Consider the following 251,806-nt stretch of genomic DNA (forward strand, 5'->3'; position numbering starts at 1 on the left):
TACAGCTATATATCCTAAGAAACAATTACATAATTATATCATGCTGAACATAATACTCACACTTTAGCTTGCTTTATTACTTCAAGCAAAAAAACGGTCCTTGAAACTAAGTCAAATAAGTGACCCTCATTGAATTGTGGTAAAATATTTTATACTGTTATGCAAATCAGTCCCTATAGCACTTTTCACCAGCCTGGAATGGTATCCAAGATTGTAAAATATGCATATAATGCTATTTTCCTTTTATTGCATGCTTTTGCACAAAAGAATGGCTTATTCCCTCATTATTTATTTAAATGTATGCACTGTTAGAAACTACATCCTGTTTAATAAATGTCACCCCCCTGTGCAATGTCAGCAACTGCCGAAGTCCTTATAAGAGAATATCCTCATGGGAAAAAAAGAGAATAACTTATAAGAGCAGTCTTTCCAAGCCAATAAAACAGATGCTGATGCTGAAATTGTTTAACAGAATGAATGGAAATGATAGTACTGATCAGTCATCAAAACAACTGAAGTTTAGTAAAAAACACATATGTCAAAAAGGCCTAATTTTTATTATAAGATTGGGGATGACATTGTAATCTTTGGCAATATATATTCTAGGATTAAAACTCTAACAACTGGGGTCCGATAAGATGGGTTTGACAGGGATGGCTGATTCTGATGCCTTTAGACACACAAGAAAAGTAAATAGCTGGGCTGTCTCTCCAGGTTGTATATGAGTTTCCTGTTGAAGAATCACTGCAATAAGCCAAAATCAAAGTCATTATGGTGGCTGAGAGTGAAGAAAACAACCCAACCCGTAGTTTCTTGTCATTATTATATAACTATTATTATTATTATTATTTCAAGTCAGTGCTGCTTTATTTACAACATTATTTAACACAGGCTGTAAATTATGCTGTTAACGTGACTATGATGCAAAAAGAGTTTGTATTCAGAGTGATCTGATGAATGCACGATGCCATTTAGTAATTTTCAAGAGTTTAAATGTAAATCCTGGTGCCATTTCTATTTTGATGAAATTAGACTGTGTTTTGTAGAGGAACGTTGAAATTAACCTAGTGAAAGACATAATTTTTGTGTCATCATTACTCATTGCCATACTTCTCCAATCACTTTGTCTGTTAAAACCCCACCCCTTTTTTACAATAACTTTAAGCTCTCTCTTAATTCTGCCTCTATCCAATTAACAAATGAAGGATATAACCAAGTCCTGATACATTTTAAATTTTTCAGTAATCCGTTTTCACTTGGATATACATTTGCATTATGGAAGAAAAGATCTGCTTCTGTTACCATTGTGACTATATAGACTTTAAGATGCATTTAACTCACTTGTCCAGCAGTATCGTACAATCCCAGTAAGTGCTGCCTCCCAGATACTGTTACATTCACTGTAAAAAAGAAAACAACAACAAAAGATTCATTATGCATATCAAAGAGCAAAGCAGTTCAAAATATGCCTGTAAAATGTGTGTTTGTCCAGCAGTGTTTCTGCTCCTGCTGTATCACATCTCTCTGATGTACTTCCAGAACTCTGGACCTGCTGTTTGATTGTGGGTGGGAACGGAGGTTGATTTGGAACAGGACAGCTGTCAACAGCTAGGGGTGACCAGTTTTGGAAAACAGGCAGGGAAGAGCGGTGTGTGTGCTTGCATACATATTTCATTCTGTGTTCCAGATGATGAGAGGGAGAGAACGGCTGTGTTGACACAACTAAAAGGAAAAAACCCTGACAAAGTCAATCTTTTGTCATCAAACAACACCACAATAGAAGACCACTGCTGAGATCAGGAGAACAGCTGGACTCAACATTTCACTGAGGTTTCAAACAAACCGCAGATACTAGTCCGCTGTGTGTCCACACTCTTCTCAAAACTCAGTGCTCTGATAGTGGTTTGATAAGGCAGATTAAAGGAATGTGTGCATGAGAGAAGAAAGAGGGTGTGACGTGAATGGTGGCCCTCATCAGATTCTTTAGGCACAAAGCGCCTACTGAGGACACCCTGAACTAAATTCAACCTTCTCAACTCCATGATAAACTGGAATACTGATGCCTGGGACCACAAAAAATATTTTACTAAATATTTCATAACTCATCAATTGTACTGGGCCAAATACCCATTGATGCTTCCAAAATGACCAATAACCTTCCTGTCAGAACCAAAGCACTTCCTGCGAACTGTAGATCTGACACCCTTAATGAGTCAAGAAGCTTCTGGAAAGCCATGAAGTCTGAAGTCATATTGAAGCATATTTATTTCCAGTTCATGAACAAATTAAATTAATCTGATTCAATTTACAAAACCATTCTGGTTTTTTGCAAATCCCCTTTCAAGGAAAGTCAGTTCACTCTGTGGCCATATTTGCAAAGCCACTGGCAGATATACTGGCATCTAAGACCAACTCTTATCTACTTGAATGGAGAAATTCTAAAAACTGCTTGCTAAACTCACATTTAAAAATCCAACTTGAACTATCCCATTAATATAGATTATTATACTCAAACATTGTTTAAAAATATATATATTTCAAGGTTGGTTCAGCCGATGTGCATGCATGCCTGCATCTCAGCACACTGACTGTTTCCATGGAAACCAGAGATTATAACAGCTGAAGTGACAAGATGACTTAACCAACTGGCAAGTATTCCACCATATTGCCATGTATAGTTACTAGTTATACAAGTGAAAAATCGGTCTGAATTTTATTGTCCAGTTCTTGAGTCGATGATCCTGTTCGTTTGAATCTCACCATCATATAGTTTCATAACACTAAGAATATACCACAAGTCATATGGACCACTTTTATAATTTGATGGTGCTCTTTTGAATTTTTTTTTCTTCCTTCATAAAGATTTTGTTGTTGTTGTTGATTGTCCTCTAAACAAGGAACATAAAAAAAAAAAAAAAAACATTGATAATTTCAATAGTTCTAGTCAGTCAAATGTAAATAGCTAAAAGACACTAAAAACCCCTAAAGCAGTTCTCATGCTATAGCTTAACTGTTTCACAAGGCATAATGTTTGTTTGGGTCTAAGTGGCCCTTTTCAGTCATATCTTACACAGCTTTAAGTGATTACTTATCTCAAATGTTAATTTTAACAATCATGTGCTCGACACTGGGGACAAAGAGACAAATACAAAGCAGCACTATAGCTCTAGTGCCCCTAGCTTAGCCTCGTGGAGATACATGGGGTCACTGAGGAGCCGCCAGGGTGGTGTCTTTCTGAAAGAGAGGAGTGAGGAATTGCAGCTGTAAGAAACCAGCCAAGCGGTGTTTTGATTATATGTGCTTAGATGTTCTTTCCCTGTCCTGTAGACTGTAAAGATGGACCAGAAACAGTGGGCTTGAGTCTGTCACTGTGTATCAGCTGTTCCTGACAGGTCCTTTTACCAGCACGATTCTTGTCCCCTCTTGGGGCTGGGCAAAATAAGGACTCTAATCTTTTCCTCGTTTACTGATTCTCTGACTCTTACTTTGCCTATAAATACAAAACCACTAATACAAAGCAAGGCTGGGGTGATGTGAGGTGAAAGTTTGAGAGAAGTAGAGAAATGAATGTCTGTAGGGATGGATAAGGTTTGGTGGCTGTGAATCAGGCACTCAGCTGTTCTCTCCGGTCAGCTGCTTTTACCCATGAGGCCCGAGCTTTCTGCAAAACCCAGCCCCCATTCTGTGGCCTGGAGAGAAATCAATGTTGTGTTACAATCCCACTCAAGCTTGACTCTTGTCAAACGTGATTTGGCGTGTTAGAAGCCCAAACACCCCTCCAAGTCTCAACTTTCTTCAGTCCTCTCTTCTCTTTCGCAGACTGGCCTGTGGACATTGAGTCAGCCACTATATCTGTATTCGGTGAGCTTTAGCCTATAAGAACAGTCCAGCGAATTGTATAGATACTCACATGGTAATAGCAAAGAGACTGCACTTTCCATTAGGTCTCAAGTGATGACCATTTACTGTAGATGCTTTCACTGCTCACCCACAATTGACACCCATTCTTCCATGTTGGACTGTTGGCCACCACCCATTCCCAGAAAACTGTATAAATAAATGTATTGGCATCTTTGATCTGGTACTGGTATCTGGTAATCAGTGCATTGTGTACCATTCAGAGTGCAACTGCAAACTGTTTTATGTCAGTAAACGGGCTCTTGCAGTGTTGTGATTTATAATAGGTTTATATGTTTTTCAAGTGGTTGGCATTCTTGAAGTGTGATTTTTTTTTTAAGAGAAAGCTTGTACCACTAGTGTTTCTTTGAAGACATCAGTGCGTCAAACTGCAAAATAAACCACTGGGTTTTATCCTCTTTTCAATTCATGTTGCTGCATCACTGTGCTTATCAGAGAGTGTACATAATCTACATAAACATTTTGCATAGCATAACTAAAAAATCCATTAATGTGATTAATATTGTATTCCGAAGGCAAAAGAATCTGCAAAGCCCTTACATGGCATGCGCTATAAGATTGAGCTTTTGCTTTAAATAAGCATGACCACTCGCTCCACTATGAATTTTCATTTATTTACTTATGAACTCTTCCTCAAAAATATTTATAATATTATTTAAAGGGACCCAAAAATGTAAATTCTGTCATATTTTACTTTCATGTCATCACCGTTACGTTTTGGGCCTAGATAGTCTAGAACAAATTCTAGTGAGCTATAGACATTACCATTCAAAGATTTAATGCTTATTTCCAAGTAGAAATGATAAGTTCAAAAGAATGTTTACTTCTTTCAACCACTCCATTAGACAACATTTATTCCTTCCAGCAACCAAGCACTAACCAAATATGGCATATTGATACCATTAACCATCAAACCACATTCGCAAGTTAATGGGATAACAAGGCGATAATTGTGATTGTGTCCCCCTTGGTTGCTCTCACAGGGGATCAGGTTAAGGAGGCAGCAAAACTTGCCTGATGGTTTTGTTTTAGCAGCATACCTGTGTTTACTGCAGAAGTTTGAGGCGGCTGAGCCGGCGAATAACACACGTCATAACCAAATGTCACGCGATTGGGTTACGGGTACACCAATGATTTTAAACTTCAGACAAGCGCCCCCTCACGAGAAAGTATACGCTTGTCAATTAATTCCAGACTCTGTCTACAAAGCAAAGTGAAGTAGCTGAGTTTGGTATTACCAGGATATGATAACATAGGCAGCAAAGAATAAAATATCTTCAAAACTCAACAGAAATTATCTGGGTGTTTCTGGTTTCCAGTTTTCATTTAACTATATAACTTTTATTTATGTCAGTGTTAATAAACACAATCTAACTGCTGTTGTTTTATTTTGTTTAGTTCAGAATATTCTTGCTCATGGAAAGGTAAAGGTGAAACCCCCATAGTTTACAGATCTGCCAATCCAAGAAGAGATCAAATCAAATGGAAAATGTAGTGGAACGATAATGAAAAAAATAAATAAGTAGGTGGTAAATTAGCGATCTGGGCCGATACAACACCAGCTGTGGTGAATGGAGTGTTGCAGCACAAAGAGTTAACATTAGTAATGCACAGATAAGTGTTTCATATTTAAAAGTGCTACTTCCCAAGCCTGTCCCTGATGAAAAATAACTATAGATTTCCAACTGAAGGTATTTTAATATTGACCACGTGGCAATATCCACAATCCAATATTACTGGTGGATTAGTTGATTGTGTTAGGAGTCTAGTGAGAGCCGCACTAGACAATGACTCATCTCAAACGCTTTAACAGGCACTGTGTCATGAGTCGGGAATGTCATCGGTTTGTTTTGGATAAGGGAATTCTGCACCCATGAGATTTATAGATGGAAACCACAGTCCCACTTACAGTTGGGTTGAGCTCTAGCTCTAGTATATTTATAGAAAAAAATTAGATTTCTCTAATAACCCTCTGTAAAACTAGTCCCGTCCGAATAGGGCTCTTGGAACAGCCTTCTTTCAAGAAATAAATGAAATCCTTTGAACGGTAGTGAATATTAAAATAAAAACATATTCAGAATACTAATATATTCTATTACAAAATAAAGCTATATCTCAAAATAGAAGCTGCTAACATTGCTCAGTTCACCATTTAACTATACATATAAATAAGCTGTTTATTTATTAATTATATTTTCACTAATAATTTTGTTATTATATGCCCAGTGCTTCCTATATTGTAAACTGTTCTATTACTGCTTGAGGCATGAAGGAATAAGTTCATAGTTTTTTATTTAAGACCAATTCTAGCATAGCAACACAGTAAAGCTTTCAGTGGCCTACAATGGGAGCTCTGTCCTACACATTAAGCCACTATGTGATAATTCACTACTTTATTATGATGCTTTGTCAAGGCCTCTCTCCAGGGGCCTAAAATGAAAGTAAGTAATTGATTGGCCCTGGAAGAATATAGTCTCTTTTCTCTCTCAATCTTTAATTATTTACTACTCTGTGTATACTATAAATATGTACTGTAAATTATGACAGTCCACCTCTAAATGATGCTTAGCCACTATTAATTTTTAGAAACTGCGGTTTAAATTTGAATTCTCTGTCTGTTTGCCAGCACACTAAGGAGTCAAAAAAAATGACCACTGTTTCAGTTCCTTAAAGGTGAACAGTGAAATGTATGCACCACTGATGTCACCAAAATTAATTGTAAAAATTGGATCAGGATTCCCAAATACTCTCAGTCTTCCAGTGGTTGAACTGGTTTGCATTCTCAAAAGTCTTGCGGCAAGCTTTAAAGAAAGCTTTCTTGTGCCTTGTCATGAAAATGTATTTAAACATTAAAAATAAAGAAGACAATCAGCAGTTTATTGTAGAAATGAAATCATTTCAGAAAATGATGGTATATTAAGTTAAAGAAGTTTACATTTAGTGTAAAGAAAGGGTGTTGTAAATTTATTTTATCTAAAATAAATATTTTCTAAAATATATATATAATTTAAATTGCTATAAAGTAGAGCCCTATATCTAAAGTTCTGTTCCAAATTTGAAGTTGATATACAAAAATTTAGGTTCCTATGAAATTTTGTTATACCAAAAATAGCTACCAGGTGACATCCAAAATCCTTTGAATTGTTTTGGTGCATTTTTCTGTCACAAATGTACAATCTTTTTTTCTTAATAGTCCTTCAACCTAAAGAATAAGCACCAAATATAGAATTTTGAAACTCAGACCTTTCCAACGATATGTATTTTGTAAAGATTATGGAAAGTTGTGATTGTAAAATACCGTAATACATTTTGTGACACTTCACACCGCCCACTAACGGGCAGAGACCAAAAAAAAAAGTTTAAAGTGCCATTTCCATAGTAATGCAATGCCCAATTTCAAAATGGTTTTCACAGTATGAATTTTGAAGTTTGTAAGCTTTCAAATGATATATATATAATTTATGATGATTACTAAAATATGTGATAGGAAAAAAAGACAATGAAAAAAGAGTGCCAAGCGTCCCTCCAGCAGGGTTAAAAAAAAAACATAAGGTAAAATCTGCTCAGTCAGGGCTTTTATTGCTTTTTTTTTTTTTTTTATTAGCAAAAAGTGCCTGCATTGAATTTTTTGTTCTGGGACATCCATGTAGTGTCCTCTGGATGACCTCACTCGTCAGCTTAATTCAGCTGCAAGAGTAGACAGAGAATCACACTCCCTGAAGATCTTTCCATCTCATTCAGCTCCCAAGAGTTTAAAAGTTTTACTCACTCCTTGAATGAGTTCAGTCTGTGCTCTTCTGAGCTTGTACTGGCCAGCTGGAGGAAATTACAACACAGGATACTATTAAAATCTCATAAAAAATGAAAAAGGGTTCCTTATCTGTTAAAATTGGTAAAAATGCCGTATCTGATCATATGGCACATTAGAAAATGTGGAAGAGAACCCTTTGGCAATAACTACCTACTTTACGGTTCTTAGCCAAATAAAAAAAGCTATCACAAATGACAGCCATAAAGATTGGGGCTAAATTTAGTTTTTTTGTCAAAATAACGTTTGATATTCTTTGCTAATTCACAAGCTCTTTCTATACAGCCTCTGAAATATGTGAATCACTCAGTCTTTGTGCTATCATTAATCATCTAAAGACGCTGAATAAGAGATTAAGTATAGAAGTACAAACAGTGTAAATATGAAACAATGTGAACTCTCTTCTCCCATTTCTCTTTGCTTTTTAAAAATGATTACTTTTCCACTTCTAATAATGTCAATTGTAAAGACCTATGCATTGCATTAGGAAGACTGCTGACATCTACTTTTGTAGCACAAATTACAATAGTGTTATTTTGAATTTGTCATGACTTGGGAAAACTGATAATTAGAGATATTAGCTGCATCTGAAATTGCATACTGTCTAGTATGTAATATATTTGGTTTGAAATTAAAGGGTTAGTTCACCCAAAAATCTAAATTATGTCATTAATAAACCTGTGAGACCTCCGTTCATCTTGGGAACACAGTTTAAGATATTTTAGATTTAGTCCGAGAGCTCTCAGTCCCTCCATTGAAACTGTGTGTATCGTATACTGTCCATGTCCAGAAAGGTAAGAAAAACATCATCAAAGTAGTCCATGTGACATCAGAGGGTCAACTGGAATTTTTTGAAGCAGAGAAAATACATTTTGATCCAAAAATAGCAAAAACTAAAACTTTATTCAGCATTGTCTTCTCTTCCATGTCTGTTGTGAATGAGTTCAAAACAAAGCAGTTTAGTGATATCCGGTTCGCGAACGAATCATTCGATGCAACCGGATCATTTTGAACCAGTTCACCAAATCAAACTGAATCGTTTTAAACAGTTCGCGTCTCCAATAAGCATTAATCCACAAATGACTTAAGCTGTTAACTTTTTTAATGTGGCTGAGACTCCCTCCAAGTTAAAATAAACCAATTTCCTGAAGTAATTATTTTACTCAAACAGTACACTGACTGAACTGCTGTGAAGAGAGAACTGGACCAAAATGTATTTTCGATGCTTCAAAAAATTCTAACTGACCCTCTGATGTCACATGGACTACTTTTATAAAAAGAAAATCTTGTCTTTCTGGACATGAACAGTAGACCATGCACACAGTTTCAATGAAGGGACTGAGAGGTCTCAGACTAAATCTAAAATATCTTAAACTGTTCTGAAGATGAACGGAGGTCTCACAGGTTTGAAACGACATGAGGGTGAGTTATTAATGACATAATTTAGATTTTTGGGTGAACTAACCCTTTAACTTTTCAAGTGTTGATGAAATGTTTTTATGTAGTATGAAAATGGGTAGTATGAATTAAATTTAGATGTAGCCTACTACGTGTTACTGTCACGTGACCTACCAGTGTCTGTTGTGTCCCTTCACCACCATTCAAAAATCCTCTCCTGTGGCCTCATGGGATAGTAAAGTGAATGTGCACTTCAGAATCTCGGCAGATGTTGAAAGTCATACTTTTTGCCAACTGTTCTTTTCCCAATACTATGATTCGATACTATGAACTTTTCTCATGTAATGTTTTTCACCTACTATATTGTAAGGAAGGCACAGGACTTATTTGTAATTCTTCCTACAAGTTCTTTCAAGAAGGTTCTTTCTTTATATTTGCGATGGAATTATCCCGCTGTTCTCAGAGGATGGTGAAGCTGTGTAATTAGGACTTGATCCTCATGGGATTCCATTCTGGGAGCACACATGTGTCATGGGGGATTTTCTCCAGAGAAACCAAAGCCTTTATGCTTTCCTGCAAATACGTTTAAGTCAGAGAGAACAAGAAATAAACATTGGACAGCAACACATTTGTGACCCTAAACCACTGTGGATCTACAAAGATAAAATGCATTAAGTACAAAGTGTTTAGATTCTGCCTGTTCCTGCGATCAACAGGTTGCGGCACCTGCGGCGAAGCTTGCTATTTACATTATTTACCTCTAGTGCAACATACATCATCTTTTGACGTCGCTAGCACAGTAAGGTAATCGTCAATAACCTTAAAGTTTGAAATACTTATTAAATTACTATATTTTTTGTTGCAATTACTGCTGAATAATGAAAGATTCATGTCTGACACTGATTCTGAAGCAAAACTTTCTGCAACGTACTGTAGCTATGGTTAGCCTACATGTTTAGTCCATCCCAACTTCTGTTTGCAAAGCGATTTAAATTGAAAACATTGTTGAAATGTATAAGCCTATGTGTCTGTGTATATGTAGGTATGTACGAGTATATAAATAGCCTATATTTAAATGCAGGTAACACACCCTCTTAAAATGTATTAATTACAATATAGGACTATTATTATTAACCTAAATTAAGGAGCTATGAGCCCCCAAACTATATTCGTACCCTGTTTCTACTCTTCAGTCTGTCAGGCCTCAGTCCCCGCTCTGGCAGTTGATATCTCCTCTTTCAGGTGGCTATTCTTGGGACAGTCCCCTACCCGACTGTAGTGGGGGGTGATTAGGTAGAGATACTGTAAACTGCACTTCATAAACAGGGATTTCAACTGAATATTCCCAGTTGAAATCCACCTTTATTTATATAAGTTTGCGCTTTATACAAAACATCTTACCTGCGTAGTGATCGAATACAGTCGGTACATATTCCTCGGGAAAAGCATCATTTGCGTAACTCATCAGCAAACAGGTTTTGCCCACAGCTCCATCGCCGACCACAACACATTTCAACATCTTTTTGGCCGCAATATCGAGAGGATCTCTGTTACTGCCTCCTTCCTCGACCGCTTCCACTGCATTCTGCCTACTTTTCGAGCTGAGCGTAGGCATGATAGTTGGACAAGTCCAGAAACTATACTCTCCACAGGTAGCCAAGTCCTCGGTCGACAAGAAATCTCAGTCTTTGAGCCGGTAGTCTTCGTGTGACCAGTGTTTAAACACTCGAGTTTGAGTGTCGTACGGTGCGCAGGCAAATCCGTCAAGTAGGTGACCCACGCTCTAGCTCGCGCTTCCAAAACAATCCCTCGCCATCGAGCGCAGTTTCATGAAAACTCACGATAACTCCTACAACTCGCATTACGATATTTTACATTCTCCTGGTCCGACGACGGATCAGTGTTTGTGTCTCCTCTTTATTTCCCTTGTAACTCCACATTCGCCCCTACGCGGCTACGCATCGCCAGTGTCAGGAAATCATTGGTTTCATTCCGAATTCCATATTAGGCAGGAGTGGGCTGGGAACAATAGGGGCTCTGTCCACTGCCTCCTCAGACAGGGGACTCCAGCGGCACAGGAGGGGCTAATCTAACTGCATTTCCTAAAATATGGCGCCACTGACCGCCACAGACATTCATTCATTCATTCACACTCACTCACTCACTCACTCACTCACTCACTCACTCATTCACTCACTCTTCTTTCTTTCTTTCCCCATCAAAATATCAACAAATTCGTTTTTCAAGCATTAAATTCCCGATTGATTTTGAAATATCAATAATTTATCTAACCTTTTTTTTAGAAGGAGATATTCTCATGAGGAAATAGGTAAGGTAATCCATGTGAAATGTTGTTGAATAAACATAAAAAGTTTTATAAAATATTCCAAAGGAATATTGACGTGGTATCATCATATTAGTCTACATCCTGATGTAATCAAGATTGCGCGTAAACCCTCCTTAAAATTCATGAGTTGTATAGTAACTCACTTTAACTGTTAAATTTACCTTTTTCTCAATTAAGATGACAATGACATAATTTCCAGTAACTCTTGTAATTCGCGCGAAAGAGGTACCATCTGTTGCATGTGTTGCTTCTCCATGGTACCGGGCGTCGCTCTCCAGATTTCTGTGCCAGTCACTTTTCAGTGTTACAGTTCGCGAGTGCGCAGGCGCCAACCAGGGGAGCGCGGAGCCTGCAGAACTGCAAGCGCAACGTGGTACAAAGAACCCATACCAGTCAGCCACGGCGCAGCGTTACCATGATCTTCTCCATCCCATCGATACATTCCCATCCCGCCTGCATCACTTTAACGACCAGCTTCCAGCAAGTCCGCAAGCCTGACCGACGCTGCCCGATCGCAGAATGCACGGGGGAAAAAGAGGACTGGTGGCACCACAGAACACTTTTTTGGAAAATATTGTCCGTCGCTCAAGTGGTAAGATGATCGCTTTCTTCAGATTGCAGTACCTGATAAAGCAAAGGGGGAAAGTCTCATGGTGTCTTAAGAAATGTTTAAATTCTCTTACGCTTTATTTTTTCTAACTTTAATTGTGCTCAGAATTACGCGTAAAAGTGAATCTCTTGAGTTTGTTCTCATAAAAATGGAAAACCTATTTTTTTCTCTGATTAAAGTAATATTAAATATTTACATATGACGCACCTAAAGTAACTTCTACATACTCTTCTTTATTGTGTGCTTAGTAAAACATAAAAAACACAGAGCTGCAAAACAGCCGTGAGCTGAACTTAATCACTCTTTGACCATAATAACAGTAATTAAACACAGTTTACAATGCATTGCTCAATTGCTTCTCAAAACGTTACCTTACTATTGCTATCGATTATCAACATTATTTTATTTATGCGTCAGTGAGACTTGATATTTTTTTAAAGACATCAACAACCTACAGTCAAATATATTCTATACTCTTTGCTTCAGTCTGGATAAATCTCACGCGTGTAAACGTTTTTTTGATGCGTCAATTGACGCATGTAAAAATGCGTGGATGTTTTTTTTTTTTTTTTTTTGGTGGAGTCACACAAACAACTATTTCGTCACACAAACAACCATTCTGGCTTACTTTTGTTAAACTTTAAACCAAACATGTAAACTTTAAGTTTATTGTGGTTAAATGGATATGTGACTATTATACCTAGGATATTTTGAATATATATATATATATATATATATATATATATATATATATATATATATATATATATATATATATATATATATATGCTGTGTAATCAGTTTTTAACAATATTTTTTTATATTCTATATTTTTATATCATTATTATAATTACTATTATAAGCACAATCGAAGCATTTGCATGTTCAGTTCTCAGTTGTTTGTAATCAACAAATTTGTTTTTTTAAACTTAATCTAAAGGTGATGCAGTTTTTCTTGGCTGTTGTGCTGTAGATCTTCTTATGTGAATTGCAGTCATTTTGTGTCACATATATTTTCCATGTGAATCTGCCACAGGTTCTGTAGGAGTTTGTATAAAAGGACCTCACCAGCAGAGGTCACACTCATGATTACTGCATCAAAAGCTATTAATAACTCTTAACTCTGTTTCAAATAAATACACAAACTTAAAAGTTGAAGACACAGATTTTGGGTGTTTTTGTATACACTGAGACCAGACAGCTCTTTCTAACGAACTGTGTGGGTTTTAATGTGGTGCTCTCTCAGCTCATAATACCATGCCCTGACATTTGCCGTGGGCAGCTCTCTGACCTCAGAGGGTCTCCGGATCTTCCACACACTCTTTGCTAAATCTGACGCAGAGCTTGCATCTTTTGAGAAAAAAAGATCCACTTTTTTTTTATATATATAAATCCTAATCACAGTCTTTGTAGTAACAAGATGCTGATATTTATATTCTGTAAGCTCCACTGTCACTATGATCATGGTTTAATGTTGAAGTGATGCAGCGAGTGGAAGAATTTCGAATTCTAGTGCAGCTGAAATTGTTCAGCAGATCTCATGTTGTTTCTGGACATCCTCCCTTCATCCCATTACTAATTCAAATATGCTGACAGAATCTTGAATGGGCTGGATAATTGATTCTTGCATTTAAATTTACATTTGTTTTCTTGTCATAGGCTTTTTAAATAACTGATTTACAAGGAAGTGCATGCATTTACATCTGGATGAATGAACACATTTACAGCCATCAGTACAAGGCACAAGTCAAAAAATGAGAAGTTGCATGTAATTAAAAGGCAAGGTTAGTGTCTTCCTTCCAACGATTTCACTTAGGTACATTTAAAAATGTATCTAAAGCCTGTGCTGATGTGCTGCCAATGTGCTGTCAGCTCCAACTGAGGCTCCATGCTGACAGTAGTACAGATTTAAATTTAGGAGTGAAGGATAGATAATACAGTATATGGATGATGAACATACCAAAATTCTCCTTGTGAAACGTTTTGTAATTGTGGAGCTGGTAATAATTTACAATCTGATTAAGCAGCTAAAAATAGCCAACAATGTGCAGGTAGTAAATAATGGATGTGTAGTTGAGGTCTTTTATGTTGTCTTTATGAAGTTAGTAAGGTATATATATATATATTATATAATGGAGAAAAAAAAACAACAACAAAAGAAACACCATCATCGTTTTCGTTGAAACCCTTAACACCCACAGGCTTTAAATTGCACTTGGCAGGAAAGTTAAATGGGGTATAATGAGCCACGCTATCAATACTCAGAATTATTGTCAATTATGTAATAGCCAAAAATGATCAAGTCTAAAAAGATTTTAAATTGCTCAAGGAATTTGTTTTTCATATACCTCTTATATAACCATACACAGCATGTCCACCTCAAAATAATGAACCCTTTCTCGAATGCTGTTGTTGAAATTATGTAGGTGTTTCTGAGGCTTTGTGTCTCTGTCCTTCATTTACAACCCAATTCCTCCCTGAAGGTCTTCTCCTTTGTTTGCGGACAGCAGAGTTTGTTTGAGTCTTGCAAGCCCACTTAGGGGAATCGAGACTCACAGGTGGGGGGTAAACAAAGTCAAATTTCATAAAGCTTTTTACCTGTACATATCATTATTAGAACAGGAAAAGCAGTGCATATTTCCCCCAACTGTGCTGAGTTTTAGTTTGTTGGAGAAGCTTGTTGTAGTCAGCTTGATTTTTGAATAACCAGTGATACCATAGTTCTTACTGACTTGAGAAATTAAATGATTTCAACAACACTCTTTGATAGAGGACAGCTATACTGTTCTAGCATTGAAGGCTGGCGGTTCTGAGAATAAATTGCATGTATATAAAGTGAATATATACAGTATGTGATGGTTCCAGCCAGTGTTTATTATTATTATTTTACATTTATATTTAGTTTATTATATACTATTTTTTTATATGTTGTTATTATTTTTTATCGTTGTTGTTGTTTTCAGTATGTAGTACCATACATTTTCTTCCATTCTTATACATTTATTCTCACTCTTTTATGTCCTTAGGACTGTTACTTTGCATTTGGGGTTTATGCAATGTACCATGGCTCATCTGAGCTGCCACTGGCTACCCTCAGCTTGTTCTTTTGTACTGCTCGTCACACTGTAAGGTGTACAGGCACGCTACACATGCTCTCAAAGAGAGAAATATACACGCACTGTCGTGTGGAAAGAGGACCAGAGAGAGCAATTCGCGGAGCAAGTATTGTCTTTAATGATCAAACACAGGAGCTTCAGAATAATGGGGAATGCAAACAGAAAAAAGCCCAAAGGGAAAAACTGGAACCAAAACTCGTCCTTGTTCAAAAAGAGAAAGCAAAAGCCACCGGCCGCCCCGGCGGATTGAGTACGGTGGACAGCTCCGCAACCTCACAGTAGAGAGGGAGAGATCAGCAGGTCAGGAGACGAGCAGCGGCTAAACTCCCAGGCTCACACTCACAGCACCCCGAACAAACAGGACTAAGACTGGGACAAAAACGACAGGGAATAAGACATACCAGTTTAGCGTATTTAGGGGAATAATCTGGCAAGGCAGGTAGGGAGGAAAGGGAAAGAAGTAGGGGTGCTAATCAGAGGGGAAGAGGAAACAGGTGCGGGAAGCCAAGCGCAAAGAGTAGCGCAATGATGAGCAGCTGAAGGAGATTAATGAGAGAAGAAAGATTAGTGCAAGGAAAGAGAAGAGAAGAAAAGGTATCAGAGAGGGGAGGGGAAAAGGGTAAAGGGAACCAGGATCATGACAGTGCCCCCGCCTCAATGAGCGCCTCCTGGCGTTCCCAAGGGGGAAGCCTGGCAGGAGCGGAGGAAATCATCAATAAGCGAATGGTCCAGAACGTCCCGGGAGGGGATCCAACTTCTCTCCTCGGGACCATAACCCTCCCAGTCCACTAGGTACTGTCGACCCCGACGGCGGACGTCTAATAATCTACGAACCCTGTAGACAGGGGATCCCTCAACCTGAACGGGGGGGGTGGAAGACCGGGGTGGGGCGCGGATAACCGGTCAATTTGCGTGAGATCGACTGGAGGGGCAGGTTAAGAGTAGACAGCCAAACCCTTTGACCGCAAGTATATCTAGGGCTCTTGACTCGGCGGCAATTAGCGGTACGTAGGGTCCGGTCTCTAAAACGGCAAAGAGCGGATCTGACCCTCCTCCAGGTACGCTTACAGCGCTGAACGAACGCCTGAGCCGACGGGACGTTGGACTCCGAGTCCTTGCACGAGAACAGGGGTGGCTGATAACCGAGACTAGCTTGAAAAGGGGATAGCCCAGTGGCCGAGGACGGGAGCGAATTATGGGCATATTCTGCCCAAGGGAGCTGTTCAGACCATGATGCTGGGTTGCGAAACGCAAGACTACGTAATATGCGGCCGATGGTCTGATTGGCTCGTTCGGCCTGACCATTAGTCTGAGGATGGAAACCGGACGAAAGGCTAGCGGATGCACCGATTAAACGGCAGAATTCCTTCCAGAACTGCGAAGCGAATTGAGGACCTCTATCTGAGACAACATCAGAAGGTAGACCATGTAACTTAAAAACATTCTCAACGACAGTCTGGGCGGTCTCCTTGGCGGAGGGGAGTTTGGGTAGAGGAATAAAATGCGCTGATTTAGAGAAGCGGTCGATGACAGTGAGGATAACGGTATTTCCAGCCGACGGGGGAAGACCCGAAATGAAATCAAGGGCGATATGGGACCACGGGCGCGAGGGAATGGGGAGTGGTCTAAGAAGGCCGGCCGGAGGGGAGTTCCCAGATTTAGTCTGTGCGCACACCGCGCAGGCGGCTACAAAACTACGCGTGTCCCGTTCGCGGGAGGGCCACCAGAACCGTTGGCCTATGGAAGCCAGGGTGCCCCTAACGCCGGGATGGGCAGCTAATTTGGACGTATGAGCCCACTGGAGGACAGCCGGACGGACGGATGCAGGGACGAAAAGAAGATTAGAGGGGCATCGACGGGGAGTGGCGGAGTGAGAGAGAGCTCGTTTGACTAGTCTCTCGATTCCCCAGATGGCCGCACCAATAACACGCCCCTCGGGGATGACGGGAACGCGTGACTCGGAGCACTCTGAGGAATCGAAGAGGCGGGACAGAGCATCAGGCTTGACGTTCTTCGAGCCGGGTCGGTAGGAAATAGAAAAGTCGAAACGGGTGAAAAATAATGCCCAACGAGTCTGACGGGCACTCATCCTCCTCGCAGAACGAATATATTCGAGATTCCTGTGATCGGTCCATACCAAGAAAGGAACGCAGGAACCTTCTAGCCACTGACGCCATTCACTTAGCGCGAGGCGGATAGCGAGTAGTTCACGATTACCCACGTCGTAATTACGCTCGGAGGGAGTTAGTCGGTGCGAGAAAAAAGCGCAGGGGTGGATCTGACCATCGGAGGCAGACCGCTGGGAGAGTATAGCTCCAACGCCTGCTTCGGACGCGTCAACCTCGACTATGAACTGTTTGGAAGGGTCAGGGGTCATTAGGATGGGAGCGGACGTGAAAAGGGTCTTCAGGCGGTCAAAAGCGCGCTGGGCGGACTCGGTCCATACAAAACTGGACTTGACAGAGGTAAGGGCGGTTAGGGGCGCTGCGACCTGACTGTAGTTGCAAATGAAGCGGCGGTAAAAATTGGCGAACCCCAAGAAACGCTGCAAGGCGACGCGAGAATCAGGAACTGGCCAGTCAATAACCGCCTTAACCTTAGCGGGGTCCATGCTAATACCCTCCCCTGAAATGACCGATCCCAAAAAGGTGACCGAGCGCGCGTGAAAGCAGCATTTCTCCGCCTTGACGAACAGCCTATTCTCGAGAAGCCTCTGAAGAACGCGGCGAACCTGCTGGACGTGCACCTGGAGGGAGGGCGAGAAGATAAGAATGTCATCTAGATAGACGAAAACAAATATATTTAGCATGTCTCTAAGAACATCATTTACCAACGCCTGAAAGACCGCGGGGGCGTTTACAAGGCCGAACGGGAGAACGCGATACTCAAAGTGCCCAAGGGGCGTGTTAAACGCGGTCTTCCATTCATCCCCCTCCTTTACGCGAATTAAGTGATAGGCGTTGCGAAGGTCCAACTTCGTGAAGAATTTGGCGCCCTGCAAGACCTCAAAGGCCGATGACATGAGGGGTAATGGATAACGGTTCTTAATAGTTATCTCGTTAAGGCCCCGATAGTCTATACAGGGGCGCAAGGAACCATCCTTCTTCTTAACGAAGAAGAACCCGGCGCCCGCGGGAGAGGATGAGGGAACTATGGTACCTGCGTCCAGGGACTCCGATAGATACTTTTCAAGAGCTTCGCGTTCTAGCCTCGACAGGGAATACAGTCTACCACGAGGTGGCGTAGTGCCCGGGAGAAGGTCGATGCTACAGTCATAGGGACGGTGAGGGGGGAGAGAAGCGGCCCGCGAACGACTGAAAACCATCCGCAGATCGTGATACTCCTCCGGCACCCCAGACAAATCCCCTGGATCTTCCTGAAACACAGAGACAGAGGACACAGGAGGAATAGCAGAGGTTAAACAGTTGACATGACAAGACAAATTCCAAGAGAGGACGGTACCCCTTATCCAGTTAATCTGGGGATTATGAAGTACTAGCCAGGGATGCCCTAAAACTACTGGGAAATAAGGGGAATGAAAAGTTAAAAAGGATATGGTCTCACGGTGGTTACCGGAGATAGTGAGTGTTAAGGGTGGAGTCTCATGGTTAACCCTCGGGAGAGAGCTTCCATCTAGAGCAAAAAGGGGAGAGGGTGCATCTAACTCCTTCAGGGGAATACCTTGCGCACGAGCCCATGACTCATCCACGAAATTGCCCTCGGCCCCGGAGTCAATCAGAGCCCTGCAGGAGGCAGAGGAGCCAGGCCAGCGAAGATGGATCGAGAAGGTGGTACAGGAGTTAGGAGGAGAGACTAGAGTGGTTGCGCTCGCCAGAAGCCCTCCCCTCACTGACGAGCTCTGTCTTTTAACGGGCACACGGCGACAAAATGCGCAGGTGAAGCGCAATACATGCAAAGTCGATTGACCACTCTTCGTTCTCGCTCTGCCGCGGAAATGCGGATGCCGCCCAGTTGCATGGCCTCAGGTTCAGAGGAGGGGAGTGCCAGGGGATCGGCGGGCGGAGGAGCCAGTAGGGCGGACTCCAGACCCCGAGCGCGGCGGCGCTGGTCGAAACGCTTCTCGATGCGTAAGGCCAAGTCGATCAGTGCATCCAGGCGAGTAGGGACCTCCCTGGACAATATCTCATCCCTTATACCCCCGTGGAGCCCCTCCAGAAAACGAGCGAGCAGCGCCGGTTCATTCCAGCCACAGGAGGTTGCCAGAGTGCGGAACTCGATAGAAAAGTCTGTAACTGAGCGCTTACCCTGGCGCAGAGAAGACAAGAGGCGGGAGGCCTCCTCCCCGTAGACAGACCGGTCGAAGACACGGATCATCTCCTCCTTGAAGAGGGAAAAACGCTCGACACACACAGCCCTTGACTCCCAGACTGCCGTTCCCCACTGGCGAGCCCGTCCGGAGAGGAGAGAGATAACGTAGGCGATCCTGGCCCTGTCCCCAGAGTAGGTCGACGGCTGGAGGGAAAACACAACCTCGCATTGGATTAAAAATGAACGGCACTGGGTGGACTCACCGGAATAGCACGGCGGGTTGTTAATGCGAGGCTCCGTGGAGTGAACGGATCCGGACAAGGCTGGCGGATTGAGACTAAACTGGTGGAGTTGTCTAGCCAGATCCGTCACCTGAGCCGCCAGCGTCTCCACGGCCTGTCTGGCGGCCGATAATTCCTCCTCGTGTTTACCCAGCATAACTCCCTGGATCTCGACGGCCGTCTGTATCGGATGCTCTCTTGCTGGGTCCATAGTTGGCCAGATTATTCTGTCGTGTGGAAAGAGGACCAGAGAGAGCAATTCGCGGAGCAAGTATTGTCTTTAATGATCAAACACAGGAGCTTCAGAATAATGGGGAATGCAAACAGAAAAAAGCCCAAAGGGAAAAACTGGAACCAAAACTCGTCCTTGTTCAAAAAGAGAAAGCAAAAGCCACCGGCCGCCCCGGCGGATTGAGTACGGTGGACAGCTCCGCAACCTCACAGTAGAGAGGGAGAGATCAGCAGGTCAGGAGACGAGCAGCGGCTAAACTCCCAGGCTCACACTCACAGCACCCCGAACAAACAGGACTAAGACTGGGACAAAAACGACAGGGAATAAGACATACCAGTTTAGCGTATTTAGGGGAATAATCTGGCAAGGCAGGTAGGGAGGAAAGGGAAAGAAGTAGGGGTGCTAATCAGAGGGGAAGAGGAAACAGGTGCGGGCAAAGAGTAGCGCAATGATGAGCAGCTGAAGGAGATTAATGAGAGAAGAAAGATTAGTGCAAGGAAAGAGAAGAGAAGAAAAGGTATCAGAGAGGGGAGGGGAAAAGGGTAAAGGGAACCAGGATCATGACACGCACAGCAAAGGGATTTTAAAATACAGTAAAAAGAGAAATAAAATAAATGAGACTGAGTACAAACTAATAATTTAGCAATAAACTATTAAAAGGAAGCTAGAAGAAATGATAAAGTAGAGTTTCTGTGGTAAAATGAAATGTTTGAGAAAACCAAACATCACAACGGTACAAAAACACCAGTAAGGAGATCATAAGACTAGTGCCAGAGAAAAAAGATAATTAAAAAAAGCATGTGAGGAGATATGAATGCAGATTAGAAAGTCACAGATGTAATGAAAGTGATATCTTACATTAACCACAGCTTACGAGAACAGAGAGCAGGTTGTGTTTGGTGTTCACTATAGGGAACCACTATCTGATGTGTATCTGTACGGGAAATAGTCGGTTTTTCTTACATGCTTAGGATCTGTAATGGCCAACAGAAAATCGTTTTCACCAAGATCACAGGCACTAGGGAACTTACTAAGGTGTAATCCATGTAAATATAGGTTTATCTTAATAGGATCTGTTTCTTCTTCCACTTTCCCTGTAGTCATTCTTTCACAGAGAAGCAGGTGCGTCAACATACTTCCACGCAGACAGTGAAAGGAACACATACCATGCAATAGCATCAAATACATTGATGATGCATTATATTAATGGATCCAAAAATAGAAGAATGTTTGTGCTTGTTCAATTACATAACTTCTCGTTGCAGTGACCACCAGGAGTAACATGCAGATGAGCGCATGACAGACACTTTGTACCTCCTATTTGCACCAGATCTGCTGAAGGGAGTGTTTACTTGTGGATTCATTTATTACAGACTCTAGTTGCTCCACCATCTTTTTTCTAGCCCAGAAGATTGGTAGAATCTCTCTGACAGCCCCCTCAGAAAGTACAGGCTTCTCTGGTCTTTCTGCTTGCATTGCTGTGTTGTCAATGCAGTCCAGTCTGCTGTTTGATTGATTTCCATGTATTTGTGGGTCTGTACCGTCTCTGTTTTTCCATCCTGGATGGTAGCTGTATGAAAATCCACTACCAGCTCTCTTAAGTTTAACTGTTTTGTTTTGCTTTCTCTCATCTTTATTACTGACAGAGACTATGATGAATTAGCGAACAACTAAAACGGAATAAAGTTTAAAGCAGCAGTAAAAATAAACAAACATAATGCCGTTCCAAACTTTCTTCCAGGGGGGCACAAAATTATATTTGTGGAAACCCTTTAGAATATACCAAGTACAAATAGATGGGGACTAGATCTGTTGAGATCCATAAAGGCCAAAAAGCATCATAAAACTACTATAAAATACTCCATGTGACTCAAACTCATTTGCAGTCATGTCCTATTCAAATATATAGCATTAATCTTTTAAAAGTCAAGGAAAAAGAACAGTGCCTCTGACTATCTACACTACCATTCCAAATTGTCTTTTTTTATCACCAAGATTGCAATTATTTGGTCAAATATAAAGTAAAATATAATAATAATGTAATATTTTAAATATAATTGCAATTTTAAAATAACTGTTTTCTATGTGAATATATTTCAAAATTATATTTAATATGTCATATGATCCTTCAGAAATCATTCTAATATGCTGATTTGTTGCTCAAGAAATGTTTACTATTATTATCAATATTATATTTCTGTGGAAACTAAAAAGTTTTTTTCTTTCAGTAACCTAAATAGAATTTTCTATTCATATAAATGCCAAGTTCTGTCATGATACTCTAGATGGCACAAGCTGATGGATTATTGACACAAATTAATGATATTCACAGCGTTAAACTACTTGGCATAAGCTGATTGGTTCATGTTGGAAAGGCAGCCAATGAGCTCACTGCTATTCATTTAAATGTCTGGTTAGCGTTCACGAGAGCATGGTCCTCAGTTCGTTTTCACAGAGGGCCAAATTCGGCCAACAAAACCAAGCCAAGGGCCACTGACTACATTATGCCCAAAATGTTTCCGCTTATTATTGTCGTTGTTTTTGTTTTTATTGTTGTTTTTCGTTAATAGACACAAAATAAATATTCTACCCCCCACAAGTAATCTGTTTTATTCAAATAATTATGATTTTTTTTGTATTCAGATACAGAAAACTAAAGATCTTTGCCTGTTGAATATTAAAAACAAACAAACAAAATATTATATTTTTGAAACAGTTTCTATTTTCTGCGACATCGCGGCTGGAACAACATGTAAACTATGACAGCGATAGTCTCAGGTAATGATTATGTGCTTTTGATTAGTATTTTGCGTGACCTTTATAGCTATACAGAAAGTACTTTTTTTTTTTTTTACCTTGGATCTTGAAAAATAAATTAAAATAAATTGTAGTACGTTAAAATTGTGAACTCAGTGTGAATCAAAAAAGCATATTTCATAACAAAGATGGGATCACTCAAAATGATTCAGTCCATTCACATTTGAATAATCTATTTTCCATGTCATCTTTTCTTCACACATGCCATGTTTTCACTGTCAAACACTGTCTGATGCTGCGTTTGAATTTACACACCAGTTATGTGCTTACGCTGAAGTTACCATGGCAACATTATTTGAAATGAGTGCGGGTAAAAAAAATTCTCTCATGGGCCGGATGTGTTCCGCGGGCCGCCTATTGAGGAACCTGTACTAGAGCATTTACCAGCATGCTTTCAGAGTTCCTCTGAAACACTCCACCTGTATAGATCTGCTATGGGTTATTATACTGTATATGCTACTTGTGTATGTATTAAATACACACAGCACCGTATCAGCATATGTACTGTATTGACAGTACCAAGTTCCTGTTTTTGCTTTGCAGTGGCAGCAGCAATAATCTACAAGAACAGCAATAACCTACAGCACCAGCAGCGTAGCAGATCTATTCCGCCAAGACTAAATACATTAACAGTCATGTTCATTACCATGCTAAAATTTTCTAAAATTGTCATGATATAAATTTCTCTACTGTCAGTTTTGATACATTATATGCATCTTTGCTGAATAAATGTATAAATTAAAAAAAAATAATCTTAGGCAAACCTAGGCAGTTTGTACAAAAGTGTTTTATTAAAGGTGGCATGTTAGGCCTCAGGAAATCTCAAGTTCGCCCGACCCTGTCTGAGCCTTGACTGTGCGCTTGGGATTGAATCAACAGCTATCCTCAAAGCTGTTTAAAGCAGAACCTTCGGCTGGAGATTGGCAGTGGTTGTTTCCCAATGCATATGCCGTGGACATCTCTCCTCTTGCTGGAAGTAATGGAGTCAAATGCTGACACACACAAAGTGTCACACTGCAATTGAATAGAGAATTATAGAGAGATAAAGAAAGACAGCGAGAGGCGATGGAGCCAGAGAAAAGGTCACAAATTGTCTGACAACAGAGACTCTTCTGCATAGACATCAGAGCAATATGTAAATCTACTTCCCTCTTTTGTCAAACCTTAAAAAAATTCATAGCCTGTTTCTCTTGTTGGAACTCTGCAGTGCTAAGAAATATAAACAATAATATTTCCCCTGGAATGTTGTCGCTACTAGTCTTGAGAGAGTCTTCAGAACAAACTGATTTATATTAAACAATGTTTGCTGACTTGCTTGCTCCCGTCATGCAGTGCGGCATGAATAATTGTGTGAATAGTGTATTGTTTCGGGTTTTGCTGACCTTATGCTATTGCTGTTTCATTGTGTGATGATAATCTTTTCACACACTGAGGTTTATTGATTGTCAACATTATTTTAGTCTTGCCTGGTCAGATGTTTGATGTCTGGCATAAGATCAGGACTTGGTACTTGTTGCAGCTTTTTGTGATCGAGAGCATAAAACTTTAACAGAATAAAACTGCTTGAAGCAACCAACCACAGTTTGCTTTTATGTGGTATTTAGGAGCATGTTTAATGAAATACAGTATATATCAGAAAACGGAAGTTAGCAGCCAATCAGATTAAATCTTGCTACCATAACTGATATTTGTGTGTTAAGTTTTTTCACATGATTTTAATAAATATTTGCCTTGCCAAATGTTCCCTCTCTCACAATAATTTACATCAGTTGTGTGAAGGAAATGATTGTGGTGGATTTGACAATTTTTTTTAGTAACACTTAACAATAAGGTTTCATTGGTTAACATAGTTATACATTAGTTAACGTGAACTAACAGTGAAAGTACTTCTTCAGGCAGCATTTATTAATCTATGAAAATATAAACACTTAGTAATACATTCACAATCAAAATCAAATGTTAATATTATGTAATGGAACAAATCTAATTTGAACAAACAATAAACAGTTGTAAATTTTAATAATAAATATTTGTGAATATTAACAAAGTTTAATAAATACAACAAATACAAATTCATTGTTCTTTGTTATACAATGTTAGTTAATGCACTAGCTAAGATGTAACCCTGGACCACAAAACCAGTGTTTAGGTTTCAATTTCTCGAAATTAAGATTTATACATCATCTGATAGCTGAATAAATAAGATTTCTATTGGTGTATGGTTATTGGGATCGGACAATATTTGGCCAAGATACAGCTATTTGAAAATCTGGAATTTGAGGGTGCAAAAAACTCGATATACTGAGAAAATCGCCTTTAGATATGTCCAAATTAATTCTTAGCAATGCATATTACCAATAAAAAATTAAGTTTGGATATATTTACGGTAGGAAATTTACAAAATATGATCATGATACATGATCTTTACTAATATCCTAATGATTTTTGGCATAAAAGAAAAATCAATAATTTTGGAATATCTCAATGCATCACATTGGCTTAATTAAAAAAAAAAAAACTTTTGATAGTGCATTTTATTATGCTGCATTGACATGTGTTTTACTCTATGTATATATATATATATATTTATACTGTATACAGTATATATATATATATATATATATATATATATATATATATATATATATATATATATATGAATGATATTTCATGGGTTTGTGTAAGTGGGCATGTAAAGGTGGGAGAAAATGATGTGTATATATGTAAAGGAGGCCATGTGATTGCTAATGTGAGATGTTTTTTAATTTTTCAGTAAACACACTGCTGTGGAATTGTGGAGAGCACCATAGCAGCTGTCTATTGGCCTCCCATGTGGGGTTGGCACGCACATCACTAAGTCTTTCATCGCTGTCAATATGCCTCGTATTCACCATTTATATGATAAGCTTTCGGCTGCATCCCATAAAACACATAAAGTGCTGACGGACTGCTTTAGGCTTCACATGGCTCTGGAAGTGTGATCAATGTATGTGTTATAACCACTTGGGCTGTTTAAAGTCTGTATCAGCTGACATAAGCTGCTCTTTAAAACAACAAGACTAATTCAAGAGAGACACAGGTAAGCCTTTTTGTTAATTTGCCTCAAGTGAGATTATAAAGATTAAAGTCTTTCTAGTCTCAATATTCCATTGATTTTACATGCAGCCAGACAAAACAGCTGTGTCCTCTTATGTGAAATGGGTACTCTTTTTGCCTTGAGGTGGATCTGTGCTCTTTGTGTATTGCATAACTTTACTTTGGCTTAGATATATATATAAGGTATAGTTCACAAAAGAGATTTTGAATATTTTGAAGTGCTGTAATCAGGTCCCTGGTGCATCGACCAACTAAGGAAGCGTGGAAAAAGATTAACCCAGTAACTTTGTTTTGGTAAGCCTTTTTCTGAAAGCTTCTGAGAAAACAAGCCGCTCAGATTTCGCTCCCTTGGTGACGTGGTAAAGGGATCTCATTATAATATTACCGCCCCTTAATCTGTGAGCTTCCGCCCATTACACCATTTTTTTTATTTTGCAAGCGACAATGGTTTACCAGTTCTGATGCCATGGTGTAAGTTTGAGCAAAACATACTAACTGTTCTACCTTTGGCTGCACAGCCGAGCACAGAACGCTGTTCACCACACACTGAGTTCCAGGCTCAGAGGAGATTTATAGAGCAGTGGATTTATTGATTTATTTACTTTATTTTGTTGCTGCCACACAGATTATTTCCCAGCAGGTTACCTTAACAGACATAACCAACTGTTTTTGTTACTCATGTGTGTTTTTTAACGTAAACTTGTGTGTGGATGAGAACTTAGTTTAGTACTCACATGCTGTGACCACCGCTTTCTGTATGTGTACACTTAGAAAACCATATATCAGTTTAAACTAACATTGCTTTAAAATGCATGATTTCAGTGTGATAAACATGATAATGAGAACCCAAACTGATGTTTTTAGCAGGTATGAGCTGTAATGCAACAGCTCTATTCTGGAAAAGGAGGCGGGGAGCAGCATCTCATTTGCATTTAAAGAGACAGCCCTGAAAACAGAACGTTTCTGCTTTCACACAAAATAGGCATTTTCAAAATGATATAATAATGATTGGTGGAGTATTTTGAGCTGAAACTTCACAGACACATTCCGGGGACACCAGAGACTTATATTACATGTTGTAAAAAAAAAAGGGGCATAATATGACTCCTCTAATAATTTGTATTTTTCACTTCATTATTGCAATCAGCGTTCTTATAGTTAATTGAAACAAAAAAATGACTGCGAAAAACAGAAATTATATTCAATTCATAATATTCATGGAAAACTGTAAACAAAATAAAATAAAAATGGCCACAAATGAATGTTTGGTTTTTGATATAAAGTAAATGTAATGGTTTTTCTGAACCAGTATTATTTTAGTGTCATTGAGAAACTTCTTTATTTTTATATGTTGTATTTTTTCTATTTTATTTCAGTTATTTCAAGTAAAAAAATTTTGTTGGTTTCATTAACTATAATTTTTTGCACAAAAGCATGGAAATATAATTTTTGTTCTTTTCCTTCATCTGCATGTCCCCTTATTGGCTTCGTCAAAACATGTGAATGAAAACTAAAGTAAATAAATAAATAAATAAAAGAAATAGAACTAAATAAAATAAAATCAATAGAAAAAGTAATTAAAAACATATAAACTTCAATGACTTTCATTGCAACACCATCATTCCTCACATCGACTTTCCTGCATTGGTTATGCTGTGGATGTGACGGTACATGGTCCTGCTCCACTCGCCTGCTCGAGCTCCTTTTCCGTATTAGTTATTAATGCTTGACTTCTTGGCAGAGACTTTATTAGTCTGAACGTGCTGTCTTGGCTGAGAATGCGATATATCATCAGTGACAGAGCATTACATGATTATCACATCACCGAGCCCCGTTCTGCAAACAGGATCTCATTCTTTTGCATCCTCAGGGAGCACTTCCTCACAATTGTCCCCTGGTCTGAGGGCAGGAGCCATGGCATGGAGATCACTGTAATGAGTCTCAGCTCTCCTTCCTGAAGGGGACAGCACTTCACTTTATCCTTTACGGTTCTCTTTTCAACTGGTCCTGCAGAGGCAAACTGCAAGGGGAGGAGGAGAGATAATGGAGACTATTCAATGAAGGAGAGAAGTGGCCACCTTTTTTTAATGGCTGTATCAAATGCCACGTTCTCTCTCTCTCTCTATCTTTCTCTTTTCCTCAGGGGAGGACTGCATGGGTCCAGAGAGGACTGTAGCTCAGCCGCATTATAAAAGCCTTGTGTGTGTGTGAGCAAAGATGATTCTGTTTGTGGTGGTTGGCTTTATGTGTGTAAGGATTTGTATTGTCGCAGACATTTCTGTAACAAGCTTTGATTTGTTTTCCGGTGATGTAATGTTCTCTTTGCCTGTCTATTTTTATACCTGCATTGGGAGGGTGAAGACAGTTGTCTTTTTGCCTCACTAATGAAGACTAGAGAGGATGACTTAGTCTTTTTAATGGCACAGTCTCACAGGAACAATGTTCAGGGCTTTAACCCACCTGCTATGGCTAGACCACCGTGTATCAGTTACACTGATGCCAAGACTGCATTGCAATTCATTGTGACAAATAAAAGAATGAACTGAAGCAGTTTCCACAAATGGAGTACAAATTAGGGCTTGAAACGCAAGCCTTTTTTCTTCTCAACAAATTGCCATTCAAAGGGAAGTGTTTACCCTTCGGAAAAAAGGTGTCTGATCATCTCAGATGAATAGAATAAGGCTACGTTTACATCACAGTTATCAAATCATTTAGATCGGATCATCTAAATGATTCAATCAGGACATGGCGTGTTTACACTTGGCAACATCAAGTGACTTCTCTATCTGGATAAACAATCAGATCTTTCTCTTGGACCGATTGGAAGTCTTTTGACAGTTTGGAAGAAAGGGGGCAGGGTTTTGCGTGACATCAGCCTGCGAATGCAGACATGATAGCTGGATTGTCTTTATCTTACACTGAGATCTGAACACAGTGCATCCTCTACTACTATTTACACTGCCTAGTGTAAATGCAGTTTTATTTTGTATTATTATTTATTTTATTATTTTAGTGTGCAGTCAGATTACTACTCAGATTGACTTTGTTTTCTTAACATCCTTAGTTCCATTCTAGTCCCTGTCCGTCTACTTTTACATTTTATGTTTTTTTTGTTTCTCTACATGTTTCCTGTGAGATTTCTATTCAGATTAATTCCTTTATGTTTCCTTTGTTATGCAATTCCTTACTACAGCCAAACACGTGACAGATACAAGTTTGACTAAACTGATGTACCTGACGATAATACGAACACTAAATATACTGTAATAATTAGTTATTTATGCACATTAATAAACATGTTCCCGTCCTGCCTCTTATATTTGATTGCAGAGACAAGTTTCTTGTTGGGGAATGCGCAAATCGTTGAATGGCCTATAGTTTACAGTAATGACGGATTCTGCAAGCTGTCTGGTTACCACAGGGCAGAGGTCATGCAGAAGAGCAGCACCTGCAGGTAAGTGGCTCTCCCACCTGTCTATTTATAGCCTGTCCGGATTCAGTAGTCAAGGGCAGACAGTGATGTCATTCAAATTTATATTCGCAACTTTTCAGGCTAAGGCATGCAGGATCCAAAAATGCATTAGTGTGCATCATAACTAAATTATGTGTTTTTACAGAATTACATTATTTTGGATACGAAAACGAAGCCTCAGAAACTTTTCCAGAGGGGTTATTGCCGGATAGCAGGAGCTGAATCTATTAAACTGATGCAATGCAGAATATGAAGTAGAGAAGGGACAGAATTTGATCATTTATTATTATTATTATTAGTAGTAGTAGTATTATTTGTCTTTTTCAAGTGTGAACTGACCGCTATTCCTGCTAGTTTCACTCATCAGACAATTGTGGATGTTTCGCTAATGATTTTGGTGAAGTGTTAGGCGCATAGGTGTCATTTTCTTATTCTGCTTGAGTTAATGGTGCTAAAACACACTTCTCACATCACTTCAACACACTTCTCACATCAGTTCAGCTGTGTTGAGCCATCTGCGTGTGCTATTCAGCCACTCCGAGAGCACATTTCTCCTGAGCCATCACCGAACACCTTGTTAGTGCTAAATATGCTCAGTAAGATGCCAATCATCAGAGTAGAAATAGAAATACCAACTGCAGCGATTTGGCTCTGCCTCCATGCAGTTATATGGATCTGCCTACAGACTGTGATATGACTCCAGATTGACTCAGGATTCAAGGGGAATTTTAGAGGTAGAACTGGCACAAGCCTTTGTCAGCTAAAGCAATATGGTTGAGGATTTGATACTAAAAGTCTCTGAGTAGCTTAGGGTCACAAAACTCAAATGCACCATAATTACCTATATATTTGTGTTTTTTTTTGGAAGCTGAGGTTTCAATGTCACCCAGTCTTGATTGTAGTAATTTGCTATAAACGCTACATTACAGGACTGTAGAGCATTGTCCTCCTGTGTCCACTTAAGAAAGAAATGGACAACAGATGAGAAAGTTAGAGATAGAGAAAGTTTGAAAACTCAAACACATAAACTTCATTTTGATTATAACATGATTGGAAAGGATGGAGATGAAGTAAAAAGCTGAAGTAAAAAAAAAAATAGAATACAATTGACCACATTCACATTTTAATATTGTCATGAAATTCACAAAGTAAAATTCATGAAAATGGACTTCATGAAATGATCCACCACGCATTTTCATTCCACGTCTTAAGTCTTCTTTGTCAATTCTACAGCTTTGTCATGGTTTATTGAACATTTTTGTCTTAAATTTTTTAAATATTTTTTAAAATGTTAATTTAAAGAATCTTCTGACTTGTTTGTTATCATTATTAAATTGTATTATCCAAAAGTCTGATACCACTAGTAATACTATAATTTTTTTTTTTTTTGTATGCACATTTTATTCTAAATTTTATATAATCAGCCAAACAAGTGAAAAACTGAATTAGAAAATGAACATGAATTTCAGATTTTTCTGTATTTCTTCCAGCATGAATTTAGGAGATGTTGAAATGATCATTGTCACAGATTTACTTAATTAAAAAAATAGGCCAGAATTATAAATGTTGTACTAGTTCCCCCATCACCCCCCCCCCCCCTAAAAAACTTTTTGTATTTTTCCAGGCTGTAATTTGACTGCCAGATTTTCTATGTGGTCTTAGACTTTTGAACCCCAGTGGTGCCACATTATTTGCAAACATTTAAGAGAACTTCAGGCACTAAACACACAAGAATACCTTGTCTTTTGCTGCTTTCCTGAACTGTTTCAAATTGAATGTTTCCTTCCTTTTACATAACCTTAAGGGTAGAACATGTCGGAAGTGAGGCTCGGCATCTACTGTTTGTCCAGCCTCCACATGTTCAATAGAGCGGCTGCAGTATCTGACAGCCCGTGTCATCAGCCACCAGCCCTTGTGCACACTCAGTGAATTAACTGACAGTGAAAGACAAGGTAGAGTTCGCTGGATGTGTGTGGCACACAGGTGTGCACACTCCCCTAACTCTCTTTTTCTGCTCTCTTTGTCTTGCTCATTTTCATCACCTGTTTTCTCCCTTTCCCACCCACTTCTCTCACTCTCAAAACCTTTTTTCAACTTTCCATCCTTTGTCTCTCTGTCCCCCTGGCAGTTTCATGTACGGCGAGCTGACAGACAAGAAGACAATAGACAAAGTCAGACAGACCTTTGATAACTATGAGTCCAATTGCTTTGAAGTGCTGCTCTATAAGAAGAACAGTGAGTATTCCCAGCTACAATTCTTTCACTTTGCCTGCTGTTTCTAGTGGAAAAGGGAAAATACAGAGATGCAATTGTGTCGATGTAGGAAGCCGAGTTCCTGAAAAGAATGAAAATTCCTTCATATATATATATATATATATATATATATATATATATATATATATATATATATATATATGTGGCGGGCGGATAGACTTAAAGTATTTACAATGGCACACACTGTATAAAGGTCCTAGACCATGCAATTCTGAACTTACATTTTTTTATTTTTTCCCAGACATTTAATCAGTGAACAATCAATATGTTATTAAACAACAGTTTGATTCTTCAGTCATCAAACCCTCTTTTTCATTCCTGTCAAAAGTTGATATATGAAATATGGCACTGCCCGGACTAGGGTCACAACACAAGATTTCACAACTGGTCAGATTAAAATGATGACACATATGTTTATTCTGACACATTCTGTTCCACCAATGCTCACAAATATGTGTTTTTATAACAGTAAAAACTCTGTTTGTGTGATTATAATGTTATATTGTGTTAAGTTAATCAACATAAAAGTGATAAAAACATATAGACCCCACTTTATTGTTTATTTTGGACTTTCTTCTTTTACATACAGGCACTGTATCAAACAGCACATATGTTCAGTGAAAAGTGTGTCTGGATGTTACATCTATTCTACTTCATTTGCAAACACAGCATGAATGTCAAAACAGCCAGCAGAAAGTGTCTGATTTTATGGCACAGTTTTCAACTCAATGAGCTAAAGGGAGGCAAAAGAGGCACTACGTTCCTCTAAAAACTTTCTCCTCACTTCTGTAAAAAAAAGAGTCCTACTTGAAATTTGGGCATTTAAATTGTTTAGACTACTCAAGTACTCTCAATTGTGTAGATACTTAATATCTGATGTAATGTTTCTGTTTGTCATGAGTAAGTTTGGTTGTTGGATCGCGTTATATTTTAGCGCTGCTGGCCTGTGGTTCATTTTCTATTTTCACCACAGGTTGCTTGACATAAAGCTGGGGGCACACTCTACGATTCTTGACACAATTAGACACATTTTACACATGCTTAAATATTATATTATTATGTCCATTTTTAATGAGTCTGACATTAATTACAGCTAAGATGCAACATTGTGACAATTCGCTGTTACAAGTTAAATCAGTTATTTTAAGGAGTCTGAAGAACCCGTGTTCTGTTCCATTTAGTCACGCTTGGTTTAGCTGTCGAGTTGTGTCTGTGTATGTGTGTGCTCTCATCTCCTTACCCAGATTCTGTTAACAGTCACGAAATTTATGATCATGAACAATCATTGGATACTCATGCCCATCCCTAAACACTTCACATCTTTGCTTTGAGTTATTTGATCATTTACACCTCAAGGCATCTTGCATTTTGGGCACAATTGCATCCTCTCCATTCTTGAATGTTTCTAATGCAGCTACTATAAAGATAAATCTCCCCATGTTGCCTCTTTAAGATAAAGCTGACCTGTTAAGCTCAAATGTAATGACCCATTAGGCACATGGGTTACATGGTATATTCCTCATACAGGTGAATCGAGAACCTTGGTCTCAGTGATCTTCCTGTTTCCCTCCTTTTTCTCAATTCCTGTCTTTCTCCTGCGATCTTCATTCACCACAATAATCACATCATCATTTATTCTTCTCCTACTCTTCCATTGGACCTCTCTGTCACTTTCACTTTCCCTCACCATTCTCATCATTTTCATCCATGTCTTTTAACTTCCTGGTCATGACTTCTTTTAAACCCTCAATTCACTTCTCTTCACATACTTTTCACACTTTCCTTTCATCTTACCCTCTCTCCTCTCTCACTGTGTTCATCCGGTGCTGTCAGGAACCCCTGTGTGGCTCTACATGCAGGTAGCCCCCATAAGGAATGAGAACGATAAGGTGGTCCTGTTCCTCTGCACTTTTAAGGACATCACTGTCTTCAAGCAGCCCATTGAAGATGAGACCACCAGAGGTAAGAACTCTAAATCTTATTTTGAGGGTTGCTTTTTTCAGCCTGGTGGTAGAGATTGCATTAACACACACACACTTTATTAAAAAATGCATTTGTTTCATGTAAATTTGACTTTCTATTGGAAAAGCAAACAAATGATGTAACACATTTGTCAAATGGTTGCATGGGAAATGCAATCTGGATGAAAAGGAGATTTGTTAGACCTTGCAATATTTATAATAAAATAATTTTTATCTGTTTTTCTTTTATTGTGCAGTAAAAAAATATTTACCTGGGAATATATATATTAGGGCTGTCAATCGAGTACACATTTTTATCTAATTAATTACATACTCTGTGATTAATAAATCTAAATTAATCGCATACATAATTTTTCCTGTAAAAGTATCAAATATTTCAATTCAAATGAATCAATGATGAATAATAGTGACATTAAAGTTAAACAATTATTTTATTATTATTTTCATTGTCCAAATAATGGCCATAACAATCAACAATATGACCCAATATGCTAAGAAAATACATTTAAAAGAGCTTCAGGAAGAAGATTTTCTTCACTGTACAAACAAGGCATCTTGAAGATGACGTTGACTGCTAAAGTTATCATTGGACGTGCTAGGTGGTACCTCCGTATTAACGTTAACTCCTGGATGCTTTGCATTGATATGGTACTTTAGAGTGGATGAACTCCGGTGATATGCAAATTCCTTGCTGCAGAAGACTTTATTTTTTTTAGTAAACAGCCGAAACTTGTACCAACCCGGAAGTAAGATTCTCGGCACAGAAATTCTGAGTCATTCTTCTAAATTATTTTTTTTTAACTTTGGCTATATTTAGCATGAGAATCCATCTCTTTAACACTGTGAACAACTCTGAATACACCAAACACCATTGAACCCCCTTTAAGGATGTTCAGTTATTTTCACTGGAGAACCACACAAAAATATTGAATTAGGGTCAATTGGGTATGTTTTAACTGGGGATATTTGTGTGTTGCATGCTGCTTGGCACAATAGTACATGGTAGTATAATGAGAGAGACAAGCTGTCCCTTTATGTTGGAGAGTGCTGCTTATGGCTAGCACTGCAGTCAGTCATAGAGGTTCCTTGAATAGGCTAGATGTGTATCTGTGATGGATGGGCATTGTCAAACCCAACTTTTCCCACCATTTACTTACTCTTTCTGCTTTTCTCTCTCTCGATCTCATATAAACCAGTGGCTATTTTCCTTTTCAGCTTTTGCCACTGCTAAACTGAAGCACTTGTCCTTTGACAGTGATCCTAGCCCACACAGGAGCTCTTTAAACACACACGCGTGCACACACACATATAAATATTTCCCTTCAGATTCTTGATGGCAGCTGTTGTCACTTTGTGGCAGGGCACCTGTGCCCAACTGAGACTCTTGTCAGTGGGTGTGTACAGAGCGACAGGAAGTGAGTTCAGCGAGTATCACTCTGAAACAGATAAATGGAAAGACCACCCATGAACAGGCAGTGCTGAAATTGAACCATTCTGCATTTAGTGACAGTTATGGTAGCAAACGCTGAACAGTTCTTAAAAGAACTAAAAGTTTTGATAAATATTTCAAGTACCTTCTCCCACTATAAAAAACATTTTGTGCAATGGAAATTATACTGGCTATACATATCCATATAGCTTTTTAAAAATGTTTCAGAATATAGAAAATTATGCATCACGGGTGACTGCGCTCATATTTACTTTGGCATAGATGAGCCTTAGTATTGCCCATGTTGAGAATAAAAGCTGTTTATCATCACACCAACCCACAAATTTTATTAAGCATCTATCAGGCATTCAAATCACCCACAATGATTACTTTGTAAATGAAGGACTATTTGCCCTTATTAAAATGTTAATCAATGCCGCTTTTGACCCTCGATGCACTAATAAATATTAACAGCACAATCAGATTATTCATAGCTTTGCACAGCGCTTCAGTTTGTTGTTAGGTTAATATGAGATCTGTTGTTCTAAAGGGGCATTTGTTAAACGTCACTTGCCAGGTGTGTATTCAGTATTGCTTCATGAATAGCTCATGCACATTTACCGATGAGAGAGTGCAGCATCAGGTATGGAAAGCCTGCATCAAGGGCTTTGAACAGCAACATCAGCTGTATTGGCAATAAATATAAACATGTTCTTTATATGGTTCCTCTAGCAGTGGGAGTGGAATGTATGTATGTAAATGATATGATTGATGACCTTTCTGGAATGAGAGTGATGGGCTATACAGTATCTGCTACTTCATTAAAGAGGTTGTAAGTGAGCTGTTTCCTTTATGGTTGAAGAGTCAGTATCACGTAAGGTTCTGGCTTTTTTAACCAGGGGTTTGTGAAAAATATAATATAATAAAAAAATCTGTATTCTAAATGTGATATTCAATCACATTTTCCACACACATTTAGCAGCATAACTGTTTTTAACATTGATTGTAATAAGAAATGTTTCTTGAACAACAAATTGGAATATTAAAATAATTTCTGAAGGATCATGTAATACTGAAGAAATGAATGAATTACATTTAAAAATTTATTAATATAGACAAATTTATTTTAAATTGTAATAATATTTCATATTACTGTTTTTTTATCTAACAGTTTTGATTTGAACTGTTCTTTTTAATTCAGGCTTTGGTTTATTGTTTTTTTAATTACATGCATTGTGCATAGTGAAGCTTTTAGTTTTATTTGCGTTACAGGTATTTTGTAATTAGTTGTATAATCGAGATCTTCCCTAGAGTTTCATTCCATGTGACTGCTGCCCCTGGGGAGAGGATAGAGCTAAAACAAGAGTACAGTATGTGTGTGTGAGTGTGTGTGTGTGAGTGTGTGTGTGGGTGCATGTTTTTGTGACATATCAGGACACATCAGAACTTTGTATAATGACATGGGTATGACACAGGTATTACAAGGAGAGGGTGACTTATGAGAACATAACCCATGTCCCCATTTTTCAAAACGCTTATAAATCATACAGAATGAGTTTTTTTGAGAAAGTAAAAATGCTAAAAGTTTCCTGTGAGGGTTAGGTTTTGGTGTAGGGTTGGTGTATGGTGATAGAATATACAGTTTAACAAACGTGTGTGTATGTGTGTGTGTGTGTGTGTGTATTCATGTATGTTTCCATGTATGCTGTCTCAAAATCACATGGAATAGTGCTCCTGTTGGTAATGCTCTGCTCTGCACTGGTGGTTTAATGAAATATGCAAAGCATCTGCATAGAAATAATAAAGCGCCGTTAGGCATCAGTGCACGCAATGCACGCAGGGTTTCTTTGTATAGACTGCATTCGTCCCCAAGAATTTGAAGGATCTGTGCATACATTTAAACCATGATCACATTGGTGGTGGCTCACCCACAGGGGCACAAATGTTATATAATAGCAAATAGGGAAGAAAAACGAGCACTGATTATGGGCTCCATGGCAACAGTGAAAACCCTCTGAGATCCTTCCAGATCTTTCTGTATCTGATAGTTACCTGGAGAGGATTATCAGCTCATCAAATGGGACCTCTTGAGGACCCTATCATTGACACCTGGGTAAATTGAGAGGTAGCCAGTAAACGTTCAAGGGAATGTAGTTAGCAGCCCTCAGAAAGGAAGAATATGTGTTTATGGGTAATCATCTACTAGGTTCAGAGCTGCAGAGGGAAATATAAAAGGGAGATGAACCATTAATGCCAGCAGAAAACAGGTATTAAGCAGAATAGCTGTAAAAGTATAATTTCAATAGCATAATTAAAATAATTTCCTCATACTTTTTTGGCCATATAAATATCAGCACTTGAAACAAATTGCAGTTCCTGAAAAGATTTTGTCTAAAGTTTCAATAAACTACTTAGATTGTTCTGACTCTTTATTCATATGTCAGGCTTGAATCATGGTTGGATCACAGTAGTGGAGCAATACTGCACAATCCCAGAAGAAAGTGTGCCATAACATAGCAGTCATGGTCAGCAATCCAACGAAAATTTTCCCCAAACAAGGTTTCATTCAGAATTTGTCTGTTCATCTGTATCATTACCTTATTTGCTTAATTCCTTTAGTGAATTGAGCGGCAAAACAATGCAAATAGCATGTGCAAATAAACACTGTTCTCAGTGGATGTGATTCTTAATGAAATCTCGCCTTAATCTGTGTTTCCTTCACTGCTGCAGTCTGTATAACCGTTGCAGTCTTGCAGACCTTGCTTGCAAATATTCTGCCAGATGTGGTGCATTTGGGCAAACATATGCTCCATTGTAGCTTAAGTCTTATAGGGTTCTATGAGGCTGCAATGACCAAACTGAGATTTCTGTGAGGCTTTGCCTTATGGCTGCTCAACACGTCTACCTAGCATTGTTTTCCCCTGTAGAAGAACTATATCTGGAAGATGCCTTAGGGGGCCTGTGCAGCATTGTGACTTTGCCCTAAGACAGCCAGATGGCCTGAACCATGCATTGTTTTTTTCTCCTTTTCTTCCTTCTGTCTGTGACACAGTTCATTTTTTTCAGTATTTCTTTTTCACTGTCATATTTTGCATTTCTGTGTTTTCAGTGTTTGTCTAAATCCATATTAATAACAGTACCATGTATGTCTGCTAAACACCTTACAAGAATATTCAATTCTATATTACAATTCAATATTATTCAATATTACAATTTTTGTGACAACGTAACACTATAATATCTAAAATGACATAAACCATATGTTAAGCTAATTTTAAATGTTTAAACATAAATAAATATTTGAATTTACAGTTTATCCAATTTTACAACTTTTGTTAACATTGCATCATAATGCTATAAACCCTAAAAGGCCTTTAGATTGCAATTTAAACAGTTTTACATTATGCCATAAATGCCTTACTTATATTAATTGAGTTTAACTTTGTAGTAATCCCAGAAAGTTCCTTTAACTTAAATGTAGCCAGTCGGCCTTCCTGACTTAAAGCTGTCCCTCGCTGAATGGGTTTGAACAGACTAGTGTGCTATTTTCATACATCCTACCAATAAGTGCACACGGCTGATTTCCCCTCCTTATCCCTTCACTGAGTTCATTGTTCATGTGGCCATGCAGAAAGACTTCCCCACTATGTCCCTATTGTAATAAGAGAGTGGCTCCAAGACACCCAATGCATTCAGACTTACTCTGGTACTGTATTGTTGTGTTTAAACATTCATGAGATGTGACTTAAATGGGAGAGACACACTGTTATTAATGTTTTACTCTTTTCCCACCCTGTAAACTTTTAAAAACAGTCAATCTTGAAGGTAAAAAAAAAATTGGATGAGATGAGATTAATGGGAAAAAAAAGGTATTCACATTGGCACACATACACTTTTTACAGTCATTTGGGGAAGATCCTCCTTTGTAGGACTCAACTGACCCAAATGATTTTAGGGTTATTGAGATCAAAAGAAAAACTTCCCATCAGTCTTTATTAATGAGAAAGCAATGACTTCAAAGCGAGGCTCCCTGTTGGACGCAACATCTTCCTTCAAGTCTCCACCATGTCATAATGCTTTCATTTTAAAGTCATAAAGAAATAATATGCCTTTGTGAAGTGCCCCCAAGGGTTCATAACAGTTTCTGTTTTAAAAAAAGAAAAGGCAAGAAAAGAGTAGGTTGCGACATGTTGATGGCACAAACTTTAGAAATGGGACATGGTTACACAAAAATATGTGAGTTGTTGGAAGGAAGGGATGGGGAAGAACAGTTTTCACTGGCGTCAGCATTTGAAGGAGCCTCAGTGGAAATCAGCGTGGGCTTTTTGGCTGAGGAGCATGATACCAGCAGCGCTACTAGTTGTGTGGAAAATTGTGTTTGTGAGTAAAGTAAAGAAATGTAGAGGAGACAAAGAATTGTTTCCTGTTGCGGATACACCATTTTGTTGATCTTTGTTACAGGATGGACCAAGTTTGCCAGGCTGACCAGGGCATTAACCAATAACCGGAGTACACTTCAGCAGCTCACACCTGTGAACAAGACTGAGGTCAGCCACAAGCATTCACGACTGGCAGAGGTGAGTGTCACACACACATTTGTTTTTCTAGGGTTTGGACTTTCCATTGACTTCTATTGTTTTTATACTAACGATATCTAATGGCATTTTCTTTCTCATACTCTTGACCTTTATATAAGTCTTTTTGCATTTTTAGATTTTCATTAAACTTTATCCAGCTTTTTTCCTTGCAAGAACCTTTCTCTGGTCAGGTTTTGTAGCTGATCTTCATTAACTGCTTATTTGGAATCATTTGGACCTCACAGTCTAGGCAAAACCTGACCCACACACACATACATATATATATGCAGATACAAAAAGGTCAACTGCCTTTGTCTTCAGTCCCAATGATAGTTTGTCTTCCAGACAGATGATAGCTGACTCAGCTGTCCAATGACTGATGACTTGAGCTTTATGTCTCTAAAACTTTTCACTGTATTCTATATTATGGTGCCCTTTCATGAGGTAATTCATGAGGTATATGTTCCTTCCAGTGCATAAATTTGACAGGGCAAAAAAACAGCTTAGACCAGCATGACTTTCCATGGTGGTCTTGCTGCACTGCAAAAAATAAAATAAAATTCATAATAAGAGTTTTGTCTTAAATCAATTAAAACGAATTGTTAGACAATTTTTTATGTATCTTTTTTTAACCTTGCTGTCTTTTTAATTCAACTTTAGTTAACTTCAGTTTCTGTCTTTCCAAGGCTCTTCAGCTGGGCTCTGACATCCTCCCTCAATACAAGCAAGAGGCTCCTAAAACTCCACCTCACATTATATTGCACTACTGCACCTTTAAGACCACTTGGGACTGGGTCATCCTCATCCTCACCTTCTACACGGCCATCATGGTGCCCTACAATGTGTCCTTTAAGACCAAACAGAACAACCTGGTGTGGTTGGTAATGGACAGCGTGGTGGATGTCATCTTCTTAGTGGATATTGTGTTGAACTTTCATACAACTTTTGTAGGACCTGGAGGAGAGGTCATATCTGACCCAAAGCTCATACGCATGAACTACTTGAAGACATGGTTTGTCATAGACCTGCTGTCTTGCCTGCCCTATGACATCATCAACGCCTTTGAGAACGTGGCTGAGGTAAGCACAACATTAAAGAGAGACATTTATTTGAGCAATACACACACACACACACACAGATATATATATATTACTGTTAAAAAATTTGGGACAGTAAAGACATTTATATTATTGTTATAACTTATAATAACAGGTGTATATCTCAAATAAATGCTGTTCTTTTGAACTTACTATTCATCAAAAAATCATGAAAAATCATTGTTTACAGAAAAATATTAAGCAGCACAACTGTTTTCAACATTGCTAATAATAAATATTAAATTTTTGTTGACCGCAAACCAGCATATTAGAAACACTTCTGAAGGATCATGTGACACTTCACCAACACAGTAATAAATCAAATTTGAACATATATTAAAGTAGAACAGTTATTTTTATTTCTAATAATATCTCACCATATTACTCTTTTTACTGTATGTTTAATCTTATAAATAAAGCCTTGGTGAGCATAAGAAACTTCTTTCAAGAACATTAAAAGTTCTTACTGACTAAATCAGTTAGCAGCTTTTCTTAATATGACTCACTTAAGTTCTGTTAGTGGCATTTTATAAAAATAAATAAATAAGGGAATTAATTAAATATGTGACCAGAATTTTTGGTTTTATTATTTTATATTTATTACTGAATTGATCATAGCATTGCAGAATAGCATATTTTTTTCCCCCAAATATTCCTTCCTCAAATTCAGAATCGTTAATTGAACCATTAAGGAATCAGAATCTTTAAGAGGAATCCGAATCGTTACCAGAATGGGTAAATTCCTTAAGATCTCCGTTCCTAACCATAGTTCATATCTTCTTATTCACCGACTTGGATGTGTGATGAATGATGTGATCATCTCAACTCATCATATAAATTAGTTTTTATTTCTTGATCTGCAGTATGCTGCCATAATGACTTACTGTAACTAAAGACTTTTGTAGCTCTAATGATGATTTAACTGCAGAAGACCTCGAAACCATTTGCTCTATGCATTGATTTTATCCAAATTACTGCAAAACAAAAATCTTTTAGTTTACATTTTATTTGATCAGACATAACATATCTGACTGTTCTCAAATGACCAACTATAGACCAAAGCACAAATCGATAACCTTCATCTTCTTTGCTTTTATTACTTTTGGTGTTATGTTTATGGAGTACTCCAATCAAATGTTCTGTGCTCAGCTCTTGCATTATAATTGATCCTCCTCTATGTTACTAAAGTTGGTGATTATTCATCTATGCATCTTGTTTGTGGTTATTACTGTTTGCACAGGAATTCTCTGGCATAAATTTCCATTTCTTAGTGAGATATGCAAGTGGTACTGCATGCATGTTTTTTTTGTGTCCGGAATGCTTTATTTTTCTTGCAAGAAAGTAGTAGTGGGATTGAATGGACCTCTTTCCATTCAACATTTCCATAGGCTTAAACTCTGATGTGAAAACTACTGTATATCATTATTGCCATCGCTTTCCATACCAGTGGTTGCTCCCGGAAATGGGCATTAGACTAAATGGTCTCACTCTCAACCCAGCCAGACAGTTCAGTGATAAGTGGGCTGCTTGATTTCTGGAGTCTGTGTAGATGTGTGTTTAAGGAGAGACTAGGGTGGACTGAGATGGACATGTTATAGAAGTTATGCTTGAGTCTTTCCAATGACCAGAAATGCTTAAAGCTGATGTGGTATATTTTCACCACAGGTGGCAGTGTTTGCCAAATTAGCAGTTTTCTGTGGCTTAAAGGTTAATATAAACATAGAAGAAAATTGGATAAGTAACCAAAATGGGTTGGTTGGTTACCAACATTCTTCAAAATATCTTCTCGTGTTCCACAGAATAAACTTATCCATATAGGTTTAGAAAGACATGAGAGATTGATTAATGATTTTTCATAAGTTGTTTTATTTTGTGGTGAGCTGTCCGAGAATTCTTGAAATCAATTTCAGTATGCTGGCTTTTTTAGATAAACTCTTACACCTGTGTTTTGAATTAAAAGCACTTCTGTGTACAGTGGGAGATTTTACTTGCCATATATATATATATATTTTTATCTGTTTATCTGGAGGAATCAGTCTCCAACTAATAAAGAGTGCTGAGGAAGGAAGTGATCATCCAAAAAACTTTAAATGGGCAAAGGCGTCCTAATGGCTGTAGGATAAATTGGGTGACTGGACATTCAGAATAAAATATGATACTGCTTTAAGCTTCTTTACATTATTAATCTTCACATGCATGATATGATATATTTATCCAATAAAATAACTCTTCGGATTCCTACTGGTGTTGTGAGTTCACGGTTGCCCAGGCAACGAGCATAATTTCCCAATGTGGCGATGTTGTTGGAATGCATTAGTTTCTGTATCACTGGAACACAATGAAGTCTCAAAACTGCAGTGTGCCCCGATCTTAATAAAGTGTTCCTGTGGCATCTGGGACCATGCAGCACAGTTGTATCACTCCTGATGTGGTTGAAATCTGCATGTTGAGGCTGAGGTCAGCTGAGGTTACCTCTCTCAGATATTTGGTCTGGAGTTGAAAAAGAAGACAAAAAGTTGGTAATTGGTATGGTATTATACATATACATACTGTTTAAAATTTTGGGGTCAGTAATTTATTTTTTTACTATATGTGCATTTGTGTGTGTGTGTGTGTGTGTGTATAATATATAACTGCAACTGTGTATATGTAATATATAACTGCAAACCAACATGTTAGAATGCAGTGACACTACAGACTGGAGTAATGACTGCTGAGAATTCAGTTTTACCAGCTGAGGTGACCTATAATATAGTATCAAGAACTTTTTTATATGTATAAAAATATTGCAACGTAGCAATATAGCAGCTTATAAACCCAATACAGTGAAAAATGGGTTTTGTTAATAAGAGATTTCTTTGAACCTATATGCTATAGAGGTACATTTAAGAACGTCTCGGTTTTGTATGTAACCCAAGTTTCCTGAAGGAGGGAACAGAGACGTCTTTTGATGTTTCTTTGGCACAAGAAAGGCACTCACAAAGTGATCAAAATGTAAAGTTGATCTACATCTTTGTTTAAGACAGCCGTAGATACTAATAAATCTGAAGTACTAATAAAGAAGGAATGAGATAGTGTTATAGTATTTAAATTGCTTTTACACTCAAAAGTATTTAGAGATTTTATGGAAGGAATAATATAAATTAAGTAAAACATCTGTTTTTTCCATGCGTTTATGCATGTGTTTTTCTGAATCTGTATACATGCTAATGTGAATGTTTACATTGTGCATACTGTATATATTTATCAGAGATTGTTTTTATGAAAGCTGATGGCTTCTGACACAGCTGTTGTTGAAATGTTATACTTAACTGGCCCCCAGTGAGCTCTGTTTGTCTCTAAAACTTGACACAAACCACAACCTCAACCTCAACAGGACACTTGTTGAGTTGGCAGGTGTTAATTCTAGTGTGCAATGTGGTAGACCCAAATTTTTGCCAAACGTTGTTGCTTGGGACCTTGGAATTTCTATCTGGATACTTTAGATCGGTCGTGGGTTCTATGCTTTCATCTGGTTCCCCTTTGACGGCAAAAAAAAAAGTTACCACGTGTATCATCACCTTTTAAGGGTTTATCAAATAATAATACTTTGAATAAAGTTAGTTTTTTTTTACCCCATCAGTAAATTGTTTTTTAGATATAAACCTCATAAAACATAATAAATGGGGTGAAAAAAACCTAGCTATATTATCTATCTATCTATCTATCTATCTATCTATCTATCTATCTATCTATCTATCTATCTATCTATCTATCTATCTATCTATCTATCTATCTATCTATCTACAGTGGGGCTCGAAAGTTTGGGCACCCCTTGCAGAATCTGTGAAAATATGAGTAATTTTCAAAAAATAAGAGAGGTTATACTAAATGCATGTTATTTTTTATTTAGTACTGTCCTGAGTAAGATATTGTACATAAAATATATTAACGTTTAGTCCACAAGACAAAACAAATTGCTTGATTTCTGGAGTCTGTGTAGATGTGTGTTTAAGGAGAGACTAGGGTGGACTGAGATGGACATGTTAAACAAGCCCCACTGTATATATATATATATATATAGTGTGTGTGTGGTTAAAATATAGATTAAATATAAAAATAAATAAAAAAGCTAAATTACATAATTTTTCAATACATATTTTTCAGAAAATATAAAAAAAAATGTCCAAAATCTTATTAGATATATTCTTAAAACATATAAAATGGGTTTAAAAAATAATCTTTCTAAAATCTTATTCAAGATATGTCATCTGTAAGACAATAGTTTGGTTGTGTTTGTTCCTCACTAAAAACTATTGCATGATCTTTTTTTATTCTTTTTGGAAGCTTGACGGCCACTATATACTTGGACACTATACAGTTTTTGTATGGAAGAGCAATATAAATATTATAGTGTATATATCTTTTGTTTTCCACAAAATAAAGAAATTCATAGCAGTTTGATACAACATAAAGGGTGAGTGAGTGACTACATTTCACACAAAACATTTTCTGGAAGTGCATATTAGGACAGGTCTGTTGTTGTTACGGGCCACTTTTTTTTTGTTTTTTTTTTTAGCAGCATCTTGATATGACGTTCTTTGTGCATACATCTGCTGTACCGTTCATACTAATTACTTTGACATGTTCAGTGTGCTGCTGTTCAGTATCTGTAAATGAATCTTGAAGTCCATCTCTGTGCTTATTATATGCATGTGTGAGCGTAGTTTGGCATGAACTGAAACGTCTGCATCTGTCTTTCTGACTTAGGATCCCATTGCAGATTCTTCTGCAGTGGGCCACTTGCCAGCTGCGGCCCACTCTTCACGCAACGCCACACGTGCGGAGGACTCGATGTTGCCTGTAAGTTCACTCTCCTTTCTTGGGTTGTTAATGGCCCTTCTGTCCCATTTTTTCATTTGTGCAGCAGTTCAGTAACCTCTCTCCTATTCAATGTTGAGCAGAAAAGCACTAATGGCTCTCTAATTTATGCTAATGTTGCTCTGAATGCTACACCCCTTAGTGTGCCTGTTTATCTAAAATGATTTTAGATGCAAGACAATTCAAATTAGACGGCACAAGCTTCATTCCTCATGCCCTGACACACACATCCACACGCAGCATGTTTCACCAATAGGCATTAATGTTTCTCTCTTCCATTATCCCATGATACAACTCTGGGGTCGTCACGTCTAACTGAAAATTTATGAGCACTCATAACCTTCTAATGTTCACTCCCAATATCTACTCATCTGTTCGGCCTAAAAAAAAAAAAAAATTGGTTTACTAAATGCTACATAAGCACAGTTGCAAATAAGGCCCTTAAAATGATAAATTACTTGGAAAAGTATCCATTAGGAGCTACCCCGCCTGGGGAGTTGACTGTGCAAAATTAGCATCCGTTTTTTGCTAGCGTAATAAAAGTCTTAGGTTTTCATGCAATATTGCAGAATGAACACGTTTATTTTTACCCTCCTTCTTCTGTGTCAGTGTCTAGGGAAAATTGCTACTTTCAGGAGCATGAAGCATGTTTGAGAAATTAGCCTTTTGATTGTATGACAGCTGAAAAAAAAAAGGAGAAATCCTCGGTGGAGGAGATGCTAATTAAACCCGAGGTACACATCACGGCCACTATTTAAACATTTCTGGGCTGACAGTGCAAAGCTTCTGAGGATGCAACAGTTAGGTATACTTACTTCTCACCCCATAAATTTTGCTCTGCCAGCTTAAAAAGTGAATTCCTTCAAATGTCTGCAGAGAACGTGTTGTTCCACTTTGTCCTGCAGATAACCTTCCAGCTGTCCTCTAGAAGATGTGAAACGTTTAGTTATGAAACATACAAGTTGAATCAAAGAACTTGAATTAGACAAGTTTTTTGTCATATGGGACAAATCATGGAAATCTGACTTTTTCAGCATTTAAGTGCTATAATCAGGGCCCCGGTGCATCTACGAACTCAGTAACTTTCTCTGCAAACATGTGAAAAAAGGAGCTGCTCAGATTTCGCTCCGTTAGTGACTCAGGAAGGAGATCTTATTATAATATCACCACCCCTTAACCCTGGACCCAGTTATTTGTTTTCAGTGGGAGAGATAGCAGTCACTGTTGATGCTAAATAAATAAGCAGCTATGTGCTGTGGCTACAGCCAGTGGGAGTGCACACAGTTGGGTCATACGATCTGATTCCTGATCCATTTGGGTATCGCATTTGTGTAGAAGCACCTTTTTAGCAAGCAAACTCCAGTGATCAAACCTCTGTTACTATGAACTTAAGTGAACCATAGATGATAGTTTGATGCCATATAAAATCCATTTTACAGATCTCCTCTCACAATGCTTGCAGAAAATGTCAACATATTCTGTGTAGGCCTGCCAATGAGTTAATACTGTATGTGTGTACATTAAGAATACTTGTACAAATATATGTTAATAAGAGTGGCCTTTTTTCTTTGAAGATCTATAATCTGCATTGGCCTGAAGTTGACAAGCAATGCTTAAGCTTTTGTTCAAAGGGATAGAGTGGGTGTTGCTGAGTGAAAGCATCCTCTTTATTTTGCTTTCAGAGCCAACAAGACTATATTTATTCCACCCTTTAATGATACAGACTCAATAACATACTTTCAAACTATTAGCTGTTATTCAGAAAAAATTGCCTGATCGATAAAGCAACTTTGTTCACTCATGAGATCAAAGATTCTCTTTGGATGTGTGGAAGGATCAGTTGATATACATCCTCTCCTCCTCCTCTGACATGAAAGGTGTTAGATCAAAGTGGCTATAGGCTGAAATATGACACCCATCAACCTGGAATTATTCATGTTCATGTGAACATGGAAGATCTCACCTTGAAATGACTGACTAAACCTTTAAAATGCACCTTATCAATATAAGCCAATATGAATATGTGGTTTCTGAGCTCTTTCTCAGTGAACGAACTCCATCGCACACCTGTAATTAATAGGTATAATATATTATAGTAAGTAATAGGTAATATATGTTGAGCTCTTTCTTAACCATGAATGTTTTTCTTTCTGGCTTGGTTTGTTTACTTTGCACACAGAGAAGCATGTAACCAACCAACACTATGCAATAATATGCTGCATTTTTTGTCTGGATTTCTTTAAAAATTCATAAACGTATTTTGATACATGCAATGACTTGAACACAACTCTTATATAAAGAATATCAGGTCAGCTAGTGTGCTGTTCTCATCTTTAATGATACATTCTCTTTTTCTCCGCCAGGGTCTCAGCAGCCTGTTCAGCTCATTGAAAGTGGTGCGTTTGCTCCGTCTGGGTCGTGTGGCACGAAAACTGGACCATTACCTGGAATACGGTGCTGCGGTGTTAGTTTTATTGGTGTGTGTCTTTGGTCTGGTGGCACATTGGCTGGCCTGCATCTGGTACAGCATTGGTGATTACGAGGTCATAGACGAAGCCACCAACAGCATCAAGACAGACAGCTGGCTTTATCAGTTAGCTATCAGCATCGGCACACCATACCGCTACAATAACAGCGGTTCTGGCCAGTGGGAAGGTGGTCCCAGTAAGCACACGCTCTACATATCATCTCTCTATTTCACCATGACAAGTCTCACCACCATTGGCTTTGGGAACATTGCACCTACTACGGACGGGGAGAAGATCTTCTCAGTGGCCATGATGATGGTGGGCTGTAAGTATCACTTAATAGTTTCCTTGCTTCGTGGATGCTTTACTAGACAGATTAAGCCTCAAATGGTTGATTAGCGTATGGAGATTAGGAATGCATGATATATTGGTGCCATACCTGTTATTGGTTGATATTAATGTTAATTTTTGTTAAAACTCAACATTGTTCGCATAGTTTTTAACAAAATTTATTAAAAAAATATACTCACACTAAGGTCATGCAAAATGTGTATGAGTTTCTTTTTTTTTTGTCTGGATTTCTTTAAAAATTCATAATTTTACTTAAATGTAAAAATACACAACTCTTATATAAAGAATATCTAGTCAGCTAGTGTGATTTAAGATTTGGAAAATTAGATTTGAAGAAATTAAGCATTACATAATTTGCTCATTAATTGATCTTCTGCAGTGAATTGCTGCCTCAGAATGAAAGTCCAAACATTAGAACATGTTTAACTTCAAATAATTTGCTTCCAGCTTTTTTTATGTTAATACCATTACAAACTTTATGGTTTAAGCTGATATTCCCAGTAGGGAATACACTTAAAATAGCATCTGTTTATTACATTCTCACCAACTAGGGCAGTCAGCAAACTTTTAGTGCTATTTAAAAGCATTGCAGACACATTAATAGTATCATATAACATCACATAATTGTATATAAAACAATTTTCTGCCTTTGCAGAATTATTGTGTAGAAAAACATTTGCATCATGTCCTAATAAGACCTGCAATGTATCTTTGACATCATTTCCTGAATCTTCTCTCTCTCTAAGCTGCTATACATTCAATCAAAAATGAATAAGCTTCTGCTTTGAAACCATAATGCCCCTCTTTGCTCTTCATCACCCAGTCACTTGTTATTTTCAGAGTACTTTCTCCAAAGTTAAGTTCTGTAGTAGTCCAGCAGTAGTGCAGGTCAGTTTCTGAGTTACTGAGCAGTTTCATCAGTAATCCTCTACAGATCCACAGGGCTAGCTGATAGAATGTGCTACAGTAAACCAGGCTGTGACTATAGCTCTTGGATGAAATATAAAATGAGCCACCCAGGAGGCTGAAAAACAGCATCAGTGAGTAAACAGGAAACAGTGGCACAGCTGAATGCACAGTTTAGGAAGAGGCATATAGGGCAGTACAACAAAAATTAAATGGTAGTTAGATTACAGTACAATGTTGAGTGTAATTCTTTTGATACTAAAATACTGCTTTATATTCTAGTATAATATGCAGAGAAAACTATGAGTCAGCCATTTGTAGGTCAACTTCGTGAGGACTGTAAACAGTGTGCTTTCCAAACATCACTGCAAAAAAATATGTTCTTAAGTGAATATTTTTGTCCTGCTTTTCAGTAAAATATATAAATATAATTGCAAGATAATGAAAACTATCTGTCTGTCTGTCCACTTGTTCTGCGTGGGGTTGCTGGGATGCTGGGGCCTTTATTTTTTTATTTGCAAAATGTATTTTTCATTTTTACAGAAATTACACAATTTAACTTTAAAGTTTTAATTGGAAAGCTGACCAAAGGTGGTTTAATTTGGCAGACTCTAGCTTATAAAGCAAAGCTGGCTTCAGATCAGTTTTAGCAGTAGTGAGGCGCAGCGCTGATCGTTTTCCTGAAGTGTAGTAGCTTGCTGTTGATTTATTGCAAGGGTTATTCTGCATTATTCTGGGTTAGTCTGAATTTCTGTCATATTTCTCTCGGTGCGCACAAATGACAGCAGATGGGGAGAAGTCTTGTGTTGTTTGTGGATTTATCTCACAGTGCCACAGTATGGTGCATTGTGTGGTATTCTGTTGTACTGCATTAACCAAAATCCCGCTAATACTAAATTATGATGAAGCAGACATTTAGCATTAATGAACCATATGAACTCATAAAGACTAGCGGATTTACACAAACTGAGTTTAATTGCCTGTTCTTAGTCATATTTGTGCTAATCACAGCTCTGTGGATGTACTTTTTGTGTAGTGTCAGTGAATCAATGTTTAATGTTTTGTATGAATGGGACTGGATTTATTTTAGATCTGTGGAATTAGCATTAGACTAATCACCATGTTAAAGCCAACTGTGCTCATCAGAGCCTTTTTGTTTTAGTGAAACAGAGCTGCAGTTTAGACTCTTGTTCTTCTCGCTGGTGCATAAATTTGCTTTGTACTTCTTTTTTTTTATGCATAAATCCTGGTGTGTGGGCTTGTTAAGGTTTAGTGTATCTTTGTGGGACTGAGAGAGGAGAGAGAGCAAGAACTACTGCTTCTGGGGCATTTAAAGGTTGATCCAAAAAATGAAAACTCACTGTCATGTTGTTCCAAACTCATATAACTTAATTTCTTCTGTGGAACACGAAATGTACTTTCAAGAATCTTCACATATGTATGTCTTTTCTTAATTTATATTATGTAGTAATCAGTTCTTACAAAATTGCTGAATGTTCACCTGAACTGTGAATGAATCGGTCAGAACTTCTCATTGTGATTGTTTTATGTTTGATATACGGTTATAGTATTTATTAATATTTTGAATTAGCTTATGCATTTTTTTTGGGGGGTTTCAGTTTTAGTATTTATTTAATGATTATGTTAAGTTTTTATGTATTTTCATTTCAAGTTGTCATTTTAGTACTGCAGCCTAAACTGATTTAATTTAAATTTAAGTTTTTTAGATATTAAATGAAAAGTTAACATAACAACACTGCTGAATGAATCAGATTTTTGAATGAGATCAGTTAGTTCTTTGAAAAGAAGTAGCTCAAAAGAAAGAGTCATTCACTGATCCAGTTCTCCAGGCATTTTTCTCCCTATAGACTATAAAGTGCTTTGAATTTCCAACATTTTCCCTTCATGTTCCTTAGATAAAACATCTAATGGGTTCGGAACCTCATGGGGAAAAGAAAATTACAGGATTCTCAGTTTTGATAGAACTATTCCTTTAAGGCATGTCTGAATTGTTTAATAAAACATTCATACAAATTGTCCTCATCTCCCTCTCTTTGGCTCAGTCACACTCATTCATTTGAGTAAGACACATGCATGGCTGCAGTTCAGAAGACTCTGAGCACCACAACATTTTAATACTGTCTAGGTTAAGACTTATGGTGTGTGCTGACTAAGGAAACTGATGCTCCGTGCATCGGGTTCTGCTTGGGGCCAAGCTATCATGTGACCACTGTCTCATAGGGCTTGAATCTACCAATAAACCTCGTCCATTTTTTGGCAGAGACCAGAGCGCTGCTGCAGTACGGTTCAGTCAGCAGTAATGGTCTCACTCAGGGGCTTTCCAAAGGTTTATATATTCCTGGTACACCGATATGATAGTTTCTCCATCTCATAGAGCTCGGCAGTACCTGTAATGACACTCCATGGCTCGTTTCGAGCTATCTTTAAGCATCAACTGTTGTAGGGAACTGTTATAGTCAGCACAGGGGAGACATATGCCTTCAGTGAAGCAGACATTATCAGAAGAAACAGATCTACGTCTAATGGAATCACATCTTGTAAAGTGGCATTATAGTCCACAAGTGTCTGTGCATTCTCAGCAGGTCAAAAAAACAACAGGAGCATCTGTTAACAACCCCACAGCAAATATATGAGCAAGCATATGAGAAGATGGCTAGTTACATTTCCTGTTGTATTCCAAAGCATCTATGCAGTTCCTTGTGATTTCATAATTATTTTTCATAAAGAGATAAGAATCCTTATGAAAAAGGGCACTTAATTGTGACTTAATTGTAATATATGTATTGAAGTCGTGGCCTAATGGTTAGAGAGTCAGACTATCAATCGAAGGGTTGTGAGTTCGAGTCTCGGGCTGGCAGTAATTGTGTGTGGGGGGAGTGCATGTACAGTTCTCTCTCCACCCTCAATACCACGACTTAGGTGACCTTGAGCAAGGCATCGAACCCCCAACTGCTCCCCGGGCGCCGCAGCATAAATGGCTAAATGGCTGCCCACTGCTCCAGGTGTGTGCTCACAGTGTGTGTGTTCACTGCTCTGTGTGTATATATTTTGTACATTTTCATTATTTTAACACACTTAAATACACTTTTATTAAGCTTTTTTGTAACTAATGTCAAATTAAAAGTTTAAATTAAAAGTACATTTTCAGTAATCTTTTAAATAATTTTTGCCATGCTTTAAAAAAAGTACCCTTATTTTGATGTTTTGGCTAACATACCTGAAGCACATTTAAAGTACTCGATTATAATTTTAACTGTTTTGTGTTTTTTAGTATTACATTAATATATTGTTAGTTAATATATTTTAAAAGTGCTAAATGGCAACTGAGTAATTACAAATATGTTTTAATACATGACATACACATTTCAATAGAAATTAGATTAAATATACATTTTAACATATATTTATAATATATTTAGGATATTTTAACCAAATTTTAAACAATAGAAATAATTGTGAAATTGCATATAAAAATGTACTTAAGTATACTAAAGTGTATTAGAACGTTCAGCTAATTGCATTTAATATACATTTTAATAATAATATGTTTTAATTAAATCATATGATGCATTTTCAATTTTCCTATCTCTTTGGAGTGATACAAACTCTTGGTGCCTGAAGAAGATCTATAAAGTTGCAAAGACTAAAGTTTCATATCCAAAGAGATATTCTTTATCAAAGTTAAGACTCTGCCATGCCCCCCCTAAATGGCTCATTCAAACACGCCCCCTACATGTCTACATCAATATGTGGAAATATTTGCGAAAATCCACCCAAATGTTCATGCAAAGAAACAAGGTGTGGTTTCAGTGACCGCAGTTAGTGTTGAAGCAGTCATGTCAGGGAGATGCTTTGTGTATTTAGACGAAAGAAAAAGCACTTTATTTGGCCTTCCAAAAGTACTAACTAGATTACTGATTACTTACAACAGAACAGCAGTGCATTTTGTGGATGACCATTTCGTGAACCTAGGAGAGGAAGTAATTCTGACTTTGCTATGACTATCTGGCTCTTCTGAATCAGCTGCTGTGTAAGTATGTTTTGTTATTAGTTTAAGTATTTGCTATTGACTGTTCAAATGTGGAGTTTTGACCGTTTTGTGTGTGTGTGAGAGAGAGAGAGAGAGAGAAAGAGAAAGAGACAGGGTCACACAGTGGAGTCAGTGGCTTGTGCACTGCAAACATATACGAGCTTCATCACATTCTGTTACGTCACTCTGTTCCTTGGTAATTATGCTTGAACTGATGGTAAAACTAAGGACATTATTAACTGTCTTTATAAACGAAGCTAGCAAATATGGAAAGGGGCATTACATTTCCAATGAGTGCTTGCGGTGTTCGACCAATCACAATGCACTGGGTCAGTTGGCCAATCAGAGCTCACATTTAGATTGATAGATTCACCATTATTTTAACAGCTATAATTTCAAGAAGACTTAAATCGGTTTATGACAGATATGTTGTTAGACATTTTGAATGTGTTGCATATGACAAGAGTTTGAAACACTCCACTAGGAAAGTCATTTCCACTCACCAGTTGCAGTGTTTTGTTGGATGTCTTTCCTTAATGCTTCATACATCTATTAGCATCAGTATTCACAAATAAAGGTGATGTGCTAGCTTGTTTATTCAGTGCAATACAATAATGCATTCCTGCATGTGTGAAGATATTGATCTGCCTTCTATAATTACTGACTGTGGCTGAGCTGTAAACAGCTGCATTTGTTGTCAAATTGTGTAATTTAAGAACAGCATAATCCATGCATAATTTAATTACTTTTAAATAAATTATCTAATACAATTTATTTTTATTTTTTTTGTGGGGGGTACTTTTGGTGATTTGTCGGTCGCCTTTATTGGTCCACAGTATACCAGCATATTATCAAGCCTGACTCAAATTTGACAGGAGACTCATCATTCCCTGGGTTAGGTCAGATAATATTGTGAGCTGTTAAGGGTGTAGGTGTCAAGAGATTGCCTTGTTTTTACTGCCTAAAGGACTTGGAAAATGTTTGCACCAAAACTGAGGTAGAAAATGAGTACAAACCAGCAGGCACTACTGGCAGACAGAAGTGGAAAATTTGAGTAATAGACACTGTTGTGGTACATCTTCAGCTTTGGGGGACTGAGTCCCTCTCTGAGGTGCCATATTGATTGTAGTGATGCAGAGAAAGGAGGAGGTTACTTAATGCAGTAGGAGAAGGAGGGTTGTTTCAGGAAGACAGATTTCATGTTGTAAATCCCTTTTGTTGTAAGCTCAGAGAGATCGTTGACCTCACTATTCAAAGAAGGAGAGAATAGAGCTCTCCGATAAATGCATAAATGCCCATTGACAGAAATTGACTTCATGATTCTGTGTGACATTTTTTTTCGGACTATATATAATATATTAAAAAAAATATATAGATATTTTTTCTTAAAACTGTCACACCCCTGGACTTATTATGTGTGTTTCTGCCCCGTGACCCAGTTTCTGTCTCCTGTGGTTTGTTAATTTAATTTCAGGTGTGTCTAGTTTCTTTCCCATGTGTTCCATCTCCCCATTAATTTAGTAATTCCATGCACCTGTCTGCCCTTCGTTATCCTGTCTTTATAAGCCTTGTCCTTTCAGTTCAGTTTTGTCGGGTCTACAAGTCAGTACGTGTGTCTTCCTCTTTTGTTCCATGTTGGAGTTACCCCTGTTTTGGATCAATAAAGACTCTCTCGATTTATTCTCAACTCTGTATTCCTTCCGGCACAGTCTTGTGACAAAAACGGTAACTGACTAAAAGTTGTATTAGGTCAAGAATGAACACACACACAAACACGGTTGGACCCCCTTTTGCCTTAAGAACCACCTTAATTGTGCATGGCATAGATTAAACAAGGTGTTGGAAATATTCCTCAGAGATTTTGGTCCATGTTGACATAGCATCATGCAGTTGCTGAAGAATCTCCCGTTCCACCACATCCCAAAGCTGCTCTATTGGATTGAGATCTGGTGACTGTGAAGGCCATTTGATTAAAGTGAACTCATTGTCATGTTCAAGAAACCTGTCTGAGATGTTTTGAGCTTTGTGACATGGTGCATTCTCCTGCTGGAAGTAGCCATCAGAAGATGGGTACACTGTAGTCATAAAGGGATGGAGATGGTTAGCAGCAATACTCAGATTGTGGCTGTGGTGTTTAAACAATGCTCAATTGGTATTGAGGGGCCCAAAGTGCATAAAATATCCCCCACGCCATTACACCACCACCACCATCCTGAACCGTTGAGACAAGGCAGGATGGATCCATGCTTTCATGTTCTTTACGCCAAATTCTGACCCTACCATCTCAATGTTGCACCAGAAATCGAGACTCATCAGACCAGGTAACATGTTTCCAGTCTTATATTTGGTAAGCCTATGCAAATTGTAGCCTTTGTTTCCTGTTCTTAGCTGACAGGAGTGGCACCCGGTGTGGTCTTCTGCTGCTGTAGACCGTCTGCTTCAGGGTTCGATGTGTTGTGTATTCAGAGATGGTATTCTGCATACCTTGGTTGTAACCAGTGGTTATTTGAGTTACTCTTGCCTTTCTATCATCTCTAACCAGTCTGCCCATTCTCCTCAGACCTCTGACATCAACAAGGCATTTTCATCCACACAGTTGCCGCTCACTGATATTTTCTCTTTTTCAGACCATTCTTTGTAAACCCTAGAGATGTTTGTGCATGAAAATCCCAGCAGATCAGGAGTTTTTGAAATTCTCAGACCAGCCTGTCTGTCACCAACAACCATTCCACATTTAAAGTCACTTAAATCCCCTTTCTTCCCCATTCTGATTCTCAGTTTGAACTTCAAGTTGTCTTCATCACATCTAGATGCCTAAATGCACTGAGCTGTTGTCATGTGATTGGCTGATTAGCAATTTGTATTACCAAGAAATTGACCAGGTGTACCTAATAAAGTAATAAAACAATCATAAAGTTACCAGTTGGAAAAATATTTTAAATTACAAATAATAGATTATTGTCCAGCAATGTATTTGATTTCTTATAGCAAATTCAAAGTAAAAGATCATAAAAATATTCCTTGTAAATTTGTTTAAATAATTAAAAATAAAACATACATACATAAAAGTATTGCATTTGATATTTCTGTCACTTCTGAAATTATGGCTACGTCCCTGGTGTGACAAAATGTTAACCTATGCATAATACTTTTAAAACTTGAATCGAATAGTTCTAAACTGGCAAAAATCGTTCTTGATTTGAAAACCTATGAAATGTGAATCTAATCGCTGTCTACCTAAAGATTCACAGCCCTACCTCAAAGTGTTTTTTTTACAAAATATTTTTATCACATGTACATTCATGTCCCACATTTTCTTGTTTAAATAAACATTACTTACACTGTCAGGAAAAGAAAAAAGGGTATTTTATATTTTTACATGAAACGTACTCAAGTATGAATCTCATCAAGTTAGTGTGGTATATGTTGTTTGACATTTGGGTCGCTTTGGGGTGTAACATTACTTTAGTAACACTTCTTCAGGAGTCCTGGTTCATTTTTGACCATGCTGTGGACATTATAAATCTCCAGCTTAAGTGACACCTTACAGATTGACTGTGAATGTGGCGCTTGCTCATGAGCAAACCCTGTACATCTCCAGCAGCACACAAAAGTCACAGGCTGCATGCTATATGACAGCTGTGAAGCAATGTACTGTCAAACACACTCTGCTTTTTTGACTCTAATGTCATTGTCAGGTGCCAAGAACTTGGTGTTGTGAAGATTCAGGTCAATGACCACAATATGAATTTATCATAATGCAGTTGACATTGTTTGAATTATTACATCTATTAGTAATACTATTTGAGAACAAAATATGTTTGTCCCACTTTGTAGCAGTATTCAAAGAGCAGATGGGAGGTATTAAATTAAATGGGAGAGAAGTACAACATGGGAAGAGAAAAACAGAGTGATGGACAGAAATGATATCTGCCTCCAGGCTCTGTAGTAATTGCTGAACCTGACCGTGTGTGTTAAGGCATCTATCCCTGTTGGGCTGATGCTGGAACTGAGCCCGCTTTATGCCTCCAAGCACAAGAGCATTACATTAACTTACATCTACGGACTCATCTGTGTCGTCACCTCATAAGGGCTGAGAAATGCTTGCTGATATATATATACAGTATATATAGTAATTTAATATTGGTCAAACCAATGAAAGATTTCAGCACTTTAGGTTTTATTATTGTATTGTTTTTGCTGGTAATTAAGCTAGCATACACAGATATACTTTCTGCAATATTTTGAATTTATCTTGATAATTAATGACTCAATTATGCTTTTAAGTGGATGCAATGGATTATCAGAGAGAGCACACCATGTCTGTCTCATTGTTTTACATGCAGAACTAACTAACAGGAAGTGAATAAACAGGAAATGATTTCATCACATGAAAAAAAAAAATTTTTTTGCAAATGAGTTAGCACAAGAAAAATTATGAACTTCACATTTTCACTTGAGAATATTTAACAAAAATAATTAAAGCTGATATTTGAAACTTAAATTTCTTAAAGGGCAACACAACCAGCCCAGCACTTGTTAGAATAATAAACTAAAGGAACAATATATTGTTGAGTAGTGGAGCACCATCTTCCAATCCTTGATTGTGGTTGATTTATAAATGAACCTGTTATTCAGTATTTCTCTTTTCGTTACCTGATTTCGTTACCTTTCTTCTTTACCAAAATTCCTTTACTGAGCCAATGTATTCTGCTCCTAAAGTAAATAAAATTTAATTTATAGATTTTTGCATAAATATTGATCTGAAAGTTCAATAAAAAGGACAGCACTTTTAGAGTTCATGCCACTATTTGGTGTGAGTATAAGTATTGGAACAGTTGAATTTAAGGCAGATGTAAAAGATTAAAGTGAAAGTGACATGACATACAGCCAAATATGGTGACCCGTACTCAGAATTCGTGCACTGCATTTAATCCATCCAAAGTGCACACACACAGCAGTGAACACACACACACACCGTGAACAGTGTCATTAATGCTGCGGCGCCCGGGGAAAAAGCTAATATTTAGTTGCAATATTTGTAGCCAAGATGATTTTTTTTACCCTTCCAAATGCATTCTGCTACAGCCATGATACATTTAGTCAATTTCAATTTCAATTTATTTATAAAGCACAATTAAACACCACTACCATTGACCAATGTGCTGTACAAAGTAAAACAACAAAATCACAAATAAATAACACAAAATCAAACCAGGACAACATCATCACCCTTCATGTAGTATAAGACAGATCGAATAAAAAAGTTTTTAACTTAGATTTAAAAATGGACAGATTAGGGGCAGTTCTAATATCAATGGGCAAACTGTTCCAGAGTCTTGGTGCCGCTATGGAAAAGGCTCGATCTCCCCTAGTCTTGAGCCTCGATCTAGGAGCCACTAAGAGCCTCAATTTGGCAGACCTAAGAGCTCTTGTAGGTTGATGCATCAACAATAAATCAGAAAGGTAGGATGGTGCTAACCCATTTAACGACTTAAAAACTAATAACCTCATTAAAATGAAGAGGTCCTTTACTAGAGACAGCCATGCACTCCCATGTCATGACACCACCTCCACCAAGCTTTACAGATGAGGTTGTATGCTTAGGATCATTTGCAGTCTTTGTCTCATTGGTCCATCAACACAGTTCCAAAACTCTACTGGCTCACATTTGTGAAGAATCTTGCCTTTCTATTGTTGGTGCTGATCAGAGGTTTGCATCTTGCTGTGCAGCTTCTTTAATTCTGTGTAAAAACATTCTCCTGCTGACTGTAGATTGACAGAGCATCACTCCAGCTTTCTGTTTTTGGTTGTTGGTGATTTTACAGACATGTATTTTATGGTTTATTTTCACAGCTTTTATGATTTGTCTGTCATCAAGTACTGTTTTTTTTTCTCTCAGCCGATCAGGTTGTCATTGGTTGCTGAAGTCACCAGTAGTTTCCAAACTCTTGTTTTCTCCATGCCCTTTGTTTTTTCTATAGTCCTAATTGACTTCCTCTTTCCTTTTAGCATCCAAATTGCTTGCTTTTTTCAGAGTCAGCTAGTTTCCTTGTCTTCATCCTGGTTTGTGTGTGTCATCATCGAATTCAAAACTTAGAATGCAGAAGCAATAGATATAACTGATAAGACACATTCCCTGCTTTTAATATCTGAAGAATTAATGCAACAGGACACAGCTGAACACTTAGGAAGACATGTGAGGAAACTGTTCCAATATTTATGCTCACATCAGACAGGGAGAAGAAACTATAAAAGTGCTGATCTTCTTAGCTGGTCAAACATCTATGTGTTGAATCACCCAACAATAAAATGTGACATTCTGTAGTTTTGTCTCGTATTCATCTTTTAATCATATTTACAGATTTCTAGACTCCACAGCAAACAGAACAATATTGTCTTTACTGTTCCAGTACTTATTGGTCAAATCTCTGTTAACCTCTGCCTTCTAGATGGACCTTATGTTCCCCTTATACTGATCATTACTGCAGAGGTGTAAGGAATGACTCCTATCTCCTCTTGAATAAATCATGTTCAGGGAGATCTCTGGATGATGACTCATCAATCTGAAAGAATGCTAATATAATCCTCATTAGCAATGAGTCACGTTATTTCAACATCTTTAGCCATCACCAGATCTCTGCAGTCTAACGTCCTGTACCTGTAGGGAGAAGACTGCAGCACTTTTCAATCAGTCAGTCAGGGTTTTGCTACCATGCTCACATAATGTCAAACAGTTTCCCAGTGATGCTTTATGAACAGAACTGGAAGAGAGAGAAATTATGAAAAAATACCTCATCACATGCATCTTTTCTTTAAAGAGAGCATGTTTTAATATCATTTTTGAAGAATGTGTTTGAACATCTTCATTAAGTGGGAGAGTTTGATCTGAGAGTGCTCTTATGTTCTCCACTCTGTATTTCAGCTTTTAATTTCTATCTATATCTGGTGGGGTTTTGAAGATAATTTTAGTTACAGAGTAGTTTGATCGGTATGTATTGAGGGAGTAACAACTGTTTGTATTTGTTTTTGCTGACGGCACAGACAGTGATCAAAGAAGCTCACTCAGCTGCACTGGTAATGTCAGAGAGGCTTTTTTCATCATTCTTCCTTTCATTTGGCCTTATTTCTAAAGTGTGTATCGTGCTAGGCACAGCTATACATGTAATGTTTGACTTTCCGTACTTTTAAGATTTCAAAACATCACTATTGAATAATATTAAAATCAATCAATTCTTTTTTTTCTTTTTCTGTGATATGCATAGATTTATAGAGATGTTTCAGTAAGCAAAATGGTCTGCAGTTACAGAAGAGATAGATATTATAGATAAATTAACGGATAGGTAGGTAGGTAAGTAGATAGATAGACACAGTTATGTTTAGTTGGATTCGATTTTCTGTTTGCACTTTTTCCCAGCCTGAGTTTGTTGCCATAGTGACCTAGTTAAGTTAATCATTCCATTCAGCTGTGAACCTCATTATCTCTTATATTTAGTTCTCTCTGTTTCAGTTTGAGTTTGTCCGGCCATGTCTATGGGTTTGTGTGTGTAAGCTAATTCTGTGTTCCTGATTAAAGTCTTTTGATCCTTCCTCTTCGTCTTCATGCATGTATAAGACAACGAGTTGTGACAGAAGGCCAGACTAGAAAAGATTAGCGGCATGTTATGAAGTTTATGTTTGTCTTTCTTATTTTTCCCACAATGAATCTATCGCGCTATATAGATGCCTTGAGCAGAAGGACAGCTCCCTTGAGAATCAAGTTGAGGAATTCCTCAGACTCGCTAATGAAGTATCATTCCCAGATGACTGACTCTGCAGCTTCTTGCTTGCTGGCCTTAACGCTGCCAACAGAGCACGGCTGTCCAGGGATGCACCTCGAGGAAGCTTCATGGATCATATGGAAGGGGTGCTTGTGTCTTTCAAATCGCTGCTTACTGTTGGACCTATACATGATGACACGAGCCCCACTAACTACCCAGTGCCCAGCCAACAACACCCACACTGCAGGGATTGTTAATTTTGTGTTGGATTTTGTACTGCCCTCCAAGCTCTTCTCCAGTCCCCAGATACTAATGCCACCTATTCGTCACAACCTCCCATCAGTGCATTATATAGGCTATTTGTGTGTATGGATTTTTATGATTTTTTTTATCTACTTTTTTGAAATATAATACATAATGTATCGGCTGTGTAATTTGCAAACATAATTTAAATTCTATATTGAATAATTAAGTATATTATTGCATTTTATGTATTTATATTTTTTATATTTATAAACTGACATATTACACTCGTACACACTGTATGTTTTATAAATGACAGCAAATAAAATATGTAATTTTTTTTTAGATATTTAAAATAAATATATATTTAAATATTTCCTCTGCTGTTTTATATATATTTTGTTCTGAGAATATAAGATTTTGTGTGTATGTGTGTGTATATATATATATACATATATACAATAAAAACATATTTAAAAAGATATTTGTGTGGAAATGTATTGCATAACATTTCACGTGCAAAATAGACACTAAAAGTCACATTATTGCTGGTAAATAGAGTTTGACATCTTCATTTTATTTTTAGTACTAAATAAAACATTGCGATATATATCCTAATAGGATGGCCTCATTACCAACATTACATTACAGTCTCTCAATACATCACAAACACTGCACAGACAATGTTTTCCTGTGTGTGAAAGTTTTGGCCGGAGGAGGAATTGAATAGCAAGCTTGATTACACAGTACATTTGAGCTTCTCCGCAGACATCTCAGAGCTCACAGGCCCTCTTCTCCTACGTAACAAAATCAAGCAACCGTGGAGCTCTGGGACTCAGCCCTGCATCATTTGTACTTACATGTTTAAGTCTTCGCCTTCCTAATCTTGTTAATATGGTCCTACATTGCTGCGCTTATTATTTTGGGATGTTCAACACAATTACGTGTGCTGGACTTGTGTGGACTCTATGGGGTTGCATCTCACGACTTTGTGCCACCGGGCAGCACAGCTCACTGGAGCAGCACATGAGTCAGCCCTGTAAATATTTAATAAGAGCTTGGATATTGAACAGTGGAGCAATTACAAGGCATTTGCTTTGTAGTGCTGTCATCACTCTCAATATTACTGTCATCACTATCCTAGTGATTGTCACCTCTTCAATGTAGCAATGAATCATTCATTTGATGCTATGAGTAAAGGTGCTCTAAAGGATTGTTCTGAGACTGGGGTTTTTGCAAAGCTGGGTGTATGAAAGATACGGGTGTGAATTAATCACAACCGTTGCTATTAACACCTGCCTGAACAGATTGCTACTCTGACACAGATGCCTTTGGGAATCGCTGTGCCTAGTGTAGATCCTTTAATGTGCTTGTTACTTAAAAGACATTGATTGTGATTCAACACTGAACAAAAATGTTCTAATGTTCTTACTCCAGTATTTTTGACTTGCTAAGCATCTAAAGATCCATAAAAGAAAATACCCAAAAATAAAAAAATATTGAAAATATACTTACCCTCAGGACATCCAAGATGTAGATGAGTTTGAGATGTGAAATGTAGTATTGCATCAGCTGATAAAAACATCACAGTAATCCACTAGTAATCCAGACCAATCCAGTCCATCAGTTATTGTCTTGTGATGTGAAAAGCTGCGTTTACAAGAAACAAATTAACTGGGGTGAGATCTTGAATGGCTTGAGGTAAATTTTCATTTCTGGGTGAATTGTTCCTTTAAAATAAGATATATGGGCTTGAGAATTATCCTAGTGTATAATATTAAATTAGGTTAAGATGCTGAATGAGGTTTATATGTTTATATAATAAGAACAATTATCTTTCAAAGGTATTAATTATTGTATGTCATTTTGCTTCTTTACTTGATGTTCCACCAGAAATCTGAGATGTTTGAATAAAGTATTTTGGATTGGTTATTAGAGGCATTGAAATGACCACTAAACTTGATATTTAAATTTTAGGTACTTTATTTAACAAAGTAATTCTTTTTTTATATTCAATTCAATTCAGGTTTATTTGTACAACACTTTTCACGATGCAAATCAGTGCAAAGCAGCGTTACAGAGAACTTTCTACATTATGTTTAGTAATTGCTTAACCTAACCTAATTCGCAAGTTGATGTCCATATGGCATAAATTTACAGTAAAAATCTAGCAGTTATGTAATCAAACAGACGGTGAACACTATTAACGGCAATAAATGTTGCGATCAAACTTATAGGAAGCCATTCCCATGGCAGAAACAAAGAAGGAAATAGAGAAAATAAAGATTTTTATATGAATGTTTGGCATTGTTTGTATAAAAACAAAACTCACCAAACTCTGCAGTTCTGTCATGAACCTCTAGGGTCTGTTTGCCTTTGTTTGGGAAGCCCTTTCTTACATTTGGTTGATTCTAATAAACTGCATTGTCTTATCTGGGCTGCTTCAGGCCTGGGACAACATTTTTATAGGGGGACCTTCTACACTCAGTAGTTCAAAGCCCATCTTCCTGCATACAGTAAAACGGCACAAGGCAAGCTTCCTCCACAGCGCATGAATCATTTTACTGTAGTTGAAAAGGGCAAGGGCAACTATTTCCTTCTCCTGTATGCAGCGCATGAGAGATCCAGTCCAATCGAAAATCCTCTCCATTATGGTTCCACTCTTTCATATTTCATTAGCCATCATCAAAAGTGCATCTGCAAGGCCTTTTTTATACCCATTACCTCCCCATAAAAAGGCATCAAATTGGCTATTACCCTGACCTAATGAGAAAATGCCTGCTTCAGTGGAGGAGAGAAGGTATTTATGAAAACAATGGTGCCAGAAATGACGATAAAAAATTATATCTGGGTAACATGCAACCATTCTTTTGCTTCCATCAATCAACATTCATCCAACACCCATAGGGATATAATATTCCCTTCTCATGAGGGGACCACCCACTATCATGTCTCCGGTAGATTTGATTAGGCCATGAATGTGAAGTAATGCAGAACTGATTGGGCTTGATGCTCATGGAGATCAAGTAAGACTACAGAGGCAGCGCTAGAAGCTGAAGAGATGAAGTCATATCATAATTTCACATGCATGCTCTCAACTCCAAATCACACCATCTTTGCCTATGGAGTATGGACACTTTTCCACAGCTGTCTGTGGTCCTCTTCAATTTTTGCTGCATGAAAAAAAAAATCTGTTTGGATGTTCTCTGAAATATCATTGGGGAAAAAAACAAGTTATTATAGTTTTGCATTTTTTGTTATTTATTTCCATTTATTTTCTATTTTCTATGGAATTATATTCCATTTTATTTGTCTTTTCAATTTATTTGTCTAGTTTGTTTTAGTTTTTATTTTAGCTTAAGTGTTGTAGTTCTATAAAACAGTCTAGTGTAATCTACTTTGAAAAAAGTGTAATTTTCATATTTATTGTCTGCAGGTCAAAAGTTTTCATAGTAATTAGGATTAAAAAAAAAAAAAGTCTCTTATGCTCACCATAGCTGCATGTAAGTCATCAAAAATACAAAAATAAATACAGTAAAAACAACTGTATTATCTTGAAAAAATTATACAATTTAAAATAGCTGTTTTCTATGATAATTTAATTTTTTAGAATCAAATTTATTCCTGGCATGAAAGGCAAGATTTTCAGCAGTAATTACTCAGTGTTAAATTATCCTTTAGGAATCATTCTAATATGCTGATTAGGTGCTTCAAAACATTTCATATAATTCCTGAATACTTTTTCAGGATTTGCAGGACACAGCACGGCTGTGAACACTTCACCCAACAGTACTGTGTATCACTGAGCAGCACCCTTAGCAACATGAGCAATCAAAAATATATCATCAAAACTATGATGCTAGATTATGTTTCATATATGTTTCATTTAGAATGTATTTCGTCAGAATTAACTATTTGTTATTTATTAAATAAAATATGAGTGAGCCCTTTTCATCCCGCCCTTCCCCCGCCTAAAAAAGCGGAGATGTGTGTACGCTTCTGTCCGAAAGCCCTACAGTTTCCAGAGTGAAGAGGGAATATTACTGTATTTATTAGTTTTTTGTTTCAGGTATAATTCAGTATGTCCATCAGTTTACACTGTAATGACGCTTGCAAACTCACGCTGTGCTGCGAATCAGTCAGTTTTAAAACTATAAGAGGAAAAACAGATGTTTTCTCATGCTGAGAGTAAGCCGGTGTATGTGTGTGTGAGAAAATATCATATACAGTATGGTGTTTTATTTAAACTCTATTAGATGAGGCAGGTTCGGGACACTCTCTTGCATTTACTGTTGCTGTCAGGAACTATTTATAGAGGAAAGACAGCATTTAACTGGCTTAAAAAAAGTAACATTTCAATGCATACATTTTTTTAATTTTACAATATTATATACTCTGCTTTGCGTCATAACTAACAGCCGTGATTTATTCAAGATACAGCATGGTCTGCTGTACCTTATTGCTTATATATCTAATAATAATAATATTTTCTTTAAAAACATACTTATCCCAAAGTATTGCATGAGGATAAGGGGGGGGGGGGGTTCCCAATATGTTTTTTTCTTTTGCTTCCCCTATTTTCTACAGTATTTCTGCATTGTTTGTGTAATGCAGTGAACTTCTCTATTATGTTAGCTCAGCTTCTTCCAGTTCTTGCGTGACCTTTATACTGGTGGTGAACTCAAGTCACTGAAAAACTAACCTCATCATTTGCCTGTAAGCTCTGACTAATCCCTGCTTAATTACTCACTAAACACGTCTCATGTACATTATGTAAAATTGTACATGTAATCGTGCTTCAATTACCTCTTTGAAACTGCTTTGTGTAAATGACAGACACTGTCTTTGGCCTGTTGATAATCATTCAGGTGTGTAATCATGTGGGTTGGCACGTATTTGTCTTATGCGCATACATTTCTAGACTACTAGACAAGTTAAAAATATGTCTCTGTTGATGACTCTTTATTGCACTCGTTCATATTGATTACATTAGTAAAAACAGGCAGACAGCTGACACGTGGATCAATCCTTGGCCCAAAATTCATCTGCGTCACTGGTATCTTGGCTAGAAATGAATTGCTGCATCAGAGTGCAGATGCTATTATCATCACTCAGACTGCATTCACTCTCATGGGCAGTTAATTAATGCTTTGGTTTGCATAGAACCATTAATGTTGATCAAGCTCCTGCTGGTCTTTGGCATGCATGTCAAAAGAGGGTGAATGTGAGGATGATTGGTGCACAGATCCTGCACTGTTCTGAATGACTGGGCTCTTGTCAATCATGGATGTGATTTAAAGTGCATTACCCTCGCCTCTTGGTTTTCACTGGAATCTTACCTCTCTGCCGATGCTGTACATCCTTTCTGTCTAAGCCATTTTCCTGCCCGCCCTCTCAGAACATACTGGTAACAAAGTAACAATAGATTCCAGAAACTATTTTGGTCTGTGTTACCATGGAAACGCTTGGGTGCAAGTTAGGATAGGATTAGGGGAATTTTATATATATATTAGCAGACTAAAAAACTGTCTGTTGCATAGAATAGAATTTCTGGGAATACTTGAAACATTCTTTGACATTTGGCAGATATTATTAGTTTGATTAAACTGTGTTTCTGTATTAGAACTAGAAACACTTTATTTTTAATGAAATATTGCTAATCTTAAAAGTATATATGTATATAAAAAAGGATCTCACAAAATATTTACCTGTTATAATTATTATTTTTTAAATAAATAAATGAGTCTTTCTCAGTAACAAAAAATGTGTTCAATGAATATAATTAATATTACTACTACAACTAATACTATTATTACTAATGTTGTTGTTATTAATAGTAGTAGTCGTACTAGTTATAACAACAACAACAATTGTGAATATAATAATGTTTTTTATATTTAATATTTATATTTAATTTTTTTTTATCAATGTCAATAATAATATTAACAACAATAAAATTATTATTATTATTAATACTATTTATATTTTATGATTTTTTTTTTTTTTTGTTTGTTATTTTATTACATTGCATGTGTGGTTTAATATGGTTTAAAATTGTATCCAAAATTTTGAAAAAAAAGGTGAAAATTGTGAAAAGTGAAGATTTATTGATAATACATGATTTGTGTGTCAAACAATTTACACAGGTTTTATCCTAAAACATATGCATACATACAGTTAGTGAATGAGATGAGAGTTTTCAGTCAGAATTATGGTTCTAACAATGCTTCAGATTTCACTCTTCTTATAGAAAAAGTGAAAGAAGGTACAGTATATTAGTGGGATTTAATGCACAAGAAAGTCCAAATTACTGTTCTCTGTGTCACACACTGAAGCTCATATGAAGCTCTCCTCAGCCAGCGAATCACAACCCCCTTTCTCTTCAGATACTTCTGTTCCCTCTCACTTCAGTATAGCCTTTTATTTTTTTATATATTTAGCAGCTTTCTAAAGTGACCCTCTCTGTTTTGCAGCTCTTCTGTATGCCACCATCTTTGGAAACGTGACCACCATCTTTCAGCAGATGTACACAAACACGAACCGCTACCATGAGATGCTAAACAATGTGAGAGACTTTCTGAAGCTCTATCAGGTGCCTAAAGGACTGAGCGAGAGAGTTATGGATTACATTGTGTCCACATGGGCCATGACCAAAGGCATAGACACAGAGAAGGTGGGTAAATCTATTCCTCTTTCTGATGTATTCAGCACTTACCTTGTGCAAAGATCTGAATGTAGGGTACAGGGTGTAGAAAAGCCCTCATGAGGGAAATGTATTCCTTTCTCTCTCTCTCTCTTCTCTGCAGGACATTTTGCCACATTGTACCCTTTTAATATTTACTTTATACTATTTTAGAAAACCATAATCTCACTATTTAAAAAAAAAAAAAAAAATTATTTGTGACAAGTTGCAGTTTAATTGCATGCACAGTTTTTGAAATATTTATGCATGGCTATTCTCTTGAGACATGGACAGTCATGCCTTCTTTCACCAGTGTTTGTTGTTTGTGAAAGACACATTCTGAAAATACAAATGCTTTTTATTTTTATAGTAAGGTAAGGCTAAAGATGTGGTTTTGATCATAGAAGGCATTGTTTAATTAATTTGTTTAATCTTTATAGTAGTAACAGGAGTAAGTAATCACAGCTCATAAGCAGTTGCCTCTTCTGTCTTTCTGATTTTAATTATGAACTCCAAATAAAGACATTTGGATGCAAGCAGTGCAATCCCAAATGCTAAAACTGTCACACTATGCTGCTGGAAGGGATGCAGAGTCGAGGATGTTAGAAATAGTCTTTATTAATCCCACACAGGAGTAAATCCAGCAGGGAGAAAAGGAGGAAGACACACGTACGGAACTGGTAGACCCAGCAAAACTGAACTGAGAGGACATTGCTTATAAAGAAAGGCTAACAAGGGAGCTAACAATCAAGGAGAGACAGAAACTTGGTCACAGGGGAAAAGTTCTGACATTTCACCCCCCTCCCGAAAAGTACGTCCTCACAACGTAGGCAACAACAGGAGGAGGCATAGGTGGGAGCTTGAGAGGAGGCTCTTGTGGAGGACGGACCCCTGGGAGGGGGCCAGCAGAGAGAGACGATGGAGGGAGGAGCCAGGGAGGAGACAGGAGGAGCTTGGAGCAGGAGGATTCCAGCTGGACCCAGGTCACAGCCACAATGACTGCCCAAGGTGGAGCCGACGCTGGAAGGAGCCATGGAAGAAGGAATGGCTGCTGACTCCAGGGGGCTGATCAATGGTGGCGGGGCAGGTGGAGTAGAAGCCTGAGGTGGAGTGCCAACAAGCCAGCAGGATGCGATGGAGGCAGAGATCCATAGATCCATGGCGGAGCCAGATCGACTGAAGACCAAGGTGGAGCTGGTGGGAGGAAGGAACCCAACGGAGCTGGTGGGACAGAGCAACTAGGCGCCACCAGGGGAGAGAAGTCCAGAGGTGATGCTGAGTCGACGCCTGACCAAGGCGGAGCCGGAGGGACCAGGGAGCTGATGGATCAATGGTTGACGGTGGAGGCGAGGGAGCTAGGAGCCGAGGTGGAGCCACCGGGACTACAGGCAGAGGCAGAGTCCGGGCCTCAAAGGGAGACTCACGACCACGGCGGATGCTGGAGGATGACAGTCCAACAGGGCTTGCACCGCAAAGATGGTGGGCTGAGGGCAAGCAGAGGGGCTGCCAGACGACAGCAGTGGAGGAGGCTGGAGCGGGTGGGAGTGCGGGCATTTTGGAGGAGCTCCCCTTGGAGGGCACATTCTAGGAGCTGGAACTTGAGGACGCATTCTAGGAGCTGGAACTGGAGGATTGGAAGCCCCCTCAGGGCTGGACAAAGGAAACCAAGAACAAAAGAGGGCTGGATGGAACCAGCTGAGGCGACAGAGAGAGGAGAGGGGGCAGTTCAACCTACAGTTCCGATTTCTAATCAATAAGATCCTCCTCTTCATTTTGGCCCGTTTGGCGCATCATACTAGGCTCACCCTCAGTCGCGATGCAGGGGGCAGAGCTCCACTCAGGTGGGCTTGGGCTTATTCTCTGTACTGTGGGGAGATGGTGGGCTGAGCTTTGGGTCGGGAGTGGCACTGGCGATCAGTCCCTGGGAACAGGTGGGGAACGGAGATCCATTTTTCGTCTCTGTCCACTCCACGAAGGCAGTGAAATTAGCTCAGGGACCATCATCGGGCCATGGCTTTCTGTACACGGTGTTCAAATTGGCATCATAGAAAGCACAGAGCACGTCATCCAGGTAGTTTGTGAGGCGGGCCATGATCCAGAACAGTCTGGTGTGTGCCACAAATGAATTCTCCCCCTTCTTCAGCAGGAGGAGGAGGTATTCTGGGCGAAGGAGGGGATCCATTCAACACAACGGAAAGAAAAAGGAGTGATGAAAAATCATGGAAAACAAATGAGGGTAGACAAGCAATTTAAACTGTTGTTGTTGGGTCTTCTGTCACACTACGCTGCTGGAAGGAACACATAGCCAAGGATAATTGAAATAGTCTTTATTAATCCAACACAGGAGTAAATCCAACAGGGAGAAAAGGAGGAAAACACATATATGGAACTTGTAGAACAGGCAAAACTGAACTGACATTGCTTATAAAGACAGTCTAACATGGGAGTTAAGGAGACACACCTGGGAACTAATCAACAATCAAGTAGAAACAGAAACTGGGTCACAGGAAAAAACACACACATACAAGTCCATAATTCTGACAGAAACTAAAGAAAAATCATTTGGTTTATCTTTTTTCTGACGGATACTATTATTCTGCCGGAAATGCTTAACTTAAAATAAGAGAGATGGAGAATAAGGGTCATCTTTTTGTGTCTCTACGTCAAGACCTCCTTTTGTATTTCATTCTAAAAGAAGAATGTGAAATTGCATTATATCCCAGGAGACATCAACCCTCAGGGAATGGAGAAGACCTATTCAACTTCTGGCTCAAATTTAGACATATAAAGGATTCTCATAACTGGTTTTCATGCAGCATGTGGTGAGAAATCTTCTCCATTTATTGAAGCTTGTCACTGGGAATAACTGGCAAATTTAAACCTTTTCAAAAACATGTGAGCACAGCACAGATGGATACGTGCACAGCAAAAAATATGCCTGTATACGTGACTTTTCATTTAGAAGTTGAGCAGAACATGTTCAAGAAGTCTAGATATTTATTATACTTATGTATAACATTGTTCTTCTGCATTATTTATCATGATCTGACCAATAGATTAAATTGAATATGGAAGAATAGGCCTGACCAGAAAGATCATGTACAGGTAATGGAGGCAAAAAAGAATAATGGGTTGTAATTGCATTCTGGTAAAGTGAAGCAAAGTGTATTAGATCTTATCCATGCACTTAACACCCTGCGTGCATAAAATGCAGGTAAATGGCATCCAGTACATGCCATTTTTTTTATGGGCACTTGATGATGTAATATTAATGCCAAAACCCCATACACGCTGATACCCACATACTATTCATATTCATGCCTACATACATAGATTTTTGGCCAAGGCTACATTCAAATAATATTTTTCGGAAATTATAGTACACAGCTGCAGCATTCCTCAAACATATATATTTATAGATAGAGAAGATGGCAAAAAATAAATAAATAAAAAGATTTGTAAGTAATCCACAGACTGAATCAGTTGTAATTATCTTTTGTTTTTATACATACACGTTAATTAAGCAGTTGTGTCAAAGCATGCTAATCTTAGAATGTTAATAGCATTTCAGTACAAAAATGATTTATAATTTTTTTGTAATAACCTCAGTGTTAATTTAACTATTACTGCTTAGACAGCACACAGGATAAATATTCAGAAACTGACATTCCCAAATATACCCAGCAAATGATGTTTCATTAACAAGATTCGGGAGGAGCACATCAGATACTTAGCCTAATTACAACAGGTGGAGCACACTTAAGATAATCAACACTATCCTGTCTCCATTGACGGTTTATCAGCATTTGGTTCGCTCTGTCTGTTGTCTTATCACAGACCCATTTTTTCCTTCCAAACGAAGAGATCTATACCAAAGAATTAGACCAATAAACCGTGCAAAGCCCCGAGCTTGCCTCACTCGACACCACGATCATCCCGCTCAAGACCCGGCTCTCCTCGAGCGCTGGATCGCAGCAGCAGCAGGCATTCAACCAGCCCGAGCCGAGCCTTAGATCTCACCGCAGCGAACCTCTCTCGCTTCCCACTTTTCCGGCCGCAGTGCAGTTTGAGGCTGCATACACTAGCGGCGCAGACCACATGTTGTAAATCAATACATTTTCAGGTCAAGACGCTAAATGCAGATTGAGCTCCCATCAGATGTCGACGAGAGTGCTCCCAGTTGGGTTTTCTTTACTTGCTGCCCACAAACAGGTCTTATCCTTCTGATACCGTGAGTATTGATCTCCCGTCAGATGTCACAAGAGTCCTCTTTGTCGGCGGCCCAAAGCCTGTTTATCTGCGGGCCTCTCGGACCTACACTCCGTTGTCCTGAGTCTTGATCTCCGGTCGGAGGCTTCAAATGCCCTCTCGGTCAGTTATCTGCCCTGGTTGCCCACTGATTAGCATGGGCTCATCAGCCAGTAGGGCCCGTACGCCAACACCGTGACCTATTACAGTCGAGGCAACTCGGGCCCTCCTGGTCGGGCTATCCAATCACGCTGGTCCTGCTTTTATCGGCCGGTAGGGCTCATCCATTCCAATGCAGTGAGGTGCTCTGGTTGAGCAACGGCTCGAGCCCTCCAGACAAGCAGCCGGTAAGGCGTACCTCTCCAAATATGTAAAGTTGCTCCCACTGGAGTACATAGGCTCTTCCGACCTGCCAACCAGCTGACTTTCCAAATATCAGCCCACGCCAGATCTCAGTGCTATTGTGGTGGGGGGTTGTGTTGCTGTCCTTTCCGCTTTTGCTTTTTTGGGGGGTACTCTAGGTTCGTGCCATTCCTGGGCTTGGAGCCCTTCCCCGGACAGCATGTCAAATATGCATTATAATATTTCAGCTAATTATATGTAAGTGTGAACTCGTGAATTTAACATCTTTCTGTTTGACTTTTTTTCTCACTCGCCTAATAAAGTGCAGCAAGGCAAAATAAACTTTGCACTACGAATGCTATTCTGTGCTCTAGCCCATCATTTTAATAACTGACATACCCCACGATATTACATGATTCTCTGCTATACTTGATTCTGATTGGATAATCGAGATGTTCTGAAGGAAAATATCACTAATCACTCATATTAGGATACTCATTTACTATAAAAAAAACAATAACTATGTACATGCTGTTAAAAGAATGTGTCATTAAGACCTGAATGCCCTTGCTTCTTGCTAGGTTCTGTCAATCTGTCCTAAGGACATGCGTGCAGACATCTGTGTGCACCTCAACCACCAGGTGTTCAACGAGCACCCTGCCTTCCGATTGGCCAGTGACGGCTGTCTGCGCTCTTTGGCAGTGGAGTTCCAGACCACACACTGCGCTCCAGGAGATCTCATCTTCCACGCAGGAGAAAGTGTGGACACTCTTTGCTTCGTGGTTTCTGGATCGCTGGAGGTCATTCAGGATGATGAAGTCATTGCCATTTTAGGTGAGCTAAATCATTCTTTCCACACTAGAAAAACAAAAGTTAATCAAGACCTCAGGGGCTAGTTGTCACATAGAGAATTCATCACAAGGAATATATCAAGTTAATATATTTAATGATATAAAACCAAATACCCTAACGTTTGTTGGTTTGAAACACCTAGTTTAAATAGTAAACTAAACGGTAAACTAAAATTGGGTAAACAAGTGAACACAGTAAAACCACACTTGCATAAACTGAATTAATTAGACTCTACTAGATCTATAGAAAGTAGATTTTAACTTTAATTTTATTATTTATTATTATTATTATTATTATTTATTATTATTTATTTTTCTTTATTTTTTTCACGAGAATGAAAGGACTCTCTGGAAAATTCTTTTTTTCTCTAAAAATTCCTGTTGATCAAAACAATAATTTGATATTATTTTACCTTTTACTTTTTGTTGTGTTCTCTTGTTTCTTTCACTTTTTCACTCAATAAGCACTGTTATTTCAGTATTATCAATTCACCAATATAACTTTTGATAATTTGAATTGAATTAATTTTAGTTTAAGAGTTTAGTAAATTTAGTAATGTGCATTTATATTTATATATATATATTTATTTATTTGAGTTTCAGTAACTCGCTTTAATGCATTTATTTAGCTTTTAATACATTTATTAGAATATTAGTAATTTCAGTACTAATACTAATTCATTTAGTTGTTTAGAAAACATTTGTTGTTGTTTTCTAAGCTTCTAAGGTTAATGTATCAACATAGAGTAAAAAATTTATGTGATAGCTTCATTCTTATGTGTACTATAATAAAATATATTATCAGGCATTCATACATAAATACATACTGTACATATGCACTAAACATCCGTGTTCCTAAACAGTTTAGTGATGGAATTTTCGTTAGGCGTGTCAGAGGTTTTGGGTTCTATTCTGCCTTCGTATAATCAAAAATGTTCATCAGTAATCATATATCAAGAACAGGGACACATTAGTGTTTATTTTGATTTGTGATTAAACCGGAATGAATAGATAGTTTCAGCAACATTTAAACAATAGAGTCAAGCGCTCTTGTGTGAAGATGAGCCACCCACAGGAGAACATTCCTTCACTAATAACATTGCAACAAACATTCAGCTTGATTTAAAAAACAACAGATTCTAGGCCCTGATCATAACTTATTTAACAGAAATGAATGTTAGCTGGATATGTTTCATCTGCATTAGGTACGTCCATGCCGCAAGATGGGGACAATATCGACCAAAGTGGTGGGGACATGTCCCAGCTGTCCCACCTTTAAATTATGCCTATGAACTTAACCCATATATTGTGACAACATGCTCTGTGATCACAAAAATATGTGCCTGTACAGAAATTAACTTTCAATAATAAACTTGCCCCGAGAAATATTCTCTGCCGTGAAATATCTGACAGTATATCCAAAATATCAAGCTTTTAAGCAGGTTGAATATGTTTGAATAAAAACAGAATCCTGCTTTATTTAAATATATACTTTGCTACTGCAGTTAATATTTTCTGCACAGCATTATTGCACAGTATTCTCATTAAACTCAAGAAAGCCCAATGCTGCACAATTAACCAGTTTGTACTACAGTAATACTTCAGATTTCTGCCGGTTTTTCCTGAGGGCAAATACCGCAGCTCCAAAACACATCAAGCTTCAGATAAGTGCAGAAAAATAACAAACTTATAAAGGGCACAACACTAATGCCTTGGATCCTAAAAGATGGTTTTCACACAGGATCTTACACCGTGAACTTGCTAACGTTCATTCTCTCAAGTAAAATAAAAGCCCACAGTGTGCTCCTTGCGTTATATGTGGCATTTGTTACTCTGTCCACGCCATCTCCTTATACTGCTGTAATTGAACTGTGGGGACCGATTCTCTGTCCATTGATTGCTAAGTCTCTTGTTTCGCAGGGATGTGCACTGGTAGTTCACAGTCTCCAGTGCAGCCATAACAATCACCAGATTTGTTGGCAGAGAAACAGGCATATTTTTAAGCACAAATTCAAACTGAAGTCCTGGCTCGTAAAGCTCTTATTAACAATTAAGAAAACAATAACTATCCAGGCCTTGTTCATCAGTCTAATTTGTGTACAGAACACCCCCCCCCCCCCTCAATAAAAATAGGATGGATATTTTGTTTTGATGAACATGTACACAAACATGCATGTGTTAAGACTTTTCTCTCGAGTCTTGCCGTTGTACCACTGCCACAAGAATGTGACGTTTTATTGACGTAACTGCAAACGACACAACATTAGAATTTATGAGACACTGTAGAGAGGAAGTTAATGTCTCTTCTGTTTAATGGCAATTCGGATCAGATTCTCTTTTGCTTTAATGATTCTAAAATGAAATAATATGCGAACACTGTGACTCCTAATGATGCCCCTCATCAAAAGCGTTGAACACTGGGTACTTACACTTTGTACAGATTCTCTCATGAGTCTGGTGTGATAACTTAGAATATACTGTATCTATGCTATACTGTAGTAAGATCTATGGAAGCTTGTTTTGGCCACTGGATACAAAAAAAAAAAAAAAAAAAAAATTAATTGCAGCTTTTATCCCCCAACTCTAAGCTACTTTATAGTAATTCTGAGAAAAAAAAATTATCACTATTTTGAGATATTTGATCTCACAATTCTTTTTTATAAATACAATTGCAGTTATTGAGAGTATATTTCAAAGTGAAGATACAAAGCTGCAAAACCTTTATTATTTTTATTTTATCCCGTGGCTGAAAACAATGCTTTCTTAAAGATCAAATCTGTCTGATTCAAGAAAAAAAAAAAGAAACTTAAAAAAAAATATATATATATATATTCATTAAAGGGGGGGTGAAATGCTCGTTTTCACTCAATATCCTGTTAATCTTGAGTACCTATAGTTTAGTACTGCATCCTTCATAACTCCAAAAAGTCTTTAGTTTTATTATATTCATAAGAGAAAGATAGTCTGTACCGATTTTTCCCGGAAAAAAACACGACCGGCTGGAGGCGTGACATGTGGGTGGAGCTAAAGAATCCCGAGCGCCAGTAGGCTTTTGCGTTGAGAGCATGTGGAAGCTGTGACATTACCGTGAGGAAAAAAAAATACCATCCAAACAAACCATGGCTAACAGTCAGATTCAGCCGTTTATTTATGATCCAGAATCAGATCCAGAGGCTGAAACTGAACGAAAGCAGCAGCAGCAACGACTCGCTCCGAGCGGGGCTCGAACCCGGGTCTCCGGCAGGGGAGGGGACGCACTAACAAGGAGGCAGAGATATTTGAAGCAGTTTTACTCACCGCCTGCGGTTCCAACACACGATCGTGACCCTTTTTCGTTGGTATTGCATCATCCTTAAGAAATAAACGATACGCAAATCCGCCGTCAAACTGGGCCTTGTTTGTAAAACAAGCATCTTCGAAATGCAGGGAACAAACAAAAACACTTGCACAACTCCGTTGATGCTCTGTAAAAATAAACTCCATCCACTGGTCCCTTAATGCTGTTTTTTTTTTTTTTTTTGGTAATCTGTGCAGGGTTGTCTTGCCCTGGCAACCAAAAACACACTCCTTTTGTGACATTTCGCTCTGATCAGTGAATGTCTGTTGTGCTCTCAGTGCTCTGCTATACGGGAGCGCGTGCTCTTCCGGCAGAAGTGAATTAATACCCATATAAGGAAATTCCGCTCCATCTAACGTCACACAGAGCCATACTCGAAAAAAACTTTCCGAAACTTGTGACAAACCGGAAGGAGTATTTTAAGGAACAAAAATACTCCTTCAAACGTACAACTTAATTTTTGAATCTTTGTCCATGTTTAGCATGGGAATCCAACTCTTTAACAGTGTAAAAAACTCAGTATGCATGAAATAGCATTTCACCCCCCCTTTAAGTAAACATCCGCTATGCAGGGTGGGAAAAGCATGTGAATAAAAGTATTAATTAAAGTATGAAAATGTTACTGAGTGTAAATCACAACAAAAGACAAATAGAGTCACCTAAAATAATGCTGTTATATTTTTTTTTCATGTCCTTACTAAACATTAACTATTGGTAAGGAAAAGTATGTAAATCCTTGGATTCAGTAAGTGCCAGCAATAACCTCCTCCAAAAGTTTCCTGTCTGAAACTCAGAATGTATGAGAGTTTGTTATATGGCTGGGCAGCTCTGACCAATCGTTTTACTGATTAGCGAAGACCTGACACCTGCAGCATAACTGTTTCAACATTATTAATAATCTTTCTTGAGCAGCATATCAGAACATTAGAATGATTTCTGAAGGCTCATGTGACACTGAAGACTCGAGTAATGGCCGCTGAAAATTCAGCTCAGCTTTGACTAATTGTACACACACAGCATACTTTCTTCCTGTAACTTTATATCTGTCTTCTGTCCCAGGAAAGGGTGATGTGTTTGGTGACGTGTTCTGGAAGGAATCCACACTGGCTCATGCCTGTGCTAACGTGAGGGCTCTGACGTACTGCGACCTGCATGTCATCAGGAGGGATGCCTTACTCAAAGTGCTGGAGTTCTACACGGCCTTCGCCAACTCCTTCTCCCGAAACCTCATCCTCACCTGCAACCTCCGCAAGCGGGTAAGTGCTACATACTCAAGCTTGTCTCCAAATATCACATTCTAATGGCAACAGACTTTCTAGGAGAAGTGATTGCCCATTTTTTCTCAAGTCTTGGTGTTTTTTTCTGCACTGACATTTAAAGTTTTGACATTAAAAAACCCTGAATAAAACCAACCAGCTCTGAAGGGAACTACATGATGATAAACTTTAATTTGAAGCAAAAAGTACAGTTAAAAAAAAGACAGTTTATTTCTGTATGAGTGAAATAAACATGGAGCATTACCAATGACACATTTGTATAAAAAGTGGCTATGAATTTGTGCCATATGGAAAACATATCAGTGTTCAGCCGAGATTATTGGTAGTTTTTGTTTATTTTTATTTTTTATTTATAAGCATCGGTCAATATTGGATATACTCCTTTCCTCTATTTTTACATATATATTACCTTTCTATTCTGACACTCGCAGTTAATCTTTGAAGACTCTTAATAATTTAATAACCGCTAAATGTTATCTTAAATCACAAATCTCAAAATAAATATTAATTTTTCCTCCTGTGCATCATCATTTTTTTGAGGCCTAAATTCACTTCTAGCATTTAAAATGATTTTTATGTTTATATATTATTGTGAAATATTGCAAAATTGAAAAACTGTGTGCATTAATTTTTTTGTTATTATTATTATTATTATTATTATTATTATTATTATTATTATTATTTATTTTTTTATTCACATCGTGGTGGACGTTGACCTAAATGTGTGTTGTGCAGTCCTGCGGTGTGCTGTGTTGGCATGATTTCAGAGCTCTGTTGCGGCTTTCAGACCTGATCTCACATTCCTTAAATACATAAATGATTCATTCTGACAGACCGCCCATGGAGAACTTTGGGTCTTTTGACAAAAGAAAGACACCGTGCACTCACAACACAATTAGGAGACCTCAGCTGTGCACTTTACTGCCATTGAGTTACATAATTAGTGAGCATAACATAAAGCTATATTTAGATGCAAAGACTTCCTCTGTTGCTGTATCTAATCTATATTATTGAGGAAATTATGCACTAAAATTAGGTGTGTTACTGTGATTTTTTAAATAATGAGGGATGGGAGATCCTTCTTGCATCCTCTCAAGTAAAAAAAAATGTATTACTAAATTCTTTCATAGAGCTGCTGGACTTCTTGGACACCAATCACCAAGCCACAATATTAATTAAGTACCTCTGGCCACAGTACAGGAGGACCTGTCTAATGAGAGGATACTTTGCTAAGGGCACAAATGAATTGATTGGAATGGTTATGGTTCTTCAAGGTCTCTGAGTAACTTTGAGTTCATGAATTTTGCATGCAGCTGATTTGTGGAGCTCAGGGTATATCTTTCATTAGCAGACAACATGTTTTCACTCTTATTGAACAATTCTTGTTGCAATATTATAATTTTTTATGTTTGTGTCTTTAATGTACATCCTTTGATTTTTCTGATGGGATTTACTGTTGATTATTATTTAAATGTGCTAACTTCTACAGCAATTTCAGAAACATTGTTTATACTGACTAGGCTGAGGTGAAAATAGTGTGAAGAGTTTTAAGGGAAGAGTGTTGGTTTCTTTGTTGGAGTGACGGAGGCCGCCCCATCGCCCCAGTGTGCTCAGTCGACTGGGTAACGCTGCTGATAAGCCAGCTTTGCTGAGGATCTGAATAAAGCATGAGTCACATCAGCGGGAATAAACACACACACACACACACACACACACACACACACACACACACACACACACACACACACACACACACACACACACACACACTCATCATGTATGATAACAAGAAGTGTGGCCTCCTTCTAATATTATTAAGTTATTGTCATCTCATCCTCACCCTACACACAGCATGACAAATGTTGGTCACGTTGTGTTGTTGTTGTTGTTCAAAATTTTTAACTGGTAACTATAGCATGTAAAACATAAATATACAATCAGTATGTAATTACACTGGACTCTTTAAGGATATTTTAATAACATTAATATATTATACTAATAATAATTAATTAGATGTTCCTTATGCCTACCAAAGTTGCAATTATATAATCAAAACTACATAAAAAATGAATAGTACCATTGTGAAATATTATTACTGGAATTTTACACCGTTTATTTTAATATATTTTAAAATGTAATTTATTACTGTGATGGCAAAGCTGAATTTTCAGCAGCTGTTACTCCAGTCTTCAGTGTCACATGATCCTCTATAAATCATGAAACATTTATTATTATTATAAATGTTGGAAACCGTTGTGCTGCTTAATGTTTTTGTGAAGTGAAGTGACATTCAGCCAAGTATGGTGACCCATACTCAGAATTTGTGCTCTGCATTTAACCCATCCGAAATGCACACACACAGAGCAGTGAACACACACACACACACTGTGAGTACACACCCGGAGCAGTGGGCAGCCATTTATGCTGCGGCGCCCGGGGAGCAGTTGGGGGTTCGATGCCTTGCTCAAGGGCACCTAAGTCGTGGTATTGAAGGTGGAGAGAGAACTGTACATGCACTCCCCCCACCCACAATTCCGTCCAGCCCGAGACTAGAACTCACAACCCTTCGATTGGGAGTCCAACCCTCTAACCATTAGGCCACGACTTCCCCAGTTTTTTTATGTGACACAACCCTTCGATTGGGAGTCCAACCCTCTAACCATTAGGCCACGACTTCCCCAGTTTTTTTAGGTATGACAGTTTTTTTGTGAAAACTGTCATACCTTTTTGTCTTGGATGAGTAGAAAGTTAAAATGAACATTTAATAGAAATGTTTTGTAAAATGTCTTTACTGTTACTTTGGATGAATTTAATGCATTCGTGCTAAATAAAGTAATTAATTACTTTAAAAAAATCGTACTCACCCCAAACTTTTGAGCAGCAGTCTATATTTATTTGTCGTACACTATACTGGAAATATTTTTTCACTGAGCTCATCACAATGCATTCTGGGATTTGGAGAAAGATATCTGCGACGATGCCTTGGAATTTGGTTAAAAAGAAGGCGGCATGATTATAAAAATAAAAGATTTACAGCCCAAGTTCTCACACTTCTTCAGCTGTCCTTCATTCTCCCTCATTATCGCTTATCTCTACTGGTCAATGTCTGAACGGCTCACTGAGGTTCTGATTGTAAGGAAAAAAGCTCAGTGAAAGCCCTGTAAATATCTCTGTAAGCAAAGGTCACCCTAAAAGAGCCGCAGAGCCCCAGGCCTTAGGGTGGCCACTAGTGAGTGGTTTTAGTGAGTGAATTTTTCCACGGCTTTACATCCAGTCATGGATTAGCTGTGCAGTGCATTTGGCTTGAAAGAACTGTCACTTGTGAACTTTTTTGTTGTTTTGTTAAAGTAACTCATGTGGTTCAGGATGGTCAGAATAGATCACATTAAGCTTTGCTGGACTGACAACCTTTGATGGTTTGATATTGGACAGATGGCTTTGTTTGGTATACAGTTGTGAAAGTAAAGGTCTGAGTGTGTCTATCCTGTTTCGAGGCCACATGTTCAGTAGACAATCCCTTTGCTAGATCAGCAGACAATCCAAACCAATCTCAAATGAATACTCCACTTTTACCCACTGGGCTCACAACTGTTTGTCTTTGGCTGCTGATTAGTGTCAGATCGCAGTCTTTTTTTTTAGCCTGAGCTGATTCATCTCGGCAGCAAACCCAAAGAGGAAGCAGAATCCTCCACGCCTGCCATGCTTTCCTCCTAACAAGATTTACAAGGCCTTTGTAAAGCTACAAACCCCTGCCAATAAGGTGGGCGAAGCAACTTTATCATCCCCCCCCATTACTAACAGGAGAGGCAGAGAGATGCTCTCTCAGCAACAAGAGAAAGATTCATGGAGAATTCATCAGAACACAGTGTGTCCACACACATAATAGGCCATACTTAATAGAACAGTTCATTTTTGGTGCATTGACCAGTGGGGCTATTTGTATCTGCCCCCCCAGTAAATCCATTTCAGAAACTGTGATGTTTGAATGCTACATTCATTGGTCTTTTACTTCCATTATTAATGACTTGCAAAGCCATATGTTTGGTTTTCTGTAATATACTGTACAGTACTCTACATTGTAGCAAATTCTCAGGATTTGTCACCAAGCTAATGTTATAGCTGGCTGAAATGGAAACATATTTTTTCTTTTTTTTAAGTTTGCTAAAATGATGTGATAGTCTTGGATCAGTAGGAATGTGTTTGTGTGTGTGTGTACTGTATGCTACTGTTCAACTGTTCATAAACTTTGAATCAGTAAGATAGTTTAAATGTGACAGGAAATACTTTTACATTGTTACTAAAGAGTTCCATCTTTGATCCTTCTATTCATCAAAGAATCAGCATTGATAAAACTGTAAATATTTCTTGAGCACCAAATCCGCATATTTCTGAAACTTGATATGGCGAACTTAGGGCTGTGCAAAAAAATCGAATGCCATTGTCATGTGCATCTCGTCAGTAAAGACGCTCCTGTGATTAGAAGCACATCTCCAGCACGTGTGTTCAGATTAGGGTTGCTAGGTTTTCAAAACAAATCCTGCCCAGTTGCTTCTCAAAACTTGTTCACAACTAGCCCAATCGCGTTTCCAGGAGGTTCCCCAATAAAAAAATAGCTTTCCGGGGTTAAAATACAAGTTTTTTTGGCAGGGTTGCCTTGATAAAATTCACATTTTAGGGGCTAAACATCACGTTATTGGTATTGGGGTTGCTTCAACCCGCGGATATGAAAAACAACCGCAGACTTGGCAACAGTGGTTCAGGTGGAGCGGCATTTACTACACAGAGCCATAGTCCACCGACAAGCTACACAAAATCGCTTTCAAAATCAACAAAGAATCGCCTGCAATTTTGAAATTGATTTTGTGTGGATATTCTGTGAATTACGGCTCTGTGTAGTAAAGGCCAACCAGTGTTGCCAAGTGAAGCGACCCAATACAAATAACGTGATATTTAGCCCCTTAAATGCAAATTTTACCAAGGGAACCCAGCCAAAAAACGTTATTTTATCACCCGGAACGAAACGCGATTGGGCTAGTTTTGAGAAGTAATTGGGCAGGCTTTGTTTTGAAAACCTGGCAATCCTGATCTGAACGCACGTGCTTGAGATATACCACTAATCACAGGAGTGCCTTTACTGACAAGATGCGCATGTAAATCACATTTGATTTTTTTGTACAGCCCTAGGAAACATGAAAAGTTCCTTTCACTTTAGAAAGGAACCGTAAAAGTGAACTTTCCACCCAAAACTTTTTTCACATTTCACAATCAAACACACCTCAAATGAGTAATATAATACCTCATATTAGACAACTCTTGGCTGATTTTCTTCTTTGGTGGTGTCTTTTATTCCACTTGATGATCCTTTAGATGAAGCTGGCTGGCAGCTTTATGCACAGAGACATGAAGTGATTAAAAATGAAGCTTTTTGGCCTAAGAACAAAGGCCAAAATAGGTATTGATCCTCAAACAGAATCTCTAATTGTATGGCTTGCAAAATGGCATCAGCTCTCTGTAGCCAATGTATTCTTGATGGGAAACATTATAGGTGAGTGAAAAGAGGCACTTGAATGTCTGAATGCAGAAAAATGGACGTGATTACCCAAAAGGGACTATCATAGTCCTCACTCTGAAGTAGTGGGCAGTAATTTGTTGATTGGCCGGCCGTGATTGGAAAGTGCTGAGCTGGGTGTTCCCCGGCTGGTGATGCCTCAGCATTGGAATAGGGGCACGGACCCTGTCTCTGGCAGATCTCCAGATTCTCGATATACTTTAAGTAGCAATGCGGAGGAGTGTTGAATGGGAGGGGGGCTGCAAAAGAGGGCCTGCCAGATCCCATTAATCTACACTGTTGGATTTTGCTGTGTTGGAAGACTCTGTGCACTTTTGTTTCAAGTCCCTTTGCTTTTCGCCTTTTACACCCATTTGCTCTGCAGAAATCATCGGAATTTTACAAAACTCAGGGACACATTTAAAATCTCACAGTGATTATCGCTGAATTGTTTTACACCAAAAAATAACTCCTATAGCAATAACAACCATAAAACAAGTACCTTTTGTGGGTCTCGGACTTCAGTTTATTTGCCCCTTTATTTCTATGCAACCTATGGCTTGTTTTCATCTGATATACAATATACTTTTTTGTGTTTGTTGTGTTTAAAGCAGAAGTTCTTCATTGAAATTTTGTTTCCAGTCCTGCTATAACATCAACCCAGGTGTGTTAGAAATACTTGCAGTTTCCAGGTGAAATGAACACTAACACTAATGAAACACCAACACATTTTGTTTGTTTACACACAAATTATGATTAAGATACCAATACAGGAGTCAAAAAGAGCTCAGAGCCTTGTAAAAGAGAGCTAAAATGGCAATGGTTACTTCAGCAAATGAGTTTTTATCTCGGTTTCAATTTTTAAATGTGATAGAGGTCATTTCATTTCGGAACTGCTGTGATACGTTCAACAAATAACATTAATTCTGCCACAGTTACACTTTGGAGAAAATTAAACATGCTATTAAGTGCTTGACACTGGGTGGTTCACTTTTAAACTGCTGTTAAACATGTTACAAGCTATGCAATATCATTTTGCAACCATTTTGGTTCCAAGGCACTTTTTCTTCATGACTCTGTGCTGTTTAATAAACCCACATCTGCAATGGTGAAAAAGATATAGCGCCTCTTGTGGATGTGTCATCTGAAAAGTGCAGTGAAATATACCCTGAGCAACAGAAATGCAGGCAGAGTCACGTATTTCCAATGAGACTGGGTTGTCTAACACATATCCTTTTCATTTTCGAGTGAGTCTGAAGATATAATTTGTGTTTGATTGAGCTGGAGGGATACCTCTGCATTAGTGAGTTACATACAAACAAAAATAAGCTCAAATCCCAAATGCATCACTTGGTTATTAGATTTCTCTATCATCTATTTCCATGATCAAGACCAGTGGAGTATTCAAGTATCGCTCATTGTAAATTACCTTTTTTGTGTTTTGTATATTGACATTTCATTGGCACTGTTCAGAAAATGTAACTAAATGAAAACCAGAATAATCAAGTTACCATGTTTTTACATTTTTCTCATGGGATTTCAGAAGAAATTAGGGGCTTTCTACCACTTTACTAAGGTGGCATCCCAGTCCGCAGATACTTAATTTATCTTCAGCTGGAAATGGACGTAGTTTTAACAGTTTCTAACAAACCTAATGCTTTAGCAGTTGTATGAAAGACCACAGAGACCTTCAACAGCTGCTGTTACTACACATCAGCGGGGCTAATGTGAGTAATTTGAATAATTTCAGACCAGGCAGAGTTGATTATCATGTAATATAAAAAAAATAAAAAGATCTCTGCACCTGTGTATAATATGACTTGTAACCTTTTCAAACCAAGTCACGATGCAAACCAGAACAAAGGCAAATGTTTTTATGCTTCTCAAGAGAAACTAAGGTTCAGCAGTCATGCTGTGCATTTGACTTTGACAAATTTTCCAAAGCTGGTCGTGCTTATTGCTCAATATATAATGATAAACACCAAGCCAGTACTGGATAATTTTTCTACATATGAAAAATGAATTTCCCTTACAGTACATGTACAGTACACACACACACACACACACACACACACACACACACACACGCACGTCATACAGTTTATCACTTTTTTCCTTTCTTCTATTGGATCAGAATTCCCAGGAGGACACGGCTTAATTATAAAAAGAAGTGTGTAAAAGTGTGCAAAGAATTTAATAACTACAGAGCTCTCCATCTATTGCAAATCCTGTGCCTGGCTTTTGAAGTGGTTTTATGAACTTATATTATAAAGTCACATTTTTGGCCATTTTACTCTCTATAAAAAATAAATAAATAAAAACCTGAATGAGAAGAAAGAAATGGATTTGTGCATGTTTAGGCCTTTTTCTCATAATCCACCTCATCCCCAGGGACATGGCGGGGTGGTGTAACTGTCACCATTCCCACTGCCTGTCACTCAGTCACTGTAACGACCACGTTATGTTCCATGTGGCTCTCGTCATGAGTGATGAAAGTGTTGTCTCATTCCTTTCATGTATTTATCAAAGTCAGTCAATGTCTAAGGGGAACACACAAGATTATGAGAATATTTCCTTTGACAAATGGGTCTTTTTATCTTGTTGAACTGAATATATATTTTTTTGTTTCTCAAAAATTAAAAATTCCAAATAATATATATGAGTTTATCTTATAATTTTACTTATTCTTGACATAATACTTGATTCATTATGAAAAATAATATCTTTGTATATTTAGCAGAATATAATTAGCATACGTATCAAAAATTGAAGGTGGGATAAAGAGGAAAGATGATGAAGAGAAAACACTTGTATCTGACGGTAATTGTTTCTCATGTGCACATCAGTAAAAATGAATTTGCAATGCACCTCAGTGATAAAACTCATGTATTTGGATGGTGATTTATTCACGACGGCAGAGCGAGTTTTGTGGATAGGTGCGTACTGCTCAAGGGGTCGGTTGCATGATTGTCTAGTGTGAATAAAATGGCACATGCTTGGAGTAATGATGATAAATTCATGTTTAATGTAATAATTATATTTCTGTAAGAAATGTATAGGATATCCTTAAAATACATGCAAATTACAGCAAATCTATCATATGGTGAATATGTACCATAATATGTACCATAGGATTGTACACTGCAGTGTACAAAAAGGATTTAAACAGTGAATTTGTATCGATTTCTTTGTGTTGTGGATTCAGATGGTAATTGTATTACCACACGACCTTGGTGTTAGTCAAAAAATGTAGGCCGATGATTTATATGCGGGTGTTAGGATAAAAACAGCAACATTCTAGATTCGGACAGCATTAAAATTACATACTACCTCTCGTAAATGGTGAAAATACCTTACACCCACTGAGAAACAATTACGGTCCAAATAGGGCTTTAGTCTCAAAGCTGGACTCTGTTGTTTGTTTGATAAATTCTGTTATGAGTTTCTTACCGTATTTCCCAGTGCTCACATTTTAGGTAGGTTGGATACTGTAAATGAGAAGTTGTACCATTTAAGTTGGACATCTCTTGAGAACAATTACTATAAATAGTCCAGCTAAATAATAGCTTTTTTCAAAAGTATTGCACATCAGGTTAACCAAACACTGTTTAATAATAGTCTAGCTACCCTTTATTTAGGTCACAGTGCTTCTGAAGCAAAGCAACCAAAACTAATATACTTGTAAAAGGTCCCAGTTCCTCCCAACTGTCACAACTACATGGACTTTGTTTTCCTTTTGCACGTGTTTCTTTGTTGAGTTGACTGTGTCATTTTGCTCAGGTGTGTCTAGTCAATCATCCTTGTTTGTCTTGCATTTATTATTTTATTATTTTTAGTAATCTTGGCCTTAACAGTTTGATTATGTGCTGGGCCTCTTCATTCAAATTCAGGGGAAGTGATATGAATTAAGCATATTTTTCTAGGTCCAATAAATCATTCATGTTGTCATTTTTTTTTTTTTTTCTCCGTTACCACGTGGCTTGGTTTCTGAGCTCATGCTTCTGCTCTATTTCAGTCTCAATCAACCACACGTGGTGTTAAATGTAGGTGTTTATGTGTTACACTGACAATTTATTTTTCTTGATAATGTTGTTCAAAGGGTTAGTCCACCCAAAAATGAAAGTAATGTGATTATACACTCACTCTAATGTTGTCCCAAACCTGAATGACTTACTTTCATCTCTAAAACACAAAATTATATTTTGAAGATTTTTAGAATTATATTTATGTTTCTTTGTCTATAAATTAAAAGTTAATGGGGTAAGTCATTTGCACTCCTTAACTTTCATTGTTTTGACAAATAACACTTTCAAACAGGTTCCCTGAAACAGCCAAACAGAAAGTCCAGCACCCAATCTCAGGCCATTGGCTGAGCTGCTGTTACTGTGTGGGGCTGATGTTATCTCAAGAAATGTTGAAGAAATGCTGTGTAGATTTGTCCATAATACAGTTCAGACAGTTCTGTTAAATTGCAGGCTGGAAAGTTTTTGGTGTTAAGACATGTAGCAATATTAGTCTAATACAACAGCTCATTAGTTTGAGTTTCTGTCCAGGAGTGAACTTACGGCTGTGTTAAATAAAACAAGACTGACCTGGCATGCCTATGCAATTATTCCAATTATACAATTCATCTTTGTTGGAAGAGGGAAAAAGTCTCTTCACACAGGTTAGAACAATAATGCTTGTTCAAAGTGCAAATGAAATATTGGATTCTTCATTAAAATTCCCCATAGATGTGAAGAGATCATTATAAGTCCCTAATCAGTTTTCCTCTGCAGCAGAGATGCAGGCTGTTGACATGTTTTTTCTTTCTTTCTGTCTCTGCTTTTATTCAGAAAATAGCTTTAGCGTTGTGAGAATTGTCATTATCCAATAAGAGACTGCACAAAGGGAATAATTTAACAGCGTGCATAGCTGAGGCTAAAGAGTAAATTCTTTATATTCTGGCATAATGGCACTGCACTTAATTCACAGCTATTTTTTAATCCAAGGGCACATAACATTGCATCCATATATTATACACATCAATTACACTGCATTTTCACATTCATATACAGTATGTAATGGTGTTTTATGTTAGACAGAGAAGATTATATTCAGCTATAATAAGCAGCTATATCTTTTACCCTTTAAAGGATGTTAGTTGTTTTAAGTATTTGCTCAGATACACGTATGGCTGTTTAAACTAGGGATGCATTATATATTGGTACCATATTGGTTAACAGCATTATTATTATTATTATTATTATTATTATTATTGTTTTTATTATTATTATTATTCATTGGTATCAGTTGATTTTGGATATTTAACTGTTCATTCTCATGTTCTTGTTTTTAGATTTTTATTACCTTCTTTTTCATCTATCACTTATTTATTTAAAATTGTATCATGCAGTATAATCTTAAAAATCCCTAATAATTTAATAACATTGTTAAATGTAATCTTTAGCAAATCTCAAAATGAATATATTCTCCTCAATGTATATTATAATGTTGTGATGCTTACATTCAGTTGTTGTTAGATTATTATTGTTTAACTATTTCTTAAAAATAATTAACAGCTTATCAGTATTGGCCATACTTTATCAGTGAAACCCTAATTTGAACTGTTCTAAATAGTGACTAAATACATATTTGTTAAGTTTAGAATTTAAATTAAATGCTACAACTGTTATAGCAGTTATGTGATGACTATTATTTCCAGCAAATATGTTTTTGGACCATTTCTTGTCATTCCTGGCATCCATCACAGCACACAGCTTTATTTCCTTTGTTGCATTTTCACTCTGCACCCTAGTGCTTATTTTGTGTTTGGCTTAACACTGATCCTAGCCCACTCTCACTTTTTCTTTGTAGTCACTCCCATCTCATTCTGCACATATTAAGCATCATTTAAATAATACAAAGAGGCAGAAGGGGGCTGGATTCATTATTTACCAGAGTCCTCCTGGGAGATGAGAAGTGACATGCGATGCAGAACTTCAGGGTGCCTAAAGACTGCACAGTGATAACTAAAGGGCACGTGACATGCTCTGTTCTATTTTTAACACTACAGACCAGTGTTTACCTGGAGGATTTTTTTTTTTAAGTCAGCATGGTTGCTGTTACATTATCTCACACAACATTGATAGTGATGAAAAAGCATGCAGTAATTTTCAACAAGTTCACAATTGTTATTTATTTATTTACTTTTTTTTTTTTTTTTACTGTAATGTGTAAGTGATACAAAGATTAGACAATCACTGCAAGTGAGAGTTTTACACATCAGGTTGGTCTTTGAATTTGTGATGAAATTCCTTTAAAAACAACTAGCCATGTGGTCATATGTCCTTCCCATCAGGTTGGGCCATACAGAACTCCCTAGGGTGCTCAGCTAGGGGGCTTGTGTGGCTAATTAACACTTTAATTAAAAAATTAAAGCTACTGCCTGCATATACCCACAGCTGAAAGATATCTGATGAGCGGGGAAGGAAAAGGGACAGGCTGTTTCTGCATGGTTGCTGTGTTGCTGTTGGGTGAAAGGTCTGAATCACTGTACATATCTGTGATAACTTCTAAGTACTGGTAGTGTAAATGCTACAAGTTCCTGAAAGTGTCTGTTGACCCACTTGGCACAGCTCCAGTGTTGTTCATTTGGGTACTGTGCTGTCCTGCTCAATTCTGCCATGCCTCAGGAATCACGCCAGTAGCACTTCACTGCATAGCTGGCCGCAAGCATGAGAGCAAATACTTCATCTTTTATATGTAAATCAGTAAGAGCTCTTGCTGAAATAGAAACCTGACTGTACAACAGAAAGGTTCCTATTCCCATTCTTTCTATTTTTAAATACTGTTGTGCTTTGCTGAGTGACTGTATTTCCCAGTGTGACTATTCTGTCATGATAACTCTCTGGATAGTTTGGTATGTTAATGAATATGGCAGTGTTAATGTACTTGGTCTTGGTAGACTAGATCTGCTGCACACACTACTTCTTGCTTCTGTTGCTACTGCTGTAGAGTCATTGTTGCCAAGTCTGCATTTTTTTTGCAAAATTGGGCTACTTTAATACTGTTGCCACAGGTTATTTTTCATGTTTGTGGGTTGAAGCGACTCCAATAACATGATATATCTATCCCCTGGAATGCAAATTTTAGCAGGGGAAACCCTGCCAAAAAAAATAAATTGGGCTAGTTTTGAGTAGCCATTGGGATTGTAGATACAGAGACTTGCTACTGCCAATAAATACATAACACACTGCTGTGAGCATGTAGCCATGTCACAGTTGCACAAATAGCATACATGAAATTATGGATGCACGAAATTATAGAACTGATATCGGAATCAGACGATAATGGCTTTAATTGTAAATACAGGCATCAGTGCGATATGAAAAATCATGCCGATATGTCTTGTCGATAAGAGGAATGTGTTAACTCACATGTGTTCAGGGTGTGCTAGCGATTAGATCACGTCAGCCGTGTGGCTCATGCTTAAAGCAAAGTTTTGTCTGAATTATGATTAGTACAGAGGTTTGATGTATGATAGAGTAAACAGTAATAGCACGTGCAGCGGCAGCAGTGGCAGCCTCCCCCAGGTCCTAACACCCACTCAGTAAGGAGTTTTAATCTGTAGGGGACACTGTTGGTCTACTTCTAATAAAAATTAAAAGGACAGTAGCCCACACCAGTGGTTCTCTTTCAAGCATACATTTCGGTGTCTCACTATGGGATACGCCCCTTCTGCGTATTCCTCAGAAGCCCAATTCCATTTAGCCGGCCCCAATTGGCCCCAATTCAAAAAGCTCTTCTCGCTTCACGCCAGAAGCCTACCCAACTCTGTTAGCTATCAACTAGTCTCCAGGCTGGTTGCTGGCTAATAATTCTAGTACTGTGCGTATAGACGATCTGTTGGCCACCACGCCGCTTTCGCCTACCCCTCAATCAGGATTCCAGCTTATTGTCAGGGTCATTCAGTACCGCGACTATGACTGCAGCAATGGAGACTACCGTAGCTAGCGAGGGAGATCCGCAGCTTTGCTCATGTGGGAACAAGATCTCATGCAAAGACACACACCAGGTATGCTCTGCATGTCTTGAGCTGAAACATGCTCAAATGGCGGTCGATAGTCCCGGTTGCTGTGAGCACTGCACGCGTTTCACAATGAAGTGCCTCCGTCGCAGGTTAGCACACCAAGCTAGCTTGTCTGGCAATGATCCCCTCATGTCAGCTAGTCTTGCTCCGGTTCCCGCCCCTAAGGTGCCTATTCCTGTGGAGCTGCCCACCACGGCAACTTTATCGTGGGGTGAGCAACTGGATGTATGCGCATATGAATTTGAGGAAGAGGGGCAATCGGATTTCCTTCTTTCTGAAAAGGAGGAGGATTTCGAGGATTCCCCTTTTCTCCCCCCTGCGCAACCGGCACAACCCCTCGTTACGGCGGGATCCACAAAGGGGGCGGGCGGGGCACCATCCTCTCCGCTTTTTAGTGTGGATCTGCAGGACGTGTGCAAACATGCTGCGGAGAAACTCAACATTCCGTGGCCGACTGTAGTAGCCGAGACTGCAAAGTCACGCTATGAGGGGAAAAGGCTGCCGAGAACTAAACGGGCAGCGAGACAACTCCTTCCAATATTTCCAGAGCTTCTGGAAGAGGTTTCTGTCACCTGGAAGGACAACCCGTTTACTAGTAAAAGGCCCGTGCAAGGGGGGTCTGTGCTCGACGTGGAGGGTATGGAGAAGGAAGGCCTTCTTTGCATGCCCCCCATGGAGCCTTTAGTCGCAGTGCACCTGCATCCAAAGCATACGGCGGCTGCGAATCCAACACTAACATCAAAAGCGGACCACTTCCAGTCAAGCATGATGGAGCACGCTTACAAAGCATTCGCTCTCTCAGTCCGGGCCATGAACGCCATCTCTCTGCTCACAGCATACCAGGCGGAGCTACAAGACGCAGTGGGAAGAAAACTGTGTTGTCACAGATCTCTCGCTCTGTCTTCAGAGATGTGCCGTTCAGGCAGTGGGCAAGGCCATGGCTACAATGGTCATGGGAATAGACGCACTGGCGCACGAGTGGCCACGCGTTCTCCTATACGCGTTCCCACCGATTGCGTTGATATCTCCAGCCCTTCACAGAGTGAGGGAGGAGGGCCTGAGAATGATACTGGTAGCTCCGCGGTGGAGGAATTTGAGGAAAAAATATATATTTTTATTAACCCTTTGGAGTCTAAGGGTATTTTTGGGGCCTGGAGAAGTTTTGTCATGCCCTGACATTTGTGCTTTTTTCAGTTTCTTATAAATATCTAAATGGGTAAAGTCTAATCTCACTGTAATCAGCACAAACTGGGCTATAATAATATGTGAAATGCATGTATGTACATGATTGTATTTTTGAGAAAAAAAAGTTTATGTTTAGTGAAACATTTAAAATGTTAAAACACTTGAATAAGGCAATAAAACGCATAAAGAACATTGGTTCCTGGGACTTTTGTGAACTGGAGCTTGTAGCCTAGAATTTTTCTTTCTAAATTATGTGGAAATCATCTTGTTTACTCACTCACAGAAAACAATATATTGATAAAAATTTTCTAAGACACTTTTTGTTGGTAAAAGTCATATGCGAGTAGGCGTCAACTATCATTAATATCATTGTGATTTACACCTGAGAAGACATAGGGCATCATAATAAGCTGCATAATGAGCTGCATAATGAGACTTTCAGTCAGCTGTCACTGAGAGGGAAGGGTTACAAGAAAGAATGTAACCCTTACATTCTTCTTCTTCTTCTTCTTCTTCTTCTTCTTCTTATTATTATTATTATTATTATTATTAATGTTGAAAAGAGCAGAGAATATTTTTCAGTTTTTTTAGGGGGGATAAATTAAAAGAACACCATTTTTTGTTACATTTGTTACAGTTACATTTATTTGTTACATTTATATTATTTACATCAAGCTTTTGAATGATATAGTATTGTATATTGTTATTGAAACTTCATAATATTTCACTTAATTATACATTTTAGTCAGGAATTATAGTTTGGAAAATCTAACTAGTAAAATGTTTACACCTTATGTGAAAACTAGTACAAGTTTATAAATAAATATAAAGAGACTTACTCATGTTTATGATCTCTGCTGAATAGAGGACTTCATTCTTTTTTTTTTCTGAGGAAATCCATTTCTCAAATCCTCAACCACATCACATCTTTTTGGGGTGAATTATGTCTTATTCCTCTCATCGCGAAGCAAACAGTAAAATAAAAAGAACTTGAAGAACAGTCTTGCTGCTTTTTCTTCTGTGTGGGCGTATTCAAGCCGCGCGCTTCAGTTTGAATCTGAGTAGCGCGTTCAGCGCGGGGGCGTGATCACATTAGATATAATGAATTGAGACGTGAAAAAAAGGACATCGCCTTGTTTTCATATGGATTACTTTATCACAGAATATTTGTTTTCGGCAGCACTTGTTTAGTTTAAAAGTAAACATGTCAAGCTTTCTATAGATATCTCTCATGTCTCTTCGTTGAGTATTCACGGAGTTACACTTCATTTTAATGTCAAAGAAGATCAGCGCAGACAAAGGCTGCAGATATCACACCTTGTTTGTTATCTTTATTTTTTAAGTGCACAAAGTTTTGTTGTTATTATGTCTGTATCCCAAAAAAATAATCCCTTTACAGATTCGATTGATGTATTGCTCTTATCTGTACGATTAAAACTGAAAGTGTAATTTCAGTTCTTTTCGGGGTTATCAGGAGAAAATGACTCATAACGCGTATCCACATTAATCGACTCCTTCAAACGTAATTCATAATGTTAACTTCAAATAATACTTATAGTAATAAAAAAATGTGGTAGCATTGCATAACTCTAGGAGGGGTGTGTCGCGATTCTGCCTTCTCACATCGCGATTTAGGTTCGTGGACCTGCGTATGGCGATTTCGATTTCATATCGCATATCGTTACAGCCCTGAAATATATCAGTATCGGGCAAAATTTGTTGAAAAATATCTGCATATCGGATATCGACAAAAATCTAATTTTGTTCATCCCTACATGAAATTACCCATAGTCAGTCTAGACAGATGGAGCTGGATGATGTGGAAGGTTTCAGAGGAAATCTCTTTCTTATATATGCTACTTTATAGATCACAATTTCGACACTGCTTCTCACAGTTATGGCTTTATATCTCACAGTGTGACTGATCTCACAAACACACTGTCAGAAAACAAATGTGCAAAATTGTAAATTTAACGATGCAACATCTTGTTACTGGAGCAGTACTTTTAAGGGGACATTTTTGCCTTACATACCTATAAAAGGTGTCCATTATAACCTTATAGTAGTAATATGGACCCTTAAGGTACAACTTTGAACTTTTAGGGGTAAATAAGTTACAAAGATGTTACTTCAAGGGTACTGCCCCAGTAACAAGCTTTTGTACACCTAAAGGTATAATTCTTACACAATTCAAAATGTTACTTTATTTCTGTATTTAAACTTAATTTCACACTTTCACACTTAACATTTTTATTATTGTACTTTGAAGTGGAAACTACTTTCCATATCTAAGGGGTTTGAATTATTATCAGGAGTTATGGTGACCTATTCCCCTCTGCTTTGGATGTAAAGGTCACGAGTGAAGAATAGTTGAGGAATAGTAAATCTATGCAACCCTAATCATGATAAATATGTTCTTGCTCTGATGTAATTAGCCAGTGGATTATTTAAGCCGCATAACATTTCTTCATGCCTTCTTAGCATCTAGTGTTTCTTTAGAGCTTGAATTTATATTTCATTAATTCAGAGAAGATTCCAAACAAACCGATTTCTTACTATTGTTATGTCTCCACAGATTGTCTTCCGCAAGATTGTCGATGTGAAGAAGGAAGAAGAGGAGAGGAGACACCACAAAAACGAGGTGACGTTGTCGATCCCCGTAGACCATCCTGTCCGCAAGCTCTTCCAAAAGTTCAAGCAACAGAAGGAGATGCGTTCATCCCAGCATGACCTGGACAGGAACCAGTTTCAGGTGGAACACCACCTCCATCCACTGTCCCACCAGATTCATCAGCAGCAATATCAGCCCCAGTTCAAGGGCCACCATCCTCTTCAAAACCAGCACGTGGCCCCCATGCAAAATGGGGCCCCTGGTTCGGGAAACGGGAACAGTGGTTCCAGCGTTGTGACCGTCTCACAGATAACCCCGATCCAGAGCCCCCTAGCCTATGTTCAGACTGAGGATCTGAACAGGAGTGAAAGCCATGAGGCTATGGAGCTCAAACCCAGTTTTGGCATAGAGGGCTCAAATTGTCTAAAGGTAACAAGTCCGGTTAAACCAAGAGGAGGAGCAGGAAGAGGCTGGATGCGTTTTCATAACATTGTATCAGGATCATCTCCTATGCTTCAGCTGGAACTAGAGAAGCAGCCACAGCAGAAGGAAGAAGAATGGGGGGATGTATCCCAGGCACTAAATGTGATCTCCCAGGATGGGAAGAGCCAGGAAGTAGAGGGTGGGTGGTCTAATGAAAGGGGTCCCATTGGAAGCAGTAACAATAGTGATGAAACTGATGAAAATAATGCCCTACACAAGACTGACTCTTGCGACAGCGGAATCACAAAAAGTGACTTGCGTATTGACTGGGTTGGTGATTCACGGAGCCCATACGACAGATGCTCGATGGAAAGGAGCCCGTACGAACAGCCCAGCCCTGGAGTGGACCTTCGGGGGATTCACTTTCAGTCTGTGCTTCAAAACAATCTGCACGAAGCCAAGCTGGAACTAAAAGGTGACATTCAGACATTAAATAGTCGGCTAGCAGCTCTAGAGGACCAGGTGGGGGAGATTCTGAGACTTCTCTCCGAGAAGAGGAAACCTTCCCCACCTCCTCAGGCCTCCTCGCCAAAAAACACACTTCAGTGCCAGGACATCTTTGCCGTTTCTCAGCCTGTCACTCCAGAAATGGAGGGGGACAACGGACCCCTTTGAATTAGGATAACTATATTTAGATATTGATATGCTATTTTTATCTCTTCCCTTCCTTAAACTCAGGAAGGAAAGGTGAATACTGATGATTAGAGGGAGGATCCTTGCTGTTGTAAATATATACTTGCATGTCCAGCTGGAATCTGGCCTGCCAATGATATCTTCTCTATGGATAGTAGGTGCTTGTACGCATACAGAATCGGCTGCATGCAGAGATGATTTTATTCTGACCTTGCACATGGGATCTTCTAAACAGGTGATATTTCAGGGGATTTTCTCTTTGAGTGACAGCTTGATGCCCCAGACATGGGATCTTGGGTTGCTGTAAGGCAGAATGAGGCTTGGTTTAATAATGCAATCAGTCATTCTTCATAGTGAAATGTCTTTTAATAGCTATAGTCATTTGAATTGGATAGTTACTCAAAAAAATGAAAATTCTGTCATCATTTTACTAATGTCGTTACAAATACATTCTTACTTTGCTCTGTAGAGCACAAAAGAAGATAAATACTGATACATTTATAACCTATCTTTGTCCATACAGTGAATGACAGTGGGATCCCACATAGAGTAGCATTAGAGCTTATATATTTCATTGTATGGGAAAAAAAAAAAACACCAAGACTTTTTAAAGATTTTATATTCAACATACAGAAAGTCATACAGGTTTGAACCACATGAGGCTGACTAAATGATGATAGATTTTTCATTTTTAGGTGAACTATCCCTTTAACACAGTTAGCATAAACAGTATGTCCCCCTCCTGTATGCAGTTCCCTTTTATGAGCATAATGATTGGAAGTTTGCAAGATTGTTCGCTAGATGATTTCTTCGATGTGATTTAGGAAATAATCCAATAACTAAACTCATTTTTGATCTTCAAAACCCATTTTATTACCAACACTGTTTCAAATTCCATTATCATTATTGCCTTTTCTGTATTTATTTTGTGGAACGTTATGATAGATAAGAGAGAAATGGGCCAATTTTTGAGGGTCAGTTTTACATATTTTAGAGAGATATACTGTATCTGCATGCTGGATGGATTTAGCTCTGGCATGGTAGGACTAATTGTTTTTCCCTTATCAATTATGCAAACATACAAAGTGCAAGTCACAAAGAGAGGCCTGCATTTTGGGAAAGCATGAACACATTCAGGTCATTTGGAAATTATACAGGCATGCACTGAATTCTTTGCATGACATCAACATTGTGTGTTAAATATGAAATGTATTCCTATTATTGTTTCCCAATAGAAATTCTCAACGTATACTACCCACATTTAATTCATTTTCCAGACGCATATTTCAAAAACCTTTACATTTAATCCAGCACCCAAACTAAAGTCACGTTAAACTGCCTACTAAGGTATTGGTTTTGAATGAACCTTTCAGTTGGTCATTTGAAAGTGCTGTGGGGAACTTTCTAAATATTATATTATTATATCTACAGGCAGTGACTCACTGCTTATCAGCATACCCATGGGTGCTTTAGATGGTTTATAGCATAATGACTAATGCCCCTTCACCTCTTATTTCCCATCAGCTCTATTGTATGCTATTAATCCATTCTGGTTATGTTCATACCAAACACATATTGAATTGTGAATAGGGTTCAGAAGAGAGACTATTATGATTAATACAACAACAACAACAGGAGTGTGGTTGTATTAGTTTTCCTGTTATTGAATATAGATACTTTAACATAACAATGTTCTATCATAAAGCAATCCATAAACAAGCAACAGTACTTCAATGCAATAGCCTTTTATCATATATCCCTCCACTTATTCCCTAATTTGGTTCCCTCTTTGATAAACACATGCTAATCACTGTAAATGCTTGGATAATAATATTAGCTCACTGCTAATTGTTAGGTTTAATCATGGTTTTGGAGTTTATGATGTTCATGGGGCCAAAGACATTAGTTACTTTGTGCTAATCGCATTATATCTGTGTCCCATTATTAGCTGTTACCAGTGGATGTTGATAAAAACCTTACTGGGTTTTCTGTTTTGCTACTTGAGCAAAATAAATATAATAAAGTTTACTGTATTTACAGAAATAAGGGCATAATATTTCCAAACCCCATTATTTCAAATTGAGAGTTGTTTTGTAAACGAAATAGTTCACTAAAAAAAAGAAAATTCTGTCATCACTTACTCATGTCATTCCAAACCTGAATCTTTCTTCAATGTAACACAAAATGAGGAAGGTTGATGTTGTTCTGGCCAATTTTATGATACTTTGTTTCCTGTTTTCTCTTATTTTGTTACTTGACAGTTAAGATTTACATGAACTGCAATTATATGGCAAAGAACGGCCAGTATGTTCTTTAACATATCACCTTTTGTGTCACAAGTCATATAGGTAGTAAATAAATGATGACAGAATTTTTATCTTTGGCTGAACTATCCCTTTCAAGCTGATATAAAATTTTTGAATCATGAAAATAATCAATAATAATATCCTTTTATAACACACTTGGAGCATCATAAAAAATAAAACACTCTCGATTATGTATCTCGATTTGTTTTCATTCACTGGTTTCAGTGTCCTGTGCTCCTTCATTCGGTTTGATTTATTTTTCCTGTCATTCATCCCAGTAAAGAGGAGCACAGACAGTGAAAGGATTATTCTTTGAGTCTCCCATGAAATTAAAGAGATGGATATAATAGATGCTAAACGCTGTAATAGTGTGGCAGATGACATGAGTCTCTGTAATGAAATGGACCTGACGCACTGCGTGGACCCCAGGGTGCCTGTTTCAAGGATTACACACAGTTTTCAGAAACTAGGAGGGTATTCAGCTCCACTGGGTATTGAAACTTTTCAGAGTGGGGAGGGTTTGAAATGACGTGCCTCATTCTCACAAACGCTGGAGCCGACGGTGAGCACCATGGGCCCAGTGAGGCGCTGGACTTTGCATCTGACTGCATGCTGCATTTTTGAACTGTATAAAACTTAATGCCAATGAGAATGATATTTGCCTGCCAAAGCAGTGTTTTGCTGCAACTTTTCTTGCACACACCCACAAAAGGGTAGAGGCCTGGGCACTAAAACATTAAAAACACATTACAAAATTGTTACATTGTTAATGACGACGTTACACGCCAATACAGAACATTTCCTCTTTTTATCAATATACGCTGGCCATTACACCACAATCAGCAAATGTAACTCACATTAAATCACCATTTATTATAGTTCCAGTCTCTATAAAATGGAGGGGGGGGGGGGGGTAGAACCAAAATGTGGGACGTTAAAATCAAATGGAACCCATAATGAATAAAATTAATTTAACACAATTTTTGATCGATGATATTTTATTTAATAACACAAATATAGATAGTCTGTCAGCAAATATTAGCTACCGTGCCTTTAAAAAAAGGATCCATGCTGTTAGATTTTTTGTGTGTGTGTGTGTGTGTGTGTGTTGTTTTACAACATTAAACCTCAATCTAGGAGGATATATTTTGGATTATCAGTTTATTGCCAGTTTGGATTATCAGTCATATGCTATTTTCTAAAGCTTTTTTCATTTCTTAATCATGGATTTAACTCCAAAGAGATATTCAGTGTATCTTCTCACATCCATTTCTCCTGGCTTGTGCGTTTCTGTTACTCTTTTCAGAGTTGCTTGGAGTGTTAGTTTTTCCTCATGGCTTATGTTCTGCCGCAGTTCTGACTCACCAAAACTTGGACCTCGCAGATAGAGGTATTTATAATCACCAGAAACAACAAACAAGTCCATTTAACTGTTTATTCAACAGTAAGTATTTATGACAGCAAACCAATTGGCCGTACCAATGATCATTTTGGTGAGTCATAAGGATAAAAACTTGATCAGTGTAAAAAGGCCAAATTAAGTCGATGAGATTTAGTGCTGTACAACAACAAAGTATAAAAAGAGTGAATATTATTTTAGGCACTGTAAAGTCTAAGATTATACATTTCCCTCAAAACTGTCACGAGAACCTGGTTTTTAAAAAAAGGCTGCTGAGGTTATAGGTAACGTCTAACTGGACAGAAATAGATTTCAAGCTGATCTGCGGTTCAGAGGGACTGGAGGGAGGGTCAGTTTTCTTTTTCTTTCACACCTGCATGTTTTCAGATGTCTGTTCTCATTGCTGAAGTGCTGCCCAGGCTTCTCTTACCCCTTTGGAACCAGTGACCACTGAGTTTATTAAGCTCCTTTTTTCACTGTAAATGAGACTGCCTTTTTATCAGTGTAAAAATATTATGATAATCTTTCTGAGGGAGGTGGGGGAAAGTGTTTATTTTTACCACACTGGCATGAATATTGATAATTTGTTACATACAGTGTAATACACTGATGTTATAAAATAAAAATTTCATTGTGCTAATTTACTCCTCTTGTCATTCTTGTAGTTTTCACCTGTATTAAAATGCACATTGTTTTTGTAGTGTTATAAGTTATCACATAGTCCTTGCTCTCTGATAATCTAGAAAACAAAAACAACTAATTAAAAGTATCGGACTGATTTGACACACTGACACAACTCCAATATAACCCTCAGTCTTTGTCTCCAAGTTGTGAGTCTGTTTTCTTGACAACTTCGACACTGATCTCCAGGGAAATGTCTTACCTTGCCAACAGTGTTGACCTGAGGACTTTTGAATCTACTTCCTATAAACAGATCCCTCAAGATGGACTGCATATACTGTAGTTACTTTTTAAGATCATTCCCTGAACCCATCCAGGTGAATTTCACCCTTCCAAAACCCCTGATGTCAAATGTGGAGTGCCTACAGTTTTATACTAAGCCATCCTGACGTTACATAGAGATGGTTCTCGGAGTGTAAGGAGAGCTCAAAAGACTTCATTCCTGTCTCAAAAGTCAAGAGAAGTACATTTCTCATATGTTCACTTCCATACATTCAAATCTACAGCATCAATGATACACACTAGAATCAAAGACATTTATAAATAGTTTCAACTTTTTCTCTTTGTATGGTTTTAAGTGTTACACAAATTAGTGGTGAGTGATATGATTTTTCTTTTACATCAGATAAAAAGTAAAACCAAGACCAATGTCATTACAATTACATTATTTATTAATATGTTGAGCATTTATTTTAATATTTTCAGTTTTCACTTTATTTTTATGTGGTTTCATCATTTTATTTATTTAGTATTTTTTTTTTTTTTGTATTTAATATTTATTAACTTTGTCAAATCAAAATATTTAAACATTTTTATTAATTAAAATTATATACAGTTAACAAAAAAAAATGCTATGCTTTATATTATAGTTTTTCTGATTGAAAAGTGAAAAAGGAGTTGGAAACTAGGCTGTATTCCCATCAGACTGTCTAGGTGATGCTGCTTGTGTGTCAAGACAAATGGTTGAGAAGCAGCCTAGTGAGGCATTTGTCAAAATAATTGGACAGTACTTAGTTAACATGATATGTGTACTTGTTGTGGGAGGCAGGAAATGTCATCAAGGCTTTGTATGTTACAATTATGTTGCATCATGATATTGTTATCTGAATGCTCTAGCAGAGCTAGGAAATTGCTTTGGACTAGAGATGCGCAATAGCAACCTGGTCTCATGAGAAACACAACTATTTATAGTGTGGTGAATTCTTATATATTTTTACAATTTATAATTTCTACACTGTGGTCTCTTATATAGACAATATGGCCACTTATACTGTATGCTCAATTTATTTGATATTTATCTCCAAACACCACAAGAGAAATCCTTAAAAAAAAAAAAAAAAAAAAAAACATGCACTCGTTGTGTAACACAGCTATTCTTAGCACACAGCCTTCCTGAAGAGCTGAGACTGCCACCCACACAATTCTCTTCGCTTCATATAATAGTGTGAAAATAATATCAGGATGAGATCTGCGTTTAGATATTTAATTATATTTTTATTCTTTCTGGGGAAAGCTGTTTCTCAGAATACCATAATCTGTCAGTGTGTTTCAACACTGTGTAATATATCTTGCCAAAAACACCATCTTTACAAGAAGCCACAAAGCTTCTCTAAATACTGACTGGACTGAAATCAAAGTCTGCTTGCCAGCTTTTCAGGGGCAGGCAGCCAATGTTGTATTTTAAATCTAATTAGTACATCAAACATTCAATGCATTTTTAAAACATTTGGTAATGTTTCTCAAGTCAACATATTGCTGTTGATAATGCCAATAAATGTTAATGTTAGTGTACATTTACCTGATGTCTATCATTGCCTGATTATTTATAGTACAATCTGATAGATGTTGTCTTTTTTTTTTTTCAAGGCGGTGTGTGTCATTTCTGCACCACTAATATCACCAAATGGCATTGCAAAATTTTTATTGATTTCAAACATGATTTGTGAACACAATCAGTATCCGAAAGAACTTTATTGCCAAGTGTGTTTACACACACAAGGAATTCATCTTGGTATCAGGAGCTTCCAGTACAGAAAGTACAAACATAGTGCAGACATAAATATAATTTAAGTTACACTAATAATAGAAGCATGAACAAGAAAGAGAATAGACAATACATACGTTATAAATAAGAATCTAGTAATACAATATAGAGAAAAAGAACATTTCAGTAGACAGAAATGTAAATGTGCATATATGCTATTTACAGATGTGCAGTCATGAGGTGTTATGTGGCAGGTGTCAGGTGGGATATGGCCTGGGAGAAAATTTGTTCTTGTGTCTGGCCATTTTGGTGCACAGTTCTTTGTAGCGTCAGCCAGAGGGCAACAGTTCAAAGGGGGGTGGGGGGGGGGGGTGTGCTGGATGTGTGGGCTCAAAAGGGATTTTACCAGCACCTTTTCTCACTCTGGATGTGTAAAGTTCTTAAAAGGTGGGCAGAGGAGCACCAGCAATCCTCTCAGCAGTCCTGACTGTCCGTTGTAGTCTCCTGATGTCTGATTTGGTATACCATAGCTGAGCCAAACCAAACATTTCTAGACAAATACAGAACTCAATGATGGCCGAGTAGAACTGTATCAGCAGCTCCTGTGGCAGGTTGAACTTCATCATCTGGGCCTTTTTCACAATAGAGTCAATGTGATTGTCCCATTCAGGTCCTGAGAGATGGTGGAGCCCAGGAACCTGAATGACTTTACTGCTGCCACAGTGCTGTTCATGATGGTGAGTGGAGGGAGTGCAGGGTGGTTTCTCCTGAAGTCCGCTATCATCTGCACTGTTTTGAGTGTGTTGAGCTCCATGTTGTTATAATTGCTCCAGACAGACTGCTCTTTAACCTCCTGTCTGTTAGCAGACTTGTCTCCGTCCTTGATGAGGCTGATGACTGTAGCGTGGTCCACAAACTTCAGGAGCTTGACAGATGGGTCTTTGGAGGTGCAGTCATTAGTGTACGGTGAGAAAAGCAGTGGGGAGAAAATGCAATTCTGGGGGCACCAGTGCTGATAGTGAGGATGTGTCCTGGATGTGAGTTTACCCAGCTCCACTAACTGCTGCCTGTCTGTCAGGAAGCTGGTGATCCACTGACAGATCGGGGTGGGAAAAGAAAGCTGGGACAGCTTGGCTGAGAGAAGCACTGTAGTGTTGTTTTTGGTGCCCATGTTTTAATTTAAAGTTTAGACTAGTCTTTGTATGAAGCTGTCGTTTTAGTTTTTATTAGTTTTAGTTACGTTCATACTCTTTTTAGTCTAGTCAAGGTTCAGTCAACTAAAAGTCTGAGCATTTTAGTCTTACTTTAGTCAGAATAAACCATGACTATTTTTGTCTTCTAAATAATGCCGCGAGTGGGGCTTGGGGAAGTGACGTTGGTAGTGTCTGCACAGTGCGACCTGATGCAGCCCCTGAAGTGAGCCACAGGAAACACAATTACTGCAAAATAATAAAATAATAACGCAACTAAACGAGACAAAATAACATTAGAACATTTAGATTTTGTCTCCTTTGGTCAATGAAAATTTGATATTTTAGCATAGTTTTTATTTTATACACCATATTTAGTCTCGTTTTTATTAATCAACAATATTGCATTATACATATAATTATAGTCATCGTCACATGACAAGCATTTACATTGCGTCTTGTCTCCTTTTCGTCAGGTGATAAATGTTCATTGACGACGATATTTAGTCTGTCATGATTCTGCCCTCGTGTCCTTGATTTTCCCTAGTCTTGAGGCAGGATCATGACAGACCCGTGTTTTGTGTACAAGCACATGGCCTTGTCTTTGGGCCATGTGCTTGTGTTGTCTCGTTCCCTTGCCCCGCCCCCTTTGTTATCCTAGTCTTGTCGTGATTGTCCTATCTGTGCCACCTGTCGTGTCTTGATTAGTTCCCCTATTTAGATCTCCTAGTGTGCGTTGTCTTTCGTCGGTTCATTGTACCTCTGATGTGATTGTTTCCTCAAACTGTTCCACGTATTGTCATCCCTGAAGAAGTCTTTGTATACCGTGAGTGTTTGTTTATAGTTAGTGTTTTGTGTCTTGATCTTGTCTGCCCAGTCTTGTTTGGTTATTTAGTCTTTACCCTAGCTATTGTTTTCCCCCTCGTGGGTTTTGTTTTTCCCCTTTTTGTAATAAACCCTTTGTGTTGAGAATCCTGTCTGCACTTGAGTTCCTCCCTTGCCAAACCCTGACAGAATGAACCGACCAAAAAGGAACTCAGCAGGCAGGAGGTCCTCCGAGCTCCAACACCTGTTGGAGTTCCGGAGGCAGTGCTGGATGTCATCCCCCACCGACAGGAAGGGGGTCACCCTCCCATACTCGCCCGAGGGGGAGTGGATCCTCCAGAATTATGCCCGGCTGTGGGAGAGCCTCTCCCAGGAGGAGCCACAGAGGTCCCCCCCACCTACCCAGCTGCCAACGATCCCAGAGGGTCGTCTCCTGGCCGTCACAACACTGGGGGAACAGGCAGATTCCCCCCAGAGTCCTGAGGCGCCTTCCACAGCCAGCAGTCTCCCCATGAAGCGAGGGAGACGATTGTCGTGGGAGTCAGCCTCAGAGTCTTCGGCGTCCGAGTCTGCCCTGCCCGAGACCAAACTCCCCCAACCCGCCTCTGACCCAGCTGTGGCCCCTGCACCGCGCCCAAGGAGGAAGAGGAAGAAAAAGGGGCCTGCCGGTCCTGTGACCCTGTCTCCTCCCGTGCCAGCAGCGGTGAGCACTGGCGTGCCCGTGCCATCAGCGCTGAGCGCTGGCGTGCCCGTGCCAGCAGCGGTGAGCGTGCCCGAGCCAGCAGCGGAGAGCGCTGGCGTGCCCGAGCCAGCAGCGGTGAGCGTGCCCGAGCCAGCAGCGGTGAGCGTGCCCGAGCCAGCAGCGGTGAGCGCTGGCGTGCCCGAGCCGGCAAAGAAGAGAGCTGTATGCAAGTCTGCAGTCGTGAGAGCGGAGGAGAGAGCCGCGGCCGACTCTGCAGCAAAAACTCTAGTACAGTCTGTCTCATCTCGTAAGGAGATGCCAATTATCCTAGCTGCTAAAGCCTTTTCTGATTATTTGTCCCGTCTTGTTCAAATTTTAGAAGTCCCCGTCAGTCCTGTCTTGTCCCCTGACCCTGTCCCCAGAAGTCCCGAGTGTCCAGCCGTTGTCTCCCCGTGTCCTGTTATCCCCCCGTGTCCCGTAGATTTTGTCTCCCCGAGCCCAGTAGATGTTGTCTCCCCGAGCCCAGTAGATGTTGTCTCCCCGAGCCCAGTAGATGTTGTCTCCCCGAGCCCAGTAGATGTTGTCTCCCCGAGCCCAGTAGATGTTGTCTCCCCGTGTCCAGTAGATGTTGTCTCCCCGTGTCCAGTAGATGTTGTCCCCCCGTGTCCAGTAGATGTTGTCCCCCCGTGTCCAGTAGATGTTGCCCCGTGTCCAGTAGATGTTGTCCCCCCGTGTCCAGCTGTCGTCTCCCCGCGTCCCGTAAGTCTTGCCCCGCGTCCCGTAAGTGTTGCCCCGCGTCCCTTGTCTGCTCCTGTCATGTCCCCTGTCAGTTATCCCGAGACCCCTCCCCGCCCCTCACCACCCAGACCTGCCCGTACCCCCCGTCGTCAGCCTTCATCCTGTCCTCCTAAGATTCCTACCCCACCCACCCGCCCTGGTCTGTCCCCCATGAACTTTGTGGTCCCGCCTCCTCCCCTTCCCTGTTTGTTTTTTTTGATTTGTCACCCCAACCCTGCCATTGTGTACTCATGTTTGCCGTTGTTATTATTTGTCATGTCTTGTTGGTTTGTGTCGGTGTCCCAGTCTGTCATGTCAGTCATGTCCCGTGTTTGATGTTCCCTTGAGGAGCGTCTGGAAGCCGCTCCTTAAGGGAGGGGTTCTGTCATGATTCTGCCCTCGTGTCCTTGATTTTCCCTAGTCTTGAGGCAGGATCATGACAGACCCGTGTTTTGTGTACAAGCACATGGCCTTGTCTTTGGGCCATGTGCTTGTGTTGTCTCGTTCCCTTGCCCCGCCCCCCTTGTTATCCTAGTCTTGTCGTGATTGTCCTATCTGTGCCACCTGTCGTGTCTTGATTAGTTCCCCTATTTAGATCTCCTAGTGTGCGTTGTCTTTCGTCGGTTCATTGTACCTCTGATGTGATTGTTTCCTCAAACTGTTCCACGTATTGTCATCCCTGAAGAAGTCTTTGTATACCGTGAGTGTTTGTTTATAGTTAGTGTTTTGTGTCTTGATCTTGTCTGCCCAGTCTTGTTTGGTTATTTAGTCTTTACCCTAGCTATTGTTTTCCCCCTCGTGGGTTTTGTTTTTCCCCTTTTTGTAATAAACCCTTTGTGTTGAGAATCCTGTCTGCACTTGAGTTCCTCCCTTGCCAAACCCTGACAGAGTCATAATTTCCGTTGACGAAAGCAACACTAAAGAGAAGGCAAGTCATGATGGTATTGAAGGCTAAAGTAAAGTCCACAAATAAGATCCTTGCATAATTCCCAGAGCTGTCGATGTGTTGCAGTCCCATGTTGACTGCATCACCCTATGACCTGTTACTGGGTCGCTGGATGAAAATGTTTTTTTTTTCTTCTTCTGTTTTTTTTTTCCAGCTTTTCAGAGTAGTTTTTTTTTTTAGCCACTCTGATCTCCAATGTCAGTCTGTTTCTGCCTGGTTGTATGAGGTTTTATCCCCGACAAATCTGTTTGAGTTTCCTAGTAAACTACATGTTTTCAGACAAGTACGTTTTCATATAGTATATTATGCAGTTAAAAAATACTAACGTATGTGCTGAACGGTTTCAACAAGGCATGTTTTAGAAGAGTAGCTTATTTGTTGATTGGCCAAATTTATTTAGTGATGTCACAAAATTAGCTTTTGCTAAAGTGAAGATGAATCTGAGTAATGTGAATCTGAGATAGGTGGAAGTCTAAAGCCAGTGTATAAGTGTTCATGCTTAGAACTATATTCCTAGGGTCACTGCCCCTCCATGGCAACTGTAGCCAAGTCATTTGCACCAGTATTCAACCTAATAAGATGAAAAATGTATTGATCTCAAGCAGTGGCGGCTCCAGACAATTTTGATTGGGGGGGCAATGGGGGGTCCTGGTCTTTTCAAGGGGGGTCTCATGAAAACCAACAATAAATACAGTGGACATGGCTAATAACTGCATATTTCTGCTACTAAACAACACAAACACCTTTGCAATGTAAACAAATGACAGGCTACATTTGTTATTCATATCCTTCACACTGCACTTTCATGTCAGGTATATTATGCATTTTTATTGACATTGATATTTTTACATTTATTTCCAGATAGATATTATTGAGTTTACAGGCTAAAGTGGTCTTGCTGTTGTAAACACTGTTGCTATTGTAGAAAAAATATTTGCATCACATTTAAAATATAATTATATTTTAATTCATTTCTGAATTGTTTTTATTTTATAATGATAATTCAGAGAATGAGAAAATCTGAATAAGCCTTACCAGTGTTGTGATAATTATTTTTACGTGTTAAAAATAAATAAGTACTTTAATATAATAAAAGTTTATTCAAATAACATAAAAAAGACCAGACCCCTCGATGCCTGTGAAACTTTTCTCCCTCAAACAGCACGCTAGTGTTACTTCTACACTACAGGCTACACACAGCAATATAAACAACGTATCTGCATGTTCTCACATCACATCGTTCTTGTAAAATAATAATAAGTAAATAAACACCAAAATCACTTCGCTGAGAATGAAACACCACTTACCAGCTGCCACGATGTTGAAAATATCCTCTAGCAATTAAAAAATGCGCGTGCAGCATGAGGAATCTTCCCGGTTGGATGAGGTCGTAGTTAGGTGAACAGTCATCATGTTGGTCATTTTATTTACGGCTAAATTATTATTAATAAATTGTACTAATATTATGATTGGGCGTGGGCAGGCATTCACAAAAGTTTATGTTATTACAAAAAAAAATTGAGGAAATTTTGCTTTGACAAAAGGGCACTTAAGGGGCAAAGGAGCAGGTGCTCAAGTGAACCGGTTCTTTCGGACAATTCGATCAAATAAACCAGCTGAAAAAAAAAAATGGTTCACCGGTTCTTTTGCGCTCGATGTAATGCCGTCATTGGCGATGATTGCCCTTCATTCAAACCTTTGGTTTACCCGCGCTTTATAACATTAGCACAGAATCAGTTCAGAATCAATCACCAAAAGAATCAGTTCGGTTCAGATGCGCTCTGTGTCAGTCTGCTTCGCGCTGAATCACGCATGCGCAGTTATCATCAGCTCATCGGTTCTCGAATCGGACGCGTCTGACAGAAACGGTTCTCGGTTCAGTGTATGAATAAATGTCGAAATAATTATTATTTATTATTGTTCTGCGTAGTTTGAAGAGAAACATTTTTGGATCTTTATCCCGAATATATATATTTTTTAATCAGGAAGAGGCTGGGGGGTCAAATGGGGGGTCAAGGCATTTTTTGGCAGGGTCTTGAGACCCCCCAAGACCCCCCCTGGCGCCGCCGGTGATCTCAAGTGTGTGTGCATTAATGTAAACAGGATCTGAACTACTTAGACTAAACCTGAAAAGTTTTAAATAAAAATACAGTAAAACAGTAAAATTGTGATTATTACAACTTAAACATATTATATATATTATATAATTTCCAGCAGCCATTGCTTCAGTCTTCAGTGTCACATGATCCTTCACAAATCATTCTAATATGTTGATATGCTGCTCAGGAATCAGTTCTTATTGTTATAAACATTTGTGCTGTTTAATATTTTTGTTGAAACTGTAATACTTTTTTTCAGGATTCTTGATAAATAGAAAGATTAAAAGAACAGCATTTATTTGAAAAAAATTCTTTAGTTAATTTTTTAATTGGTTTCACTGTCACAGTTTAGCATATACTCACTTTAACAGTGTTAATTAAAGCACATTTTCTGTCACCTACATGTAAACATATAGATGGATGAAAACTGGCACAACAGCAGCATGTCACAACACAACACAGAGCTTCATGATTATCAACATATGGTTGGTGTCACTTAGAGAACCATTAATTATTGAACATTTATGTTTTGCTAAACAAGCCTCAGTAGCAGCCACTGCAAGACATACTGTTAATTTTCTGAGGATACATTTGAGGATTAATTTAAATCCCTATTTTTACATTAGTCTGCTAACAATTCTTGACTTCTGGATAGAGGACATCAGACATTTTAAACCAATTTCGAGTCAGCACTCATGATTGTTCATGCTTCATCAATCATCTTGTAAACGATCTTAGTTCTAGTCAGTTTGTGAAACCAATGAGTGTGTTGCTGCTTGTGTTCTTCAGTTGTATAACAGTGTCATACTATTAAGGCTTGTCAAGGTTTGGCACTACACAGTCTTATATAAGGAGAATGAAATCTGAAGTGTACAGCACCATCCATTCATACATCAGCACAAAGAACAGATTACCCTCCAATATAAAAGTATATGCCATGTCATTTCCATTTACAACCATGCAAACACAGGAGATTCTTTTTTTTTTTTTTTTAATGTTTTATTGTTTCATCATGAAAGGCGTCATGATATAACACTGATCCTGAACCACAAAACCATTTTTCTAAATTTGTATTTCTACATAATCTGAAAGCTAAATATAAAAAAGCTTTCCACATATGTATGGTTTGTTAGGATAGAACAATATTTGGCAGAGATACAACTATTTGAAAATCTGGAATCTGAAGGTGCAAAAAAATAAAAAATAAATAAATAAATAAATATCTATATATATATATATATATATATATATATATATATATATATATATATATATAATTCTAAATACTGAGAAAATCGCCTTTACAGTTGTCTAAATGAAGTTGCCATATTGCTAATCAAAAATTAAGTTTTGATATATCTATGGTAGAAATTTACAAAATATCTTCATGGAACATGATCTTTACTTACTTTATATCCTAATGATTTTCCAAAAATCAATAATTTTGACCCATACAATGTTTTTTTTTTTTTGTTGTTTTTTTTTTGGCTATTGCTACAAATATATGCCAGTGGTCCAGGGTCACATATGTAATATATAATAAAACACACTGCATTTTTACAAGTTGTAAACCTCAGAACGTCATGCATTCTGACATATCAAAACTGGTTTCACCTAGTTCTGGTTTTCAATATTGTTTTCAGCACTGAACATCATCTAAAATCACCTTGTTTCTTGGCTACCTGCATTGCAAAGCCTTGTTTCCCTTCTCTCTGTGTAACCCATTGTTCTCCAGAAAAAAAACACAGGAAGACATGAATTAAGCATGTGAGCATCTCAGTATGCCTATAGGGCTCTTTTTAGTGCCCTTATAGTGTCTTTTTACTTTTAATGGGATACTTCCCTGTCAGCAAAGCTATAAAGCATGCAGTCTGCATTAAGTCACAGTTTCCATGTGAAATGAGGTGCTGACAATTTTCATTTTTTTCCCTCCATAAAACTAAATGCTAGTATAGGTTGATTAAAAACAATGGCTGCCAATTTAATAAAATAAGCAGCCAGTTTATATAATGTGTAAAATTAATATAAAATAATAATTTGAATATTTGGCAAATGTCGTAAAAGTTAACACATTCTGACAGCCCAAAAAATTAATTTAGTAGATTTTTACTTCAAATTATTTAAGGACTCCCTAAACACACCCTTGAAGGGGCTCCTGGGCTGGCCCCAGTTTGAGGTCCAATATTATTGAACAGAACATAATTTCTAAGCAAAGATACTGTTCACAATTCCATTACATGAAGATTTATTCACTACAAGTCTAGTTAAAACCTCAGGTAGGTATACTGTAATGGGTATTTATACAGTTAAAAATTCATAGTCTGGTAAAAAAAAAAAAAAAAAAAAAAAATTCTCATCCTCCTACAGTACAGGCCACTTGAATGCCTTTACCTGCAAGACTGACTTAATTGTGCCCAGAGGGAAATGTGGCAGCTCTTGAGGATGGCCTTCGCAGCTTGACTTCTGACAAGCTAGAAAAAAATTCATCCCTCTACTTCTAAATCCACTCAAGCATGTCTTGTTTTTTTTTTTCAGTGTTGAGATATGTAGGAAATCTAAAGGTAATCTGGAGGGGAATATGAAATTGTGAAATATAGTATACATCTGCAGATAAGGCAAGGTGGGTCTGTTGGTTTTATTTTTATTCCTGTGGGCTGTTACCTTCTCTGCCTTATTACCCTCTGGGCAAAAAAATCCAATAATAAGCCCTCCACCAGCGCATAAAGAAGCTTCTTTACTCTACCAGAAGAGGTGAATTCATCTGTTGTGTTCTTTTGTGCATATTTTCCAGTAGGTAGCCATACAGGTTTGGGGTATATGTTTTTGTTGAGAATAGAAGAGTGGAAGAGTCACCTGCTTCTGCATGTGCTTCCCTGTTTTGCTACTTAATTTGGTTAATTAAAGTACTCTTTATTCTCGAATGCCTCCTCATTGCTTCTTACTAAGGATGTAACATCATCCATGCAGGTATTCACTTTTTATACAGTACGATAGTGGATGTATCACTGTGCTGCTTTTTGTATTCAAAAACAACAATTCGACTTAAATCTGAATTGAACGAGGACCAAAGACATCTAAATGGACCTGATGTCACAAGATGCAACCTTTAAAAAGACAGCATGCTCAAGCATATCTGATTCTTCTCGTCATAGAAGCTATGTTGCTCATTACACTTCAGTAAAGGCATTGGAACCACTGTCATCTCCTTAAGCCTTCTACAGACTGTGCAATTTCAGCAATCTTATTAGATTATTACAAATCAATCTGTGCGACATGGATCTAATAAACTTGGGTACGACACTAGTGACTCATAGGCTTCATCTTTAAACTTTATCAGTGTTCTGTGCAGTATTAGTTTTTTCTTTAGTTTCATTTTGGTTTGTATAAGTAGTTCATGTGTGACACCTTGTGGTGAAAATCGTTATTACAATACTCAGTAGAACGCAACAGGAAGCTCGTAAAACAGTAGAAGAAGAGTCGTTTTCTGTGATCTGCGTTTTAGATGCTGTCTAATCCTTGGAGTAGATACGACCGTAAGTTATAAATTTCATATTGAAAATAACTGCAATAATGTTGTGTTAATTTAATTAAAAGCTGGTCGTTATTAAGACGTTTAGAGATTGATGTTTGATTCTGAAATATAGCGTGATCTGACAGCTAATATGCTAATAAGGTTACATAGTCGCATTTTTCTTCAAAGACATAATTCGGTTGTTTATTTTGTTGTTTAATTCTGTAAACAGATGTTTGTGAATGTGAAAATGTCCATGCTATTTTGTAAATCATTTTGTAATTTGTATTTTTGTGTTTCTTTCAGTTTTACAGTAAAGTAAAGTGCATCACATAAGCACAACGAAGAACGTGTGATGAAGCTTTATTCCTGTTAGCTATCTGTCAGTCTTTGGTTTAGAACACCATTGCCAGGGCAGAATAGTAAAAGGTCGACTGCACAGCGGGTGAAGACAAACAATCAGGATTCCGTCCAGCTTACATGTAATACTACATTATCAAGATGGATGAGTCACAGCCTCGCGAGAAACAAGAGGAAGTTGACCAACCTTTAGAAACAAGATCACGGTCAAGCAGATCACGTCGTTCGAGTAGATCTTCGGCTAGTGCAGCTGCGACCACAGCAAGAGCTAAAGCAGCCGCATGCAAAGTAAAGGCCTCTTATGCCGAAAAGGAAGCCATCATGATGAGAGAAAGAGCTCAAATTGAAGAGCATCAACAGAAAGCACTAGCTGAGACAGCTCGCAGAAAAGCAGAAGTTGAAGCTGATTTATACGTGTTACAACTGCAAAAAGAAGCTGTAGCAGCATCTACAGAGGCAGAAGTTTATGAAGCTGCAGTTTATGAAGAAGACGGAGCAAGTGTCGATCTAGAAAAAGAATCATGCATCTCAAGTAGAATTGAACGCACAGAAGAGTATGTGCAGAAACATTCTCAGCAAAGAAATTCTCCTAATTTGACTCCTAATTCACAACATGAAAGTGAGGGTTCAAGTTATGTGACACAGAGTTATGTAGCAGGCTCACTGAGTTCTCTCCCTCCAACAGTGAAGGAGGAATTGAATGCAGAGACAATTCCTATGAAGCAGGAACAGACAACTCGGCACAACTTCCAGTGTTCTCGTTCGAATGTAAAAGTTGATCCATATGATGGAGCTGATGAAGTAAAGCATCAAAAATATCCAGTACGAAAGCAACGTGACTCCTGCCTGCCCTCTCAAGTTCCTGCTGAGTGCTTTACTCCAGCACCATCATCACCTCATGCAAACGACTTTACTACATATTTGCTGAAGAAAGAAATGGTGAGTTCTGGCTTGTTCCAATTTGATGACTGTCCAGAAAATTACTGGGCGTGGAAAACGTCTTTTCGAGCTGTAACCAGTGAACTCAATATAGCTAGTAGAGAGGAGATAGATCTTCTTGTCAAATGGCTTGGTCCTGATTCATCCAGTCATGCCAAACGAATCAAATCAGTTCATGTCAGTGATCCTGCCTTAGGAGTTCGTATGATATGGCGTCGCCTGGAGGACTGCTATGGGTGTCCAGAGGTCATCGAGCAGGCGATGTTAAAGAGACTTGACACTTTTCCTCGCATCACAATCAAAGACAACCATCGTCTGAGAGATCTTGGGGACTTGCTACTCGAGCTGCAGTCAGCAAAAGAAAGTGGTCGTTTACCTGGTCTTGCTTACCTTGACACAGCGCGGGGAGTCAACCCCATCATTGAAAAACTCCCATTCAGTCTTCAAGATAAGTGGATTACGCAAGGTTCTAGGTACAAAGAAGACCATAATGTATACTTTCCTCCTTTCAGCTTCTTTGTTGAATTTGTTTGTAGACAAGCAAGAACTAGAAATGACCCTAGTTTTGCTCTTGCTTCAACTGGCTACTCAAACAATACAAAATCAGACGGAGCTGCCAAGTTGAGTAACAGAACTTCTGTCTTCGTCAAGAAAACTGAAATAATGGCTGCGCAACCAAACCAAGACAGAAACTTAGACAAGAATGTAGATCCAGACAAGTTTTGTACCATACACAATAAACCTCATCCACTTTACAAGTGTCGCACATTCAGGAGCAAACACCTAGATGAACGAAAAGCACATTTGAAGGAAAAGTTTATCTGTTTTAGATGTTGTGCTTCCACTAAGCATGTTGCAAGAGACTGCAGAGCATCTGTTAAGTGCAGAGAATGCAACAGTGACCGACACATTGCAGCCATGCATCCGGGTCCTGCCCCGTGGTCCATTGAGGTGTCTGTATCAACTGCAGATCAAAACATGGAAAAAACAGATGAAGACACTGCTGAGGTAAACAACAAGTGCACTGAGATTTGTGGAGATGCTAGTAGGCCCAAGTCATGTTCAAAGATTTGTCTCGTAAATGTTTATCCCTCTAATCAACGTGAAAGAGTCAAACGCATTTATGCTGTACTGGATGAACAGAGTAATAGATCATTAGTGAAGTCACAGTTCTTTGATCTGTTCAACATCGTTAGCAGTTCTTCCCCCTATACATTGAAGACGTGTTCAGGTATAGTGACTACGGCGGGGAGGAAAGTAAATGGATTCTCTGTCGAATCGCTTGATGGGAAAACAGTAGTTGCTCTTCCACCTTTGATAGAGTGTAACACTTTACCAGATGACAGATCCGAGATTCCCACGCCGGAGATAGCTATGTGTTTCCCCCACCTCACTGCTGTGTCAGATAAAATTCCTCCTTTAGACTCTTGTGCTCCTATCCTTCTCCTCTTGGGTCGAGATATTCTTAGTGTGCACAAAGTGCGTGAACAACGAAATGGACCCCTCAACACACCATACGCACAGCGCTTAGACCTGGGCTGGGTGATAGTGGGAGAAGTTTGCCTGAATGGGACTCATTGTCAGTCCAGCGTGAACGCTTATAAGACCAACATACTTCCAAATGGGCGAACGTCATTCTTCTCTCCATGCACAAAAGGTTTCAATGTCGTAGAGCGGGGTGAGTCACCTTTTTTGTCATATCTACCCGACCCACCATGTTCTCTCAAGTGTTCAAAAACCAGTGAGAGCTATACAACTGGCTTAAAAGAGAATGTTCTTCAGATCTTCAGAGGATGATAAATCCGCTTTATCTGTAGAGGATAGTGTCTTTCTCGACATAATGGACAAAGAGGTGTACCTTGATAATGATAACCACTGGGTGGCGCCACTTCCATTCCGCTCTCCAAGAAAGCAACTCCCGAACAATAGAGAGCAAGCTATACAAAGGCTGAACTCATTGCAGTGCACTCTTTCAAAGAAACCGAATATGAAAACGCATTTCTTTGGTTTTATGCAGAAGGTGATTGAAAATGAGCAAGCAGAACCTGCTCCACCCTTACAATCAGAGGAAGAATGTTGGTATTTGCCAATTTTTGGAGTTTACCACCCACACAAACCTGACAAAATCAGGGTGGTCTTCGATTCGAGCGCTCAGTATGGAGGGGTGTCCCTTAATGATGTTTTGATGAGCGGACCTGATCTTAACAATACCCTTTTGGGTGTGCTGTTGCGCTTCCGTAGGGAGAAAGTAGCTGTGATGGCGGACATAGAACAAATGTTCTATTGTTTCAAGGTAAAAGAGCAGCATCGCAACTATCTTCGCTTTCTTTGGCACAAAGACAACTGTGCAGAAAAGGAGATCATTGATTACAGAATGACCGTGCACGTCTTTGGCAATAGTCCTTCGCCAGCAGTCGCTATATATGCCTTAAGGCGAGCAGCAGAGTATGGCGAAGCAGATTATGGTATGGATGCTAAGGACTTTGTGTTACGCAACTTCTACGTTGACGATGGCATCACATCTGTCCCTACTGAAAGAGAAGCCATTGATCTCCTAAAGCGTACGCAAGCAATGCTATCAAAGTCAAGCTTGAATCTGCATAAAGTGGCTTCTAACAGTGCTCCGGTGATGGAAGCTTTTCCATCTAGTGAGAGAGCCAACGATCTCAAAGGCCTGGATTTTGATAAAGACCCAATACCTCTCCAACGCAGCCTTGGTATAAGTTGGAACATCAAGGCAGACTGCTTCACATTTAAAGCTTCTCAAGATCTCAAACCCTTTACTCGAAGAGGGATCCTTTCCACCGTCAATAGTTTATATGATCCCCTCGGGTTTGTCTGTCCAGTCACTATGCAAGGCAAAGCTATAGTGAGAGAACTTTCAACTATACAACAGGATTGGGACACTGTTCTTCCGGCAGACAAAAGAGATTCGTGGAAGGTATGGACTTCATCTTTAGCAGAGCTTGATCGATTGCAAATACCACGATCTTATGTCCCAACCTCACTGTGTGGAGCTCAGGTTCGAGAGTTGTGTATCTTCTCGGATGCTTCTATTTTAGCTATCGCTGCAGTAGCGTACCTACGAGTAATAGACTCAAACGGACAGCTTCACGTGGGGTTTGTAATGGGAAAATCCAAGTTGGCCCCTTTTCCAGCACATACTGTTCCACGCCTGGAGTTATGTGCAGCGGTACTTGCTGTTGAGCTGATGGAACTTATAAAGGAAGAAATTGACATAGAGTTCCACAATATCCAGTTCTACACTGACAGTCGCATAGTGCTCGGCTACATTCACAATGTAACACGCAGATTCTACATGTACGTGGCTAACAGAGTTGCACGCATAAGAAAAACCACGGAACCTAGTCAATGGCATTACGTCTGTTCTGAACAGAACCCAGCAGATCATGCCACCAGGTTTGTGGCAGCAGCCCACTTACCCCTTACCAACTGGTTCTCAGGTCCAGAGTTCCTTAGGGAATGTGACCCTATAGGATGTAGTTTAGGAGAGTCATACGGACTTGTAAAAGCAGAAGAGGATGTTGAAATTCGCCCCCAAGTGAACACACTGGCAACTAACGTCAAAGAGGACTTACTAGGCTCAAGCAGATTTGAACGTTTCTCAAGCTGGAGATCCTTGGTGAGAGCTATCACTACTCTGACGCACATAGCAAATTCATTCTCACATTCTCCTGACACACTCTGTCGAAAATGGCATCTGTGTACTAAAACCTCAGGTGTGGAGATATCACAAGCCAAGGCGACTATAGTCAAAACCGTACAACGAGAAGTGTACCAGGAAGAATTTGAGAGTTTGACTAAGTTTGGTAAAGTCTCGCAGCGTAGCACACTCCTGAGGCTTGACCCCTTTGTGGACAATGAGGGTCTGTTAAGAGTTGGGGGTCGCATTCACTGTGCTGACATCTCTGATCTAGAGAAGCATCCCTTGATAATCCCTCCCAATCATCACGTAACCGGTCTTTTAATTCAGCATTATCATGATCAAGTGGCTCATCAAGGCCGGCATTTTACTGAGGGTGCTATACGTAGTGCTGGATTGTGGATAGTCAGTGGCAAAAGATCTGTTTCAAATATCATCCACAAATGTGTGCTGTGCAAGAAACTGAGAGGTAAGATGGAGAGTCAGAAGATGTCGGCTTTGCCCTCAGATAGAGTTTCTGTAGATCCACCTTTCACACACACAGGTCTTGATGTTTTTGGACCATTCACTGTGGTGACACGTAAGACAAGAGGGCATAATGCTGAGAACAAGCGATGGGCTGTCATATTCAGTTGCTTAAATACCAGAGCAGTTCACTTAGAGGTTGTGGAGTCTCTATCAGCGTCAAGCTTTATATGTGCTTTGCGTCGCTTCTTGGCTGTCAGAGGACCAGTGAAGCACTTTCGTTCTGACAGGGGGACAAATTTCGTTGGAGCAGTCAAGGAACTCCAAATTGACAGTAGCGACTCAGAGTTGAAAGGCTTCTTGCAGAATCAAGGTTGCACGTGGACCTTTAATGCTCCACATTCCTCCCATATGGGAGGAGTGTGGGAAAGAATGATCGGCATTGCCAGACGTATTTTGGAGGCTCTCTTGATGAAAACTCCCACAAGACTCACGCATGAGGTCTTAACAACTTTAATGGCAGAAGTCATGGCCATCATGAATTCCAGACCCTTAATCCCAATTTCATCAGATACGGGCATGCCCCAAGTGCTTTCACCAGCAATGCTCTTAACTCAGAAGGCGAGTGTTGCTCCAGCGCCTCCAGGAAATTTTGAGATAGGGCACTTGCACAAAAATCAGTGGCGTCAAGTCCAGATGCTGGCTGATTCATTCTGGAAGCGATGGAAGCAGGAGTACTTGTCTACCTTGCAACCCAGGAGAAAATGGACAGAGGAGAGAGAGAGTATTCAGGAAGGAGACATTGTTCTGTTGAAGGATGGGGAAGCTAAGCGCAGTGAGTGGCCAATTGGTCTCATAGCAAAGACTATAGCTTCATCTGATGGAAAAATTCGTAAGGTTATGGTGAAGACTGCTAAGCAAGGGGTATTCAGAGAGTACTTAAGACCTATATGTGATGTTGTCTTACTTTTGTCAAATAATCGGAATGCATAGTGGTATAACACAAGTTATACCAGGCGGGGAGTGTTCTGTGCAGTATTAGTTTTTTCTTTAGTTTCATTTTGGTTTGTATAAGTAGTTCATGTGTGACACCTTGTGGTGAAAATCGTTATTACAATACTCAGTAGAACGCAACAGGAAGCTCGTAAAACAGTAGAAGAAGAGTCGTTTTCTGTGATCTGCGTTTTAGATGCTGTCTAATCCTTGGAGTAGATACGACCGTAAGTTATAAATTTCATATTGAAAATAACTGCAATAATGTTGTGTTAATTTAATTAAAAGCTGGTCGTTATTAAGACGTTTAGAGATTAATGTTTGATTCTGAAATATAGCGTGATCTGACAGCTAATATGCTAATAAGGTTACATAGTCGCATTTTTCTTCAAAGACATAATTCGGTTGTTTATTTTGTTGTTTAATTCTGTAAACAGATGTTTGTGAATGTGAAAATGTCCATGCTATTTTGTAAATCATTTTGTAATTTGTATTTTTGTGTTTCTTTCAGTTTTACAGTAAAGTAAAGTGCATCACATAAGCACAACGAAGAACGTGTGATGAAGCTTTATTCCTGTTAGCTATCTGTCAGTCTTTGGTTTAGAACACCATTGCCAGGGCAGAATAATCAGCATGCGCTAGTGGTCAACAAAAAGTTGTACTTTTGTTGTTGTGTGCTGAAAAAAAGAGGAAGCTGCGAAAGAGGAAGGGAAAAGTTTGAGGTAAGCATTTTTACGTTTTAGCGCCATGTCACAATATTTTTTTTTTTTTTTTTTTACGTAGGTCGTAGTGAAGATAATGCTGAATTTTTGACACTGTCAGAAAATTATCCCAGGCTATCTGTGGTTGCAAGATCATGACAATGGCCATCTTTGAACCTCTCTCATTGTATGATATAGGAGCACTGATTAGGAGGATCCATGATTATAGAAATCATCGGAAATCATTGTATGCAGCAGATCTCTGTTTGTGCAATGTAGGAATTCCTGGCTCTGTTTTGACTCCTTTAGACATTTTATTTTCTTTGTGAAATATCAGCTGGTAAAAATACCACCATATGTACATGCACACAATGAACATATTTAGCCCAACATACAGTAGTCTAGTTTTAGATAAGTTCTCAAAATCAATGTCACAAAAGCTGTCCATTGAGGTTGCCCTAATGACTTTTATTTTGTATCTTTGCTAAAATTCAGCGTGGATGCAAACTAGGACTAAATGTATAATTTACATATTTTTGGTCTGGACCGAAAGAATCAAGAGGACCAAACTACAAGTGTAAACAAATCCCGACTCATGTATATGCAGTTTTTTTAAGAAACAGGGAACCCTGATTCTTTGAAGATTTTTTGTTGTTTTGGAGTATTTAAATTCTTGTTTTGTCTTATGTCAAATCATTTTGAGTTATCCTAAAGTCCCTCTTGAAAATTTGCTGAGGCCCCCTAGTGGGCCCCATCCTTCTGCTTGAGAATCACTGCTACTGTATAAATTATTATGCAGTCTCCATAAAAGCACAACGATTGTTCTGTATTCATTTTTCCCCAAAGCATTTCTAATACGCATACCCTCATGAGCTCTTGTTCCAATTAAACAAATGTAAAAACACTTTAGTAATTAGGTGCCTTTGGACCTTGAACATGAAATGCTTGGTTGGTTTTAAAAGCCATTACATTGCTCACAGACAGCTGAGAAACCAGCTCTTTGAGAGTATACCATCTGCTCATGTGAATCAAAAAATAACCTTCTCTAGCCGTTAATGGCTTTTATGTACTTTGTTGTGTAATTGTTCACAATGGTGAATTAAAAAAATCTAATTTAAATATTTCTTTCTGAGCTATTTAGTGTTGTTATACCTATATCCAGTTGACTGGTAGCTCTAAAAATGCCTGGGGCTCTAGGACAAGACATTTAGCTAAATGTTTAAATTTTCATCACATATTTATTGGTGTGTGGCACTTTTTCTTGCTGAAATGGTTGAAAAAAGTGCTTGGTCCAGATTCCCCAACACATCAAGTGGAGCTGTCAGGAGTCATCATTTAATGAGTGTGTATATAAATGTGTGTAAATGGATGCATTATATAATGGTGCGTATGTGCCTTCAGTATGGGAAGAGGGCTGATATGCAATAAATTATATGCTGATATTTCGGACACACTGCCACACTGGTCACCCTTGTTACAATAAATTGTGGTCAAAGTTTGGCTAAGCTTGACCCTGTAGACCCTTGCTGGTAGATGTCATAACTGCAGCATCTTCAAAATAGGTTCCTCTCTTTTTACCTGCTTGAGTAAACAGAATTCCATTTTTATGAAGCCACTCACCTAGATACAGAGAGGGCTTGTATGTTCAGCTCCATTAAATTGTTTCATCCCTTGAGTCAGGTTTATCAGGAGGGGCAGAGTAAACCTCAGTTGTAATAAATGTGCTTAACCTGATGCATATCTGACACCCTCTGGATAAGTCAGCAACTACTGTGTTATATCACTTCAATTATATTATACAAGTAACATCAGATTCAAACTCCCTTTTGGATTTCTGTTTGATAGATTCTGATTCATTTGTGTCTGTTCAGTTATAACATCTATTTACTTACTTTAGACTGATTCAAACCGGGGCCTCTTGGGTATTTTATTGGGTAATTATTGGCTCTAGGGCTGGGCGATATGGAGCAAAAAATATATCTCGATATATTTTGCAATATCTCGATATGCGATATATATCTCGATATCTTTACAGGAAATATAACCCCCCTAAAACTACTGCAAAAACAAATATGCCAAATATTACATGTTTAGGGCCCTATGAAACGTCTATTTTTTTCTTCACCGTATGCTTTATTGTTACCTATTCTGTGTATTTACATTTTTCTGGTTGTCAAATGAAGGCATAAAACATTTATTTAATTTATCTTTTAATTATTTAAAATTAAGCAAACTTTATTTTTTGGTAAACAAAGGGGATTTACTATTAAAAATAAAACATGGAAGAAATGTTGTGTGATTATTCCTTAAAAAAATATGTTTATTTCATTTTAATAATAGTATTAGTGAGCTATGTACATTCTGCTGAACAATAGTAAAATATTTCTGCCAAATACTTTTATTTTGACGGGTTTACCTTTACAGTTCTGTGTATGTGATACTACAGTCTATGATGTGATATGAGCTAGTTTTACTCAAATCAAATCTCTCGGTGCAGTTCTGGAGATGTTCCTCATGTGTTCACATCTTTATCAGTGATAGGAAAGACGCTGAAATCAGCGCGAGCATCACGCGCTTCCGTGTGTTTAATGAATGAAGACGCGCTTCTGCGCCATTCGTTAACACAGACACGCAGAACATGCAGGATTCCTATTTAAATAGACTTTTCCGGGTTAATATTTGCAGATATTAGTCTATATCGCGATTTGATTTAAGTGCATGACCTACTTTTGATAATTCATTCAAAATTTAACCAATTCCTTGACATTCCGCGTTAAACTGTAAATACCGTTTTTATGACTGGATTCCGTCCGCGTTTTCTGCATCGCGGAAATCATTGGGCCCTACGTTAGACATCTGCCTTCTGTTCGTCCTACGCCTTAAAACCAAAGTATCTCCATATAATGGAGCCAGTTGTCCTTTTGTTTTTAGACTTTGTTTTTTAGACTAGTTCTATAAACGCGAAGGGAGTGGGGACAAAAGCAAGGAGGCGGGGGCGAGCGAGCGGGGGCGAGCACAGCACAGAGAAGGCAAAGAAGCAAAGTGGCGGAATCAGAATTAAATATAAACAACATATCGATATATACGATATGTCAAAATCCATATCGTGTTTAAAAAATATCTCGATATATTTTAAATATCGAGATATCGCCCACCCCTAATTGGCTCTACATTTCGTATGTTTGTATTCTGTGTGGACAACATCACAATTATGCTTCTTGAAGTAATAACTCGCTCTTAAGTGTTATTTTATTCGTAAATCTGAATATCACAAAGCAGCCTTGTTGTATTGTGTCTATCCCATGATTCAAGCTCCATGAGGTAATGAAAAATTCAAATCAAATCAAATTTATTAAATGTGATTTGTGAAAAGGGTTTTATAATTTGGTCAAACTCAAATAGAGCTATGGGGGAGCTTTGGCTTTTTAACAAGCTCCATGCTTAATGCAGGTTTAATGCCACTGAACAATTAACTTGCCTCCTCCAACCAGATGAAAGCTGGATATTCCCAACTAACACCAAGGAACCAAAATCCACTGTACAGTCCCGCATTTTAAAGATCAACACATTTACACTAAGCCCATTTTCTGATGACACTGTGTGAGTCACTTAGAGCAGTTGATGAGTTATGAGCATCAGTCTGGCACAATATGTCTCTGGGATAGTACTGAATAGCATGATGAATCCTCTAGAAACAATGGTGACATCCTGAAGGCAGTGGTGGCTCCAGTCAATTTGGTCTTTTCAAGGGGGGTCTCATGAAAACCAACAAAAAATACAGTGGACATGGCTAATAACTGCATATTTCTGCTACTAAACAACACAAACACCTTTGCAATGTAAACAAATGACAGGCTACATTTGTTATTCATATCCTTCACACTGCACTTTCATGTCAGGTATATTATGCATTTTTATTGACATTGATATTTTTACATTTATTTCCAGATAGATATTATTGAGTTTACAGGCTAAAGTGGTCTTGCTGTTGTAAACACTGTTGCTATTGTAGAAAAAATATTTGCATCACATTTAAAATATAATTATATTTTAATTCATTTCTGAATTGTTTTTATTTTTATAATGATAATTCAGAGAATGAGAAAATCTGAATAAGCCTTACCAGTGTTGTGATAATTATTTTTACGTGTTAAAAATAAATAAGTACTTTAATATAATAAAAGTTTATTCAAATAACATAAAAAAGACCAGACCCCTCGATGCCTGTGAAACTTTTCTCCCTCAAACAGCACGCTAGTGTTACTTCTACACTACAGGCTACACACAGCAATATAAACAACGTATCTGCATGTTCTCACATCACATCGTTCTTGTAAAATAATAATAAGTAAATAAACACCAAAATCACTTCGCTGAGAATGAAACACCACTTACCAGCTGCCACGATGTTGAAAATATCCTCTAGCAATTAAAAAATGCGCGTGCAGCATGAGGAATCTTCCCGGTTGGATGAGGTCGTAGTTAGGTGAACAGTCATCATGTTGGTCATTTTATTTACGGCTAAATTATTATTAATAAATTGTACTAATATTATGATTGGGCGTGGGCAGGCATTCACAAAAGTTTATGTTATTACAAAAAAAAATTGAGGAAATTTTGCTTTGACAAAAGGGCACTTAAGGGGCAAAGGAGCAGGTGCTCAAGTGAACCGGTTCTTTCGGACAATTCGATCAAATAAACCAGCTGAAAAAAAAAATGGTTCACCGGTTCTTTTGCGCTCGATGTAATGCCGTCATTGGCGATGATTGCCCTTCATTCAAGCCTTTGGTTTACCCGCGCTTTATAACATTAGCACAGAATCAGTTCAGAATCAATCACCAAAAGAATCAGTTCGGTTCAGATGCGCTCTGTGTCAGTCTGCTTCGCGCTGAATCACGCATGCGCAGTTATCATCAGCTCATCGGTTCTCGAATCGGACGCGTCTGACAGAAACGGTTCTCGGTTCAGTGTATGAATAAATGTCGAAATAATTATTATTTATTATTGTTCTGCGTAGTTTGAAGAGAAACATTTTTGGATCTTTATCCCGAATATATATATTTTTTAATCAGGAAGAGGCTGGGGGGTCAAATGGGGGGTCAAGGCATTTTTTGGCAGGGTCTTGAGACCCCCCAAGACCCCCCCTGGCGCCGCCGGTGCCTGAAGGTGAAAAAAATGAAGATGGATTGCTCATCACCTGCTGTTCCTTTAGATTTCCATTCATCTTCAGTCATTATTTTGTTTGAATTTGCTTACTAAGTTGCTAAGTTTTGAGTTGTCAGCTATTTTTTTCCAATTTGGTTGCACTCAATTCAGCTTCCCAAATTAAAAGGACTCGTTCATTTGTTTTATTTTTTAATTCATTTGTATGCCTCTACAGAAATATTCAAGCAATGAAACAATACTCTAGAAGATCAAATGCGGCCACAACATTTATAACAGATGTCTCAGGACTGTTTTGTGTAGGCAAATGTATTTACAGTAATGCTATTTTTTTTATCACGTTTCTCTCAGAAATAAAAGGATAACTTCCCAGTGCCACATCAGCATACTATATATTCGGTTTAGAATTTCTGAGTGTATCTGCACACCAACCATGTTAACTCTGCTCAAAAACAAAACAAGTGACATTTACAACTGATGAAACACTAACCTGCACTCACAGATCAGTCAGGCTCATTCCCCAACCAATCCCAGCGCACCACATCTGTCGAGTACTAATCACTGGCACCTGATCTCAATTCATTCACCACTCAGCCACCACACACCACTCAGGCACATACCTCATTCACCGTCCAATCTCGTAACTACACAGTGGAATTAACCTCTGGTCTTGTTACAAACATTGAACTTATTGACTTACCTGACAACTTACCTCCTCTCCCCTACTCCAGCGTAGATCTTCTCCGTAGTCCTTCCAAGGCAAGCCCCAGCGACTACACTGAGGTGTGTGCTCCTCCCGTTCTGCACTACATCAACTGAGACTCCTTTTAATAAAGAAGAGTTTGTTACTCATCCTATTCTACTCCAAGTAATTATGTCATCCACGGATCTGCTCACCTGTTTCCCTCTCAAGTCCTCTCTGTGCTCACCTGTGAAAATAAACAATTCTGTTTATACTTACCTTCTGCTTCTGTTTATACGTGTTACACCTGCAGAGGGAAAGCAAAATAAGGATAGAGATTCTAACCTGAATTACTTAATGCACAGCTCTGCTTTTGACATAGACTTATCAGATGTTTTGTTCCGTCCGTTGCTTTATCACTGTCAATCATAGCATTGACTCACAGAACAATTTATTGACATCTTTAATTTTTTTACACTCTCATGTAAATGGACATTTAGTCCTCTTAGACATTATGTAGAGAAACCGATCATAGGGTACTACCCATTATAGCAGTGTTGAATGGAAATGACTGAGCTGGCTTATCTAAAAATGGAAAGTAAACGGGCATATAGTCAATTGCCTGCTATGACTATTAATAGTTTTCATATGACATATCACCCTTACAGAGACACCCACATGAAGGGTAAAACAAGGCTTTCCTTCACTGACTGCCAGCTATTTTATTTGAGGTTTGCATTAAGACACTGATATTTAAAAGCAAACTTAAGTACACACCTTATTAATGATGCAGACTTTGTACAGGCAAGCAGATAAACCCAGAATCTAAACACAATTGCAAAGTTTCACATTAAATGTTTTCTCACAGAAAACCATTATAAAGAAAAACATATTCCTAGCTTGTCTGCTTGCCTGTAAGAAGCAAGCATCATCAATAAAGGGTTTACTGAATTTGATCTTTTAATATCACTGTTTAAATGGGTCTTTCATTTTAGAACGTCACATATTGCGGCAGGTGTTTTATACATGTATTTGAAATGGCCAAAACTTGCATTTTGATCACATATCTTTGTTGTTGTTTTTCTTTTAAGAGATGATGTAAATATTTGTGGATTGGAAACAAAAGTTAAATTGACAGGTTTAGGGCATGTGACTGAAAACTATGAATATGCTAGGTAGCACTGGCCCTGCTATAACCTCGGTTTCCCAAGGGAATAAGCAAGGGACCTCGAGTTCAGAACATTTGTTGCAGCTATTTTAAGATTATTTGTGGGGAAGAATTTCATCAAAAGAAAAGAAAAGAAAAGTAGTGACTTTTATCACTTTTAAATCAAGAAAATGCATCAGTAAGCACATTCCAATTTGCTTAGGTGTCAAGACTTCATAGCAAACATGCAAAGACAGCATGAAAAAGTGGGTAAATTCACATTAACACACAGGCTGACAGTATTGCATGAGTAAGTGCTGAGGAAAGTACATTAAGAATGAAATATTGAATGGCCTTTGCCAATGTTTGTGCACGGGGAAATGTTTGTGTGGTCATAATGTTGATTTACATGACAACTTGCAAAACTCACAAAGCTTGCAGCAAAAAGCATAAGACCCAGGTAAAATGTAGGTGCGTGTTTGCATATGCATGTGGGAAAAATAAGAATTTGAGGTCCTGCAAATAAACAATATTTACTGACACATTGCAAGGAGAATATTTCCAGTATCTTGGCTGTCATATAAACTAACTAATTGCCCAGTTCTGCCAAGGCAACATGCAATTTCATTCTTCTCTCTAACGAAAAGCAAATTAACTGGGTGAGCAGTCTCCAGTTTTAACAAACAGCCTAACCAGTGGAAATGGACATTGTTTTTATTCTCTGTATAACTTGTCAAGGTTCATGTTTTTTAGCCATCTGATATAATTTCCTTCCAGTGAATAATAATGCTGTACCACAATATGTCTTTTGTGTGTGTGTGTGTGTATGTGTAGGGGGCACAAGTTTGAGCTACACTGTAGTAATTTTATTTAATTATTTTAGAGTCTAAATATTAGTAATTATCAGTTAATTGCTAACTATATATGTCCACAATGATAAAGCTTTTTTTTCCTGTATCTCTCTTTTTTCTCTCTCCCAGGGACTCTCATACAGTACAGTAGCAGATCAATATTGTTTCCTCCTTAATTTTTAAAGATGTCAATTCACCTTAAACTTTAATGCAGTTTAATTGCAGTGGGAGAGTCTAGAAACTGTCGTCTGTGAAAGTAATCATTCTATTTTGAGTGCTTTCCATTTGTTTACCCCTCAGAGTGCAAACAGAAGGCTGAGAAAGGTCAGGAACCATCGCTGAGATCTCCGGTAGACTCTGATTGTGTTTGTATGAATGGAACAGTGGATAAAATTGAAGATAGAGAGGTTTTTGAATGCTTCAAAAAACTGTCCCGCTGACTTAAGGGCTCTCCCCCACCCCTATAACTGGAGTGAAAGAAGAGCTGAAGAAGAAAAATGAAGATGATGTTGAGAGAGACTCATAGATAAATGATAGAAAGAAGAAGACCAGAGGAGAATCAGCTTTGAGTTGTTAGCATATTATACAATAATTTAGACTTTGAAGCTTTGAGGGGCTCAATATTTTGAAGACATTTAGGAAAAAAAGATACTTTTCTGATGCAAGTTGATCAAATGTCAACTAAAGAGTTTTTAAATTAAATCCTAAAGGTGTGGTAACATTAGCAACATTAGCAAAATTCACCAAATTTTTGCTGGCAAGAAAGGTCCATTGATCACAAATCTCAAACAGAAGTCACTTTAAGCAGCGTTCTTTTGGTCAACATGGCAAATTCGACTAATGAGATTAAAAAGGTATTAATTAAAAACTGCTTTGTATTCAATTATACAGAAAAGAAAGAAAATGGCACGAAGGGGGTGGAAACTTAAAAAAGCCTTGTCTGAAACTTGCCAAGCTTTATGTAATTGCCTTACATAATTGCCATGGTGTTGTTATGGTGGTCCTGAATGTCAGACATACTGTCATCATTATCAAGCAATTCAAATTCATCATTCATTATAATCTTAAAAAACAAATGAATAGCTTTCATCTCAGAGGTTTGACATCTTTAAACAAAGACATGGTACATAAAAATTTACAATCAACAGTTATGAACAACAGCCCAGAAACAGATTGTAAGTTCAGTTTATGTTAGACAAGAAACATAGTCAGTGAAAAAAGTCACATGGTCTCACAGTATACAGGCTAAGAAGTGAAATAAACAGAAGTACACTTTCTTAAGAATTGCACCTCCAGAAACACACACTTGGGCCCTAGTGTTCTGGAGGGACAGGCATTCTAAGCTGATACACATCAGTGCATTTCAAGTCCCCTGTGTATGTGTGTGTGTCTCAAGGCATGACTGTGACGGGACTCACTGAGTCTCTCTGCCATATTCCCTCTACAGTCTCTGAGTCCCCTGTCCCAGAAGTCCGTCTACTCCGTCCAGACAGCCAACAGTAGATAAAACCAGTTTATATCTAGGAACTGGTTTGGAAAGGTTAGAGGTTTGCCAACTGTTTGTTTAGACTTTGCCTTTGTGAAAATGGCTGAGGGCAGTGCAATTTCTTGCATGCCTTGCTCCAAATTCAAGTAAGGGCCTGTCTCTTTCTTTCGGTTATATCTGGTTTGAATACTTTCTACTAAAGTTTTTATCTTCACCCTCTGTATATCTCTGCCTGTCAATCTCTTTTTGTCCTTTACTTTCTCCCACTAGCTGTTGTGCCAGGTGCAGTTGTGACTCTGTGCAGTGAAGCAATGTCTCCAGATTACTTTAAATGTGCAAAACAGCAACACACGTAATCTGCCATGAACAGCAGGGAAAAGGGATTTCACTCTGTATCTAATTTCCGCTAACATTAATGTGGCTTGGTGTGCTAAATGTTATCTCAGTGTGAACTGTCTGTCCATAGGCATCCTTAATAACGGGGACCTGTCAGCACCTCTTTTTACCAACTGATCTTGCCCCTACACTTATGGCAAATAGTGGAAACTGACGAGCAGAGGTTTCTGTTTTGTTAGTGCATAGTGTAATGAATGGTGACCATGTGCTGGAATTCCAGAAAACCAGAACCAGTCATATTGAAAGAAAAAGAGTTGCCCCATACTTGTTTGTAAATCCACAAAAGTCCAGGACTAAGATTTTTAAGAAGTCTCTTAGGCTCACCAATACTGAATTTAAAATAAAAAAAAATACAGTAAAATCAGTAACATTATTAAACATTATTACAAGCATCCAGCCCAGTCCAGTTTGTGTGTGTGTGTGTGTGTGTTTTGGCTTTTTTACAGAAATTTATGTTTTCAGCAAGGATGCATTGAATTGATCAAAGTCACATTTTGAAGTACATAACTAATTATTGTGTAATTAGTATGATAGTTAATATGAATAATTATTATAAATATTAACTGTCCACCTCTATTTTCAGGTTTATGCAACTACACAGATGGCAGATGATGTGATTGTGTAGCTTCATTATTCCATTGATGCTTTACTCTTAAATGCACATGTGAGTGTGTGTGTGTGTGTGTGTGTGTGTGTGTATGTGTGCTTGCTCACAAGCTCAATGTCACTGTAATGAATTCTAATTTAATTATGACATAGGAGTCCCAGCACAGCCCACTTGGCCCTCATGGTACAGTGAGAAGCAGCAGTAATAGCCAGCCTGCACTCTGATAAGCAGCAAAGCAGTAATTGGGATGTCATAAGCCACAGGTGGGATGCCTTCCTACATTTTTCTGAGCAATGTTGGATGAGCTATACCTGACTTTAATTAAAATGAGCTGCTTCAGGAAGAGCTCGCTAGTTTGCTTGCGAATCAGTACATTTACTACTTAATCATACAGAATCTCATGTACCATCATGTGTGAATGTGTTTATTCAACATTTATGATCCTGATCCTAACCAGGGTTATTTCAATTAACTAAAAGTAAAACAATTAAAAAGATTTCAGTATATAAAATAAAATGTAACTTTTTTTTCCTTTTTTTTACCTATATGTTAAGGCAATATTTTTCATACTTTCATACTTTTTCTACTAGTATAGTTTAGTTAACATGGTTTAACAAAAAAAATAAATAAATTAATTAATTAAAAAAAATTCAAAATGGGTTATATGAAACTAAAACTGAAATAAAAACTATATAGACATATTAAAAAAAAATCATATAAAATACACTCAATTAAATTACTATTCTATTATACTAAAAAATTATGGAGGACGAATAAGAGAGAGTGTTTGCATAGTTAAATGACTGCTCAATCCATTTCTGCCAATGTGGTGACAGAAAGACAGCAAAAAGAGCAATAGGTGTGACCATCAATATAATGAGCATTTAAATTTAACTCATTAATGCTTAACAGCTGGAATTCTTCTTCGTCGAGTTACTGCCATGCACAACCTTTGGTGTAGGAATAGTTTTAATTTCGCAGTCATTATATCGTCAGACACAGATCAAAGATCAAAGAATGATACATTTAAAACTGTAGGACAAAAATATTGATAATGTAGAATAAAGGTAGCCTAAGTGAAGCAGGAAGCTCTGTAAAATTAGTCTGCCCTTGATGTGCATGTCTATTGTGATTCTTCTGCACATTAAACAGTCTGATTATTAACGACTGATCAGTGTGACTTCCATCTGCCCACAGCACTGGAGTTCCTCACGCAAGCTTCATTCATCCTGAAGGGCTCAAGCTGTCAGAAATAAGTTTGAAGTCCATGTAAATACCGTGACCAGGAAATTAACCATATTGTCATTTTTCTAGACACTGCACAAAGAATTATGTTCAGCTTTTTTTTTTCTTCATCAAAAAGGATGAAGGGATGTTTTTCCAGTGTTGCTGTGAAAATACTGCCATCTACTGAGGCAAACAGTTTGTGGTTCAATGACAAATTCAAGTTTGCTGCAGAAATTTGTGGATTTATTCACAGACATTACTTAGTAATGAACTAACATATAACCCATAACAGTTCCAGTGGTTCTGGTGGCTGAGCGGCATTCCAAGAGTGCTGATGACAGTGCTGTTTCAGTATTATTTATGAACAATTTATTCATATTTGGAAAGTTGTATTTATTTATTATATTTTGTTATGTGCTTTTGTAATCTTTATTATTTTATATTTCTATTCTATAGCTTATTTATTTTTGTACTTACTCATATTTATTTCATTTTTTAAAAAAATTATACATTTAAAGTTTTTTAAGTTTAACTTTCTCACCTAACATTTATAATTTATTTCTAATTTACCATTTACCATTTTTTATATAGTTTTAATTTTTTTAACAATAACAACACAAGACAAAGGTGGAATTTAATATCAATCAATGCTAATAATGTTAGAGGCTAAAGTAAAAAATAAAAAACGTTGTTCTTCCTTGTTCATCTTATTCAAATGTGTTACGTAAAAATACATTGCACATCACTAATTATTATTTGATGAGGCTACAGTGTAAACAATCACAAAGTAACGTAAAGTAGGCTAAGTTATTTATAGTTCAGGTAATTACCATAGACAGTAAAAGAAGGTAACTACTGACTTTTTGCGTCACCTTAAAGGGCAAAGTCTAAAATAGCTGTTCGTTATTGGTGGTGACCGTTTGCTCTCACCTAATGAAAAAGAAGTGCACTCGACTCGAGGGAGTGGCTTCAGCAGCCGTCTCTCTGTCTACCTGAGTCTGAGTCTGAGTCTGAGAGCTGGACTTTGACTGGGGAACTTGGAGGAAATAGGGAAAAAACCAAGACCACAACTTCGCAAGGTTAGTGGGCAATATAACGTAATTGAACACAGTGGTGGGCGAAACATCGCACTAGCTGTATTTTACACGAATAGGCTAGTCACACCAATTTGTTAATCAAATAGTTCGCTTAACGTTACTCATTAAATCACAAAACGTGCAATGTATACAAGAAGGATCCAAAAACGTAGTAATATGTCGATATAATATTACTTATAAGACATAACTTTATATTAAAACTCTTTTAACGTGCTTATATATATGTAGGCAATCAATATGTGTGTGTTTTGGAAGGGCAAGTCTCCGCTGGTACATTTATGTGCACGCGCATTCCAGTGTCTCCATAGCTGCGCACGAAACCTACTATCTAGGAATTATTAGTGCGGTCTGCCTTGGTGCTTATTTCGTCTTTAGAGGGGTTTAAGGTTGTCAGTTTCTGAATTAAGTGTTTCATGCTTTTGTTAAATGACAACTGGAAGACAATACATTACCTTTGTACTTTATATTTTATGGGTGAGGAGGATTATGTTTCATGGAAACCGCATACAATTATATATTTAAAAGCTAAGCATTATTTAGGTTCATGGGGGAAATCATCTAGAATCTCAACTTTTAAAAACTTGAGCAACAGAACACAAGAGTGTCTATCCATATTTATTTGTTTGTTTGCTTCCTGGACTTAGTCAGGAAATATGTTTAAAAATATGGAACTATACATAATTTAATTAGCCTGCTTATAAATATCTGATAATAATAATTAAAAAACATGTTAGACACATAAAAATAACTAACATTCGAATACTTTTTTCCAGGTAAACAAAAATCTGTTTTCATAGGGCTCCTCCCTTGTTCTAGTCCTGCTTTCCTTGGGTGCTTTGTAGCTTGGAGCTGGTGTTTGCTTGCAAAAACTGAGGTCAAATCCCACCTACTTGTTATCTAGAATGGATTAACTATTTCAGAACATCTAAGTAAAGTCAATCTGGTCTGATGTTTTTTTTTTTTACTATCCTAACTTTAAAAGCAATTTCCGCTTTAGTCAAGTGTGACACAACTTTAGCCCTGTGTAAACAAATGATTAGTCACTTAAAATTAAGACTTGAAACTGAAACCAAATAAAGATGACACATTTATTTTTGCCATTCATGGAAAATTTTAAAATCGTAACAATAAGGGATTATAGTTAATCTCACGGTATTTAACACATGGAGTCATGCGTTAAAAAGGACGTGTAGCCTTACCTCTAGGAATTCATTGCCTCAGGCAAACAACACAACAAGATAGGCACTACATACAGTTCTAAACCTCATTTATACTAGCATCTTGCTGCGCCTTTAGAATTTATGTCAAACACCCTCTGATCATTTTATAATAACAGTGTGTGACACCACACTGCACATCAGTCCATATTGTATCAGATTTGCATTTCAGAAGTGCAATCACATGCGTGTGAGGACAGAGAGATTATTTATGATTATAAATTATAATTATAATTATTTGAGCACAGAAACACAACCAGTGTGAGCAAACACGGTGTAAATTTTGGTCTAATGGATGTTTTGAAGTAAGTGAAAGTTATGTGTGAAGGCTTTTTAATCTGGAATGTTTTTTTTTTTTTTTTTAGAGTGTCTTATAGAAATGCACAGTATACGGGTACCATATATTAGTTATCAGATGATTTTAGAGTTTTTTAATTTATTATAACCGTTGATATTGTATATATAATTGTTCTCGCTAATTTCCCTTATTTTTATGTGTATATCATTGTGTAATGTAAATTACAATGTCATGCATAACTTCATTTTTTTTTTTCACTTTTAAAAATGACTGCATTTTATTTGTAATTTATTTAGACAAAACACTAAAAGTGTAAAAAAAAAAAAAAAAAAAAGTATTATAAACCATTGCCATTAATGCCATTAATAGAAAATGCCTTAGCACATGTTTCAACTAACTATAAAAAACCCTGTTCTTGTGTTTCCAAACTGGCCTTCCTACCAGATGAGATGATTGTGTAATGGTGTGTGGATATCTTTGAGGACATGGCGAGTGATGCAAGCACCCTTTCCTGGAACGTTCCCACCCAGGACGGAGATGGGGGCATCAAAAGTCCTGACTTTGGACCTGTTGGAGATGGCGGTCCTGTGAAGATCATGAAAGTGTGCTTCAGCAGCAGCAGCAACCTTAGCAGAAACTTCAAACTAGTCAAATGTGACAGCTCATGGCAGATCAAGGTATACATACCATACTGCTATGAAGTTTTTATTTTTATTTTTTATGTTTTAAGTGTGTTATGTTCTCCAAGGCTGTATGTATATAATACAAAAATGGCAGTTAAAAAAATGCAATGATAATCCATGGTTCTCAACTGCCTTAAGTGATCTTATTCAAGAGCGGGATGCACCATGGGCTAAGGCTAGACAAACAAATTTAAATTCTGATTGGTGTGCACAAGAAGTGTATAGTTGCAATTAGAAAGGCTACTTTCTTGATTAAACTATGGAAAATTTGACAAACCCTAGGAAGTTATGGTGAAATATTACATTTCTAACTGGTAAAAAAAAAAAAATTACAGTTACAATTACTTGTATAATGACAGATTCTACCAAAATTGTAGGAAAAAAAAAAATCCTTTTTTTTTATTTTTTTAAACACGTAATGATATAAACACAGATTTAGAATTCCTGGAATCTGAACATAATTTATGGACGAGAGTTCACTTTTCAACAAATGACTCTCCATAATTAGATATGAATAAATCGCCAGGTCCTGATCATATTGCCCTGTTGTGTTCAGTCAGATCCTTTGGAGATTGTTAAGAGACTCCCACAAAGATCTGTGTTGAGGCCGTTTTATTCAGTGTATGTATGTATGTATATGTGCATATATATATATATATATATATATATATATATATATATATATATATAAGCTGCCTTGATTTAAATATTGATAATTCAAGTTTCCATTTTTATGCAGATGATACTATCGTTTATTCCTCAGCCCCCTCTAAGCAACAATCTGTGGCTCCTTTAAAGTCTGCTTTTTTTTCATATTATCCAAAATATGTTATGTGTTTTTGAAGCTGTTTTAAATGTTGAAAAAACAATGTATGTGATTTTCAAATTCTAAAATGTATTTTCTGAAAACTTCTTATGACTTCTCAGGTGAGCCAGATTACTTCAGTGTCTGAGTACAAATACTTGATAACACACTATGTTTTGGTTCACACATTAAGTATTTCAGGGGGGGGGGGGGGATTAGGGTTTACTTTAGAAATAAGTTTTGTTTTTCATTCAGTGTGAGGAAGAAATAAGTATCTGCTACTTTTCTACTGTTTCCTGATTATTGTGATGTAGCCTATCAGCATGCCCCCTCTTACCTTCACGTCTCCTTGGTTGCTTGAATCGTGCTGCTCTGAGATTTATAACTGATTGTAAATTTTAAACTCATCATTGTGAACTATACAAAAGAGTTGCATGGCCTTCTTTGAGTATTTGGACAAAAATGCATTGGTATCTATTGATATATAAAGCCATATTGGGCTTATTTGCCATTTTATCTCTGTTGTGTTTCATTCAAAGGACATTTGGTAGTTACTCATTATGTTCTAAATCAAATTATAATCTTTGTGTGCTCCTGTCAGAACTGAGCTTGGTAAAACGTAAATTATGCCGCCACTTCAGATCTTCTCCATAAGGAGACGAAGTTACAAAACTTAGTGTGTCATAATTATTTTAAGTATTTACAACTTAATCTAGAGAACGAGTTAATAGTGTGTAAATGTTTTTAATAGGTAAAATGTTGGTATGTTTGTTTTGTATTGTATGTCATAACTATGTTGTTTATCTGCAAACTTGGCTACCTAGGTTGGCCAGGACAATCCTGTAAAATAATTTTTTCATATTAATGAGTTTTTTTTCCTGGTTAAATAAAGATAATTTATTAAGTTTTTTAAGTTTTTTATTATTATCAATGTTAAGCACAGATACGATGCTTAATATTTTTGTGGAGTTCAAAAGAACAGCATTTATGTGAAATATGAATCTTTTACAATATTCTAAATGTCTTAATTATCATTTTAAATTTCCATTCCTTACCCCAAACTTTTGAATGGTAATCTGTATGATTGGAAAAACTGAATCATGGTATTTCTAGTAATATTATTCCAAATGTTGTAATACCTTGTCTGAACACCTTGTATTTTGCTTATCCATCAGACTATCATCCAGTCTATTCTGATCAGTGGACGTTTGGGCCCGAATGTGCAAAACCCAGGATGCTTTGGGCTGAGACTCAAACACCTCAAATCTGAGGAGTTGCACTGGCTTCATCCAGACCTGACTGTAGGAGAGGTTGAGCAACGCTATGAGAGCCATCACGCCGAGGCAGAGTGGAGGTGAGGGAGGAAGTATATATCAACAATATACTGGCCATTATTTGAATTTTTCATATATGTTTGTGTGTTTTATTTCAGATATGATCTTAGGATTCGTTACATTCCTGCTGATTTCATAAGAAGGTTAAAAGATGACAGGACGTTCCTTTTGTATTTCTATCAACAGGTCAGCAAACATCTCTAGATTTGAGAGATTTTTTGAGAGTCACATTTTGTTGGTCAGTTCATGTAAATACTGTTCCTCTTCTGCCAGGTGCGCTGTGACTACATGCAGCATCACGCTAGCAAAGTTAGCGATGGCATGGCTCTTCATCTGGGCTGTTTGGAGATCAGGTAAGAAATGGCATAGTCTGTTTGCTTTTATTGATATTGTCTGATTATCCAGTGTAAGTTCTGGACTTCATGCCCAGCAAATGAGTATATATTTCCAGTGCTGTAAATAAACAGAGTTATCCTAGAATTAAAATTAGCACTGTTCAATGACTTAATAATTCAATTTACATTACTCTAGGTAACAAATATTATTGAAATGTGTTGAATTGTGAGGTAATTTCGGAGCATTGCATCACATATGTGGCTTGTTCTATCTTTCAGGAGGTTTTATAAAGACATGAATGCCAAAGGTCTAGAGAAAAAGTCCAACTTTGACTTGCTAGAGTAAGTTCATGTTTTTCATTTGTAAATAAGTCTTTTTTAAAAGGTGATTTTCTTTTTTTGCTAAAATTGTGGCTTTTTTGTTATTTAGAAAAGATGTTGGTCTGGACCTGTTCTTTCCTAAGGGCCTCATTGATAGTATGAAGGTTAGATTTGTTTTCCACTTATCTGCGGTGCCAGTATTTTATTTAAATTGTATTGATTTCCTGAGTTAAAGTTGAACTTAAATTGTTTGTGTTTGATGTTACTGAATCACTTCTCCTTTACCAATAATAATATCAACTGCAAACCCTTTGCCAATAAAACCTATGGGGCCAAATTTACTAACAGCTTGCGCCAACGCAAACAGTGTTTTGGCGTTGAAATAGTACTGTCAGGATTGGACAGGCAGGTGTGGACACAGATATTTTTTGTGCCTGACCTTTATGAAAATGCATTTGTAGGAGTTTCCATTTTAGACGCAAAGTTTATGGGAGGAGAGTATTAAAATGAAACATGCAACAAAATGTACTAACATTTCTTCAAAATTCCTGTTATATGCGCCATTATTTAATGCTCCAAAAAATTCCTTAAAGCAGACACAAATTTTGCGCTGCTAGATTGTGCTAGTCATTATGGAAAAGATCTGGCTGTGCCTGTGTTCTTTAATTTTTTTTTTTTTTTTGCACTGTAACGCTAATATGCCATGTTTAGTAAATCTGGCCCATAAATTCAGCATGAATTCAGATTTGTTCATATGTAATGTATTTTTAAATGGATGTAGAAAACGTACAGAAGTAAGTGATAATATGCAGCTAGCCAGTCACCACCACAAAATAACCCCCCTCTGGGTGATCAGCACACTGACAAAATAAACAAAAAAAAAATAAAGAATAGGCATTTAATGAGAGCTTAATACACTGAAATTCTACATCTAAACTGTAATATTTTGTTTTTTACAGCCTAAGCAACTCAGGAAGCTCATCCAGCATACGTTTCAGCAGTATGCATTACTGAGGGAGGACGAGTGTATGATCAAGTTCTTTGAGACCTATGGAGAATTCTCCAGCTTTGATGAGGAAATATTCCCTTGTGAGCTAGTGGTAAGTTTCTCAGATTAGGTGTTAAAAAAAGGTGGGGGTTTATTCAAAGTGGAAGATATAATGTACTAAATTTAATTTACTAAAGTCCTACTTAATCTACACAGCAAGGTTGGAGTTTAGCAGTGGATTTAGTCATTGGTCCCAAAGGCATTCGGCAACGTACCAAAGCAGATTCCACCGTGAGCAACTTCATACTTTATTTCCAATCTTGTATTTATTCCTTAATTTAATGCCAGTTGTCAGTCTCCAAATGTTGTTTCAAAGTCATTTTCATTTTCTCTTCCCAGTCTGTCTGCCTTGCTGAATTTAGACAGATCCGAAGTATCAAGTACAACACACAACGTGATGGCAAAACATTGTTACTTATCGAAATTGAGGGTGCAAAACAGGTGAGAACGTTCTTGCTTCAGTTTTAGGTTGTTATACTTTATTTCCACAATGCCACTCTTGTATTAAACTAGCCATGAACTTTTCCATTCCTAGAACTTTTCAATCAGTGTGGCGTCTCTGGCCATTGCGGAGAACATGGCTGATCTAATCGATGGCTACTGTAGGTTGCTTAATCACACAGACTCATCTTTGATAGCTGGTCCAAATAAAAGTATATCTCCCAAAGGTAAGGTCCAGTGAATGTACTATATGTCTGTGAATGTCAATAGTCTTCATATAAAGTGGCAAATAAAAGAGTTGCTTGTGAACTGCTTCCAGAGGATGGATCATTGTTTATTTTCTCAATTATTGTCATAAATGACTAAAGTTTTCTGAAATGTTGAGAAATTATGACAGCTCTCCTCTGATTAATGTGGGTTTGAGGATTGCCATATTTCTCTGTATTGCAAACTGAAATTTATCTTCGATGTCTTAGATGTGCAGTTGCGCAACTCTCTTCCTGAAATTCCCTCCGGGTGAGTACATCAGCATTCCTCTATCTCTGTTTTCTTCTCCTCAGGACAACAACACAGAATTAATATTAATTGCTATAACTCTAAAGTGATCTCTTATTGAATAATTTACAGAGTGAAATGGAGCTGGACATACATTTTTAGATACTTTATTTCACAGTCCTTAATGCTATTAATTCTTTCCTGCTGTTAGGAAGAAGACAGAAAGCTTCAGATACAGCAGTGAGTATCAGACCCTTCTTTAGATACAATCACAATCAGACACTTAGCTTGATATTTACTGAATTATGATAAATTCACAACATTAGGAAGTTCACCACAAAGTGATAACATCAAATTTATCTTTTAGACTCTGATATATACTGTGAAATCCCAGATGAAAAGCCGCCACCACCTGGTATGTATGGGAATATTTTTTTAAAGAATTTTTTTTTATGTGTTCATGGTCAGTATCACTGTAAAATCATGCACTTAATCATTATTGTTTGTACTGATGTGCTTTCATTATTTTTCATGTGTTTCCCAACAGCAAAGGTTGGACTGTTAAGGAAAGACATTATTCTGAAACGTATGCTGGGTGAAGGCTTCTTTGGAGAGGTTCATGAAGGAGTTTATCAGAAAAAGGCAAGCAGTACTAGACATTTGTGATGATGCAATGACAACTAAATAGTTTTTGTAGGTCAGATCTGTTTTTTTTTTCTTTTACATTTAGCATAAAGATGTTAGATGTCTTACAATAACCAGGGGTGCATATCATTTTTTCAGCCTGGTTCTCATAAGAGAACCTGGAGATTTGGTTTGGTCCTCACACTGCATATAGCATGATCCATTAAATGCAACTATAAAAAATTAATTATTAATAATTATAATATTATTACACTTTATTTATTTAGTTTTTTTAAAATTAAATAATAGTAAATCAACTAAATAATAGTGTGTGATAATATTATAAAAAATTAAAAGCAGTCCTAGTATTAAATACAAATGCATGTATTTTATAGTAAATAAACTTAAAAACAAAATGCTAATATTTACTACTACTTTGTTTGTTTGTCTCTTTAAGAAGAATCTCTTTATGTATTCCCAATTTAAGTCGCTTTGGAAAAAAGAATCTAAAAATAAATAAACAAAAGCATTTTCATCATATTCAAACTTAAAATCAGCAGGCTTTTATTTTGGCATGTTGCCGGTAAGTGAGTATATGCGCTTCCGGATTTAGCGCTGCTGCTGATTAAAGAGCGTCAGTGGATGAATGTCACAGTTTTTCACTGTGCTTTGAAACGGTAGGCATAGCCTAGATTTATGCTTTCAGGTTGAAAATAAAACTTCTATAGTACAGTTTGTGAACTAAAATGGTTATTGTGCATTAACAGCTGTCAACCATTTCGGTACGCAAATGCGCTGTCAGAACATATTTCGCATTTTTTACTTTGGTCACGCATGCAGACCTGTGGACCACTTATGTGCACCCCTGACAATAACATTGACAAATCTTATCATGAGTGACTTAATTGATCTAATATGATTATCAATATTATTTTTTAATAGAATATTTTTGTAAATTATATTGGTTAGAATGGGGAGAAGGTCAGTGTTGCGGTGAAGACCTGTAAGGAATGTGCACCTGATGTCAGAGAGAAGTTTGTGGGTGAAGCAGGTACGTGAATGAAAACTCAAGTTAATTATTATAGCCATTGACATAGACTGGTGTTTCTTTAACTTTTGGAACTGTAGACAGTAAATTCTCACAACATCTTTACTTAAATTATGCACAATAAATATTTTTACGGAGTTACGGAGCCCCGCACATGACATGCAAGAAAAACGTCTAAGGTTACGTATGTAACCCTGGTTCCTAGAAGGAATGAAACGCTGCGTCGAGAATGAATGGGGAACGCGTCCAGCGTGATGTCTCTGAATAACTTGTATAATCAGTCCAATGGAAGGGCGAGGCGTCATAGGGCGGGTGACGTCAGAGACCAGGAAGCATAAAAGCATGAGTGGCGAAGCCGGTAATCAACCGGTAAACAACACGTCCAATAGCCAAACTTCAGAAGGAGTGAGTCTTGACCCCCAGGAGAGGGGAGATCTGAGGACTCGAGGCTTAGGATAGCATCCTGATCACTGCTTAGCATAAGCTTCTCTGGCTGGAGGCCTCAGTGTACTATGGAGGAAACATGTAACCAGAGGGTTTCTGCCCATTGACTGGCCACCGAGAGGGGAGATGGCCGCCACGTAGACCTTCAGGGTGGAGTGGGTCAGCCCTGTGGAGAGCCTGCAGGAACTCCTGCACTGTACCAACTGGGCAGTTAACTGGGTCGAGCTGGCGGTCTCTGCACCAAGAAGTGAAAAGCTTCCACTTCAAGGCATACAGTTTCCTCATTGAGGGAGCTCTGGATTGGAGAACGGTCTTACAACCTCGGTTGAGAGACAGGAAGCTAAGAGTTGGGCCTCCTCAGAGACCACACCTACAGCCTCTAAGTTCCATGCAGGGGCGCACCCCCCGCCTGCGAGAGGAGATCTCTCCTGAGGGGGAACCTCCCATGGAGTGCCGTCAAAAAGAGAAATCAGGCCCAGGAACCATACCCGGCCCGGCCAGAACGGGGCTACTAACAGCAGCCGAACTCCATCCTGGTGCACTCTCCAACTCTGCTTCATCACCTCGGTTTGAAGCCGCCATTCCCCAGGCCTTGGCCCCTGCCTCAACAGGATGTCTACTCCAATATTAAGATGCCCAGGAATGTGAACTGCTCTGAGTGAGAGGAATTCATCCTGGGCCCACACAAGGATCTGGTACGCTAGTTGTATAAACGGTGTGAGTGTAGACCTCCTTGGTGGTTGATGTAAGAGACCACCGCTGTTTTTGTTGGTGCGCACCAACACATGGTGACCTCTTAGGTCTGGGAGAAAATAATGAAGTGCGCGAAGCACGGCCAGCATCTCCACGCAGTTGATGTGCCATGTAAGATGGCGACCACTCCACAGACCGTGGGCAGGGTGGTCACTCATGACCGTACCCCAGCCTGTGAGGGACGCATCAGTTGCTAGCATCATGTGGTGAAAAGGGCCCTGAGACAAGAACCAAGGCTTCCTCCACATATCCAAGGCACGTAGGCAGCGCCACATGACCTTTAGCATGCAAAGTGTGTTTCCTCTCAGGGAGAAACCCTTGGTCTTGAGCCACCACTGTACAGCAGGCCAATAGTGTTCACGTTCGACGCAGCTGCCATCAGACCCAGCAATCTTTGTGACTGCTTGACAGTGAGTGACCGGCCTTCTCTCACTCTCGCGACTGTGGTGACGATCGACTCGATCTGAGCAGGTGACATACGTGCCTGCATCGTGGTCGAATCCCACACCATACCCAGATAAGTGGTTCTCTGTAATGGAGAAAGCACACTTTTCTTGGCGTTAAGTCTTAGCCCCAGCTCTTTCATGTGAGCGAGAAGGACACATCAGTGCCGAACCATCATCTGCTCAGATTGAGCTGATATCAACCAATCGTCAATGTGGTTAAAGTGTGGGGTGAGAGTGCAAGGCCAGTGGAAGATCAGTATTGGTAGGCTTTTGCCCCCAAAAGCAAACCTCAGGAACTTCCGATGAAGGAAGGATGGAGATAAGTGCATCTTTTTGATAGATCGTGAAACACCAGTCCTTGGACTTGGCCTGTGCAGGCATGCGGAACTTCAGTCCCCTGACTGAGAGGTTCAAAAAGCACAGATCTAAAAAAGGACACAACACCTCATCCTTCCTCGGAACAGTGAAGTACTGGCTCTAGGACCCGGACTCTGCAACCCAAGGCGGGACCACCTTGATGGCCTCTGTCCTCAGAGAGAGTCTACTTCTGTTCCATTACCAGAGCCTGCTTGGAACCCACCAAAACTGGATTCTGTGGCCTCTCACTGCAGTGTGCAGGACCCACTGAGACACATTTGGCAGTAGTTTTCACCCAGCCAAATAGTCTACTAAGGGAATCAGCCTCTCAAGACTGATCTCTGGTGGCATCAGAGCAATTAGCTCCGTGCCCTGAAGTGGTGCACCGGCAGGAGACGGCCCAACTAGCTGCTCTGGAAACCTCCCAGGAGGTCGCGAGCCTCTTAGCACCACTACGTTTCCGGGCGGTAACTGAGAGAAGACCTCGCTGGAGACCGCTGCACCCTGGAACACCGGCAGGGTTGGCAGATCGATCTCCTGAGGGCACTGAGGAGAGATGGGCACAGTGTAATGCAGTGTACACCACTCTTCCCCAGAGGGGCCTGCTTTCCAAGGTCCTGAGCAACAGAATCAGGACTCTCGTAGCAGAAGTCTCCTAAAATCGACAGTCCTCAGACCCACGTCGTCTGCTCGGAAGACTAGACCAGAGCCTGCTCGGGGCAGGACCCCGTGAAGTACACTTGGCAGGGGCTCCCACACCGCCATGTAACCTCCTAATGGAACCAGTCTCGCGAGACTGGCCTCTGGTGTGCCTAGAGCAACTAGCTTGGTGCCCTGAAGTGGCAGACCAGCAGGGGACGACTGTACTAGCTGCTCTAGAGACCTCCGTAGAGGTAGCGAGCCTCTCAGCACCACTACGTTTCTGGGCGGTAACTGAGAGAAGCACACGACGGAGATCGCTGTGCCCTGGAACACCGGCAGGGTTGGCAGAACAATCTCCTGAGGGCACCGAGGAGAGACGGGCACCGTGTAATGCTGTGTACACCACTCTTCCCCAGAGGGAGCTGGCGCTCAAAATGTCCTTGGCCGTAGGCGTCTCCCCTTTACATATAACTTCACACAGTCAGATAAATGTCATTTTATTCCTTAGAATTAAATGTAGTCAACAACCAGACGAGTCAACACTGTCTTGTGTAGAAAAACTCACATAAAAACGAAACAATGTAATACACGCGTTGCCTCAGCAGTACACATGTCTTTTTTTTTGCTACTCAGTCACACAAACAACATCAATCTCCTCAGAGAAAGATGAATGCTGCACCGAGCTCTTCCTCAGAGGATGAAGAAACCACAGCGCGGGTATCCAAGCCTTGAGAATGAGCTCTAGATCTAGTGAACACGGGTGGAGATAGGACAAGCCGTCTCCAAACCGTTTGCCAGATCATGTGTGACCTCAACCGAAAGATCGGATGAACGGACACACTCCTCGGAGTGTTCCCGGTGAGAGTGGATCGCTTAACAGCGAGAAAAGCACAATTAGCCCCCCGAGAGCCAACTGCACAAGCTCCACTCTTCATTAATGCTGCTTATTATAATACTGCTTGTGCAACTGATGCTTGTGCAACTGGAGAGTTCATCGACGCCTTTCCACATCAATCTCCTCAGAGAAAGACAGGCAGCGCGTTGCGCCCTCTCATCGGGGAGAAAGTACCGCAAATGCGGGCTTCCAAACCCCCGAGAGCGGGTGCCGGATATGGTGGCTAAGAAAGAAGATAGGAAATTGGCCGTCTTACATTCCTTCCAGCAGATCCGAAAGTGAGCACAACCACCGTTTCGCCTCGGCAAAAGCGAGAAACGCCAGTGAATGCTCTCTCCTCAAAGAGAGCCTTCTGAGAGTGAAGCAAAGGCTTGCATCGCAGCCGTCAACTCCCTTGAGAGCTGACACTGCGCACTACACTCTCAAGCAGACAACACACGAACTGTGTGTGTCCCTACCTATTATTATTATTTTTTTAATTATTTTTTTGGCAAGGAAAACACATAGCCTGAACGCTGCCTGCTCTCCCCCAAAACTTCTCTTGTTTGAAACTTTGACAAAGGAGTTTTTCTCTGAACAAACAACACTAAATAAGACTCACAAACAGATAACGACCAACACACACACAGAGCGCTTGCTGAAGACACAAGGCTGATTACCGGCTTCGCCGCTCATGCTTTTATGCTTCCTGGTCTCTGACGTCACCCGCCTATGACGTCTCGCCCTTCCATTGGACTGATTATACACGTCATTAAGAGACGTCACGCTGGACGCGTTCCCCATTCGTTCTCGATGCAGCTTGAGTTCCTGAAGAGGAAATAAATAAATTGTGCGCACAATTTACTAATTCGTTCCCTCAATGTACTAAAACATGCACACGATTACTATTGCATTCCTACGATTTGCTAAATCGTGCATATGGTTTAGCTAATCGAGGGAACAAATTAATAAATTGTGCACGCGATTTAGTCTATTATGTTTTCCTGCATGTGATGTGCGGGGCTCCGTAGGAAGTCTTACAAAATTATGCAATAATAATAAAAAGTTTTCACATGATATATTCGGAAGTTTTGTATAATACAGTAGTTCATTTTTTATAATGTTTTTTTGTAAGGATGACCATACAAGGCTATTTTTATGGGACGCACCCTTGCCAGGATTTCTATATTGCCTGTAAATATCCAGATTTTGGCTGTTTGCACTGTGCTGATCGATCATTGTATGACATTCACAAGAGCTAGAGAGCAGAGCAGACAGCTCCTTATGTTTCGAATCTCTCTCGTGGTACTTTAAAGTCATTTAATGGTCAGTACGCTGCGATGCTTCAAGTCAAACGAATGAACAAACACGTGCACATATTTGCTTTGATTGTTCGCTGTAGATCTCACCTTCTCACGCACCTTGATCGGTCGATTATATACAGTACCTGCATGTTATTTGTCAAGCTACTATGGATGTTTTAGGCAATATAAAAATTCTGGCCCAGATGTGTCCTGTGTGAATGACACATATGGCCACTCTACTTATATTTTAAGAAAATCTGGGCCCCAGATACTGAAACAATCTATATTACAGACATTTGAAATGCGGCAAAAATTAACAATAAAATACACAAATATAAAAATATAATATTAAGTAAATGTATTCATTTTCGATTATAATGTCCCACCTGTCTAGTTATCATGAAGAAACTGGACCATCCACACATAGTGCGACTGATAGGAGTGATTGAAGAAGAGCCGGTGTGGATCGTCATGGAGCTGTGTCAGCACGGGGAGGTAAACAACAGCCCAGATGCTGGATGTTATCACTCTTACTTCTATTATACATCAAAACATGTCTTATGGAAAATTGCAGAACCAATAGTGTTGTCACTATATAAATTATTATTTTGGGGAGAGTGTTAATATATTATAAGAGATAGAGAGGTTTACGTAACTTTCAATCCATAGTCTAATTCCATTTGCCATGACCGCTGTGATTGATCTAGCAGGCTCAATTAAGTGAATGCCATAGATATGGCTTTATTAACTTTTTCAGGCTCTGTAAACTATCATAAACTGTTTACAAACTCTAAGGAAAGTTCAATATTGAATGAATCAACACCACTGAGTCTTGATAAGTACAGAATGACTTGCTTGAGGAGTCAACTAGTGGTGTTAAGAATGTCTCAGGGCAGCAGAAAGTCTGTATTTCTACAGTATATGTTTTTATTTTATTTTGTATTTTTGCTACACTGATCCTTCTCTGAAAATGTTTGTTTTGTGTTTACAGCTGGGGAAGTACTTGACAAAAAACCAGCAGAGTTTGACCAACCTTACTCTGGTTCTCTTCAGCCTACAGATCTGCAAAGCGCTTGTTTACCTACAGGGAGTGAACATGGTCCACAGGTATGGCATGCAATTCAATATTTTTCATTCTTTATGATCCATCTGCTATAAACTAAAATTTTAAAGTTTGGGGTTGGTACAATTTTTTTTATGTTTTTCAGAAAATCCAAAAATAAAATTAAGTTCACCAAGGCTGCATTTATTTGATTGTTAAATATTATTACTAATGAATATACTGTTTTTTTATTGTAATATATTTAAAAATGTAATTATGGCAATGCTGAATTATCAGCATCTCTAGTCTTCAGTATCATATGCTCCTTCAGAAATCATTCTAATATGCTGATTTGCTGTTCATGAAACATTTCTTATTATTATGAATGTTGAAAGCAGTTGTGCTGTGTAATATTTTTGTGCAAATATTGATACATTTTTGCAGACAATTCAATAGAAAAGCATTCATTTGAATTATTGTAATATGAAAAATTAATTTACTGACACTTTTTTAATTGAATGAATATTTGTATTAATTGGTTTAAAAATAAAATCTTACTGACAACAAACAATGCTTGGAACTAAACAGATGATATGATATTTTTATGAATTTTTTTTTATTACGATGTCAAATGAACCACCTTTTAATCAAATTGTTATGCTGATAATATAATTTGAATTGATTTTTTCCTTGTTATTTGTTGTGTGTGTTGGTGTGATCTGGTTGACAGAGACATAGCTGTACGAAATGTGCTTGTTGCCACACCTGAGTCAGTGAAGCTGGGTGACTTTGGCCTTTCCAGATACATAGAGGATGAAGAATATTATAAAGGTTACCTCAGCGGTTTTACACATTCATAAAAGTTGTAATTTGTTTAATCATTTTATGATAAATAGTTTCATTCTCTGGTGCAGCTATTATCATCTATAATCTTCTAAAATATTGTTTGTCTTGTTTATATTCTGTTTAACAAGCATAGCAATTTCTCATTACCTTGCAATATGTCTGCAGCATCTGTTACTCGTTTACCGATCAAATGGATGGCTCCTGAATCTATTAACTTCAGACGCTTCACCGCGGCCAGTGATGTGTGGATGTTTGGTGAGTGAATAAGTAAAACATCAGATTTCAGCATGTCCATTGTACCGAACAATGACACTGTTAAAGTAATTTAGACAGACACTTGCTTGTTTGACTAATTAATACTGCCAACATTTTGAGTAAATATTTTATACTTCAAATATTATAAGGCTAAAAAGGTCTTCAGAAACCAGTATTCCTAAAATTGCCTTCGTGGATCTTTATTAGTCAATGTAAAATTCACAGAGGGCACATAATTCATTTTTATGAATCCATTTTACAGTTTTGGCATGCTTAACCACCCTGTGCTTACAAACATTATTCAGCGCTTCAGGGCCACTATTAAATATTTATTTTTACAAATTGTCATACAATAACTGACTTTCATTTCCATCTCAACTTTTTACAGTTTGCCAATTCATTTTACCTAAACTAATTTCTTGGTGCAATAATCAATTAATTATATTGCTATAAAACAACTGTAAAAGTTTCTATATTGCAATTTATAGTTTTTCCAATGAAAGGGGAAGGCGTGGCCTAGTGGTTAGAGAGTTTGACCCCTAAGTGTAAAATGCACAAAAGTCTGTCAAACCTTCCTTGTGATTTCCCTCTCACTTCCATTTTATCCTCTCATGTTGCTCCCGTCCAGCTGTGTGCATGTGGGAGATTATGAGTCAAGGTAAACAGCCGTTCCACTGGCTGGATAACCGTGATGTAATTAACCAGCTGGAACAGGGCAACAGGCTGCCCAAACCTGATCAGTGCCCTCCTGCCCTGTACTCTCTTATGACCCGCTGCTGGAGCTACGACCCCCCCGAGAGACCCACCTTCACCGAACTAGCCTGCAACATCAGGTTTCTCCCTTCATGCATCTACAATATATATATATACATACATATATATATATATATATATATATATATATATATATTGTATTGTATTTCTTTGGTCAAAAATATTAATCTTTTCCCACTTTTTTTTACAAACTTGCTCTTTTTAACAGTGATGTCCACCAAATGGAGAAGGAGTTGGAGGTGGAGAGAGAGAGAGAAAAAGCCCGTAACATCCGGATCATGGAGGCCAAGTTAAGTGAACCTCCACCAAAGGTAGCTGTCAGCTTTCATTTGCTGTTTGTTTTCCCTTACACTCAGTTACAGCAGCACATTCAAGCTAACAGTCAGTATATTTTGTTTACATCTTCAGCCTTCCAGAGTCAATACTAGTCGCTTCGGAAATACCCTTGGTGTTGGCCTGCATCTTCAGGTAGTGTGTTCATTATGTTTAAACATGAAACACTAAATGTATATATATATATATGTGTGTGTGTGTGTGTGTGTGTTATATAAGTTTGAAATATTCTTCTCTTATTTTCACCAGCTTAATGAGGCTTTATGTGCAAGTTCACCAGACCTGGCCAGCCCATGTGATTACCAGTCACCAGTGGACTCAACCAACATCCTCACCATGACCACATCCCCACCCCGTCGCCGCAGTCTTGGGGTAAAAAGAGAAATAAATTATTTTTTATGAGTTTTCATTATTTAATATTTGTATTGTTTATTTGATTTGATTTTGAATTATATTTCATTAGAAGCTTTGTAGAACCTCAGAAGGTTTGTGTTTGTGTGTGTTTATGGGGTAGGAGGGTGAGTTCAGCTTCGGGCCAACAAGTAAGGAAGATGCTCAGCGGCTGTGGCAGGCAGAGAAGGAGCGCATGCAGGATATTTTGAAGAATCAGAAAGAGCAGATGGAGGAGGACACACAATGGTTAAAGACGGAGGAGAAGCTTCTGGTAAGGAGGAAAGCCTATTTATTAATCTCTTATATATGATAATATAGGTTTGCCTTTAATATTATTTATCACGCACATTGCATTGCTTGCTATTCTTTCTCAGGACCCAATGGTTCATCAAGACTCAAAGGTGTGTGTTTTTATTATATACATTTCATCAATAACATTTTCATACCATTTCATAAATCTGATGCATTTTTCTTTCTTTTTCTTAAAAAATGTGGTTTTTATCATTTATTTAAAGTTTTTTTATTATTATTTATTTATTATCAGACCCCTGAACTGCCACTCAGTTATGGTAAGTCCTCTGCATTTTGCAGGTGAAAAATGCCAACAAATTCTAATGAATTAACATATCAGTATTTGCTGAGAAAATTAATTGAGTTCTTGTACCATATTATCATGTTTCATCCTATACTATCCTGTATCCACTTAAAGCTGAACTCCATCTGCCTCCTTCAAAACCACCCAGAATCGCAGTGCAGGTATGGACTCATTTTACACGCATGTACAGTATGCAGGTCGTACATGTTAAATATTTGACTCCACTTTCCCAGTACAATGATAGGAAGCATAATTCAGTTGCATGTGTCTTCAGCCTACACCTACAGCTGAGTTGGACCGCTCAGAGGATAGTGTGTACCAGTATGTCATGGACGTGGTGAAGGTGGTGGTGCAGTTAAAAAACGACATCAACACACTGCCATCTACTGATTACATCTCTCCTGTCAAGGTGACAAAAAACAAAAGCCTTGATTTAAGTCTGATGCCGTTTTTGGTCAATATTTCCATTAACAGTTTCACATACTGTCATTTTAACATTTTTGTCGGCAGACTGTCGGACTCTCATTAAGAAATCTGATCAACAGTGTGGATGATATACTACCAACTTTGCACGTTTCCTGTAGAACAGAGGTACTATTTGCCATGTACATGTATCAAACATGATCAATGCAGTTTCTAAGTAAAATGTCCACTAAGTGGCGCTAAAAGGGAGTTTAATCTTTTCCAAGATTTTAATAGGAGTACAAATGTTTCCCTCAGATTGAAGGCACTCAGAAGTTGTTGAATAAGGACTTGGCTGAGCTCATCACTAAGATGCGGCTGGCCCAACAGAATGCCATCACCTCTCTAAAGGAAGAGTGCAAGAAACAGATGCTGGGAGCAGCCCACGCTTTGGCCATGGATGCCAAGAACCTTTTAGATGCTGTAGACCAGGCACGAGTGCGCTCAAACCTGGCCAAACCCAAACCTGAGGACGTAGACTCACTGTCAGACTAAAAGAGCAGCTTGGGACATGCTGACTTGAGTATACACAATTGTCCTATACTCAGCTTGATATATATATATTTAAAAAATCAAGATTGAATGACTGTGTAAGACTTGATTGAACAAAAAATTATGCTTACAATTTTCTTTTAGCAATTTTCCTTCTACATTTGTGTAAAAAAAATATAAAAAGTCATTTTGAATGCATATTCACAAAGTGTGAGATAAAATAAATGTGGCTTTATGTTGTAATAGTGCTTTATAATAAAACATTTGTCACTGGAGCCTCATCAATAGTAATAAATGTATGTGCTGAACACCTCTGAAAAACTTACCTATATAATAAGCTCCAGAGCAGGTTATGTTCAGACAATAAGTTGTGATAGCTACTTAAATAACTTGAAAGTTACCTCATTTATGGAAATGAAAGTTGAGGTTATTCATGTACTTATGCATGAACTTGCCCAGCTATGATGCATAACCTACTTTTTGGAATACTCCCCAAGAATTTTTGTTTTTTTGTTTACTTCGATTCTAGATCTTCTTTTTTTTCTTCTTTTTTATAAAAGTTAATAACAACTAGTTTGCTGAATCCTCTACATGACCCAACATTCCTCTTGACATCTCGTCTTATTAAATATATGTTTATATTGTAGACCAAAACAATGTAAGCGAATCACATAATGCACAAATATGCTTTTTATGCTTGCAAACAACATTAAAAGATGTTGTTACATAAGGAGTTGTTACTTATTTTCTTCTGTGGGGCATAAAAGTAATTATTTTGAAGAGTTTTGGTAACCAAACATTTTTGGTGACATCCACTGTATGATAAACAAACATATCTGAAAATATCTTGTTCATGTTTTATAGAGGCTAGAAATGCACATTTTATAATGACATGAGATCAAATTAAATGAAACATCCCTTCAATATATCAGGAGGGTGGTACATGAAGAGTAACAAGACATGGGAAATGCCAGCCTCACTGATTTTATTTGTGTAATCAGTTACAGTAAGCCACTGAGTCTCTTACAGTTTTTAATTTTGACAATAATATTCAGGGTTATATAGTTCAACAGTTATTTATTCAAATACAAGCATTTCATAGACAAGCTTTGTGGCTCTCTCAATTTCTGACTTGACTTCTGAAAAATGTCAGGTATGTAAAGCCACATTCCTGATGTCAAACATGCATCTGACCCCATGCAGGGGAAAATTCAGCACGCACTTTGTGATGTTTCTGCTAGAAGGGGTATTGTGTCCCCATGCTGGTTCTTCCCATGGAAGCCTGTAAGTTAGAAGTCTTCACTGTTAATATAATGTACTCAGAAGTGTGTTTTCTAGATCATGCCTGCGAGCCAGGGTGGGAGAAACAGTCCGATTGTGCCCAGCAAACAAACTATGATGAACATCCATAGGAAGATTCTGTCTATTACCATAGCAACATACTTCCAGTCCTCTTTTACCTGTGTGAACAGACGAGACAAATTAGTGGATTATTATAACAGTAACATAACTATAAATATATATATATATATTTTTTTTTAAAGTTTGGATTATGATCTCTTTCGAGGCAACTTCAACTGCATCCTCTCCCTTCAGCATCAGTATAAAATATTAAAGATATTTAACATTTTAATATATATTTTAGAAATTTTTTTTCGTGAAACTTTTCATAGAAAACTTACGCTAAAGTCAGCATCTTCTGCTCTCAGGTGTTCTGCTATGTAGTGAACCCCCTCCAGAGCTTGCAGGACACTGGGGGACAGAAGGAACCCCGGGTTGTCTGATGTCATGTCAGGCTGCTTTGTGACATTAACGCTTCCACCAGGCTGCCTGGAAGTTATGCCCATATCCAATCTAGAGGAGGGCCCGAATTCCTGTAGTGAAGGTGGAGTCGAGCTGAGAGGGCAGGGCGAAGGTGTTTGGAGAGAAAGTGTGATTGCAGAGGACAGCGTTCCCAGTTCTAAGTCCTTATAACAGAAGCGTCTGCGAAACTCGTCATCCCCAGAGTTCTCCCCTCTAAACCAGCTAGTAGATGTACTGAGGGGTGCATTTGCAGGTCCAAGCACCCGTGACGTCATTCCTCGGCCCTGCTGCTGCAGGAGGAGGAGTTTCTGTCTGTGACGGCTGCCCGGTGCAGGTCTACGCATAAACAAGCATCGTGGGATCAAATCCAGGAAGACTGAGTGAACCCAACGGGGCATCTTATGAGTGCTGGGCGAGCGGTGGTGGACGTTTAGCACGAAGATGGTGATAATGATGGACAAGGTGACGAAGATCATAGTAAAGAGCAGATATTCACCAATAAGTGGGATCACAAGCGAGGTGGAGGGGATGATTTCTGTAATGAGCAGCAGGAAGACAGTGAGAGAGAGGAGGACCGAGATACACAGCGTGATCTTTTCACCGCAATCTGACGGGAGGTAGAAGACCAGCACGGTCAGGCAGGAGATGAGCAGGCAAGGGATGATGAGGTTTATGGTGTAGAAGAGTGGCAGCCGGCGAATGATGAAGAAGTAGGTGATGTCTGGGTAGATCTCATGGCAGCAGTCATACTTCTTGGTGTTGTAGGTGCCAACAGCATTGATGATGGCCCACTCGCCGCTCTCCCAGTAATCCTTCAAGTCAACTGTGTTCTCGATGCACTCCAGATCAATCTTGGCTTTGTCGTAGGTCCACGAGCCGAATTTCATCTTGCAGTTCTGCTGGTCAAAGGGGAAGAAGGTGACATCGATGCTGCATGAGCTCTTGTAGATGGCAGGTGGAACCCAGCGGACTTTACCTGTGTGGAAGAGGTGGGCTTTGGTCATGTGGGTCACTGCAAATTCCCCATCTGCACTGAAGAGGACAACAACATTTATTTGAGCAGTTTTACAAGAGGAAAAATTGTTTCATACATCATACAATTCTGCGAGATTCATTTTACATTAAATGGACACAGTTTGGTTATTGGACTTAAGTTATTGGGTTGTTTTAGTTACATGACATATTGTATGTTACTCACTTGTTGTACAAAACTATATCCGGGACCCAGATAAGTTCTGACGGAACCCTGATAGAAGTAACATTGTCATAGTCTGAAGGCTTCCAGCGTAGTTTATAGTCATTCCACTCCTGAGTGAGAGGCCAAAAATGTTCAGGACATTAAAACGAAACCACTATAATATAATAGTTATTCATATTCTATTATAATGTCATTTAATATTATTAAACATGGTTTAATCATTTTCTCCATTCCATACAGCTTTCCTGCTGCACACACCTGCTTTAGCCAGACATTTGTTGTCATCATTTGATTCTTCTCGTCCTGTGGAGGAGAAAACAAGGAAGGACGGTGAGTATGAGTCAGGATGCTGGGTTTGCTCCAGCAGAAAGCGTTTGGTTCAGAGAGGTCACAAACACTTTTTCATTTTAATCTTCTGATGGACTTGGAGCCTTCAAGGACCATGTACCATAATTCATCCAGATTCAAATGTTTTGGGCGATATACAGTAGGATGTTGGCGTTACTGCCTTTATGGAAATAATATTTCAGCACACAAAAATTATGAAAAATTGACAGTAAAGACATTTTTTATGTTACAAAAGATTTCTGTTTCAAATAAATGCTTTCTCAAAGAATCCTGAGAAAGGTATCATGTTTCAAATTAAGCAGCATAACTGTTTTCAATATAGATATTTAAGAGTGGATATTAGAGTGGTTTCTGAAGGATCACATGACACTGAAGACTGGAGTAATGGCCAGAAAATTCAGCTTTGCATTCACAGAAATAAATAATATTTTAAAATATCTTCCGATTGAAAATAGTTAATTTAACTTACCACGTCAATGAGCTGGGCAATAGATAAACCGAACTTGACAATGACCACATCAGAGGTGTTTGGTACAGGCCTTGACCACTTGTTGTAGCCATCGAAGAGCTTTTTGAAGAGGTCATCTTCAGTGTGTGAATGAATCTTCTCACAACAAGAAACTGCAAGTTGAAAAGAAGACATTACATTATGTACAGCCAATATTTGTCCTAGAGTTGACAAATAAAATGTTTATCTTATACCACTAGAAATATTATTGTTCATGTAACACTCCTACTTGTTTATTAGACTTCTTTTATGTCTAGACTTAATGTATATCCAGTCTATTTGGACTCCTATAAGGCTCTTCACATATGATCTTGAGAAAGTGGAGGCAATTTAAATGCTTGTTCTAGTGTCATATCCACAACTTGGGTGTCATACACAGATTTCAAGTAAATTACATCTGATAGTGAACTTGCTTCATTACTGAAGTGCCAAAGCTGTAAGGTTTCGCACGCTCAGCATATTGGTAAGTTTTCTTATAGATTTGAGTGTGGCATATCAAATCATTAAGCAAGTGTATAAATCTACAAAGCTAGAGTTTAAATGCTTAAATAAACAAATTGGACAGACAGTTTATTAACTTATCTAAGGCCCGCTGACCACACTATTTGCATGTTAAATAACAGGTAGTATTAAAGCGCTTTATCAGGGGATTAACTCCCATTTATTTCTTTATTCAAATATAATTACATGCGTCATAGCTTATCATCTGTCAACTGTAATGGATTTGCTCAAAAACCGTTTAAATTTCAGCAATATCACGTGAGAAGAGTGCTGTGATTCCAATCTGCCGAGTGCCTCAGCTAGGCTAATTACAACCGATCACATGATTTGTGTTGCCTTCTGATACTGCCTATACACAACAGTTTAGTAAATTAATAATGGTTAACTCACATTTTAAGCAACAATATTACATTGATAATTCAAAATGCCTATCCATTTATTTTAATTAAAGATGTCTGTGGAAAAATAATTTATAATAAATTCCTCGGTATTTAATTTAAATATAAAACGAAAATAAGAATTGTTCATTTATATTATATGTATTAAATAAGAAAACACGCCTATTCCTAGCTTTTTTTTTTGTCTTATTCCAAGGCCATGCTTCTCGTGATCTGTAAATGCCTACTTCCGTACTATATATAACAGTGGTTCTCAATTCCAGTCCTGTTCTGCATATTTTGCATGTCTCTTATGTGACACACCTGATTCAGAGAACCAGCTCGTTCGAAGAAAGCTCCATGCATGAACACTGTTCCAAATGACATGGTCCCTACACTGTTAATTGCTCCCTATGCACACATACACTCCCTTCGGACTGGAATCATGGTGGAATATCTTTTGAAGTACACTTTGCAGGGCACTTGGTCAATAGAACAAACATCTAAAGTGATAAGAGAGACATACAAAATGTGGAACTGAGTAACACTGCTATATAATATATGACTCTGGACCACAAAACCAGTCTTAAGAAATTTAGATTTATACATCATCTAAACACTGCATAAATTAGGTTGCCATTGATGTGGTTTGTTAGGATAGGACAATATTTGGCCAAGATACAACTATTTGAAAATCTGGATTCTGAGGTTCACCCCTAAAATGCCTCGTTTAAACACGCCCCCACATGTCTACGTCACTATGTGAAAATATTTGCATAATGCCGCCAAAAATGTTAACGCAAGGAAAGAAGGCATGGTTTCAGTGACCGCAGTTAGTGTTGAAGCAGCCATGTCAGGGAGATGCTGTGGGTATCTAGGAGAAAACAAAAGCATTTTATTTGGTCTTCCAAAAGTAGACCTAGAACCTAGGAGAGAAGGTAATTCTGACTTTGCTACGACAATCTGTCGCTTCTGAATCAGCTATTGTGTTTTTTTATTAGTTTAAGTATTTGCTATTTCAAATGCAGATTTTTGTGTGCCGTGTGTGTGTGTGTGTGTGTGTGTGTGTGTGTGTGTGTAAGAGAGAGAGAGAGACAGGGTCACACTGTCCGCTGTCTTAACCGTCTGGGTACTCCAAACACATACAAGCTTCATCACTTTCTGTCACGTCACTCTGTTTCTCCTTCGGGCTTGAACTGATGGTAAAACTAAGGACATTACTGACTGTCTTTACATTTATTTTGAAAGATGAAAATCGCGATTATGGAAAGGGGTGTTACATTTCTGACAAATGCTTGCGGTGTTTGGCCAATCACAATGAACTTGGTCAGTTGGCCAATCAGAGCAGACTGCGCTTATCAGAAGGAGGGACTTTGTAGAAAACAAACCCATTTGAGAGAGGTGGGGTTATAGAGGACCTACAATAATGTACAGTTTTCATTTGGACCTATATACTGAGGGGGAAAAAATATCCCAGGAACATCGCTTCAAAAACCTGATATGTGAGAAGCCAACAATTTTTAATGATACGTGGGCCAGTGTGGCTGAATGATGACTGATTCTCTTCTTTTTCCAGGAGGAGATGTCCTGTAATCTTTGCACCTTTGGGTGACTCATATATGCAGGACAGAGGCTAGACACCATTAAGGTGGCCCACTCAGGTCTTATTTCTGAGCTGAGGAGGCATTAATACAGAACCCTGAGGACAATGTTTGCAGGTTTGCTATATGAGTGCTGTACGTGGCTGGAGTTGCTCTCTGAGCGCAGTCATTTGCTGTGTGGAGAATTGAGCTCCCTTGGGTCATGCTGGCGCAATGAGTCACACTCTGGGCGAATGACAACATGTCATTAACAAGTCAAATTTAGGGTCTGCACCACAGGGCATTAGCACACTGGGACATGATATGAAACCCAAGCAATTACAGTCAGCGGCCTGCAGACGAGGAGGAAAATATTTTCTCACCTCTGGCACATTTCTGGCTTTTTTTAAGCATATTATGGACATGCCATGCAGTTCAAAGGTGGGAATTTAATATTTTTAGAAGAAAACAGCAAATACAGTCCATCTCAAAAAAATTTAACATCACGGAAAAGTTCTTTATTTTTTATATAAGCTAATATAAGCTAACTTTCTTATATTCTACATTCATAGCACACAAACTGAAATATTTCAAGATTGTTATTTTTTTCTTTTTTATTCTGATGGTTAGTCCTTACAGCTTAGGGAAATTAAAAATTCAGCATCTCAAAAATGTTAAATATTCCATTTTGATCTTAATTAGTTTGATAATTTTTTTACTGATACTGCATATATATATATATATATATAGTAGAGATATTAATATACATACATTTATAGTTTATGCTTTATTTATGGCAACATGCTTTAATTAGCATGTAAAAGCTATTTCTTCATAATAGTCAGATTTGTATTATAATATCTATCTATCTATCTATCTATCTATCTAATATGTTTTATTTAAAAAATAATAATAATGTAAAATGTTAATGTACATGTATAACTTAAATGTATATATGATAAATAATTACTGTATTTTTTCTCAAGTAGCAATAGTCTATAGAAACAATGGTAAACGTGGTAGAACATCAGGATTCTAGGTTCGTTCTCAATTCCAGTTTGGAACAGGACGCCTGCGTCAGTTCTGCAGCCTCTAAAACAGCGATAACAGCGCATCTGTTCTCCAGTCTGTGAGGAGCAGAGCAGGTGGACGGATTTCACTATACAGTCTTCTTCGTGCATCTCCGTTCAACTCTAAAACTTTCCAGAACTCGGGATGTTCTTAAGCAAATACTGATGCAAGCGGCGGTAAAGTGCATCCAGCTGCAAACTCGAGCGCGCGCGGGAGGCGTCAGATGCCCGCAGTGATATTCATTCATCAGTAGTTCAGCGGCTGCTGACAGCGAGCGGCCACATAAATGAAGACACGCTCGTGGAGAGTGCGAGCGTAAACGCAGAGTGATGAGCAAGCCCAATAAATCTGCCTTGATTTAAGCGCCAGCTTGGCCGTGGAGAGGACATTTCGTTTTACTGGAAATCGTGCGTGCCATTCTAATGCCTACACATCTCTGAGTGTAGATATGTGAAAGCCAAACTCCTTCGTCTTAAAACAGTTTATGATAGTTTGCTGGTCCTAGCTGGTTTCAAATAATATGGTGTCCCATTTTGACCATCTGAAAACCAGATTAGGCTGGATGTTTTATTCTTTTCTTTTCTTTTTTCTGACGATGAATCAAATTGATCAGATTAATACATGCACTTTGGGGATGCTTAAAATACGCAAACAAATATAAACTTTGTCTTATGTTATTTTAAGACTCCCTTCTACCAAATATTTCTGCGTTTCTGGTCCATTGTGACCATAGCAGTTTAGCAGTCAAAACAAGTTTATAGCCTACATTAATAGTCCGATGGACTATAATCCACCTCTTTGATTTATTTTTTTAAGCAGTAGCCTATTTATGGAAAAATTCGAGTAATATTTAAGTATTTAAAATGTAAGTAAAAAAATCAGAAGTGAAACTCACCTGACTCGTATAGAATAGTGCAGAGAAGAGTAATCCTCAGGAAGAACAGCTGATTCTCAAAGCGCTCCATCGTACTGTCAGTTAGCATACTTTCAATACATTTCTATAGATTCGTCTGCATTCCACGAGACAGTTTCGGTATCATTCAGTGGATTCTGTGTGTTTTGTTGTGGTGTCATACTCTACATCAGAGGTTGGTGGTTGTATTTAAGGTGAGAGATTTTTTTATTTAATCACGTGCCTTTTAAGTGCTGACAAAAGTCAGTTTTTCGAGAAAAAAAATCTAGTTAAGTTGCATACATCCATTGTTTATCCATATTTATCCAAAATGTTATTTTCTTTCTCTACGATGATTAGTTTAAGGTTTGCCTCCTGTTCAGCGAAAGATCATAAACAAGGATTCCGTGCTGCAAAAAGTATTATTTATTTCCACGTGCATCCAAAAAGGATTTTTAGAAGCAGTTATTTCCCAGAGTAACTCCATTTCTATCACAAATATAGATGGCCCCATGACCTCGCTACTGCTGTTCTCCTGGGTTCACTCCAGACTGAAATCTCTCTCTCAGTCCGCTCATCCACTCTCATGTCAGACAGAAAGGGAGGGAGGGACCACATCACAAGTTCACGAGCTTGACCACATTGCAAACTGCCTGATTTCTGTTTCCAACCAGTCTGATTTTATTTGAATAATAATGACAATAATAATAACAATGATAAAAATGAATGAATAAATAAAGCATCACGCTAAATGGATAAGTTCGCAAACTCGTATGCAGACACTGTTAAAAAAGTCCAAACCTAATTGCGTTAAGTGATTGAATCGTTATTGCAGTAGATCGCCACTAGAGGTCAGTGGAGCTGAATAAATGCTGACGGAAACAAGAACTCAGAAGGTGAAACACTCTGGTTGACTTTAGAGACAGAAACATCTATTATTAATAATAATTATGCTAATCCTGAATCCTGAAAGTTATTAATTATGTTTAATTGTTACAGTATTTCACATAAATCTTTCTAATAAAAGCAGCCAAACAATTAAGTTGCATTTCAGGGTTCCCACACCTTTTATACCCTGATAACACTTTATGCGAATATTATATTCAACAATGCCACATCAAGAATGTTGTTAAATATCAACGGTTTATAAATATACAACCCTCAATACAGTCTTAAGTTCATGTCACTGAAAGTCATTCTTTCACACAAACTGTATCTGTGATCATAGCTCCCAGCATACACAGAGAATTGCATCAAAAATACACATCCAGCAAAAGTGACCGCAACCGACTAGAGTAATACACTTATATTTTAACACTATACTTACAGTATTTTTCTGTCGTCGACTAGAGAAATCACAAAATATTTAAAAAATATTAATATTAAGTCGCAATGTTTTCTGATTCTTTGGATTCTGGCTCCAAGCTGCCAAGTCATGTTTTTATTTATTCCTCAGTGACATCAATGTCATGTCTTTTTTCCCCCTTCTTTTTTATTTTTCCATTTTGCTCTCTCTCTCTCTCTCTCTCTCTCTCTCTCTCTCTCTCCAATGCATGTGAGTTCATGCTTGCTGATTTTCAGACCCTCATATAGTCTTTTCACCATCTGCTCCCTAGCGCAGGGACAGCAAGGCCATAGCTGCAGGCTGGTCTGTTTTTGGAAAGAGAATATTCTTTTAAGATATCACCTCACTGCCAAGATCATTTTTTTTCATCATGATTCATCATGATCATGTTTCCTTGTACACATAGCCATTATATTTTCAATATGGCTCACAATTGAACATCGGACAAGAGCGTTTCAGTTCTTTTCCCAAAAACATAGTAAGGGAGATAAAATTGAAAAAAAAAACTGAATTAATTTAATAAAATGGTCAACATATGGACTGTTTAAGGGGACAACATTGTTTAATGTTATGAAAACATTGTGGATACATACATAAATGTTACATGCCATATAATAGACTACTTTGATCGTTTTTTCCAGGTTGGATGGCTTCCCACCGAGTCATTTCGTTTTGCGCGGCTGTCTCATGTTCTTCCTCAGCTGTTCGATCATCTCCACATGCAGGGCTCGTGAGGAGCTCTCCAGTCGAGAGGCAATGTCTGTGGAGGTACGCAGCATTTCTTCAAAGACAAGGGACTCCTTTTTCATTCTTAGATAAAGACAAAGTATACACAACATCAGAAATAATCAAAGTAATTATATAAAAATAAGAGGAGAAGGAGAAAATTAACAGGGGCCTCAGCTTAGGTTTTCTTGAACCACTGGCCTCAAAGGAGCAGAAAATAACAATCCTTTCATCTGTCCATACTGGTGATGGAAAACGCAGAGACCAGAATCGAATCAAGTTATAGTGGTTAGTCTGAGGCTCTAAGTCTACGAGCAACTGTTCCTTTTTTTATTTGCTAATCTCTGTTTATAAGCATTTACTTAAGGATCATTTAAACAGTTTACCTGAGAGTCTTATTTGTTTTTTGTTTTTACCTTTAAAGTGTTACTATGCATGCATCCTTGAAACACTCTTGAGCTGCAATTTCAGATATTAAAGTCTATAAATGAACTCTCTATATACTGGGAATAAATAGTTACATATTTTTAATTATATATTAAAATGAATCTTTAGAAATTAAAGTGAGAGTAAGATTTCTATTTCACATAAATGGTGTTCTTTAGAATTTTCTATTCATCAAAGAATCATAAAAAAAATGCTTCCACTAAATGTTTACATAATTTTAAATAAAAAAGAAATGTTTCTTGAGAAGCAAAACTGCATATTAGAATGATTTCTTAAAGATAATTTGCATCACAGTAATAAATTACATTCTAAAATATACTAAAAAAGAATACAGTTATTGTAAATTGTAATATTTCATAATATTACAGTTTTACTGTATTTTTCAAATGAGTGCAATTTTATAGTATTAGTATTTTATATTAATACTGTATATAAAATATGTATATGTATATGGGATGCACAGTACACCCTATATATTTAGAAAAATATAGATATTTTCACTTCTAATTTGATTTTCAATTCTTATGTTTGGAGCAAATTGTAAAATTTTGACACTAAATATTATGTAAATGTATTAAACTCTCTTCTCTTCTCTTTATTATTCAGGTTTGTTACCTTAGAGCATCATAAATTGTTAAATTGTTAATTTTATCTCGTAGATAAGAGCATACGACTGTCTTATTAAGATTCAACTCATCTCACTTCTGAATTCCAGCCAAAGTGGCTTGAGCATCTCCCTCCAGTTGACTCTCCAACTCCTCTGCTGCTTTTGTGACAACGCTCTCACAGCTCACATGATCCTCCCTGATTCCAACTATGTTCTCTTGGATCACCTCTTCATAGCGTTGATCTCCCATTTCTGCTCCTACAAACTGGACCAGATTCTCCATCACTGCCTGGTTACCATGTTGAAGGGCCTTTAGATAAGCAACTTCCTCTCTGGAAGCTCGTAACTGCCGTGACATAACTTGACTGGTGTGAAAGTGGACATAACAGTCACCGCTTTCTGTGTCTGGCAGGGTCTGAAAAACTGGCCTGGTCCTGTCTGGCTCATCCCCGACTTCATGGAAGTCTAAAGTGGAGGAATTGCCAGTCCCAGAGATGTCACTTGATCCCCACTCTCCATCATCACCATGCTGACAGTAGACTGGCATCACTAGGAGTGTGAAGAGCCAAGTGCCCAGAGTAGAGTGAAGCCTCCTCATGACCCAGAAGAGGGAGTAACCTCTATGACCTGGGACTTGACGGAGGGATGGATGAGCACCCAAGCGATGGCAAATGTGAAGTCCCTGTTGAGCCCCTCAAAGCTGGAGAGATCTTTTCCACACAGTCACCACTGCTGCAAAGCTCTGACCTCATCTGCGAAGAAATAAACAGACACTCTAATAATGTTTTGCTTTGAGAACAGAGTCAGACCAACACTTTTCCGTATAAATTTGGAGTCTTTTTAAAAATATTTTTATCACTATATAAATCTCTTCATGCTCACCAAGACTACATTTATTTGATCAAAAATACAGTAAAACAGTAATATTGTGAAATATTTTTATAATTAAAAAAAAACATTTTTTTAAATATATTTTAAAATGTAATTTCTTCATGTGAAGACAAAGCTGAATTATCAGCAACCTTCAGTGTCACAAGATCTTTCAGATATTACTCTAATATGATGATTTGCCTCTCAAGAAACATTTCTTGCCATTATCAGTGTTGAAAATTTTGTTAACCTGTTTCCGCCACAGACTAAAAAAATGGTGAGATATTTAGATTTGCGAGATAAACGCTGACTTTCTGAATTTTTCCCTCAGGATTCTCTTGTTTCCACCATGCAATAAAACATAACTGGTAATTGCAACTTTTTTTTTATCTCACAGTTCTGAATTATCTCACCAGTTAGACTCTTTTCTGAAGTGTGAATATATAAATCACAACTGTGATTTCACATAATTGGGTTTATATCTTGCAATTGTGAGAAAAAAAATCTTAGACTATAGACCAGAAAAAAGTCAGAATTATCTGATGTAAACTCAGAATTGTGAGGAAAAAGTCAGAATTACCTTTTTTATTTATTGATTTATTTATTTGATCTCATGGTAAAAACAAGCTTCCATAAAAGCTTTTTTGTTGTTGTTGTTGAATACAGTTGAAGAAAAGCTGAAGAACAAGAATCAAAGAATCAATTTAATATGTCTTTGCTGAATAAAGAGTATTTACATAACCAAAAGTTTTTTTTTTGTTGTTGTTGTTTTTTTTTTTTTTTTTGTTGTTGGGCAAAGAAAAAAAAGAATTCAAGATGTATTCTCTGAAAATAAGTTAAATTATCTTAGGCAGTTTTGCATCTTAGGTTGCTTTAAGGTTGTTGCAAAACAAGTAAAAATGCTGGATAACAAAAATTTCGGGTATTTTTTTTTCTGCTCTCTGACGCAGAGAGGGCTCTGCACCTCATCTCTCATGTCTCCAGATGTGACCGAACTGACAACTCACACAATCTCTTACTCTAGGGCATCCCAACACTCCTTTCAACATCTGGAAATGTGTGAAATGCAATTTCTGTCTTCGAGGGAAGACGGCAGCTCTTTTCCACAGTGTGAGCACTTTTGGATTCTGCGGTAGTTCAGCTCGCTATGGCTAAAACAAATTTTTCTGTGCATTCTCTGGGCAGAAAAATCTAATCTTTGGGTTCTTTGCAGTGGCCTTTTTTTTAAAGACTTGACCTGCAGGTTTGCATTTGTACATTTCCAAATTTTAAAGTCAGTAGTTGTCTGTCAAAGACACTATCGCTATCAAGCTATTTTGGTAAAGAATAATTTAAAGGAGTACCATTGAGAGCATCTTTGCCTCGCAACGGCAGTAATTTGTCGTTCATACTTGCTGATTGACATTTGTGCTTCATGGAGGTAGGATAATATCTGTAACTCTGCAGACCGACACAGCTTGTAATGAACTTCTGCTCTGCTGTGCATGCAGTGATTTATTTCTCATTTAGTCCTGAAGCACTTTGAGAAAATTAATCTCTTTTATTATTATTTTTTCACTGAAAATTAAAAACTGAAATGATTTGCAAGGTTTCTTTTTTTTTTTTTTTACTTCACTCTGAAATTGTCAAATGTATTTAGACGAAAATAAGAAATGCCATAAAAAAGAGAAAAATAATAATAATAAAAGAAAAAAAATAATAATAAAAGAAAAAAAAATGTCAAATGTCTTGATATGATTAGCCATTCTGCTTTGATGCCACACAACTGCCCGCACTGCCAATCCAGAGCTTGTAATGTTTTACAACAGAAAAAACGATTAAACCTTTTAGACACTGAAATGATTCGATTGGAACCATAAAAGCCCATTCAAACAGAGCTTTGACTTTTATGTTTCCTCCAGGCACCTTTTTAGTAACACTGTGTCATTCCTAAAAATACATGCCAAACCAGTTCAAAGCTGCGGAGATGCAATATATTTTTAATAATAACAAACTTTGATGCCAAGTCTAAATAAAAAGTCACAATTAACCTTCAGTAATAATGCCAAGTATCTGGAAGTTGTCATGTTCACTCTTGTGCTGAAACTCAACCTTCAGAGCAGATGATCACATTTGCAATATTGGAAGACTATGCAAATAGGCCACAACTCTTTGTGAATGGAAAGTACAAAGTCGCTTTTCCAGTTCTGGGTTTAATTTAGTATTACTTACATGAAAGAGTATTTCATGTGCAGCAAAAGAAAAGAAAAGTGTTGTTGTTTAAAGGTTGAGTGTGTGTCTTCCACTTCACACTATCACTGCATATTAATTAAAGGCAATATTGCCATAATTAAAAGAATGTCACAAAGATATATTTACACCAGTCAATAAAGCAATCTATAGGCCTGCACTCAAATTATTGGTCAGTTTATTTTTTTAGACCTTGAATGCAGAAAAAATGTATACACTCTGCCATATTCTTCAAGACATAGCTCTCATTTTTCAAGGTAGAAACATGAATAAAATAAGATGCACAAGACAAAAGTTGACAGAACTCACCAGAATCTTCTGCCATGTCGCAAGGTAGAGCCATGTGTCTGGTCAAAATGTTCAAAGCGCTGTTCTTTGCTTTGCCATTGAGAGACCGAGAGGCAGAGCACACATAATCAGTCTGCCTTAAACTTCTTTTCACTTCTTCAGACAAATTTTGGGACCCTGAAAGTCTGTGTCCCTATTTTCAGATTACTTAAAGGGGAGGGAGTGTTTATAAAAAGGGAGAAACTTGATGATTTCTTTCTTTTGTGGTCAGGAGATCGAGAGAGAGAGAGAGAGAGAGAGAGAGAGAGCAGGACAAGAATATTAGAGGGGAGTGTGGGGTAATAATATAGTTCACATCTGTGCCCTGATGTCGGATAATGTACGAGTTTCACAGAAAAGGGTCTTTTCGTCATCATACCAGATTTTCACTCAGCCTTTCGTTTAATAGAAACTACAAGATATGAATGAATGAAGGGAAAGAAAGTTGTTAAAACAAACAAAAGCTTTCAAATCCACAATACATTTGAAAATACGAATGAAGCCCAGTTCTAAAAAGTCACGTGAATAAACAAAGCCCATCACAAGCAGCTTTTAAATAATAAGACACATAGAAGATGTGTCATTCATACAAGCACTAAACACCATATAAACTATATTCTTTCGCAGTTACATTTAGAACACTGGGAGCATATCTTCCCCCCACACACTTAAAATTTGAACTTTAAATTGTAATTGTTTAAACACTAAATGACTGCAGAGATGAAGCGATAACAATGGCTAAAATTTCAAGCAACAAAAACTTTGACTGAAAACAACTAGATATATAGCAATTTTGGCAGATGCTATTATCCAAGTGCTGACCTATAGTGATTCAAGTCGCTTCAAGCTGTATTTTATATGTTTAATTGGTGGGGTTCAACTGTTTCTGTTTACCTGGAAGGATAGAAAAATAAACTTTTTTATGAGATTTAATGTTTTTCACAATTGTGGACCTTCAGTCATCTCTGGAGAGCAAATAAAACTATAACTTGGTCTCATGAGACCAGGTTGCATAAAGAAACTTTTAATTGTTATTGAAGGGTGTCTTTAACCCAAATTCTGTTGTTTAAAGATAATTTTTACAGGGTAACAAGAAAAAAAAAAGAGCTGATTTAAATATGACATTTTGCAGGCCAAATATCTTTTATGACAACACAAAAAAATATCACAGTAAATATTACAGATGTACCCAACAGTTACTATTATATCTAACAGAAAACGTCCCTAGGTTACGTATGTAACCCTAGTTCCTCGAGGGAACGAGACGCTGCGTCGATCGCATTTGGGGAACGCCTTTGGCAAGAACAACTCTGAATATCGTGTGCAATCAGTTCAATGGAAGAGCGTGACGTCACGGACGGGGTGACGTAGCGACCAGGAAGCTATAAAGGCACGTGCCACGCAGCTGGCTTCAGCTTCGAGTAGGGAAGCAAGCGCAGGCAGGGGTGCCGGGAGTATGGCTCGGCGACGCAGCGTCTCGTTCCCTCGAGGAACTAGGGTTACATACGTAACCTAGGGACGTTCCTCTTCGGGAACTCGAGCTGCGTCGATCGCATTTGGGGAACGATGTGCCAACGCTGCCAGACTACCAAACCCCTGCCTAGTGTGTATCCGTAGAGCACAGCTTAGGACGAGAGGACAGAAGAGCCAGGAGCGGCTCGCATATCGAGATTGTAAAATCTGGCAAATGTAGAGGGCGTGGACCACCCCGCAGCGTTGCAGATGTCCAAGAGGGACACACCTGCCAGGAAGGCCTTAGAGGCAGCCATACTCCGCGTAGAGTGAGCCTTGGCTCCCAAAGGAAGGGGAAGACCAGAGGACTCATATGACTCGTTGATAGCCTCGACTATCCAACGGCTGAGGGTCTGCTTAGAGGCAGGAGAACCCCTGTTAGTAGGACCGTAGCATACAAGCAATTGGTCGGATTTTCTCCACAGGGCAGCTCTGTGGACGTATGCGTCCAGTGCTCGCACTGGACACATACAATTTAGCTTCACCTGGTCTGGCTCCCGAAAGGGAGGAGGACAGAAGGCCTGCAGTACGACAGGTTGTGGTGTGACAGAGGGAACTTTAGAAATATAACCCGCTCGAGGGTAAAGAAATGCTTTGGCCATACCAGGGGCAAAGTCTAGATAATTAGGGGCCACCGAGAGGGCCTGGAGATCTCCAACTCTCTTTAGAGAAGTAATAGCCAATAATAGGGCAGTCTTAAGTGTCAGATGTCTGTCTGATATTTCTTGAATTGGCTCGAATGGAGCTTTGCAGAGAGCCTCTAACACCACAACCAGATCCCATGGGGGAATACGGGACCGTACTGGAGGTCTCAGCCTCAGTGCACCTCGGAGGAAACGTGTAACTAGGGGGTGTCTACCCAGTGACTGGTCACTGAAAGGGACGTGGTAAGCAGCTATGGCCGCCACGTACACCTTTAAGGTGGAGTGGGTCAACCCCGCAGAGAGCCTAGCTTGTAAAAACTCCAGAACTGTACCAACTGGGCAGTTAACAGGGTCAAGGTGGCGATCTCTGCACCATGAAGTGAAGAGTTTCCACTTCAGGGCGTACAGTTTCCTCGTAGAGGGAGCTCTGGATTGGAGTAGGGTCTCAACAACCTCGGTTGAGAGACCAGCTGCTAACAGATGTGCCCCCTCAGGGGCCACACCCACAGCTTCCACAACTCCGGGCGAGGGTGAATTATTTTGCCCTGCGCCTGAGAGAGTAGATCTGTCCTGATCGGAATCTGCCATGGAGAGCCGTCGAGGAGAGAAATCAGATCTGCGAACCATACTCGGCCCGGCCAGAACGGGGCTACTAACAACAGACGGACCCCGTCCCGGCGTACTCTCGCCAGAACTCCCGGGAGCAGAGCGATGGGGGGAAAGGCATACAGACGAAGCCTCGGCCAAGTCTGTGCCATGGCATCTAGTCCCAGTGGAGCTGGGTGAACTAGAGAGAACCAGAGGGGACATTGCGATGTCTCTCGAGTCGCGAAGAGGTCCACCTGAGCTTTGCCAAATATCTGCCATATCTGCTTCACCACCTCGGGATGAAGCATCCATTCCCCGGGCCTTGGCCCCTGTCTCGACAGCATGTCTGCTCCCACATTCAATCGCCCAGGAATATACACTGCTCTTAACGAGAGGAGTTTGCCCTGGGACCACAGGAGGATCTGGTACACCAGCTTGTACAAGGGGCGTGAACGCAGACCCCCCTGGTGATTGATATAAGAGACTACCGCTGTGTTGTCGGTGCGCACTAACACATGACAGCCTCTCAGGTCTGGGAGGAAATATTTTAAAGCTCGATACACTGCTAGCATTTCTAGACAATTGATGTGCCATGTCAGATGGCGACCGCTCCACAGACCGCGGGCAGGGTGGCCACTCATGACCGCACCCCAACCGGTGAGGGACGCATCTGTCGCTAGCGTTACACGGCGACCAAGAGCTCCCAGCACCGGGCCCTGATTCAAGAACCAAGGTTTCTTCCATATGTCTAAGGCACGAAGGCATCGCCGCGTGACCTGAATAGTTCGGAAAGGATTTCCCCTCGGGGAAAACCCCTTGGTCTTGAGCCACCACTGAAGGGGCCTCATGTGCAGGAGACCAAAAGGTATCACGTTGGACGCAGCTGCCATGAGCCCTAACAGTCTCTGAAACTGCTTCACAGTGAGTGACTGGCCTTCTCTGACTCTCTTGACTGATGTGAGGATCGACTCGATCCGAGCAGGAGACATACGTGCCTGCATCGTGGTCGAATCCCATACTACGCCTAGATAGGTGGTTCTCTGAACTGGAGAAAGTACACTCTTCTTGGCATTCAGTCTCAAACCCAGCTCCCCCATGTGTGCGAGAACGACATCTCGATGTCGAACCGCCATCTGCTCTGATTGAGCTAAGATCAACCAATCGTCGATATAATTTAGAATGCGGATGCCCTGCATACGGAGGGGTACCAGAGCCGCATCTACACACTTCGTGAATGTGCGGGGTGAGAGTGCAAGGCCGAATGGAAGTACTCGATATTGATAAGCTTTGCCCCCGAAAGCGAACCTCAGAAACTTCCTGTGTTGTGGAAGGATAGATATGTGGAAGTATGCGTCTTTGAGATCTATCGTGACAAACCAGTCCTCGGATCTGATTTGAGCTACAACCTGTTTGACAGTAAGCATTTTGAACTTCAGTGACATAACTGAGAGGTTTAACTGACGTAGGTCTAAGATCGGACGCAACCCCCCATCCTTCTTTGGAACTATGAAATACCGGCTGTAGAACCCGGATTCCCTGTCTAGAGGAGGGACCACCTCGATGGCCTCCTTCCTTAATAGGGTATTCACTTCTTGTTCCATAACCAGAGCCTGCTGGGGGCCGACGACTGTCGGTGTAACCCCATCGAATTTCGGCGGTGGACGGCCGAATTGAATAGCGTAGCCTCTTTCTACTGTGTGCAGGACCCATTGAGAAACATTTGGCAGAAGTCTCCACGCTGCTCGAAAATGTACTAAGGGAATCAGTCTCTCGAGACTGATCTCTGGTGTAAGAGGCCCCCGAAGGGGAGGCGAGCTTCCCAGCTCCGCTACGCTCACGGGCGGAAATAACTGGGAGGGACGCTCGCGGGAGACCGCTGCGCCCTGAAACACTGGCAGGGTTGGCAGACCGGCCTCCGGAGGGTACCGGGGAGAGGCGGGCACCGTATACTGAGGTGGGAACCGCTCTGACCCCGTAGGGGCTACCCTCGAGGTCACTGGTAGCATGGCGTCAGGACCTCTTTGTCGAGGACTTCCTAGCTTCGATAATAGTACGAAGGTCTGATTTTAATCTAGGAGCCCCCGACTCAGAGCGTCGCTTAGACCCTCGGTCCCGGCGTGGGGGAGCACGAGTGGCGACGCTCTGCTTTTGAGCCTCGCGGTATGAGGAGCCTGCTAGTGGCGTGGGTATCTCCCGTCCAGATAACCCACAAGAGCGACGAGGGAGGAAACTCTGGAACGCCGCCGCCTGTTTACGGGCCTCCTGGAACCTGTCGACGACAGTATTGACTGTGTCGCCGAACAGGCCCGAGGCTTGGAGCGGGGCGTCCAGGAGGCAGAACCTGTCACGGTCTTTAATTTGGGACAGGTTCAGCCATAAATGCCTCTCCGCGGCCACCAAGGCTGCCATAGACCGCCCAATTGCGCGAGCGGTCTCTTTGGTGGCGCGGAGGGAGAGATCAGCGGTCCGTCTAAGTTCTGCAATATCGTCGGACTTGATCCCCTCTCCCTCGTCTACATCTCTCAACAGGTCGGCCTGATATGCTTGAAGGACGGCCATGGTGTGAAGGCACGCCCCTGCCTGACCTGCTGCCACATAGCCCTTGCCCACTAACCCTGATGTCGTTCTTAATGCTTTAGTAGGCAAGGCCGGAGCCTTCAGAGACGACGCCGAACCGGGTGACAGATAGCCCGCAAGCGTCTGTTCAACCCGTGGCATCGCTCTGTAACCACGCTCATCGAGCCCTGTCACATTCCCATAATACTGCGAATCAGGGCCGAAAAGACGGGTGGAATATGGATGTTTCCACGACCTCGCTATCTCATCATGGAGGTCGGGAAAAAAGGGAAGGCTCCGGGCTGGAGGTGGTTGTCTGGGCCTGAGATACCGCTCATCTAATTTACTTCTCTGCGGTTCATGTGATTTTTGTGGGGGCCAGTCTATTTTTAACTTCTCGACTGCGCGAGTTACCACCTCCAGCAGCTCCTCATACTGGGGCGAAAGGGGTGGCGAATCCCTGCCAACTGTCTCCACATCCACCTCGTCAGACGAAGAGAGGTGGAGTGTCGACCCCTCGCCCTGGGCGGAAGAAACCGACGAGCGTGCTTCCGATCCCAGGGTTTGGGCGCCAGATCTAGCAGATGAGGAAGGAGATAAGGACGTGCCCGTCTCCATTCCCTCTGCCAGATCCACCTGCGAACCCCACGAGTGCAGCAGCCGCTCTGCCTCAGCAGAAGCGGGGCCAGAGCCGCGGGGAACGCTGGCGAAGGCTCCCTCCTCGAAGAGAGCCCTCCGGGATCGAAGCGCCCGCATTGGCAATCGTTCACAATGCGGGCAGTCGGCTCCCTCGAGAGCCGACTCAGCGTGCTCCGATCCCAGGCAAACCACGCATAAATCATGTGTGTCCCCAGCCGTGATGTAGCGCTGGCATGGAGGAACACACAGTTTATAGCGCGATTTGGTTTCGCCCTTCAAATGTCTCGTCTTAGCTTTAGACTTAGGCATCGTAGTCTAATGATACTGGACAGACAACAGTAAATAAGACTTACAAGACAGACTTATGAACATGCACACACAGAGCGCTTGCTGAAAGACGCGAAGCTGAAGCCAGCTGCGTGGCACGTGCCTTTATAGCTTCCTGGTCGCTACGTCACCCCGTCCGTGACGTCACGCTCTTCCATTGAACTGATTGCACACGATATTCAGAGTTGTTCTTGCCAAAGGCGTTCCCCAAATGCGATCGACGCAGCTCGAGTTCCCGAAGAGGAACTTATAGTTATCACTGTTCTTTATATATGTGACTTCGGTATGTTTCATTTAAGTGACAGAATTTATTTTTTTTGATTAACTGTGGTGCGTGTTATTCTCTACTATGTTCATTTTATACAGACATACTCTATTGTATGTTCCTTGGTTTCTTTTATTTAGGAGCCAGTCCTTCTTCACCCATCTAAACTTAATTTTAAAACTCAGTGTACTGTAAATCAGCTTTATATTGAATTTATTTACCATTTGCCTCTACTAAAAGAACCAGAGCACATAAACCAGATGTTTTACAGATCCATTGCAGGATGCATCTAATAATCATCATTACCCCTAATTTTTTAGCCAGATAGATGTACTGTACATCAGAGCAGCTTTGTGATTCTAATTCTATCATATAAATTCCTGGTTTTTCTGAAACAAGAGAGATCACTTTGACAGTAGTTAAGAACAAAAGGGTTTTGGAATTGACCAAAAAAAAAACAAAACAAAAAAAACAGGTAGATAAAATGGTTCTATTTAGTCAGTCTCAAAATTCAATTTGGAAGCTATTATTAGCTGTTTGGGCTCTCATTCTGACGGCACCCATTCGCTGTAAAATATCCATCAGTGACAGTAATGTAATGCTAAAATTCTCCAAATCTCTTCAGATGAAGAAACAAACGGAGCAAGACTACATTTTCAGATAATTTTACATTTCTGTTTGAACTATTTCTTGATGTTTTGTCATCCAATGAATCTCTAGTGCAGCTGATGTCATCTGTTGATGACAACATGTCTCTTAAGACTCGATAATAAATAGACCGCTCACCCCAGAATAGTACATATGCCTGCTCTGGTGTATAAACAAATCCAGTGGGTCAGCATTGTTCCATGCACACATATGGGTGTCAAAGTCAAAGGGCGTCCCAGTCAGCATCCTCTCCTCTAATGCCAAGGTCAGGGGAGTGGAACATGAGCCAGACAAGAAAAAGACCTGCATCCGATATGATTCACATTTGTCTTATGAAAATGAGACTGGTTGTTTTTTTAAAGTTACATGTTCACTTTTTAATTGTCCTTTTCTGCATGCTTAAATAAAAAAGCATCAGTGAACTGTAATTCAAATTCACCAATGGTATGAGAACATTTAATATAGGGCTGTCAAATAAAATAAAATGCAAAGATTGTTAAAAGACAGTTACTTTATTACAAATTCAAAATCTAAAATAAATAAATAAATGCGTACATAAAATTTACATTTAAATCAAATTATTTACATATAAGTTTGATTAACTGATTCATCAGTGGACCTTAATTCAAATTTACTATATGAAAACACTTAGATTGCACCGTCAAAGAAAATAAAAAGTAATAATAAAATATAGATAAATAAATATGAAGAGTTAAAATAAATAAATACATACATATATAAAACATTTGTTTATGAATTTAAAATCTAAAAATAACATTTTAAAATTAACATTTGAATTTGAATTATTCAAATGTACTGATGGTAATGAAATTGCCACTTAAAATAGGGCTGTCAAATAAAATAAAATGTAAAAATAGTAAATAAATACATAAATAATAAAAAATGTTTTAATTACGAGTTTAAAAGCATTTCAAAATTACAATTTTACTGAGTCCCATTTCATTGCACAAAGTGCTAAAACCCTGCACGGCTCATAAAGCACAAGATTGAATGGGCTGACTGGCTTCTGTTCATGATTTGATGGCTGCTTCTCCCTATCCATTAAGAATCATTTTATATTTTTATTTTCCTTTCAATCTTTTTTTACGTGACTCTCCTCTTAAGACTCTCAGACTGAAGAGACCCACGGTACCGCTTCAGCCTGAAATTAAATACTATTGAAAACAAGCGAGATATGGGCAAAATTGAATGGGAGCTTGATTATGCAAACATAGGTCTCATCTCATTTTGTAAACACAAATTAATAGCATTTACCCTTAGCCCCTCGCTGTTCAGGATCAAAGATCTTTAAAAGACAAGAAAATAATTTAAAATCCCCAAGTGCTGTTTTAAGAGTCCTCCAAGCGAAATCTTTTACTTGGAACATAATCTTTGGATCATTAAATGGCAGAATGTCCCACAGAGTACTGCTGACAGGATACAGCGGTATGTTATTCACATTTTGTCAAGATTCTCCACCAAAAAAAAAAAAAAAACTTCTTAGGCAGTGATTTATGTCCTTCCTAAATTAGTGCAAGAGGAGAAAGATGTTGTGTAACATTTGTAACATGAAAAGGCCAGTGAAAAACAGGTTACCTTATGACTAATAAACCACTAAACCGTTTTGCTTCTGTCAGACTTCTCCTCAAGGACAACTTGCCTTTGGTAAGCAGTAAAACCTTTTCCTGAGATTGGAAATATTTTATGGTATATTCAATATCTAGGATTGGTCAATGGATTGGACTAGCTGAACATCTAATATATCTCTTGCACATAGAACAGCAGTAAATAATCTCTTTAATCTTTCAAACATGAGTGCTCTCACATGTCTCTCCAAGCATTTCGGAGATCTTGACATTGCCAGATTTTTGGATTGTTTTTATACAATAATCAATGGTTAACAAAAAATTAATACTACTGAGTTACTTATATTTTAGACACAACTGCCAGTCAACATTTTGTCTATTTTATTTTAGGATTAGGGTTAGGGTTAGTGAGTGGAATTTTCACCTACTGACGTAATGATGTAACATGCAAAAAGAGGCAATGAAAACCACAAGTTATCCACACGACTCTAGTTCATCATTTAAAGTCTTGTGATGGGAAAAGCTGTGTTTTTATGAAACAAATCCATTATGAAGATATTTTGAACCTAGAACATCTTTAAACTGTTGCTTCCAACTAAAAGTCCCCAATCCATAATTTTGCTTTCTCTAGTGAAATTGTTATTTTGCTTGAATCAGGAGAGAAAAATGCACATATCAAGTAACGATTACAGAATACAGTCTTAAACAATTCCAAACAAATACAGCATGTTGGTGGATTTTTTATGTAAGAGGACAACAGGGGATTGACTTTTTCACTGGAGGAAGTATGATAGACTCTGTTAAAAGAACGACAGTTTAAAGTGCCTTAAGATAGATTTTACTTCCTACACACATAATGATGGTCTAGAGTCATGTGGATTACTTGTGAATTATTGTGAGGCTTTTATCAGCTGTAAGGATTTTATGCACAATTGTCTTGTTCTGGCCTTGAGCTATTCCTCCAAATATCAACACTCGTGGAACACTCTTGTTCAGCGTGCAATGGAGGTTCAAATCCAATTATCATATACAGTTCCACTTTAGGCTAGAACAGTCTATATTCATGGGACCCAACTCAGTGGATTTGCAATATTGTGTTAAGTGCCTTGGCAGTTGTTCAGAAAATTGATTTCATAAGCACAGGACAGACAAGATGCTGCTCTGCTTGAACAGAACATCTTCACGGTTTCCTCTCAGCAGTTTAACACTATCATAAAACCACAAGGATTTCCAGAATCAGAGACTTGCAACATTTTGAATGGTTCTATCTTCTGTCTGACATTCTAATTCTGTGTTAGACATTCTAGCTTAAAGATTTTATGCAAGTCCACATCACCTCCAGTGTATATTGTATACAGTGCTGTCACAGCACAACAGAGCTTGTCTTCTACTTTCTGTGTTTGGCATTTTGTCTGCACAGTGTCAATGGAGTAAATGTCCAGACATTGTTCTTGTTCACCTTGGGATGTGTGGTTTGCTTAGCCATCATTAGACTGCACTTGCTCTTAAATTAAAGAAATCATGGGTTCACTGGAGAACAGTGCTCACATTACTGTGCTCGGACACTAAATTAGCTGATGGCAGGGATCTGCTCACAGTCTAACAACTATAGCCATATCACATTTAATTCAATTGGAAGGATCAAATAGGGAGACTTTTAATCTCCTTCAACATTTCTCTAAGGGTGCAAATATAGTGAACCTGTTTTTAGGACAAAAAAGAACACAATCTCTTGATGATGATAGATTCTGGTCATTCATGTTAATGAGTGGTGTTTTACTTTGGGAGATTGCTGAGCTAATGCTTCAGCGAGAAGGCTTTGTGCGCTGGACACACTCAAGTACATTAGGCTGATTGCTGCTCCTCCGTTTATACGGGATACTGGCAAAGACATCACAATCCTGTTCCAAACATTAACTCTGAAAACAATGAATTTTATATTTTGTGCAGGAAGCTGTGTTTTATGGTCATGATTTGATTTTGGTCTCATTGCTTTGGTTTATTAGAATGTCAATGCAATCAGTCCTCACTAATGTCAGCCAATCTTTAGCACGTTAAAAAGTGTTATATAATGCAGTAGATCTAATTTAGTTTTATATTGATTTTCTTTGTTTATCCTCCGACATATAGGATCAACAGATTGTTTGTTCCATTTTCCCCTGAAACCTCTCTTAACATTAGACATATGTGTCACTGAGGATTTGAAATTTGTCACCATCTTATTGTGTGCTGTGGCAGCCTTACAGAGCCCACAGGTTTAAAAAGCTTTAGATGGTTATCTGGGCTCGTCAATCGGAAAGACAGTCTACAAACAAGGCTTTATCACGAGGCCATACATTGTTTAAATCTGTGGCCATTTATTGAGTGGCACTGATGGATAATATGATCTTTTATGTTCAGACATGAGTTTTATTGCCAGACAATGAAGTCTGAGATTAATTGGGGGGGTGCAAACCTCTGCTGTTTGGCATCCAGCCCTGGATAGAGAGATATCACTTAAGCAAACAGGTAAAAATAGTTTCTTAAATATAAAAAAAAAATTCACATTTTGGCTTTTTACAGTATACATGTCCAAATGACCAAAGGTTGACAGGCTTCAATTTGAAGCAAGGAATTTCACCATTTGAACATATTAGGGTGTACTCACACTAGGCACGGTTGCCATGAACCGGGCCCGAGTACGATTGTCCCCCCTCCCCACTCCCCCTCTGGCCTGCACTCACATATAGGGTTTCAGCATTCGTGCCGGAGCACGCTTACGTTATTATGGTGCGACGGTTTCGGGATAAACAGGAAGAGCGGCTCTCTCTTAACACAATGGAGTGCATCGCTGTGTTTTCTTTGTGGATAATTTTGTGTTGTTTGGTCCACAGCCTGTTGTTAAACAAATGTGTCGCCTTAGTGGCGCAAAATTTTTCACGTAATTGTGCTGCTCGTATGAGGATGTTTGCAAGGTACCAGCTGAAGTGCAGCAAGGACTTTGCAGTTTTTAGTTTTTATGCGTTTTGCACCTCTGCCGTAGGCCAAAGCGACCCTTTCCCTGCCATGTTGGTTTTGGAGCGTCGCAAAACCGTGATGCAAAGCGTCCTTTTCCGTGCTCCAGCACGGTTAGCGCTCACACTGCATGTGAACCGCGCCCGAGTCCAACTGAACCGTGCCCTGGCCCACCTCTTCCAAGCGGGCCAGGGCCGGCTAATACATGCTGTTAAGGTGCCATTAATTTCATATATCTAAGCATGCATTTAAAGGGGTCATGTTATAAGATTTAAAGTTTTCCTTTCTTTTTGGAGTGTCACAAGCTCTTGGTGCATAAAGAAGATCTGTAAAGTTGCAAAGACTCAAGTATCAAACCCAAAAAGATATTCTTTATAAAAGTTAAGACTCGTCCATGCTCCCCTAAAACCCCTCATTTAAAAATGCCCCCACATATCTACGTCATGATGTGGGAAGATTTGCATAACACTGCCCAAATGTTCATGCAAAGAAAGATGGCGTGACCTTTGATTCTCGCTATTGCCATCAAAGCCATGTCATGGAGACTCTGTTTCTTGTGAAAGTGAAACTACATTGTTTGACCTTTCAAAAGAGGACACAACTAGAAATCAGTGGTTAAGTTGTATATACAACAATGTACCAGTACAATTCAACCCAAATATTCAAAAGGTTGCAGCACATTTTATGGAGGACTGTTTCCTTTTCCTGGAAGAGTAGACTACAATGCCAGTTGTTCTGACTCACACACTGTAAGTACATTTTCATATGTAAAAGATTTGCCACTGATGATTCAAACACGAGTTTTGAGCAGTGCAGAGGAGCGCTTGTTGTTTGTCATTTCTAAGATGGTTTTATGTTTACACGGCACGATGCAATGCGTAAAAACACAGTATAAGTCATTATAATCCGTAATTATGTAATTATGCAACAAATTACTTATTTGTAATGGGTTTTATTGATTTTGTCTTGTCGCACTGTTGTTTAGATTGGGACATGCATCACAATATGGTAAGGGGAATAACATTTCTGTTACACGCTTGAGGCATTCAACCAATCACAAAGCACTGGATAGCTGACCAATCAGAGCACACCTCACTTTTTTAGACCGATGAGCTTTGTAAAAATAATTACATTTCAGAAAGATGTGGCATACAGGAAAAAAATATTGTACAGTATGTGGAAAATAATGTGTTTTTTGAACATTAAACTTTAAACTGCATAAACACATTTCATTACACCAAATACACAAAATAATGTTCTTTTTAGCAACATCATATGACCCTTTTAATTCATCCTCCTCATGAAGACGTTTTACTGTCCCTGCGTGGAAAAATGAATGAGGAATCCAGGATGATATACAGTATATTGATCCACCAGGCCCTGATTGCATGTGACATGACTTTTACAGTTGCAATTAAAGTAATTATCTCCTCTTCAAACAGTGAGAGAAACAAACTGGTGCCTCCATTTTCTCTTATCACATTTCAAGGGCAGTTTGAGAGTTAGCAGTTTCAGTTCGTCTTTTGCGCATCAGTACAAATACAAGGTTTTATGGAGTAATCTACCTCACTTTGTGTCAGAATCAGGGTCGAAATGGTCAATGAAATCAAGCATGTCAAGAAAAGCATAAATCTGTTGAGATTTATCCTTTACTTATCACAATGAGATGTGTCCTTTACTTTAAAAGAGCATAAAAGGAACTCCACCATACACCATGCAGCTTTAGGCCAGAAGTCTTTATCCATTTAGAGGCTTTTGCATCTGAACTCTTCATATACTGTATATGTGTGTGTGTGTGTGTGTGTGTGTGTGTGTGTGTGTGTGTGTGTGTGTTGTGTGTGTGTGTGTGTGTGTGTGTGTGTGTGACGCACAACTGTTGTAATTTAATAATTTTTCCCAAAGGGATTTCTAGATTGTTGATTTTTATTTTTATTGAATAAAGATAAACCGTTAAAGCAGTTATAAGCTTTTACTGCCTTTCCACTAAAACAATGACTTCCTTGTCTGCTTAATCAGGCTCTACCTAGGGAAAGCTCTCCACCGTAATGTGAGAAATGGCTCTATTAGGATCTAATTAAGTCCAGATTTAGGTGATTGGGCTGGGTGACAGAGTGAAGAATTGTCTGTGTGTTAAATGAACAAAGGGGGTTTGAGGAATCATGTTGTCGGGATTTGAGGTGGTTTGATTGCTGACAGGCCCGTGGTGCAAAGAAATTCACACAAGAACTCAGTGGGTGATGACAAATATGGACAGCAGGAGTCAACTGGAAACAAATGTCTTCTCATCAGAATTGTATTGATGGAATACTGGACATTTGGATACATACTGGACGGTTCTCCAAACTCGCTCCTGGAGGGATGCTGTCCTGCAGAGTTATGCTCCAACTCTAACTGAACACACCTGAATCAGCTAATTGCAGTCTTACTAAGCATACTAGTCTGCGTTCCAGCCCGTTTTTTATGCCCTTCACTCACAAACTTCCCTTCCCTATGTCTCGTTTACTTGGATGTACGTCATTGATTATGTTGCATGAGTGCCCACTTCTCTTCATACAGTATATATATATATTAAAGGTGCCATGTGTAAAAATGTAGGTAAAAATATATTAAAAAAAATGACCTAAACGCATCAAAAGAATGAGAAGTAATAAGGGTGATGATGTCATTAAAAAAATGTCAAGTTATAGTGTTGCAGAGATATCAACCTTAAATAGCATTAGCATTACTAGCCACGACTTGTCAGGTATCGTAATACCAGTTTCAGTGGTATGCGGGCAACATAACCACCAGCCAACCTGCAATACACGAATAACTCGCACGGCTTGTGGGCGTACTTGAACCTGATGTCAATCGTGTGGAAAGTACAGCCCACTACTTCAATTCAGTTCAGGGAAGAGAGCGTCACCCGCTACAGGGAAACAACCGCGCTCGGAAACACAAATCAAATCCGATAAGAAAAGGAGCCGAACCAGAGTAAACATCGGCACTGCTTTCCATCGCTGGAGACAACTGATGGACTTGAAAGAAATGAGGTTCGACTCCTAACTTGCAACATTTCTTTTGGATTGGTAAGTAAGATGCTGTTAGTATTTCGCTAGAAGTTTGTTTTATATGTTTGCGTATTTTTTTCGGGAAGTTATAACATAGAAATGTGTCGAAGGCTGTTCGATAAATGTGCTAATGTTAGCGATGGCTAACCGTAGCTGCGTTTGATAATAAGCTAGCTATAACTTACCCATTTTTTATATCATAACTAACCTGCTCTGTCTAGTCTGTTGGTCTCCATGTCCTCTTTGCTTCATGGTTTTTCTGTGCGTGAGAAAATTGATGTGTGGCGTGAAAACATGTGAAAAGAGTCAATTGCGTGTGTCTCACAGTGAATGCTTGAGAGTTGGCAGCTCTGGTTACGTTGGTTGGCACTAGCTTGGTCAACATCAGCTGTCTGATGTTGACCAATGATGTTGACAGAATGCTGTCTGTCAAATTAATTTAATTCAAATAATGTGTATATACAACTCAAAATGTAATATGAACAAAACGAATATGAACATATTCACTGGGTCAGAAGTAACCCCCTCTTTCTGGTTCCACAAGGTAAAACTTGTGTTACTGGTTTGCAGAGATCAAAGCATCCTGGCTTAGTTGTCTGTATGGTGTAATGTTAGAGTATTAAAATGGTCATGTTTGGTCATTTTGGCTTTTGCAGGTTTTACAAAGTGCCGTGATCAAGGAGAAAGATCAAAGGGGACATGAGCCTGTGCTCAAGGCAGTATTCCAGTGCTTTGGCTATCTACACTGTGTACCTCTGCCTTCATCACCCTTGGCACCTCATTACCTTGTCTGAGCAATGGATTTTCCATCAAGCGTTCCTCTTGCAATGCCACACTTTTTCACACTCAATGCCTAATCACACTTTAAAGCAACTAAGATTAGCACCCATGTTATCGGGCAATTACTATTGGATTGATTGGGGACAGTGGAAAACATAAAATATGCATTTATTGAGTGAAAATGCTTATAACTGCAAAAAGTAATAGTTTTTGATGGTGTGATTTATTATATTACCATATCATTTACAGTAATATATACACATGTATAGGACAGGAATATAATATTTTTCTATAACACTATTATATTATATCAGAGCTGTCAAATAAATATTCTTATTGATTCATTAAATTATTTAATATTTACGGAGCCCTGCACATGACATGCAAGAAAAAATAAATAAATTGTGCGCACTATTTAGTACATTTAGGGAACGAATTAGTAAATTGTGCGCACAATTTAGCCTTATATTTTTTCCTGTGTGTCATGTGCTGGGCTCCGTACATACAGTACAGACCAAAAGTTTGGACATACCTTCTCATTCAAAGAGTTTTCTTTCACACTGAAGGAAATCAAAACTATGAATTATATATGGAATTATATACATAACAAAAAAGTGTGAAACAACTGAAAATATGTCATATTCTAGGTTCTTCAAAGTAGCACCTTTTGCTTTGATTACTGCTTTGCACACTCTTGGCATTCTCTTGATGAGCTTCAAGAGGTAGTCACCTGAAATGGTCTTCCAACAGTCTTGAAGGAGTTCCCCGAGAGATGCTTAGCACTTGTTGGCCTTTTTGCCTTCTGTCTGCGGTCCAGCTCACCCCTAAACCATCTCGACTGGGTTCAGGTCCGGTGACTGTGGAGGCCAGGTCACTCTCCTTCTTGGTCATATAGATCTTGATGCCTTCAGAGTGATGCTACAATTTTCATAGTCATGAAAATAAAGAAACTCTTTGAATGAGAAGGTGTGTCCAAACTTTTGGTCTGTACTGTATTTATTTATGTAATTATTTAATATTTATTTATATATTTATAAAGATTTTTACTATTAGATTGACTTTTAGATTTAATCAATTATTAGTTTTACATGTAAGTAATATCACACAATATTTCACTGTAGGGCCAATTTACAATAAATATGTTAAATAATTGATTGATTTTGTTTAACTATTAATGAATTTTACAGCAGTAAAAGTTCACACAAAACTAATAATGTGCTGAAATTTTTTTTGTCGTCGTCGTGTTCATTATAGGATTCTATGCTCTGCACTGAATCACCGAGCACCGTCACGAGGGTCTACTGCACTGAACCAGAGTACCATTCACTCAGTTCATCACTGGACTGAGCACCTTCACCTGCTGTGCAGACAGCCGTCTTTGTTCAGTGTTTCTGGCCATTGTGCTGAGTACTAATAAAGTGCGTTATTGCATTTACATCCTGTTTCTGTCTTACGTAACATGCATGTTTTGTTTCTGAATAAATGAATTAATTAGTGAATGAATAAACATAAAGGTATTTGCTTACTGTACTGGTGTAACGACGAAAAATCTTAAACAATCCGACCAATAGTCTGTCTGGAACAAATTGTTAAATTTCAGTGCTGTTGAACTGTATATAAGCTCTCTTGGCAAGTCACTGACTGTCTCTCTCACATAACTTTTCCCTATTAATAAGTACACAAAATACTATTTAACACAATCATTTCCCATCGAGCACCAGATTCAAACTGTGACATGGTGTCACAAGCCATTTATTTGGGGGTGTATATTACAGTCATCTGATACAAAACTAGAGTCAAATCTTCTATCTTTTTTTTTTTTTTGCAAGATGATTGCTGACAAGATGAAAAGCAGCTTTTTGTCCTGCAGCTGTTTTAGCATTTGAGACCAGTATCATACAGCTTATGTCCATGTGCTTTGTTTTGCATTAATAGGATTGTATTGATAGGTAAGTGAGATACAGTATGCTGAAAAACATTTCCTGTGTAAAATGAACAAAGAATTAGAGACCGATTTCTTTAACATTGCAATGCATCATTTATAGTATCTATTTTGCACAAACATCAATACAAAGTCATCACCCACAAACCTCAAAATGCTCTGGTTGGCTTTATTGCTGTTCAGATGAAAAGTGCATATGCAATGCTGAACCAAGGCCAAAATAGTTCACAAATGGAGAAATTAAATTAATGAATGACCAGAAAGCAAATTCTAGAAAATGGAATGTTGCTGATATTGTTAATCATGTTTAATAATGGAGTTCATGCTAGATGTGCTAAAAGTGATGCAGACTAATGTTGTTCATGACACGTGGTCCTTTCTAAGTTTACGTTTTTTTTTTAAAGTTTTTTAAAGGGGTCATATGATGCTTTTTTAAAGATCATCATTTTGAGTATTTGGTGTAACATAATATGTTAAAATGCTTCAATGTTTAAAAAACACATAATTTTTATTGTAGGTCCTCTATGCTCCGCCTCTCTCAAACACGTAATTTTCTACAAAGTCCCTCATTCTGACAAGCTCTGATTGGCAAACTGACCCAGTGCATTGTGATTGGCCGAAAACCGCAAGCACTATTTGGAAATGTAACGCCCCTTTCCATAATCCCGGGCTTCATCTTTCAAAATAAATGTAAAGACAGTTAGTTTTACCACCAGTTCAAGCCCACAAAGGGAACATAGTCACATGACAGACACTGTGATGAAGCTTATGTGTTTGCAGTACTCAAGCCACAGACGGTTACAGCCAGACAGCCAGACTAAAGGAAAACCTCGAGAGTGCAGTAAATAAAAAGTTTAATTTAAAGCTGAAATAGTGTCAGTTATGTTTGAGGAAACGGGAACTGTTAAATGTATAATTTCAATCACTGTTTTCTCAATAATATGTTAAAGTTTCTACTTTTGTAGAGATCAACACAAATGTATATTTCTAAATCTATTTTATTTATTTATTGATTAACTGGATTTGTATTGCGATAACATAATTATTCTAATATTTCAAAATATCTCAATCATTTTGGTTATAAAAGAACACTCAAAAGTCATTTCTGTTATCTAAAGCCCAAGGTAGATTATGTAAAAAGCTTGAATTGAAACTGAATATGTATTCTGTCTTTTACTTGCGCTTCCGAATTTATCAGGATTTAGTTAAAAATTTATTCTAGCTCTGTCTTCAGTATGACTCCAATTTCATGTGATCATTAGATTTGGGCAATATTTATATCAAAAGCTGATCACAGATATCGATTCTTTATTAATTTAGATATTTGAGTATTCTGGAAATCCTTATAATTTCAATTATTTGTTCATTAGGGACCAGGTATCGCACAGGAATTACACATTTGTCCGATTTTAGTGAACCACGAAAAAACTTGTCAGTTCTGAACTTACTCAGAGGATACAGAGTGGTTATAGACGGTTTCATCGGGCGCACGCGCCTGGACCTAAGTTAACTTCCGGTCTGTTGGCTGCAGTGCCTTGCCTTCTACAAACGCAGTTAAAGTTAAGGTGATGAGTAGACTGAAGTTGGGCTCAGGTGGTTGTGCTGCGGGGTGTGTTTCCCATACATTTATTTTATATTTGGAGACTCGCCACAATTTTAAAACTGATCGATTTTTTCAAAAAGGCTTCGTTGAATAAACATGAGTAACTTTACGTACTGCACTTTTATTAATAATAATTTCTTACATTTATATGTTTAAATATCAAAGTGAAGCACAGGTGTTTTTATATCGCTGTATTTCTGAAGTAGGACTTGCATGTTATATGCCTGATAGCAGCGTGTGAGCGTACCAGCTTTGCATTGTTTACAGCTGTTATTGGGGAAACCTCTATTTCTAGCGCTTTATGTCTATGCTGTAAAACATCTCCTGCTGGCAAATAATGAATTTGCATATTCATTAAGTCCGCCTAATCCACGCAGCTAACATATTTTGTTTGTTATCAAAAAAATATCTACTCTAGAGGGACTTGGCTGTTGTTATTTATTCTATTTGGAAGTCTACCGGAAGTTAAGTTAGGTCCACAATACCGGCACGCGCAGTAACGTTTGGTTATATTGTTGCCGTTGAAACTGTCTATAATACCTTTAAGTGAGCTGCCCCCTGCATGCTTATAACAAAAAGTGTAATTTTTTATAACCACAAGAGGAACACCATGTTAAGCCAGTGTCAGTCAGAAATCAGAAGTCCCTTATGGTGTTTCCCATGGATCATCCATTAATGTTTCTGTATTATCTTTCCTGAACGAAGATTTACGGAAATACCACTACACGTTTAATCTACTTGAAAAATGATTTCAGAAGAGATCAGAATATATCAAATATAACTATTTATCATCAGTCAGGTAAATATGTATTATGCCAATTTACATAGTCAATTCATCTCAGAGATAAATCTAGGAGTAAAGAATGCATACCCTACTTCAGGAAATTACATAGTATATAAGTGTGTGGATACACTTCTACGGGCTTTCTGACTACAGAATCAAAAAGTAGTGTTTTGTCACTTCCCTTATATACTCAGACCAGATAATAAAGAAATCTTCAAAGCAGTTGTAAAAACTTAAAAAACCTTTTGGTTAGTTAGGTTCTCATGGCCCCAGGGTCACACCTGGCTTGGAAGCATTCCCACAGACCCTATAATGGAATACAACCCTTCCACGGCATAAAACAATTCTACAAGTTTTCAATATTTATCATAACTACTAAGTGACTGTGAAATTGAGACCAATTTACTAATCGCACAGAGACCTTTAAAATGACACCAAACATGGAGGGGAAAGAAACAGGTTCACAAGATATAACACATGGGGCATATGGATATTCTTGCTTTTGGAGGAGAAGAGTGAGATCAGGGAGGGGAGGAAATAGGGAGAAAGGGGGTCGTAAATGAGAAAGGGGAGAGGTGTCTTTTGTTCTCTTTGGAGTATCATTTTGAGTAGTGAGAAGCAGCAAAAGCACTTGCTGCTGCATTTCCTTCATCATAAATACAAGTTTGTCCTGTTTAAGGCTGTTTGAGTCCATTTGAGTGCTTACAGACTCTTCTTGTGAAATGAAAGATTATTCTTGTCAAAGAACAGTGAGAAATGAAACCACTTCCTGTCTAGACTTAACACTTTTGAAGATGTTAATAAACATTTCACATGCAATTTAGCTCATCTGTGAAGACGTACTGGTCAACACAGTGGCAATGGATTTAGAGGCTATTTATGAAACTGTTGAACGCAGAGATATTGAAAACACAACTGGACCTCAATCTCAGAGTCACGGCCAGGATGAAGGAAAAGATCTAAAGCACAGTAAGAAGAAAACTACTTGAAAGCAGAAATGTTTTCGCAGATGATGTTAGTAATAGTATAACAATAAGGAAAATGAGAACCGCCACATACAATTTCAAATATGTATATTAATGAAGTCAGTATTTCAGTTTGGACTTTTTCAAAATGTTCTTGTTTGCATATTTTATAATAGCAAAACCAGATGACCTATAAAAAACTCATAAAACATAAAAAGGCATGTCTATTACCAAAATCAACAGTAGATTACCTACAGAGGCTGATTTGAAACTTAAATTCAGATTATATGAAGAATATTAACTGATATTTGTGTTTTTTTTCCTGACGGTCAGGAGGAAGTAGATGTTTGGGGTTGATCACAGTGGGTCTCGGGCTCATTAGTGTTCTTCTGGTGGTCTTCAACATGCTGCAGCACATCACCATCACAACGGAAAGAGATCTGACAAATAATTACAAGAACACTCTTGAAGAGTTTAATCAAACCATCAAGAGTTTACAGGACAATTACACTGATCTAATGACTAAAAAACACCAACTGCAGAACAACTTCAGCTCTTTAAGTCAGAAGAACCTGGAACAGGAGACGAGAGTCAGAGATCTCACTGCTAAGAAAACCCAGTTACAGAGAAATGTTGATTCTTTAAGTCAGAAGAACCTGGAACAGGAAAACAGAGTCAGAGATCTCACTGCTGCGAAAACCCAGTTACAGAGAAATGTTGAATCTTTGAGTCAGAAGAAACAGGACCTGGAGACCAGAGTCGCTTCTCTGAGTGAGGGACTTAAATAAAGAATCATTATTATCATTAATGAACACAGTTTTATAAAGTGTATGTTTCTGTGTGGTTCAGGTTGGTTCTTCATGTCCACTGAGTTGAGCTGGTCTGCCAGCAGACAGTACTGCAAGAATCATGGTGCTGATCTGGTCATTATCAACACTGAAGAGAAGCAGGTAAGTTTGTGTGAATGTCTGTTAATAAATGAGAGCAATCACAATTCTTCCTGTTTTTATTCACACAGAGGTTCATATCCTCATTAGTAAGTGAGAGAGTGTGGATTGGTTTGTCTGACACAGAGAACGAGGGCACCATGAAATGGGTGGATAATTCAGCATTAAAACAAGGGTAAGTGCTAAACTTCACTGTGTATTCATTTGTTTTAGTCTTTTGATTCGCAGTATAAAATCACAACCTTCAGAAGAAAGTAGAAGTGAAAACTCTTCCACAAACAACACAACCACAATTAAAGACATTTACTGTAAATATTATAAAGAAAACTCTTCTTCTGTCTTCTACTTTTCACTTCCGCACCAGCATCTTTAAAACTTTGAACTTGAAATGTGCTATTATACTGAGTATTATTGATTTGTACATTTTTGCTCCTGAAAAACTGAATCTCTGATACATGTTGTTCAGGTTTTGGATCAAAGGTGAGCCAAACAACTACGGTGGCACTGAAGACTGTATTGAACTGAATTACAATAGAATGCAGAAGGAATGGTCACCACTGAAAAGCTGGAATGATATTTCATGTTCTGAAACCAAAAAAGGGATTTGTGAGAAATAGGGTTCATACCATCTTCTGGTTTTGCTATAATTATCTAATATATTCAGTCTTATTGTAATCACATAAGTTCTGATTGAGGTCCCTGCCATAGGCGGAGTTTCACTTTTTTGCGTGGGGGGGCACGTACCAGCAGATGCGGTGTAACAGTCGATTCTGTTCCCCTCGGAATGTCTGTTTCCATTTACGCAAACATACTACAGTTCTTGCGTATTTGGCGAGTTACTATACGTACGATCAGAACTAGCGTGCGCAAGAAGTGTGACTGGATGTACGGCAAGTCAAATAGTTCAAAATACCGTCCTAAATCTTAAACTTGAAAATAAAATTAGAGACGATAGGCTTTTCAACTTCAAATGTAAAAACATAAGACAAAAATAACGGAACAACTGCAAGATGAATAATTAAAAAAAAAGAACATAAACGGGAGTGTGAGAATCATTTTACTATGCTGCAGTGTAGCAAGAAATTTTTCCCTTTTTGCTTTCTTTACATCCAGGTGTGTTTGGTGCATTTGCATGCGGGTATGTTGCCAAATCCGTGGAATTTAGGCTACTTTGGGAATATGTTTGATTAACTATTTGGTTGGGTTTATTACACGGACCTGGCAACCCGAGGGGAAACAGACATTCAGAGGGGAACAGAATCGACTGCTACACCGGCCTCGGTTGCTGTATCAGTTGCAGCAGTGGAATTGATGGTTGAAGTGCCAGAGTTAGAAAACGCCACACTTTTACTAGTGGGTTTATAAAAAAAACGACGAATGTCCATTTTGTTTATTTAGCTCGTAGACTAAAGCAGGAACAGAACGAGAAGAGAATCCACTCACGTAACTTACCGCGATACTTTGAAGTCCACCAAATAAGCTTCTTTTTCAATATAGTAATTAAAAATAATGAATTCTAAACTTACTCATTATATCCACAAAAATTATAAGATAGGACAAATAAAATTAGAAAATATGAATTCTGTATTCATTTTTATTTTTTGAAAGCACAAGACACACTCTGGTCTGGGGGGGCAGTGCCCCCCTTAGCCCCCCCCAAACTCCGCCCATGGTCCCTGCCTTAAAAAAAAAACATGTTTCTCATTGTGTGAATTGGGGTGATCTGGGATACAAAACCTGTGTCCATGTTTTGCTCCATCATAAGCAGCTCTATATAAATTAAGTCTTATTCTAGCAGTTATCATGAGTCTCATTTGTTGATCTCAAGTGTTGAGGAGACACAGTAAACTACAGAAGTCTAAAGATTCCAGATTACTCTGATTCACCCTCTTATACTGATGCTGAGTGTCTGTAATCTCTTTCTCTCTAAATAAATTTGTCAGTTACCATAGTAAACAGCATTTTAATTTTATATTTTAGCAGATATGACTGAATTATTAATTTCGGTATGGAGAGATTTCCTCCAGTCCTGGATGACGCAGCAGAAAGCAGGTTTATCAGACTAAAGTGCTCAAGAAACATGAGCTCCAAAGTGATGCTCCAAGAGTTTTTTCGTCCAATTATAGATATTTATGTGTTTAAATCTTCCACCGTCTATTCCATACTAATGTAGTTAAATAGTATCATGTATTAACAAGGTCAAACCACCAGCAAATAACATCAACATGCATCCTGTAATCAAATCAATAAAAGAAATCAAATTCTCAAAGAAAAATCTAGGAGTAAAGAATGCATACCCAACTTCAGGAAATGACATAGTATACAGAGTGTGTGGATACACTTATACGGACTTTCTGACTACAGAATCAAAAAGTAGTGTTTAGTCACTTCCCTTATATACTCAGACCAGACAACAAATAAATCTTCAAATCAGTTGTAAAAACATAAAACCTTTTTGGTTTGTTAGGTTCTTGTGGCCCCAGGGTCACACCTGGCTTGGAAGCATTCCCACAGAACCAGTGGAATACACTCCTTCCTCGAAGTTTTCAATATTTCTTATAATACAAGTGACTGTGAAATTGAGACCAATTTACTAATTGCACAGAGACCTTTAAAATGATACTAAACATGGAGGGGAAAACAACAGGTTCACAAGATATAACACATGGGGCATATGGATATTCTTGCTTTTGGAGGAGAAGAGTGAGATCAGGGAGGGGAGGAAATAGGGAGAAAAGGGGTCATAAATGAGAAAGGGGAGAGGTGTCTTTTGTTCTCTTTGGAGATCCCTTCTCCAGAGGAAATGAGGAAGCATAATTTTGAGTAGTGAGAAGCACCAAGAGCAATTGCTGCTGCGTTTCCTTCATCATAAATACAAGTTTGTCGTGTTTAAGGCTGAGTCCATTTGAGTGCTTACAGACGCTTCTTGTGAAATGAAAGACTTTATTCTTGTCAAAGAACAGTGAGAAATGAAACCACTTCCTGTGTAGACTTAACACTTTTGAAGATGTTAATAAACATTTCAAAGGCAATATAGCTCATCTGTAAAGACGTACTGGTCAACACAGTGGACAATGGATTTAGAGGCTATTTATGAAAATGTTGAATGCAGAGATACTGAAAGATATTTCATAAGAGATGCAAAGAGTACGGAGAGAGCCAGAGTCTTGCGCCCCGCGTTTATCAGTATCCTTATGTACATTGGGCTAAAAAGAAAAGCTCAATAAAGTACAAAAAATAAAACAGTAAAAAAATAATTTGACTAATATACCCCCCCCCCCCCCCCAAGGTTTCTAAAGATATCACGATATATTGATATCGTGAATTCTTATGGCCACAATAACGGTGATATGAAAAATCTTATATCCTGACAGCCCTATTTGGGTAAACAGCACACACACACACACGTTTGTTTTTGTACAAAGTGGGGACATCTCATAGGCGTAATGGTTTTTATACTGTACAAACTGTATATGCTAACGCCCTACACCAACCCTACACCTAACCCTAACCCTGGCAGGAAACTTTGTGCATTTTTACTTTCTCAAAAAAACTCATTCGGTATGATTTATAAGCGTTTAGAAAAATGGGGACATGGGTTATGTCCTCATAAGTCACCCTCTCCTTGTAATACCTGTGTCATACAAAGTTGTGTCCTGATATGTCACACACACAGGGCAGCTATTTGCTTTAGGGACCAGGGAGCAATTGGGGGTTCAGTGCCTTGCTCAAGGGCACTTCAGCCATGGGTATTGAGGGTGGAAGAAAGCACTGTTCATTCACTCCCCCTACCTACAACTCCTGCTGTCACTGAGACTCAAACCTGCTACCTTTGTGTTACAAGTCCAACTCTCTAACCATTAAGCCACAGCTGCCCCTGTGGTGTAATGGTTTCTGCCTTATGATAACAAATGCACCTCTGCATATAAGCAGCAGCCAACATTGGGCAGAGTCACTAAAGGTATGTTATCAGTCAATAAATTAAATGTTCTTCCCCAAGATATTGATGGAATTTCTTAACTCCATAAACAACACTCAATTTCAACTGAAACAGGAAGAAAGGGCAGGACATATCGAGCAGCCCTCATTTGCACCAATCAAAAGCATATTTATAGTACACTGTCTGAATTCCCTATCACCTACACTGTGCACTACGAGGCATTCACTATAGAGGAAATACTACACTGTGAACAAGTGACTGATCTCAGCCAGAGCTTCAGAGTCTATTATAGACAAATTCCCTTTAAGACAGGTCATGTCACTCGGTGGCATCTTTAAAACGCCTCTCGGGCATGCATTTGCAACTCCTATCTCTTTAAATGGGGAAACATCAAGTTCTACAAAACCGTTCAAAATCTGACAACAACTGTCATAAATGTTGTTTCTTTTCCACAAATAGCCTTATAAAAAGCATATTTTCAGGCTAGATCAGCCAGTGTGCATGCGCAGTCCTAAGAGCATATCTGAAAATGTTGACAAACGGCAGCTGCAGTGACACACTGACTCTACCAATTTGAAAGTTCTGTTATAATGCTACTCTGTGTGGTCATCACCAGCAGTGTTAGGGGTGATGCATTACAAGTAATGTGAGTTACGTAATCAGATTTTTATTTTTTTAAGTAACTAGTAAAATAATGCATTACTTTTTAATTTACAAGAGAATATCTGAGTTACTTCTTCAAAAAAGTTATGCCAGTTACTTTGTTTTCCCATTTATTGACTGACAAGTCTTCTGTCCCCATTATGGGAGAAATTGGGAAGTATAGAGGAGTTGTGTGCGCTGTGTGAAAATGATGTTGTTCTAGACTAAATGTGAAAGTGCATTAATTAATCCCACTAGCAAAAACAAACAAAAAAAAAAAACATTTAGTGATTATCAAAATAAATTAAAACAGTGAAATGCAAACTCAGAATATAATGAAAACCTGCAATAATTAAATATGTTAAATAACACCAACTAATCCCATTTATTAACCAATGGCTTTGCCACTGACCTTTGATGCATACTAATAAGCAAAGATTACTTTAGATAAACTAACTGTTTTTTTATTGCTGGACAGTGTTGAACCTTCTTCTCCTGTACACTGTACAGATGTGAATTTACTTTTTCTTCAGTTTTATTCATTACACTTTTTTGGTGTGAAAGAAATTTTACATTTGCAATAAATAAAACTTCTTATATTAAAAACAATCAAGCCCTGCTCCTATTTAAAAAAGTAACGCAAAAATAATGTGACCCATTAATTTCCATAAAAAGTAACTAAGTAACGCAATATTGTAATTAATTACTTTTAAAAGAATTTTTCCTCAACAATGGTCACCGGTCTATTAAAATGCACATCATATTAAAGCGTCTTTGGGTTCTTCCATGTTTACTACAAAACAAAACCATTGAGGGGTTATGATGTCACTGGCAGGCAAAACAATGACACTGTGGACACGGTCTGTGTCACTAGTTAAAATAATCTCTAGTTTCAACATTCTTTGAAACATTTGGGATAATGTATGTACACAAGTCAGCAAAATATATAACACTGTTCTATTCATTTTTGGATATTTTAATAAATAAAACAATATATATACATATTGTATATATCATGCCTTTAAGTTAATGAACATTCATTCCTCATGAGATTGGAATATAAAGTGTGTCTGAAGACACGCATGCTGCAGAATCCTAAATGACACTTTAGTCTATATTATTGACATTAAAAAGCTTGTATTGGATTTATATTTAGAAAAAGACCATAGCCGCCTCTCTACTCACCTCAAGCTATTTTTTATGCTACAAATGGCTGTCAGTAAGAATTTTGGTGAAATTGGCTGGCAGAGGAGAAAACATCATTCGGTAAAGAAGTAAAGGTGAGGTTCAGGGGTTGTAAATCATCTCATAAATCTTTTGTTTTAAGGTAAAAGAAAATAAATAAGATGAGCTCCAAGGGCAGTTTGTCAGATTGAGGCCACATGCTACAGTTTTCAGGTGCTGTTCCTGATTTATGGCTGCTCAATGTAAATTCCCCTGCGATGTCTTCTTTATAAAAGTAAACAGAAATTGTCTGCAGTATGTTTTTTTATTTATTTATTTTTTTTTTTTTTACAGCTTAAAACCAATGTCTGTCAGTTTCCTTGCATAATTCATTTTATTTTTTGCCAGGGCACATCCTCTGTTTTGACAGGGTCCTGACATCAAAACTGCTGTGATTACAATTAGATGTAATTGAGATTTTTAAGTAGATGCGGGATGCAACAGTATTGATTAGCATGCGTTTCATCTCAGGGCACATCGCAGTCAATGAAACAGATGGTGGCGTGGTGTTAGAAACATTTCCCTGCTGAGGACACTTTGCCAAAGGTGAAATGTGAGCTGTCAGATACGGAGATGACAGGAGAAAAAGGAGTTCATGTAGGTTCATTCAGAGACCGTAATCCTTACACTGTTTGACATGTTCTTTTACCCGCTGCTACTTAAAATACTTTTCTGATTAACCAATTTGTAAGTAATTTTTTTTAATTTTTGTATGCATTAGAATTTTGTTTTGTGAAATATTCCATTGTGAATTTCTTAGAAACTCTTTTAATGGCACACTATAGAAGGAAAAAAGGATTCTGTAAAACTTTTTTTTTTTCTTTTTATTCACAGTTTTTGATGGACAATCTTCACAGCAATCTTACAGTTATAAATCAATCTCTTGTTTCTAAAAAAATTAATCTGTTCCTGGCTTACACATTTTATACTTACACAATATGATACATTTTCATAAAAAAAAAATTGGGGTAACTGTGGCCTAATGGTTAGAGTGTTGGACTTGTAACCGAAGGTCGCCGGTTTGAGACTTGGTGCTAGCAGGAGTTGTGATGGGGAGGGAGTGAATAAACAGTGCTCTCTTCCACCCTCAATACCCGTATCTAAAATGCCCTTGAGTAAGGCACCTAACCCCCATTTGCTCCCTGTGTGCTGGATATATACCTGCCCACTGCTGTGTGTGTGGACTTTGGATGGGTTAAATGAAGGGCATCAATTCTGAGTATGAGTTACAATACTTGGCAAATGTCATGACTTGCACTCGAACATGCACTGAGCCTCTAATTTAGCCTCTGATTCTACAGAAATACCATACCATACTTACTATTACTAGACACTACAGTTGTTCAAAGAGGAATACCAAATAAAAAACAAATCATGAAAGATCCTGAAAGCTTCTACCACAGCATGGTAAGCTTAGTAACTTGCCAGAAGCTCTGATTGGTTACTGTGGTAAAATAGTGCCTAGAGAGATCAGCCTCCTAAATCGAATCTGCATTATCAGATTAAGACATTTTATCCAGCTGAACCCTTTCCATTGGAATCTGCTCTGGGACAGATTTTGTATTGCATACACATACACGCCCACTCTTTGGCATCCAGAGTATGACCCAGATCATCATCCAGTCCAGAAAATGTCATCATGGAAAATCAATTAAACTCTTTGTCCTCTAAACATTTGCTGGTTTTTGAGTTTTCTTGATTTTCTTTTCCTTTTTTTTCTCTTTTAAAGATGTCTTCTCAGTTATTGTAGCATTACTAATAGTCAAAGACCTGGATGGCAATAGTGCTTTAAAGTTCCATCCATATTCTTAACTGTCTTTTCACTAGATTCACACCAGATCTAATTTAATATATAAAGATACGGGCAGCTGTAACCTTGCCAAAGGCAAAGAACTTAATAACCTAAGAAGCTACTTCTTTAGATCTGTCTAACACAATCAGTGTTCCTTTTTATTTTTATCATGTGCTTGTAACCCCCCGGGTCCCACTGAACTCGAACTCAGGTTGCCGGTATGGGAGACAGGTGCACTAACAAGGAGGCTAAAGACCACTGCCTGTAGTGCGCCTCCTGAGTTGAGAGGAGTGAGGTTTACCTGCACAGAACCTACCAGCTGGCCTCCGTTACAGTCACCCCCCTAAACCTCACTCTCACCCGGGTCACGGCACCAATCAGTTACATGACATCGTTTTTTTCCTATAATTTTTTTTTAAGTGAAATATGCTATTCATATACTGTACAGTGACATAAATACTGTACAGCTCTTTTATTATGAGCAAGTTTTTCACAGCATGTAATTTCAATGTTATGTGTTGCAAACATGCAACAACAAAAAAAACAGGAAATTATGTCATATAGGACCCCTGCAGAAGTTTCAAAGAATAATTAAAAAAAAAAGTTTCCACAAAAAGTATCAAGCATAGTTTTTAACATTGATAATAAGTGTTTCTTGAACACTAAATCAGCATCACAAGATTTTTTTGTATTATTGTTATTATTATTTTATCTAACAGCCTATAGTTGTTTAAAAGTGCTGTAATATTTGCAATTATATTTCACAATATTTGTGTTTTATTGCTTTATTGTATTTTGATCAAATAAATGCAGCCTTGGTGAGCATAAGAGACATTTCAATAGTCTTTCAGACCCTTTTGAATAGTAATTTGCATATGTATGTATGAATGCATGAATATAACATAAGTTGAATATTTGCATTTTAAACCTGTAATGGGATATTCTGGTAATACAGCATGACAGCAGTTGAACTACAAGAGGGGTTTTCATCATTCTTCTGTCACAGCTACACTGTATTAAACACACAAAGACAAAGAAGAAGAAGAAGAAGAAGAAGAAGAAGAAGAAGAAGATGATGATGATGATGATGATGTTTAATCTAGAAAGTCTTTAATCCAACACACTGATTAGCATTAATAAAGACGAGACTGGACAAACTAGACCTGAACACTATGGAACTTAAATACACAGACCAAACAAGCATAATTGACTACACACACCTGAACAAAATGAAACAATTAACTCAGTAGGAACTGTGAAAGAGGAAAACAAAAGTCCAAACTGAATGACATGTGACACTTCTACGTATATTGCTTAGTCTAAACTCATTACACTGAAGGGGATAAGAGACACTTTTTTGATGTGTTCAGATAGCATGAATAATAAATTATGAAACGGGCTGGATTTCATCCCTTGACATTCTATCTGTTTACACTTGTAGTTCATGATGAAATGCATATGAGTGATTCTGTTGATTTATTTGTGATGTGAAGAATATTATTGTGACAACAGCGTAATATCCAATCAATAGAAAATTGCTCTCTTCTCTGTCAAGATTAGAGCATGACATGAGAAATCCCTGCATTAATTTCCCACATAATAACAAAGATTTGACGCTGGCAAAGCGAAGCAAAGAATATCTATCATGGAAGTTGCACATTTGTCACAAACGATCTAATCAGCAGCTGTCGTCCACAAAACAGTGATTATGTGTGAAATATGAGATGGAACCACACGTAACTACCTGCTACAGATAATAATACAGAACCTTTGATTATGATTGACATGTTATTGAATATGATCAGCTTATCGTTCTCTCTGTTGTTTTAGGAAATATATCATCAGCACATAAGCATATTATTCAAATATCATTTACTCATATGATTGCCTGTTTGTCCTGAGCTTCTGACATATTTAAATTAAGAGAAAATTCTTTGACATATTTTTCCACTTTAAGTAAGAGTAGATTCCTTAAATATGACTACCTGGACCGTCCAAAGTTAAGACCAGAGAAGTACACACACATACAAACCATATTTTAAAAACTTTATAAAATGTATATTTATTTGCTACAATTATATTAACCACAATAATAAGAAATTATTTTTTAAAGACCAACTAAGGGGCTGATGGACGCCACACAGTGTTGTCATAATAATGAAGACAATGAGCAAATAACGCTACCTTGCTTTTTCCCTTTGCCAAGTGCATTCCATACAGCTACATTATGAAGTGCCGTGCTCCCACTTCCAACTTCAATTTGCCCTTGTAATGACCCTTCTATGGCTTCCATGATTGTTCTCCCTTCTGTCCCCTTTGTAGTCATTATTTGTGCCGTTTGAAACGCACTGTAACTTGAAAATGCCTGCTCAGCTCTGCTCGTTCCACGCCATACGGTTAATGTGTTCTAGACAGATCACGCTTCTGTAAAGTCAGGCGAAATGCAAAAATCTTGACTGAACCATCACAGCTAAAGCACCTCTCATTCCAAAACTGATTCATCTTTTCATAGGTCAAAGAAATTGCACCTTAAAATTATCCCATTACAGATCTCAGCCATTATGAGATTGCCTCTGACACATTCGCTGAAATCAGCCGTTATACACAAAAAGCTAAAGACAGCAGGACATCCATATTTCATCAGGACTCTTAAGAACTTGCAATGATTCTCCACCACTCTAATTTGCAAAGTTCACTGTGCTTTGCACTTGTGTTAATTAGTCAGCAAACCTTGCAAAAGGATGAATGCTAAATTATTTTACATTACTCTGTGGCTCCATGTGGCTTTTATCATCCAAAAAGTGAAATGCCTTTTTGGACTATGCAGAGCTTAGTTAATACCTGTAGATCAAGTCTTAATGTATCTGGGTCCATTTCTAATCGTTTGATTAGAATGATATCTTGTATGATACTCTATCTTAAGTGACACATGTACTTTACTGGTTAATTGGTTCACTGGCATGAACTGTGCTTATAAAAGCAGTTCTTCTGAAAACAGTTTTTCCCCAGACGACAGTAAATCAATCATAAACCAGCCCATATTGCATGGTCTCCAGGCCGTCTGTGAAAATTATGTTAAACATTAAATTCTTGACATTGATGGAAGACTTTGTTGTGTTCAAAGGCTCATTTCTGATGTTTTGCATTCAAATTGACACTCCTGCATCACAAGTTAGGACCGCAGTTAAGGACATACATTTCCATTTCTATTAAATACAAGTGCTTGACTATGACGAGTAGTTTATGGAATTTAGGAATACATGAAAAGGATTGTTAACTCAAAACAAGTTTCCTATGCCATCAGTTGGAAATTTTCAGATATAAAACGTGTGCATTACCATGTGCGATAGTATTATTTTAACTAATATTAAACTCTTTCACTTTGAGATTGTGCAAGAACATATAACTTGCAATTGTTACCCAAAGGAGCTATTTCAACCTGCTCTGACCCTTATGCTTAGTGTTGCTGGTGCAATATATATATATATATATATATATATATATATATATATATATATATATATATATATATATATATATATATATATATATATATATATATATATATATATATATATATTCTTTTTTGAATAATATCAATTAATGTAGATGTTTGCACATAAACCATATTATTTGTCCACAAGTAGAAATTAAATACATTTTCTTTTTTTCAAATTTGAAACAAACAAACAAAAAAACAATCAACAACCAAGAAAACAAACAAATAATAATAATAATAATAATAATAATAAATAAAAAAACGTGTGTTCTACTACACAAACAACATCCAGGTCAACCTCCCTTGCTGAGGTTTAATTTGTGTCATCATTGCCTGTGCTGAGGAAAACAAAAATAAATGAACATATTCAAGGTGACAACCAGGTGTCTTCTCACTGTGTGCGACGAGCGTGCATGGAATGAGTTGTTGAGAGGAACAAATGAGATTGGTGATGGAGAAGAGGCCGAGCCTGTGATTGGATGACAGATGAGGATGGCTCACCGGTTTCCTGTCTGCCTTTTGGACTGTGATGGATGGCAAAACCAGGTGTCACCTGGGATTGCCTTTTCCGTACCTCCACTCACACCCTTCTGTAAATTTGCTCTGTCTCGCTCTCTTAACCTCACACAAACAACCCTCTCTCTCTCTCTCTCTCTCTCTCTCTCTCTCTCTCACACACACACACACACACACACACACACATGAACGCTATCCATCTCTTCTTTCTCACCATTTGTGTTCAAACTTGTTTGTACTGCAATACAAGGAAAAGCTAAAAATGTAATATTGTACCAAATAAGAGGAAAGATATGAATTCTGACAGTTCTCTGCTCAAACTATACTGTATGAATGTGTTTCAATTCCAAACATGAATCTTATCCTCTTGTGCTGTCAAAGCAAGTTATGAGAAACATGATGCTTGTGGCTGTAAACAGACCAAAATAATATGCACTAATAATTTAACAGTTCATAGCTCTGTGAATATTTGTTCAAGCAATGATGTGCATGGGTTTATTATTAATATTATTTTACCATTTATTCTTGATTTTTTTAATATAACATTACATTAAAAACCAGCACTCTCTCCTTTTAGAAGGATCTCAAAATGTAGAGCTGTAGGTGTGTCAGTCTCAGTTTCTTGATTTATGTGTGTATATCCCTGGATAATGTTGTGTTCTTAAGGAGTGTTTTGTTCAGAGTTCTTTGTCCAGTATTGTTTGTCCTAGTGTTACGTGTGTTTTCCGCCATCCCTTGAATTCATTAAAATTTCCTGATTTATGTACTCCTCATCTCCTTCGTTCCTTTCTCTGCACTCCTCACAGCAGTGCAAACATTACAGTGTTACCCTACACAGCCACGAACAGCACATCAGACATATAAAGTCTGCTTCCTTCTGGGGTTTAGGAATAATAGTATCTACTTTTTGTACTGGCGGAGAGGGAATTTTGAGGTCTGAGTAGGTAACACTTTAGAATAAGGTTCCATTAGTTAATGTTAGTTAATGTATTAATTAACATGAACAAACAATGAATAATACATTTATTACTGTATTTATTCATCTTCGTTAATGTTAGTTAATGAAAATACAGTTATTCATTGTTAGTTCATGGTAATTCACAGTGCATTAACTAATGTTAACAAGCACAACTTTTGATTTAAATAATGCATTAGTAAATGTTGAAATTAACATGAACTAAGACTTATAAATGCTGTAGAAGGATTGTTCTTGCTTAGTTCATGTTAACGAAAGTAGTTAACTAACATTAACTAATGGAACCTTATTCTAAAGTGTTACCGTCTGAGTATTTCTTTTTATATGCATGTATGGTTGTACTTATGCCTTTTAGATATGTTTCCATTTTAATAGTAAATAAAAAGCATAAAAACTAAATCAAGAACATTTTGATACTTCATATAATGATCATTTTAAAGATGTTTGCCAAAGTGCAGCAGCTTCTGCCAGAACAAATTGTTCTCCTTTAGAATCTGTTTGGAATATATGAGATCTAATGGTTAACTGTCCTAATGAATAAACTGGCAATGAACAGAAAATAACTAGGGAATAAATGGGAAATCCAGATCCAGGCAGAGCTCGGCAGAAAGTCATTGGAGCAAGCAGTCACGAGGGAACATGCAGTGCAGTGTTGAGATGAGCAGTCAAAATTGGCAGAGAACTGGAGCACTGGACAAAGCAAGACTAGAGTCAGACTCGAGTGACAAGTGCAAACTGAGAACAGATACACCTGTAGAGCAAAAAAACTTGTGAGAAACCAATGAGCATCTGCGCTGCATGCAGCTGCCTCGTTGAATGGTAAAACAAAAACAAAGATACGATTTATTCTTAAAACAATTGGCGAGCTCCAATATTGGTAGCATAGTTACAATTTAATACATATATATGAAATGATGTTAATATGTTATGACTTAGACATTTTACATATATTAACAACATTATTATTGGCTGCCCACCTGCAATACCATTGCGACCCACAGGTTGAAAACCACTGCTCTAAGGCTAATAAATGTATTTCATGATCTGGGTCATTGTTTAATACAAAACCCCACGTAATGTTTCTACTGTATCTTTGTCAATCACTCTGTTATTTAGTTAAAATGAGTGCTGTCTGTCACTGTCTTTAATCAGTTCTGTGAATGACTGTATGGTCATTCTTTATAATGTAGCAACAATGTCGTTTGTAAAGTTCAGTACTGTGCAAAAGTCTTAGGACCATCAGTATTTTCACCCCAAAAAGGCTTTTAAGCCAGTTATGTATATATTTTTTGTCAGTAGGAAATATCAGTTTACATTTCCAAACATTCATTTTGCCATTAGTGAGATTTTTGAATGCACAAGCAGTCTGAGAACAGCTGGTGCTCCAAATGGAGATCTGATCTCATCATCATCAAGTCTGTCTGTTATTACATGAAGAAACAGATGAAACTGAGAAAAACTAAATCCAGAAGAACTATAGCAACGTCTTCAAGACATTTTAAGACACCTTCCTCCAAAGCTACAGTACAGTGAGAAGTTTGAGGCACTTGTGTAAATATGCTGTAAAGTAAAGATTTTGCATTTTGATTTAGTTCGGTGCATACTGTTCTTTTCGAGGAAAGAGGACAGCAATCTGCTTCTCACGGTTCAGGAACTGCTGCTGATGAGGCACAGAGGAGAAGGAGCTTGTGGGGGTCACAGGTAGATCTGACGATGAGTTTAAAGAGGGGCTTTGCCTCTTGCGGTCGTCGGCTGTGGACGAGAGAGAGTCGCCGGAGGATGATGTTATTTCCTCAACATCGTCTGATCCTGGGGCTAGTGCTCTGCTGGGTTCACCCCATGAAGAGCAGGAGATGTCTGAGGACAGCGAAGAAGCTGAGCCTTCCCAAACCTCCTGCCCTGTGTATGACGAGCTGTTGTCAGAGTTTCTGCCGGGTTTAATCAGTCAAATTTAAGACTTTTTAAGACCTTTTTATGACTATTAGGATTTGAATTTGTTTACCTGGTCTATGGTTGCATGGATTACTAATTGCCTAAAGCTTCTGATTGCTGGGATAGCAGATGCGTCTTTATAATACTAAAATATTATGTGAGTGAGCTTTATTTTCCTGGAAATTCCTGGTGGACTAATGCTGACTCACACGATGAAAAGTGAATATTGTCACATTAATAATGACATCAAAGCTTTTGTTTATCATTCAATGTAATTGTGATTTGTATAATAGCTGGTTAGACTAATTATTGTTTTCATTTATCAAGCATACCCAAGAATGAAAATAATTCCTATCTCAATTTTCTACAGGCCACTTACTATTAAAATTTCACAAGTGAGCGGCCTTCATTAGTGACCTTTATATATCAAAGACCTCATTAGAATGATATCTCAAAGCATTCTGGGAGAAAACAGGCCTTTGACAATGTCTAATCATAAGATAAATGAATGGTGCATTTCACAAGAGTTTAATAATGTGTGTGAATATGCATAAAATCATGAATGAGATTCCTCCTCATTGCCGATCCTTTCAGAATCTTTCCTTTTTATCTTCTGATAACCTTTCTTGTTTTTCTGGCTTGCCTTTAACCCTCAGAAATGATGGCGTTAAAAGGAAGATTGTGTTTGGTGTCTCTCTCAGATCATTTGTCTGGCATGTCAGCTTCAGTAGAAGTGTGTGGAGAGACTGATATGCAGCCCAACCACGAGGCAGTGGGATTGTCACACTTTATTAGGCCCGGGTGATGTGTTAAATGCCAGGTGATGTGCACAGAGTGGCAGCTTCTCACACACCCCCTCTACAATGATGACACTCTGACATCTGTAACAGTCAAAAGTCATCTCATTTCTTTCATCTTGCTCTACCTCCTATCTCCACCTCTCCTCTTCCCATTTCTACTGCATTTGTCATTCAAATCAAGAAAATATACTACATTTGCTCAAAATTGCACAAAAGACTTACAGCCTTACTTGATGTAACTTAACCCTCTCAAGGCAGGCGTTGCTGATTTGCAACAGTTAAAAACTAAAAACCTTATTAAAAACTTGTTACTAAAACTTAATTTGAGCCTGAGAGGGTTAATAATTTTAACACAGTGATAGACATTGAAATTGCTTGAAAATACTTGGGAGTCCCCAAGTTTATGAGATGTGAAAATTATTAAATAATGATGAATAATTATAAAATCAATAAAAAGTAATTTGCTAAATCATCTGCAACTTTGTTTCTTGCAATTTTGACTTTATTCAGTACATCTGTCAGGATAGTTACGGGAGGCAGAGGTAAGTGAATTCAACACAACATTTATTTTTCACAAGATCAAGTGCACGCTGAGTAATAATTTCAAGTATGGATATGGTGCAGATCACTTAGTCAGGGGCTGAATGCAGGTGAGTACATCCATAGAAGAGAGGTCAATGCCACACAATCGCGGTTCACTAATGCTTGTCCCTTTTCTTTTACAGGAGAGGAAACTTTCCAGCCAGCTCGACAGGAACACAGGAGATTCAGGAAATCATTGGGAAATCAGGTAACAGGAATGGCTCGGGAATCCTAAAGGCAGCAGAACAATGACACAAAGGTTAGGGTTTCAAAAGTAGGGTTTCCACGGGACAGGGGAGAGGAGAGGACGGAAGCATGAGGTCTGTTCCTGTTTGAGGCTTGACACTGAACTGGGGCTGAGGTAAGTGTTTTATAGTGCCTTGATGAGATCGCTGATGATGACCAGGTGAGGTTAATTAATACTCAGGGGAGGGTGATGTCACGAACGTACACACAGACAGAGAGATCCAATCACAGTGTTTAATAGTGAGAATCCAAAAATCGTAGTCCAGACAGGCAAGAGGTCAATAATAACAAAAGCAGTCCAAAAAAAAGGAATCACTAAAAACACTAGGGAACACAAGAAATTAGGGTGACATAAACCAAGGGCTCCATGAAATAGATAGAAACAAACCGGGTATGTATGGACAGGTGAAAATGATAAAGGGGAAACAGCTGAGTGCAATTAACAGGTGTGCAATTAACAGTGATGAATCGGACAAAGGCTTGTGGGAAATGTAGTTCCTGCAGTGGAATGACTATGGGGAAGCGAGACCACTAGTGGACACCCAGTGATACACAGACCAGACACTGTGACACGTGATCGTTGTGGGTTGGCTGGGGCTGGACTTGCCTGGTCCCTGACAACTTCGCTATTATGATGTTATTTCTCAGAATTGTGACTTTATGCATATCACAACTACATGTTGTAAACAATAGGTAAACATCCAGGTGGATGCTGCACACTGGTGGTGGATGAGGAGATACCCCCTGACAATGTAAAGCGCTTTGAGTGTCTAGAAAAGCGCTATATAAATGTAACAAATTATTATTAAATTATTATTATTAATACTGTTTCTCGTAATTGTGACTTATACATCATTACTGCAACTTTGTTTCTTGTAATTGTGACTTTGTATATCACAATTGCAATAGTTGTGACTTTATACAATTGCAACATTTTGTTTATCATAATTCTGATTCTATATCACAGTTTCATTTTTATTTCTTATCATTTATATGACTTTATATAACTTTATATATCACAATTGGGAAGTTATTTCTTACAGTGTAACTTTCAACTTTGCAACTTAATTTCATTTAACTGTTTTTTTAACTCCCTGTAATATCTCACAATTCTGACTTTGTCACAATGTGACTGCTTTTACAAAGTCTCCTTATCTGCAGAAGCCAAAACACGAGGAAGGAATGAATTGCTAATGTAAGAGAGTCATACAACGGTCAATGAAACTGTAAAATAAAATGCAATTTTTTTTATCAGGGTTATGTACTAAATTATCAGATTTTTTATAAAATTTAATACTGTTAATAGTATTAAATATTGTTTTTTTAAAAACAATTCTGAAATCTTACTTGACCCTAATATACGCTGGCCGAGAGAGCTCAACATACTGCAAATGAAAAACACATGCAAACAGAAAACAAGTGCAAATTAAGAAAACATCTTCATCAGTTTGACAACACATATGCTTCAAATACAACACAATCAAATACAGAAATGCACTGCAAATACAACACAACCAAATAAAATATAGAAACGTGCTGCTAATACCCACGAATACAGAAGAAACGCACTGCAAATTCTCACAACACAACCAAATTCAGAGACGTGCAAGTATATAGACCACAACAAGCAGGACTTGTGAGAATATGCAGTGCATTTCTGTTTTTGTTTGTGTTGTGAGTATTTGCAGCATGTGTGTTGTCAAATTGATGAATATGTTTCCATAATTTGCAGGCGATTTTTTGTTTTTTTCATTTGCACTGCACTGAGCTCTCTCAGCCACCATACTAAAGATAGATAGATACTTTATTGTCATTTCTGTGTCACATAGAAATTAAATTGTTTATCACATGTCCACAGCTTGCAATTCAGTGCATTATACAGCAAAAATATTTCAGTAAAATTATTTATATTATTTAAAATTATTAATATAATATATGTTAACAAATTAATTCTTTAATTGTGCTATTTGTTAGTTTGTTAGGCTCATAAGTTTAGTAGTATCATTAGATCTGAGTCAATTCAAGCAGTGGTGCCAGGTACATTTTATTTATTTATTTACATTTTATTATTTGGTTGAATTCTTTTGAATGGTAGTTTCTCTGTGACTGGTGTCTGTACACAACTGTTATGGGGCCAGATGCTCATTTAACAAGCATCATTTGCCTCAGAAGCAGAGAGCTGGGGATGTGGAGGTAATTGCCATCTGGTGCAAATCATTCAGCGGAATCATTAAGACAGCAACATACACTTTTACCACAGCAAACTGTTTATGTGTTCAGTTGTGTGTTTGCTGTTTTACATGGAAGAAGTTTAGTCACTGTTTCATTCAGTCAGATTTAAGTTGCTGGTCATTATACACTCCCTGTTTGTTTGGCTTGAATGTGTTTTGGTTTTCTGTGACTAATAAATCTGGGAAAACTACAGGGATAAGGTTTGGAGAGTATTTATCAGTTTTTGTGCTGACTGTTTCCAGACTGATTGGGACTATGGAGCTGTACAGAAAATGGCATTTTGTTTTGCTTTATATCAATTTAGACTAAGCATTTAGCTGTTCTGTTTCTCTGTTCTGTCTCTTACTTTGGATATGATTAGAAGTTTTTATTAAATGAAGAGCTGAGAGACTCAAAACACAGAGTTTGCATGACTGATGACATTGCCTTGACTTTACCACAAAGGAAAAGATTCATAGCATATTAGCCAATATAGCTGTGCCTTTGGGGTTTTTATTTTGAGAAACACATTTGGTTATTAGATTTCAAAACAAAAACATTTACCATGACGTATCAAGCATATGTTTCATAACTTTACTGTGCATTTAGTGTTGCTTTTAGGAATAATCCCTTTTGATTTGTAATTCATTCAGTATTATCATATCAAATATCTAGAAATTAATCTTGCAAGAACTCTGCTATTTTATGTGTTAAATGTGTCATTAACACAATCTTTGTGACAGAATACTAAAGGATAAAGGAACATTTTAATAATTCAGTCACCCTCATGACGCTTTAAAGCTGTGTAACTTACTGATATTATAGCTTAGATTTTAAAGAGAACACTTGCATTTGTTTGTAAAGCATGTCATTGAAATCATCTGCTGTGATGCATTTAGATGGCTTTTGTCAGTAGATGTCTAGAGTTTAGATTTATTTTGAAAACCTTTGCTACTCCCGCCACTGTAGGTGCAAAGGTGTTGTTTTATTATCACTATAATACTATTATAGTTTTTATTAATAAGTTGACTAAAATCTTTATATATTTTCTGTTTTCTTTTTTAATTTTAAAGTTTTAGTAATTTTGTTTTGTCACCTGTTTAAGCTTGTTGTTATCGTTGTTAAATATGTTTAAATAGTTTTTATAAATTTTCATTTCAGTTTTAAATATTTTGGAAAGTTAACAACAAGCTAAAATAAGGTTTATATTAAAATAAGTTTTTCTCTTGAAAATGCTATTAATTTGTTTAAGTTTTTGCATCTTTTTTGAAGCCTAAATGCCTCAATCCACATTCACTGCCATTGTAAATTAAGAATTTTTCATTTTATGTTCCACAGAAGAAAGAAAGTGTTTGAAGTGAGTTGAGATTCACATTTAGTCAGTGTTACAAACTTAAGCTATATATTGATTTAACTCCATTTTATATATATGCACTACTTATTTTACGAATATATATATATATATATATATATATATATATATATATATATATATATATATATATATATATATATATATGCACTACTTATATATAAATCTAAAATATAGCCTTAACTTAAAGGGGGGGTGAAATGCTCGTTTTCACTCAATATCCTGTTAATCTTGAGTACATACAGAGTAGTACTGCATCCTTCATAAATCCAAAAAGTCTTTAGTTTTATTATATTCATAAGAGAAAGATAGTCTGTACCGATTTTTCCCGGAAAAACACGACCGGCTGGAGGCGTGACGTGTGGGCGGAGCTAAAGAATCACGAGCGCCAGTAAGCTTTCGCGTTGAGAGCATGTGGAAGCTGTGACATTACCGTGAGGGAAAACCCATCATCCAAAACAAACCATGGCTTACAGTCAGATTCAGCCGTTTATTTATGATCCAGAATCAGATCCAGAGGCTGAAACTGAACGAAAGCAGCAGCAGCAACGACTTGCTCCGAGCGGGGCTCGAACCCGGGTCTCTGGCATGGGAGGGGACGCACTAACAAGGAGGCAGAGATATTTGAAGCAGTTTTACTCACCGCCTACGGTTCCAACACACGATCGTGACCCTTTTTCCTTGGGATTGCATCATCCTTAAGAAATAAACGATACGCAAATCCGTTGTCAAACTGGGCCTTGTGAACATCTCGGTTACGTATGTAACCATGGTTCCCTGAATAGGGAACGAGATGCTGCGGTGACGTCACCACGTATGGGAACACCTTCGGTGTGACGAATGTCTGAAGCCCTATACCATCCCGCCAATCCTATTGGCCAAATAGCGCTTGGCACCGCCCTACGCATGTGTACGCATCGTATACCCGGGTGCCGCACGCCATTTCGCTCAGATTTCATGACTGAAGAAGAAGAATGCTATCAAGGTATGGCACGGCCAGGACCGCAGCATCTCGTTCCCTATTCAGGGAACCATGGTTACATACGTAACCGAGATGTTCCCTTTCATAGGTCACTTCGATGCTGCGGTGATGTCACCACGTATGGGAACGTAGGCTAAAGATATTGCCTCCACCAGCCAATGGGACATGCGCTGTTTGTAACCGCATGGCCTTACTCTTAAGTCCAAACAGACAAACAGCTGGTCAGACTCACACCATGGGGCTGTAAGATACACCTAAGTCGTTAAAGCCCTAAGGGGCAAAGACCTAGATCTTCTGACCCTGCCTCAGCAGGGGATAAAGCTTCCAGGACCATTTGCTGAGAGCGAAAGGGATTAGATGCGTCCTAGGAACATAATTAGGCCTCGGTCGCAACAACACCTACATAGATCCCGGTGCAAATTCCATGCACGAGGGTGAGACAGAAAGAGCCTGTAAATCCCCAACTCTCTTGAGGGAGGATAAAGCCATAAGAAGTGTCTTCAGAGTCAGGATTTTAACTGGTACAGTTTCCAAGGGCTCAACAGATGCCCTAATAACCCTGCAACACAATGGATAAATCCCATGAAGGACTCGCACGGGGCAGAAAGGCCTCAGCAGTCACGCACCCTGTATGAAATGAGAAACCAGTGGATAACGGTCCACTGAGGTACCGTCTATATATTTGTGGTAAGCTGAATAGCTGCCACATAAACCTTAGAGTGACTGGCGTCACTCTATTCGAAAAACGATCCTGAAGGAACTCCAGCACTGAAACCACTGGGCAGTAAACTGGATCCACATTACGATTTTCACACCAGGTCGTAAACAGTCTTCACTTGAAAGCATATAAGCGTCTCGTAGAAGCTGCTCTAGAATTCAGAATAGTCTCGGTAGTTTCAACAGAAAGACCGGGACATACCAACTCACTCTGCTCAGAGGCCACGCCCACAGTTTCCAAAGATCTGGCCTCGGGTGCCAAATCAGTCCCTGTGCTTGTGATAATAAATCCTGTCTGAGGGGAAACTTCATGGAGAGCCCGCTAACAGACTGATCAGGTCCGCAAACCACGGCTGCGTGTGCCATCGCGGAGCCACCAGTAGTAGCTGTTCCATTCCATCCAGCCTTATTAGGATAATACCGCTGGGATCAAATGAATCAGGGAGAAACATACAGACTGGTCCTGGGCCAACTGTGAGCTAATGCAGCAAAGCCCAGGGGCGATGGGGAGAAGCATAGTGGGCAATGCGTAGGCCATAAGAGATTCATCATTTGGGGTGTAATCTCCATTCCCCGAGTTCCAGAGCCTGTCTGGATAGCATATCCGCTCCGAAGTTCAAACGTCCGGGGACATGAACAGCTCAGATCGACAGAAATTTGTTCTGAGACCAAAGAAGAACATGTCTCGCCAGCCTGCACAGGGGGCGAGAGTGTAATCGTTCCTGATGATTCAGGTATGACACAACCGCTGTGTTGTCTGATCTAAGCAGCACAAGACGGTCGATCAGCAGATTCGCCGGAGAGCCAGAAAAACTGCCAGTAATTCCAACCTGTTTATATACCAACTGCGTTGTGCTGCTGTTCACACTCCGTGGGCTGGTCGCCCTTGACAAACAGCTCCCCAACCGGTCAAAGACACATCCGTCATGACGGTCTCTGGGAAAGCACAAATCCCCAGCCGAACCCCGGTAGGAGAAATTCGGTTGGCATCCATAGTTTTAACGACATCACACAACTCCGTGTCACCGAAATCGTCCGATGCGGAAGACAACGGGGAGAAATATTTCATCTTTTCGCCCATTTTTCCACTGAAAAGGGCGCATGTGAAGTAACCCCAGACAAATTACGGGGAATGCCGCTGCCATTAGACCTAAAAGTCTGAGGCACAATCTCGCTGTCACTGTGCGACCCACTTTGAAGCGCCACACGCATGACGCAATCGACTGAGCGCGCGGGAGAGAAAGCTTGGCTGTCATCACGCGAGAGTCCAATTCTATTCCCAGAAAGATTATCCGTTGAGAGGAGATAAAACAGTTCTCTGAAAATTTGTGTGTAAGCCCAGGCTCTTAAGTGATTCAGCACAAGAACCCGATGAGAATGTGCTTGAGTCTGCGATTGCGCTAAAACCTGCCAATCGTCTAAGTGGTTCAAACACGGACGCCCTGGAGCTGCAACGGGGCCAGAGCTGCATCCATGCATTTTGAGAAGTACGGGGTCACAATCCGCCGTCTTTTTTTTTTTTTTTATTTTTTTTACAAAATAACGGCTGTAAAACCCTGCCTCCATCTGAGAGGGGTGTACGTCTTCTATAGCCCATTTGCTCAGCAGAGTTGACATCTCCTGTCGCAACTCCGCTATTTCCATCGGTTTACCACCGTGGAAAGAATTCAGCGGAAAGAGGCGGACCTCTTAAAAAACTGAATAGTGTATCCGTGACAAATTGTGCGTAACACCCATTGAGAAATGCCGGGCAAGCGTTCCACACGGCCCGAAACCATACTAGTGGTCTCAAAATTTCCACTTTCTGCAATGCTGTAATACACATTAAATTACCGTGCATGGAAAAACCTGCGGCATTCGTGCACAGGGGAAGTGTATGCATAAGAGCCATTGCGTCCTGTTGTGTATAATCCTGAAACGTGTCCATGGCAGGAATTAGGCCAACGAATTGAACATCGGGCTCTGCCGCTAACGAAAAGCGGCAGCTGTGCGAGCCGTCATAAACGGGTCGTCTGTGTAGGACCCTTGAATTGCCCCTTGAATTTTGAAAGCTTGATTGCGCAGAGTGTTTGTTGGAATTTTTTTTTTTTTTACTTTGGCATTACAGCCCGATCCAATGCTGCTCGAAGCGCTGTTTGCTGCGAGACAGTCAATGTTAGAGCGTGGGGACGGCAGTGAGTGTGTTGGATGTGCATTAGCGGTCCAACAGCACTCTATAGTGGAGGACACAGTCCCTGGCAAACATGAAGAAAAACACATGCGTAAACTCGCTGCGTTTCGTTGTGTATAATCCAGAAGTGTATCCACGGCAGGATTAAATTCACCAAGATAAAAATCGGGCCACGCCGCTATTGCGAGAACGTGGCAGCTGTGTGAGCCATCATAAACTGGCCATCTTTCCCAGCCTTTTTTGCCGTCCCTCAACTCTGAAGGCTGGATTGTGCAGAATGTCTGAGGGGGGGGGCGCTCAAATGATTGCTCAATCCAATGATGCTCGAGGTGGCTTTGCTGCGAGACAGTCAACGTTAGAGCGTGGGGACTGCAGTAAGAGGGTTGGATGTGCATTAGCAGTCCAACAGCACTCTCTAGTGGAGGGCACAGACCCTGGCAAACATTGAAGGAAAGCGCATGCGTCAAACTCGCTGCGTTTCGTTGTGTATAATCCTGAAGCGTGTCCACTGCAGGATTTAATCCAACAAGATAAACATCGGGCCACGCCGCTAGCGAGAACGCGGCAGCTGTATGAGCCGTCATAAACTGGCCATATTTGCCAGCCTCTTGTGCCATCCCTCAGACTCTGAAGGCTGGATTGTGCAGAGTGTCTTAGGGGGCGCTCAAATGATAGCTCAATCCACTGATGCTCGAGGTGCCTTTGCTGCGAGACAGTCAATGTTAGAGCGTGGGGACTGCAGTGAGAGGGTTGGATGTGCATTAGCAGTCCAACAGCACTCTTTAGTGGAGGGCACAGACCCTGGTAAACATTGAAGGAAAGCGCATGCGTCAAACTCGCTGCGTTTCATTGTGTATAATCCTGAAGCGTGTCCATGGCAGGATTTAATCCAACAAAATAAACATAGGGCCACGCCGCTAGCGAAAACGCAGCCGAAGGTGTTCCCATATGTGGTGACGTCACCGCAGCATCGAAGTGACCTATGAAAGGGAACAAGCATCTTCGAAATGCAGGGAACAAACAAAAACACTTGCACAACTCCGTTGATGCTCTGTAAAAATAAACTCCATCCACTGGTCCCTTAATGCTGTTCTTTTTTTGGTAATCTGTGCAGGGTTGTCTTGCCCTGGCAACCAGAAACACACTTCTTTTGTGACTTTTCGCGACGCTCTCGCTCTGATCAGTGAATCGCTCTGATCAGTGAAATGTCTGTGCTGCTCAGCCTCGCTATACGGGAGCACGCGCTCTTCCGGCAGAAGTGCCTTAGGACCCATATAAGGAAATTCCGCTCCATCTAACGTCACACAGAGCCATACTCGAAAAAAAACTTTCCAAAACTTGTGACAAACCGGAAGGAGTATTTTGGGAACAAAAATACTCCTTCAAACGTACAACTTAATTTTTTTAACTTTTTCCATGTTTAGCATGGGAATCCAACTCTTTAACAGTGTAAAAAACTCAGTATGCATGAAGTAGCATTTCAATCCCCCTTTAATATTAGTCCAAAATAAATAAATTAAAAATGTCTGATGTATTGCTAGTTTCTATTAAATGCCCAACTCGTGCATGGATTTAAAGGATTTCTTTGTAACCAATTCGTTAACATTGAATTTTTAAACATCTAAACAACTCAGGATCGGAAAATGTTCTAGGCTAGTGTCGGATCGATGATCAGAGGAGGTCTTTGCAAATTTGTCTTGGCTGACAGGAAGTCGATGGTTGTGCCTAACTAGTGGATTTACACAGAGGAGACTGACATGACACATGGTGGCCCGTGCCTGACCCTGCTGCCAGTAGCTGGGTGTGTGTGCTGCAGGCCCCGCACTGTCAACAGCTACATTAGTAATGGGCTGCATGTGAGGGGTTTTGGTGGGACTGTTTAATTAGTCGTGAATTATTGCTGTGGTAACTCCAGTGCCAAGCACGGGAGGTCTCGGCCCGGTCCAGCTAAATGAGGTGGCAGGAGCTTTCATGAAAAAGGACTTGTACATTTGACACTTGGTTGACAATTCTGCATCCCTGCTGGTCACCTTGGGGTCTCATGGGCCTAAATCAGGAATATTTTTGTGTATATGTTTATAGCATGTTTCAGTTTAATGAGTCTCACCATGATGGTGTTTAGTGCTTGTGCCAATGGCATATATATATATATATATATATATATATATATATATATATATATATATATATACGTTTTTACACCAAATTATTAATTACATGCAGCTGTAGTTTTGATTAATATACATTAGTGTGTGTTCTAATATATTTGTAAAGCTTTATTCATTAAAATGATACATTAATTACATTGTGTTTTATATTCTAAAAATAATCTTAAATAATTTCAATGTAGTTAGCTGCTTTTTGTTTTTGTTGTGTTGACTTCAGTTTCACTATTTTCCACTACTTTAAATTATGAGTAGATTGTAGCTTGGCAAGCTACAGCCTTCCCAGACAGTGGGTTTCTGTCATCAGCTATTACAATAATTATGTAGGCATGACTTTTACTTAGCTGGCAAAATGCTGGAAATGTAATCTCTGCTTATGTACATTGTGGTATAATTACAACAGTTTATCTGCCAAATTCTTCTTAGAAACATTTCTTGCTATGGCATGTAATGGATGGCACCAATCACAAATTCTGATTTGAGATGTTTAGAATGACACACAATCCTTAAAATTCACTCATAGAGTACAATTTTCATTTCTTTAATGGAAAATAGCCTGGAATCTGGAGGGCTAGACTCACTCATGTGATTTTTTTTAAACGCTTAAAAGTCCCTAAATTTTTTTATCCACCATCTCCCTCAACCCATCCACGACTCTCATTTTCATTTCAATAAAGAACTCTTGTCTACGGCCGAAGTCTTTCAAAAGGCTTCTAGAGAGTAGTAGTCAAGGTCCATTTTGAGTCATAGTCAGGGCTAGAGGATGAATTAAATAAAATGAAGTGAATATTGAGGACATGCCCTTTGTAAGTGCACATTAACAAGGTTCTCCACTGAGACAGATGTGAAAGAGCCGTCTTTGTATCAGAGCTGGAATGCTACTCTTCAGTACATACCTTATCCTACACCTCATTAGACATCAGCTTGAGCAATTTATTATGAGGCAAAATATATACAGTATATATATATATATATATATTGTCAAAAGAAGAAAAATGGACACAGTACAGCACAGGCAAGTTTGCAACTCATTTATCTATTGTTAAAGGGGGTCTGAATAGAGCTGATACGTTTGCATTCACACATATACACATATATCATACAAATACATGACAAGAAGCTCCCATCCAGACATTAGTTTAGCAGCCAACTCCAAGGAATGAACTATTTTAATTTGGTTATTAAATATAAAAGGGACATTATCCTTGTTTTCCACAGACAACAGTACTAGGAGGCCATATGATTTTCTCAACTGTTCTCCATTACTGCAACAACACACCTTAATTAACACCCCCCCCCCCCCCCAACACACAATGTATTATACCATTCATATCAGATTTTATTGGTGATTAAAAGTATGTTAAAATGGGTGTCTGGCTAGATTTAATTATTTTTACGTTTAATTAGATAGTTGTATGTCACGCTGGTTTTTGTTTCTTTTTTAGGTTTTCTTATATTTTATTTTGTACTTTCTTGTCTTGGTTCTTACCCTCTCATATGTTTCCCTGACCTAGTCAAGTGTTTTCCTTTTCCTTCATGTTTCTCATTCTTATTGGTTCCTTTGTTCTATATGTCATGTTATCTAGTTTATGTGTCTTGATTTTTATGACTGAAAATAGCTGCCAGAATTAGTTTCCAAGATGGCCATGACTTTAAATATTGTAATTGCTATTTTATTTCAAACAGTTGACAATCTCACAGTGGCACGCTATTTCTCATTTTAAATCGTATGAATTTTTTGTCCTCATAAATATACAGTTTTTCCCAGATAGCTGTGGAAGAAATTGTGCATAAATTGATATGCACTGTAAATTCAGTGTAGCAAAATGTTTTGAATCCGCTGTGAAGTGGATACGGATAGATGACGGATGAAATCTATTTTAATATGTTCATGCATGAAGTACTTGTAGGTGACTATGAAATTTTGCTATGGGTGAGATTCATTTCCACACAGCTTCCAGTAGTTCCTCAAGTGTATTATGAAAAAAAAAAAAACATTTCTTTATTGTTATTCGTGCATTTGAAAAAATAAAACTAAAAATGTCTTTGAAGCCACAGTTTTTTTTCATTATTATTGTCTGTATAAGCCTGGAATCCTGTTTCTGGCATAGCACACATTTCTGAGGCTCAGTGTTTGAAATCTGGTCCTGCAACACTTGCCATATCTCAAGGGCAGAATCTGAAACAGCTTGTGCCCAGCAGATAATGTGGAGAATAATGGGCCACCAGCTTTTCATTAAGAGCACTAGTGGAATCTGAGGAGTTTGGATCAGCTTTAAAATACTCTGCTGTGTACAGTGAGATTTTTAACTTTAGAGTTATTTAGACTGGTTTCAACCCTTTTTTTAGGGTCAGAGCTCTGATATTGAAGCATTTAGCAGCTCTGGCTTTGAATTGGAGGTCTCTTCTTCTCAATGGGTATTATGTCACTATAAAGCACCGACTAAACACAAAATGCTCTTTATGTGTTTCTACAGAGATACTGTTTGCTGCTTTTCTCACAGAAAATGGCTGCTTGGACTCTGTCTGACAGCACTGTATCACTGCAAGGATGTAGATATTGTAAGAAATACACATTCCCCACCCCTGCTGCAGTTAGACCACTGCTGTCAAAAAGTACCATAAAATCAGTTCATATGCGTTGGATTCTATATTGTAAAAAGTCATAAAATAACTTTAAATAGATCAAAATGTAAGTGTTTTCTCTCAGAAAATATTCCCCTTATCTTTGTCTGTTCAAATCACCAGATTAGAATGGTTTCATTTACTTTAGCCTATTTCTGCTTTTTATCCAAGGAATGGGCTTTCAGTAATACACATCCATCGCTTTATCACTCTTGCCAGATCAGCTCTTTTGAACAGGGCTTTGCTGTGCTATCTCTATACATGCTTTCAGTCTCTATGTTTACAAGTCTCAGTCTTGTGTCACTTTTGCAGCATTGGTTTTACTTTCTAGCCATAGCCTCCAGCATCGATTGGAAAAATGGATGGATACCATAGAGATCAATTCTTCAATTTTTTTTCTTTTTCAGTCACAATCATTCTCACCTCAGCAGCCCAGTGTTGCCAGGGTATAAATAAATGTCTATAGAATCAGACAGTGAGCCTGTAGCAGCTGTCTGGAGGGAGAGAAGTGCAAGGACATAAAAGGACCACGCTTTGGGCTATTTGTATGCTCATTTAACCTGCCTATAAGAAGCCAGTTTCATGCAAAAAATCTAGTCAGATTATATTATGCCTTTTATTGTCTTGTTATCTATGTATGTAATGACTTTGGTTCTTTTATTTGGCTTATTCACTCAGTTCTCCCACAAAAGAGCACACAAATTGTATTCATATTGAGTTAATATATGCAGCGTGTTTATTGTGAATACACGAGGAAACGCTAAAAAGACATAAAATGCTGCACATCAGGTCCCAAAAATTTCACCTCGAAAGTTTATTTATTTATTTAAATTTTACATTTTTCAATTAAAATGGCTAACTTCACTCATATGTCACAATTACAATTTACACCTAAATGATGAACATAATAAAAATGATCTTAAAGCATGATTCATCTCTTTTCTCTATTAGATATAAATAGCTTTGATTCAGAGATCATTTTTCTGGTTTGGATTAGAAATCTTTGAATCACTGGCCTGTTCCTGCACGTCACACAGCTCAATGTGACTTATTTGGTTTGACTTCTGAACGGAGGTTCATTGCGTGTGTTATCACAGGGGACATGCTCAAAGGCACCTGTCCAAACTATCCTCTCGCATTACTCTCACCATTGATTGCATTGATCCTCAGGACTGTTAAAATAGGTAGAGTATTGCATCATTTATCAAACACAGTCTAACTCAACCTGATTAACCTCTGAAAGTGTATGTTAAGATGAATTATACTCCCATGCCACCGCACAGCTATCCACAGCCACCATCAATGAACAGCCTTCTAGATGCTGCAGAAGTCACACATCTGTCCAGCTTTCTCATGCATGTCAGCCATTTACAAGAGGCAGCTGTATGCAGAATTATAGCCAGGGCCTAAAAGTTTAGAATATCTTGCCTTGCTTTAATTCACTCATGATATAATATCTTGTGACAGTGTACAAAATAAATTTTCTGGTTTCAATATTTCACTGTTTACGTTAGTAAACCCTGAGTTAGCATTCTTATTTGCATATTTATAAGGTAAATACCTGTACCTACATGTAGTCTATTTTAATAATTGCTTGACCCTATAAACATGTTGCTACGTTTAAGAATTTTTAGGGGTATTATAGAAAACTATTGGATTGTGAATTTATTAATTGTAGTGTACTTCAAATCTTAAACAATTCTTCTTCTTCTTCTTCTTCTTCTTCTTATTATTATTATTATTTAAAAAAACTGTACTTTCAGAAAATGTCATATTAATTAAATAAAAATAAATATCCATGAAGTATAATATTAAAAAATAAATCAAAATAAAAGTGTACCTTAAAAGTATTTTTATAATTAAGTTTAAGAAGCATACACTTATTTTTATGTGTTGACTAACATTCTAAAGCACATGCAACATGATTTTAACTGTGGTTTGGTATTTAATTACATTTAACATTAGTAGATTTAATGTTTATTATTAATAATATACAGTGTACTTAATGTCATATCACCATTAAAAATGTGTACAGTTTTTAGTTTCATTTAAAAACATCATACAAGTATCAATAGAAATTACACTGAATTATTTTTAGCTTCCATAATCACTTGTCAGTACATACTTTAACCATATTTTAAAGACAACAGAATTATGAAATTATATAAAAAAAAATATATGAATATGAAAAGCTGTTTTGATTAGCTAGAGCCAGGTAATGGGTTTCATTTTGTACTTCAAGGATTGAGCCGTGATAATGCTGTCATTGTTCTTTTTTTTTACCCGACAGTTAAGCATGCAATTTTGCTGTGTTTTAAGGCCAGGAATATTTAATGAGGAAAGTAAAGACACATTTAATGTTTGTTGTCTGCTGTTAAACAACTTGTAAGGTACCACATGTTTGGCACCATGACCCAGTTTTAAAAGCAATACTAACCGCTCATTTTAAAACCCCTTTTATTGTGCTCTATTTTTATGACCTTTGCTTTTAATTTAAAATGACAATAAGCCTGGGTGAAAGTCTTGTGACCTGGTTTTGCATTTTTATTTATACCTTTACATCACTGGACATCATACATCATCTTGTGGCCATTTTACATCTGTCTGTGCGTGAACTGTGATTTCTCTTCACAGTAGATTTCATTAAGCTCAAGCCATTAAAACTGAATGTTGACTCAGAAGACCTGAGCCCTTCAGTTAATTACCTTCCTATTAGATCATTTCTGACTAGTGCTATAATGATTTTTTTAACCAGATTTTTAATAAACAAATGAAGTCTGGATTTAAGGTATGCTCTTCTCAGCATGACCCATTGCAGCAGCATTACTCATCCTGTGCAATAATTACACTTGCTGAGCCTTAGTGAGCTTTGATTTGATAACCCTTACTTCAACATCAGGACTTCTCCACAGACCTATGGGTTTTTATTTTAGTATTATTTCCAGATGCTCATTATCAGAGAATCCATTATTTTAACCACATACTGGTCAGTACAGTTAACAAATCTGCTTTAGATACATTTTTAACCGTGAAATTCCAAAATGATTACATTTTAATATTCATGAATTATGAAAGCCTTATGAAAGGGAATTTATAGAACAGATAAAACATGGACGGACAAATTATTTAGAGAGAGAGAGAGAGATGATGGAACAAAAAAAGTTACAGCACATACTGTAAATTAATAACAGCCTTTTTCTTGTCACTTAGAATTTGTAGATTGCAGACTTTTGCCATTATTTTGAAAGGCTCATTCAGTTAACTTGGGGCAAAATAACTTCAAAAGTAATTTCAAGTGAGAATATAAAAGGGACGCTCAAATGGTAATGTCTTGTGCAGAAGAGCCAATTGTGATGAGACTACTAATATCGGGCAAGTGTATCATAACACAGACTCATTTCATTTACACAGCTATTGTCTCTGCAAGTATTCAAATGGATTCATTGTATACAAGATATATATATATATATATATATATATTCTATGGTATTTTTCTGCCTCAGCAAATGATGGAATGTTTTGAGGTTATAAACCTCAGAAAAGTGGTTGTCTCACTCACTTCCATACTTTTTTTTTTTTTTTTGTGTATAGAAATGGAAGTATGGTTACTTTATTGTCAGTCTAACAGGTAGTCATGATTTATGTCCATTCTGGATACCTGCTGTAAAAAAAAAAAAGTACAGCTTCCTGTCCACTGGCAGACCCACAAGCAGTCGAGCACCATTAATCCAAAGCCATTAAGATGGAAGCCACTGTCTGATAACGGATAACTGATTTCCTCACTGGACTATAAACACCATGTGCCATGTGAATCAACTGAAAAGGTTGTGTGATGCTGATAGTTTATCAGTTTAAAGCCTCAAGATGCGCTTTGGAGGTCCAGTCTTATGTTCTTTGCCTTCACTCTTTACCGAAGATATATATATATAACACACAATGATTCAGAAATCATTCTAATATTCAGAATTGGTGCTCAAGAAACATTTCTTATTATCAATGTTGAAAGTTGAGCTGCTTTGCAGAAAACATTATACTTTTTCAGGATTCTTAGATATTTAGAAAGTTCAAAAACAGCATTTATTTTATATGTATATATATATATATATATATATATATATATATATATATTTATATTACTGTCACTTTTGATCAATTTAATCTGTCTGTGCTGAATAAAAGTATTCTTTCAAAAAACAAATAGACCCTAAACGATTGGGGGTCTATACTTAATGAGCTGCTTTGTGTAGTTAAGGATTTCAACCTAATTAACTGAGGAATTAAAACCCTTTTACATAACAGAGTTCCAAATGAAAGCTCACAATGAATTATAAATTAATTATAATTAAATAAAATTAAATCATACATTTATGCATTCAGCAGACACTTTTATCCAAAGCGACTTACAGTGCATTCAGGCTATCAATCCTTACCTATCATGTGTTCCCAGGGATTTGAACCCCCAACCTTGCGCTTGACAGCATAGTGCTCTACCAATTGAGCTACAGGATCACTTACTTAGAAAAACTTACAGACAAACACAAGTAAAATGCTTGCACATAAACTATTGATTACACACACATAGCAACCTCATTAATAATAAAAAAAATACACAATTGTTTAATAGTGTAGCTGGATAACTTTCTAAAACTAGCCCTGGGTGATTAATTTTTGGCCCACTTATGTTCCACACGTAGATGCAGAAAAAGAATATTGAGTTCAATGGTGGCACTACATCTAGCACTTTATTTAAAGGCTCTAAATCTACAGATGGTAATTAATGTCCATATAAAATCTGCCTTTAAACACACACAACTCTGTCTTAAAATTTTTGCCACGAGACACATTTATTCATGTAGATGCCTCAGTTTCTATTTTGCAGTCCTCATGACTGACTGAATGACTGAATGAAAACGTGCCTCTGTCTACATTTTAGCAAAACTCCAAAAATGTACTTACATACAATCACTGCAGTTTCCAGCTGAAGTGAACAATAGAGGCAGTACACACACATACTTTTATCCCTTTTCACACAAATTGCGATTACAGTGATGTATTATGTGCTATATCAATGTTTCAGGAGTTTTTTTTTTTTTTTTTTTTTTATTGTTGGGGCGCAACAGTATCAGTCCTTTGCATTCGTTATATGGAAAATAGCACTTAAAATATTCTATTAAAAAGTATTTTGTGTCATATAAGTTTGGTGCAATGAGTTGTGGCGGAGCGGCTGCTGTAGATAATCAGCTGAAGTTCAGAAGACTCATCATCTTTTAAACATTTATCCACCAGATGAGAAAGAGGTGGATCATATGTTCCTTTTTGTTTTGAGTCTCTCAACGTTTCTGAATTCCTTAGCATGTTCTTCTCTCTGGGCTTTAGACCCTGTCACTTTATAGTCCACTTTATACTTCATAGCCAACAGGATGTGAGTGACAACAGATTTTTTTATCAGCTTAAACTCTTGTGCTTATTAACACTGAAAAAATGAGCGTAGATTGGTGGTCAGTTTATTTTCATTGGAAATGAAATATTTGTGTGTTCAGTCACATTCATTAGCATCTCTTTACTGTCTGAATCTAAATATTCAGCCCATTTAGATAACAAATGAGATTTATTTTTATTTTCCTCCATTTAGCCACACACATTTGCTGCAAGCATTTGCAAACAAAGTGTAAATTTATTTTGAATGAACATGTCATCTGAAAATCTCATTTCAGTCACAGCAATCACATTTACAAATATACTATATATTTTCAAAGTGTAAATAGCCTACATGTGCACATATTTACTATTGGCACTTGAAATGGGACTTTATGACATGCATATCTTAGACTGTAATACTTGCTGTCATACACCACTAGCCTTATGTATTATTTATTTGCATTCTTCCTTTCATACCTCTGTCCATTTAACAAATTTTGATGCTGACAATCATTAGGGGACCATTATACATTATTTGCAAAGGAGCAGTGAACAGGGAGACAAATCCACCCTCAAGAGCTCTTTAGCATATATTGCATATTTTGCTTTTTCTAAACTAACATTTAGAAACGTGATTGCTTTAAAAACACTGGACCTATAAGTGAGCAGAGATGCTCTTTTACTCTACCCTGCATAAATGAAGGTAATTTGTACATGTGGCCTGGCTGTAATCAAGGCCACAGTTCTGCAGAATGATTCCAGAAGCCATGACTGCATAATATCCATTATATTAATATTGAAACTTAATCTCTCTCTTTTATACTGGTTTGTGTTTATATAAATAGCACACCATAAGTGGAAGCCTACCAGACAAGCCCAGATGAAACCTTGTGTCACACTGAGCTTAATAAATAAGCTACATTAATTCCATTAGTTCCATTTTTTTTTTTTTTTTTTTTTTTTTTTTTTTGCTGTAAATAATGACACATTGTAATTCTAATTAGAGTGAGTGGAATAGAAATGTCAAAAGTCAGATTCTTATTAATGGTGTATTAAACTGAGGTTACCTTGTGGTTGTATAAAACTGAGGTTTATCAAATTGATAAAAATCTATAATAAAAAATGTAGTTTATTTCATAATTTAAATAAGTTTGTTTTATATATTTTTTCAACTGGTTAAACTGAGCTGGGGTCAAACACTCTTTGCTCTCATATGTGTTATACTGTTGCCACCATGTGGCATACATTTAAAAAAGATGTAAAATTTAATATGGTCCTGTTCTGTGCTAATTTAGAGAGATATTTCAGTCCAAGCTTTCTTGAGGGCTGTGTGATTTATTAATTATGATTTATTATTGCACGTCTCTTTAGAATACTTTTGGTCAAATTGATCAATCAATTTTCTGCAGTCAAATATGTTTATTTGATATCCCAGGATTTCTTGTCTCTTTCTCCTGACACAATAGAAAAATGTCTTAATGTTTTAAACAGATTTATTGGTGTTTATCTATTTTTCCAGAACTATTGTAAAATCTGGACATAGATGTGAAATAAAAGCTTTTCTCCTTTCTTCAAAAATGTGTGCTAAACAAATTATCCTCTCTGTCCCTGTCTCTCTGGAAATTTTTTTGATTTTTTTGGGGGGATTGGGATTAAAAATCTCCCTAATCCCAATCCCAAATGTTCTTGCTTCCTGCAGTTCATTTCGCCTCAGAGAAATGGAAAACATCTTGTCCAATCCTGCTGTCGTAAGTCTCAACAAATGTCCTCCAGAAGCAAAAAATCCCACAAGACCTGCAAAGCTTCAGCTGTGTTACAGTCTGGAAAAAAATAATTACAGTTTTGGAAAACTCTGCACAAAGACACGCACAATGTCAACTAAACCAAATAAGAAAGATTTGTTACTCAAGCAGTGAATATACAAAGAACAAGAACGTAAGGATGGACAGAAATATTTCTTATGTCCTGGCTTATAATGAAGCAGGAGATTATATAGAATGTAGAACAGTATCACCTTTTCATGGTGTAAAAACCACCTACAATATTTATTGTTTTAGTGAGTCCAATCATCAATGGCTCACTGAGTCACTCACAGGCTGTGTATTATATGGCAGCACTGCACTGCAGGCTCTTAGGCAGTAGAAATAGACTGTCGCTCTCTGTTTTATACCTCGTCATCATTAGCGGACTCTATATATGAGACTGTTGTTTCAAACTTGTTATTAATGACATAAATCATACTTGTTTATGGTTTGTTACTTCTCACACATTCGGTTATTTATGCAGGGTGTCGGAATAAGTGCAATGCTGACAAACTCTGGACTACTAACATAAGTACACCATCTGTTTTCCTGAAAATAGACATGACATAATGTATTGTATTGTACTGATTACTGTGGTGTCCTGCCATGTCCAGTATTGTTTTATGACTAGAATCCTTTTCAGATCCAAATGAGTGATGTGGTAATCCAGTAGAGTACATGAAAATACACTACTAAAACTGTTCCTACAACTTCTCAAAAAGAAATAAACTTTCTAAGTTCTACAAAGTGCTGCTTTTCAACACCTGTGTCTGCATTTATATTCTGCATGCAGTCTATAGCTTGAGACCCTGAAGTGTCACGAAAGTATTGTTTTTTTTTTTTTGAGAATGTGCAGTCATACATGCAACAGCACAACATAGCACAGGCTTACCAATGTTTTCTTCTTCTTCTTCTTCTTCTTTTCTCCTTGTACAGAAATGTGTTTGCTTCCTATTTGGTCATTTGTGGAGGTTAAAATCAAGATATGGGTGTTTCTTCACCATTTGGCATTTTTATGTCTCAGGTGTGAATTTTAATTATAACTTACATATTTACATTTTGTTTTATTTGTTTATTTTTTAATACCTTTTATGTAAAATATTTATTGTTTTACCTTTGGCCTTTCAGACTATGCTAAATGAAAAAAATATGATTTAAAAAATGATATTAACAAAGAGTGCATATATAAACAGAGTGTAAAATATAAACAAAGAGTGCAATAAACATTCAAAATGTACAACTGATCTGCAGTTGTGGCATCATTTCTGCCACACCAAACTATTTTAAACTAATAATATCAGTGTACTTTCTTAGGAGACAACAGTAAAGATCGATAATAGGATATTTATATATGTATTTGTTATGTTTTGGGGGGGTGGGGGTAAACTGTAATTTCCACCACCCAACTCAATATGCTATGGAATGCAGAAATGGAGCTCTTGAGGTGAAAATTTTTATTACTTTCAGAAAAACAATGTCACAGTTCCCCTGTCGTGCATTATTCAGTTTTAGCAGATCAATTAACTAAGCCAGTGTGAGTGCGAAGTGTGTTTTAAGAGATTTTTAAGCGATTCAGTCTCAGATATCATTCTCTCCCTATATCTATAGGAGCAGAGAACTGCAGGTTCCAACTTCTCCAGTCACATAAATCAGCACAGACTTCTACTAAACTATACTAAACTCTCTGGCCGAGAAGATAAAAGACAAATAGAAGAGGAGTTCCACCACTGTCCTCACAAGCTTTAAATCATCTCTGTCTGTCAGATCTCACTGATGACTCTGCATATTGAGTTTAGCAAGAGTCATTCAGCCGTCATCCATGGCCGACTCATCAAGAACAGACTTACCATTCTTTACCGGATCATTGCGCTCTCTCTTTGCTTTCTTTAATTCTCAATCACTTGCTCTTTCCCTATTAACACAGGTTTTCTTTTAAAAGTCATTGGTTTATGCAAATACAATGATGTAACGTTTTCTGAGGTTTGCAGTCAGAGCAAGACAAAAATAAGCTTGTGCTGAAGGTATTGTGATAGAAGAGGTTAGTTAACTAGAGTGCTGTTGTCATCAGCTTGCCTGTCTGTTCTCATTTTGTCAAGCATTTATCTGCAAAATAGCCCCAGAACCTAGTCACCATACTGACGAAACACCTAAAGAGCCCAGTGAAACAAACAACACAACACAACATCCACTCATTTAATGCTAAAACCTAATTTTGTCATTTGAAGAGGGTAATTTTATCCCCAAAAAGAAAAACTGTCATCATTTACTCATGATGCTCCAAACTTGACTTTCTTACTTTTGCAGAGTGAAAGAGGATATTTTGAAAACATTATCAGCTGCTTTGTTCATATTATGAAAGTCCAAAAGTTGTAAGCCACAAAAATTAAATAAAAGTAGTATAATCAATAAAGAAACTAAACCTCACTGGCACTTATGCCAGGATATATGTCATGTGACATACAAGAACCAATGAGATTTGATGGTATTGCTCATGTCACAATAATTTATTTGAATTCTGTATTTGTAAATTGATCAACGATTTGATTTAATCTGAAAGTGAAGAAAAAATCAGTGATATTCTCTTAGACTTTTTAAAACAATAAAGAGTTGAATGGATTAACCTGGATTGGAGTATGAGGAATATTTTATGTCTCTTTTCAAACTTTAGACTTTTAAACCCCATTGACTTTCACTTTATGAACAAAAACAGTTAAAACATTTTTTCAAAATATCCTCTTTATTCTTTATTCTCAAAATAGTTTCTTTTTTTACTTTTTTTATTTTTTTTTATTCCACAGAATAGAGAACTGTGAGGATGAGTAAATCATGACAGAATAAAGTTAATGAGACAGTAAAATCATATCCAGTCCCTTTAAGGAAGATTAAGAGCTCAGTTTAACAATTATTAGTGCAATTAAATATCAGATCATGGATTAGATTTGTGCGAGCTAGAAAATCATATAATAGTGCCATTTTAGCACCCAAGACAATGCAATGTTTTTGCACAGTTTTGCATAGTTTCATTAATATTTATCACCAGAGGATACACATAATTATAGTGTGAAAAACCTGTGGGTAGATTAGAGCTCCGCTACCACTGAAACATAATGATACAAATTTAATAATAAACATGTATTAATTTAATTTTGGCTCTCGGGACTACAACTTTTTCCATGACCTTGTAATTAAAATTACAGCAACACCTGCAGTTTTGCAAAAGTGCAGTTTGCAGCTTATTCCCAAAACCTGCATGCTTGAGTTTTGGTGCAACATCTGGACGAATAAGAGGAAAAAGTAGAAGATCATTTTAAATAGGCTAAAGAAACTGATGAATGGATTGTCAGTCAGAATGCTGGGCTGCATATTAAGGATTCAGAATGTGTCAAGCTGCTTCTCTTCTCCATTTATCCAGCCTGATGTGAATGCCCTGTAGCAGGCTACTTTTAGACATGCATTTAACTCTTTTTAATTCATACACACTACTCATTCAATACAGGTAATCAATGCAGCTGACAAGCTTTAGAAAGACTGATTTGATGCTGTAGGCTCTTATGCTGTCCATTATTTAAAGGATAATTTATCATGCAAAGGAGACATCTTACTCATCTTCACATGTTTTCATCTAAACACATATGTCACTGCTGATTCAAGGTCACGTCTGCCAGTATACAGTACAAAACAAAACAGGACCAAAACATGAATTAGACGGGCTTTAATTGTCATACAATATCTCCATAATTTTCACCATGTGAAAAAGAAGTGCAGTTCAGCATTATTTTAAAAAGAGTATTACAAAAATAATATACTTTAAAAGAATACATTTAAGTGTAAACGGAATGTGATGTTTTTTTGACACTTGATGGTAAATTTATCATAGTTTAGATTTACTATACACTGTTAGACCTTACCAGGTTTTTTTACAGTAAAATACTGGCAACACTGTTGCCAGCTAGTTGCTGTAATGAATCTTTAACAGTAACTAACTGGCAACAGTGTAATACCTGTAATAATTCAACAAAAATTAAATTACCAGTTTATAATGAAAGTCTTAAGAAATACTGCTTTTGCTTACGTTTTTCTATTCATATTCGGTAAGGCTCTGCAAAAATGTATGGACATGTGGATTCACATTTTGAACCTTTCTTTTAACTGTAGACCCAGATTTGCTGCTGAAAAAGAAAAAGAATATATATATATATATATATATATATATATATATATATATATATATATATATATATATATATATATACCTGTATTATGAGAACCAAGTACAACAACAAATGCATATTGGCAAAAAATATATTCCTTAAATAAAACCATGATTGGACATAATGATTTTTAACACTTACTTTTGAATGAGCTAAGTGTGGCACTGGCTGACTCCTGGTACTCAATATTTAAAAAAATATAAGCAACCAAAAAGCACAGAGAGTGGCAAATTGTGGCAAATGTTGACTAACCAATTAAATGAATAAATAAAACATTACTAAATAAATAAACAATCTGAGTTGGTAAATTTTTGATCAATTAAATATTTTGCAACACCAAGGGACGTCACTCTAAGTTTCGAGGAGAGGCTCAAAACTCAACTAACCATATAGCATTCTGGAAACAAAGGAAGTCCAAGAACAAATAATAACGATTTAACTTCACATAAAGTATTCTAGAAACCACACTTACATTTGGACAGTTTACTTACTCCTTGTGTAAGGTTCCATTTTAAGGCTTAAAACGTGAAAATGTCGCAACTGGTTGCCTTACAATGCACGCTGAAAAGTAAACAAATGACTTGACCTCCAGGCTGCCTTAAAGAGGCAACACCTTCACTTTTAGGATAAGGCAGTCAGTGCGTGTGTATGTGTGTGTTAATGCATATTGCATAAATCCTTGGTTTCTGCATGAATATGTGTACACTTCACAATATAATTTGACATAATGCACTCGAGTAGTGTTGGAGGACAGTAATTTACTGATTAATGTTACAGTTGGTACCTGTAATGGGTACATAGAGTAATTTACTGTAATTTATTATTTGAGCTGCATAAATTCTTAAAGATGCACCTCATATTACAGTAAGATATTGTTCCCAGAAGATACAGCAAAACACTGGCTATTTTACAGTTATTTACCTTAGAAAATACAGCAAGGGTTAACAGGGTATATTAGATGCAATTAGCTAAACTTTAAAACACTGTTTTGACCCACTTACTGTAAGTAGGACCTTATATGTAGTTTCATAATTTTTTTCTGTTGTCTTTGAAAAATGGTTGAAGTGCACTGAAAAGCATTTAATGTAAACTAATATAAACAATATAGCACACACACAAACATATACATACTTTACATGCAATATTGAATAACACATTTCAGTTAAATTATAATCTATTTTAAAGTACTTCAAATGTTCTTTAGCAGGAAATTAGTCAGAATATCAAGTGTCTTTTAAAGCATGTCAAAAGATTATTAAATAATGATTTAGTTATAGTCATAAAAAGTAGTCTATCAAGAGGCCTTTTATTTAATTTCGTATTATATAACCTATACAGATTTGTTAAATATATATATATACTTTGAAAATGTGAAGTACACAACAAGTGCATGTTCAATACAATTAGGTACACTTGTTTTTCATATGCGTGAACATTGCTGTGATGTGAAATGAAAGAACAATTCTTTCTTTTTATTTACATCACATATATAATGTACATCTCAACAGAGCATATTGCATATTGCTCATATTTCTAGTTTATAAAAGAAGGTTTATCTTTTAACAGTGAAGCTGAGCATTATGTGCTTCTTGTAGTGGAAACTGTCACTAAAACACAAAGAGAGCCAAACTAATATTGCCATGCCAAAGACTGCCGCACATTTATTCTGTAAACTGTTGTGCATCACTCTTAATGTCTGTTTAATGAAAAGCTTTGTCTGGCTTTTTGTTTATTAAAGATTTGTTTTCTCAAAAATGCTCATATGGAGCTAAATTGTTACAGACTTTCCTTTCATCATTGTTTAACAAGCTATTGATAATCCTCAGTCTGGAACATTCCTGAACTCTGTTGTCTGCTAGAAAATGAAGTAACGCAAAGCAGAACATGCAAAAGCCAAACAATTTTATGCCTGACGAAAAAAAATAAATGAATAAATAAATAAATAAAAATCGGAACATTTCCAAAATATCAGAAAGAGCCAGCTGGCTAGCTGACATCCACAGACTGCTTCCATCTGTCGACATGTAAGCTCTTATTATGCTAATATGCTTGAGCTCTTTAAGTTAAACATTACTGTTTATGCCAAGTTATTTTATTCTGCTCAAATCCTTAGTCAGCGCAGGGGTCAGCATTTTTAAATAAGCTGTCCACATTTCTTTTACTGTAGTAAAAGGAAACAGACGAAAGGCCCATCAACAAGAGGCCATCAAGGTTTAATGAATACCATTGATTCTTCTTCCCAAGTTAAAGAGTCTGTACTGACGGGAATATAACCACAGCAGACTGACTCTGCTGATTTACATGTGCTGAAATGTACAATGCACAGCTATTCATTTAAAAATGCAGCGCCAAATAAATACTGACAAATAACTCCTTAGTTTCCGATTTTTTATTTTATTGTATTTTTTTATTTTGCACTGCCTGCACTTAGTTGATTTTTGTAAATAAGTAATAATGCTAGGGAGACACTGATCTTAAAATTCTGGCCATTATTGATAAGCCGATAATTAGTGATAACTAATTAATAGAGAGATCTATGCTATTTTGCCTAAAGAAATGAAAGCACTAAAACTAAAATCAGTTATTAGTGATTTTAAATGTTGACTTGAAGTAGTTAATCCAAAAAAGAAGATTTGCTGAAAATGCACTCATTCTTGGGCCATATGAGATTCTTTGGAACACATTTTAATAAATGTAGCACTTGCTCACCAATGGATCCTCCGATCCTCTGCAGTGAATGGGTGCCATCAGAATTAGAGTCCAAACTGCTGATAAAAACATCACAATAATCCACAAGCAATTTAAATAAAACACAAGCTGTGTTTGCAAGACATAGATCCAAGATTAAGGCATTTTAACTTCAAACCGTTGCTTCTACCTAAACTATGAGTCCTATGTATATTAATATTGCTTTCTCCAGTTAAAGTCATCCCATCTGAATCAGGAGGGAACTCATCAATGATGGATTTGTTCCTTTCAAACAATCAACTTTTCCCTTCACAAGAGGTTAATTGATGGCTTGGAGTAGTATGGATTACTTGTGGATTATGTTTTTATCAGCTGTTTGGACTCTCACTCTGACGGCACCCATTCACTGCAGAGGATCCATTGGTGAGCAAGTGATGTAAATTTCTCCAAATCTCTTATGAGGAAGAAATAAACACATCTACATCTTTGATGGCCTGAGGGTGAGTACATTTTCAGCAAATCTTAGTTTATGGGTGAACTATTCATTAAAGGGAGCGTTAGATGACGATGAAGATAATAAATGTAAAAAGATTAAATGAGTTATCACAATTAAATATTCAGTGTCTACCAAAACTAGCTGATAACCACTGGTAGTGATATCATCAGGGCCGTGCAGAGACCTTTGGAGGGGCAGGTGCTCAAAGTATAAAAGGGGCACATGGAACAAGGCTTTAAATAGCGCGGTTCAAAATAGCAATATATTGTGATGCATTCCTTGCCGATTTGCGTATTGATATGGATGATTATGTATTGATACGGCAGCAAATGCTGTGATGCAGTTTTGAAAAAGAAAAAGATCAGAAGAGACAATTTTAAGTTTAAAAGTAAAAAAAGAAAAATTATTTCCACTATTATTCATTATATTATTATTACCATTATTCCAAAAATTGTGTTCCATGTCCCTGTTAATTTAATGATTCCATCCACCTGTGTTTCCCCAATTATCTGTTGTTCATAAGCCGTGTCCCTTCAGTTCTGTTTTGTCGGGTCTTCTCACTTGTTATCACTTGCTACTTACGTGTGTCTACCTCTGTGCTCCATGTTGGATATCCCCTGTGTTGGATATATTAAAAGCCTTATTCTGTTTATCCTCGACTCCGTATTCCTTCAGGCAGCGTAAAACCGTGACAGAAGACCCGACCTAAAGAAGAAAATAGAAAACTGCGTGTTTTTTTCCCTCCGTTTTGTTTTTGTGTTTTCAAGTCTTTTTGTTTCGTAGTGTTCTATGGATCCCCTCTATCGTCCCGAATTCCTCATCCTCCTGCTGAAGCAGGAAGGACGTTCTCTCGAGGACCATACCAGACAGTTTCTCCTATTAGCTAATGCCACCAGCTACCCGGACGGCGCGCTCTGCACCTTCTACAACACCAGCCTGAACTCCAAATGCAGAGGGGTTGTCGTCCGAAGATGGTCCTCGGGAGGATTTCGCCGCATACGTGGAGTGGACTCTGGCGAGAAATGGCTCATCTTTCACCTTCAGCCCCATAGAGGATCTCGCCAGTCCCACTCCCTACCCAGAGACCAGCCAGCCACCAACTCGCTACACGGAGCCAGAGCCCACCGCAGCCGCAGAGCCCGATCAATCCATTGACAGGGAACAGGATCTCGAGAGCGCGACTGACCAGGTTTGTGAGCCGGCAACACCGTGCATCGTGGGAGTCCTCGTGGAGATCGAGGGCGTGGAGGAAAGCCCTGCCCACACTCCTGCGACTGAGGGTGAGCTGTATGCAGTCTCTGAAGATCATATGGAGCAAGTTCTGGATCTGATGGACTGGTCTATGGAGGTAATCCCTAATTTTCCTGTTTCCCCGCTGGTTCCGTCCAGCCCTGATTCCCCTGTATACCCTCTCAGTCTCCCACTCCTACCTCCTCCAGTCATTTCCTCTGCTCCATTTCCGCTGGTTCCGCCCAGCCCTGAGTTTTCTGTTTCTCCGCTGGTTACGCCCAGCCCTGAGTTTTCTGTTTCTCCGCTGGTTCCGCCCAGCCCTGAGTTTTCTGTTTCTCCGCTGGTTACGCCCAGCCCTGAGTTTTCTGTTTCTCCGCTGGTTCCGCCCAGCCCTGAGTTTTCTGTTTCTCCGCTGGTTACGCCCAGCCCTGAGTTTTCTGTTTCTCCGCTGGTTCCGCCCAGCCCTGAGTTTCCTGTATCTCCGCTGGCTCCGCCCAGCTCTGAATCTTCTGTTTCTCCGCTGGTTCCGCCCAGCCCTGAGTTTTCTGTGTCTCCGCTGGTTCCGCCCAGCTCTGAATCTTCTGTGTCTCCGATGGTTCCGCCCAGCTCTGAATCTTCTGTGTCTCCGATGGTTCGCCCAGCTCTGAATCTTCTGTGTCTCCGCTGGTTCCGCCCAGCTCTGAATCTTCTGTGTCTCCGCTGGTTCCGCCCAGCTCTGAATCTTCTGTGTCTCCGCTGGTTCCGCCCAGCTCTGAATTTTCTGTGTCTCCGCTGGTTCCACCCAGCCCTGAATCTTCTGTGTCTCCTGTATTCCCTCCCAGCCTCCCTCTCCCGCCTCCTCCCAAACCTGCTGGTCCCTCTACTCCTCTTTCGCTGGTTCCGTCCAGTCCTGATCCTCCTGTCCTCCCTCCCATCCTTCTCCTCTCTCCTCCTCCTAGACCAGCCAGTTCCTCGTCATCCCTGCTGGTGCCAGCCAGTCCCGCAGCTCACCCTCAGTCCGCGCCATCGGGGCGCGGTGGTTCGCCGCTGGACTGCCAGTCTCCAGCTCCGCCTTGGCGGGTTAAGGCCCTGTCTCCGCCTCCAGCCTCCGAGCCCTGGACTCCTCCTCGGTCCTTCGACCCAGCGGCTCCGCCTTGGCTCTTAGCTCCCTCGTCTCCACCGTGGCCTGTCATCCCACCTGCTCCACCGGGCTCCCTCGTCCCTCCGGCTCCACCTTGGTCAGTCGTCGACCATCCGCCGCCTCGGGACTCCTCTCCTCTGGTTCCACCTCGTCACTCCATCCCTCCGGCTTTGTCAGGCTCCTCCTTCCCTCCGGTTCCACCTCCATCCTCGGTCGCTCCGGCTCCACAGCGGTCTGCCAGGACCCTGCCTCCGCCTTGGTCGCCTGAGCCTTCTGCTCCACCTAGGCCCTCCGGAACCTCGACGTCCCCCTGGCTCTGCGGCTGTGCTGCTCCATCTTGGGCTCCTCACCCACCGGTGCAGTCTCCGCCTGTCGGCCCCCTGGTGTCATCGACCCTTCCTTCACCATGGCTCCTCCCGCCGTCGACTCCACCTTGGATCTCCGTCCTGGCTGGTCTCTGGTGGACCATCTGGCTCCTCCTGCTCCTGTCTCCTCCCTGGCTCCTTCCTCCGTCGTCTCCTCCCTGGCTCCTCCTTCTGTGGTCCCTGTCTGCTGGCCCCCTCCTGGAAGTCCGTCCTCCACCGGAACCTCCTCCCAAGTTCCCACCTACGCCTCCCCCTGTTGTTTCTACGGTGCGAGGACGCACCTACCGGGAGGGGGGAGTACTGTCACACCTGGACTCATTTAATGTGTTTTTGCCCGTGACCCAGTTTCTGTCTTTCCGTGTGTGATTAGTTCCCAGGTGTGTCCATTATCTTCCTCATGTGTTCCATGTCCCTGTTAATTTAATGATTCCATCCACCTGTGTTTCCCCAATTATCTGTTGTTCATAAGCCGTGTCCCTTCAGTTCTGTTTTGTCGGGTCTTCTCACTTGTTATCACTTGCTACTTACGTGTGTCTACCTCTGTGCTCCATGTTGGATATCCCCTGTGTTGGATATATTAAAAGCCTTATTCTGTTTATCCTCGACTCCGTATTCCTTCAGGCAGCGTAAAACCGTGACACTATTACTTTCCAGTCTATGCCCATCAAGGATCAAGGCACAATCTACTATTTCATTATCAATCTATTATTTTAACCATCACTACTATTCTTGCACCTAATCAATAAGTCCACCTTAAATATTGATACAAAACAACAAACAACTGAGTCATGCAATGAAGGCACTGTATAACTTATATAGGCTTATGTTTTATTTATTTTTCCTTTTTATTCAAAACAATTCCAAACATGCTTAATATATCAGGAAATACTTCGATTCTGAAACGTGTAAGTAAACGCGTTCTGCACCTTTATAGATTGTTATTTGATCAGTAAATGGAAAGGTAGTGTAATCTATTAACTACACATAAAACCCCGACTTTTTACTTAAGTGCCATATCATGCCATAAAATATTTTTAATACGACTGAATTAGCATTTAATGTAAATTTGAATAACAATATTGTAAGTTACTTATTTTAACACTTTCATTTTACAGAGAGTAAAGAACATTTACATTCAGTCTAGCCAGAGTTCAGGCACTCTCAAAAACTCCCATTAAAATCACTGAAGCACTTTACATTACATTATCCACATCAGGATTTTTTTTTCTCTCTCTCTCTTAAGAAAGAATTCGCTAAATAATTCAGTCAGCGAGCAAGTGAACAAAAACACTGCGTTTCATGATGACTCTTCTGCACGTCTCCGATTGGCCATTGCATTCGCGCAACAGAACCGTTGATTGGTTATCATGAAGCGTTGTACGAACCAACATCTCTGGCTCAGCGCCAGCCAGCGAACACAGATTTGAATTTAGCAGCTGATGCTGTGCACTGAACGATCTAATCACAACAGTGTGATTATATCCAATATATAAAAAATATTATTATGCTGTTCTTTTTTTTTGTCGTTTGGAAGCTGCATTTAAAATCAACTTGGCTCAGAAATCTTTGAATGGGCATGACGCCTCTGCCCTCGATGCCTGTGAAACGTTTCTCCATCAAACAGCACGCTAACATTACACTACAGGCTACACACCGCAATATAAACAACACATCTGCATGTTCTCACATCACGTCGTTCTTGTAAAATAATAATAAGTAAATAAATATCAAAATGACTTCGCTGAGAATGAAACACCACTTACCAGCTTCCGCGGTGTTGAAAATATCCTCTGAAAATTAAAAATGCGCGTGCGGAGTGACGAATCGTCCCAGTCGGATGAGGAGGTAGTCGTCGTCAGGTCAAAGGTCATCATGTTGGTCAGCTTATTGATGGCTAAATTATTATTCAAAATTTTACTAATATTTAGATTGGGCATGAGTAGGCATTCACAAAAGGAAACGTTATGACAAAAAAAATTAGAGGAAATTTTGCTTTGACAAAAGGGCACTTTGGGCACCAAAGGGCAAAGGGGCAGGTGCTCAAGCACCCAACGCCCCCTCCCTCTGCACGTGCCTGGATATCATACATCCCTAAAAAATTGTTCACACCTGCTCCTGTTTTAGGGCTGTGAGATTATGTAGTTTGGTTCTTCCTCATATACACTATATGTGTGTGCTGACTGCATTAGGTCCGGCTGTGATGGATGAGGTGGATTTAGCTCCCAGCATTGTGTGGACTGGGCTTGGCTCGAATGAGTGAAAACTCGCGGGATCAGAAGAGTGGAGTATTCTGCCAGGAGAAGCTAGTCTTGATGGGAATCTTAGCTGCCACAGAAAGCAGGACCCCATCACCTTGACAAAGCAAAATCCAGTGTAGGCAACTATACTCTCACTGCATATAAAGTAGGGAAGTGTGATTGTGAGAAAAGTAACAGTTCTGGCCAGATGAAAAAAAAGAGCTTGTTCAACATGCAGCTGGCATGGTTTTCTCTTTCATTTATCTAAAAGTTCCCTTTCATTTATTTCAAAGTCAACTGCACCGCTGCACTGAGCACAATGACTGTGCCTTGAAAAGAAGGGGCTGTATTTGGAGGGGGAAACAACAAGCATAAAACAAGTCAGAAATAAATACAATAGAGGATGTCTGTGGACAGCAGATATGAGCTTGAGTAATGTTTTATGCTATTAAAGCCCCGATCACGCTTGTAGTGCATGTGTGTAGCTTTGAGCGCATCTAAATGCAAGTGTACTTCTAAACATTGACAGATATAATATAAAATCCTGCACTACACAGATTTTGGTCCAATCGGATGCTTTCTAGTTTCAGTGTCCATCCCCTTAATACCACCAGCAACTAGCAAGTAGTAAATCATATTATGGCATACTATGACATAAAGACTAAAAGCTTTGGAGCCAGTAAGATGTCAAATAAATAAATAAAAACTTAAATGATCGTTTTATTTAGCAAGGACATATTAAATCGGCAGTAATGTCAATAAAGATATTTATGATGTTACAGACCATTTGTTACACTTTTTTGACCTTTCTATTTATCAAAATCACCATTTCCTTAAAAATTATTAAGCAGCACAACTTTGTTCAAAACTGATAATAATAACAAATGTCTACTGAGCAGCAAATCATCATATTAGAATGATTTCTGAAGGATCATGTGACACTGAAGACTGGAGTAAGGATGCTGAAATTTCAGCTTCACAGAAATAAAACACATTTTTTAAATATATTAAAATACAAACCTATTCGTATAAATTGAAATAATATTTCAATATTGCTGTTCTTTCCTCTACTTTAAAGGGACAGATGGCACAGCAGTCAATGTTATAGTGCATGCCTCAGTTTTAACCCTAGTTAGAACAACTTCAAAACGTTAATGCAGGTCAAAACTAGAAAAGACAAAAGTGATCCTCTCAAAACAGTGCCTGCACTGCCCCCATCTGTAAAAAAGTGCACAATATCACCACACTACAGGACTCAGACTTACTTAACTGCTCTGCTCACTTGGTGTTTTACTGGCTGTGTGTTGAATTTTAAACCCCAATTACATTGCTTTCCATCAGCATTTTACGATATCTTTTAGTTTTGCAAGTTACAGTGATTAATAAAAAGGTTTTCCTTTCCCCATTGGGCTTTAATATTCACAGTTATGATGTCTATACAGTGTTCAAGCACTTTCAGTCACTGGTTTCATTCTCTTAAAAGAGCTGAGACATGCATGTAATATACTGTCAGAAAAATGTTTGATGACTAATACTGCAGCTACATTTTATCCTCTAGTTTTCTGATTTACACAGTCATTTTGAAAGCACATCAGGGTCATAAATGGGGTACACAGTTTTTATAAATAGTTTTTATATACACAGTGCATTCACACATACACAGTTTTAAACATTTGCATTACTGAAATGTTGTCTCTCTTTTCATTGGTTCCTTTGTTTAGCAGGGGTTTCATTAACACAATGGCAACTTCAAGCATATGGTGAATGGGTTTGGAACAGAAAAACACACAGTAATCATCAGAATCACACATACAAATTGGTGTAACTACGGATATTGGGATTGGGGTATTATAAAGGGATACATGTTTTCATATAAGTTTTTTGACACAGGTATATAGAGTTAACCAACTAAAGATCATTTGGGTAATATAAATTTGATGTGGAATGGACTGAACCTTGTCTGAATGAATGGATATCCTTTATGTGGAGAGATGGGCACACCAAGTGACTGATTGAAGTGGTATAAACTTGCAAAAATTTTGAAAAGTATCAATTGTGAGGTAAAAAAGTTGAAACACATACACAAAATCATTACGAAATCCTAGAATTCAAAGAAAAAAGTCTGAATTGTGAGAGAAAGAAAGAAAGTAGAATATAAACTATAAATATAATCTCAGAATTGTGGTTAAAAGGACAAATGTGGAAAAAATGATGCCATAACCTTTTAAAAACATTTTATTCCATTGCGGATAGAAGGCTTCTGTAATTTTCTCTTTGACATACTGGAGGGAAAAAACAATGTCAACTGCAAAATTTTTACTGCAGCATTCAAATATTCTTCATTTTCTCCCCCTGTTTTTGTTACAAACATGTATGACATTTTTATTTTGCAGAGCACAAGAGTAGATATTCTAAACCAAACTGTTTTTTAATGACACACGCTCAGACACGCATACAAAAAAAATGAAATAAAAACTTTAAATAAATTGAAATAAAAATAAACAAACAAACAAACAAAAAATTCTAAAAATAAATAATTTAGGAAACCATTCTAAAAGCCTAACCTGAAATAATAATTTCTATCATAATTATTTAATCATGTATAATGTACATAATAAAATATTTAAAAATATTTAATAGACAAAATTATTTATATATCAATAGCTAAAACCTCCAGTGTTGCACATTCAGTCAAACAATTATTCATCTAAATCACATTAGGAGGTCAGTTGTCATTATCCAAAAGGCATCTTCCAGAAATGCAATCAAATTCTGATTCATTGCGATTTCAATGTCATCAATTCTTATGGAATGGTCCTGAATAACAACAGATAACAAACTGCTGTTTACAAAACTATTCTCAGATATTATTTTGTGTTCAGTAAAAAAAAACTGAATGACTTGAACAGAGAGACATGATATCACAACGCTGTAACACAAAAACTTGGAATTTTAAGCGCTGTCAAAAAGAACCACACATAGACCTCGTTGTAATCTCGATGTGCTGTACATTTTAAGAACAAGAGATGGAAGGGTCAGCATCATTCACATCGAGAGAGAGAGAGAGAGAGAGAGAGAGAGAGAGTTTCGTCGCGGTAGAGCCACACTACGAATTTTGTAGAATTATGTTTTGTAAAGAGTGAACGTATGACGAAGAAAACTGTCCTGACACGGCTCTCTGTCGACTTAAGGTAATGTCAAAAATCTTCGTTCGCGCGAAAGACCACAAGCCACGCACCCAGCACATTTGATAGACTTAATACTTGTTTACATATAAGCGTAATGCATGTTTCTACTCATTATTATATTAGTAGGCTATATACTATATACTCCGTTATATATCTGCATATGAAAGCAGCGTGCTGCGTCAGCAAAGAAAAATACGATGCGCTCATATAATGAATTATCTTTCGCTTAATGATTGCATGACAAGAAAAAAGGTTGAATGTGCTTCGCTGGATTAAAATTAGAAATCTATTTGGCATATAATTCATGCTTTCCTTATTATTTGAACGAGAGAAAATGTCAAACTCGTCTTTGTTTACATCATGTGCCTAGAAATTGGAAACGGTTTAATACATCTTATTCATCATTCAGATATCACTTATTAAGCTTGTTTGGCGTATAATGCATAATATTAAAATATTTAAAAAACAAAATTATACCTATATTAATCAAATGTTAAATCTTCCAATACTATAACATCAAAATAGTATATTAAATCCCACTTGTAGTCTTGCTTAGGATCACAGCAAACATTAGTTATTTCTCTTCCGCAGAATCAGTCCCGGATCTTCATGTTCGACTGACACCAGGCCAGTGGAGGACTGATTTTTACACCAAAATGATTCTGCTATGGGTTGTTGATAATAAATGACATCACTCAGTGAACACCATACAACAAACCTCTACCTTTCATTTGCTCTTCGGGAGGTGTTGTAATGGACCTAGGATCCAAGGCTGTGTAGGTGTGGATTAGTTTTGGACATCATGGGCTGTGGAGGCTCCAGGACAGATGTGTTGGAGCCCAGATATATGGAGAGCTGGACCAAAGAGACAGAGTCCACTTGGCTGACGAGCACGGACACAGACATACCCCTGTCCTCCATCCAGAGCATCCCCTCAGAAAACTCTTCAGAGGAGGGCTTCCCATCAGAGAACAACGCCAACCTCGGTGAGACTGACTGAGATCATATTTCATATCTCATTTTTGAAAGCATCTGAAATTAATGTCTTTGTATTTAATTAGCTCATCAGTTCACCTAGCCACTCCAGTTTTACATGTCATGTTCTTTGAATGATATTCTCTTTCAAAACGGAGAGACAAAGTGTTGTGAGGCTGCTGTTGGTGAAATCATTCAGGTAGGCCTCTTGTTGCCATGGAGATGGTTAAATCCCTTTAGTACTTCAGTACAACAATACGAGCAAGGATGGCACAATTGTTAGTTTTATACATATGTGTGTGTATATATATATATATATATATATATATACACACACACACACACACACACACACACACACACACACACACACACACACACACACTACTGATCAAAAGTTTTAAATAATTGTTTATTATTATTATGTAAATAATAAATATTTTGTCTTATATGCTTGCCAACGCAGCATTTAAAAAGTAAAATAGTAACATTTGTGAAATTTTATTCCAATTTCAAATAGCTGTTTTTTATTTGAATGTATTTTGAAATGCTACTTATTCCAGTGATTCCTTACATTTTAAAATATATTATTGTATTAGTAATTATAGCATATAAAGTATATATTATAAATATATAAATAGTATGTTTTAGTAAATATAGTATTATATTAAGAGTACTACTGTTTTTATTTTATTTATTTGTTAACAAATTGGCCTTGTATGCACCAGTGGTGTACATATGTATGATTTATAAATAATTTATATCTTACATATATTTATGAATGCCTATTTTATGTATATATCTTAAATTATTTTTTTATTTTTTTTATTCGGTATATAATATGACACTTAAAGGAATGCTATCTACTGGTAGATAGATAGATAGATAGATAGATAGATAGACAGACAGACAGACAGACAGACAGACAGACAGACAGATAGATAGATAGATAGATAGATAGATATGAATTTGATTATCACTACTACAGTGATTTTGTAAAAGAGAATAAAAAACTTCCATATTTCTTTCTGAGCACAGATCTCTTTGATGATGCTCTGCCTGCTCCAGCTCAGGCGTATCTGAAAGTGTGTTCTGCCATGTCTGAGGTGGGTCTGAATGATGTGAAACCTGGCAGCACCCCTGCAATCCTCTCTTCTGAAGAACAGGAAGCGCTGTCTTCTTCTGGCCCCACAGTGCAGAGGAGGAGCATGTTACGAACTGAGGAAATAGTGAGTATTTTAATACAACATAATGGTTGTTTTTGGTTTAGTCTTCTGCATGCAGCATGCGTGAACAAGACACTATATCTGTGTTTCTACACCACACCAATGTATGAAGAAATTTATTTCTTTTGACTTATTATACAGAATAGAATTTAGCATTATTGTTCCTTTTTATTAAAGTGGACTGTATTACAATTATGCACATTAAAACATCTTTAAACAATTGATATGGTAACAAGTGTTATTTTAGTATCTTTGAGATACTGTTTATTAATATTATAATTTATATTTATATTTTTGTATTTAATTTCATTTAAAGTTTTAGTTTTTTGTCAATTCATTTTTTTATACATTTTTATCTCAGTTTTAGATGTAATTATTTTAGTACATGCTAAATTATAATGTGCAATTGTGCACTGAAAACTATAGCTGAAATAAAAATAACAATAATAATAAATACCGTAAATAGGAAATAAAATGTGACCTTCTGATTATTTATCTGAGAAATGCAATAGGTTTCAAGAAATGCAATAAAGGGGAAATTGTAATAAAATTAAAAAGGTTTGGTAATAATTATGTCATAATAATTATAATATTTCAATGTCATCATTAGACCAAATGGCAGGACAACCGGATGTCCACCAAGCAAGTGACCATCACTGTGACTCAAAGTATCCGGCAGGTGGATAAGAGCGGGAAGATCAAGGAAACATCCCAAACCACCTATGAGCTCATGAAACCAGTGGATGGTTTGATGGACGCAGCAGCTGACTTAGTGCCTCAATGAAGTGTTTGCCAAGATCTCATGAAGACTGTATCTTGGATTTCAGGCAAGATTTGGTGAAGATGTCAGGGACCAAAGAAGTAAAAAAGAACCAGGGATCATCTAAATGAAGAAGTTCATCAGTGCAATGATAAACGGGTTTCAAGGGTCAGTTAATTGTTAGTTTCATTAGTTCATTGTTTTACTTGACTGATTTAATAACATACATTTTTTATGTACTTTCCTCTGTAATGTCTTTGTCAAAATATTTGTTTTTCTGATGCCAACAAAAATAATATTAGTAAAAGCATCTACTGTACATACACTTAAAGCACAGGATAGGTGGACCTTTAACGACTGATTTTGTGAAAAAAGTTTTCCAGAAAAGGGGTGGCTTGAAGTTGATGTACTGCTTTTAAAATCAGGGCTCTTACTACCACACTATTGTTGCCTTTAGCTTTTTGGGGTACAAGTTCAAACATTTGTTCAAATCCTAAGTACAGTTTCTGTAGCAAGCTAGCACTACTGCGAAAAGTGCTGTGCAAGAAAGTAAAGCAGCTCTGTTTTGTTATTCCAATATTGTTTGATATATTACTGCTTTACTCACTGAAAGATGATGTTTATAATTGAATTATTAAATACCTATTGTGGTAATTTGGAAGTGCATAATAACTATTACTGAATCCCAATCTCCTGCTTCAGTCTCTGATTTAACAATTGACAAAAAGTTTCTATATATTAACATTAATTCATTAGGTATTATAAAGTAACAATGAGCAGCATTTATTAATATAGGTTCATGTTGATTTCTACATATACTAATATTTGTATTTTTTAATTGATATTTTGCTATCAATTTGTAAACAATAACATTAGGTATACTTGGCATAGGTTATTATTAAGAATTTGAATCTATTTGATATAAAGTCATATTTTCAAATTCCTTAAAATTGGCATTAAATTGGTTGATTTTGAAAACAATGGTATATAATATAAAGTATGAACTTCAAATATGGCAAGTTGTGGTATTAGTTAAATGGTATGTGATTTATGACTTGAATTGAGGGATGATGAATTTATAAACCTGGTTGTAGTGCATTTAAAACATTTGGTTTAATACTATTACATACTATTAGATCCATAAATCTTATTCGTGTTTCATTCATGATTAACTGACAAATATACATCCGATTGTTTATTAATATTAAAACGGTTTAATCCAGATGGATGGAAATTTGATCAATTACAAATTTAAATCTTGAATATATAGGCCTATATATTTTTTGAGTAATGGTTTATAATAAACTGAAGTAACAATGAATAACAATAAACTGACATTAACTTTAAAAAAAAAAATGTATTGTTCATTGTTAGTTTCTGATACCTAATGCAATAACTCATTTTAATGAATGGACAATCGTTACAAAATTTACTAATTTTCCTAAATGGAGAGGAATACTGTTTGCATATAAAACCTCTAACTATATTCTGTTAATACATCATAACAGGAATACTGTGTTAACTTAAAAAAGAACTGTGCTTAGAGTTTGCTACGTCGAAGTAAATATTTATTGACATCTACTACAAAGCTAGAACAAATGTTAATTTATACATAAATATAAAACACATACAAATGAATATAAAAGTCTTGGCAGAGCTTCTGTAGAGGCTTTTTGTGGCCACAGAAGAGTAACATGGCAACATAAAATGCTGAAATATCTGGTGAAAAGTCACATTCATGTAGTCCTATAAAAGCACCATCAAACCAGTGATCAACATGTGATCATCATGTGTCCCGTTGGAGAGTATGTATTTGTCTCAACCTAAGACGTGGCTCTTCCCTCGACATCCACTCATCGGCATTGAATTCTGGAAAGAAAAATGAAATCTCTCTCTTGGCAGAGTCAACTGAATCTGAGAGAAAGAAAATAAGAAAATGTTGAAGCTTTAGAATAAAAGAATATTGTTTTCATTTAATGTATTTAAGAAATTAGTTTTTATTTTAAAATATGTGTTATGGTATAGGATTTATTTAGAGTTTTAAAACAAACACTGATTAGGCCTTTTCTAGAGAGGTTATTAACTGTATATGTATTTGATATGTATTTGATCTAGACTATTTAGCCAGTTTAAAGAATAGTTGACCCAAATATGAACATTTGCAGGAAATGTATTCACCCTCAGATCATCCAAGATGTAGATGAGTATGTTTCTTCATCACAACAGATTTGGAAAAATTTGCTCACCAATGGATCCCCTGCAGTGAATGGGTGCTGTCATTCCAAACAGCTGATGAAAACATCACAATAATCCACACAACTCCCATCAATTAACATCTTGAGAAATGAAAAGCTGCATGTCTGTAATAAACAAAATACACCATTAACATGTTTTTAACTTTAAACCATTGCTTCTGTACTGGAAGAAGAGGTATTACGGATAGAGGACTTGCATTTTATCCATAAGCAACTGTTTAAAGTTAAACCACCTTAATAATGGATTTGTTCCTTACAAACATTTAGCTCTTCACTTCAAAAGATGTTAATTTATAGACTGAAGTCACAAGGATTACTTGTGTTTTTATCAGTTGTTTTGGCTCTCACTCTGACGGCACCCATTCACTACACAGGATCCATTGGTAAGCAAGTGATTTAAATTTCTCCAAATCTGTTATGATGAAGAAAAAAACTGTTCTACATCTTGGATAGCCAGAGGATGAGTAGATTTTTAGCTTAATTAAATTTTTGGGTGAACTATTGCTTTAACTGTTAAGTGTTCAGTGTTACTCTACCTGAACCATGAGTAGTGTTTCTGGTGTCTGTCAGCCCGTATTGGCCTCGCAGGGTGTCTGGTGAAGTGAAGCGAGCTCTAAACACTTTTGTTGGACCCATCATCCCCCTCCAGTGAGTGATAGCATCTTCCCTGGCTAGGATGTATGCTCTCATTGGGCCACTGTTGCAGGAATATAAGTGAATAGCAGTATTACACAGGGAGCTGTGACAACCTTGTGTTCGCACAGATGGCTAAATATAATTGAATCCAAAAGAACATAGATTTTTTTTTCCCTATATGACGTTAATAGTATATTCAGGACTAGTCACAAAAGATGAGCAGTACTGCCTTAGTGGCACTGCTGGTGCACAAATGGAACTAAAAGCTTGGTAATAATCAGCTTCTTATTTTGAAATGACTCTGACGTACACTAAAAGACACAGGTCAGTTCAAGCACTGTGCTAATGTTTTATCTTTCTCAGACAGAGACATGTTCTGAGGACAGGATGCCATGGTAACATTGGCCTCACTGTCTAAACTGGATCAACGGCTACATTAACAACAAGCATTGATGTCCCTCTCCACAAATGAGAGAACATATATCTGCATTAATTACTCCTTTTGAGAGGAAGAGCAGCAGTACAGCATACAGCATCTGTATATTCACAATAATTCAATATACACTACCGCTTTAAAGTTTAGGGTCAGTAACATTTTGTAATGTCTTTTGAAAGGTCTTCTTCACCAAGGTTGCATTTATGTAATACAAAATACTGTAATATTGTAAGCCACTGTATCAAATAGTGTAGAAATGACAGTAAACATTTACCTTGCCATGAATTCAACCAGTCTTTGATAGAAAAAACGTCCTGTAAAATAAAAACAAAAATAACCAAAAATAAACTGCTGCTTATCTTTTGATCAGTTTATCCACTAAGCCAACGAGCTTGGTGTGGTTTAATCTGTTTATATGATTGCATACATATGCATACAAAATACAGACATATGAATGTGAGGCAGCTGCTTTTCTTTGGAGTCAGGATATGATAAGCTGAGACTGAGTACCATATTCTCTCTCCACATGCTGTGTCAACATTTTAACTCCAGGTTGTGTGAAGCTTTTACTATGACTCAACCTGTTTAAAATCACACATCACACAGACATCCACATATTCAATCTGTTACAAACACAGACCTTTTCATTCATGCAGTGCACAATATAGGAAGAAAGATTTTTTTCTACCTGCATGTTCAGCATAAAACCTTTCTGAATCTTCTGTTCTCCACATCAGATCCTTCTTTCGGACTATAATGAAGTTTTTGAGAATCTTCTGATGAAGAGCCTGAAATTAAAACAAATATTATATTAAAATGTTGCTGTTCTCCTGTGCCCATCCGCATCTCTTAAAACTTAAACTCACTGTCGGTGAAAATGCATTGCTATGCTAATGGAAGCCTGTTGCTGTTTTGCAGTAGGTCTTTTCATTTAACGTTTGCCCTAAACAACAAGACGACAAAGGATCTTAACAGAAATAAAAGTAGTTAATTAAGAGGTTTAGTCTCGGTGGTGTAAATGAAAGCAATCAGGGCTTCAGGTTTTAAACCACTTGTATGAGGAAATTGTTACTAATTAAAAGCACCTTCATCTCTTTGAAGCAACAGACAGCGGAAATTAAATCAGGCGATACATTGGATTCATTTTTTTAGTAAAGACAAATGATTATGTAGCTTTAAGCCTCCACATATAGAGTTATAAGTCATCCATCTTTTCTTCATTAAAAGGGTAACATTCAGCAGGATGGGTATAGGGGAGACGGGCTAGGTGTCACACTTGTTACTTGTTAGTGAATGTTGCTCATGATAGGTTTCTTTTTTATAGCAGGATGAGTAACAATCTGAAGTAAACCAGGGATTCCCAAACTTTTTTGTCACGCAAACCCCTTTGACTGAAAATATTTACTTGAAGTACCCCCTGAAACTTTCAGATTTATTTCAATCTTTTTTATAATATTTTTTTATAATTGTTTTGCCTTTCATTCATCACATCTACACGTTCACAGTTCTCTGAAGTTGGTTAATAGCCATATTACATGCAATTAAGTATATTTCATCTTTTGTAGTAATCGTTTCATTTTTATTGCTCATTTGAATTTAATACACAAGCACGCACACACACACAGTCATATATATTACATACAAGGGAAAGTTCACCCAAAAATGAAAAAGTAAATTCTATAATTCGTATTTATTTTAGAAAATTTTAACACGGAACATAAAAGATATTTTGAAAAATGTCTGTTTTTTTTTTTGACCATACAATAATGTATATAAATAGCCTCCAAAACAACTATTAGAGGAAAAAATACTCTTTCATGTAGTAATTGGAGTTTATAATCAAAATCTTATTATTATACCTTATAACAAGTCACAGACCCCTCCTGAATTTCAGTTGCTAATGTCAAGGGGGGACTCAAAAATAGCACATCCACATGGTGTATGTAATGTAGACACCACAAGGTTCGTTAGATTTTTTTCTTAATTTTTTGTATAATCAGACAGGTGCAGTGCAGTGTCCTCTCACCTCCAGAACGAGCGGGTGGGCCACAGCATCGGGTTTGACGACAGCGAGGGTGAGCTGCAATGCCTTCACACACCGCATGCTTCAGGGCTTACACTTCTACTAAAAATCATCAAGGGTCTTCAGCTCTTGAAACACTTAAATGCTCGTGAACATTTCACAGCTCTTTCATTTTCCAATGCTCTGTGCAACATGATACATTAATCGATAGGCGAAAAAAACCGATCGAAAAAAAATTCAGTTTTTCATTCGGTGTTTAAAACTAGTTTTCAGTCTGATTTCTCAAGAGAAATAAGGCTTGTTTTATAAACGTGCTCTGCGCTGTGGTTACATGGGCGCCGCCATCTTGGCCCGGTAGTAAACATAGGAAGTTACACAGCGCACACGCGCAGCTCTCACCAGAGTCATTCTATTTCGACCAACCCTTGCAATATAACTGCTTTTTTGACAATAAATCTATAACTAGCCAGCACAATAGCTGATATTTGTTTTTAACGAAGTAAACTGTACCTCGAATAAAAATCTTGCTTGTTTAAACACATTTTTAGCAGGGGCATCAATGCATGCTTTTTCTTTATTTTGTGCTAAAAAAGTATATTATGTTTGATAAAATATATAATATGTACAACAACCCATTTCCTAGCAATGCTGTGGAAAACTTTCAACAAAATACAGAAAATAATTGTTACAGATGTAGGCCCAATGTTACACCTTCCCTGTTGTAGGCAATAGGAGCAGCTATATATATATATATATATATATATATATAAGAATAATAAAGACGTTTAAGACATAATAATTTATGTTAATAAACGTTATGTTAATAAACGTTTGGTTGTTCAGCATTACACAGTCTCAGGTGTTTATTTTTTTTTTTTGAGAGTGCATTTTTGATATTATACAGTTATACTAGCTCTTTAGGGACAGTATACAGGATGGTATATCGGGGTCAGGGCACAGTATAATGAGATGAAGTAGATTCACTTCTTTATTGTGATATTCTGTATTGCCAACAGTCTGAAATAAAAAAAGGAAGTCATGAAATCACTGGTATCTTACAACAAAAAAAAGGGGGGGGGGTGTCCCCACCAAGCTGAGACCAAACCTACGCCCGTGCTTTTACATGTGAGTTTGTCTTTACATGCATGTGAGGGATCAAGCATGAAAATTGTTTTAAGACAGCCGTGAAACCTATAGTGATGATGCAGTAACAAAAAAGATTTTGGGGAATTGAGGATTTTGGGGAATTATTTTCTTAACACTGATCTGATTATATTATAATCATGGTATATTTATTTTATTGTCACGTCACAGCTTCAGGCTGCAGAGAATAGAATCATTGATTTTCACACGCAATATGTCCTTCGTTCATTTGTCAGGCAGTACGATTATGTCAGTTTTGACCTAGTTACCCCAACTTTACACTGACCACCAATGCTCACATGTTCATTCATTGGGAACCCCCTGCTTTTCGGTGAGATTGCTGACACCAGTTGACCAATCCATATTCCCGTTTATGGACACCCTGCCTTTTTCTTGTAGGGTGTTTTTATGGAGTGGCAGGATTGGGGTCAGAGCTGTGCAGTTTCCTGCCGATAATGCATTTGGTCTGGCTGCTTGAGTAACAACTGAGCCTGTCCATGTGTACTAAACTGTAGCCCTACCTTGTGACTGGAAAAATACATGTGAAGGTGGTCACCAGCTACGTCAGGAGATTTAACAAGCAAAATCACAGAAATGCTTCTCACATGTAATGTGAATTGCCGAATAAATAATACATAAACAAACTAAAAACATAAAACCAAAACTATTTGTTTTTAATTCCAAGAGAGCTTGTGTGGGGCAGCGGATGTACAGGCTGTGTACCCTCTCCGTTGGCTAGGCACCTGTTCTTGACATCTACTGAAATGCAAGGTGTTCCTTTGACCTTTCTCGTATTCCCATTCTTCACAGCGCTGACCCAGACTTTCTTCACCAGACAGCTTGTGTCAACCTCAGCAGGGAGCAAACGGGGGGGGTCATACCTTACAGAAGGACAACACTTTTAAAGCTGAAGAATTATGATGTGCCTTAACCAGCTCCACCTTTAGATGTGTATTGATGACTTTCATATTACACAAGAAATCACATGTATCAAACACACACACACACACACAAGCAAAACTGCATTTCTGTCATCATTTACCCATTCCAAAACTGAATGACTTACTTTCTTCTTCACAACAAGACATATTTTGATGAATATTTAAAGTGTTTTTCCATACAATGAAAGTCAGTGTGACCCATTGACATCCATTGTGTACTCAGGGAAAACACACACACAGAAAGGGAGAGAGAGAGATTTTCATAATATCTATGTTCCACAGACAAAAGAAAGTAATGCAGGTTTGGGATGACATGAGTGTGAGTAAATTTTAATTAAACTGCATTTATGTTTTCCCAGGTGATCTAAAATATCCTCTTAAAAATCATGTTTGTCATACATCTAAGACATTAATTTACTTTTCCGGATTAAAAATATGATCTTCCAGTGTTTTAAGAAACTTCATTTACATTTATGCTTTACATTTTATTATGATTTTTTTTTCTGATTCAAGGTATAGATTTAATTGCTTTCGCTGGGAATTGAACCAATGTCTTTGGGGTTGCTAGCACCATGCTTGACTGTTTGAGCGTTGACCTTGGTTTTTCGAGTGCCATGCTTCTGTCTGCATATTCAAGTGTCTTTTATTACTATATATTAAGATTTAAATTAATCATTTGATACAGTACATTTGTTGTGCACATATGTTTTGACATTGTGCATATATAAAAAAAAATATCTGCATTACATCTGTAATTACACTTTTGACCCTACTTTACTCCTTAACCCATTCTTAAACCTAGTCGTACCAACAGTCCTGTTCCTAACCATATCCCACCTCAATAACAACAACAGTGTTTTGCAATAAAACAGGATTAGTAACAGTAAATAAATTGCAACAATTAATTAAGTGCATAGTAGTTCAAACACCTAATATAAAGCGGGACTGCTTAGAGTCCTAAAAAAAACATTTAATTGTTTCCCAAATTCTGTTAGATTTTTTCTATTCAATTTAATAATTAATTTTAAACAATCAAAAATATGTCTAATTCACTTACATTTCATAAATCTTTAACAACTTAGTAATTTATTTTAATTTTAGCAATAGCGCTCTAAAAAAAATTTTATGTTTATTTTCTGAAATTCTGCTTTGTCTGAGTTGTTATTTTTATGTGTTTTATGATATTCATACAAATTATCAAAATGTGGTTAATCAGTTGAATGCATAAAACTAAACAATTTAATGGAACTTTTTAAAATGTATTTTTTGGGCAAACAACAGAGGTTTACAGTTTAAATTTAAACGTGGATGACAACATTATTGATATTTTTGATATTGCTCAAAAAATACTTTCAATATATTGTATTACTTTTGTTATATTACTCAAAATGCAGATTCAAATTTTTCTGTCAAATTATTATAATTTGGGACCTAACATGATTCACAACCTTTTGCATTTATCTGTCATAAAGGGCCTCTAGATTAAGGGTCTGAGTGAAAGAAAGGAATTATTTCTCAACACTAAGGGCTTTAGTTATGGGTGAATGTTAATATGTATAGTTTTGGGCTATGGGTGGATGTTTATATGTATAACTTTGTATGTATAACTGTAGTTATATGATCAATAAGCGCCATTCAACACAACAACCACAGTATCATTGTTTCTATGCAACGGAGCAGAAATATAATAAAAGATTATAGCTAGTTACTTCCAGTCTTGTGCTGTGCGTTTGTCCTGGGAATCAGCTGTTTAAATGGCACTGCCTGAAAAATTATATGTCAGCCTCCGGAAAAAGACAGAGCTAAATGACCTCTTAGAATAAACTGGGATGCTGCTGACCAAATGCTAGTGTCAGAGAGAAACAAAGTTATTAGCACCGTGGGGCCCAGCTTCACTGCCTGCATTAAAAATAAACAGAGCGGTCAGATTTGGAGCTTACGTTCTCCTCAAACACTGAGCATTCTCATTCTCATTCTCTCTCTCTCTCTCTCTCTCTCTTTCTCCTCTCTCTTTCGTTCACTATTTCCCATTGACATGAGTGAACACTTGCTCTGTATTGTTTCCATAGTGTATTAAAGACATAACCTTACAATTGTTTCACAGCTTCCATTGGATTAGTTACTAAAAATGACTGGT

At 38.1% G+C, this 251,806-nt stretch overlaps 8 protein-coding genes across 8 annotated transcripts; 6 read left to right on the forward strand and 2 right to left on the reverse strand.

Moving 5' to 3' along the window:
- Window positions 1–11,584: 11,584 nt before the first annotated feature.
- LOC113091778 (potassium voltage-gated channel subfamily H member 5-like) lies at window positions 11,585–97,925 on the forward strand. Its single transcript, XM_026257409.1, has 12 exons — window positions 11,585–12,063; window positions 29,223–29,346; window positions 31,493–31,599; window positions 33,472–33,600; window positions 39,511–39,626; window positions 40,313–40,705; window positions 45,473–45,565; window positions 47,947–48,376; window positions 67,836–68,035; window positions 73,216–73,468; window positions 77,882–78,078; window positions 95,479–97,925. Exons 1-12 carry the CDS (start codon window positions 11,991–11,993, stop codon window positions 96,610–96,612), a joined length of 3,249 nt encoding a protein of 1,082 aa, XP_026113194.1. The 5' UTR covers window positions 11,585–11,990; the 3' UTR covers window positions 96,613–97,925.
- A 14,936-nt stretch (window positions 97,926–112,861) lies between these two features.
- On the forward strand, window positions 112,862–116,153 carry LOC113091780 (uncharacterized). The gene is made up of 2 exons (XM_026257411.1): window positions 112,862–113,052; window positions 113,337–116,153. The coding sequence occupies exon 2, from the start codon at window positions 113,532–113,534 to the stop codon at window positions 116,124–116,126; it is 2,595 nt and encodes an 864-aa protein (XP_026113196.1). The 5' UTR covers window positions 112,862–113,052; window positions 113,337–113,531; the 3' UTR covers window positions 116,127–116,153.
- LOC113091779 (uncharacterized) lies at window positions 116,133–120,226 on the forward strand. Its single transcript, XM_026257410.1, has 2 exons — window positions 116,133–119,678; window positions 119,963–120,226. The coding sequence occupies exon 1, from the start codon at window positions 116,170–116,172 to the stop codon at window positions 119,449–119,451; it is 3,282 nt and encodes a 1,093-aa protein (XP_026113195.1). The 5' UTR covers window positions 116,133–116,169; the 3' UTR covers window positions 119,452–119,678; window positions 119,963–120,226.
- A 12,444-nt stretch (window positions 120,227–132,670) lies between these two features.
- LOC113091776 (protein-tyrosine kinase 2-beta-like) lies at window positions 132,671–151,744 on the forward strand. Its single transcript, XM_026257407.1, has 31 exons — window positions 132,671–132,790; window positions 134,768–135,000; window positions 136,987–137,165; window positions 137,244–137,331; window positions 137,419–137,498; window positions 137,760–137,822; window positions 137,911–137,965; window positions 138,761–138,901; window positions 139,006–139,080; window positions 139,189–139,290; window positions 139,385–139,517; window positions 139,767–139,806; window positions 139,997–140,025; window positions 140,153–140,200; window positions 140,333–140,427; window positions 141,379–141,460; window positions 146,672–146,772; window positions 147,269–147,384; window positions 148,050–148,150; window positions 148,331–148,420; window positions 149,049–149,253; window positions 149,403–149,505; window positions 149,603–149,662; window positions 149,777–149,899; window positions 150,042–150,191; window positions 150,295–150,321; window positions 150,465–150,489; window positions 150,630–150,676; window positions 150,790–150,924; window positions 151,026–151,106; window positions 151,236–151,744. Exons 2-31 carry the CDS (start codon window positions 134,809–134,811, stop codon window positions 151,470–151,472), a joined length of 3,003 nt encoding a protein of 1,000 aa, XP_026113192.1. The 5' UTR covers window positions 132,671–132,790; window positions 134,768–134,808; the 3' UTR covers window positions 151,473–151,744.
- Window positions 151,745–152,454: 710 nt separating this feature from the next.
- LOC113091777 (neuronal acetylcholine receptor subunit alpha-2-like) lies at window positions 152,455–159,839 on the reverse strand. The gene is made up of 6 exons (XM_026257408.1): window positions 159,751–159,839; window positions 155,288–155,439; window positions 154,729–154,773; window positions 154,471–154,580; window positions 153,152–154,304; window positions 152,455–152,929 (listed from the first exon to the last, which is right to left on the reverse strand). The coding sequence occupies exons 1-6, from the start codon at window positions 159,836–159,838 to the stop codon at window positions 152,804–152,806; spliced, it is 1,674 nt and encodes a 557-aa protein (XP_026113193.1). The 5' UTR covers window position 159,839; the 3' UTR covers window positions 152,455–152,803.
- Window positions 159,840–186,875: 27,036 nt separating this feature from the next.
- LOC113091781 (CD209 antigen-like protein C) lies at window positions 186,876–188,745 on the forward strand. The gene is made up of 5 exons (XM_026257413.1): window positions 186,876–187,185; window positions 187,515–187,952; window positions 188,031–188,131; window positions 188,200–188,303; window positions 188,595–188,745. Exons 1-5 carry the CDS (start codon window positions 187,077–187,079, stop codon window positions 188,743–188,745), a joined length of 903 nt encoding a protein of 300 aa, XP_026113198.1. The 5' UTR covers window positions 186,876–187,076.
- Window positions 188,746–239,078: 50,333 nt separating this feature from the next.
- Window positions 239,079–242,916, forward strand: LOC113091782 (brain and acute leukemia cytoplasmic protein-like). The gene is made up of 4 exons (XM_026257414.1): window positions 239,079–239,277; window positions 239,866–240,260; window positions 241,288–241,478; window positions 242,086–242,916. The coding sequence occupies exons 2-4, from the start codon at window positions 240,077–240,079 to the stop codon at window positions 242,257–242,259; spliced, it is 549 nt and encodes a 182-aa protein (XP_026113199.1). The 5' UTR covers window positions 239,079–239,277; window positions 239,866–240,076; the 3' UTR covers window positions 242,260–242,916.
- On the reverse strand, window positions 241,357–247,905 carry LOC113091783 (nucleoside diphosphate kinase 6-like). Its single transcript, XM_026257415.1, has 6 exons — window positions 247,589–247,905; window positions 246,251–246,350; window positions 245,837–245,876; window positions 245,027–245,187; window positions 244,013–244,149; window positions 241,357–241,467 (listed from the first exon to the last, which is right to left on the reverse strand). Exons 1-5 carry the CDS (start codon window positions 247,664–247,666, stop codon window positions 244,022–244,024), a joined length of 507 nt encoding a protein of 168 aa, XP_026113200.1. The 5' UTR covers window positions 247,667–247,905; the 3' UTR covers window positions 241,357–241,467; window positions 244,013–244,021.
- Between the last annotated feature and the right edge of the window lie 3,901 nt (window positions 247,906–251,806).

This window comes from Carassius auratus, unplaced genomic scaffold (assembly GCF_003368295.1).
Source record: "Carassius auratus strain Wakin unplaced genomic scaffold, ASM336829v1 scaf_tig00214289, whole genome shotgun sequence".
Classification (NCBI taxonomy): domain Eukaryota; kingdom Metazoa; phylum Chordata; class Actinopteri; order Cypriniformes; family Cyprinidae; genus Carassius; species Carassius auratus.

Coding starts and splice junctions, on each gene's coding strand:
- LOC113091782 (XM_026257414.1), top strand. CDS start 240,077: ATGGGCTGTGGAGGCTCCAGGACAGATGTGTTGGAGCCCAGATATATG. Junction 240,261..241,287: donor AGAGAACAACGCCAACCTCG/GTGAGACTGACT, acceptor TTCTGAGCACAG/ATCTCTTTGATGATGCTCTG. Junction 241,479..242,085: donor TGTTACGAACTGAGGAAATA/GTGAGTATTTTA, acceptor TGTCATCATTAG/ACCAAATGGCAGGACAACCG.
- LOC113091780 (XM_026257411.1), top strand. CDS start 113,532: ATGGATGAGTCACAGCCTCGCGAGAAACAAGAGGAAGTTGACCAACCT.
- LOC113091783 (XM_026257415.1), bottom strand. CDS start 247,666: ATGCGGTGTGTGAAGGCATTGCAGCTCACCCTCGCTGTCGTCAAACCC. Junction 246,351..247,588: donor CCCACCCGCTCGTTCTGGAG/GTGAGAGGACAC, acceptor TTTTAATTTCAG/GCTCTTCATCAGAAGATTCT. Junction 244,150..245,026: donor AAACACTACTCATGGTTCAG/GTAGAGTAACAC, acceptor TCTTTCTCTCAG/ATTCAGTTGACTCTGCCAAG.
- LOC113091776 (XM_026257407.1), top strand. CDS start 134,809: ATGGCGAGTGATGCAAGCACCCTTTCCTGGAACGTTCCCACCCAGGAC. Junction 139,081..139,188: donor GTACCAAAGCAGATTCCACC/GTGAGCAACTTC, acceptor TTCTCTTCCCAG/TCTGTCTGCCTTGCTGAATT. Junction 140,026..140,152: donor AGAAAGCTTCAGATACAGCA/GTGAGTATCAGA, acceptor TTTATCTTTTAG/ACTCTGATATATACTGTGAA.
- LOC113091779 (XM_026257410.1), top strand. CDS start 116,170: ATGGACAAAGAGGTGTACCTTGATAATGATAACCACTGGGTGGCGCCA.
- LOC113091778 (XM_026257409.1), top strand. CDS start 11,991: ATGCACGGGGGAAAAAGAGGACTGGTGGCACCACAGAACACTTTTTTG. Junction 33,601..39,510: donor TGAAGATGAGACCACCAGAG/GTAAGAACTCTA, acceptor TCTTTGTTACAG/GATGGACCAAGTTTGCCAGG. Junction 68,036..73,215: donor AAGGCATAGACACAGAGAAG/GTGGGTAAATCT, acceptor GCTTCTTGCTAG/GTTCTGTCAATCTGTCCTAA.
- LOC113091777 (XM_026257408.1), bottom strand. CDS start 159,838: ATGCTAACTGACAGTACGATGGAGCGCTTTGAGAATCAGCTGTTCTTC. Junction 155,440..159,750: donor CACTATTCTATACGAGTCAG/GTGAGTTTCACT, acceptor TTCAACTTGCAG/TTTCTTGTTGTGAGAAGATT. Junction 154,774..155,287: donor TTGCCCAGCTCATTGACGTG/GTAAGTTAAATT, acceptor TCTCCTCCACAG/GACGAGAAGAATCAAATGAT.
- LOC113091781 (XM_026257413.1), top strand. CDS start 187,077: ATGGATTTAGAGGCTATTTATGAAACTGTTGAACGCAGAGATATTGAA. Junction 187,953..188,030: donor GACCAGAGTCGCTTCTCTGA/GTGAGGGACTTA, acceptor TGTGTGGTTCAG/GTTGGTTCTTCATGTCCACT. Junction 188,132..188,199: donor TCAACACTGAAGAGAAGCAG/GTAAGTTTGTGT, acceptor TTATTCACACAG/AGGTTCATATCCTCATTAGT.